General features: G+C 37.7%; 1 protein-coding gene, 2 non-coding genes and 1 pseudogene across 3 annotated transcripts; 2 read left to right on the top strand and 2 right to left on the bottom strand.

Moving 5' to 3' along the window:
• The first annotated feature begins 50,835 nt into the window (after positions 1 to 50,835).
• LOC129062081 (olfactory receptor 10Z1-like) lies at positions 50,836 to 51,845 on the top strand (annotated as a pseudogene).
• A 12,484-nt stretch (positions 51,846 to 64,329) lies between these two features.
• On the bottom strand, positions 64,330 to 225,637 carry SPTA1 (spectrin alpha, erythrocytic 1). Its single transcript, XM_054563351.1, has 52 exons — positions 225,507 to 225,637; positions 217,118 to 217,357; positions 215,866 to 215,991; positions 213,123 to 213,263; positions 212,164 to 212,310; positions 209,745 to 209,878; positions 209,095 to 209,239; positions 207,403 to 207,557; positions 206,347 to 206,482; positions 206,145 to 206,246; positions 204,316 to 204,453; positions 203,583 to 203,693; positions 188,674 to 188,751; positions 188,378 to 188,533; positions 179,824 to 180,028; positions 177,959 to 178,140; positions 175,528 to 175,771; positions 174,160 to 174,282; positions 170,189 to 170,406; positions 158,358 to 158,450; positions 156,324 to 156,461; positions 138,065 to 138,216; positions 137,298 to 137,484; positions 129,037 to 129,138; positions 127,926 to 128,017; positions 126,941 to 127,085; positions 125,823 to 126,004; positions 123,915 to 124,014; positions 123,630 to 123,827; positions 122,051 to 122,194; positions 121,389 to 121,492; positions 120,865 to 121,027; positions 120,541 to 120,675; positions 119,899 to 120,036; positions 119,612 to 119,716; positions 116,907 to 117,115; positions 103,671 to 103,791; positions 102,791 to 102,912; positions 101,792 to 101,924; positions 101,276 to 101,374; positions 100,350 to 100,512; positions 99,670 to 99,746; positions 95,929 to 96,138; positions 93,749 to 94,045; positions 92,456 to 92,568; positions 91,241 to 91,258; positions 90,726 to 90,777; positions 78,004 to 78,191; positions 76,704 to 76,757; positions 66,329 to 66,475; positions 65,440 to 65,584; positions 64,330 to 64,515 (listed from the first exon to the last, which is right to left on the bottom strand). Exons 2-52 carry the CDS (start codon positions 217,352 to 217,354, stop codon positions 64,390 to 64,392), a joined length of 7,230 nt encoding a protein of 2,409 aa, XP_054419326.1. The 5' UTR covers positions 217,355 to 217,357; positions 225,507 to 225,637; the 3' UTR covers positions 64,330 to 64,389.
• On the bottom strand, positions 172,901 to 173,002 carry LOC129062490 (U6 spliceosomal RNA). The gene has a single exon (XR_008528281.1). It is a non-coding gene; the product is annotated as a U6 spliceosomal RNA (small nuclear RNA).
• On the top strand, positions 213,650 to 213,751 carry LOC129062478 (U6 spliceosomal RNA). The gene has a single exon (XR_008528273.1). It is a non-coding gene; the product is annotated as a U6 spliceosomal RNA (small nuclear RNA).
• Positions 225,638 to 288,358: the final 62,721 nt, after the last annotated feature.

Below are 288,358 nucleotides of genomic sequence, written 5' to 3'. Positions count from 1 at the left end.
CTCCCAATATAGGAGCCCCCAAGTTTATAAGGAAATTGTTGGATGACTTCAAAAAAGATATAGATAGCAACACACTGATAGTAGGGGATTTCAACACCCCACTGTCCAAAATGGAGAGATCTTCCAAACAAAACATTAATAAACATATCGTGGCATTGAATGAAACACTGAATCAAAGAGACTTAACTGACGTATATAGAATCTTACATCCCAAAGAAGAAAAATACACATTCTTTTCAAATGCTCACGGCAGTTTTTCAAAGATAGACCACATGATAGGACACAAAGCAAGCCTCAGTAAATTCAGGAAAATTGAAATAATACCAAACTTTTTCTCAGACCACAAGGCCTTGAAACTCGAAATCAAACTCAAAGAGAAACTTCAAAAACTTGGAAACTCATGGAGACTGAACAGTACACTTTTAAACAATGAATGGGTCAATAATGAGATAAGAGAAGAAATAAAAAAATTTCTGGAAACAAATGAAAATGAACAGACAACTGTCCAAAACCTATGGGACACAGCAAAGGCGGTCCTGAGAGGGAAGTTCATAGCAATACAGGCTTACCTTAAAAAGATAGAAATATTTCAAATAAAAGACCTAACACTACAACTTGAAGAACTGGAGAAACAACAACAAATAAATCCCAGAGCAAGTAGAAGGAAGGAAATAGTCAAGATTAGAGCAGAACTGAATGACATAGAGACAAAAGAACAATTCAGAGGATCAACCAATCCAGAAGCTGGTTCTTTGAAAAGATTCATAAAGTGGAATAACCTTTGAGCAGACTCATCAAGAAAAAAAGGGAGAGGACCCAAATTAATAATATCAGAAATGAAAGAGGAAAAATAACAACTGATACCACAGAAATACAAATGATCATCAGAAACTATTATGAACAATTATATGCCAAGAAATTTGAAAATCTGGATGAAATGGACAAATTTTTAGAAAAGTATAATCTTCCAACACTGAAGGAGGAAGAAACAGAAAGCTTGAACAGACCGATAACAGCTGGGGAAATTGAAGCAGTCATCAAGAAACTCCCAGCACGCAAAAGTCCAGGGCCAGACGGTTTCCCAGGAGAATTTTACAAAACATTTAAGGAAGAGCTAACCCCTGTCCTTCTCAGACTATTCCAAAAAACCCAAGAGGAGGGAAGACTGCCAGACTCCTTCTATGAGGCCAGCATCACCCTGATCCCAAAACCAGATAAAGACCCTACAAAGAAAGAAAACTACAGGCCAAATTCGCTGATGAACATAGATGCTAAAATCCTCAACAAAATATTGGCAAACCGCATCCAGCAATACATTCAAAAGATTATCCATCACGATCAAGTGGGATTCATCCCAGGCATGCAGGGATGGTTCAATATACGCAAATCAGTAAACGTGATACACCACATAAATCAAAGAAAAGACAAAAACCACATGATCATCTCGATAGATGCAGAAAAAGCATTTGACAAGGTACAGCACCCATTTATGATCAAAACACTCAGCAAAATGGGAATCAATGGGGCATTCCTCAACGTAATAAAGGCCATATATGAAAAACCTACAGCCAATATCATACTCAATGGGCAAAAACTGAAAGCTTTCCCACTAAGATCGGGAACACGACAAGGATGTCCACTCTCACCGCTTCTTTTCAACATCGTATTGGAAGTCCTAGCCACAGCGGTCAGACAAGAGAAAGAGATAAAAAGCATCCAAATAGGAAAGGAGGAAGTAAAACTATCATTGTTTGCAGATGACATGATAGGTACATAGAGAACCCTGTAGACTCTACCAAAAAACTCCTCAACCTAATAAGTGAATTTGGCAAAACAGCAGGATATAAAGTCAACATTCAGAAATCAAAGGCGTTTTTGTACACCAGCAATGCAATAGAAGAAGAAGAAATCAGGAAAAATATACCATTCGATATAGCACGAAAAAAGATAAAGTACCTAGGGATAAATTTAACCAAAGACACAAAAGACCTGTATGCAGAAAACTATACAACATTGAAAAAAGAAATTAAGGAAGACACAAATAAATGGAAGCATATACCATGCACATGGATTGGAAGAATTAATATCCTTAAAATGTCCATACTACCAAAAGCAATTTATAGATTCAACGCAATCCCTATTAAGATACCAATGACGTATTTCACAGAAATAGAACAGACATTTTAAAAATTTATATGGAACCATAAACGACCTCGAATAGCTGCAGCAATTTTGAGAAAGAAACACAAAGTAGGAGGGATCACAATACCGGACATCAAACTCTACTACAAAGCCACTATACTCAAAACAATCTGGTACTGGCACAAGAACAGACCCATAGACCAGTGGAACAGAATAGAAAGCCCAGAAATAAGCCCAGGTCTCTATGGACATCTAATATTTGACAAAGGGGGCAGAAGCATAAAATGGAGCAATAACAGCCTCTTCAACAAATGGTGTTGGGAGAGCTGGACGGCTACATGCAAAAAAATGAAATTGGATCATCAGCTGACACCATACACAAAAATAAACTCAAGATGGATAAAAGACTTAAATATAAGTCGCAACACCATCAAAGTCCTAGAGGAGAACATTGGCAGGAAACTCTCAGATATCCCACGCAGCAATTTTTTCACTGATATGTCTCCTAAAGCAAGGGACATAAAGGAAAGAATAAACAAGTGGGACCTCATCAAAATAAGAAGCTTCTGCACGGCTAAAGAAAACATCAGCAAAATGAAAAGGGAGCCAACCATTTGGGAAAATATATTTGCTAATGATACATCAGATAGAGGTTTGATCTCCAAGATATACAAAGAACTCACTCGACTTGACTCCAAGAAGACAAACGATCCAATCAAAAAATGGGCAAAGGACCTGGGCAGATGCTTTTCTAAGGAGGAGATACAGAGGGTCCAGAGGCATTTGAAAGGATGCTCTGCATCACTAGCCATTAGAGAAATGCAGATCAAAACCACCATGAGGTACCACCTCACACCGGTCAGAATGGCCACCATAAACAGATCCACAAACAACAGGTGCTGGCGAGGCTGTGGAGAAAAGGGAACTCTAGTCCACTGTTGGTGGGAATGCAGACTGGTGCAGCCACTATGGAAAGCAGTGTGGAATTTCCTCAGAAAGCTGAAAATGGAACTGCCTTTTGATCCAGCGATTCCCCTGCTGGGACTATACCCTGAGAACACCAAAACGCCAATACAAAAGAACCTATGCACCCCCATGTTCATAGCAGCACAATTTACAATAGCCAAGTGTTGGAAGCAACCTAAATGCCCATCAGTAGATGATTGGATCAAAAAATTATGGTACATATACACAATGGAATATTATGCAGCAGAAAGAAAAAAGAAGTACTAAACTTCGCAACAGCATGGATGGAACTGGAGAGCATCATGCTAAGCGAAATAAGCCAGGGGGCGAAAGACAAATACCATATGATCTCACCTATAAGCGGAACCTAACCAACAATGCAAAGAAGCAAGGCAAATATGACCAGCAACACTGAAAGGAAAAGAAATCAACAGAGACAAGAGGGAAGGGGGGGGCAGGGAAAGGGAAGGGAAGGGGAAAGTCAAGGAACATATAGCAAGGACTCATGGACAAAACCAAAGGGGAAGAGCTGAGGGAGGGAAGGTGGGAGGGGGCAAGGGAAAGAGGCGGGGGAAGGCAGAGACAAATGTATTTAAAAAGTAAATAAATTAATTTAAAAAAAAAAAAGAAGAATTACAGGGTAGATAGAAAGACCCTACTGAAAAGCACACAAACATGAAAAAAACAAAAAACAAAAAACATTGAAACTATCGATAAAATCCAGGAGGATATGAAGAATACAATTTCTGAATTGAAGAATACAGTAACAAGAATTAAAAGGAAGCTAGATGAAGCAGAGGACTGAATTAAACAGGAGAAAAAAAAATTCCCAGAGAGCAGCAGGTTGAAATAAGACTCAAAAAAAAAAATGAAGAGGGTTTAAAAGGACTTTAAAACAAAATGAAAAACAATAATATCCATAATTAGGGACATCAGAAGGAGAAGAGGAGAAGTGAGGCATAGAAAACCTGCTTAAAAAAGTAATGACAGCAAACTCCCCTTATTTGATGAGAGTAAAAGTTACGTAAATCAAGGAAGCACAGAGGGTCCCAATCAATATGAACTCAAAGAAGCCTCCTCTAAGACACATTATAATTAAAATGTCAAAATTTAAAGACAAAGACAGAATATTAAAGGCAATATGGGAGAAGCAGCTAGTAACATAAAAGGGAGCACTGATAAGGCTAGCAGCTGACTTCTCAACAAAACATTATAAGCTAGAAGGGAATGGCAGCAAATGTTCCAAGTAATGAAAAACAAAGACCTGTGACCAAGACTATTCTACCCATCAAGATTCTCATTTAAAATTGAAGGTGAAATAAGGAGCTTCCTAGACAAAGAAAAGGGTAAAAGGACACATCACCAAATCAGCATTGCAAGGGATGCTAAAGCAACTGCTTTAAGAAGATGAAGAAAAAGGGAGAGAGAGGGAAACACAAGAAAAAAGAGAAAATGGAAAAATGAATAAATACCTATCAGTAATAACTTTGAATGTAGGTGGATAAAATGCTCTAATCAAAAGATATAGGGGTAGGTGAATGGATGAGAAAACATGATCTGCACATATGCTGTCTACAAGAGAGTCACCTCAGAACAAAAGATCTACACAGTCTGAAAGTGAAGGAATGGAAAAAATACTCCAAAAAAATGGACATAAAAAAACTGGGGTGGCAATACTTATATTAGACAAAATAGATTTCAAGGCAAAGGCTATAAAAAGGGACAAAAAAAGGGCATATATAATACTTGGGAGAAGAATCAATCAAGAAGATATAGCCCTTGTAAACATATATGTACCCAATGTAAGAACACCCAAATAAAAAAAATCATAGAAGACTTCTAGAAACATATAGATAACAACACATTCATAGTAGGGGATTTTAACACCCTGCTGTCAACAATGGATAGATCTCCAAACACAGAATCAACAAGGGTATGGAGGCATTGAACAACACTTTAGATCAAATGGAATTGATATATACAGAACTTTTCATCCCCAAAAAGCAAAAGATATATTCTTCTCAAATGCACACGGAATATTTTTTAAAGATAGAACATAAGTTAGTTACTTCACAAAACAAGCCACAAAAAACTCAGGAAAATTGAAATCATATCAAATACCTACTCAGATCACATTGACTTGAAATAAGAAACCAATATCAAGGAAAATACTCAAAAACATTTAAATACATGGAGACTGATTAGCATGCTATTAAATAATGAGTGCGTTAACAGTGAGATCAAGGGAGAAATCAAAATGCTTCTAGAAACAAAAGAAAATGAACATACAACAGCCCAAAACCTGTGGGACACAGCAAATGCAGTCTGAGTGGAAAGTTCATAACAATACAGGCCAACCTACAAACGATAGAAAAATTTCAAATAAATGACTTAACCCGACATCTACAAAAGCTAGACGAACAACAACAAACAAAGCTGAGAGTGAGTAGAAGGGAGGAAGCAATCAAGATAAGAGCAGAAATAGATAACATAGAGAATAAAAAAGCAACTCAAAGGATCAAGAAATCCATGAGGTGGTTACTTGGACAGATAAACAATATTGACAAGCCTTTAACCAGACTCCTAAAGATAAAAAGAGAAAGGACGTAAATAAATAAAATGAAAATTGAAGGAGGAGAAATTACAACTGTTACCAAAGAAATACAAAGGTTTGTAAGAAATTACTATGAACAACTATATGTCAAGAAATTTATACCTTGAAAAATGAGCAAAGGACCTGGGCAGACGCTTTTCCAGGGAGGAGAAACAGAGGGCCCAGAAGAATTTGAAAGGATGCTCAGTATCACTAGCCATCAGAGAAATGCAGATCAAAACCACCATGAAGTACCACCTCACACCGGTCAGAATGGCCATCATAAACAGATCCACAAACAACAGGTGCTGGCGAGGCTGTGGAGAAAAGGGAACACTAGTCCACTGTTGGTGGGAATGCAGACTGGTGCAGCCACTGTGGAAAGCAGTGTGGAATTTCCTCAAAAAGCTGCAAATGGAACTGCCTTTTGATCCAGTGATTCCCCTGAGGGGACTATACCCTGAGAACACCAAAAAGCCGATTCAAAAGAACCCATGCACCCCAATGTTCATAGCAGCACAATGTGCAATAGCCAAGTGTTGGAAGAAACCTAAATGCCCATCAGTAGATGATTGGATTAAAAAGTAATGGTACATTTACACAATGGAATACTACGCAGCAGAATGGAAAAAAGAACTACTATGCTTCGCGACAGCATGGATGGAACTAGAGAGCATTATGCTAAGCAAAATAAGCCAGGGGGCGAAAGACAAATACCATATGATCTCATCTATAAGCGGAACCTAACCAACAATACAAAGATGCAAGGAAAATATGACCAGCAACAGTGAAAGGAAAAGAAATCAACAGAGACAAGAGGGAAGGAGGGAGGGGCGGGCAGGGAAAGGGAAGGGAAGGGGAAAGTCAAGGAACATATAGCAAGGACTCATGGACAAAACCAAAGGGGAAGAGCTGAGGGAGGGAAGGAGCGGGGGGGCAAGGGAAAGTGGTGGGCAGTAGGCAGAGACAAATGTATTTGAAAACATAAATTAAAATAAAATTTAAAAAAAGAAAAATGGACAAATTTTTAGAAATGTGTAGTTTTCCAGAACTGAATTGACAAGAATCATAAAGCATAAATATATAAATAAAAATTAATAAAATTGTAATAGTAATCAAAAAACACCCAAAACAGAGAAACCCTGGACAAGATGGCTTCGCAAGTGAATTTTACAAAACATTTAGAGAAGTGTTACCTCCTATTCTTCTCAAACTATTCCAAAAAATTCAAGAAGAGAGATTGCCAAATTCTTTTTATGGGGCAGTATTACTCCAATTCCAAAACCAGGTAAAGACATACAAAAAAGAAAGAAATTACAGGCCAAAGTCACCGATGAGCATAAATGATGAAGTCCTCAGTAAAATAGTGACAAACTGGATCCAGTAACACATTCAAAAGATCATTGACCATGATCAAAGAGAATATATTCCAGGGATGCAAGAATGGTATAATATTTTCAAATCTGTAGATGAAATACACCACATAAACAAACAAACAAACAAAAGACCAAAAGACAAAAAACCACGGTCATATAAATAGAAAAGAGCATTTGATAAGTACACCAATTTTTGGTAAAATTGCTCAGCAAAGTTGAAGTAGAGGGAGCATACTTCGACATTATACAGGCTATACATGAGAAACCTACAGACAGCATCATTCTCAATGGGCAAAACTAAAAGCTTTCCTCCTAAGATAAGGAATCAGACAATGATGTATCCTTTCACCACTTTTTGTTTCCAAATACATTTGTCTCTGCCTTCCCCCAACACATTCCCCTGCCCTCTCACCCCTCCCTCCCTCAATCTTTCCCCTTTGGTTTTGTCCATGAGACCTTGCTACACGTTCCCCAACCCTCCCATTCCTTTCATTTTCTCCTGTTCCCCATTCCCTCCATCCCTCTTGTCTCTGTTGTTTTCTTTTCCTTTCAGTGTTGCTGGTCTTATTTTCCTTGCATCTTTGTATTGTTGGTTAGGTTCCCTGTATAGGTGAGATCATATGGTATTTGTCTTTCACCCCCTGGCTTATTTCACTTAGCATAATGTTCTCTAGATCCATGCTGTCGTGAAGTTTAATAGTTCTTTTCTTTCTGCTGTGTAGTATTCCATTGTGTATATGTACCATTACTTTTTGATCCACTCATCTACTGATGGGCATTTAGGTTGCTTCTAACACTTGGCTATTGCAAACTGTGCTGCTATGAACATTGAGGTGTATAGGTTCTTTTGAATAGGCGTTTTGGAATTCTTACGGTATAGACCCAGCAGAGGAATCACTGGATCAAAAGGCAGTTCCATTTGCAGCTTTTTGAGGAAATTCCACATGGCTTCCCACAATGGCTGCACCAGTCTGCATTCCCACCAACAGTGTACTAGGGTTTCCTTTTCTCCACAGCCTCGCCAGCACCTGTTGTTTGTGGATCTGTTTGTGATGGCCGTTCTGACTGGTGTGAGGTGGAACCTCATTGAGGTTTTAATTTGCACTTCTCTGATGGGTAGTGATGCTGAGCATCCTTTCAAATGCCTCTGGGCCCTCTGTATCTCTTCCTTCGAAAAGTGTCTACCCAGGTCCTTTTTCCATTTTTGATTGGATCATTTGTCTTCTTGGAGTGGAGTCGAGTGAGTTCTTTATATATCTTGGAGATCAAACCTCTATCTGATGTATCATTAGCGAATATATTTTCCCATACAGTTGGCTCCCTTTTCATTTTGCTGATGTTTTCTTTCGCCGTGCAGAAGCTTCTCATTTTGATGAGGTCTCACTTGTTTATTCTTTCCTTTATGTCCCTTGCTTTAGGAGACATATCAGTGAAAAAATTGCTGCGTGGGATATGTGAGAGTTTCCTGCCAATATTCTTCTCTAGGACTTTGATGGTGTTGCGACTTCTATTTAAGTCTTTTATTCATCTTGAATTTATTTTTGTGATTGGTGTCAGCAGATGATCCAATTTCAGTTTTTTGCATGTAGCCCTCAACCTCCCCCAAAACCATTTGTTGAAGAGGCTATTATTGCTCCATTTTATGCTTCTGCCCCCTTTGTCAAATATCAGTTACCCATAGAGACCTGGGCTTATTTCTGGGCTTTCTCTTCTGTTCCACTGGTCTATGGGTCTGTTCTTGTGCCAGTACCAGATAGTTTTGAGTATAGTGGCTTTATAATATAGTTTGATGTCTGAAATTGTGATCCCTCCTACTTTGTGTTTCTTTCTCAAAATTGCTGCGGCTATTTGGGGTCATTTGTGGTTCCATATAAATTTTTGAAATCTCTGTTCTATTTCTGTGAAATATGTCATTGGTATCTTAATAGGGATTGCGTTGAATCTATAAATTGCTTTGGGTAGTATTGACATTTTGATGATATTAATTCTTCCAATCCATGAACACAGTATATGTTTCCATTTTTTTGCGTCTTCCATAATTTCTTTTTCCATGTTGTATAGTTTTCTGTGTACAGGTATTTTACCTCTGTGGTTAAATTTATTCTTAGGTACTTTATTTTTCTTCTTGCTATATCAAACGGTATTTTTTTTTTCTGATTTCTTCTTCTTCTATTTCATTGCTGGTGTACAAAAATGCCTTTGATTTCTGAAATTGGCTTTGTATCCTGCTGTTTTGCCAAATTCACTTATTTGGTTCAGGAGCTTTTTGGTGGAGTCTACAGGGTTCTCTATGTACACTATCATTTCAGTTGCAAACAGTGATAGTTTTACTTCCTCCTTTCCTATTTGGATGCCTTTTATCTCTTTCTCTTGTCTGACCGCTGTGGCTAGGACTTCCAATACGATGTTGAAAAGAAGCGGTGAGAGCGGACATCCTTGTCGTGTTCCCGATCTTAGTGGGAAAGCTTTCAGTTTTTGCCCGTTGAGTATGATATTAGCTGTAGGTTTTGTCATATATGGCCTTTTCTACATTGAGGAATGCCCCATTCATTCCCATTTTGCTGAGTGTTTTGATAATAAACGGGTGCTGTACCTTATCAAATGCTTTTCCTGCATCTATCAAGATGATCATGTGGTTTTTGCCTTTTCTTTTATTTATGTGATTTATCACGTTTACTGATTTGCGTATATTGAACCATCCCTGCATCCCTGGGATGAATCCCACTTGATCGTGGTGGATAATCTTTTGAATGTATTGCTGGATGTGGTTTGCCAATATTTTGTTGAGGATTTTAGCATCTATGTTCATCAGCGAAATTGGCCTGTAGTTTTCTTTCTCTGTAGGGTCTTTATATGGTTTTGGGATCAGGGTGATGCTGTGTTCTGCCTCTTTGAATGTCAGTTTTATTTTGTTTGAATAGAATCCTTGTGTTGTAACAACCTGAAGGCTTCCATATAAGAAATCTTACCTTCTTTGACCTTTGACCAAATAATTCTAGTTAGCATGAAATGTAACCTAATGGACTCTCAGGTGATATCAAGACTGATCTACCTTTTTCAAAATAGAAACAAAAACAAAATCTAAAGCAAAGACAAAGTTTAAACAGAGAAGTACTCTTAAACTAAATTCTTTAAAAGGAAAAACTGATATAAATATGTCACGCAAGCCAGTACTACCACAACACTGACAAGATCCAAATGGCATAAAGTCAAAATGGTGGAGACAGAGGGTACCCAATGTGTAAAAATAGCAAAGATCAGAAGAGTTCCCAAAAGATAAGAAAACAAGCAAAAAATAACCATAACCAAAGTTTTATTTCAAACAGGTGAGAGCTCTCACACAGAAACTAGCTTCTTCCCATTGAGGAACAAAGAAACAAAACTAACAGCTAAAAAGCAGTATTGTAGTAAAAACAGAATGATAAGAACACTTCCACAATACAGCAGCAATTAAGGTAGTATTTAGTATCCAGAAATACATGTACCCAGACAAAAAAGAGTACTCTAACTAAAATTTTTTTCTGGAGGACATCATAAAGACTTGCCCTCACTGAGTGGTTTCTACCAAATGATTCCTACAGAATCCAAGAGTGATTCAAAGAATGCAGATGGCAGAGCAAAGGACTTCTGGTCATACACATTAGAGACTTACTCAGTCTTGAAGTTTGTTGACACCCCAGAGACCCATTTCCTTTCACAAGTTAAGAATTTCAGGTGGCTTATGCTTTGAGGTAGAGAACAGAGAGTCCCCAAGATTTAAAAAAAATACAAAAAACAAACAAACAAAAATCTCCTCTCAGTAGCTGCTGGAAAATTTCTGCAATACCAGCCATTGAGACAGCCTACCACAGCAGCCGGGCCTTCCAGCCGGGGTTCTTTTGGCTTTACCAAGGTCTACCTTGTCCTGACAGTGTTACCAAAACTGTAGTCTAATGCAGGTCTGGCTATTTGCCACAACAAAAGACAATCCTGTGAGACAGGTGTTGGTGAAAAGTGGTTTATTCAGATGACAGCAATATGAGAAGATGAGATACTCTTGTCTCAATACCCATCTTAATATCTTTGTGCAGGTTGGGATTTTCATTAAAAAGGAGAAGAAAAAACATAATAAAGAGATGAAAGGGAAAGCACTGAAAAGTTCTCTACATGCCATCCAACAGTCTGTGTCATCCTGGTTTTCTTAATCCTGGTTAAACATCATCTTGGTTTTACAGTTGTTGGTCATCAAAACTTCCAGAACTGTGTAGACTGGAGGTTGGAGTCTATATCTTTTGAAGTTAATTCATAGGATATTTATACATACATGCTGTTTATCTACAAGCTATCTATTAGTCAAAATTGGCAATTACAGAAACAATGTGAAAAGAATTGTGGGCTGGGTTACAATTCCCCACTGTTACACTTGGAGCAGCCTTATGTCTGTGCGTGTGTGTGTGTGTGTGTGTGTGTGTGTGTGTGTGTGTGTGTGTATGTGTGTAGGTTTCTCTTAATCCCATTTCAGTTTCCCATGACACTTTTTAAAGTGAACAAACTCCCTTACAGGAGTATTTTTCTGAATCCTACTAGAATAGCTAGGAATGCATGTTCTAACAGGTTAGTTTCCTTTGTGAACCTATCAGGGTCTTGGAGAAAATTGGGGAAATTTTTAGGTAGATTTTTAAAATTCTTGTGTAGTCCAATGAATATATATACATTTGCTTATTCTCCTCTGACAGAGATCAGTTTTTCTCCAAAGGGAACTGCTAGAATTGCTGTATTATTCTTGTCTGAATTTCTATGGTCAGTGGGAAGTGGTAGTGGAGAAGATATAGAGAAAATATAAGGGGAAGAAAGAAGGGAGGGGTAGGACAAGCTCAGACAAGAATCTCAGGAACCAAAGAATGAAGTGGAGGACCTGTAGAATGTAAGGGAATGGGGTGCTGACATTTATTAACTTCCAAAATCATCTTTAGTTTAGAGGTAATCTCTGAGATTTCTTAATCTTTTTTTTTTAAACCAAATTTATCTGTGTTTTTCTAAGAAAGTGAATTTCCATTCATTTAGGTTAATTTTAAAGCCAGCATGTTCTAATTTTGCAAGCAAAAAAATTAATTTAGATGTTCAGAGAAAACTGCATTTTGGCCATCTTAAATTGACAGTATTTCTAGTTAAATATTCCCATTTCTGTAAAGTACTTGTATGTAAAGTCTTCCCATTTACCATGTATCTGCAGGAGTATTAGTGCGGATTGGGGCTGGAAATTTTTGGCTCTGGAAACACAATTTTCCATATTAATTTTAGGTTTTTTTGTGTGATATCTCCAGATTCTGAACAGGTTTCTAGAGATATAGTGTGGTGGGTTAAAATGTGCTGTTTTGGGGTTGAGCTCCAAGGGGCTATTACCTCCTAAATCATCTCAACCCCTTTTGCATATCTTGGTTTCTCTTCCTGATTGTCTAATACAGCTGTGTGGACTTGGAACACTGGGTAACCAACCATTATGTTGGTTTCCTTGGATGAATCAGTTATTTAATTATAGTTCAGTTGGAATTTTCTAGGAGGTTCTTGCACATCATGGGGATTCCCCCTGACACCTCTACAGAGATTATTAATCACTTAAGAATACCCTAGATTATGGCTTGAAGGAGAAAGTGCCCCTTATCTTCTGAGTCAAATGAGTTCAGGCTTTCATTTATTCAGCAAAATGTCTATTTTTATTTTGTTTCTGAAAGGAATTTTAACTGAAAAGCTAAAGTTAAAAACAAGCCACTCATTTTTCCTCTGGTCTTGCTTTTAATCTGGATTCTCTCAACCCTTAACCTGTAGGTCTATTCAAGAATTTTAAAGAAACAGCTCAAATTATTTTTTGTTACTTTTTAAAAATTGTTGTTCAAGTATAGTTTTCTCCATTTTTCTGTCACCATTTTCCCCTGTGCTACCACCTCCCCACCTCCTACCCTCAATTGTACGCACCTTTGGCTTTGTCCATGGGTCCTTTATATATGTTCTTTGATGACCCTTCCTTTTCTTTCTCCTATTATCCACCTCCTCACTCCTCCCTGGTTAATGTCAGTTTGTTCTTTATCTCAATGTCTCCTATTATATTTTGCTTGGTTGTTTTGTTGATTAGAATCCACTTATAGGTGAGGTCATATGATATTTTTCTTTCACTGCCTGGCTTACTTCACTTAGCATAATGCATCAAAGTCTTTTACCTTAAAACAAGGAGGTTTGGAATTCCAAGTGAAACTCACCCACATTCACTTAATGCAAAATAAGGTGTTTGGGGGGTACAATGGTCCCCTGCTTGTACCTAGCAGAACTTTGGGTCTGCAAAGTGGTCCTGGGTGGGCTTCTTTTTAGATTGTTGCTGCACACCACCAAGTAAATGTCAATGTGAGAAACATCCAAACCTGTAAGAATTTGTGGAAGTTGATTTGAGCCAAACTAATGAAAATTACTGGCAAGGAAAATCTCAACAGATAGGCAAAATGCTCTGGAAAATGCTCATTTAATTTTACACATCAAAATCTGGTGATGGTTTAGGGAGTTTGGAGAAAGCAAAGTGGAGAAACTTCTGGAATTGGATAAAAAATAAAACAAATAGACCCACACTTCTTTACAATAGGTGGGAACAGGAGAGTTAACAGTCAACAATTAACATAACAGTGACCATTAAGGGATTTGTGGTCTCTGCTTTGGCTCAGTGGTTGTGTTCTGAGGGGTCCAGAATAAAGGAAATTATTTTGTTATTCCAAAGGCTTGTTACCATGTATGTTATCCTAGATGCTAGAAGGCAACAGACACTCATTTTAGGTAAAGGTCAAAGACTGATCTTTGTTAGGAAAAAGTACTGCCCCAAAACATGACTACTAGCCATGAACTGCTTTGAGTTAGAAAGTTTTGTTCTCAGACCACCCTATGTGGTTACTTTCTGTCTCTGAGTTTATAAGGCCTCCATGCAGGCCCATGCCTGAGCTTGTCACATTTAGTATGTGGCTTTTTTTGTCCACATTAGTACAATCTCAGATATTTTTCAAAGTAATAATTCTTGGGAAAATAAAACAAAAGGAAAAATAAATAGATGGACTACATCAAACTAAAATGTTTTTGCACAGAAAAGGAAGCCTTTAATAAAATGAAAATATGCATCACTGATAATACACTTCACCAATGATACATCTGATAAGGGGTTAATATCCAAAATTTATAAAGAAATTATACAATTAAACACCAAATTTCCCCCCAAAAATTCCAATTAAAATTTGGCAAAGGACCTGATTCAACATTTCTCAAAAGAGGATATACAGGTGGCCAGGAGATATATAAAATATTATTTCTATTACTAATCATCAGAGAAATGCAAGTTAAAACCACAATGAGATATCATTGTGCAGGTGTAAGAATAGATATCATCTATAAAATAACAAACAAGTGATGGTGAGGGTGTGGAGTAAAGGGAACCCTCGTGCACTGTTGGTGAAAATGCAGATTAGTGCAGCCACTGTGTTGAACAGTATGGCTTTCTCAAAAAAATTAAAAAAAAAGACCTGCCTTGTAATCCAGCAATTCCAATCCTGGGAATATATCCAAAGAAACCTGAAACACTAATTAAAAGCATAGATGTACCCCATGTTCACTGCAGCTTTATTTACAATAGGCAGGATTTAGAAGCAGCCCAACTGTCCATCAATAGATGAGGGGATATAAAAGCTGTGGTACATCTGTTCAGCTATTAAAAAGAAGGAAAACTTACCTTTTGCAAGAAAATGGATCAACATGAATGGTATTATGCTAAATGAAATACACTATTCAGAGAAAGGCAGATACCCTGTGATTTCACTTACATATGAAATCTGATGAACAAAATAAACAAAGAAACAAAATAGAAACAGACTCACAAAAACAGAAAGTAGACTGACAGCTGTGAGAGGTTGGGTGGAAAGGTTTCAAAATTAAGAAAAAAGCCTCTGACAACAGTGTGGTGAGTACAAGAGGGACTAAGGGTTGGGGTTAGGTAGAAGATGGTAGAGGGAATAAATGGTGATGGAAAGAGACTTGACTTTGAAAAGTAAATACACAATACAATATACTGTTGATATACTTTAGAATTGTGCACTTGAATTCTATATAATGTTATTAACGAATATCACCCCAATAAATTAGATGAAAATTAGAAAAAATCCCTAACTAATAAAGTTGGCTCACTCTATTTGATTTATTGGTACAAAGAATGTGAAATTTTGGTACATACTAGATAGATGATGCTAACATGAATTATGTCCAATAAAATCCTTGGGTATTGAATGACTAATGGGTTTTCCTGGGCATAAACTTATGAAAGATGTTGCTGTACTTTTATTGCTGGGAGAAAAATGCACTCTGTGTAAGCCTCGTGGGAGAAAGACAATATTAGAAACTATGCATGGAAATTTTTCCAGATACAACTTATGTCTTTTGCTTAGCTGTATGTATATTCCTATTAAACTACTGGAATCAATCCTAGCTGTAAGTACAAATGTATGCAGAATTTTGTGAGTCATTTTAGTAAGGCATCTAATGTAGGGGTGATTATGGTGACCTCCCAACAGACACATATTTTTAGCAAATAAGATGTTACATGCATCATTTATAATCTTTTTTATTTAGAATATATAGTAAGTGTATATTCATATCAATATAGATTTATAATAATATCATAAATTACTTCATAGTCTTAAAATTATTGGATTTTTGAGTACTATGACTTAAAAAATACCTTGTAGCTATTGGTCTTTGCTCATTATTATTTCTAGGGAAATTTTAGACATATTTCTAGGTCTACTAACATTATTAAAATTTTTGATATGTATCGTAAACTGACATTTAGTGAGCTTTAACAATGTCAACATTGAGAGAATGTGTAATAGAAAACTTCATTTTTCATTTTCAGAACATCAAAGTGATTAATTTCAAAAAAAATCTGAAAAAGAGTGAAAATTCTTTATTTTAAATTGCATTAATTTAATTGCATACACAAGTAGTCACTTATCTAAATTACATATACATTATATATATATATTCTGAATTGCTTGTTTATATTTTTTATTTTTTAAAATTGGGATGTCAGAAGAATGGCTGCATGAGAGATTCCCATGGTCTCTCCCCTTAAAATTACAAGTTGAAAATCTGTAATTTAACAAATGTTTTCCTGTTCAACATACTAACACAACTAAGAGAGTCACACATTGAAACACCTGTAGGTGGGCAAATTGAAGTGAACCGTGGTAGGGACAAGGGAGGAGACCAAAGATGGGTTCCACAGATGCAGCCCAAAGCTTACTGTGGGTCTCAGAAGAGGGGAGGAATCAGATTGCCACCTGCACTCACTGCAGCCTTGAGAAGATGAGAGATACAATGAGTGGTTTGGTATTGCTGCTGCTGTACTCAGTGACTGGAAGGAGAAGGAGCACAAAGGTGCAGTCACAGTTGTCTGGTGTTGGCCATTTGCAGGCATTAAAACAAAGCTATGTTTTATGGAGTGGAGGATGGGTGGAGGTGGTAAAAGGAGAGAAAATAGGAACATCTGTAATAGTGTCAAAAATAAAAATAAAGAATCCAGGAAGCCTGGCCTTCTTTCCTAATCCTCCCACGGCTTGCCTCTCCCCACCCTCCCAGAGCTAGAAGTGGGCCACAGAAAAAGATGTAGCAGTAAGTGCTGTGCTTTATCTGCACCCTTGAGAACTATAGAGTCAGAAGCATTTTTTTTTTTTTCCTCAGCAGTAAATGCATGCTGCAGCTAATCCCCAAGACAGGTGTGGAGATACAGAGGTGAGGCAGTTGAGGTCTGGCAGTTGCCATTACAGGGAAGAGAAAAAGCCACAAACTGAAAACTGAAAAGCCATCAGCTGGATTCTCACAGCTCACCACAACCACACTCATAACAGTTCAGACTAGCGGAAGCACCTGTGACAGTGAAGCACTGGTGGCAGAGGGTAGTTACATGAGACAGTGCTGAGACTTCATGGGCTCAAAACCACATTGCCCAACACATTTATTCCAAGGCAGGAATACGAGCATTTTCTACTGACTCAGTGAGATCCAAGAAGGCGGAGCAGTGCAAGAGAAACTAAAACCCTTGCACTTCAGCACCCCCTGCTGGAAAACAGAGGAAATACTTTTTTTTTTTTTAATCTACTAGAGAAGTGCTATTCTTTAAAAAAAAAAAAAAAGATTTAATTTATTTTATTTTTAGACAGAGGGGAAGGAAGGGAGAAAGAGAGGGAGAGAAACATCAATATGTGGTTTCCTCTCATGTGCCCCTTACTGGGGACCTGGCCCTCAACCCAGGCATGTGCCTGGAGAGAGAATAGAACTAGCAACCTTTTGCTTTGCAGGCCAGTGCTCACTCCACTGAGCCACACCAGCCAGGACGAGAGGTACCACTCTTAAGGGGGGGGGGGGGGGGAAAGCAGATTTCATTTTGTTAATGGTTTCCTTTTCTGTGGAAAAAAAATTAGTTTGATGTAGTCCCATTTGTGTAATTTTTCTTTTGTTTTCTTTGCCAGAGAGGATATATCAGAAAAATTATGCTACAAGATATGTCCTAAATTTCACTGTCTATGTTTTCTCCTAGGATTTTTATGGACTTAAGTTTTACATATAAGTCTTTAATCCATCTTGAGTTTATTCTTGTGCATCATGTAAAAAGATTGTCTAATTTTTTTTGCCTGTATCTAATTTCCCAACACCATTTACTGAATAAACTGTCCTTATCCTATTGTATGTTCTTGTCTCCTTAGTCAAATATTAATTGACTCTAAAGGAGGGCTTTAATTCCTGAGTCCTCTATTGTGTCCCTCTGACCTATATGTCCATTTTTATGCCAGAACCATATTGTCTTCATTACTATGGTCTTTGATATCAGGTAGTATCATATCCCCATCTTTGTACTTCTTTCTCACGGTTTCTGACACTATTCTTTTGTGGTTCCATATAAAGTCTTGAAATATTTGTTCTAGTTATGTGCAATACAGCATTGGGTAGTATAGACATTTTAATGATGTTAATTCTATTAATGAATACAGTATGCACTTCCACTTATTTTTATCATTCTCAACTTCCTTCTTCAGTGTCTTATAATTTCTGAGTACAGGTCTTTTAAGTCCTTGTTTTAAATTTATTCCAAGGTACCTTATTTTATTTGATGCAATTATAAACGGGATTTATTTTATTGGGTTGGCCAAAAAGTTGGTATTTTTTTTCATAAAATAAAAAAACACATTTTTCACTTTCACCAATAACTTTATTGATTTGAATATTTTGAGTATGTTAGCTATCTACCACATGATACAATGTTGATTGTTATCAATTAATATCTGGATTTTATTGTTATCAACTTCAACTGATCTGACTGTGGAGCATTGTCTAGCAAGATTCTTCAGTGTGAAACTTTGCAAAACACTTTTGACACAAAGGATTATATCACCTCCATACACTGTACAAATCTTTGTGTGTTTTTTCTTTGCATGTGTTGTACTCTTACCTTTCTTGAAATAATAAAGCATAATATGCCAAAAATATTGTGTATTTTCTTTAATCTTCAATATTGAAATGGCTACAAAAAATTCACCAATTTTGACTTTTTTAAAAATGCATGCAGATATGATGGCTGCCACATATAACAAAGTTGTTTTTAATGAAGTGAAAGACTACTAACTGCTACTACAGTCTTATGGAAAAAAATAAATAAATGAACTTTTTGCCCAATCCAATAGTTTCTCTTTTTGATAGTTCATTATTGTTGCATGAAATGCCACTGATTTTTTAATGTTAATTTTGCATCGTGTTACTTTATTGAATTATTTATCAGTTTTTGGAGATTTTTGGTGGAGTCTTAAGAGTTTTATTTTTAATATACATTATCAAATCATTTGTAAATAATGACAGTTTTAGTTTTTACTTCTTTATTTACAATCTAGATACATTTTATTTCTTCTTGTTTGATTGCTGTAGCTATAATTTCCAGTATTATGTTGAATAAGAATGGAAAAAGCTGGGAAGATGGAGGCAAAGTAGGTGGGAGCTGAGCCCACTTGCTTGTGTACCCAACAGGAACACTTTGCCTATCTTCTGAAAAACAAAGTTCACAGCCATCAGAATCTTAGCTGATAATGAAATTTGAAGGCCCAAGCATGCAGAGGATGTTTCAAAATGGATGGTAAGTAGGTTTTATAGTCAGACAGGGAAGGTACCCTGGAGTCTGGTGCCAGAAACTGCATCTGCCACAGGGACATTGGAAGAGAGCTGGGTCAGTGATAGCAGCCTAACAGCTCCCTCCCCTCCCAAGGCAAGGAAATCCCAGATCTGTGCCAGGAGAGACCTGGACATGTAAAGCCACTGAGGGAGAAAAAAAAGGCAGCAAGTACAACACAGCCAGCAGCATACCCAAGCTGGGGCGGTGGTCATCAGCCAGGACAGTGCTAGAGAATTTGGGTATCTTCATGGCACCTAGAGCTGGGAGAAGAGGTGGACCATGACTGGCCATGACCCAATAGACTCTGGACTGGCCAGAGAGTTGGAGTGTGTGGAGAATCAGGCAAGGGCTCAGAGCTGCAGTGATCCCCAAGAGACTTTTTTTCAAAAGGAGAACCCAGGCATGCAGTGCAGAGACCTGGCATGCAGCAGCCAGGCCAACAAAGAGGGAGGAGTGTGAGTGTAATTTGCTCCCACTCTGTGCATCTCATGGATTGATCAAATGGATGTGAAGTGAGGTAGCTTATTGAAGTGAGCCTGGCAGAACTGCATACAGTGAAGGTGCAGCTGCACAGTGCCCTGGGGGTGTGGGCTGGAAACTGGGCACCTGTGATTACTGTAGCCCCCATCCTTGCCAAACCATAGGAAAGGAAAAACAGAGCCCAGCCCTCCATCCCCCACTGCCTGCAAGAGCCAGGAAGATCTGCAAAACTGGCTGGGCAGGCTTAACAATCAGCAAGTAGCTTTGTTTTCTGTTTTATTATTGTTTCTGTTGTTTGTTTGTTTTTACAAGAATAAGACAGTAAGACTTGGAGCTGAGAGAAAATCAGAGACAGATCTAGAAATATGTCAGAAGGTGCACACCAACAGCTGAGAGAAATTTCACTTTGTTTTCCATCAGAACTTGGATGCTTTTTTTATTTCTCTTCTTTCCATTTATTTAGTTTTATTTGTTTGTTCGTTTGTTTTTATTATTTGTTTTGATTTTTTATTCTCCCATACTGTACTTTAATTTTTCTTCTTTCACTTTCTCATATTTCAAATAACTCACTACTCTTTGTCTTTTCCTTTTTATTCTTTTTATTCAGATTATATATTTCCTTTTTTAATTAATTTATTTATTTTTTCAAATACATTTGTCTCTGCCGACCCCCCATCACTTTCCCTTGTCCCCTCCCTCCCTCTCTCCCTCCCTCAACTCTTCCCCTTTGGTTTTGTCTGTGAGTCCTTGCTATATGTTCCTTGACTTTCCCTTTCCCTTCCTTTTCCCCCGCCCCCCCTCTCCTTCCCTCTTGTCTCTGTTGGTTTCTTCTCCTTTCAGTGTTGCTGGTCTTATTTTCCTTGAATCTTTGTATTGTTGGTTAGGTTCCACTTATTGTAACAGATCAACAAACAACAGGTGCTGGCGAGGCTGTGGAGAAAAGGGAACCCTAGTCCACTGTTGGTGGGAATGCAGACTGGTGCAGCCACTGTGGAAAGGAGTGTGGAATTCCCTCAAAAAGCTGAAAATGGAACTGCCTTTTGATCCAGTGATTGCCCTGCTGGGACTATACCCTAAGAATTCCAAAATGCCAATTCAAAAGGACCTATGCACCCCAATATTAATAGCAGAACAATTTACAATAACCAAATGTAGGAAGCAACCTCAATGCCCATCAGTAGATCACTGGATCAAAAAATTATGGTACATTTACACAATGGAATACTACACAGCAGAAAGAAAAAAAGAACTACTAAACTTCACGACAGCATGGATGGAACTCGAGAGCATTATGCTAAGCAAAATAAGCTAGGGGGCAAAAGACAAAACCGTATAATCTCACTGATTATATATTTCTAACCTTACTATTGTTATTCCAGTTCCCACACAGTACCTTTCCCTGGTATTAATCCATTTTGCTATCTTCCTGACCTTTATTACTGTTGGTGTAAACATTATTCTCTCACACTCTGCCAAGTTCCTATCCCTTACTCACTATTTCTCCTACATCTAATCTCACCTAAGTGCTCTTCTTTCTTAAGTCTGCTCACATTTTTTTCCTCTCTTACAAGAGTTTTATTTCTTTTCTACCTTTTATAAACAGTGGCTAGTTGGGCAAAATACCATAGTTATTGATGTACTCCTCTAAAGGAACTTTTATGTATACTCTATATTATAGACTTTTAATCCCATAGAATACTCTCACACTGTCTTACTGAATTTTGCCTTCCCCTTGACCCTGATCAGTTGAGTGAGGAATTTTGCCACATTATTTTCTCTCTTTCACTCTTTATGTTTTCCCCTCTCTCAATCTGAGCATTGCTCTTTACTCTTATTAGTTTGCTTCCCCCATCCTCTCATAATATTTTTTCTTTACTGTAGACATCTCATATTCACGTTTGCTTTCTTACAATATTCTTATTCCCATTCCAGCTTTATTAAACTTCATTCAGCTGTCATCACTATTGACCCTTCTTTGGTCAATAGTGACACTATTGACCAGCTATCATCACTATTGACCCTGCTGTGGTTTTTCTACAATTTCACTTCTGTTGGTCCAATACCTTTTTGATATTACTTCAAACCTCATAGAATTCACTTCCCTTTCCTTAAATCATCATTCCCATTGTCCTTTTGTGTTTTACTTACATTTTAAATTTTGTTATCTACTTTTCTTTGCCTAAGTTCTATCCCAACTCTTATTAATTCTCCTCCCTCATATCACAGAACATTTTCCCCTCTATTAGTCATTTCATATTACTTTTGCTGTATCTTATAATATCTGCAATCTCTCTTCACATTTATTAATCTTTGCTCAGTTGCAGTTGAGATTTCTGATGTGATATGGAAGTTATTTATACTGGTGTAAGTTAAGTTGCGTGGTAATACTGCTTTGTTAACCAACACATGTATAACAGCATACAACACAATGTGGGAGTTGTGAATACCAGTATGCCTGCTGTAGGGATCTCACAAACAAAGAAGCCATCAAAAAGTAAAGCCAAAGTACAACAAGAAAGCCCACACAAATGGAAGAAAGGACAACCCTAGAGCATCCACACAAGGAGATCAAAGAGATGGCACACAAGTCCCACAGAACCCCTACCGCATAAGTCCATTCCAAGAAGACAGCTGCCAAAGCAGAGCATCCAAAAATACAGAAACAAACAAAAAGGGTCACCTAAAATGGGGAGACAAAAAAAGAACACCCAATAGAAAGGAATGGAAAAATCCCCAGTAATCTTTTAATTTAATCTTTTAATTTAATTTAATTTTAGCTCTTGATAAATTAAACTGAAGTAACCAAACTATCAGACATTGAATTCAAAAGAATGTTTATGAGGGTGCTCAAGGAACTCAGTGACAACTAGAAGGAACTGAGTGGGAATTACAACAGCATGAAAAAGGAAATAGAAACTATGAACAAGAATCAGGAAGAAATGAAGAATACAATTTCTTAAATAAAAACACACACTAGAAGGAACTACAAGCAGGCTGGAAGAAGCAGAGGACTGAATTAGTGAGCTGGAAGAAAAGGTAGAAAGAAATACCAAGGTAGAGTAGGGACACACACACAAAAAAAAAAAGACTAAAAAAAAAAAATTAGGTAGCTTAAGGAAACTGCAAGACAACATGAAATGTAACAGCATTCGAATCAGACTACCAGAAAGAGAAGGAAAGGTGCAAATGATAGAAACCCTGTTTGAAAAAAATGACAGAAAATTTCCTGAACCTGAAGAGGGAAAAAACCATGCAAGTTTACGAAGCACAAGGGGTCCAGATTAAGATGTACTCAAACAGACCCAGACCAAGACACATCATAATAAAAAGCCAAATTTGAAAGACAAAAAGAGAATCTTAAAATCTGCAAGGAAGAAACAGGAAGTAACATAAAGGGAGCTCCATTGGGTTAGCAGTTGACTTTTTTTTTTTTATCGTTCCAATATATTTGTCTCCATTTGCCCAACACCACTGTCCTCTGCCCCATACACCCACACCTCTTCCACTCAATACTTTCCCACCGTGGCTTTGTCCATGTGTCCCTCATGCCAGTTCCTTGATCTGGACCTTCACCTTCTCCTCCTCACCACCTCTTGCCCTCCCTCACTCCCACCCTATCAGTTTCTACTTTCTTTCAATGTTACTAGTCATATTTTCCTTGCATGATTGCTTTGCTGATGAGGTTCCACTTATAAGTGAGATCACATGGTATTTGTCTTTCATCACCTGGTTTATTTCACTTAGCATACTGCTCTCCAGTTCCATTCATGCTGTCCAAAGGGTAGTAGTTCTTTCTTTCCGCTGCATACTATTCCATTGTGTAAATGTACCATAGGTTTTTGATCCACTCATTTACTAATGGACACTTCGGTTGCTTCCAGCACTTGGCCATTGTAAATTGTGCTGCTATGAACATTGGGGTGCATAGGTTCTTTTGTGTTAGTGTTTTGAGATTCTTAGGGTATAATCACAGTAGTGAAGTCACTGGGTCAAAAGGTAGTTCCGTTTTTAGCTTTTTGAGGATATCCCATGCAGTTTTCCACAGGGGCGGCACTAGTCTGCATTCCCATCAACAGTATACTAGGGTTCCATTTTCTCCACAGCCTCACCAGAACCAGTCGTTTGTTAATCTGTTCATGATGGCCATTCTGACCACTGTGAAGTGGTATCTCATTGTGATTTTAATTACATTTCTCTGATGGCTAGTGATGCCGAGCATCCTTTCATATATCTCTGGGCCCTGTGTATGTCCTCCTTGGAAAAGTGTCTGTTCAGCTCCTTTGCCCATTTTTTAATTGGATTGTTTGCCTTCCTGGAGTGGAGACACGTGAGTTCTTTATATATTTTGGAGATCAAACCCCTGTCTGAGGTATCATTGGCAAATATGTTTTCCCATATGTTTGGCTCCCTTTTTGTTTTGCAGATGTTTTATTTTGCCATGAAGAAGCTTCTTATTTTGATGAAGTCCTAATTGTTTATTCTTTCCTTTATGTCCCTTGCTCTAGGGGACATATCAGAGAAAATATTGCTGCATGGGATATCTGAGAGATTCCCACATATGTTCTCCTCGAGGACTTTTATGGTGTCATGACTTATATTAAAGTCTTTTATTGATCTTGAGTTTATTTTTGTATATGGTATCAGTTGGTGGTCAAATTTCAATTTTTTGCATGTAGCTGTCCAGCTCTCCCAACAGCACTTGTTGGAAAGGCTTTGTTTACTCCATTTTATGCTTCTGCACCCTTTGTCTAATATTAATTGACCATAGAGACATGTGCTTATTTCTGGGTTCTCTATTCTGTTCCATTGATCTATGTGTCTGTTCTTATGCCAGTACCAGACTGCTTTGATCACAGTGGTCTTGTAATATATTCTTATGTCTAGTATTTTGATCCTTCCAACTTCGTTTTTCTTTCTTAAAATTGCTGTGGTTATTTGGGGTAATTAATGGTTCCATGTATTTTTTGAAATATTTGTTCTATATCTCTGAAATATGCCATTTTTATTTTATAGGGATTGCATTCAATCTATGAATTTCTTCAGGTAGTATGAATAATTTGATTATATTAATTCTTCTAATTCATGAACATGATATGTGCTTCCAGTTTTGGGTCTTCCTTAATTTCTTTCTTTAGTGTTGTATAGTTTTCTGTGTACAGGTCTTTTACCTCCTTGGTTAAGTTTATTCCCAGGTACTTTATTCTTCTGTTGCTATAGCAAAGGGGATTTTTTTCCCCAATTTCTGCTTCTGATATTTCATCTTTAGTGTACAAAAATGCCTTTGATTTCTGAATATTGACTTTGTATCCTGCTCTTTTGCCAATTCGTTTATTAGGTCAAGTGGTCTCTTGGTGGAGCCTATGGGGTTTCTATGTACACTATCATGTCATCTGCAAACAAAGACAGTGTTCTTCCTCCTTTCCAATTGGATGTCTTTTATTTATTTTTCTTGTCTGACTGCTTGGGCTAAACTTCCAATATCATTTTGAAGAGAAGTGGTGAAAGGACATCCTTGTCTTGTTCCTGATCTTAGTGGGAAAGCTTTTAGTTTTTGCCTATTGAGTGCAATATTGGTTGTAGGTTTCTCATATATGGCCTTTATTATTTTGAGGTGTGCCCCGTTTATCCCATTTTGCTGAGAGATTTTATCATAAATGGGTGCTGTACCTTATAAAATGCTTTTTCCACATCTATTGATTGATCATGTGATTTTTGTGTTTCCTTTTGTTTATGTGATATATCACATTTATTGATTTGAGAATATTGAACCATCCTTGCATCTGTGGGATGAATCCTACTTGATCATGGTAGGTGATGCCTTTAATGTATTGCTAGATGTAGTTTGCCAATATTTTGTTGAGGATTTCAGAATCTGTGTTCATCAGTGATATTGGCCCGTAGTTTTCTTTCTTTGCTGTATCTTTATCTGGTATTGGGATTAGGATGATGCTGGCCTCATAAAACCAGTTTGAGAGTAAAAGAGGAATGTGGCAGAGGAGTCAGTGGAAGTCACACTGACCTCCTCCCAGGACCAAAGTGGAATTACAACTAAGTTGTAGAGAAATCACTTGGAAAACAATGGAATGAGAGCAAGAGAGTCGCTTTGGACAGACAGTGGAATCAGCTTTCGCACAACCTAATGTGTGAGAAGTGTGGTGGAGGTTTGAGACAGTGGGTTGGGGCACCCATAGGTGCCAGCACCAGAGGGATATTGAAACAACCACTTGGATCCCCCTAAGAAGAACAGGGTCTGAATCATAAGCACAGACCTCTAGCCTACACCATCAGAACCTGAAAAAGCACACAGACAAAAGACAGCTGTGAAAAACACAGTGGTGATGTCTGCCAAGGACAGGCAGCTAGAGATGCAGAGATATGTAAGGGGCCAATGCAAAAATTTGCAGTGGCAACCACTTTCCTTTGTCTTTGGGAAGAGGCGGGGGCTGAGTGGGCTGCTGCCTGAAGAAAGACTGGTGAGGAAGGCTTTGTGGAGAGAACTGAGACGGTAGCCAGTGGGGCCCCAGTGATGACCCACCTCCCACTCCACAGCTTCAACCTTTGTAAGCCATAAAGGACACAATAGCCTTTCCCTCAGTACACTCTGCCTTGGCCAGGAGTTTCATGCAGGCCTGGAGGCTGAGTGCAGAGTGGCTGATAGAGATAGTAGATCTCTTGCTAAAGGGGGCACAGAACTGCCTAGAGATGCTTGAGGATATACTGGAGACTGAGGTACTGGAGAGAGAACTGACGGAGTAGCTGGGGAATTCCTGGTGCTGACTCCTTCTCTATTTCACAGTCTCCATCTTGCTCAGCCAGGCCAAGCCCCAGAGAGGCAGCAGCAGGAAAGGAAATAGTAGCGCTGTCCTCCAGACATGCTGACCCTTGCCAGGAGTTGGGACCAGGCCTGGGTGCTGAGTGCAGAGCGGCTGGCATAGAAAGTGGATCTCTAGATAAAGAGGACACAGAGCTATTTAGAGATGCTTGAGGAGACACTGGAGATGGAAGCATTAGAGAGAGAACTGAGAGAATAGCCAGGAGGATATTAGTGATGACTTGTGCCCCCTCAAAAACTCCTCAGCTTCCATTTTGCTTAGGCAGACCACTCCCCTGATAGGCAGCAGCCTGTAAAGAGACAATAGCCCAGACCTCAGGTGACACCGCCCTGCACTGTGGAGCCTAACCCTGATGGCTGAGAGCAGAGTAACTAGGTTAACAAATGCAGGAGACAGGCACAGACAGTAGTTTCCTAGAAGTCTCAAACAGACTGCTGAAGGTCAGATGAGGTCAATATCTGACATCACCACAAGAAGACTGAGACAGAAAAGAAAAAAAATAAAAGACCTGTCTACTACCATAGAAGTTCATACCACAAAGTCAGCAAATCAAGGCAGATCAATTTAAGAAGCAGTAGAAAAAAGAAGAGTCTCAAAAATGATGCGAATGCAAAAAAAAAAACAACAACAACAACAACAAAACCCTCAAAATGAGGTGAAAGAATCCCCACAGACAGAACTGAATGAAATAGAGGCAAGCAAACTATCAGATATTGAATTCAAAACAATAGTTCTAAGGAAGTTAAATGAGCACAGCGAGCTCAAAGAGAATTATGAGAAACTTACAGAAAACTATATCAACATGAAAAAGGACATAGAAATTATCAATAAGAGACAAAAAAATGAAGAATAGAATTTCTGAATTGGAGAACACAGTAGAAGGAATCAAAAGCAGGGTAGATGAAGCAGAGGATCAAATCAGTGAGCTTGAGGACAAGGTAGAAAAAAGCTCCCAGAAGGAGAAAGAAATGGATAAGAAACTCAGAGAATGAAGAGGCATTCAGAAAAATGCAGGACAACCTGAAACATAATAATATCCATATAATAGGGATACTAGAAGATGAAGAAGAGGAGCAAAGGGTGGAGAACTTGTTTGAAAAAGTAATGATGGAAACTTTCCTCATTGAAGGAGAGAAAAATTCTCACAAGTCCAGCAAGCACAGAGGGCCCCATTCAAGAGGAACCCAATGAGGCTCAATCTGAGGCACATCATCATTAAAATGGAAAATATAAAATACAAATAATCTTAAAGGCAACAAGAGAGAAACAGATAGTAACATACTAGGGAGCCCGGTTGCATTTAATAGCTCACTTCTCAATAGAAACATTACAAGCCAGAAGGGAAAAGAAAGAAATATTCCAAATCTAGAAAAGCAAAGGCCTACAATCAAGACTGCTCTACCCTGCAAGGCTCTCAATTAAAATGAGAGGTGAAAAGAAGTATCCCAGACAAAAGAAGGGTAAAGGAATACATCTCTACCAAACCAGCACTACAAGATGCTAAAGGGACTGGTTTAAGAAGATGAAGAAAAAGAGTGAGAAAGAGAAAAAGATAGGTACAAAGGGAAAATATGAATTTGAGTACTTATCAATAATAACTAAATGTAAATGGACTAAATGTCCCAATCAAAAGACACAGGATAGCTGAATGAATAAGAAAATTTGACCCACAAATATGCTATCTACAAGAGACTCACCTCAGAATAAAAGACCTACACAGACAGAAAGTAAAGGGATGGAAAAAATATTCCAAGGAAAAGGACAGGAAAAAAAAAAAGCAGAGTAGCAATACTTATATAAGACAAAATAAAATTCAAAAGAAAGGCCATAAAAAAGACCCAGGAGGACACTTTATAATACTCAAAGGCACAATCCATCAAGAAGACAGAAATATTGTAAATATATATGCATCCAACATAGGAGCACCCAAATACATAAGGAAAATCTTGGAGGACTTTAGGAAAGATATAGACAGCAAGACACTGATAGAAGGGGATTTTAACACACCACTGTCAAAAATGATAGATCTTACCAACAGAACATCAACACAAATATTGAAGTGCTGAATGATGCACAAGAACAAGTGGACTTAACTCACATATATAGAATCTTTCATTTCAAAGGAGCAATACACATTCTTTTTAAATGCACATGGAAAATTTTCAAAGATTTTTTTGAAAAATCTTTCAAAAAAAAGCCTCAACAAATTCAGAAAAATCAAAATCATAACATTATCTTGTACCACAGGGATTGAGACTGGAAACCAACTTAAAGGAAAAAACTCAAAAATTTTCAAACTCATGAAGACTGAACAGCACACTATTAAACAATGAATGGGTCAATAATGAGATAAGAGAATAAATTAAAAATTTCTGGAAACAAATGAAAATGAACACGCAACAGTCCAAAACCTGTGGAACACAGAAAGGCAGTCCTGAGAGGGAAGTTCATAGCAACAAAAGGCCTACCTGGTCAAATAAATGACCAAACCCTACATTCAAGAACTGGAGAAACAACAATAAACAATTCCCAGAGCAAGTAGAAGGAAGGAAATAATCAAGATCAGAGCAGAACTGAGTAACATAGAGACTGAAAGAACAATTCAGAGGATCAACCAATCCAGGAGCTTGTTCTTTGAAAAGATAAAAAAAATCGACAGGCCCTTAAGCAGATTCATTAAGAAAAAAAAAGTAGAGGACCCAAACAATGTCAGAAATGGAAGAGGAGAAATAACAACTGATACCACAGAAATACAATAGAGTGTAAGAAATTACTATGAACAATAATATGCCAAGAAATTTGAAAACATCAATGAAATGGACAAATTTCTAGAAAAGTATAAACTTCCAACAGTGAATGAAGAAAAAGTAGAAGGCTGAACAGATGGATAACAGCAGGAGAAATTGACACAGTAATAAAAAAAACAAAAACAAAAACAAACTCGCAGCACACAAAGCCCTGGATGGGATGGTTTCACAGGAGAATTTTACAAAACATTTAAGGAAGAGCTAACCCCTGTCCTTCTCAGACTATTCCGAAAAATCCAAGAGGAGGGAAGACGCCCAAACTCTTAATGAGGCCAGCATCATCCTAATCCCAAAACCCAGTAAAGACACAACCAAGAAAGAACACTACAGACCAATATTGCTTATGAATGTAGACGCTAAAATCCTCAACGAAATATTGGCAAACTGCCTCCAGCAAAACATTAAAAGGGTCATTCATCATGATGAATTGGGGTTCATCCCAGGGATGCAAGGATGGTTCAATATTCACAAATCAATAAATGTAATACATCACATAAACAATGGAAAGACCAAAACTATATGATCATATCAATAGATGAATAAAAAGATGAATAATGTATAGCACTTATTTATGATAGAAACACTCAGCAAAGTGGGAATAAAGGGGGCATACCTCAACATAATAAAAGTCATATGTGAGAAACATACAGCCAACCTCATACTCAAACAGGAAAATCTAAAAGCTTTCCCACTAAGATTGGGAACAAGACAAGGATGTCTTCTTTCACCACTTCTATTCCACATAGTATTGGAGTCCTAGCCACAGTGGTCAGACAAGAAAAAGAAATGAAAGACATCCAATTGGAAAAGAGGAAGTAAAACTATCATTGTTTGCAGATGATATGATAGTATACATAGAAAACCCTATAGACTCCACCAAGAAACTACTCGACCTAATAAGTGAATTTGGCAAAACAGCAGGATACAAAGTCAATATTCAGAAATCGAAGGCATGTTTGTACACCAGCAATGAAATATCAGAAGCAGAAAACAAACAAAAAAAATTCCCATTTGCTATAGTAACAAGAAAAATGATGTATCTAGGAATAAAAATAACCAAAGAGGTAAAAGACCTATACACAGAAAACTATACAACACTGAAGAAAGAAATTAAGGAAGACACAAATAAATGGAAGCACGTTCCATATACCACGTTCATGGATTACAAGAATTAACATCAATAAAATGTCCATACTACCCAAAGCAATTTATAGATTCAACACAATCATTATTAAAATACCAATGGTGTATTTCACAGAGAACAGACATTTAAAAAATTTATATGGAACCGTAAATGATCCTGAATAGCCACAGAAATTCTGAGATAGAAAAGTGAAGCAGGAGGGATCACAATACTGGGCATAAAACTATATTAGAAGTACACTGTAACCAAAACAGTCTGGTACTGGCACAAGAACAGACACATAGATCAGTGGAACAGAATACAGAGGGGTGGGCAGAGGAAAAGGAAGGGAAGGGGCAAATCAAGGAACATATAGCAAGGACTCATCGACAAAGCCAAAGTGGGGGAAGATTGAGGGAGGGAGGGGGCAGAGGAAAGTGGTGAAGGGAAGGCAGAGACTAAAGTATTTGAAAAAATTAATTAATTAATTTAAAAGATAAAACTAATAGATTTCAAATCAAACCCCACCAAAAAAATTTGAATCTAATTTTTAATGCAAAACAAGTGAAATTGTTTTCTTTATTTTTGTACCGTTTTTCCTAATTGCCAAAAGATGAATAATGTCCCCTGCAAAATATTCATGTTCTAATTCCTGGAACTGTATATATGTTAAATTACCTGAGAAAATGAAATTAAAGTTCCAGATGCAATTAAGTTTGCTAATCTGCTTACCTTCAGGTAGAGAGCTTATTTTTCATTATTCAGATGTGTTCAATGTAATCACAGGTTTTTCTGGTTTTTTTTTTTTTTTTTTTTTAAGTGAAAGAGGGAATCAGAAAGTCAGAGAAAGAGATACAACTGTTGGCTTTAAAGATAGAGGAGGAAAACGATGAACAAAGAACTGTAGGTGGCTGCTAGGAAATGAAATGGCAAGTAAAAGAAGAGGGTCTTTCCTAGCACCTGTAAAAATGAACACAAGGCCTACATAACCCAGCTTCTTGTACACATGTACCTGAATATATTTTATTTCTCTTCTCTCCACAGGTCTGATGGAGTACTTCCCCATGGTTACTGAGTTTCTATTGATGGGTTTTTAAAATTTTATTTATTGCTATTGTTTATTCAAATACAGTTGTTTCTGCCTATTCTCCCTTTCCTCACCTCCCATCCCACCTTCTATCCTCCCTAAGTCAACCCCCATATTGTTTTCTGTGTCCATTTGTGTGTATGCGTGTGTATTTTGAGCCTTGGTGAAACTTGCCTTATCCTCTTTTCAGTTTTTCTTTTTCTGTGCCTAGCAATTGTTGGTGGCAATGTCATTATTTTCAGTGTCATCTGCCTGGATCAAAGCCTCTGCACATGAATATACATTTTCCCTGACATTTTCCGAACATCAGAGACTTTCTAGATATTTGTCATTCTACCAAGATGCTCATAAATCTCTGTGACCAGAACAGTCTTCTTCATCTGTTATGCCATTCAAATATTTTTCTTTTGTGGTTTTGCTATTACTAATTGTTTGCCTTTCAAAGTTATGGGTTATAATTGGTATATTGACATTTTTCACTTTCTGCATTACTCCATCCTTATGAATTGAAAGATGTGTGGAAAGTTGGCAGCTCCTGTGGAACTGGAAAATTTTTGTCTTCATAATAAATTGTCTCTGCTTTCAAGGTCAGCTATTACTTTTGTGACATCTCACCAGTCATTTGTCTGGCTTCTATCAATACAAATATTCATGAATTTGTCATATTTTTCTGGGGGTTCTTGTGTTTGTGGTCCCAGTTTTTGTTTATTTGTGTTTCTTATATCTGTATCCTCATGACTATCCTAAGGATATCTTTTTCGGGGGTGAAGGAAGTTTTCTCCACCTATGCCTTTCACCGCACAGTTATTATTCATTACAGCTGTGCTTTCTACATCTAGCTGAGACCAATGGCAACCTCTGTGTTCAACAAGAACAGGATGGTAATGGTGATATATACCATTGTCACTTCATTACTAAACCCTATGGTATATAATCTCAGAAACAAGAAGCTCCATGTTCCTATTTAAAAATGTTAGACAAGAAAGAATCTCTTAATTTGTATATTTAAATATTATATTTTAGATTCTGTGAAAATTAGTAACTTCTTTATCATAAACACATATCTGTAAATGAGTCATTGAAAGAAAACTCTGTAAGATGCATGCCAGAAAATCTTTTCCTCTTCACTATTCCTTTAATTCTGATCTGAAGACTAGCATTTTTTTAGCTTCTCAGATGAAATCTCAGGAAGTTCCTCAAATTTAAATGCCCAGTGTAGTTCAATAACCAAATATCTAAATTATATTTAAAGCTAAAAATGTTCTGTTCTTCTGGTGTTGGTTATGAAGCCTATATTGGGACCAACAGCTCTGAGAGCAATCACATTTTTCTCTAACTTCATTCCTGCCACTTCAAGTGTTGCATTGATGAGTAGAAAAAAATGAATGGAAGAACATTTGTATTTGACTGTTTTCATTCTGTGACATACTCTCAGGACTTTAGAGATGCTGTATAATTAAATTTTCTTATTTGTGGAGATTTATTGGGGATTGGAAATAATCCCCTATCATGAGTTTTTACTACATTAGTTACGACATGATTGCAACTGCCTCTAGGCAACAGCTTGTAAGTTTGCTTCTTTGAATTCTGAGACTCAACTGCTTTTTCTCGGCCGTATTTCTTCTGAAGGTCTTACTGGTGAAATCAGTTTTAAGTGATTCCAGAATGACTTTATGTCCTTTGGTCTGTATCTAATCTAAAATAAAATTCTGTGCAGCCTTGCCATGATGGTCAATTTAAGTGCAGACATTTTTTCTCTGTTGTGGTACTTCACACCAGTAACCACAAAGTCCTACATTTATATTGGGTTCTAAAATCAATCGACTCTATTCCTTTATTTCCAGATGACTTATATCTAAGTCTTGAAGCAATTCTCCCCCCCATAGAGGGGGTTATAAAATATTAAAAACATTAATAATTTCCTCCAAAGAATTTATTTTTATTTATTTCTAAATGAATGTTTTAATTTTTTGACAGTACTCGGCACATTTTCTTTCCTCAGCTTTTTTCTCTTACTTGAAAACAAAACAAAAACAGAATCACAGATACAGACAGCATTTTAACAGCTGCCATATGGGAGGGAGTTGACAGGATGGGTGACAAGGGGGAAAAGATTAAGAAGCACTCATTGACAGTTACAAAATAGTACTGGGATAAAAAATATAGCATTAGGGAATATAGTCAGTAATATTGAAATAACTGTATTTTTCAAGAGGGGTACAAAATTTATAGGGGTGATCACTTCCTAATTTAATAAATACCCAATTATTACATTGTACACCTAAAATGTGTATAATATTATGCATAAACTTTGATTAAAATATAGATATATTTAAATATATATAGAAAACATTTAAGTAGAGAACATATAGACATATTTAAAAATATAGTTAACTATATATAGAATATGTTTTTATTTATTTATTTATTTTCTTTACACAATGATTTATTTAATTCTCCTCTACTAGAGATTCTTAACCTGGCACATATATTTGAAATGCACATTTATTCAATAATTAGCCATGTGAACAAAGAATAAGCATGATCATGTATTATTATTTTGCTAGACTCAAATGTTAGTATTGCATAAAATAAGAACAAAAGCCATGAAATAAAAATATTACATTAGAAAATTGTTACAATGATTAAGAAAGGTATTTCTATGGTGGCTTGCACAGTGCTTGGCATATGTAGGTGCTTCATTGATCATCTGTTAAGGGAAGATGAAGTCCTCCCTTGCACTCTAACCTCTATTTCTGATGGTAGGGAGTACATTTTATTAGTCTTCATATCCAGTATTCTCCAAAACTTAGTTTTGAAACTTCCCTTCTTTTCTCTCTGTCCGAGCCACCAGTTCTTTGATTTTATGTCTTTCTCTTTCTTACTTCACTCTACCGGCTGAAGCACATACATAATATCTTCTTTTTGTCTTTTTGTAATTTTTAAAGGATTCCCATCATTTAATTAACACCTTTATCACTATACATATATTTGCATACATATATATATGTATGTGAGACCATTTAAGTTCTACTCTCAGCAAATTTCAATTACATGATACTATGTTGTCAACTATAGTGACCACACTTTATATTAGATCCTCAGATCTTATACGTCTGATAGCTGAAATTTTATACCCTTTTAATAACCTCTCCCCATTTTGCCCATCACCCAGCCCTGGCAACGACTATTTGACTTTTTCCCTTCCTCTCCTCTCCTCTCCTCCTCTCCTCTCCCCTCCCTTCTCCTCCCCTCCCTTCCCCTCCCTTCTCCTCCTTTCTTTCTCTTTCTCTCTTCCTTCTTTCCTTCCTTCCTCCCTCCCTCCCTCCCTTCCTTCCTCTCTCTCTGTTTCTTTGATTTTATATATAAATGATACCATGTAGCCTTTCTCTGTCTGACTTATTTCTTTTTTTAATTAATTTATTTTTTCAAATACATTTGTCTCTGCCTACCCCCCACCACTTTCCCTTGCCTCCTCCCTCCCTCCCTCAACTCTTCCCCTTTAGTTTTGTCCATGAGTCCTTGCTATATGTTCTTTGACTTTCCCCTTCCCTTCCTTTTCCCCCACCCCCCTCCCTCCTTCCCTCTTGTCTCTGTTGGTTTCTTTTCCTTTCAGTGTTGCTGGTCTTATATTTAAATATAGAAATATATAAATATAGAAAACTTTATATGTATATTTAAATATTTAATATACTGGAATATATTTAATATATTTAATACATAACATTTATATTTGTATAATTTTTACTTTTTTAAATTTTTTCATTGAAGCATTACTTATTTACTTTTCATTTTATTTTATTCTTTTATTGTTCAAATACATTTGTCTCCATTTACATGCCACCAGTTTCCCCTGTGTTGCCCACTCCCACCTCTCCCCCTCAATCCTTCTGTACCTTGGCTTCATCCATGTGTCCTTCACACCTCTTCCTTGATCTGACCCTTCCCCTTCCCCTCCCTGCTACCACCCTCCCTCCTTCCTTCCTGACCATGTCAATTTCTTCTTTTTTTCTATGTTGCTTGTCATATTTTCCTTCTCTGCTTGCTTTGTTGATTAGGTTCCACTTACAGGTGAGATCATATGGTATATATCTTTCCCTGTCTGACTTATTTTATTTAGCATAATGCTCTCTAGTTCCATCCATGCTGTCGTGAAGTGTAGTAGTTCTTTTTTTCTTTCTTCTCTTTAGTATTCCATTGTGTAAATGTACCACAGATTTTACACTAATTTACTGATGGTCACTTAGTTTGCTTTCAGCACTTGGTTATTGTACATTATACTGCTACGAACATTGGAGTGCATAAGTTCTTTTGAATTGGTGTTTTGGGATTCTTAGGGTATAATCCCAGCAGTGGAATCACTGGATCAAAAGGCAGTTCCATTTTTAGCTTTTAGAGGAAATTCCACACTATTTTCCACAGTGGCTGCACCAGTCTGTGTTCCCACTATCAGTGTACTAGGGTTCCCTTTCCTCCACAACGTCGCCAGCACCCATTGTTTGTTGATTTATTTATGATGGTCATTGTGACTGGTGTGAAGTGGTATCTCATTGTGGTTTTAATTTGCATTTCTCTGACAGCTAGTGATGATGAGCATCATTTCATGTGTCTCCAGGGCCTGTGTTTTTCCTTGGACTCATTTAGCTCATTTGCCCATCTTTTAATTAGATTGTTTGTCTTCCTGGAGTGGAGTCATGTGAGTATTTTATATATATTGGAGATAAAACACAATCTGAGGTATCATTGACAAATATATTTTTCAATACAATAGGCTTCTTTTTCATTTTGCTGATGTTTTATTTAGTCATGCAGAAGCTTCTTGTTTTGATGAAGTCTTATTTGTTTATTCTTTCCTTTATGTCCCTTACTCATTTTGGTGAAAACTTTGATGCGTGGGATATCTGAGAGTTTCTGGCCGATGTTCTCCTCTAAGACTTTTATGGTGTCGTGACTTATATTTAAATCTTTTATCCATTTTGAGTTTATTTTGTGTATGGTGTAAGTAGATGGTCGAATTTCAAATTTTTTTGCATATAGCTGTCCAGCTCTCCCAACATCATTTGCTGAAGAGGCTATTTTAAATCCATTTTATGCTTCTGCACACTTGGTTGAATATTAATTGACCATGGACACATGGATTTATTTCTGGGCTGTCTGTTCTGTTCCATCGTGTCTGTGTTTATGCCTGTACCAGACTGCTTTGATTACAGTGGCCTTGTAATAGTTTGAAGTCAGGTATTGTGATCCCTCCTACTTTGTTTTTCTTTCTCAAAATTGCTGCAGCTATTTGGGGTCAGTTATGGTTCCATATACATTTAAAAAATATATGTTCTATGTCTTTAGTAAGGATTACCTTGAATATATATATTACTTTGGGTAGTATAGACATTTTGATGATGTTAATTCTTGCAATCCATGCACAAGATATATGCTTCCATTTATTTGACTCTTCCCTAAATATTTTCTTCAGTGTTTGTGTATTTTCTGTGTACAGGTCTTCTACCTCCTTGGTTAAGTTTATTCCCAGGTACTTTATTTTTCTGTTGCTGTAGCAAAGGGAATTTCTGTCCTGATTTATTCTTCTGATATTTCATTGTTGCTGTACAAAAATGCCTTCAGTTTCTGAATGTTGACTTTATATCCTGCTGTTTTGCCAAATTCACTTATTAAGTTGGGTAGATTTTTGGTGGAATTTATGTAGTTTTTTATATATACTATCATGTAATCTGCAAACAATGATAGTTTTACTTTCTCTGTTCCAATTGGATGCCTTTTATTTGTTTTTCCTGTCTGACTGCTGTAGCTAGGACTTCCAATACTATGATGAATAGAAGTGGTGAAAGCAGATATCCTTGTCTTGTTCCTGATTTTAGTGGGAAAGTTTTTACTTTTTGCCCATTAAGTATGAGGTTGCCTGTAGATTTCCTATATATGGCCTTAATCATGTTGAGATACTCCCCTTTAATTCCCACCTTGTTGTTGCCTTTCTCAAAAATGGGTGCTACAACTTATCAAATGCTTTTTCCACATCAATTGACAAGATCATGTAGGTTTTGTCTTTACTTTTTTAATGATATATTACATGTATTGATTTGCAAACATCGGACCATCTCTGCATCCATGGGATGAATCCCACTTGATCATGGTGGATAATCTTTTTATTGTATTGCTGGATGTGATTTGCCAATATTTCATCAAGGATTTTAGCATCTATGTTCATCAGCAATATAGGACTGTAGTTTTCTTTCTTGGTTGTATCCTTATCTGGTTTTGGGATTAGGATGATTTTGGCCTCATAAAAAGAATTTGGGAGTCTTCCCTCTTCTTGGATTTTTTGGTATACTCTGAGAATGAAAGGGATTAGCTCTTCCTTCAATGTTTTGTACAATTCTCCTGTGAAGCCATCTGGTCCAGGTCTGTTGTGTGTTTTAAGTTCTTTGATTACTGTTTCCATTTCACCAGCTGTTATCTGTCTGTTCAGGCTTTCTGCTCTATCGTCATTCAGTGTTGGAAGGTTATATTTTTTGAGAAATTTGTCCATTTCATTGAGGTTTTCAAATTTCTTGATATGTAACATTCATAGTACTTTCTTACCATCTATTGTTTTTCTGTGGTATCAATGGTTATTTCTACTCTTTCATTTTTGATATTATTTATTTGGGTACTCTCTCTGTTTTTCTTGATGAGTCTGCTTAAAAGCTTTCATTTTTTAAAAATCTTTTCAAAGAAGCAGTTTCTGGATTTGTTTGACCTTTGAATTGTTCTTCTTGTCTCTATGTCATTCAGTTCTGCTCTGATTTGGATTATTTCCTTCCTTCTACTTGCTCTGGGATTTATTTGTTGTTGTTTCTCCAGTTCTTGAAGCTGCAGTGTTAGGACATTTATTTAAAATATTTCTGTTTTTTTGAGGTAGACTTGTACTGTTATGAACTTCCCTTTTAGGACTACCTTTGCTGTTTTCCATAGGATTTGGACTGTTGCGTGTTCATTTTCATTTGTTTCCAGAAATTTTTTATTTCTTCTCTTATCTCATTATGACCCATTCATTGTTTAATTGTGTGCTATTCAGTCTCATGAGCTTGAATGTTTTTGAGTTTTTTTCCTTGAGTTTCATTTCTAGTTTCAAGCCCTTCTGGTAAATAAAATGTCTGCCATGCTTTCGATTTTCCTGATTTTGGGGGGTTTGTTTTGTGTCATATCATGTGGTCTATCTTTGAAAATGTTCCGTGCACATTTGAAAAGAATGTGTATTTCCTTCTTTTGGATGAAATGTTCTGTATATGTTATTTAAGTCCATTTGATTAAATGCATCATTCAGTTCCACAACATTCTTGTTGATTTTTTTTCAAGGTCTATCCATTTTTGACAGTTGGTATTAAACTCCCCTACTATCAGCCTTTTACTCTCTATATCTTTCTTGAAGTCCTCCAAGGTTTTCCTTATGTATTTGGGTGTTCCTCTGTTGGGTGCATATATGTTTACAATGTCTATGTCTTTTTGACGCATTGTTCCTTTGAGTATTATAAAATGTCTTTCTGGGTCTCTTTTTATAGCCTTTGTTCTGAAATCTATTTTGTCTGATACAAATATTTCTACTCTTTACTTTTTGTCCTGTCCATTTGCTTAGAATATTATTTCCATGCTTGTAGTTTTAGTCTATGTAGGTCATTTGTTCTTAGGTGGGTATCTTGTAGGCAGCAAGTGTTCGGGTCATGTTTTCTTTCTTTTTTTCTTAATTAATTCATTTATTTTTTTCAAATACATTTGTCTCTGCCTATCCCCCACTACTTTCCCTTGTTTCCTCCCTCCTTCCCTCCCTCCCTCACCTCTTCCCCTTTGGTTTTGTCCATGAGTCCTTGCTATATGTTCCTTGACTTTCCCCTTCCCTTCCTTTTCCCCACCCCCCCTTCCTCCTTCCCTCTTGTCTCCGTTGGTTTCTTTTCCTTTCAGTGTTGCTGGTCTTATTTTCCTTGCATCTTTGTATTGGTTAGGTTCCACTTATAGGTGGGATCATATTGTATTTGTATTTCGCCCTGTGGCTTATTTCACTTAGGATAATGCTATCGAGTTCCATACATGCTGTTGCAAAGTTTAGTAGTTCTTTTTTCTTTCTGCTGCGTAGTATCCATTGTGTAAATGTACCATAACTTCTTGATCCAATCATCTACTGATGGGCATTTAAGTTCCTTCCAACATTTGGTTATTGTAAATTGTGCTGCTATGCACATTGGGGTGCACAGGTCCTTTTGAATTGGCATTTTGGGCTTTTAAGGGTATAGTCTCATCAGGGGTATCACTGGGTCAAAAGGCAGTTCCATTTACAGCTTTTTGAGGAAATTCCACACTGCTTTCCACAATGGCTGCAACAGACTGCATTCCCACCAACAGTGGACTAGGGTTCCCTTTTCTCCACAGCCTTGCCAGAACCTGTTGTTTGTTGATCTGTTTATCATGGCCATTATGACCAGTGTGAGGTGGTACCTCATGGTGGTTTTGATCTGCATTTCTCTGATGGCTAGCGATGCTGAGCATCCTTTCAAATGTCTCTGGACCCTCTGTATCTCCTCCTTGGAAAAGCGTCTTCCCAGGCCCTTTGCCCATTTTTTGATTGCATCGTTTGTCTTCTTGGAGTGGAGTCAAGTGAGTTCTTTATATATCTTGGAGATCAAACCTCTATCTGATGTATCATTAGCGAATATATTTTCCCATACAGTTGGCTCCCATTTCATTTTGCTGATGTTTTCTTTCACCGTGAAGGAGCCTCTCATTTTGAAGAGGTCCCACTTATTTATTCTTTCCTTGATGTCCCTTGCTTTACAAGACATATCAGTAAAAAAATGGCTGCATAGGATATCTGAGAGTTTCCTGCCAATGTTCTCCTCTAGGACTTTGATGGTGTTGCGACTTCTATTTAAGTCTTTTATCCATCTTGAGTTTATTTTTGTGTATGGTGTCAGCTGATGATCCAATTTCAATTTTTTGCATGTAGCTGTCCAGGTCTCCCAACACCAGTTGTTGAAGAGGCTATTATTGCTCCATTTTATGCTTCTGCCCCCTTTGTCAAATATTAGATGCTCATAGAGTCTGGGCTTATTTCTGCGTTTTCTATTCTGTCCCACTGGTCTACGAGTCTGTTCTTGTGCCAGTACCAGATTGTTTTGAGTATACTGGCTTTGTAGTAGAGTTTGATGTCCGGTATTGTGATCCCTCCTACTTTGTGTTTCTTTCTCAAAATTGCTGAAGCTATTCGGGCTTGTTTATGGTTCCATATAAATTTTTGAAATGTCTGTTCTATTTCTGTGAAATATGTCATTGGTATCATAATAGGGATTGTGTTGAATCTATTAATTACTTTGGGTAGTATGGACATTTTGATGATATTAATTCTTCCAATCCATGAGCACGTCATATGCTTCCATTTATTTGTGTCTTCCTTAATTTCTTTTATCAATGTTGTATAGGTTTCTGCGTACCGGTCTTTTACCTCTTTGGTTAAATTTATGCCTAGGTACTTTATTTTTCTTCTTGCTATATCGAATGTTATTTTTTTTTTTTTGATTTCTTCTTCTATTTCAATGGTGGTGTGAAAAATGCCTTTGATTTCTGAATATTGACTTTGTATCCTGCTGTTTTGCCAAATTCACTTATTAGGTTGAGGAGTTTTTTAGTAGAGTCTACAGGGTTCTCTATGTACACTATCATGTCATCTGCAAACAATGATAGCTTTACTTCCTCCTTTCCTATTTGGATGCCTTTTATTTCTTTTTCTTGTCTACTGCTGTGGCTAGGACTTCCAATATGATGTTGACAAGAAGCAGTGAGAGCGGACATCCTTGTCATGTTCCTGATCTTAGTGGGAAAGCTTTTAGTGTTTGCCCTTTGAGTATGATGTTGGCTGTAGGTTTTTCATATATGGCCTTCATTGCATTGAGGAATGCCCCATTTATTCCCATTTTGCTGAGTGTTTTGATGATAAATGGGTGCTGTACCTTATCGAATGCTTTTTCCACGTCTATCGAGATGATCATGTGGTTTTTTTCTTTTATTTATTGGATGTATTACGTTTATTGACTTGTGTATATTGAACCATCCATGCATCCCTGGGATGAATGCCACTTGATAGGGGTGGATAATTTTTTTTTAATGTATTGCTGGATGCTGTTTGCCAATATTTTGTTGAGGATTTCAGCATCTATGTTTATCAGCGTAATTGGACTGTAGTTTTCTTTCTTTGTAGGGTATTTTTTTTTCATTTTAATTTAACTTTTTATCTTTGGAAATATCAAACATATACAAAAGAGAGAGAAGAGATTAACTTTATGTAGTGTGATCCAATGTAGGGTCTTTATCTGGTTTTGGGATAAGGGTGATGCTGGCCTCATAAAAAGAGTCTGGAAGTCTTCCCTCCTCTTGGATTTTTTGGAATAGTCTGAGAAGGACAGGGGTTAGCTCTTTCTTAAATATTTTGTAAAATTCTCCTTTGAAATCATCCGGCCTTGGGCTTTTGTGTGCCAGGAGTTTCTTGATTACTGCTTCAATTTCTCCAACTGTTATTGGTCTTTTCAAGCTTTCTGTTTTTTCCTCCTTCAGTGTTTGAAGATTATACTTTTCTAAAAATTTGTCTATTTCATCAAGATTTTTAAATTTCATGGCATATAATTTCTCACAGTAGTCTCTGACAATCCTTCATATTTCTGTGGTATAAGTTGTTATCTCCCCTCTTTCATTTCTGATATTATTAATTTGGGTCCTCTCCCTTTTTTTCATGCTGAGTCTGCTTAAAGGCTTGTCAATTTTATTTATCTGTTCAAAGAACCAGCTTCTGGATTGGTTGATCCTCTGAATTGTTCTTTTCCTTTCTATGTCATTCAGTTCTGCTCTAATCTTGACTATTTCCTTCCTTCAACTTGCTCTGGGATTTATTTGTTGTTGTTTCTCCAGTTCTTGAAGTTTTTTTGTTAGGTCTTTCATTTAAAATGTTTCTATCTTTTTTTTTTCCCCTTATTTATTTATTTATTTATTTATTTATAAATACATTTGTCTCTGCCTCCCCCATACCACTTTCCCTTGCCCCCTCCCTTCTTCCCTCCCTCAGCTCTTCCCCTTTGGTTTTGTCCATGAGTCCTTGCTATATGTTCCTTGACTTTCCCATTCCTTTCCCGTTCCCTGCCCCCCTCCCTTCTTCCCTCTTGTCTCTGTTGATTTCTTTTCCTTTCTATGTTGCCGGTCATATTTTCCTTGTATCTTCTATCTTTTTTAGGTAGGTCTGTATTGCTATGAACTTCCCTCTCAGGACCGTCTTTGCTGTGTCCCATAGGTTTTGGACAGTTGTATGTTCATTTTCATTTATTTCCAGAAATTTTTTGATTTCTTCTCTTACATAATTATTGACCCATTCATTTTTCAATAGTCTACTGTCTGGTTCCATGTGTTTGCAAGGTTTTGAAATTTCTCTTTGAGTTTGATTTCCAGTTTCAAGCCCTTGTGGTCTGAGAAAAAGTTTGATATTTTTTCAATTTTTTGAATTAACTGAGGTTTGCTTTGTGTCCTATCATGTGGTCTATCTTTGAAAAACTGCCATCAGCCTTTGAAAAGAATGTGCATTTTTCTTCTTTTGGATGTAAGGTTCTATATATCTCAGTTTAGTCTATTTTATTCAGTGCATCATTCAGCTCCACAATATCCTTATTAATGTTTTGTTCGGAAGATCTGTCCAGTTTTGACAGTGGGGTGTTGAAATACCCTACTATCAGTGTGTTCCTGTCTATATCTGTTTTAAAGTCGTCCAACAATTTCCTTATTTCCTTGAGGGCTCCTATATTGGGAGCATATAAGTTTATAATGTTGATGTCTTCTTGACAGATTGTTCATTTAAGTGTTATAATGTGCCCCTCTGGGTCTCTCTTTATGGCCTTTGTTTTGAAATCTACTTTGTCTGATACAAGTATGGCAACCCCGGCCTTTTTCTCATGCTCATTTGCTTGGAATATTTTTTTCCATCCCTTTACTTCAATCTGTGTAGCTCTTTTGCTCTGAGGTGGGTCTCTTGTAGGCAGCATATGTGTGGGTTATGTTTTCTTATCCATTCAGCTACCCTGTGTCTTTTGATTGGGGCATTTAGTCCATTTACATTGAGAGTTATTACTGATAGAAACTTATTCATTTTTTGTCTTTGTACCTCTGTTTTTCTCTTTTTCTCTCTTTTCCTTCATCTTCTGAAACCAGTCCCTTTAGCGTATCTTGGAGTGCTGGTTTGGTAGAGATGTATTTTTTTTAGTCTTCTTTTGTCTGGGAAACTCCTTATTTCCCCTTCTATATTAATTGAGAGCCCTGCTGTTTAGAGCAGCCTTGGCTGTAGGCCCTTGCTTTTCATTGCTTGGAATATTTGTTGCCATTCCCTTCTGGCTCATATTAGTGTTTCTGTTGAGAAGTCAGCTCCTAGCCATGTTGGGGCCCTGCTGTGTGTTATTTTCTCCTATTCCCTTGCTGCCTTAAAGATTCTCTCTTTGTCTTTGATAGTTGTCATTTTAATGATGATGTGTCTTGGAGTGGACCTCTTTGAGTCCCTCTTGAGTGGGGTCCTCTGTGCCTCCTGGATCCATGAGAGCCTTTCTCTCCTCAAATTGGGGAAATTTTCCATCATTACTTTTTTGAGGAGGTTCTCTATCCCTTGCTCCTCTTCTTCTTCTTCTGGTATCCCTATTATGTGGATATTATTGCGTTTCAGGTTGTCCTGCATTTCCCTCAATGCCTCTTCATTCTTTTTGAGCCATTTTTCCATTTCTTGTTCTTTCTGGGAGCTTTTTTCTACCTTGTCCTCCATCTCACTGATTCGATCCTCAGCTTCATCCAGCCTGCTTTGGAATCATTCTACTGTGTTCTTCGATTCAGAAATGGTATTCTTCATATCCTCTTGTGTCTTCTTGATAGTTTCTATGTCCTTTTCCAGGCTGATATAGTTTGCTGTAAGATCCTGATAGTTTCTCTGCAGTTTCTCATAGTCATCTTTGAGCTGGCTGAGCTCATTGAGCTTCCTTAGAACCATTGTTTTGAATTCAGTATCTGATAGTTCCCTTGCCTCTATTTCATTTAGCTCTCTCTGTGGGGAGTCCCCTTTTCCACTCATTTGGGGGGAACTTCTTTTTCTTCCCATTTTTGTGGGAGTTTGTTAAGTAATTTATTTATTTATTTAATTTTGCTTCTGCTTCAATTGATCCGTCTAGATTTCCTGACTTTGTGTATTAAACTTCTATGGTAGTAGATTAGTCTTTGTATCTATCTATCTATCTATCTATCTATCTATCTATCTATCATCTATTTATTTATTATTTTTTTTCCTTTACTTTTCTTTCTGGGCCTGCCTCTGATGATGTCAGTTTTTGACTCTATATGGCCTTGGGTTGTTTGTTTGTGCCTTCCAGGAGTCTACTGTCTGTGTCTGACTCCTGCTTTCGGCAGCTGTGTGACCCTTTCTGCCAGGGGATCTACTAATTCTGTTGATAGCGCTGCACTCTCACACTGGCTCCTTGATTGCTCTCCCCAGCGTGGCTGGATTCCCCGCCTGCCTGGTCTCGTGCATGCTGGCCCCAGCCCAGGGGGCTTCTTTGTGACCTCGCGTACTTGTCTGGCCCCCCAGGCCAGTGGGCACCTGGGCACTGGTCCACTTAGGGTCTTCTATTGTGTGCTTTCCCTGCTTTTGGCTCTTTGGATGCATTGCCTGCCCTCGCCAAATGGAGACTATGGAAATGGGAGGAAGTCAGCTCCAGGACTCTCTGGTGAATCCTGTCTCCAGTCTCTCCTCCAGGGATTCTGGGCTGCTCTGTGACCCCTTTGGCCCGGGATCCACTAGTTCTGCAGACTGCTCTGCACTCATGGGCCCACGCATGTCAATTTACACCTGCCCTCCCTACTCTGCGCACTCCCTCACAGGCCCCATCGGTTCCAACCTGTGCGAGCCCTCACCAGCCTGCGCAGGTCCACACACACACTAGCCAACTCTCACTGGCCACCTGGCGTTAAGTGTGCACACCTGCACTGGGTGGCTTTAGGCTGTCTATTGTGTGTTTTTTGGCTTTTGGCTCTTTGGGGCTGTGGCCTCTTCCCACACAACAGAGACTAAGGCAAGGAGAAGGAGTCGGGACTCCCTGGTTCCTCCTCTGGTTCTTCCCCCGATGCCTCCTTTTCCAGTCTCTCCTCAGGGTTCTCTGGGCAGTTCTGCCACCCCTTCAGCCAAGGATCCACCACCTGTGCAGACTGCGTTTCAATCGCGGGCAGTCTGGTTCTGCATCTTTGGGGGCATGCTTTGCCTGCCCAGAATGGAGACTACAGAATGGGGAGGGAGTCAGGACTCCCCGGTTCCTCTTCCCATTCTTTCCCCAATGCCTCCATCTCCAGTCTCTCCTCAAGGCTCTCCCAGTCAGTGTGCACTTAGCCCCCCAGCTCACATGTGCACAAATGGGAGGTTAATTGATTCCCTTATGCCTGAGCAAGATGGTAGCTGCAGAGTGGGAGGTGCGTCATCACTGGGGTTCCACTGGCTGCCCTCTCAGTTCTCTTCAGAAAGTTTTCCTCACCAATCTTTTCCCAGGCACCAGCCCACCCTGCTGCCACCTCTACCCAGAGATCAAGGAGGGTGGCTGCCACTCCAATATTTGCGTTGGCCCCTTAAATGTCTGTTTGCATACCCAGCCACCTGTCTCTGGCAGAGAGCACCCCTAAGCTTTTTGGGGTTGCGTTTTGTCTGTATTTTCCTGGTTTTAGCTGCTGTAGTTTAGAGGTCCCTGTTTATGATTCAGACCCCGTTCTTTTTGGGGGGAGCTAACTGGCCATTTAAATATCCCTCTGGTGCTAGTGCCCATGGGCACCCAGCCCACCCTCTCGAGCCTGTACCACACTTCTCACCCATTGGGATGTGTGAGAGTCGAATCCACTGTCTGTCCGTGGCTCCAAGGCTCCTCTCCCACTATAGTTCCATTGTTTTCCAGGTGATTACTCCACTATTTAGTCACAATTCCAGTTTGGTCTTGGGAGGCAGAGGTCAGTGTGACTCCCATTCACTCCTCCACCATCTTTCTTCTTAGCATTTAAATATATAATAGCTAAAATGAAATATGTATGAAATAGGCTCAGTAATATTTTTTTGGAGATAACTGAAAATAGAATCAGTAAATTTGAAGATAAATAAATAAATAGTAATTATGTGCTTTGAATAGAAATAATAGAGATTAACTTGAAAATTTCTTTGAGATTTTGAGACAATATCAAGTAGCGCAACATATGTGTAATCAGAATGTGCAAAAGGAACTAAAAGATAAGAGGAAAAATATTTGAGGAAATAATAACTAAAACTTTCTAAACTTGGTGGAAGGCAATAACTTATAAAGGCACGATGTTCAACAAAACCATGGTAATAAAATTGTAATCAAATTGATTATAGCTGAAAGTAAAAAAGAAAATATTGAAACCACAGGAGAAATTTGACACAACATACAATAGAGTTGTAAAGCAATTAATGGTAGCATTCTCATTAGAAAATAAGTAGAACAGAGACATTAAAAATGACATATTGAAAAATAAAAATACTCTATCAGTAATTTTTTATCCAGAAAAAAATACATGTTACAAATAAAGACATTATCAGGTAAACAAAAATGGAGATAATCTGTTACCAGCGAAAGTTCATCATAAGAAATACTACAGGAAGCTTTTCAGGCTGATGGAAACTAAAATTCATGGTAACTTGGATATATTGGGGAGACAAAAGAGCACTGAAAATGGTAAATGTGTGTTTAAATATGAAATACTATGTATACACATATAATCTTTTTCTTAGTTTCTTAAGAAAGTTAATTCATATTGAAAAATTGTAACAATAATTTCTGGACTTCAGTGAATGGAACTATACCTTTTCAAATTTTCTATATTTTACTGGAAGTAATTCAATATTAAATTTAAGTTCACATTTTAAAATACATGATATACTTTTTAAACCAACAAATAATACTATGAGGACAAATAGGTATGAAGCCAATAGTTGTACTAGTTTTCACATGTTACTCATCTTTTGGATATGCCTAACTGATGCAGAATATGAGGAATAGCATGCCTCAGAAAGGAAGAAGGAACACCTACCCTTCATGACAGCATGGATGGAACTAGAGAGCATTATCCTAAGTGAAATAAGCCAGGCAGTGCAATACCATATGATCTCACCTATAAGTGGAAACCTAATCAACAAAACAAACAAGCAAGCAAAATATAACCAGAGATATTGAAATAAAGAACAAACTAACAGTAACCAGAGGGGATGTGGGGAGGTAAGGGGACAAAGAAGGGGAAGGGTTGTGAAAGAATATGTATAAAGGACCCATGGACAAAGATGGTGGGGGGAGGGAGGATTGAATGTGGGATGGGGCAGTGGGTAGGACAGGGAAGAGTGATGGCTGGAAAATGGGGACAACTGTAAATGAACAATAATAAAAAAATAAAATAAAAAGAAAATGGGTTATTGAGCCTATTTGCCATTGTGTCACCAAAGGCTATATTTTGAGTAAGTTATTTAATTTTTCTATGCCTCAATTTTCCCATTTAAAAAAATGAGGACAATGCTAATAACTATGTAAAAAACCAGACTCTTTAGATCAAATACAAGCAGAAAGATGAGTTTATTGCAAGGGTTTTGACCTTCAGGATGAGAAACTCAAGTGTGCAGGAACAAAAAATTCTGAATTGTTTACAGATTAAGGGGGACAAATACAAAAACGTTTAATTTTTATTTTTAACTTATTTGTTGTCTCGTGTCTTCATTCTTATTTGTATCAAGGCAGGTGATTCAGGGGAACAAAGAAATTTAGAGATGGTTAAATCATATTGGCTGGTGTCTTCTGCTAATTTCTGAATTTCTGAAGGGCTGTAAACTCCTGTAAGGTTAGGTTCATTTTTCTTTAACGTGCCTATGTTGAACTGTCTTCATTTTATTCTTGACATGAGTGATTCCATTTTAGTTCAGTTCTACAATTCTTAAATACTATAATGTTAAATTTATATAATAATGTTACCAAAGCATATGACATTGAACACAAGTTAATAATTATCATTGTTTTCATTGAATCAGTGAATGAGTAAAAATATATATTGGAGGTGAAAATATTCACACTATTTTTGTATTAGAGAAAAATACATGTTAAGAGTGTAGAGACAGAGTGATTAACCTTGATGGACCTTTTGGGCATTTTCAGGTTTCAGGATAATCTTAGTGATCAAAAGTAGATTGGAAATCTGGATGCAGACATTATATTATTATGGAAACAAAAAAGGATAAAAATAAGGTAAGGTTTCTTTTAAAAAGATGTGTTTGAGAAAAATGAAATAGATACATGAAGATACAGGGAGAAATTGAACCTGAGGGAAATCAGTATATTCTTCAATATGCAAATATGAATATATATATATGACTTCAGAACTGGAAACAAATCAGAATGGTCAAGCTCTTGAAACAACAGTATGGAATAAGTGAATTCTATGCATTTTATTGTGTGAATTTAGAAGCATAAATCTTATGTTCTGTGATTTTGGAAAGGTCAATTAAACTCTATAAATCTCAGCTTTCCCTTCTATAAAATGCAACTATTAACACTTTCTTACTAGGCAGTTGTAACTTTTGAAAGAAATTTAACAAGTGAAAATAATATATTTAGCATTATATATATGTAATCATCACTAAATATATATATGTATATGTGTGTGTGTGTGTGTGTGTGTGTGTGTATATATATATGTATATATATATATATAGCGGTTTGAAGCAAGATTCTAGCACTTTTTTGTTCATTTTATATTCTGCTTTCCCCAAAAGAATATTTCTAGCTAATTACAAGCATAAGTAGCTATGCTCCCTGAAACAGAACCTATTGGGACTGGAGAACCCTCAGAGAGAGGTGTTTTTTACAGAAACAGATATGACTTACCATCTGGGGTTAGGAATATAAAAGGGGATTTCATGATATCATTTGGGAACGTCACTTTTTGCTCAAAATAACAGTTTCTGAGATGGATTTCATGTTTTCTCTCCTGTGGGCAGGCCTGATGGGAGGCAGTGAGTGCATGTCAGCTGAAAACAGGATTTGCCTTCACTGTGAGCTTCTTTGGGTGAGTGGAAAATCCTTCTTTGCCTTATCTTTCTTGTACCTTGTTTCACAGCAGACTTTTCAAAGAAAGTAGACCCTGGTGACTAATCTTTGGACTGAGGGTACAGAACTTGCCCTGAGCTCTGATTCTTCCTTCAGTGATTAGCGTAGGCTCACATGTGAATGGGCTTGGGGTAAGGATGGTGTAGATATAGGGATTATCATTGAGGAAGATGTTTCTTATTTTGTATTTATGCTAGTGAGCATCCCACAATGTCTGAAGAGAGTCATTAAGTTTTGGGAAAATAAAGTTAGCTTAGGACTTAAGACACTTCTTTTTCTCTATTCTTGCTCTGTGTGAATTTGAGAAAGTCACTTTGCCCTCTTATCTTTGTTGCCTGATCTCTAAAATAATATTTATCAAACCATCACACTTGAAGTTCTAACAGGCTATATGTAAGTGTTCAGATGCGTATTCTTATTGACAGTGTATGCCTGATGTTGGTATAAATAAATGTGTGGTGCAAAATGGGGGAAGGATTGAGGGTGGGAAGTGGGGGTGGGTGGGGCAGGGGAAACTGGCAGTGGGAAAATGGAGACAAATGTATTTGAACAATAAAAGAAGTATTAACAAAAGAAAATTTGCGGTGCAAAATTCTTCATATGTATGTGCTATTTGAACATATATGCGTTTATAATGCATTTGTATAATACATATTTGTGGATATAGTCATTAATGGTGAATGTGTAGTATGTAATTTTGAATATGTAACATGTGCATAATTATGTGTGAACATTTTATGTAGCATGCATGCATGTGTGTACATGTATATGTGTAGCCATGTATGTGTTTGCATGAATGTGTGTTGTGTATCTTTGCATGTCTGTATAACCTATGTGCATGTAGATCTATACATCTGTGTATCTAATGTAACAAATACCTTTCTGAAGTTTGGTTGTTGTCTAAATTAGAACTTATCTTCAGGTTATAAAATGCACCCCAAAAAAGTGGCAATCCATGTCATCCACCGATAAGGTGAAAGGAATCAACACACCTATCAAGGATATCACTGAGAATGGGGAGGATCAATGTACCTTCCCTGGAGGAGCTTTTTCTTCCTGAACTTCTCCAGATTTGGGGAGCTGCAATTATTGCTCTTTGTGTTGATCCTCTCCCTTTTTCTTGTCCCTCTGTTTAACAATGTCTCCAGTATCATAGTCATCAGGCTGGATAGCCATCTTCATATACCCATGTACCTATTACTTTCTTTCCTATTTTTCTCTGAGACCTGCTCTACCTTGGGCATCATCCCAAAGATGCTCTCTGGCCTCGTAACAAGGGACCAAAACATCTCCTATGTGGACTGTGTTGCTCAGAAGTTCTTCTCTGCCTTGTGGGCTTGTTCCAATTGTTTTCTTCTGGCTGCTATAGGCTTTGACAGGTATGTGACCATCTGTGCTCCACTGTACGATGACAACTGTATATCCCCTCTTCTGTGCCCAGCTGGTTGACATTTCCTTTCTGGTTACCTCTTCAGACTGGGAATGACACTGGTCATTTTCCACCTCTCATTTTGCAGTTCCCATGAGATCCAGTAATTTTCTGTGACATGCCACCAGTGCCAAGCCTGGCCTGTGGGGATCCAGGCCTGAGTGAGCTGGAGATCTTCATCTTCAGCTTGCTGGTGTTCCTGGTATCCTTCTTGTTCATCACTATCTCCTATGCCTACATCCTGTCAACAATACTAAGGATCCCCTCTGTTAAGGGGAGGAAAAAAGCTTTGCCTCACACTTTGCATTTGTCATTGTTCACTATTGCTGTGCATCCTTCATGTACACAAGGCCCAAAACAAGTTACTCTCGAACAGGATCGGATTATTGCTATCACCTATATTATGGTGACTCCTCTCCTCAACCTTATTGTTTATAGTCTGAAGAATAGGGCTGTGAAGACAGCTCTAATAAATACTTTTCAAGGCAGATTTCTGAGTAAAGGATTAAGACTATCAATGGGACCTTTTCCTATGCATAAGCTAGACATATACTGGGATCCTCCCCTCTGCATACGCTGGACATATACTAGAAATCCAATGCTTTAAATTATTCTGCTAATTACATGCATTCCTCTTTTTTTTAAGAGTTGGAAGGGAATGCAACACTCTTTTGTGCTACTGTATGACCCCACTAGAATTAAAGCCATTTAATTATTCCATTTCTTAAGTGTGACAGTACTATAGGATGCACCCCATGTTATAATACCAGGGCCATCAACTCATTTGAAGCCCTAGAACTCTTTCAAGTTCCAGCTTTCTAAAGAATATTTCTGAGGGAGAAACTTAAAATCTTTGAATTGGTCACATATAGTATGCTACCTGAATTATGGTTCTAACTGCATTCCTAATAATACCCATGCTGCTTTGACAAAAGTAATAATGCAGATACTAACAATATTACAGAATATGTTGGTTAGAAATTAAGCAGCTCATTTAAGAGATATTAGCAAAAATTTTAGCACCTCCTGTGGGAAGGGAAGATCAGGGAAATAGCTTAAGGCCTCCTTAAAGATTGCCTTTTCCCCTTGCCATGTGCCTTCCTTAACTAACATAATTCCACCAATGCCACAGAATATAAAGCACCCTCAGACCTTATTTGGTTATGCAGAACTCCCCAGAACTGGTTAACAGATTACTCAGAACTTCAAGAAGCTATTGTTTATGCATATCTTAGCAACTCTAAACATGGGGGTGAATGTTTAGGGACCTTGGTACCTCAAGACCTTACTATTACAAACATAACCCAGGGTCCTGAAAGGTAGTCTCTCAACAGAATAAAGTGAGATTTTGGTCTAGCAGTAGCCAGAGTTATTGCCACTATAGCTACTGGGGCCCCCTGGGGAGACTTTGCCTACCATGAGGCCACTCTGTGGGAACTTACTAAGATTATAGAAAAAAAAAAAGAATAATATAGAAAATGGAGAAGCCAGAGAACTTATATATATAATCCATGGAGATGAACTAAGGGGGTCATTGCTGGAGGGAATGAGGGGTATATAGTGCAGGGGGCAAAAGGGGAAAATTGGGACAACTGTAATTGCATAATCAATAAAATATATTTGAACATGTTTTTTTAAAGACATAGATGTAAAACCACACATACAAAAAAGAATTTTATAACTGATATAAAGGAAAGTTTGGCATGCTCAAGTTCAAAACAGAGCTTGCTAGAGCGTTATCAGGGATTCTGTAGAGATTTCTAAAATCATTACATAATTAGACTACCCAGCCTGTAGCATGTTCTTCCAAGATCTGAAACTCAGTGAATATTAGTTTGACAGATCAATTTGAATTCTGTGCTAAATGAAAATGTAGGTTATTTTATTTTTATCTCACTGGATGCCTTTAGTCTTTGTACTTAGTGTCCTCTCTGTCTCTGGCTCAGTATTTTGTTTTCTTCCTTTTAATTGGCTCTTATTTGGATAGATTCTGTTTCAGAAAATATATTTATCTACTATTTCTCTTGATAATTACTGATGCTCTCTAATGGGTGTCTTTGACCTTGGGTGTCAAAGACATCCGTAGGTCACACCCTATCATGTATACTGTCCTTTAGAATCTGTGGTGAAATCCTATATTATGCCTAATAACCTTCCACCTGCAATATGGCATACATAGTGCCAGACAATTTTAGGGGTAAGTAAGGGTGTAATTAATTCACACTGCAGTCAGATAAGAGTTTTAATACAGATTCTACAACTTACTTTGTGACCCTTGATAAATTACTTAATCTTTCTTAGCTTCAGTCTCCTCATTTGTAAAATGGTTGCAACTTCATAGTTTTGTTTTGCTTACTAAATAGGATCATGTATGTAAATAATTTAGCACAATATCTAAATAAAAATATTTTTTTTCAATAAATGTCAGCTGCTACTATTGATAATGTGCTAGGCAAAGTGATTGGCTTTTAGTTTAGGGAAAGGTTATTCTCAGTGGAGGATCAGAGAAGACTTTATATCTAAGGTAGTACTTAAATGTGTTCCTAAAGGATCAGTGAGTTTTGAATGCAGTAACTGGGAAGAAAGTATATTCTAAGAAGGGAGAACAGAGTAACTAAAGTGTTTTGGTTACTTCTGGGCAAGGCAATGTAAGTCTGTTTTAAGGTGTCCAAAGGGACTAAAAATACCTCATAGATAATGCTAAGGAGTTAGTTTGGGTTAAGACTTCTCTGCAGACAGCAGTTTGAATACCTTGCTTTGTACTTGATCCTCTTGGCAGTGGGTGATAGGATACAGTAAAATGATGAACAAAGGACAGAATGGCACCTATAGAATAATTTACGAAAGTTAATTCAACAGCAGAGGTGATGAAAGATCTCAGTAGTGAGACAATGGAAGGAGATTAGTAAGAAATTCATTGCAATCATCGTAAAGAAAGGCAAAGAGACCCAAACATAAAGAGTGGTGTTGGAAACTGAAGAAAATTACAAACATGAGATTTTGACAATGTGGTATTCACATGATTCAGTAATGGGTTAGAAGTGGAATAATATTGAAAGATAGGGAAGAACTTATATTGGAGAGATGTTTTCAGATATAAATTCATAATTTTCCATGCCCTCTAGGAAGAGACACTCCCCCTTGTTAGAATTTGGTGGAAGTCAAAATTGGAAGAAAAGAAACTAGATCACAGAGAAGAGAACAGATTGCAGAGAAGCAGAAAAGTTAGATGGCAGAAAGGGCCTGGGTTCAGAAAGAAAGGCCATGTACTCTATAATCCTTTCCACAGTAAATTGGAAGTAACCTCCAATTGTCCTGAGGCTTTTTAGTGTTTATTTATAAAATCTATTTAGTTCATCTGGCATAACATTCACTAAATGCACACTAAGCAATGGTGGGTAAAGATATTCCAAGAATTTCTAATACTCAAAAGTCTATCTAACGTCTGAAAGCAGTGGTATTAAGTATCAAATGGTATAAAAATTATTTGGTGGTGGGGAGTATTTTTCAGAAAAGATATTTCTAGGAACCATCTCTATAGACAGTGATGCAACTGATCTTGCATGGGGACAGGCAGAAATAGTTTCCAAAATTTCAGCAGGTGATTAAAATTATCTTCCTTAATTAAGAATGCGACAATATGTCTAAAGAGAAAAAAAACCCTCTTTTCAGATATACACACATGCATACACAGAAAAAAAAATTACTTCAGTGTGAACATAAGCACATATTCCCAACTCATGGTTCTTTAAAGAGTCAAGTAAGACCAGAGTCTCTGGAGTCAGACCTCTGAGTTTAAATCCTAGTTTTGCTACCTTTTACATGTATAATGTGGAATAAGTTTCTTAACATTTCTGTGCCTCTATTTTCTCAGTTGCAAAATGGAATGATGACAATAGCCTATTTCGTAGGGATTTTTTGGTGAAGATTAATAATAAGGCTTTTATATGTGAGCTTGCCATATATAAGGCACTCAATATAACTATTATTATTTGGAATTTCTAGACAGTATTGCTGTATTTTTTGCCTTGTTGATGTTGGCAGAAGTCAGATCCAGAAGTGTCCAGTATTATTATCAACAAATATTATCAACAAACATATTATCAACAAATAGGACATCAAACTAAAAAGCTTCTGCATTGCTCAATAAACCATCATCAAAATGAAAAGGGAACTGACTGTACAGGAGAACATATTTGTCAATGGTACATTGAACAAAGGTTTGATCTTCAGAATATATAAAGAACTAATACAACTCAACACCAGGAAGACAAACAATCCAGTTAAAAAATGGACAAAGAACCTGAACAGATACTTCTCCAAGGAGGACATGCAGATGGCCCACTGACATATGAAAAGATATGTCATCATGATAACATATGTCATCAACATCACTAGTCATCAGAGAGATGCAAATTAAAATGACAATGAGATATCACCTCATACCTGTTCATATATTTTTGATTTCTTATTCTATATTATCCAAATGTTTCAGCAAAAGTCAGTGAAAACTTCTCCCAGAGAGGCATACATATAGCCAACAGATACATGAAAAGATGCTCAACTTCACTAGCTATTAGGGAAATGCAAGTGAAAACTGCAATTAAATATCACCTTATACCTGTTACAATGGATATTATCAACAAGACAAATAACGACTAGTGTCAGAGAGATTGTGGAGAAGAAAAAGACCCTCATTATCTGCTGGTGGGAATGTAGACTGGTACAACCACTAAGGAAAACAGTATGGAGGCTCTTCAAAAAATTAAGAATAGAATTACAATATGACCCAGCAACCCATCTTCTGGTTATCTACCCCAAAATTCTGAAAACACTTTTTCACAAAGATACATACACCACTATGTTCATTGCAGCATTATTCATAATGGTCAACATATGGAAACAACCAGTGTCCTTAACTAAATGATTGAATAAAGAAGATGTTATACATATATACAATGGATTACTACTCTGCCATAAAAATATGAACTACTGCTATTTGCAACAGTGTTGTTGAGTCATGAGAATATCATGCTAAGAGAACTAAGACAGAAAAGATAAGGAACAAGATGATTTCACTCACATTAGGATATAAAACTGAAAGCAACAAATGAACAAATAAGAAAAACAAAAACTTGTAGACATAGACAACAGTATGGTGGTTAACAGAGGTAAGGGCAGGTCGGGGTAGTAAAGGGCAAAGGGGTCAAATATATGGTGATGGAAGAAGATTGCACTTATGTGGTGGACACGCAATGCAATAGATGATGTATAATAGAATTGTACACTTGAAAGTCAAGGAACATATAGCAAGGACTCATGGACAAAACCAAAGGGGAAGAGCTGAGGGAGGGAAGGTGGGAGGGGTCAAGGGAAAGAGGTGGGGGGGAGGCAGAGACAAATGTATTTAAAAAGTAAATAAACTAAAAAAAGAATTGTACACTTGAAACTGTACAATTAATTTTTAAAAATGTTTTCTTTTTTTTTCATTGTCATTTTTACAAATGTTTAATATATTTTCTGATTTTAAAAATGTTACAAAACTGATTTATTGAACCATCACCATTTATGGTCTATACATATTTTTTTTCTTTTTTTTATTTACTTTTTAAATACATTTGTCTCTGCCTCCCCCCCCACCTCTTTCCCTTGCCCCCTCCCACCTTCCCTCCCTCAGCTCTTCCCCTTTGGTTTTGTCCATGAGTCCTTGCTATATGTTCCTTGACTTTCCCCTTCCCTTCCCTTTCCCTGCCCCCCTCTTCTCTCTTGTCTCTGTTGATTTCTTTTCCTTTCTTTAAAAATTAGTAATAACCTTTATACATTATTAGCAGCAATGATAGGTTTTTTCATTTTAGCCTAAATTTATTTTAATGGCTTCTATGACAAGATTTATCCTTAAGGAAGTAGTAATTTTAATATAGAGGATGAGATTGAGATCTAAAATGGTAATAAAGCAGCAAGGTACATGGCTGGAAAGGTGGAGACTCTGTCTGCAGAATACTAGAAGTTTCACACAAGGCAAATTAAATGACTTAAGAACTCTTACCAGCAAATGACACAACCAACTTTTATAAGTCCATACAGAATATTAGCATTTGAACCTGTTCTGACTAAAATTGGCTGAAAATTCTTGAAGATGTTACCATTTTCTCTCTTTTTTAATTCTTAATTTCATAAACAATTCTATTAACTCTTGCACTGATAAGAGATAGAAATTAATCAAAACACCTATAAATGGAACCTAATCAACAAATAGAACCAGAGTCAAGGAAAACAATTATTGTTTTTATCACATTCAAATTAAAGAGAAAATTTGAGGACATGGCAGACAAAGGGTATGAAAAGGGTATATTCTCTGTGCAGTTCCATTTGACAGACTACACTACTGGGGTTGCTCAGTCTATCACATGTCTTCATTGTAATAACTTAAATATATTCCAAAGCTCAAAAGAAATTGTAAATCATTTTGGATTTTATTTATTTATTCTACTATGGTCCTTATTTTCAGTGTAATTTGCTGTTTATATTTAGATAATAACACAATTCTCAGAAATACAGAAACCCAGGTGAGTAACATTTTACTTCATTGCACTATTAAAAACACCTTAAATTTTTAATATAAATATTTCCTTTCATAATCAGAACAAAACAAATAATAAATAAATATGTAGGTGGAGATATAACATGATCACAAGGTAGGTAGAAGTTATTATCACCTCCTCCCAGGACAAAACTGGAATTACAACTAAAATATAGAACAATCAGTCTAAATAACCTACTGAAGACTAGCTGAACAGAAGTCTTATAAATAAGGATTTATAGAAGAAGCCACATCAAGACTGGTGGGAATGATTGAGGAACAAAAGGGGCTGGACCCACTCAGCTATGGGCAGTGGCTGAGATTCTGGAGGGATATCTCAGTTGCAAAGTTTCCTACTGAGAATCATGGGGTCTCAACCCTATGCACGACTCCCTATCCTAGAGCAACAGAGCCAAGAAGAGGCACCCATATACTATATCTGGCTATGAAAATCAGCAGGGATGCTGTCTGCCCAGGAGAGACAAGAGTCTTTAAGAGATACAAAGGCCCTCTTAAAGGCCCAGCACACAAAATGTCACTTACGGCCACTCACTCTGGACTCCAGGGGAGGAAGGGTAGAGTGGATTGCAGTTGTGTGTGGAGAGACTGAGGGTTTCTGTCTCTGGGGGGAGAACTGAAGGGAAAAATCTCCAGAGTCCCTGTGCTGACTTTTTGCCCACAATGCAGATCTCATCTTTCTAGGATAGAATACCTCCCTTTTTATAGAATTAGCCTGGGGAAATACAGTAGCCCTGCCCTCTGGACTTCCTGTTGCCCTGTGCAGTGGAGATCAAATCCTGCAAAGTCAGCTGCCTGGGGCAGCTGGTCCAGGCAGGCTCAGGGTATGACAATGACTAAGCTGTGTGGCTCTGGGTTGGGGGCTATTCTTCACTACCTTCCATGAGCATGAACCATGGCTTCTCCTCACAGGAGGTCCACTAGGCCCACCCTTGTGACTCCCAGCAGTTCCACCCTCCCAACTCCTGACAGCCCAGCCCTGTCATGCTTGCACTCTCTAAAATGTCTGAGCAGAATCTGGTACAGATTGAATTGTGTGGCTCAGGGGTGGTGGCCATTTCCCCTGAGTCTGACTGAGGCATCCTCCTCATAGGAGATCCATTAACCTCACCCTCCCAACTCCTGATGCTCCACTCTGCTGAGCACATTGCCTCTAGGAGGTCCAAGCACAATCTGGGACAGATTGAGTTGTCTAGGACAGGGGCCATTTTTCCCTTACATGTTTGACTGGTGCAGAGCCCTCCCTTCATGTGACCAAATCTTGGACTATTTGGGCCTAATAAACTCCTTTGGCCTCAACTTAATGATGCCCTGAGGCCCCACCCAAACACAAAGGTCTGAAGGCACATGGTGGGTGGCAGCCAGAATTTATATACTTTAGGACTTTTGTTGAGTGGCCTCAGGCCCAGCACTGACACTGAGTTTGAACCTGTATCAATCATGTAAACACTACTCACCCCTACCTGGTGACTCATTGAGAACTTACCTTATGCAACTACAGTCAGAGCTCTTTCAGTGACGGACCGTATCAGGTAGCTGACATGTGGAGGCAAATCACTAGGTGTTTTGTGCCTTCTCCTGACATGCCCCCAGTCTTTGTGTTGGTGGAAGCCAGCTTTCGTATGCAACTTGGTTCTTCTCATGCACACCCAGTCCTAGCAGCAGCATCCAAAAACTGTGGACCACTTTGCAGCTCCAATCAGGTTGCCCAGCACCAGTAACATGCCCCTGACATTGACCTGAACTAGAATCCCTCACAAGAGGCCTAAGAACACAAATCCAGTTGCCTGCTTCAAACAACATCAGGGCAGGATACAATTAGTTTCACAAACAGAATATCCCAAAAAAGATTTCAGAAGGCACCAGACTCCACTGAGGCAAATTTCACTTCATGTGGTCATCAGCCACACAGCATCATATACACTATGATCAGGACTGACTTTCATAGTCAGCCAGACTGAGTGTCCTCTCCATAAATGAATGGGCCAGTAGCAATAAAAAAAAAAAAATCAAATATAACAAGAGATCTCACATAACTAACACAAGGGGCATTCCTGGAGCACCCAGCTCATGTGAACAAGAGAGATGTGCCACAGGATCCCATTTAACAGGAATTATATAAGAACATCCTACCAATACTGGGAGACATAGCAGATCTAGCTAATACATAGAAAAAATACAAATAGGCAGCCCAAACAGAAAGACACCACAGGAATAAACTCAAAATGGATGAAAGATGTAAATCTAAGGTTCATAACCATAAAAATTCTGGAAGAAAACATTCCGTAAACTCTCTGATATTTCTCATAGCAATATTCTTTCTGATACATCACCTTAGGCAAAATAAACAAAGGAAAAATAAACAAATAGATTACATCAAATTAAAATGTTTTTGCACAACAAAAAAGCCATCAACAAAATGAAATGACAACCCATTGAATGGGAAGACATATTCACCAATAGTACATCTGATAAACAGTCAATATTCCAAATTGCAAAGAGCTTATACAACTCAACATCAAAAAACCCCAAAAAATCCAATTAAAAATGGGCAAAGAACCTGAATAGACACTTCATCAAAGAAGATATATAGATGGCTAATAGACATATAAGAAGATGCTGAATGTTATTAATCATCAGACAAATTGAAACTAAAACCACACCCAAAGGAATTAATAGATTCAACACAATCCCTATTAAAACACCAATGATGCATTTCACAGATATAGAAGAAACATTTCAAAATTTATATGGAACCATGAAAGACCCTGAATAGCTACAGCAATTTTAAGAAAGAAAACAAAGTAGAAGGGATCACAGTATCTGACATCAAACTATATTACAAGGCCACAGTAATCAAAATAGCCTGGTACTGGCAAAAGAAGAGACACATAGATCAATGGAATGGAATACAGGGTCCATAAATAAACCCATAACTCTATGGTCAATTAATATTTGACAAAGGGGGCAGGAGCATAAAACAGAGTACAAACAGCCTCTTTTACAAATGGTGCTGGGAAACCACGAAAGCTACATGTAAAAAAATGAATTTCAACCACCAACTTACATCATACACAAAAATAAACTCAAAATGGATAAAAGACTTAAATACGGCATACCACCATAAAAGTCCTATAGGAGAGCATAGGGCTTATCAAATTAAAAAGCTTCTGCAAGGCTAAAGAAAATAGAAAAATGAAAGGGGAAACAACCATAAGGGAAAATATATTGGTTAATGATACCTCAGATGAGGGTTTGATCTCCAAAATATATAAAGAACTCACACAACTCCACTCCAGGAAGACAAACAATCCAATTAAAAAAAAATGGGCAAAGGACCTGAACAGACAGTTCTCCAAGGAGGACATACAGAAGGCCAGGAGGAATATGAAAGGATGCTCAACATCACTAGCCATCAGAGACATGCAAATTAAAACTACAATGAAATACCACTTCACACCAGTCATATGGCCATCATAAACAAATAAACAAACAAGTGCTGTTGAGGTTGTGGAGAAAAGGGAACCCTAACACACTGTTGGTGAGAATGCAGACTGGAACAGCCACTGTAGAGAACAACATGGAATTTCCTCTAAAAATTAAAAACAGAATTGCCTTTTGACCCAGCAATTCTACTGCTAGGATTATACCATAGGAATCTTGAAACACCAGTCCAAAAGAACCTGTGCACACCAATGTTCGTAGCAGCAGAATTTACAATAGCCAAGTGCTGGAAGCAACCCAAGTAAACGAGTGGATCAAAAAACTGTGGTTTATTTACAAAATGGATTACTACACAGTAGGAAGGAAAAAGGAGCTCCTACCCTTCACAACAGCATGGATAGAACTGGAAAGCATTATGCTAAGTGAAATAATCCAGGCAGTGAAAGACAAATACCATATGATCTCACCTACAAGAGGAACCTAATTAAGGAAACATACAAGCAGGCAAAATATAACCAGAGCCACTGAAATAAAAAACATACTGACATTAACCCGAGGGGAATAGGGAGGGGGATAACGGGGGAAAGAAGAGGGGGGGTCACCAAGGAATATGTATAAAGGACCCAGTGGACAAAGCCAATGTGTGGGGGGATAGGATTGAGTGTGAGAAGTGGGGGTGGGTGGGGGAGGGGAGAGTGGTTGGGGGGAAATGGGGACAACTGTAGTTGAACAACAACAAAAAATGAAACAATTTATTTAAAAATAGTAACTTCAACTCAAAAGGAACAGTAGAGCTAGGAATAATGGCAATTCTAATGTTATAACAAGCAATAGCAAGAAAGTGAAACAACTTAGTTAATTTAGGTCCAGACTTAATCTTATAGCTGAGGCTAAAACTATTTCTATCAGTCAATAAAACTTCTTGTGTCCAGAACCAACCCCAAAAAAATATCCCACAATGAGATATTTTCTCACACATGGCTATCATATACAAATCAACAAACAACAAGTGCTGGCCAGCATGTAGAGAAAAGGGAACTCTTACGCACTATTAGTGGGAATGCAGATTGGCACAGCCACTGTGGAAAACTGTATGGAGTTTCCTTTAAAAAGTAATAGTGGAACTGTATTATGATATTGCAATTCCACTTCTGGAAATACATTTGAATAATCCTGAAACACCAATTCAAAAGAACTTATGCAACCCTATGTTCATAGCAGCACTATATACAATAGCTAAGTGTCAGAAACAGCCCAAGTACCATTCAGTAGATGAGTAATGAACAAAATAGAACCACAAGTATGGAAACAGGGAACAGACTGATAATAGCTATTGGAAGAAAAGAGAGAGGGATGTATGGTGGAAGGAAGGGGAATGGACTAGTTAAAGAACATGTGTGAATGACTGATGGACATAAATAACAAAGAGGGGATTGACTGTGGGAGAGACGTTTAGGCTGAGTGGAGGGGGCCAAGAGGGAAAAATAGAAATTGGGCCAACTATAATAGAATAAACAATGAAAAATAAAATAAACAAATTTCCTAAAGCACTAAACAAACATAATACTAAAACACTAATTTAAAAGAATAATCAACAGAGAAAAGAGGGAAGGAGGGGGGGGGCGGGGAAAAGGAAAGGAAGGGGAAAGTCAAGGAACATATAGCAAGGACTCATGGACAAAACCAAAGGGGAAGAGCTGAGGGAGGGAAGGAAGGAGGGGGCAAGGGAAAGTGGTGGGGGGTAAGCAGAGACAAATATATTTGAAAAAATAAATTAAAATAAAATTAAAAAAAATAAATAAAGGAATAACTACCACTATCTTCATTGCAGTGTTATTTACAATAGCCAAAATTCAGAAGGCATCCAAGGGCCCCATCAGTAGATGAGTGGATGAAAAAGCTGTGGTACATTTACACAATAGAATACTGCTTAGGTAAAATAAAATCAAAAAGGAAATCTTACCTTTTGTGACAGCATTGATTGACCTGGAAAATATTATGTTACATGAAATAAGCCAGTCAGACACAGACAAATACTATATGATATCACTTACATGTAGACTATAATGAAAAACAAAATAGAAAAAGACATAGAAAGAACAGTCAGCTTTTAGAGGCAAGGAGCATTGAGGTGGTAGGTGAAAAAGCTGAGAGACACAAAAGGACACAAAAACCCATGGGCACAGATAACCGTATAGTGATTACTAGAAATAAATGTCGTAGGGGCAGGTAGAAAGGGGAAATGGAGATAAATGATGATGGAAGGAGACTTGAATTTGGGTGGTGAACACACAATACAATATATAGATGATGTGTTATAGGATTGTGCATTTGAAAGCTATATGATTTTATTAATCATTGTGCTCCCAATAAATTCAATAAAAATTTAAACAAAAGATCCACATAGAACACAACAATAAAAATGGGAAACTTGACTATTATTCTATTTTATTTATGCCCCACATCTTCTATAAGAAAAATAAAATGCTGCCATTTGTGGCAACATGACTAGATTTTAAGAATATCAATCTAAATGAAATAAATCAGACAGGAAATGTCAAGAACCATATAATTCATTTATATTGGGATATAATACTGAAATTAGGAAATGAAAAAACATGAGAAAAAACTCTGATACAAACAACAGTATGGTGGTTACAATATGAATGAGGGGTGGTGGGTTTGTAAAAAGTACAGAGGGTCAATATACGATGATGGAAAAATATTTTTCTTTGGGTAGAGGACATACAATGCAATATATGGATTATGTATCACAGAATTGCATACTTGAAATTTATATAATTTTATTAACCAACATTACCCCCAACAAATTTAATTAAAAGTAAAAAAATAAAGAATGTGACCCTCCTCAATAGATACTAGTTTCATGCCATGTAAGCCCCTGGCCTTCTCCTCTCCAGGTCTATTAATGTGTTATATCTCCCAAGCTTGCTTTCTTTTATTTTAAGGTCCTGTAATAAATGTAATACACACACACACACACACTCATGTACACTACTATATCCCCACCCTCTGCATTCACCTGTCTCTTTAATTCACCAATACTTCCCAACACCAAGATTTTATATGATCTAGTAATAGCTGCTTATCAGTTGCCAAAGTAGGAATTGGTGAATCCAACATAGTCATAGCCAGCAGGGTGGCTTCGGCCCCGTGGGTCCACGTATTGCTGCATATGGGAGGCACAGAATGACACTTGTTCTGGTGTTAGGGCCTGAAACATAAAAAAAAAAAAATACAGTAATAGGAATTCAAAATAGCTGGTTCCTTTGGGCTTCCAGTATTTCCTACACTCAGAGAATGCAAAAGCGTAAGAGTGGTAGGATTGAGGGTGGGAGGTGGGGATGGATGGGGCAGGAGGAGTGGTGGTGGGGAAATGGAGACAACTGTACTTGAACAATAATAAAAAATAAAAAATAAATAGTAAAATATTCTTTAATGATTTAAAAATAATGAAAAGAAAAAGCTAGTGCTGTTCATATCACATACCTTCTACAAAAATACATAATTTCTTTTTTTTAAATTTGGACCATCTTTATTTAGCTAATTAAGCTACTTAGCACAGTGAAATAATGTAGAGGTGATCTCAAAACCTTAAGTATATGACTGCATTAATAAGAATATGATGGGTATATTTTTCATCTCTGCATAAGGAACATTAATAAAAACATTTGAGAGACTAAACTGAGCATTATCTTTTCTCAGGATTTTTCAAAGTTTCTTTTTCTTAACTTTTTAAACATTTTTTTTATTGTTCAAATGCATTTGTTCCCATTTACCTGCCACTACTGTCCCCTGCCCCACCCACCCCCACATAAAACCAACAGCCTCTTCAACACAGCTCTTAAGAGTTCCATGCCACTTTGACTACACTATCCCATTCCCTAAATTTGGGTTGTTAAATAAATGGGATAAGAGATATTCTTGAAAACTGAACTTCAGTTTTGGAATTGACCCTGATAGTCATTAGAGATTGATGTTAGGTTTTATTCATGACATAAAATAGTGATCAAAGCAAATAATATATACAGAAAGATAATATCTGAAATAAAAGAGGGATAAGGTAGCTGCCTTTGAGATGAGTAAAATCTATATTATGGTAAGAGCATAATAAGAATGGATATAATTGGAATCTGACCTGCTTCATGTCTTCTTTGGTAATATAGGCCTTGCCCTCTGCCAAGGCTTGGAAAGCATTTTCTATTTCATTGCTGGACTTGATGTTCTCTGATTCCTTGTCAATCAGGAATGATGTATAGTCCTCCAGGGAGACATAGCCCTTCCTGTGGAATAAATGGATCAGGAACGGTGCCCTTTCACCATGGGGAAGAAGACAGGTCCCTTTCTCATTCTACTCAGTGTCTCAGAGAAAGAAGAAAGATTAATTTTTCTAGTGTCTCCTTCAACTCAGCTCTCTAAGATTATGATTTCTTTGATACTCTTCCTCATGCCCTTACAGCCAAATAAACGGTTTCCTAAATTTCAGACTCTGTTTCCACATGGGTCGTTTAACATGACACATTCTATAGAATTTGGAAATTTCCCATTGGCACCAGTATTTAGGTACCTCAAACTCTTCAAGTTGAGTTGAAGACCTCTGTATCCTTTCTTATTTGGTATTAGAAAGAATTAGTCCTCAACGATAATGTGATTCCTCTACGATTCTACTGAGCCCTCATAAGCATACAACAACCTCACCCCCACAAGTTAATCATCTTTTTCTTAAGATCTTATTCACATAAAAGGGCTCTTCTCTCAAGTTCAATTTTCAGAACCAACTGAAATTTATGTCAAACATAAACTGGGAATTGATCAAGTTAATAGAACTGGTGCTTGAGCTGGAGTTAGTGCCATGAGATTCTGGGTTAATCCTGAAAAGGCAAAATCTGCCTAATTCTTTTATTGTAGTTTGTATCTTCCTATTCTCAAAATAAGTTAATTTTACATCTTATAGATCATTTTATTCCCCGTGCTTGTCCCACCAAGCCCCATTCCCTGTACAGCCTGGCCCTCGGTCTTCCTCCTACCTCCCTGGATCAACGACATCCAGGAATTTCTCAAACTTTGGTTCAGGTTCACCCTCCTCCACCATGGGCAAGTAGTAATTGAGTCCTCTCAGGCAGGACCGGAAATCTTTGTGACTCAAGCGCCCTGTCAAATTCTCATCAAAGTGTCTAAAGAATAAAAACATTTTATCATGTTCAATAGAGAACCACATTACAACACAAAATAACAAATTTTGTTGCATAAGCTGGGGTTTTATAAGTGTTCAATAAATATCAGAGAATTGAGTGGAGAGCCTACTTGTGTTTCTACTTTATTTATTTACATTGTTTTTTTCTATTACTATTTATTCCCCTTATACCTCCTTCCTCCTCTACCCCCATGCCACTGCAATCACTACACTGTTGTCCATGTCTATTAGCCTTTTCTCTTTTTTGCTTGATCCCTTCCCTGCAACCCATTTCTCCAGAGCTGTCAGCCAGCTCTCTATCTATGATTTGGTCTCTCTCTTGCTTGTTAGTTCAGTTTGTTCATTACATTACACATATGAAAGAAATCATATGGTATTTGTCTTTTTCTGACTGGTGTACTATACTCAGCAAAATGTTCTCCAAGTCCACCCATGCTGTCACAGAGGGTAGGAAAAAGCATAAAATGTTGAATATAAAATAATGGAGAGGGCAAGATGGTGGATGAGTGAATGGAAGTCACACTGACCTGCTCTCAGGACCAGTCTGGAATTACAACAAAGCTGTAGAGAAATCACCTGGAACAAACAACTGTGCAATAGCAAGTGAGGGGCCTTATAACCTTGGACAGGCAGTAGAATAAGCTTCAGGACAACCTGACTGGTAAGGAGTGCAGTGGACACTTGAGAAGGCTGGCTGGGCACCCACAGACAGCAGTGCCAGAGGGATATTTAAGTGGCCAGTGGAATCCCTCTGAGAAGAGTGAGGTATAAACCATAAAGCTGGGATCCCCAGCCTACAGTACCAGAGCTCAAAATGTACACAGATAACAGCCAGTTGTGAAAGCAGCAAGGTTTCTCTCTGCCGGAGATGAGCAGCTAAAAATATAAAGAGCCATTTAAGGGGCCAATGCATAAATTTTCATTTGCAGCCACTTACCCTGGTCTCTGGCAAAGGTGGGGGGTAGAGTGGGCTAGAGATGCCTGAAGAAAGACTGGAGACAAATGCTTTGAGAAAAGAACTGAGAAAATAACCACTGGGATACTGGTGCTGGGTCATTCCCCATATGGAAGCAGCCATCTTGCTCAGGCAGACCACTCCCCTGAGTGTCAGCAGCTTGAGAGGAAATAATAACCCCACTCCCTGGAGGGACTCTACCCTGGCCCTGTAGTGCTAAAGCCTGAGTGCTGAGTATGGAGTGGCAGTTGCAGACAGTAGATCCCTGGCAAGGGTGTGGGAGACAGCAGAGTCTCTTCAGGAGAGACTGGGGACAGAGGATTTGGGGAGAGAACTAAGAGAATAGCCACTGGGATACCAGAGCTTTGTCATCTCCTATATGGCAGCAGCCATAAATGCTCAGGCGCACCACTCCCTTCTGAGCAGCCTGAAAGGAAACAATAGCCCTGACACCAGGAGAGATTCTACCCGACCTGTGGTGCTTAAACTTGATTACTGGGTGCAGAGTGACTAAATTAACAAATGAGGGAGACACCTGCACAAAAACACACACTAAATGGTGAGTAGAGTGACCCTCAGTCAGCCAGCTGGAGGGAATGACCCACCAAAGAATAACCAAACAATTAAAGCCCCATTACTTCCAGAGAGACAACATAAGTGGCATAAAAGGCACCCCAAAAGCATCAAGTTCAGGAGATCATGGAGACTACACCACTGAATTTCACAGGTTTCCTACCATGGAAGTTCACACCACAAAGTCAAGAAGTCAAGCCAGATCCATTAAAGAAGCAGAAGCAAAAAGAAGAGTCTCACAAATAATGAGTGGACAAAGACACCCCCCAGCAAAAGAGAAAGGAGAAATCCCCAGAAAGAGAAATAAATGAAATAGAAGCAAGTAAATTATCAAATATTGAGTTCCAAACAATGGTTCTAAGGAAGTTCAGTGAGCTCACAGAGAATTACGAAAAACTACAGGGAAACTATGAGGAACTTACTGCAAATTATATCAGCGTGGAAAAGGACATAGAAACTATCAACAAGAACTGAGAGAAAATTAAGAATACACTTTCTGAATTGAAGAACACAGTAGAAGGAATCAAAACAGGCTCAACAAAGCAGAGGATTGAATCAGCAACTGGAGGACAGGGTAGGAAAAAGCTCCCAGAAAGAGTAAGAAAATGAAAAAGTCTTGAAAAGAATGAAGAGGCACTTAAAGAAATGCAGGACAACCTGAAACATAATAATATCCATATAATAGGGATACCAGAAGAAGAAGAAGAGGAGAAAGGGATAGAAAACTTGTTTGGAAAAAGTAGTGATGGAAAGCTTCCCTCATTTGAGGAGAGAAAAAGTCATATAAGGAGAGAAAGCACAGAGGGTCCCATGCAAGAGGAACCCAATGAGGCTCACCCCAGGACACATCATCATTAAAATGGTAAATATAAAAGACAAACAGAGAATCCTAAAGGCAGCAAGGGAGAAACAGGTAGTAACATATACGGGAGCCCTGGTAAGGCTAGCAGCTAACTTCTCAACAGAAACACTGCAAGCCAGAAGGGAGTGGCAAGAATTATTCCAAGTCATGAAAAGCAAAGACCTGCAACTGAAACTACTCTACCCAGCAAGGCTTTCTATTACAATGGAAGGCGAAATAAGTAGTTTTTCAGACAAAAGAAGGTGAAAAGAACAGAGCTCAACCAAACCAGCATTGCAAGATATGCTAAAGGGACTGCTTTAAGACGAAGAAAAAGAATCTATGAATACCCAGTTCCTTTCACAGTTGTCAATACTTCATATTACCAATGTTTTTAATACATATTAATCTGATTTTGACAATGATGTGTTATTTTAATGGTTCCTTTATTATTTGTTGAAACTAAACTTGTTTTTGTGTATTTCTTGCCTATTTCTATTATTTTTAAAAAACCTTAAATGACTTTTTGGTATTCTTTATCCGTTTATCAATTAAAGGTTTGTAGAACATTTTCCCTAAAAAACAACAACAACAATGACAATTAACCCTTTTTTAGATGAGTCACAAATACTTTCCCATTCTATTACTTGTCCTTTAACTTTTTAAATATGCATATTACTGTATAGTCTTAAATGTTTAATATAGTCATATTGTCAATATTTTACTTTATAGTTTCTGGGTTTGAATATTTTACTTCGGGGCAAGAAAAATATAATTTTGTATTTTCTTCTAAAACTCCTTAGATTCTACATATTGATTTTTAACTCACCTGAATATTTCTTGTATAATGTATGAAACAGGGCTCTATATTTGTTTTATTTCAAGTAATAGTGGTCCATATACCTTATTTGTTGAATAAGCCTTATTTTACCCATTAATTTGAAATATCAATTTAATCACATCATACATTGTTAGATATATACATTTGTTTCTAGAATGCTCATTATTTTCATTGATCTACTTAATTATGTCTGTGTTGCTGTCATGTTGTTTTAATTGCTGAGAATTTAAATGGATTTAATTTTATAAATATTTTATAATTGACTTTGACATTTAAAAAATAAATAAAATCAATCTACATTAAAGAAAGAAAGAAAAGAACGGAAAGGAAGGAAGGAAGGAAGGAAGGAAGGAAAGAAGGAAGGAAGATGGAACTCCTACCTTTTATGACAACATAGATGGAACTGGAGAATATTATGCTAAGTGAAATAAGCCAGTTTGTGAAAGATGAATACCATATGATCTCACCTATAAGGGGAATCTATTCAAAAAAGTAAACTAATGAACAAAATAAACCACAGGCATGGAAACATGGAGCAGACTGAAAGTGACCAGAGGGGAGGGGGAAAGAGGACAATGGTGGATAAAAGGGGAAGGGACTAGACAAAGAACATGTATGAATGACCCGTGGACATGAACAACAGAGTGAAAACTGACTGTGGGACCTGGAGGTGGAGGTGGGATGGGTGGAGGAGGCAAAAGGGGAAAAGTTGAGACAACAATAATAAAATAAATGTGATTTAAAAATTAAAAAAGATAGAAAAAATAAAATGGCAAATATCAAAGACAAAGAGAGAATCCTAAAGGGAGCAAGGGAGAAACAGAAAGTAACATACAAGGGAGCCCCAATACAGCATGCAGCTGACTTGTCAACATAAACAATACCATCCAGAAAGGAACAGCAAGAAATATTCCAGGTAATGAAAAGCAAAGGCCTGCAACTGAGACTGTGTTACCCAGCAAGGCTCTCAATTAAAAAAAGAAAGTAAAATAAAGAGTTTCTCAGACAAAAGAAGGCTAAAGGAATACACCTCCACCAAACCAGCATTGCAAGATATACTACAGGGGCTGCTTTAAGAAGATGAAGATAAAGAATGAGAGAGAGGACCACAGGCACAGGGGAAAAAATGAATAAATGCCTATCAATAATAACTTTAAATGTAAATGGATTAAATGTTCCAATCAAAAGGTGTTGGGAGAGCTGAATGGCTACATGCAAAAAATTGAAATTGGATCGTCAGCTGACACCATACAAAAAAATAAACTCTAGATGTATAAAAGACCTCAATATAAGTCGCAACACAATCAAAGTCCTACAGGAGAACATTGGCAGGAAACTCTCAGATATCCCACGCAGCAATTTTTTCACTGATATGTCTCCTAAAGCAAGGGACATAAAGGAAAGAATAAACAAGTGGGACCTCATAAAAATAAGAAGCTTCTGCATGGCAAAAGAAAACATTAGCAAAATCAAAAGGAAGCCAACCCTATGGGAAAATATATTCGTTAATGATACATCAGATAGAGGTTTGATCTCCAAGATATATAAAGAACTCACTCGACTCCACTCCAAGAAGACAAATGATCCAATCAAAAAATGGGCAAAGGACCTGGGCAGATGCTTTTCCAATGAGGAGATACAGAGGGCCCAGAGGCATTTGAAAGGATGCTTGGCATCACTAGCCATCAGAGAAATGCAGATCAAAACCACCATGAGGTACCACCTCACACTGGTCAGAATGGCCATCATAAACAGATCAACAAACAACAGGGGCTGGCGAGGCTGTGGAGTAAAGGGAACCCTAGTCCACTGTTGGTGGGAATGCAGACTGGTGCAGTGACTGTGGAAGGCAGTGTGGAATTTCCTCAAAAAGCTGCAAATGGAACTGCCTTTTGATCCAGTGATTCCCCTGCTGGGACTATACCCTAAGAATCCCAAAACACCAATACAAAAGAACCTATGCACCCCAATGTTCATGGTAGCACAATTTACAATAGCCAAGTGTTGGATCCAACCTAAATGCCCATCAGTCGATGATTGGATCAAAAAGTAATGGTACATCTACACAATGGAATACTATGCAGCATAAAGGAAAAAAGAACTACTACACTTCGCAACAGCATGGATGGAACTCGAGAGCATTATGCTAAGCGAAATAAGCCAGGGGGCGAAAGACAAATACCATATGATCTCACCTATAAGTGGAACCTAACCAACAATACAAAGATGCAAGGAAAATATGACCAGCAACACTGAAAGGAAAAGAAATCAACAGAGACAAGAGGGAAGGAGGGAGGGGCAGGCAGGGAAAGGGAAGGGAAGGGGCAAGTCAAGGAACATATAGCAAGGACTAATGGACAAAACCAAAGGGGAAGAGCTGAGGGAGGGAAGGAGGGAGGGGGCAAAGGAAAATGGCCGGGGGGAGGCAGAGACAAATGTATTTAAAAAGAAAGAAAGAAAGAAAGAAATACTTGAAAAAAATATAAAATAGGAAGAGAAAAAACAAACAAACAAACAAACAAACAAAAAAAAAGACTGAGTCGCTAAATAGATCAGAAATCACGACCTGCTCATATACTGTCTACCAGAGACCCACCTCAAAACAAAATATCTGCACAAACTCAATAAAGTGTTGGAAAAGAATATTCCAAGCAAATGGACAGGTAAAAGCCAGGGTAGGAATACTTATTTCAGACAAAATTGGTTTCTAAACATAGGCCATAAAAAGAGACACAGAATGACACTTCATAATACTCTAAGGAAGAATCAAACAAGAAGACACAATATTTGTAAATCTATATGCACCCAAAACGGGAGCACCCAAATATATAAGGAAAATCTCGGAAGACTTCAAGGATGATATAGACAGCAACACACTGATAGTAGGGGATTTTAACACTCCACTGTCAGGAGTGGATAGATCTTCCAAACAAAATATCAACAAGGATATTGTGATAGTGAATGACACATTAGATCAAATGGTATTAACTAATATGTATAGAACATTTCATTGAAGAAGCAAAAAACACATTCTTTTCAAATGCACACAGAACATTTTAAAAGATAAATCACATGATAGGACAGAAAAGAAGCTTCAAAATATTCAAGAATATTGAACTTCTAACCTATTTTTTCTTGGGCTACAAAGGCTTCAAGCTAGAAACCAAACTGAAGGAGAAAACTAAAAAAGATGGAACATCATGCAGGCTGAATAGCATGCTATTAAACAGTGAATGAGTCAATAATGAGATCAAAGAAGAAATCAAAAAGTTTCTGGAAAAAATGGCAATGAACACATAGCAGTCTAAAACCAATGGGAAGCAATGAAGGCAGTCCTGAGAGGGAAGTTCAGAGCAATACAGGTCTACTTAAGAAAATAGAAACATTTCAAATAAGCAACCCAACACTACATCTTCAAGAATTGCAGGGACAACAACAAACAAAATCCAGAATGAGTAGATGGAAGGAAATAGTCAAGATCAGAGCACAATTGAATGACACAGAGACTAAAAGAACAATTCAAAGGATCAACTCAGGAGCTGGTTCTTTGAAAAGATAAAATTAACAAGCCTTTAAAAAGAGTCTCCCAGAAAAAATAGAGAGGAACCAAATAAATAAAATCAGAAATGAAAGAGAAGAAATTAAAACTGATACTACAGAAATACAAAAGATCGTAAGAAATTACTATGAACAATTATATGCCAAGAAATTTGATAACTTGGGTGAAATGGACAAGTTTCTAGAAAAATATAATCTTCCAAAATTGAATGAGGAAGAAGTAGAAACCTTGAATTGACCAATAACAACTGGTGAAATGGAAGCAGTAATGAAAAAATCTCCCAGTACACAAAAGCCCTGGACCGGACAGTTTCAGAGGACAATTTCACAAAACATTTAAGGAAGAGCTAACCCCGGTCCTTCTCAGACTATTCCAAAAAATCCAAGAGGAGGGTAAATTCTCAGGCTCTTTTTATGAGGCCAGCATCATCCAATACCCAAAATGAGATATAGACACAACCAAGAAAGAAAACTACAGGCCAGTATCACTTGTGAACAAAGACCCTAAAATCCTTAACAAAATATTGGCAAACCACATCCAGCAATACATTAAAAAGATCATAAACCATGATCAAATGGGATTCATCTGAGGGATACAAGGATGGTACAATATTCACAAATCAATAAATGTAATATATCACATAAACAAAAGGAAAGAGAAAAATCACAAGATTATATGAATAGATGCAGAAAAAGCAATTGATAAAGTACAGCACCCATTTATGATAAATACGCTCAGCAAAGCAGGAGTAAAGGGGGCATGCATCAACATACTATAAGCCATATATGAAAAACCTACAGCCAACATCATACTCAATGGGCAAATACTAAAATGTTTCCCACTAAAGATCAGGAACAAGACAAGGATGTCCGCTTGCACCACATCTATGCAAGATTGTATTGGAAGTCCTAGCCACAGTGATCAGACAGGAAGAGGAAATAAAAGGCATCCAAATTATTATTATTTTTTTTAATTTATTTACTTTTAAAATACATTTGTCTCTGCCTCCCCCGCACCTCTTTCCCTTGTCCCCTCCCACCTTCCCTCCCTCAGATCTTCCCCTTTGGTTTTGTCCATGAGTCCTTGCTATATGTCCCTTGACTTTCCCCTTCCCTTCCCTTCCCCTGCCCCCCCTTCCCTCTTGTCTCTGTTGATTTCTTTTCAAAAGGCATCCAAATTAGAAAGGAGGAAGTAAAACCATCACTTTTTGTGGATGGCATGATAAGGTACATAGAAAACCTTATAGATTCCATTAAAAAAACTACTTGAAGGTGGCAGAGGGGGGAAGAAGAAAGTGGTGGTGGGAAGATGGAGACAAATACATTTGAACAAAAAAATAAATTAAAAAAATAAAAACAACTACTTGACCTAATAAGTGAATTTGGCAAAACAGCAGGATACAAAGTCAATATTCAGAAATTGAAGGCATTTTTGTATACCAACAATGAAATATTAGAATCAGAAATCAGGAAAAAATCTTATTGCTATAACAAGGAGAAAAATAAAGTACCTAAGAAGAAACTTAACCAAGGAGGTAAGAGACGTGTATGCAGAAAGCTACACAACACTGAAGAAAGAAATTAAGGAAGACACAAATAAGTGGAAGCATGTGCCATATTCATGGACTGGAAAAATTAAAATAATCAAAATGTCCATACTACTCAAAGCAATTTACAGATTCACACAATTCCTACTAAAACACCAATGGCAAACTTCACATTACAGAATATTTCAAAAATTTGTATGGAACCATCTAAGACCCTGAATAACTACAGCAATTTTGAGAAAGAAGATCAAAGTAGGAGGGATTACAATACTTGACATCAAACTATATTAAAAACCATTGTAATCAAAAGTCTCACACTGACATAAGAATGGACACATAGATCAATAGAAGAGAATAGAGAGCTCAGAAATAAACCCTTGTTTCTATGGTCAATTAATATTCAACAAAGGGGGCAGAAGTATAAAATCGTGTAAAAATAACTTCTTCAACAGATGGTGTTGAGAGATCTGGACAGTTATATGCAAAAAAAATGAAACCTGATGACCAACTTACATCATACAAAAAAAAAATAAACTCAAGATGGATAAAAGGGTTAAATATAAGTCACAATACGATAAAAGTCCTCTAGGAGAACATAGGCTGGAAAATCTCAGATATTCCATGCAGCAATATTTTCACTAATATGTCCCTTAGAGTAAGGGACATGAAGGAAATAATAAACAAATGGGGCTTCTGAAAATAAGATGTTTCTGCATGGCTAAAGAAAACATCAACAGAATGAAAAGGGAACAAACCATATGGGAAAATATATTTGCCAGTGATACCTCAGACAAAGGTTTGATCTCCAAAATACATGAAGAACTCATATGACCCCACTCCAAGAAGACAAACAATCCAATTAAAAAATGGGCAAAGGACCTGAACAGACACTTTTCCACAGATGACATACAGAGGGCCCAGAGACATTTGAAAGAATGCTCAGCAGCACTAGCCATGAGAGAGATGCATATTAAAACCGCAATGAGACACCAATTTACACTGGTCAGAATGGCTATCATAAACAAATCAACAAAGAACAAGGGTTATTGAAGTTGTGGAGAAAAGGGAACCCTGTTATACTGTTGATGGGAATACAGACTGATGGAGCCACTGTGGAAACAGTTTAGAATTTTCTCTAAAAAGTAAAAATGGAAGTGCCTTTTGACCCATCAATTCCACTGCTGGGATTGTACTATAATAATCTCAAAACTCCAATTCAGGAGAATCTGTGCACCCAAATGTTCATAGGAGCACAATTTACAATAGCCATGTATTGGAATCAAACTAAGTGTCCAACAGTAAATGAGTGGATTAAAAAACAATGGTACATTTACACAATGGAATACTACTCAGCAGAAAGAAAGAAAGAGCTACTACACTTCACAACAGCATGGATGGAACTGGAGAGCATTATTCTAAGTGAAATAAGCCAGGGGGTGAAAGACAAATACCATATGATCTCACCTATAAATGGAATCTAATCAACCAAATAAACAAGCAAGAAAAATAATAACTAGCAACATTGAAATACTAAACCAAGTGCCAGCAACCAGAGGGGAGGAGGAAGGGACATTATGGGGGAAAAGAAAGGGAAGGGTCATTATGGAACATGTGTAAAGGACCCATGGACAAAGCCAAAGTTGGAGGGTAGGGGAAAGTAGTGGCAGGAAAATGGGGACAAATGTAATTGAACAACAATAAAAAAATAAAATAACATATTTTGTAACATTCAGGAATCCCATGGACACATTATAAGACACAAACTAAAGCTAAATAACACATCCAGATCTTCATTTAATATCCTACCAAGCCACACTGAAGGAAAATGTTATTTGGAAATTTATTCTGAATGTTCTGCAAAACAAGAACCATCAACAATGAAATTATACTCACTTATAGGTTGTGCTAAATTCCTTCAGTGTTTCCTCACTCACACCTATTGTGTCTCTGAAAAGGAAAATATTAATTAACTCATGGAATAAAACAAAGAAAAGCAGAAGTTATCCCATGTGAAATAGAAATTTTAGTGAACATTATACTATTTGAGTCATCTATTTCAGAGATTGTCAAACTACGGTCCATGGGCCAAATTCAGTCTGTCACAAGCTTTTGTGCAGCCAATGTGTTAAGAATGGTTGTTACATTTCTTTAATTGAATGTATTGGACTGACATTTGTTAATAACATTAGGTTTCAAGTGTACACTTCTATAATACATCATCTGTGTATTGCATTGTATGAAACTGTGTTCATTGCAGCATTATTCACAGGCTTTACATTTTTACATGGTTGAAAATGATAAAAAAACAGAAGAATGCCTTATTAAGCATAAATTATATAAGATTTAATATTAATGTCTGTAAATAAAATATTTGGAACAGGTGCATGCTCATTCATTTATGAATTATCAGCAGCTGGTTTCTCTCCACAACAACAGAATATAGTAGTTATAAGAGAGTGTATATGGCTCAAAAGTTTAAAATGTTTATAAAGGAAAAGAAATCAACAGAGACAAGAGGGAAGGAAGGAAGGGGGGCAGGGAAAAGGAAGGGAAGGGGAAAGTCAAGGAACATATAGCAAGGACTCATGGACAAAACCCAAGGCGAAGAGCTGAGGGAGGGAAGGAGGGAGGGAAGGGGCAAGAGAAAGTGGTGGGGGGGAGGCAGAGACAAATGTATTTGAAAAAATAAATTAAAATTAAATTAAAAAATAAATAAAATGTTTATAATCAAACTCTCTACAGAAAAAGTTTGCCAAATTCTGATTTAGATAATAAATCAGATTTTAGATAATAATACTGCCAAAAAGCTATGGAAAACTAAAGATTTTTTTTTAAAAAAAACTATTTAGAAAAAAATTGAACTCTCTTCTGCTCTATGCTTTGACTATTTTCTTCTAGAGAAAATTTTACAAAAAGGAATGCTTTCTGAAGAGATTACATAAAATGGTGAAGAAACTCTTAAATGATGAGTAGATTGAGGGCAATAAGAACATTGTCTCTGATTGCCTAATAGAATAAATAGTCCTTTCTGGGTCAGTAAAGAGAGAGGATATTGGTTCTAAACATGGTGAAGGTAATATCTCTGAAGTAGTACTTTTAACCAGTACTTCAAACTCTAGCTCCTTGGAGTTAAGTCCCTAAAACCTAATACCACCCACACCCTTCCCCAGCCCTGGACATAGGTTCTCAGTACTTGGCTTGGATCTGTTGCTCCAGGTTGTGTTGCATTCGCATCCCAAGTTGGTAGAGTTGGTCCCACTGCTGTGCCAACCCAATGGTACTGTATTTGATGTCCAGAATGAGAGCCTCTTCTAAGTTTTCTCCAAGATCCTGAATCTTGGTCAGCTGACGCTTCATTGCCTGGATCTCCTTTTGCTTCCTCTGGAAAGAGAAAAGAGAGACAGTTATCCAGGTCACCAGTTCCAATTTTAGGGATGGAAGCGGAAATAAGAAACACATGAGTTAGGGTTCTCTCTAATTGCTTCTTTTCAATTATATTCAGGAATATCTCTATCCTCCATGAGACATAAATTACTCAGAATAATGATATCACTTCTGTATTCCTCACTTATAAAAATAGTGGGAAGGATAAATGATATGGCCTCAGTCATTCCAGTAATCTCTAATGTGTAAATCAAAGACTTAGTAGTTATATATTACACATAGAAAATTTGCATCATGAACTATCAGCACTATTAATTGTGGTCGAACGATAAGGCCTACTTATGCTTAGCAGTGTTTACTCTTGGACTTCCTTCGTTAGCTTGAGTAGAGTTCAAAAAAAATGTCCCTGTCATTCAGGCACATTATATGCCATTTTTGATATCAGGATCATGCTTTTGCAGCTGGGAGATAATTTCTCCTAAAGAGACATGAATTGCTTATAATAGTGGAGGTTGGTAAGACAACATTAAATATTACAAACACTTGCAGCCCTAAAAAGATCAATTCTGACATCAGTATTTTTCACTATTATTTTTTATTAATTTTTCAATTATAGTTGACCTCCAATATTATTTTATATTCATTTCAGGAGCACAACATAGTGGTTAGACAGTTATATAATTTACAAAATGGTTCCCCAATATGTCTAGTACCCACCTGGTACCATACATAGTTATTACACTATTATTAACTATATTTTCTATGCTACACTTTACATCCCAATGACTATTTTGTGACTACCAGTTAGTACTTCTTAGCCCCTTCACTATTTTTTACCTGTTCCCACCCTCCCATCCGAGCTGGCAATGATCATTTTGTTCTCTGTATCTATAAATCTATTTCTGTTGTGATTGTTTGTTTCATTCTTTAGAATGAACTTATAAGTGAAGTCACATGGCATTTGTCTTTTTTCTTCACTTTTTAAAATTAATTAATTTAAGAACATTGGGGTGCATAGGTTCTTTTGTATTGATGTTTTGGTGTTCTTAGGGTATAGTCCCAGCAGGGGAATCACTGGATCAAAAGGCAGTTTCATTTTCAGCTTTTTCAGGAAATTACACACTGCTTTCCACAGTGGCTGCACCAGTCTGCATTCCCATCAACAGTGGACTAGGGTTCCCTTTTCTCCACAGCCTCGTCAGCACCTGCTGTTTGTTGATCTGTTTATGATGGCCATTCTGACCAGTGTGAGGTGGTACCTCATGGTGGTTTTGATCTGCATTTCTCTGATGGCTAGTGATGCCAAGCATCCTTTCAAATGCCTCTGGGCCCTCTGTATCTCCTCCTTGGGAAAACGTCTGCTCAGGTCCTTTGCCCATTTTTTGATTGGATCATTTGTCTTCTTGGAGTGGAGTTGAGTGAGTTCTTTATATATCTTGGAGATCAAACCTCTATCTGATGTATCATTAGTGAATATATTTTCCCATACGGTTGACTCCCTTTTGATTTTGATGATGTTTTCTTTTGCCGTGCAGAAGCTCCTTATTTTGAAGAGGTCTCACTTGTTTATTATTTCCTTTATGTCCCTTGTTTTAGGAGACATATCAGTGAAAAAATTGCTGCGTGGGATATCTGAGAGTGGCCTGCCAATGGTCTCCTCTAGGACTTTTATGGTGTTGCAACTTATATTTAAGTCTTTTATACATCTAGAGTTTATTTTTGTGTATGGTGTCAGCTGATGATCCAATTTCAATTTTTTGCATGTAGCCATCCAGCTCTCCCAACACCATTTGTTGAAAAGGCTATTATTGCTCCATTTTATGCTTCTGCCCCCTTTGTCAAATATTAGATGCCCATAGAGACCTGGGCTTATTTCTGGGCTTTCTATTCTGTTCCACTGGTCTATAGGTCTGTTCTTGTGCCAGTACCAGATTGTTTTGAGTATAGTGGCTTTGTAGTAGAGTTTGACGTCCGGTTTTGTGATCCTTCCTACTTTGTGTTTCTTTCTCAAAATTGCTGTGCAATGTTCATAGAAGCCGAATTTACAATAGCCAAGTGTTGGATCCAACCTAAATGCCCATCAGTAGATGATTGGATCAAAAATTATGGTACATATACACAAAGGAATACTACACAGCAGAAAGAAAAAAAGAACTACTAAACTTCGCAACAGCATGGATGGAACTCGAGAGCATTATGCTAAGCGAAATAAGCCAGGGGGCGAAAGACAAATACTATATGATCTCACCTATAAGCGGAACCTAACCAACAATACAAAGATGCAAGGAAAATAAGACCAGCAACACTGCTAGGAAAAGAAATCAACAGAGACAAGAGGGAAGGAGGGAGGCGGGGCAGGGGAAAGGAAGGGAAGGGGAAAGTCAAGGAACATATAGCAAGGACTCATGGACAAAACCAAAGGGGAAGAGCTGAGGGAGGGAAGGAGGAGGGGGGCAAGGGAAAGTGGTGGGGGGGGAGGCAGAGACCAATGTATTTGAAAAAATAAATAAATTAATTAAAAATCCTTAAAGAAAAAAAAGAAAAAGAAAATGTTCCATGCATATTTGAAAAGTATGTGCATTTTGCTTCTGTTGCATGTAAGGTTCTATATATGTCAGTTAAGTACATTTAATTTAATGTGTCATTCAATCCACAATATCCTTATTGATATTTTGTTTGGAAGATCTGTCCTAGTTTGACAGTGGGCTGTTAAAATCCCCTACTATCAGTGTGTTCCTGTCTATATCTTTTTTGAAGTCCTCTACGATTTTCCTTATATATTTTGGTGCTCCTATGTTGAGTGCATATAAGTTTTCAATGTTTATGTCTTCTCGATGGATCCTTCCTTTAAATATTATAAAATGTCTCTGTGGGTCTCTTTCTATGGCCTTTGTTTTGAAATCTATTTTGTCTGAATAAGTATTGCTACCCCTGTTTTCTTTTCTTGACCATTTGCTTGGAATATTTTTTTCCATCCCTTTACTTTCAGTCTGTGTAGATCTTTTGTTCTGAGGTGGGTCTCTTGTAGGCAGCATATGTGTGGATCATGTTTTCTTATCCATTTAGCTATCTTGTGTCTTTTGATTGGGGCATTTAGTCCATTTTCACTGAGAGTTATTCATTTTTTCCCTTTGTACTTGTGTTTTTATCTTTCTCACTCTTTTTCTTCATAGTCTTAAACCAGTCCCTTTAGCATATTTTGCAGTGCTGGTTTGGTGAAGGTGTATTCTTTTAGTCTTTAGTCTCGAAACCCCTTATTTCACCTTCCATTTTAATTGAGATCCTGGTTGGGTAGAGTAGTCTTGGCTGCAGGCCTTTGCTTTTCATTCCTTGGAATATGTCTTGCCATTCCCTTCTGGCTTGCTGTTTTTCTGTTGAAAAGTCAGCTGCTAGCTGTATTGTGGCTCCCTTTTATGTTACTACCTGTTTCTCCTTTGCTGCCTTTAAGTTTCTTACTTTGTCTTTGATATTTGCCATTTTCACGATGATGTGTCTTGGAGTAGGCCTCATTGGGTTCTTCTTGAATGGGGCCTTCTATTCTTCCTGGACCCATGAGATCTTTTTCTCCTCAAATTGGAAAAACTTTCCATCATTACTTTTTCAAAGATGTCATCTATCCCTGGCTCCTCTTCTTTCCTTCTGTTATCCCTATTATGCGGATATTATTGCGTTTCAGGTTGTCCTGCATTTCCCTAAATCCCTCTTCATTCTTTTTGAGTCTTTTTTCCATTTCTTGTTCTTTCTGGGAGCTTTTTCTTCCTTGTCCTCCAAGTCGCTGATTTGATCCTCTGGTTCACCTAGCCTGTTTTTGATTTCTTCTATTGTGTTCTTCAATTCAGAAATGGTATTCTTCATAACTTCTTATCTCTTCTTGATAGTTCTTATGTCCTTTTCCAGGCTGATATAGTTTGCTGTAAGATCCTGATAGTTTCTCTGCAGTTTCTCATAGTTGTCTTTGAGCTGGCTGAGCTCATTGAGCTTCCTTGGAGCCATTGTTTTGAATTCCATATCTGATACTTCCCTTGCCTCTATTTCATTTAGCTCTCACTGTCGGGAGTCCCCTTTTCAACTCATTTGGGGAAACTTCTTTTTCTTCTCATTTTTGTGAGAGCCCCCCCCCTTTTTTTTTTTACTTCCTCTTCAATCGATTCCTCTAGAGCCTGATTTTGTGGATTAAACTTCTATGGTAGTAGGCAGGTATTTTTATTTATTTGTTTTCTCTTTTCTTTTTGGGTCTGCCTCTAATGATGTCAGTTGTTGACCGTATCTGACCTTGGGCCATTTGTTTGAGCCTTCCAGGAATCTACTATCTGTGTCTGTTTCCTGTAATTGTCAATCTGGACACTGTGTTCTCATCTGTTAGGTTTAGGTACCAAAGGGTGGAGTAATGTCTCCTGATGGGGAGGCTAACGTGTTCTTTTCGGCTGGTGTCACTCAGGGAAGTAATCTGCCTGAGCAAGATGGAGAACATGGATTGAGGAAGGAGTCAGCACCGGGACTCCCTGTTATTCCACCAGTTCTTTCCCCAACATCTCTGTCTCCAATCTCTCTTCAAGGATCTCTGGACAGCTCTGTTACCCCTTCAGCCAAGGATCCACTATTTTTTCCAGCCATTCTGCACTCATCCACCTGCCCACATGTACACAGGCTGTGTGCAGAGTGTGCAGAGGGCAGGTTTATTGATTCACTTATACCTGAGCGAGATGGTAGCTGCAGAGTGAGAGGTGAGTTATGACTGGGGCTCTGCTGGGCACCGTCTCAGTTCTTTTCACAAGGTTTTCTCACCAATCTTTCCTCAGGCACCAGCCCACTCTGCTGCTGCTTCTACCCAGATATCAAGGAGGGCGGCTGCCACTGGAAATTTTTGCGTTGGCCCTTTAAATGTCTCTTTGCATCTCCAGCCACCTGTCGCTGGCAGAGAGTGCCGCTAAGCTTTTTGGGGTTGCATTTTGTATGTGTGTTTTCCTGGATTCAGCTGTTTAGTTTAGGGGTCCCTGTTTATGATTCAGACCCTGTTCTTCTCAGGGGAATCCAACTGACCTTTTGAATGTCCCTCTGTTGCTGGCACCTGTGGGTGCCTAACCCACCCTTTCGAGCCTCCACTGCACTTCTCACCTGTTTGGATGTGTGACAGTTGATTCCACTGTTTGTCTGCGGCTCCAAAGCTCCTTTCCATCTATAGTTCTGTTGTTTTTCAGGTGATTTGTCCACTATTTAGTCACAATTCCATTTTGGTCTTGGGAGGAGGTCAGAGTGACTCCCGTTCACTCCTCTGCCATTTTTTTTTGTTTTTTTCAAATCTGTATTGTTTTTTCATTACAGCTGTCCCAGTTTTTCCCCTGTTGCTCTCCCCTACCTTGCCCACCCCACTCCCTGCTCTTTCAGTCAGTCCCCACCCTGTTTTCCATTACCATGGGTGTTTTATACATGTTCCTCGACTAGACTCTTCCCCTCCCTTCCCCCATTTTCCCTCTCCTCACTCCCCTCTGCTCTCTGTCAGTTTGAAACATAATATATCACATAAACAAAATAAAAGACAAAAAGCACACAATCATATCACTACATACGGAAAAAGCATTTGACAAAGTACAGCACCAATTTATGATAAAAACACTCAGCAGAGTGGGAGTAGAGTAAGCATTCCCCAACATAATAAAGGCCATATATGAGAAACTAACAGCCAACATTATACTCAGTGGTCAAAAAATTAAGAGCTTTCTCACTAAGATCAGGAACAAGACAAAGGCATCTGATTTCACCACTTTTATTCAACATAGTATTGGAAGTTCTAGCCATAGCGATCAGACAAGGAAACGAAATAACAGGCATCCAAATTGGAAAAGAGGAAGTAAAACTGTCATTCTTTGCAGATGATATGATAGCATACACAAAATACCCCATAGACTCCACCAAAAAATTACTGAACCTTATAAATGAATTTGGCAAAAGAGCAGGATACAAAGTCAATATTCAGAAATTGAATGCATTTTTGTATTCCAACAATGAAATATCAGGAAGAGAAACTAGGGGGAAAATCCCATTGTTACAGCAACAAGAAAAATAAAAGTACCTAGGAATAAAGTTAACCAACAAGGTAAAAACCTGTACTCAGAAAAATATAGAACACTGAAGTAAAAAATTAAGGAAGGCACAAATAAATGGAAGCACATACATTTTCATGGATTAGAAGAATTAATATTATTAAAATGCCCATACTACCCAAAGCAATTGATAGATTCATTGCAATCCCTATCAAAATATCAATTTCATATTTTACAGATATAGAACAAATATTTCCAAAATTTTTATGTAACCATGAATGACCCCAAATAGTACTAGTAGTTTTTAGTGGAATCTTTAGGGTTCTTTATATATAGTGACATATCATCTCTAAATAATGAGAATTTTACTTTGTCCTTTCCAATTTAGATATTTTTTTCCTCACCTTTGATTTCTGTGACTAAGACTTCCAATACTGTGTGGAAAAAAAAAACTTGGTGCAAGTAGACATCCTTGCTTTCTTTTTTCCCCCCCTGATCTTAAGAAGTTCATCCCCCCTCCCATTGACTATGAAGTTACCTGCAGATTTCTCATATATGTCCTTTATTATATTCACATTTCCCTGTATTCTCAGTTTGCTGAGCATTCATATCATAAATGGGTGCTGGATTTTGTCAAATGTATTTTCTGCATCTATTGATATGACAACTGATTTTTATCTTTCATTTTTTACGTGCTGTATCACATTACATGATTTGTGAATATTGAACCAAACTAACATCACAAACTAAACCACACTTGGTCATGGTATATTATCTTTTTATGATATTTATGAATTTGGTTTGCTAATATTTTGTTGAGGATTTTTGCATCTATGTTTATCAGGGCTATTGATTGACAATTTTTTTTTTCAATATCTAAGTCAGATTTTGGGATCAAGGTCTTGGTAGCCTTGGAAAATAAGCTTAGGAGCTGTCTTTCCTTTTTAATTATTTAGAATGGAAAGCATAGGTATTAATTTTTCCTTGAATGTTTGGTAAAATTCACCTACTAAAACATCTTGTCCAGGACTTTTATTTGTTAAAATTTTTTTGATTACTGATTCAATTTTGTTAGTACTAATTGACCTGTTTCATTTTCCGTTTCTTCTAGTAGTGTTCTTGGAAGATTGCATTTTTCTAGAAATTTATGCATTTCTTCTAGATTATCCAAGTACTTGTCATATATGTGTCTGTAATATTTTCCTATACCCCTTTATATTTCTGTGGTGTCAGTTGTTACCTCTTTATCCATTTCTGATTTTATTTCTTTAGTTCATTCCTTATTTTTCTTGATGAGTCTAGTTAAAAGATTATTAATCTTGTTTATCTTGTCAAAGAAACAGCTCTTGGTTTTACAATCTTTTGTATTATTCCTTGAAAATTTATTTCATGTATTTCTGCTCTAATATTTCCTTCTCACTATGGGCTTTGCTTGTTGTTCTTTTTCTAGTTCCCTTAGGTATAAAGTTAGATTGTTTATTTTAGATTGTTTTTAGCTTCCTGAGGTATTCTTGTATTTCTTTGAATTTCCCTGTTATACTACTTTTGCTCTCTCCTATATATTTTGTGTTGTGTTTTCACTTTCATTTGTATCAAGGTATCTTTTGGTTTCTCCCTTAATCTCATTGTTAATCCATTTACTGTTTCATAGATGTTATTTAGCATCCATTTTTTTGTATGTTTTTCAGTTTTTTTCTTTTAGTTCACATTTAGTTTCATACAGTGTGTCTGGAGAAGGAGTTTGATATGATTTCAATTTTCTTAAATTTATTCAGATTTGCTTTGTGGCCTTACATGTGCCCTATCCTGGAAAATGTCCCATGTCAGTTTAAAAAAATGTATATTCTTCTGCTTTGTGGTGAAATGCTCTAAAAATATCAATTAAATCCATCTGGTCTATGCTGACTGTGTGTTTCAGTTGGTTGGATCATTATTCCATGCACCAAGGGGTTGCCCATTTCATTTCTGTGTTGCAAGTTTGACCTCTTGTTGAGGCATGTATGGATGAATCTCAATCTCTCTCTCTCTCTCTCTCTCTCTCTCTCTCAAATTAATTGAAATGTGTTCTCTGAGTGAGGATTATAAAAAAAAATCCATCTTGTCTAATCTGTTATTTAAGGCTACTCTCCTTGATGATTTTCTGTGTAAAAGATCTATCCATTGATGTCAATGGGATGTTAAAGTCCCTAGTGTGAATGTATCACTGTCTATCTCTCCTTTTATGTTTGTCATTATTTGCTCTCTATATCTTGGTGTTCCTTTGCAGGGTGCATAAATATTTACAAGGGTTATTCCTCTGTTGGATTGATCCCTTACCATTGTGAAATGTTTTTCTTTGTCTCTTATTATAGCCTTTGTTTTAAAGTTTATTTTCTGTACAGGTATTATTACTCCATTTTTTTCTTTTTGTTTTCATATATCTTTTCCCCATTTTACTACTTTCAGTCAGTCTGTTTTTCTTTTTTCTTGGTCATAAGTGGGTCTCTCTCAGACAGTATATGATGTCTGTATGGAAAAAGCCCAACCATTGTTATATAATGAGAATGGATTCATGGCATCGATGTAACTGGGCAGCCAAGGAGAGTGGACTGGAATGCACATGTGTGAACAATGACAATTTCATTTTTCTAGTCAGTGATGGCAGTAGGAGCTTTTGAGTCAGCATGTGTACTGTGTGGCTGTCACATTCAGAATGACCAAGTGAGTAGAACAATGAATCTGCATCAAATTTTTCATTAAGTTTGAACATTCTTCCACAGAAACTACTTGGATGATTCACAAGGCCACACTGGCACCTGGTGATTGGGAACTTCATCACAACAACACGTCCATCCATGCATCACATCTCATGTAGAGTTCTTTGGTGAAATATTAAATCACCAAGGTGACTCAGCCCTCATATGCCTAGATTTGGCACCTACCACTTCTGGTTTATCCCAAAACTAAAATCACCTTTGAAAAGGAAGGGATTTCAGACTATGAGATTCAGAAAAATATGATGGGCAGCTGATGGTGGTTGGGAGAACTGTGTAAGTACCCATAGTGCCTACTTTGAAGGAGATTGAGACATCATTGTACTGTGTACAATATTTCTTGTATCTTGTATCTGCTTTAATAAATGTCTCTGTTTTTCACATAGCATAGCTGGATACTTTATGGACAGACCTTTTATGTATGGGAATTGTTTTAATTTCATTTCATTTCACTTTTTAAAAATTTTTTAAATTGTTGTTCAAGTGCAGTTGTCTACATTTTCCTGCCACCACTTTCCCCTTCTCCAGTCACCCCCACCTCCCATGCTCAAACTTTGGCTTTGTCCATGTGTCATTTATACATGTTCTTTGATGACCCCTCTCTTTCTTTCCCCTCTGGTTACTGTCAGTCTGTTCTTTATTTCAATGTCTCTGGTTATATTTTGCTTGCTTGTTTGTTTTGTTGATTAGGTTCGATTTATAGTTGAGATCATGAGGCATCTTTCACTTCCTGGTTTATTTCACTTAGCATAATGTTTGTTTTCTTATCATTTAGCCACTGTATGTATTTTTTTGGAGCACTTAATCCATTTAAATTTAAATTGATTATTGATTGATGTGTGGTTATTGTCATTTTATCATTTGCATTTATCTTCTATTTTCTTCTTACAGAATTCCCTTTTTCAACATTTTTTTGTAACACTGACTTGGTAGTAATTAACCCCTATAATGTTTTTCTTGTCTTAGAAGCTATTTTTCTCTTTTTTGAATCTAAATGATAGCCTTGAAGGATAGAGTGTTCTTGGTGATAGGTTTTTTTCCTTTACATCACTTTGAGTATTAGGTGCTAATGCTGCTTTATCTGAAACATTTCTGTTGAGAAATAGCAGACAGTCTTATGTGAGTTTCCTTGTAGATAATTAATTATTTTTCTTTTGTTGCTTTTAGGATTTTTTCTTTGTTTTTAACTTTTGCCATTTTATTTATGCTGTGTCTTGGTGTGGATCTTTTTGGGTGCATCTTATTTGGGACACTGCACTTCCTGGACTCATATGTGTATTTTCTTTGCCAGGTTATGAAAGTTTTCAATTATTATTTATTCAAATAGGTTCTCAATCTATTGTTCTCTTTCTTTTTCTCCTCTTACTCTTAGGGTGCAAATGTTGTTATGCTAGGTGTTGTCCCTTAAAATGTAGCTACTTTTTTAAAATTCTTTTTTTCTCTTTGCTGTTCTGATTGGGTCTTTGCTCTGACTTTGACTGCAAATCATTGACTCAGTCCTCTGTTTCATATAATCTGCTATTGATTCCTTCTAGTGTATTCTTCATTTCAGCTATTGCATTCTTAGTTTCTGTTTTTTTTTTTTTATGATTTCAATATCCTTTTAATGCTTATCAATTTATTGAATTTCTTCCTAAGATCAACCTTCTTTATAGCCAGTGTTTTGAACTCTGTATCTGGCAGATTGCTTACCTACATTTTGTTCATTTCTTTTTCTGGAAATTTCACTATTGTTTTAATTGGCACATGTTTCCTTGTTCCTCCTAACTTTTGCTGCCTCTTGGTGTTTGTTTCTTTTTATTAGGTACATCTGTTATGTTTCCTAGTCTTGACAGGGTAGCCTTATATCGTGGGTGCCTTGTGGGGCTCAGTGGTGAAGTCTTCCTGATCATCTGAGCCAGGTGTCTGTAAGTGTCCCATGTTTGTATTGTGTGTATCTGCTCTTGTATTTGAACCTTGATTGCTGTTGGCATGTCAATGAGTGGGGTTAGCCCTCAGGTTGACTGTCTGTGAGCACTGACAGCAATCACAGTGTACAAGCTGCTGTGAAGGACCAGACCCTATAGAATGAGATTTGCTCTGCTGAGATCACCCTCTTTGAATGTGCCACTTGTTGGGCTAATCATGTGGTGCTCTGTTGTGGTTTGAATCCTGCCACAGGTTTCCTGGTTTGGGAGCCACTTGGGAAGGGTCTGGTGCAAGCCCAGGTTAGCTGCATCTATGAGTGACCCAATGTTACCTGGTAGTAAATACAACATGATTCATCTTTGGTAATTGCCTGTCATGGGCCTGGAGGTATATGGGAGAGATCATACTGCAAACTGAGGCAGGCTGCCACTGGTACCAGGCCAGAGGCCATTTAGAAAATTTCACAAGGCACTCTGAGGCTTGTTGCTGCCTGCTGGCTGCCTGTAAGTCTCAGCTACTATAAGAGTCCCAAGCAGTATGTGAATGAAAGTCAGGTTCTCAGGGAGTCACCATATGGGGGTGAGTAGTGTTAACCAAGTTAATGTAGAATCAGATTTGACTATGTGGTGGGAAGGCTCAACAAATGAAAGATGGCACCTGCCCACCAGCTGTATTGTAGGATGACTTAACACAGAAACAGTGGGGGCTGTCCCTCCAGTGCTTACTCTGAAGTCGCACAACTAAGCGTCTCTCTGTATGTTTCTGGCTCCCTCCAAGCCATTGCTCTCTCTCTCTGCCAGAGCTTTGGGAGAGTCCCTGTTAATGACTGAGTTAGTACATGGGCCCTTTAGGATAACTCCCCAGGTTTCCAACAGCTTTCTATCTAATTCAAATGGATAAATTACCAGCTGAATTTCAGAAGCTGATGTATTGAGGGTTCCTTTTACCACTACTGGTGATCTGGCTGGGGAGACTAGGATCCCTTTTGCTTCTCATGGGGCACTTCTGCAGCTGAAATATCACTTGAAGTTTTCAACTGCCACACTTGGGTATGGGTCCAGCCTGCTCTGAGTCTCTTCCGCTTCCTACCAATCTCGATGTCACTTCTTCTTTGTATACATAGTTATAGAACTTCTGCTCAGCTGATATTCAGATGGTTGTCTTGGTTGGTTATTCTATAATTTAGATGTAATTTTGATGTGGCCATAAGAGGAGACTAGCACAGCATTTACCTATTCCACTTTCTTAACTGGAACTCCTTATCTGACACTGTCTCATTCTTTAGTATTTAAATACTCTCATTAGGAAGAAATAAAATTAAATTAATAAAATTTTCTCCTGGAGCAGTCAATAATGAAAAGAAGTGGTAAGAAACAGAGCTGTAGCCCATTGCTTCACTCAACTGTTAAGAGATCATCTAGATTCAATTGCATTGTCAAATACTTGTCATTATCAAATAATAAACAATTTTTCAGTGTTTCAGGTTGTAGGCTAGGAGCTTTGCATTTGTTCCCTACTTAATCAATAATACTAACTCCATGATATAATTATTATTATCAATAGCAGTAAATGACATAACTGTTATTAAGTTTATTGTAAACATACAGAAATTACAGTTTAGAGATTTAAGCAAACTAATGCCCATTAAATAATGGCAAATGATTATAATGAAATTTTGGCAGAGTTGGCATCAGAGCATTAGGCTCTTGACTTTCACACCAAGGAATTTACATAAAAGTGTTTATTTAAAAGAATCCTTTAAGTGATCTTTATTTTTTCCCTCTTTTAATTGTGGAAATATCCTAAGCTAATGAATAAACATTACTTACTTTATTTGCTTCCAGCTGGGATTCCAGAGTTCCTGTTTCTTTGAGCAAAGATCTAGTTAAGAACCAAAGGATAAAGTTACTTATAATATCAGAGGTCAATATTTCATACAGACAGACAAACTCAAAGCTTCTACATTTCTCTACTGCTACTTATTCTAAGTTATTTGGCCTCTCTTAAATAAATTTTAATAACACCAAGTTTTCCTGAAACCAACCCTTCTGTCTGTTGGTAACCTTGCCAGACATATGGGAAGATAATTTAGGCATATTTCTAGTTCTTTTCTGCCTATGCAAAGGCTTCCAGTCCTCCCCGCTAGCTCTAATGTGTAAGCTAGACTCCACCTAATGAGGTATGGAGTCAGAATGATATTTATTGTGCTTCTCTTTCTCATCTTACATTTTTATTTAGGCATCATCAGATTAAGATGGGATAAAGATGCCCCAGTAATAAGCCCTCCTTAGTTAATTATTCCAGAATAGTATAACAAAGTGAACATGATAAAAAAAATACTGACCCATCCAGAAAATAAGCCCTGATCATGGAGTTCCGGAACAGGAATAAGAAAAGAGAAAGGGAAAACATATTAACATGGATTATTCTAATAATTTTTTTTCTTCTTCAGACTTATAAAACATTCTAAATCCTTTGTAACTAAAAACACATGGACATGTTCCACCCACTCTTCCCAAAGTCTCTTTCACACTGAGAAACTAACAGTCTTCCATATAGACACTTGCTGTTGTATGAAGAACACATGTGTGAGGTGATATAGTCAGTGATTGACAAATGATACCAGAAGATGAGGAACCCAAACCAAAAGAAGAGAAGGATGGGCTATATTTTCTTCATTTTTCTCAGATGTTCTTAGCCATGATACAGATTTTCTTTTTTTAATTCTGTGATTTATTTTTGTCCCTGGTGTATACATACAGTATATATCATGGATTGCCTAAACCACATCTTTAACTCTGAAAATTCCACAATTCTGACCCATTTACTGGATAGAGTCTACCAACTTAGGCCATTTATTCTAATGTATTACACCTTCTAAGTCTCATTTTTTCCAGCTTATTTGCCTCAGAAGATGTGACAAATGTTATTTTCAATATAGAACAATTTGCATTAAATAAAAGCTATTAGCACATATTATTTCACTTGATTCTCATCACAGCTTTGATAGTCAGGCAACTAAGAACTTCATATTAGTTGTTTACAATATGCTTTACTTCTTCTTGTGCTAATAAATACACATGTGACCTTGAGCTAGTCAATTTAGGTACTGAACTTCTTTCTACATTTGGACACAGATAATAAGATCTTCTTTGTATTCTTTTCAAGGGTGTTCTAAAACTTAAGTGATATAATGGATATAGAAGTACGTTATAAAGTGCCAAGTAATATGCAAACATAAGGAACTGTTATTATTTTTGGACTGTAATTATAGCCAACTGGAAAAAAGTGAAAGTATCAAGAAAAGAAGATTGAAAGGTACACAATGGGTATAAGGCTGAAATTCTCATTTCTCAATTTTGCAAAGATTGATACAGAAAGACCTCAATTATAAATATAAATCATATATAAGATTTGGTGATTTTAGGACAGCATAAATGCTACAGGAATCCCTTCTCACATGGGAGGGATTTATGTACTCTGCATGTATGTACTTCACCCTTATGGGAAATGGAGTGTGTGTCATAAAAATAGTAAGTTTTGAGGTATCACAGCATACCTGGTCTCCAAGATCCATTGAAGGAAGATGCTGGCATTCTGTTCAAACTCCTGGCACATCTCAAAGTTCTTGATCTGTCTTGTCTCTTCCTTTTGCAGCTCCTGCTCTCGTTCCTAGAAACCAAAATCACAGATAGTGTATTACACATTAAATATCATTCTTTGCAGTAAAATAGTTGGTTCTCAGGCTGAGCTGTACATCTTAACTCTCCCAAATCTAATTTATATTCCAGAAGCATGTGCCTCTGTGTTTATATTTCTTCCAGCCCACCTCTTCTCATCCTCAAATGGAACTGGAGAGTATTATGCTAAGTGAAATAAGCCAGGTGGTGAAAGACAAATACCATATGATCTCACCTACGAATGGAACCTAATCAATAAAACAAACAAGTGAGCAAAATAGAACCAGAGACATAGAAATAGAGAACAAACTGACAATGACCAGAGGAGTTGGGGGAAGGAGGTAACTGGGGGAAAGAAGGGGAAGGCTCAAGTAAAGAAACATGTATAAAGGACCCATGGACAAAGACAATAAAGGGGGAGGATTGAATGTTGGAGGTGGCTGGGTAAAGCACACAGAGTAATGGGAAAAAATGGGGACAACTGTAAATGAACAACAATAACAAAATTTATCATAAAAGGTGAGGAAATCTCATGTCACTTCCCATAAGTACTTGTAGGTGTCTCAAAAACCGAGCCCAGTAAAATCAAATTACTTTGGCAAAACTTTTGTCTTACTTTTTTCCAGGTGAAATTTCATTTAAATCAACATAGAACAGGCTTAAAGGGCAAGGTAAAAATTAGTTGCCATCTAAAATTGGTGATTTTATGGTAACATTTCCCTTAAACTTTTAAAATAGTTTCCATAGCTTCTATAATGAACATCACTATAACAGACAAAATGAAATAAAAACACATTTAAATGGCACTTTTGGAAGTGTGTATAAAACAGGAAATGTATTGGATAGAGTAATATATAGATGTTAAATAAATAAAAAGTATACAAACTTTGTAAACTCTTTATAATCTATATTCAGGGTTGCCTTCTAGAGCTTATGTTCATTTCCCTAAGTTACTATTCAACATCTAGAAGCATAAAACTGTTCAAACTATGTTGAAGAGGTTTGTAATTATTGTGAACACATTTCTAAATTTTTCTTAGACTGTCCAGTTTGTGACTGCTGTCCCAATTAATCATGTTCTTTTCTTTTTCAAAAGTCTCTCAACATGGGTAATAAACTAATTGGTCATGACCACTATAGCCAAAAAATGTCTCTGCTGTGTCTCAAATTACCTTGATAGTGTCATGTATTTGCTTCCACATCCTTTCTAGCACCTCCATTGTTAACCAGGTATAAGGGCTAGAGGGCACGTTTAATGTTTTAATCTGCTGATCTAGCTCTAGCAAATAGTTGAAGTCTTCTTGGGCCCTGATCAAGGAGGTTAGGAAGACCTTGTGGTCCTTCTGCAGCTGGTGAATCTCATTTAGGGAGACACAGTGCACAGGTTCTGACAAGTCCTCCTCAGCATTCTCACACCAGTGGTTGAAAGCTGAAGCCTTGTGCGCAAATTCCATGAATAGCTCCTCAGCCTAAAGAAAAAAAAAAAAAAAGACACCTTCATCTTTCTCAGTAGAAAGAGAAGAGAAGAAGACAAGAGAAGACTGAGAATAAAAAAGTAATAATTTTCTTCAAATATTTTCAGTGCCAACAGTCTAAGAGGGCAGAACTAAAACCAATAGGAACCATACAATAAGATGGATGGCACATGAGTTAGAGGCATAAGACCTGATCTTGGCATCTTGTTATGTGATCCTGGTCATATTTTCCATCATCTACAAATGAGGAAGTTGAATAATTTCTAGAGTTGTTTTAGCTCTAAGATTCCAAAAATGGCAAAGGTCATTTTCAGTGGTAAGATTACATGATTTCTTATTCTGAAGTCTGTGTTTCAGTTCTACTTGGCACATAGTAAACATGCAAGAGTAGATGTTAAATGAATGATTAAATGAATGTCATTTATGGGATAGGCAATCTATCTTATCCTGTCCATTTCTTCTCTTTCTCCTGATCTCCTGCAGACCATAACTCTCTTCTGTCTCTGTCTGTACTGAGTTCTTGTCTTACCAATCTTCTAAAATGTGTTCAGGGTTCTTCTCATGCCTGATGCTCCTACTCTCTAACCTGTATCATTATTCCTTCAATACTCTCTGGAGTTATCTGTATGTTCTGAATGACTGAATTTCTGAATGAAATAAATCAATGGATTGTTCCAAAGAGTATGTAATCAAGAATGTTTTAAATTTAAAAATATATCACAGATTTCAGGTCAGCAGACTGTAGTTCCAAGGAGATTTATGTTAGGCAAATTAATTTTCATCCTTAAACACAGGATTTAAAGAGGGAAAAAATGGCCCAAGTAGAAGGGAGATTACAAAGTTGCACATTGTTTATCTTCCTTGTGCTTGTTTCTAAAATCTATATGCCGAAATAGACCAATATAGAGAAAGCTAATATGAAGAATATAAAAACCTAAAAAGCACTTTATATTATTTTCATAATGCTATGTATCAACTGAATATTTTACAAATATTTTATAATCAGAAAGTAAAATAATAGAATCGGATTGTGAAATAGCTTTCTTCTTTCTCTTTCTTCTGTATATATAAATTTTCCATTAATTGATTAATTTTTCACCTTAAATTAGGTTTCATGTATTTTAATAGAGTAGAAATTAACTAAGGGTCCAGACCAAGTGATTTTTATTTGTTTGTTTGTTTTCTAATTACTTTAACTTGTTATGATGTAATACCTGTTATGGTCTAGGAGTGCTCAGTAATTTCACTGACCAGCCAACTTCTTTTTATTAGCAACTTTTAAAATTATTAACATCTAATACTTTAGCATCCACCATTAGAAAGAACATTTTAATCACTTATATCCATATAGAACTTAGTGGTTTATAATGAAATTTTCAGATCCATTATCTTTTTTTTTAAATAGTAAAAAAAGAGAACAGCAAAAGATGGCAATGACGTTATCCTTTTTCATAAATGCAGGAATCAAGATTCAGCAATGTTAAGTGACAAATGCAAAGTTTCCCTGCTAGGAAAGATGAGAACACAGGTGTTACTTGTCTAGTTCTCCTTTTATTTAAATTAAACAAAGGACAGGGTTTCTCCTGCCTGCTAGTTTTAGGTCTCCTATACAGTAAGATCTTTCACTCATTTGTCCCACCTACCTCTTCTATTACCTGTAGCCTCTCTCTCAAGGCAGCTGGATAACTTATAAATCAGTCTTAAAAATCTACCAATTAAAATAGTTTTGCTTAATAAGAATGTCTCCATGATCCTTTTCAAAGTACTAACACAAATGTCTATAGATTATCCAAACAGAGTTTCTACTATTTGTTTCTAGATTCCATGGCTAACATACAATCAAGGCCGTACCATGTTTCATCATTTCTAAAATTTACCTTCTGGATGGGTAGCTGTTTCTCCAGCAATTTCTGTCTGTGGGCTGCAGAGACTTCCAGCAACTGTTCCCAGAGCCTCAGCAGGGCAGCATGGCGCTCCTCAATGGCTTTGGTCTGGCTGTGTTGAGCAGCCACCAGTTGGTCCCTTAGATCAGTTATCTTAGACAGTCTATCTTGCTGAAAGCTCTGCATACTGGCATCCAGTGTGTCCTGAGAAAGATCCATAGAGAAGCACTGAACAGAGAAATAATGCAGATTCCCAAGGGTCATTTATACCTGAGCTCCAGCATATTTTTATCATGAAAAAGATAAGGATTAGGAAAGATTTAGAATGATGACCAAAGATAAATAAATATGATTTAGAGACTTATGTGAATATTTGGGATTGGGATTATGGTCAAGTTCCAGTGGATATATGTTTTATAATTAGATTTTAGTTTATGTGGACAATTAAGATTAAGGAAACACTAGAAAATTATATATTCCAAATTTTCTAAATCAAAACTAAATCCTTTCCATAGTTCACATCTTTTGCAAGAGTCTTGTATCACTTATTAGAGTTTGTTTTCTAATTACTAGCAGTTCACTACTACAGATCTTAGAATTATGCAAACTAACAAAAGACCTCCTACAGATGCTACATTACACAAATGATATTTTTATGATATTGTGTCAGAATCACAGAATAAGGATGTTCCACTTTTAAATCTAATAGGGTGGCTTGTATTTGGTCCGTTGTCTTTTTGAGAACAACTTTTATCACTGGGTGAAAATACAAGAAATCAGCTGTTTGAAAAGGATCAGAATGCAACTCAGATTGCTATAACTCGAAGGATTAAATTCTAGAGAAGAGGGAATGGCAGTTGAGTAAGAGTAATATTCTCCATTACTTTTGAAGTTTAAACTGTACAGGGTAAGAAGAGAAAGCAGCTGACTAGAGCTTTAGATGATCTCATGGAGCTAAAATGACAATAATTGGAGTTCTGGGGAACTGGCGCAGCCAGGTTTTGAAGAGCCATGAAAGAGAACTGCAGAAAAGTAGGTTCAGTATTCTTCCTGCATTTTCCTCTCAAGGAATTTATAGATCCTTTCCTTTTATTGTTGTTCATTTATAGTTGTTTTCATTTTCCCACATTACTCTCCCTAGCTCTCCCCACCCCTACCTCCTACATTCAATCTTCCCACCCCATTGTCTTTGTCCCTGGGTCCTTTATACGTTTTCCTTGACCATCTTCCCCCTCCCGTCCCCCCTCTCTTCTGGTTATTGTGCAGGACACAAGTCCTAGAAGCCAAGAAGAGCACAGTAGTTACAAATTTAAAATGCTAAGTAGAGTTTTCTGTAGTTATAAAGTACTGAGTTCAGGACACATTAAGTTTGAGCATCTGTAGTGAGAGATTTAAGTGAAACCCTGAAAGATCCCAGTTATAAAAGCAAACTGAAAAAAGGCTACCTTTCAAAAACAACAAACTAACGAATAAGCCCTAAAAGTATGCTTAGAAGCATTTTGACCCCTGGCTAAAAAAGTAGGAGTTGGATGAGGGATGGGAGGTAACTTATAGCCTTAAGTCAAAACTTATAAATGAACTAATTTAATGTAAATAGACTCACTGTTCCAATAAAATGATCAAATTAGATAAACAAAACAAAACTAACTATATGATATTTGTAAAAGACATCTAAATATATAGGCACTCTGCCTTTCTATATTCATTGCAGCATTATTCACAAAAGCTAAGATACAGAAACAACCTAAGTGTCTACCAACAGATATACGGATAAATAATACGCCATCTAGATAGACAGATGCATACATACATGCATGCATACAAACATACATACATATATATAATGGAATATTATTCTGTCATGAGAAAGAAGGGAATCCATTCGCAACAATTTGAATACAACTTGAGGGCATGGTGTTCAGCAAAATAAGTCATACAGAGAAAGACAAATACTGTATTATATCACTTATATGTGGAATCTAAAATAATGGTTACTCAGAACTGGGGACCAGGGAAGGGTAGAAACTTCCTTTAATCAAGTTCTGGGGTTTGATGCATAGCATGGTAATTATACCTAATAATACTGTACTATGTACTTGAAAGTTAAGAGAGTAAATCTTAACTTATTAAAAAATAAACTATAATTATAAGACAGAATGAAGGTGTTATGCAATTCTATAGTGGTAATAATATTACAATTTATAAATGTATCAAATTAACAACAAAAATAAAATAAAATGTACAGACACTGAAAATTTGGAAACAGCCTAAGTGCTCATCAGTATATGACTATACTAAAAAAGCTGTGGTGTATTTACACAATGAAATACTATGCAGCATTAAAAAATAATTGGAAGACAGAATTCTTACCTTCTGCAACAGCATGGATAGAGCTAGAGATTATTATGCTAAGTGAAATAAGCCAGTCAATGAAAGACAAATGCCATATGATCTCACTTATAAGTTGAATGTAATGAACAAAATAAACTAATGAACAAAATAGAATCAGAGGCATAGACACATGGAGCAGACTGACAGCTGTAAGAGGGTAGGCAGGAGATGGGGACTAGTTGAAAGAAGGTGAAGGAATTAGTCAAAAGGCATATACACAGGACCCATGGGCATGGACAATAGTGAAGGGATTGACTGTGGAAATGGGGAGGTGGGCTGGGTGGAGGGGACAAAGGAGGAAAATTGAGATGACTGTAATAACATAAAAAATAAAATATTTGAAAGGAAAAAAGAGAAATTAAAAAAGGAAAAAAGAAGATGAAGCAGATATACTGCAAACACAAAGAAAAAACTGGTGTAGTATTCTAGTGTGTGAGGAAAACTATATCAAGAAATGTTATTAGAAAGATGAACATTTCATAATTAAAAGCATTGACTCATCAAAATGTTTGCATAATGCAAAATATCAATACAACCTTTAACCTCGACATAACATATGTAAAAACAGTAAGTATTTAAACAATATAATTAACAAAATCTAATAGGTAATATAATTCACTGGAAAAAAATACACCTTCTTTCAATTGTGCAAAAACAGCTCACCAAGATGGGCCATTTTATCAAAATAAATCAAATTCCCTAATATTATACAGCATATTTTTAAAATAAACTGAAACAAATTTTAAAAATGTCAAAAAATAATTAAAAACTTCTCAAATGTTTGAAAATTAAATAATACACTATAGAATAATCAATGAGTCTAATAAGAAATTAAGTTGGACAGAACATATTTAACTGAATGATAACAAAAGTAACATATAACATTTGTGAAATGCAGCTAAACTTTACTTAAAAATTTATATCCTTAAGTCAATATATTAAAAGAATGGCTAAATATTTGAAATCCCAATATCCATCTAAAAAAATTAAATGTAGCAATCCTAACGAAAGTTAAAGAAGAGGATAAAGATATAAAGATATTTAAAAAGTTATTAATGGAATATAATACAAAGATATGACAGAGATAAATTAAAGAATCAAAAGTTGGTTCTCTAATAAAAATTATAAACACCTATTGCAAGATTAATTAGAGAGAGTGGGGAGGGAGACAGAGAGTGAACAAAAAACTAGCCAATATCAGTATCAGTAAGAAAAAAGGAACAATATTACAGTTCTTACAGACAACAAACTGCAAAAGTTAGTAATGTAATAATTTTGTTGGCTTCTGTGTGATATGGGTCTTGGCCCTCACTGGAATCAATTAACATGCAACACTGCTCTCACCTGCTTTGCCAGGAGAGTATGGAAGGCAGTGAGATCTGCACCTTTGCCATTGTTCTTCAGGCTTGTTTTCTTCTCAGCTAAAAAGCAAAGATAATTAATAAGACGGGAAAGATAGTTTGCATTGCATTAGACTTGGTCAGGAGGAAAGGGATATGTTCTACAAGTCACAAGAGGATCTCCAAACTCTCAAAGTTGGTGATTCATTGGATTATGAGAGCATTGGGAACCAATGGATTGTTTTTATACACTTGTCCAGGATAAAACTGAAATGGAGCTAGAGCCAAGATGGCTCCAGAATGTTTCAAAGAACAAAACAAATTACATATCAGATATAAATTATAATTAAATCAAACACACAGTTTATTTCCTAGAATGTTTTGCAATGGTCCTGTCTTTCTGAATATCCCATATGAAATCACTAATTCTCAAAAAGATGTTCTTTGGTATTTAGTCACACCCTCAGCATGTTTTTATGTGTCTGTGTATATGTGTGTGTGTGTGTGTGTGTGTGTGTATTTGCATACATGTGAGTGTAATGGTGTCTCGAAAAGATAGGAGAGGGTAATGAAGGGAAGGTATTTCTTTACAGGGTAAGTTAGAAAGCCCCAGAAAGCATTCTATATAAAAAAAAATTATCAGTGTTTTTCAAACCCCAGAACCAGGGCCTTCATGTACCATACCTATCCAGACCTCTACCATATCAGCCTCCCAGCTGAACTGCTGAAATGCATAATCATCTTCCAATTGCACCTTCCAAGAAGCTATGGCCTGGGCCAGAGAAGGTATCTTTTTATTCAGAGCCTCTATCTTGGCAGAAATCCTTTCCTTGTGCTCACTTTCCTCCTGCAGCACCAAGGTTGAAAGGAGAAAGAGAGGTCAAGGCCAAAAATGTGAATTCTTTAGTACTATTAAACAGTTCTCATCTCTCCCTTCCAAACTTCCTATAGCACTAGATCAGCAAGGTTTTGTAAAAACAAGCATTTAAACAAAGGAATGATACTCAGATTATAAGTAGGTTAGGATCATAAATGGTCCTTCTCCCTAGAGGCTTACATAGAAATATTTTTCACATTCTTAACAATATTCTATGACTAAAGTGAGTCACTTATATAATATTCATAAATGCCATTTTATGCATGAGTATGTCAACAATTTATCCATAAAGCTTACTTTCATATATTTATATATACATACGTAAATATTTATTTCATTGATATTTTATTGATTTGAGACTGAGGCATACATCGATTTGTTACTCCACCCAGTCAGCATTCACTAGTTTACCCTTGTATGTGTCCTCACTAGGGACTGGACCTGCTACCTTGGTGCACCAAGACAGTGCTATAATCAACTGAGCTACCTGGCCAAGGCTCGACAACTAATTTTTTAAAAATCTGAAGGTTGTTCTTATAAGAACTTGAAAAAAGAATCCCAGAAAACCATAATTAAATAAGTTTGCTGAGAGGCACAACAATAATAACAAAAGGGAAGCTTAAACAAGATAATTAAAATTCTACTTATAATTTTAGCACTGCTCATGAATCTATATTTGGGCCAATCCCTTTTGAAAATAAAAGTTTAACATTTAATCCCTGGAGTCTCTCACCTTATTCAGGATATCTCTTCCTTGAGCACACACATTTTGCACTCGGGCTTCATGGATGGTAAAGTCATTAACCAAAGCTTCCTGCTTCTTTAGCAAGCTCTAAATAAATGAATCATTGAGAATCAAAACATCTGGATAATCTATCCCACTCACATTCTACTCCCAAAATTCTTCACTTTCCAAAAAGGGCAAACTTACCAGAAAAAGAGTCAAATGTTTATAAATGATGTTGTTTCTAACTTATCATGTGATCTTATGGTTTTTTTTTTTGGATTTTGGAATAAGAGTGTTGATCAAAGTAACACAAAAGAATTTCTCCAGATTGAAATTTATACATTTCTATGAAGCACTGCATCTACCAGAGAAATATTAAGTATCGAGAATGTCTTATATTAAGAGCTTATCTTAAAGTCTTTTTGTCCCACTAGGAGATTTTAATGTTAAAAGTGAAAACACTGACTAAGAAGAGATTCATATTAAAGAGAAGAAAATGAATCCATTCAGCTTATTGCTCACCTGAGTAGCTGCCAATGTGTCTCCAAAATTCCCTTGGACAACCATTGCTTCCTTTTCATTGATCCAAGCTTCCTCTTCCTCAGCATTCTCCATAAATTGCAAGTATTCTAGGGACTTTTCCAACTGAAGCCCTCTATAACAGAGCAGTAAGCCCCAATAAAGACAAGATAAAATTAGTAAGCAGTGGAAGTGGAGCTAAAAGTCACAGCCTCTCAAGGCAGCTACAGTTGAACTGGGTGACAGAACAAAAGAGTATGTATGTGTCTGCTAGTCAGCTGTGATGATCTGCTCTGGAAAGGGGAAGATCTTTGACCCACAAGTTTAGTTTGTGGTCTCATTTACTCTCTAGGATTCTTTGTTGGGTAAAGGGAATCTTGTCCAAACAAAAGTGCCAAGACTTTGGATTTGGAGAATAATAGCAGTGAAGCAGAATCTCTTCCTACTCTAAAACTGCATTTCTTCTTGTACACCATAGGCACTACAAAATACAAAGTACTTTTATTCCCCAGAAAGAAATGTCTTCCTCTTGCCCACATGCATGTAATTATAGGCAGAAATTATTTGGCCATTTAACTATATGATTCTAAATGTATGGCTATAAGCGGGGGAAAAGCTTTCTTTTACTGTTAAGTATTGCATACAATGATAAAATTGGGGCAATATAAAAACAGACATGTGGCAAATAACCTAGGATGAAGGGTAACGTATGTAGGGCAACAACAATAAAAGACAGTTGCAAGTGTCAACAATGATAAAAGACAGTTGCAAGTAAGTGTATGAGTAAAGGTATATTTAGAACACACAGGCAGCAATCACTCTGCCTGGGGTAAGTGGGAGAAAACTTCATGGAAGATTTCATTTGAGGAAGTACTTAGAAGATAGATAGAGATGGGTAACTGGGCGGGCGGGGGGATGCTGAACAAGCACTTAAGTGTGCTCCCCAACAATAGCTCAATACCTGTAACACAGGAAGAGTTGTGCCTCCAATACCCAACTCACCGAGCCTTAGTCAACTCTTTGAGTTTCTCCCAGTGTTGAACAAACTGAGCCAGCCGCTCCTGGATCGCCTCTTGCTCTACAGCAGCCTTGTCTCCCAGCCCATCTGCCATATCCAGCACATTCTAAAGAACACACCTTTCCATGTTGCATTACCCCACAATCTCTCCCAATTTAGATATAATTTACTGGTAAAGTATCTAGCCAGATTATTTTTTTAATTTACTTAAAACATTGCTTAATTTTATTACTGTTTTATACTAAGATTTTTTTATTGTTGTTCAATTACAGTTGTCCCCATTTTTCCCAATTGCTCTCCCCTGCCCTGCCTACTACACCTCTCCTACATTCAGTCCTCTCTCCCACCCCCATTGTCTTTATCCATGGGTCCTTTATAGCCAAATTATTTGTTAACTGTATGGTACTTGGGGTGGTCTAAAAAATCCTGGGAGAATAAAGAAAGCTGTACTGAGATCTACCATACTAAACTTATTCTGCATGCTCTGTTTTATGGATTATTCATGATCACAGAGTGACCCTGCTGTCAAGCCAGAACCAGTTTCTTTTCTCCATATGGCTTGGTTTATGTACAGCTTTTCCTAATGTCCTCAACCTGTATCCTAATTGTCAACAACTGTAAACTGGGGTGTTAAAAGTGCTCCTTCTAAGGGAGAGCAGGGGATTCTAAGTAGAATTCTATTTATAGGATACAAAATGCAGAGGAGGAAAGAATGCTTGACTAATGCTCTATGACTAACTCTATGTGACTTTGATATGCCATCTTCACATTTTGTACAATCATCTATTTGTCCATAACATGAAGTCCTATTAGACCTCTCTGTCTTTCCAGTTATCATATTTCATCACATTTTACCATTCCTACCTGGATGGCAGGTTCATGTGCCGTTAGCTCCATTGCTAGACGTTTGTGCTTCTTCAGTAAGTTCTGAACCCCCTGTAGATCCTTCCCATAGTCCTGGGAGCTCACTCGTACCAACTTCTCTCTGCAAACAAGGAATAAAACAGAGTTTAGGCCTCTAAGGAATTCTAGAAAAATGGTTTTCTGAGAGTGTGTGTGGCTGGGGATGAGGAGGTAGTAACAGTTTGGTGTCACTAACCACAAAGGCAATTAGTACCAAAGGCTTTCAGCAAAATTTCTTCTGACTTATGCTAATGCAATTAAAATAATATGTTTATCTCTACCATATGCACAGACATAACAACCTTTCACTTAGTTCCTTTGCCTGTCTAGTTACATACATTCACTTCTTTTATTGTTCTATTACAGTTGTCCTAATTTTCCCCAATTAATTCCCTTGTTCCACAACCACCCACTCCCACAGTCAATCCCCACCCTGTTTTCCATGTCCCTGGGTCATTTATACCTATTCCTTGACTAGGCACTTCTGCTTCTTTCCCCATTATAATCATCCCTCCTCCCATTTGGTCACTTTAAGTCTGTTTCTTGTTTCCATGGCTCTGGTTCTATTTTGATCATTTGTTTATTTTGTTCATTACATTGTTCTTATAGGTGAGATCATATAGCATTTGTCATTGCCTCCTGGATTTTTTGACTTGGTGTAATACTCTCCAGTTCAGTCCATGCTGCTGTGAAAGGTAGGAGTTCCCTTTTTCTTTCTGTGGAATAGTATTCCATTGTATAGAATGTACTACAGTTTTTTGATCCACTCATTTACATGCCATTTGATGGGCATGTAGACTGTTCCCAGCACTTGTCTATTGTAAATAACATTTCTATGAACATAGGGGTGCATAGGTTGATATGAATTGACGTTTCAGGATTTTTAGGGTATAATTGCAGCAGTGGAGTTGCTGGGTTGAAAGGCAGTTCCATTTTTATCTTTTTGAGGAAATTCCATACTGTTTTCCACAGTGGCTGCAGCAGTCTGCATTCCCACCAACAATGCACTAGAATTCTCTTTTGTCTGCATCCACACCAGTACTTCTTGTTTGTTGATTTGTTCATGATGGTGAGTCTGACCAGTGTGAGGTGGTATCTCATTAGGTTTTAATTTGCATCTCTCTGATGGCTAGTGAAGTTGAGCATCCTTTCATATTTTTCTGGGCCGTCTCTATGTCCTCCTTGGAGAAGTGGCTCTTTAGGTCCTTTGTCCATTTTTTAATTGGATTGTTGGTCTTCCTGGTGTTGAGTAATGTGAGTTCTTTTTTTTTTTTTTTTTAAATTTATTTATTTATTTTTTCAAATACATTTGTCTCTGCCTACCCCCCACCACTTTCCCTTGCCCCCCCCCCCCCCCCCCAGCTCTTCCCCTTTATTTGTTTGTCGTGTCTTTTTTCTAGTTTTTGAATTAGAATGATGCTGGCTTCATAAATTTGGGAGTTTGGGAGTCTTCCATCTTCTTGAATTTTTTGGATTAGTTTGAGATGATAGGAGTTGGCTGTTTCCTAAGTGTTTTGTAATTCTGTATCTTCTTTAATTTCTTTCTTCAGTGTTCTATAGTTATCTGAGTACAGGTCTTTTACCTCCTTGGTTTAGTTCCTAGGTACTTTATTTTTCTTGTTGCTGTAGTAAATGGGATTTTCTCCCAACTTTCTGTTCCTGATATTTCATTGTTGATGTACAAAAATGCCTTTGATTTCTGGATATTGATTTTGAACCCCACTATTTTGACAAATTCACTTTGGTTTTGTCCATGAGTCCTTGCTATATGTTCCTTGACTTTCCCCTTCCCTTCCTTTTCCCCCACCCCCCTCCCTCCTTCCCTCTTGTCTCTGTTGGTTTCTTTTCCTTTCAGTGTTGCTGGTCTTATTTTCCTTGCATCTTTGTATTGTTGGTTAGGTTTCGCTTATAGGTGAGATCATATGGTATTTGTCTTTCGCTCCCTGGCTTATATATAATTTGGAGAGCAAACCTTTGTCCGAGGTATTGTTAGCAAATGTTTTCCCATATGGTTGGTTCCTTTTCATTTTTCTGATTTTTTCTTTAGCTATGCAGAAGCTTTTTAATTTAATATAGTGTCATTTGTTTATTCTTTCCTTTATTTCCCTTGTTCTCGAGTGTATATTGGTAAAAATGTTCCTGCATGGCATATCTGAAATTTTACTGCCACTGTTTTCTTCTGGGACTGTTATGGAGCCACAGCTTATGTTTATTTCTTTTATCCATCTTGAGTTTATTCAGGTGTACTGTGTAAATTGGGAGTCTAGTTTCATTTTTTTTTTCATGTACCCTTCCAGTTCTCCAAACACCATTTCTTGAAGAGGCTATTTTTACTCAGTTGAATGCCCTTGCTCCCTCTGCTGAATATTAACTTACCATAGAGGTATGTTTGTTTGTTTGTTTGTTTGTTTTTTTCCTGGGCTCTCTGTTCTGTTCCTTAGATCTATATGTCTGTTCTTATGCCAGTACCAAACTGTTTTGATCACAGTGCCCTTGTGATATAGTTTGACATCTGGTATTGTGATCCCTCCTACTTTGCTCTTCTTTCTCAGAATTGCTAAGGCTATTTGGGGTTGTTATGGTTCCATAAAAATTGTTGAAATATTTGTTCTATATCTGTGAAATATGTCATTGACATTTCAGTAAGGATTGCATTAAATCTATAAACTATTTTTGGTCTTATGGATGTTTTAATGATGTTAATTCTTGCAACCCATGAACACAATATATGTTTCCATTTATTTGTATCTTCTTTAATTTCTTTCTTCAGTGTTCTGTAGTTTTCTGAGTACAAGTCTTTTACCTCCTTGGTTTAGTTCCTAGGTACTTTATTTTTCTTGTTGCTGTAGTAAATGGGATTTTCTCCCAACTTTCTGATCCTGATATTTCATTGTTGATGTACAAAAATGCCTTTGATTTCTGGATATTGATTTTGAACCCCAGTGTTTTGAAAAATTCACTTAGTAGATCAAATAATTTTCTTGAGAAGCCTATAGAGTGTTCTATGCACACTATCATATCATCTGCAAACAATGACGGTTTTACTTCCTCCTTTCCAATATGGATGCTTTTTATTTCTTTTTCTTGTCTGCTCACTATGGCTAGAATTTCCAATGCTATGTTGAATAAAAGTTGTGAAAGCAGACACCATTGTCTTATTCCTGATCTTAAGGGGAAAGATTTTAGTTTTTGCCTGATGAGTATGATGTTGGCTGTCAGTTTCTCATATTATTATTATTATATTTTAATACATTATTTTATTTATATTAAGGTATGCTCCCTCTATTCCCACTTTCTTGAGTGTTTTTTTTAATCATAAATGGGTGCTGTACCTTATCAAATGCTTTTTGTGCATCTGTTGATATGATCATGTGGTTTTTGTCTTTACTTTTGTTTATGTGGTGTATTATGTTTGTTGATTTGTGAACATTATACCATCCTTGCATCCCTGAGATGAATCCCACTTGATCTTGGTGTACGACCTTTTCAATGTATTGTTGGATGCAGTTTGTCAATATTTTGCTGAGGATTTTAGCATCTACGTTCATCAGTAATATTAACCCGTAGTTTTTTCCTTTTGTTGTGTCTTTTTCTAGTTTTTGAATTAGAATGATTCTGGCCTTAAAAATTTGAGAGTTTGTGAGTCTTCTGTCTTCTTGAAATTTTTGGATTAGTTTGAGGTGATAGGAGTTGGCTATTTCCTAAGTGTTTTGTAATTCTGTGAAGCGATCAAGCCAGGGCTTTTCTTTGATTGGATGGATTTTGTTTGTATGTTTGTTTGTTTATAATTACCACTTCATTTTCACTATATCAGGCTATTCAGGCATTCTGCTTCTTCTTGATTCAGTTTTGGAAGAGTGGATGTTTCTAGAAAGTTTTCCGTTTTACCCAGGTTTTCAAAGTTCTTGGCATATAGTTGTTCAGAGCAATTTCTAACAATCCTTTGTATTTCTGTGGTAATAGTTGTAATTTCTCCTCTTTTGTTTTTAATTTTATTTATCTGGGTCCTCTTTTTTTTTTTTTTTTGATGAGTCTGGTGAAACTCTTGTCAATTTTGTTTATCTTTTCAAAGAGCCAACTCCTGGAATTATTGATCCTTTGAATTGTTCTTTTAGTCTCTATGTAATTTAATTCTGCTCTGATGTTGATTATATCTTCCTTCTACTTGATCTGGGCTTTGTTTGTTGTTGTTCATCTAGTCCTCACAGATGTGTGTTTATGTTGTTTATCTGAATTTTTTCTTTCTCTTTTAGGTAGGCCCTATTGTTGTGAACTTACCTCTCAGAACTGCCCTCACTCTGTCCCATAGGTTTCGGGCTATTGTGTATTCATTTTTTTCTTGTTTCCAGAAACCTTTTTTTTTTTTAATTAATTTATTTACTTTTTAAATACATTTGTCTTTGCCTTCCCCCCACCTCTTTCCCTTGCCCCCTCCCACCTTCCCTCCCTCAGATCTTCCCCTTTGGTTTTGTCCATGAGTCCTTGCTGTATGTTCCTTGACTTTCCCCTTCCCTTCCTTTTCCCCACCCCCCCTCCCTCCTTCCCTCTTGTCTCTGTTGATTTCTTTTCCTTTCAGTGTTGCTGGTCTTATTTTCCTTGCATCTTTGTATGGTTGGTTAGGTTCCACTTATAGGTCAGATCATATGGTATTTGTCTTTCGCCCCCCTGGCTTATTTCGCTTAGCATAATGTTCTCCAGTTCCATCCATGCTGTCGTGAAGTTTAGTAGTTCTTTTTTTCTTTCTGCTGCATAGTATTCCATTGTGTATATGTACCATAACTTTTTGATCCAGTCATCTACTGATGGGCATTTAGGTTACTTGCAACACTTGGCTATTGTAAATTGTGCTGCTATGAACATTGAGGTGCATAGGTTCTTTTGTATTGGTGTTTTGGTATTCTTAGGGTATAGTTCTATATCTCATTGTTAACCAATTCATTATTTATTAGCATATTATTTGTGCTCTGTGGATTTGAGTGATTGTGAGTTATTTTTTTCCTTGAGATCAGGTTCTATTTTCAAGCTACTGTGATCCCAGAGCATACTTGATATGATTTCAATTTTCTTGAACTGTTGAGGCTTTTTTTTGTGTCCTACCATGTGGCCTATCTTTGAAAATGTTCCATGTGCATTTGTAAAGACTGTACACTTTGATTCTTTAGGGAAAAAGTTCTGTATATATCAATTAAGTTCACTTGATCTAGAGTGTTGTTCAATGCCGCAATATCCTCAGTTTCTTTGCATGGAAAAGCTATTCATTGTTTACAATGGGGTGTTAAAATCTCCAAATATGAGTGTGTTGCTGTTGATGTCTTTCTTGAGGTCCTCAAAGCTTTTCCTTATATATTTGGGTGCTCTTTTATTGGATGCATGTATATTTACAAGGGTAATGTCTACTTGATGTATTATTCCCTTCAGAATTATGCAATTTTATTCGTTGTCTCTTTTTATGGCCTTTGTTTGAAATCTATTTTGTGCAGTATAAGTATTGCTACCTCAGCTTTTATTTCATGTCCATTTGCTTGGAATATGTTTATTCCTTCCCCTCAGTTACAGACCATGTAGATATTTTGTTGTGATGTGGGTGTCTTGTAGGTAGTAAATATGTGGGTAATTTTTTAAAATTTTCTTCTTATCATTTAGCTACCCAATGTATTTTTATTGGAGCATTTAATCCATTTACATGTAAGGTGATAATTGATAGGTACTTATTCATTGCTAGTTTTCCTTTTGTACCTTTCTATCTTTCTCTCTCTCTCTCTCTCTCTCTCTCTCTCTCTCTCTCTCTCCCCCTTTTCCCCTTCTAAAAGCAGTCCCTCTAGAATCTCTTGCGTGCTGGTTTCATGGAGATGTATCTTTTAGCCTTTTTTTTTTTTTTTTGGTGTGGGAAATTCCTTATTTTGCCTTCCATTTAACATGCAAGCCTTGTTAGGTAGAGTAGTTAGTTGCAGGTCTTTGCTGATCATTACCAGAAATATTTCTTGTCATTCCCTTCTGGCTTGTAGTGTTTCTGTTGAGTAATCAGCTGATAACCTTATTAGAGTGCCCTTGTATGTTACTAGCTGTTTATCCTTTGCTGCCTTTGATCTTCTTAGTCTTTAAATTTTTAAATTTATTTATTTCTTGTTTTAAATTTTTCAAATACATTGGTCTCCATTTACAAGTCATCACTTTCCCTTGCCCCAAACACCCCCGCCTCCCGCCACCTCAATCCTTCCCCACCTTGGCTTTGTCCATGTGTAAGTTGGTAGTCAAGTTTCATTTTTTTGCATGCCGTTGTCCAGCTCTCCCAACACCATTAGTTGAAAAGGCTATTTTTATTCCATTTTATGCTTCTGCACCCTTTGTCAAATATTAATTGACCATAGAGACATGGGTTTTTTTTTCCTGGGCTCTCTATTCTGTTCCATTGATCTATGTGTCTGTTCTTATGCCAGTACCAGACTGTTTTGATTACAGTGGCCTTGCAATATAGTTTGATGTCAGGTAATGTGATCTCTCCTGCTTTGTTTTTCTTTCTCAAAATTGCTGCAGCTATTTGGGATCATTTATGGTTCCATATAAATCTTTGAAATGTTTGTTCTATGTCTGCAGAATATGTCATTGGTATTTTAATAAGTATTGCATTGAATCTATAAATGGCTTTGGGTAGTATGGACATTTTGATGATGTTAATTCTTGCAATCCATGAGCATGGTATATGCTTTCATTTATTTGTGTCTTCCTTAATTTCTTTCTTCAGTGTTGTATAGATTTCTGCATACAGGTCTTTTACTTCCTTGATTAAGTTTATTCCTAGGTACTTTATTTTTCTAGTTGCTATAGCAAAGGGGATTTCCCCCCTAATTTCTTATTCTGATATTTCATTTTTGGTGTACAAAAATGCCTTCAATTTCTGAATATTCACTTTGTATCTTGTTGTTTGCCAAATTCATTTAGTAGGCCAAATGGTGACAGAACAAAACCAAACAGTCCAGAGAATGAACCCACACCTGAAAAAATATCCTCCACCTACAATCACACTATCAACTTCAAAAAGCCAATATTAATAAATTTGTAAAGAGATTAAGACTATTTGTAGAAAAGGAAAATAAATACAAGATGACTGAAAGTAAAACACCTTTGTGAGGGCAGAGGGAGGAGTAATCATACAAGCACAGTGAATATAGACAAGGTGAATAGAGAATGAAAGAAAAATACATCATAAATTTAAAAGATGAGGGAACAAGGGGAATGGAGTAAGAGAAGGGAAGCATATAGTATTAGGTTTAAATAGAAATATATATATTATATATATATATATATATTTCTCTCTTACCACCTATATATAGTGATATACATGTGTATATATGTGAAATATATACATATATATGTATATATAGTGATCCACATACACCCACACATATATTAGAGAAAAAAAATATGAACCAAACTGGAGAAAAAATGACCCACCACAACATCATCAACAACACATAAGCAAAAATTAATATAGATGGGATGGAACTAAGAAGGCAAGAAGACAGAAAGGCAAACTTAAGAGATGTCTAGAGGATACAGAAGTGATTTTTAGAGGATGAAGGGAGAAGGAATACTAAGATTGAAGAATGAAAATCAGGCTAATACAGGGAAAATTTAAAATAAAAAACAAAAATAAATAAATAAAATAAGAAAAAAGAGAAAGAGAATCAAGATGGCAGAGCAGTGAGTGGAAGTCACACTGACCTCCTCCCAGAACTGACCTGGAATTACAACTAAATTGTGGAGAAATCACCTGGAACAAACAACTGAACAATAGTGCGATAAGAGTCTTATAACCTTGGAGGGACAGAAGAATCAGCTTTAGTGCAATCTAACTGGTAAGGAGTGTGGTAAAAACTAAAGAAGGCAGGCGGGATGCCCACAGGCAGCAGCTCCAGAAGGACATTGAAAGGGCCAGTTGGATCCCTATAAGAAGAGTGGGGTCTAAACCAAAATCAGGGATCTCCAGCCTACAGTACCAGAGCTCAAGAAGTACACAGAAAACAGCCAGCTGCAAAAAGTGGCAGGGTGGCTTTCTGCCAAAGACAAGCGGCTGGAGACGCAAAGAGCCATTTAAAGGGCCAACACATAAACATTTATCTGCAGCCATTTACCCAGACCTCTGGCAAAGGCAGGGGCAGAGTGGGGCTAGAGATGCCTAAAGAGACTGGGGAGGGAGGCTTGGAGGAGAGAATTGAGAGAGTAGATGGTGGGATCTCAGTGCTGACTCACCAGCCACGGGGTAGCAGACATCTTCCTCAGGCAGAGACCACTCCTTCTGAACAGCAGCAGTGTCAGAGGATCCAATAGCCCATTCACAGGTGGGATTCCACCCTGCCTTGTGCTGTCTAAGCTGCCTGCTGAGTGCAGGGTGGCAGCCACAGATAGCAGATCCCTGGCTAAAGGGGGTGCAGATTGGTCTGGAGACACTTGAGGAGAGACTGGGGACAGAGGCTTTCAGGAGAGGACAAAGAGAGGAGCTGGCAAGATTCTAGTACTACTTCCTCCCCTATACAGTAGCAGCCATCTGGCTCAGGCAGAGACCACTCCCCTGAGAAACAGCAGTGTGAGAGAACCCAATAACTCTGCCCCCAGGAGGGACTCCTCCCCACCCTGAGCAGACTAAGCCAGCCTGCTGAGTTCAGAGTGACTAGATTAACAGCTGAAGGTAATAGCCACAGACAACAGATTCCTGGAAATCTCCAACACACTGCCTAAGGTCAGACAGGGTCAACATCTGACATCATCAGAGGCAGATCCAGAAAGAAAAAAAAACAGCAGTCTCCTACCATGGAGGTTCACACCACAAAGTCAGGAAATCAAGACAGATCAATTTAAGAAGTAGAAGCGAAAAGAAGAGTCTCACAAATAATGGGAAGAAAAAGAAACAGCCCCCAGACAAAGAGAAAATAGTAATCCCCAGAAATAGAAATAAGTAAAATAGAGGCAGGTAAACTATCAGATATTAATTTCCAAACAATGGTTCTAAGGAAGTTCAATGAGCTCTGTGAACTCAGAGAGAATTAAAAAAACCTAGTGAGAAACTATGGGGAACTTACTACAAAATATATCAGCATGAAAAAGGACATAGAAGCTATCAATACGAGACAAGAGGAAATGAAAAATACAGTTTCTGAATTGAAGAACACAGTAGAAGGAATCAAAAGCGGGCTAGATGGAGCCAAGGATCTAATCAGTGAGAACAAGGTAGAAAAAAGCTCCCAGAGAGAGCAAGAAAATTTAAAAAGATTCAAAAAGAATGAAGAGGCATTGAGGGGAATGCAGGACAAACTGAAACGTAATAATATCCATATAATAGGAACACCAGAAGAAGAAGAGGAGGAGCAAGGGACAGAGAACTTGTTTGATGAAGTAATGATGGAAAACTTCCCCAATAGGAGGAGAGAAAAAGTCACACAAGTCCAGGACGCAGAGAGGGTCCCATTCAAGAGAAATCCAATGAGGCCCACTCCAAGATACATCATCATTAAAATGGCAAATATCAAAGACAAACAGAGAATCCTAAAGGAAGCAAAGGATAAACAGGTAGTAACATATCAGGTTAGCAGATGACTTCTCAACAGAACACTGCAAGCCAGAAGAAAGTGGCATGAAATAGTTCAAAAAATGAAAAGTGAAAGCCTACAACCAAGACAGCTCTACCCAGCAAGTCTCTCTATTAAAATGGAAAGGGAAATAAGGAGTTTCCCAGACAAAAGAAGGCTAAAAGAATACACCTCCACCAAACCAGCACTGCAAAATATGCTAAAGGGACTGCTTCAAGATGATGAAAAAGAGTCTGTGAATATCCAGTTCTTTTCATAGTTGTCAATACTTGATAGTACCAATATTTTTAATACTCATTAATCTGATTGTGACAATGGTGTTATTTTAATTGTTCTTTTACTATTTGTTGAAACAAAACTTGTTTTAGTATATTTCTTGACTATTTCTATATTTTTTTAAAGGTTTAAATGACTTTTTGGTACTCTTTATCCATTTATTGATTTAAGGTTTGTAGAACTTTCCCCCTCCCATCCCCCCCAAAACCCCCTATTAACCATGTTTTAGATGTGTTGCAAATACTCTTCTAGTCTATTCCTTGTCCTTTAACTTTTTTTATATGTATATTACTATATAGTTAAATGTTTAATATAGTCATATTGTCAATATTTACTTATAAGTTCTGGGTTTGAATATTTTACTTCAGGTCATGAAAAATATTAATTCTATTTTCTTCTAAAACTCCTTAGATTCTACATGTTGCTATTTAACTCACCTGAATATTTCTTGTATAATGTGTAAAATAGGGCTCTATATTTGTTTTATTTCAAGTCATAGTGGTCCATGCACCTTATTTGTTGAATAAGCCTTATTTTCCCCATTGATTTGAAATATCAACTTAATCATATCATACATTGTTAGGCAGATATATACATTTGTTTCTAGAATGCTCATTATATTTCATTGATCTACTTGATTATTTCTGTGCTACTGTCATGTTTAAATTACTGAGACTTTATAATGGTTTTAGTTTTTTAATTTTGTATAATTTGACATTTAAAAAATAAATGTCTTAAAAAGAAAGAAAGAAAGAAAGAAAGAAAGAAAGAAAGAAAGAAAGAAAGAAAGAAAGAAAGAAAGAGAAAGAAAGAAAGATTGAAACTACTTTTTACGACAACATAGATGGAACTGGAGAATATTATACTAAGTGAAATAATCCAGTTTGTGAAAGACAAATACCATATGATCTCACCTATAAGTGAAATCTATTCAACAAAATAACGAACAAATAAACCACAGGCATGGAAACATGGAGCAGAATGAAAATGACCAGAGGGGATGGAGAAAGAGGACAATGGTGGAAAGAAAGGGAAGAGACTAGACAAAGAACATGTATGAATGACCCATGTACATGGACAGCAGAGTAAGAATTGACTGTGGAAGCAGGGGGTGGGGTGTTATGGGCCAAGGTGAAAAATTGAGACAGCTGTAATAGGATAAACATGACTTAAAAATTAAAATATAAATATATACTAAAAAAAAAGGTAGGGCAAGAGAAAGGCAAAATGGAGTAGGAGAAGGATAGAATAAAATGTGAGGAAATATAAAAATAATGAAGATGTAGAAATAAAATGGGAGGAATGCTGCCACCACCATATCCACAATGAACAAGCAAAGACTAATAAAGTTAGAGAGAGATGAAGGGGGTTTTAAGAATGGGAAAAAGAATATACATCAGAACCAGGAAAGCTGGTAGTATTAATTCAGTCTGGGTCTGAACCCTGAGATCTAAAGGAGCTGAGGGTTAGTCCAAGTACAAGGGGCAGAGAGCCAGCACTGTTGTACAAGGTTGCTCTATTTTCAACTTGAACATCGGAAGCCAGCCACATTTCATCTTGAGAGCAACAGCTTAGGAGTCATCCATTACACTTTGGGGAAAGAGTTTCTAAGTGTGGCCTCCAGGAGGCAGGCTTGTCTTGGGTGTCCACAAGCTGAGTAAATACCACAGCTGCCCCACTTTATATTCTCTTCATTGATTGTCTTTCAACAAAAGTGAAAATTATGTGTATACACATGTTCACAAACATATGCATATATAACCTTCATGGCCTTTATTATTTTTATCTACTAACAAATATAGGTAGAATGGGTTATAAAGAGGTGACATTATAGAAGTAATGGAATTTGGATTGGTTCTGAGTATAAAATGTTTAAATTTCACTATAATGCTCAGTATAAGACTACATATACAAGATTCTATTATCTTACTGTTTCTAAAAAGGTTTCTAAAATACCCCACTTGTTCCATGTACAATGCTTTTTTTCTAATTCATTTATTACTATTAAGCATAAGCAGGTTTGTTAAAAAGAAACAGGTTTCTTTTTATGATGAGGCAGGTTTAATAAGAAATAAAGCAAATAATTTGACTTGCTTATATATTCTTAATTGTATTTTCCAAATAATTATATTTTATTTTTGTTTTATTTTTTAAATCTAATTAAATTTATTTGGGTGACATTGGTTAATAAAATTACATGTTTCAAGTGTACAATTCTATGATATATAATCTGTATATTGCATTATGTGTTCACCACCCAAAGCCAATCTTCTTCCATCATCATGTATTTGGTTCCCTTTAGCATTCTACCTGCTAAACCCCTTCCCTCTGGTAACCACTATTGTATTGTCTGTAGCTAAGATTTCTTGATTGTTTGTTTATTTTTTGCTTTTAGTTTTATATACCACATAAGAGTGAAATCATATGGCTCTTGCCAATTGCATTTTTACAACATAGGTAGAATTAATTAGTAATAGAACCATGGCAGGTGATGCATAACATTCCCTTTTCAGTATCCAGTTCAGTGTCATATTAAATACACAGAATATAGAAAGAATAATGATGATCAACTCATCAGTTGAGTAAGCTGTAAATGTGCAGCTGTCTCATTCAGAAGGAGCATCACACATTCTATGAACTATCTAGAACAGATGTATATGGTTTATTTTTTTAAAAGTTAATCTTTATTGTCTTTTTTCCATCACCATTTAGTCTCCTTATACCCACCACCCCCAAGCAATCACCATACTGTTGTTTATGTACCTCAGTCCTTTTTCTTTTTCACTCAATCCATCCACCCCCTAACCTCTCTCTCCACTAGTTGTCATTCTGCTCTCTATCTATAAGCCTGTCCCCATTTTCCTTGTTAGTCTAGTTTGTTCATTAGATTCCACATATGAATGAAATCATATGGTATTTTTCTGTCTCTCAGTGGCTTATTTCACTTAGCATAATGTTCTCCAGGACTATTCATACTGTTGCAAAGGGTGAAATTTTCTTCTTTTTTTATAGCTGAGTAGTATTCCATTGTGTAAATGTCCCATAGTTGCTTTGCCCACTCATCTATTGATAGACTTTTGGCTTCTTAATTTTGTTACCAGACTGTATGTGAACTGCTCTCCACTTCCTTTATTCTTACCTCCTTCTGCTTTCATACAGTGAGGGAACATGGGGAAAATAAAATCAATGTTAACTTTAAGCTGAGGCAAACATGATTAAGGAGTAATACCAACTGCAAGAAGCATTATATATTTCATTTTAGTATCTAATAGAAATATATTTGGTCGATTACCTACTCTCTTGAATTATTAATGCAATGTGAGTTGGTAGTACTTACCCTATCCAGGATTCTTCATCGTCTAGGTCTTGGAAGAACTGGAACAAAGCATATGCCTCTTTTAGTTTTTCATGGTGTGAGGCTGCTAAATTCTGGACATCCAGAAAGCGCTTGTTGATATTATCACTTTTCTCCACGATCTGATCAGCATTGAACGTCCCACTGGAGAGCAGATCAATAGCCAACTCATTCAGGTCTCTGAGTGCATCCTAAAAAGCCCAAGTATGCTCAGTGAATAGTACAATACTGACATCAAGTAGGCTCCCAAATTTAATCACTGATGGTTCAAGTTAAAAGACAGTGTCAAAGAGATTTTTTGAAGATAGTAAATTTGATATTATGTATTTTTAGCTCAGGTTAGATAAGGGCAAGATCAAGGTGCAATATGGATAGCATGACTACATTACTCAAATTACACATTTGCCCTTATGTATCCTGTTTTTCCTTTCTGATGTTTTACCCTGCATTTGCTTCCTCTTCCCAAGTAGAAAGTAAAACCTTGGCGAGCAAGCACTCTGTCCACAAGTAAGACTATCTTCTATACAGTAATGAACTTGGTGTTGATTGATTTACTGAAATATTCAATAAGAACTGCTCTTAAATTGGCCACAGAACACTTAAAGCCTCTGCTGTGTCTTTATCAGTCAAAATCTGCCTCCCCTCCTGCCTGGTGATGCTGCAGGGAATATAATCAAGTCCTGAAATATCAAACTTAGAAAGCTTCTGGCTCCTTTTTTTGGTGCAATTATAAATGGGATTGTTTTCTCAGTTCCCCTTTATGATAGTTCATTAATGATCTGTAAAAATGCAACTGATTTTTGGTTACTTATTGTGTATTCTGTTACTTTATTAAATTCATTTATTACTTCTAGTAGTTTTTTGGTGGAATCTTTAGGGTTCCCTATATATAGTATCATGTCATCTGCAAATAATGACAGTTCTACTTCTTTCTTTCCAGTTTGGATGACTTTTCTTTCTTTTTCTTGTGTGATTTCTGTGGCTAAGGCTTCCAGTATTAGGTTAAGTAAGAGTGATGAAAGTGGACATTCCTGTCTTGTTCATGATTTTAAAGAAAACATTTTTAGTTTTTGCTCATTAAATATGATGAGCTGTAGATTTGTAATATGATATCTGATAAGGGGTTAATATCCAAAATTTATAAAGATATTATATAACTCAACACCAAAAAAAATCTCATTAAAGAATGGGCAAAGGATCTCTGAATAAACCTTTGTCCAGAGAGAACATACAGAGGGCCAATAGAGGTATAAAAAGATGTTCAACATCAATAATCACCAGAAAAGTGAGGTACTACCTCACACCTATCAGAAAGGCTATCATCAATAAATCAACAAACAACAAATGTTGGCAAGGATGTGGAGAAAATAAAACCCTTGGGCACTGTTGGTGAAAACGCAGCTTGGTACAGTCACTGTGGAAAACAGTATGGGGTTACCTCAAAAATTTTAAAATGAAGCTGGCTTGTGACTGAGCTATTCTGATTCTGAGAATATATCTGAAGAAATATGAAATACTAATTTAAAAGAATAGATGCACCCCTATATTCAATGCAGCAGTATTAACAACAGCCAAGAGTTGGAAACTGCCCAGTGCCCATCAGCAGATGAGTTGATTAAAAAAGCTGAAGTACATTTACACAATGAAAAACCACTCAAGTATAAAAAAAAGAAGGAAATCTTACTTTTAGTGACAGCATGAACAGACCTGGAGAGTACTACGCTAAGCAAAATAAGCCACTTACAGAAAAACAAGTACTATGTAAATTGATTTATATGTAGAATCTAATGAACAACATAAGCTAACAAAAGAAAAACAGATTCATAGATACAGAAAACAGATTAAGAGCTGTTAGAGGGAAAAGAGGTTGGGGACTGGGTGAAAAGATGAAGGAATTAAGCAAAAAAAGAAACAGACACAGATAGCAGTATAGTGATCACTAGAGAGAAAAGGAGGTAGGGGGTGTTAGAAGAGTATAAAGGGAGATAAATAAATGGTGATGGAAAGAGACATGACTCGGAGTGGTGAACATACAATACAATATACAGATGATTATAGAATTGGGTATCTGAAACCTATATGATTTTATTAACTGATGTCACTCCAATAAATTCAATAAGAAAGATTTTTACTTCTTGTATTTTCTCTTGCTATTTGTATTACCAAATAAAACCTATAATACAAAATTCCCTTGTATGAAATCAATATTTGCCAGCATGTTTATCACTGCTACAGGGGCAAAAAAACTAAAAAAAATAGTTCCTGGAATTATCCATTGAATTTCCAGAGTGTATCATTTAACTTTATTGCATATGTTCCCATCTGATTTTATTGTGTTTTCTCTAATTCTATGAAATAAACTTCTATTTTCTTTCAAAGACTAGATCAAATAAGCATCTTGGAATGTTAGTGAGTTTATATGCATGCATCTGTTAAAAAAATAAACAAGATAGCTTTTAGAATCCACTTCCTGGAGTCTTAGAGTCTACTGTTTAATGGTCATTGATTAAAAGTGACTATTGTAACCTCTCTGGAGCCCATGGATCTGACCTGGTTGTAATGACTGCTTTCTTAGAAAACTAAGGTCAGTGTTGCGAGATCGTGTTCTTAAATGATCTCCTATGACAGTAAACATTTTTGTTCTTGGAATGGACGTCCCAGAGGAGTGGGATTCCAACGCTACTTACCTCTCGGGCCAACATCTCTGTTTCTAATAGCTGATGCTTTTTGAGTAGGTTCCCTGCAGAAGCCAAGTCCCTGGCCTGATCTTTCATGGCCAACAATGTTTCTGCCTGGGAATGGAAGAATAATCAATAAAGTTAACAGATTAAAACTATCTTAAAGAATAACAAGATTAGCAACTGTGCCCCCAAACTTTTCCCAAGAAGGGTCAAGGAAATCATTCATGCATGACTGATTATTTGATAAGCATTTATTAAACTCCCATGCTCCCATCACTTTCAGGTGCAATTACCTCTGAGAGCCAGAATTCAAAGTCCCGGATGCCTGTGTTAAACCTCTGTTGGCGACTGGCCTCATTGAGCTTCTGCCCTTTGTCAATTGTTCTCTCAAGCAGGTAGTCCCAGTGTTTCTCCAGGTCTTCCAGTTGACTCTTACATGAATAAATTGAGAGGTTATTATAATCTTTAGACTCCTGTGTCCTATAACAACTTGAAAAGATACTATAGGAATGCTGTGAAGGTAGGAACTAACTAAAAATTTCCAGTACTTGAATATCATGTTTTAAATCAGTATGCTTAATCTGGGAAACCAATAGAAGGTATTGGAAGGTTGAAGAAGGGGTGCTGAGTTGCTTTCAAGGACTGATGCCTAAATGCCAAAGACTGTTGGCAGTAGGGATAGAAATTTAAGACAAGTATTATAATGCTTAGAAATTAAGTCTAAAGCTTTCCTGGAGTTCTAGGTACTAAGTGTGGTAGGAGCAATAAGTTCTGAGTATCACTGTATTCTTCTTTCCTTGCTCAATGATCAGTGAAAAGACCATTAACCAGAGAACATATTCCATATTTCTACACATAGAAGTAATAAAAAGAGTAAAAATATTATTTTCATGGGACTTTTATAGCCCAAAACCCATGCTGAGAAAAACTCCTACCTTCATGGTTTCTCCACTGTCATCAATTTCCCTCCTCTCAATTAGAGAGTTCCCCAAGTTGATGATTCCTTCCACTTGCTCAGCTCGACCATAGACCTCATTTTCAAAGGTCTGATGCTTCAGATATTTCCTCTGAATGAAAAGAAGAAACTTAATTACCTCTCATTTAGGGAAGCAAGAAAAGGTAACTTCTATTTAAAAGGAAGTTAGTATTTCTGTCATAACCAAAGTGATGATGGCTTCGGAAGTCTCCACATTAGTCTCAGAACTCATCTAACAATCTGGGCATGCTAAAATTTTCCAAAATTCCTATTTCAAGCTTGCCTGAATGTTGGTAGGATCTTTATAGGACTCGTCACAGGCTGTGGGTAGCATCTCACTGATCCATTCTTCCAGGTCCTCGAGGTCACGGTAGAATTGTTTTAGGTCAGCATAGTATCCCAGTTTTGCCTGCTCAGCAATCAGCTGTGCTTTGAGAGACTTCCATCTGAAAGAGAGGGTTAGATCACTCTCTGCCCTCTGTCCTTTTATTCTTCCCTCAAGCTCTAATAGCATATCCATAAATCCATAAATCTTCACATTTACCAAACTGTCCTTTCATCTATCATCTATCTATCTATCTATCTATCTATCTATCTATCTATCTATCTAATCTATCTATCTATCTATCTATCTATCTATATCTATCTATCATTGTCTATCATATATCTATATATCATCTATAATCATTTATCTATCTATTGTCTATCTACCTATCATCTACCTACCTACCTATCTATATTTGATGCTCAGAGAGGTCACTTTGTTACATCTTATTGTAGCTCAGAAAACAATTGTTCAGGCCTGACCTGTTTAGCACCCTTTGGAGCCGAGTCTCAATCTCTTCCTTGGCATAGTGCTCATCAGCTATGAGCCGTTCTGCAAAATGTTCTAACTCAGTGATCTTCTTTTCCTGGGGAAGGGAGAGAGAGGAGGGAGAGAGAGAGAAAAAAAAAATTAGTTGTCTGGAGGTTAGGCCCTAGTGCAATCCCAGACTCTCTCTTAGAAAAGAACAGAAATATTCTCTCTGACTTCATGAAGGGAAATAAAACCAGGACCAAAGGGTAAACACATTACAGAGAGGTGAATTTTAAATCAACAAGAGGAGAAACATTAATAACGACACTGAGAGGGGCTACTTGTGTAGTACTGAGTTGATTTCTTTGACACTTCCCATTGCCATTGTAGAGGTTAATTCCTGCATTGGGTGGGATATTGGAATAGACTGTATAAAAAATCCTTTCCAACTAAAATTCAGGTTTTCAAAAGTTGGATGTAAAGTAAAAAATTCCAGTACTACATGTGAATTGGGTTAGACTGAAAAAAAAAGTATCAAGCTATGCTGCCTACCTTAGTTTTCTGCAATAAGCAAATGAGGACACTTTTAAATCATAATGCCACATACATATATAGGATTTCTGTTGTTATTACTAATAGTTGATTTTAGAACTCTTATATTAGTTGTTATTACCTGGGCAGTGATTGCTTTGTCCAAATCATCACGTTTCTTCATCAAGGCCTCCAGACTGTCTAAGGAACCCTTATCATCTGACCTCAGGAAATTCTCACGTGCCACCATCCAGCTCTCAGCCTGATCACAATTCCCTTTAAAAAACTATGGGGAATCAAGTTAGAAGTATATGGCACATTAGTCCTCCCTTATCTGCAGTTTCATTTTCTGCAGTTTCAGTTACCTGAGGTAAACTGCAGTCAGAAACTATTACATGGAATTTCCAGAAAAAAAAATTTGTAAGTTTTAAATTATGAACCATTCTGAGTAGAGTAATGAAATCTGCTGCCATCTTGCTCTCTTACACTTGGAAAATAATCATCACTTTGCCCAGTGTGTCCATGATATTATACACTCCTCAACAGTTAATCACTTAGAGGTCTTGGCTATTAGACCAAATGTCACTGTATCAATGGTGCTTGTGTTCAAGTAGCCCTTATTTTACTTAGTAATGATCCCAAAGCCATTCATATAACTTTTATTACAGCATATTGTTATAACTGTTCTATATTATTATTAGTTATTGTTGTTAATTTCTTAGTATGTCTAATTTATCAGTTAGACTTTACCATAGCTATGTGTGTACATAAAAATATTGTATAAGTAGGATTGGGTACTATCTGTGGTTTTAGGCATCTACTGGAGATCTTGGGATGTATCTCCCACAAATGAATGATAGATTACTGTACTGGACCTTTTATACTATCCTGTAAGCACATTTTATGTTTTTATATAAGCTATACTACATTCTTGGGGTTCTATTTCCCATATGCTATTCTTGTGAATACTGGCTGGTAATTTAAGTTTAGTAAACCTTCTCCCTTCAGTGTACCCTGTAACACCATCACTCTTTTCCCTCAAAAGTGTTAATCACACCCTCTTCTTTAGTCTTAAAACATTCATACATTTTATTTCATTAATAATAGTTTTACTGTACTAGAATGGTCTGTCTACATGCCTAACTTTACTAATTAAGAAAGGGGACACTATCTTACTAATCTTTGTGTCGCCAGGTCTCTGCACACATATGGTTCTCAATAAAAATCAATCAATCAAAACTTGAATTAGCTCTGGCTGGTGTCGTTCAGTGGATTGAGTGCCAGCCTGCGAGCCAAAGGGTCACTGGTTCGGTTCCCAGTCAGGGCACATGCCTCGGTTGTGGGTCAGGTCCCCCAGTGCAGGGCATGTGAGAGGCAACCACACATTTATATTTCTCTCCCTCTCTTTCTTCCTCCTTTCCCCGCTCTCTAAAAATGAATAAATAAGATATTTTAAAAATAATTGAATTAATATATAAATTATAATCACCCCAATTCATGGCAATAAATGACCCCCATCTGGTTTGGCTCTTTTAACAAATATAAGGACAATGAATATGACTATGATCTGTCTAAAAAGCAGAATTACAATGTCAGATAATAAAGAGATAGCTTGCACTTATAGCTTGGGAAGAACAATGAAAAGAGAACCTGTACTAACCATGTAAAATTGCATAGAGAAAACAGGCTAACTCTGCTCAATCACTGTAGATTTGCTGTACCTGAAACTCTAGACACTGATCTAACATCTTCTTTCGTTGATTCCAAGCTTCCTCCAAATTATCTTTCTCAAGTCTGACAGCTTGAAGCTTTTCTTCAATTTTAGGGCTGTCACGGTGTCCACTACCTAGAAGTTCGACACTGAAATCTTCTAAGGCCTGGAAGGTAGGAGCCTTAGCCTCCATGTCAGCATGATGTTCCTGTGGGGAAAAAAGGAAGACACTGGTGAGGTCAATGACATCTCACCAAAGTTATGTGACCGGTGTCAATGGCTTTTGTAGCCATACCTGGTGTCGCTCCATCAAGATCTCAGTACCAGTTAAGTCCTCAGCCACCTCCTGTGATGATATCATGCCATCAATGCCACTGATCCAATTCTGTAGGTCTCTAAAGAAACAGACAAATTGAGATAGATAAGAAAACCTTGTGACTCACTACAGAGATATCTATCTTTGAGCTTTTCTTCTCTAGAAAATATTTCCAGATAAATTTCTTCTATCTGGCTTTATATGCTTCACTAATGTTAGGTTTGTAGTTTTCACTGCATGACTTAATAACAATCCCTTGCACTTGAAAATCTCTTCACATATATCATCTCTTTCAATTCCTGCAATAATCTTTTATAGAATTCTGGGATTCTTTTGTTTTCATTTGGAGATGAGGAAGTCAGTTTTGAGAATAATAAGTGATTTTCTCTTTGATATAACTAAAAGCAGACATCTGGCCTGGAATCCAGACACTGGAGTTCTAGATCAGTACATATGCCATTACTCCTTATGATTTTTGTTCCTTTAAAGTAGATTCTTAGGTTTAAAAATCTATGTTATTATGATATCTCAAAGAAGGCATGTTTAGGATGAAATAGTCCCCTCTTTTGTAAATTCATTCATTTACTTATTCAAATAATTAAATTTTGTTGAGTGCTTCTTAAGTATCTAATATTGTGAAAAAGACATACTTGTGCATTTAGGAGTTTACCTAAACAACTTGAAAAACAAAAATGTCCTAAAGAGGGAAAGTACGGTATCATATAGGCTTGCTCTGAGGCTTGGAATGTTACTTTCACAACATTGAGGAGTAAGATTTCATAAGATTTCGTAAAAGGAAAGGTAACATCTGACTTGGAATCTGAAATCCAGGTAGAATCTATCTATCTATCATCTATCTATCTATCTATCTATCTATCTATCTATCTATCTATCTATCTATATCTGCCTATCTAATCTATATATCTATCATCTATCTATCATCTATCAATCTATCATCTACCTAACCTATCATCTATGTATCTATTTACCTATCATCTATCTATCTATCTATCTATCTATCTATCTATCTATCTATCTATCACCTATTACCATCTATGAGCAAAAATTTATTTGGAGAAATGGGTATGGTAGCATTTATTTTTACTGTATGAAATCTATAGCTTTCCAGAGGTGCTGAATTGAGGTGGGTTTTGTCAAGAGCAACTACAATCATTTGCCCTAAGTTCTCTCCTTTTTTCTTCAAAAGTATTACATTATGAGCTACTACTTCATGAACCCTCATTTAAATATGTCTTCTGGCAGACTGATATGATGGGGAAGAATGAGGAGTTGTTCTCCAGACAAAGTATGTATTTGCTAAATTGTATTAATATGTAGACTCTTCAGCAAGGTAAAGACAATTATCTAGAATTTGATCTGAACATTTCTAAGTTTATTTTTTGCTACTTCTCTTTATCTCTCTGAGATACAAAATCTATGTTCTAGCTATCACTGCTTGTTTCATGAACATGCTGCCCCTTTCTTATCCTTGTGCCTTTGTTTGTGTGTAATTTCATCTATCTGTTAAGATGAGTGTTTGGAGCTGTGTTGTGCTGTTCCACTGTTATCAGTATTCTTCTCTCCCTTTCCAGTACAATGAAATTATCCACATCTTACAAATACTGACATAGCAACCTATATATATAGTATACACTCTATTGAAGTTGATCTAATTTGCCTAGATGGCCTCATATTTCTTCAAACTTCAATATTTTATGGCTTAAAGTACTGAACTTGAATTTTTTGCCTTACCAGAGGTAGTACCTGGACATTGAGGTATTCTCCAAATAATGCAGTGAAAAGCACCTATACCCAGACTGTTCCTAGAAGCTCTCCTCGGGTTCCAGGCATGAAATCTCCTACCTTGCTTAGCCTTTTGAGCTTTACCTGGCCTTGTTGAGGAACAGGTAGAATTTCTGGGCTTCATTTAGGTTCTCCCTACGATCCTCTGTACATCGCTGCAGGTTGTTCCAGGCCTCATTCAGCTCCACTTGCTGCCTCTGCAGGTCATCAGTGGCATCTGGGTGGGACCCACTGAGTCGCTCTGCTGTCTCTCCCAATATCGTCACCTGGGGAGGTACAAGAGGTCTGCTAATCATTCTAGAGTCACACCTAGATCCTAGCAAAAGAAAAATCTTGAGTCCTGAGATTTCTTATTCCTCATACATCAATGAGGTACAAGGACATCTAGCTACTTCCTTAACTAAAATGACAACTCTGTTGATAAACATGATAACTTTCCAAAGTAATCAACACTGACATGGCCATTCTTCTTTTTAAGATAAGAAGCTGTCCAGAACAGTGATTAAGTAAATACTGGTTAGTGGCAGCATTATTAAGGAACCCAAGGACCCTGATTTTCATTGTGAATATCTTTCCAGTATAGGCATTTCTGTGCTTCCTTTTGTTCTACATGGCAATGTCATGCTGTATGATGACTCTGATTTATCCCAGAGTGTATCTGGCAAGCTCTAGAGTTCACTTTTTGGTTGGAGTAGGATTAAGCTCATTCAATTACTTGTGAAGAAAATTCTGCACCATGCTCAGGCATAGGCCTGGCCACCTTGAGTATGACCATTTCCTACTAATCTTAGGCTGCCAGCCTGCAACTAACATCTGTAATTTCTATTCATTTGGAACCCATTAAGCAGGCATTTGGACAGGAGGTTCATTTCCAATATGTTTTTCTTTTATGCTAATTGGCCTGGGGCATGTTCTTTTGGTGGTGTTGCTTTAGGGACAAGATACAGGAAAAAGTATTGAACAAAGCCAAAGTCAGGGAGGATTGAGGGTGGGAGGCAGGGGTGGGTGGGGCAGGGGAAAGTGGTGTCATATAAATGGAGACAAATGTATTTGAACAATGAAAATAAATTTAAAAAAGTATTGAGTAATAAAAAGATAAATGTAAGTGTAAGGACTGGAAAACAAAGCCACAGAAGAGGGCGTTGATAGTTATAAACATGAAGAAAAAACATGTTAGAAAAATTTGGAAGCTCATGTCTTACCTTTTCTCCCAAGGGTATAAGGTCTCTCTCAAAACCCTCATGCTGTCTCTGAAGGGCCTGAACACTGAACAGATCTGAACCAGGATCAGCAGCACTGAGGGCCTGGCATTTCTTCTCAATCTGCTCCTTCATGTCATCTGCTTCTCTGGTAAATGATAGTAAAGAGTTTAGAAGTAAGAGTGTGTGTCAGACTAGCTGGACTCACAAGGAAGTCCCCGCTGCCACCACACATCATCATCGTTATCACCACCATCATCCTCTTTAATGTGCAAGAACATATGTTCATTTAATCTTCACAACTACTTGAGGCATAGTTATTATTATCATTCTTACTGAATTTATGAGAAAACTGAACTATAAAAATATTGTTTATTTTTTTCTGTGCTATACTACTGCTAAATGATAGAGCCTAAGTTTGAATCAGGTGGCCTAACCACAGAGCTGCATGCTTAGCTATTGTATTTCACAGTATTCCATCTTAAATCCTCCTAAACAACCATAACCATCTGCAACTCACTTTTCCCTTCTCTAGATATTCAAAATTACATTTATACACAGTGAAGGTGTTTGGTTTCCTAATTGTTTCTTCATTTATTTGCTTACTTAGTTATGTATGTGTTTCTTTGTGTAGAAACAGAATTAGAAATCATAAATAAATTGTTGAAGCAACAGTTAAGATCACTGTAATATCTGTTCTCTACTATCTATATCCAGTTCAGGAATATAGTTACTTAAACATTTTGTTTCTACTTTGTTTTATTCACCATCATGACAACATGTATGGACTGCTATTATGTATCAAGGACCAAGCCTAGGCACTAGAAAATTGAAGTGAAACATATACTACTGAAATATTTGTTTCCTATTATCTCTATCTAAGGAAGAAGGGTTATGCTAATAACTATGGTTCTGCTATAAAAATTAGACTTTGAGGGCTTTGAGTGGGTTTTGGAACAGCATGAATTTTTAGGGTTAAAATTCTTACCTGTGAAACATTTGTACAGCATGGGCACTGCCCAGCAGTTGACGCTGTTCCTCTGCAAGCCTCTGCAAGGATCCCCAGCGCGTGTTCAACTCCTGTAAGAGGCAAACATATCAGGCTTCAGCTAAGGATCTGACTCAGATAGCTTAGTGGTGTCTGAAGACTAGATGGGGTTTAAATCATGGTTTGTTTTTTTTGTTTGTTTTGTTTTCATATTACCCCATTCATGAGTTCCATAGGTACACGTCTTCCTTAGGTAGCTTGAGTTCAGGCTTCACTTACACCAGAACAATTATGAAAAGGGTTACTTTCCCTCCCAATCTGATGTTTCAGGAGAGAAATATCAACCCTGAAGTGGCAATTGATGTTTGCTGTCACAGAGGTTATATTACATCCTCTGAAAAATGAGTGGAAAGCATTGCATTAGTAGTTAGAAGCCGCTATTACATTTTTTTGTCTAGGAGAAATGTAGTGCCCTTCTGCATCCTGAGTTGATGAAATAAAGTAGCCTCTTATAGTCCTATTTTTTTTGTAGAGGTTAAGTAAATTGTTTTTATGAACAATCCTTTTCATTTTGACTCCATATCTACCACCACATAAAGCAACAGGGAAGTCATCCTCACTAGTTTATTTTAACCCAGGGAGCTGAACTAAACATTCCATTAATGTTCATTAGATCGTTTATTAAACCATAGGTCCAAATTTGAATAAGCTCTAGAATACCCTCTTCCTCATCTCTACTGACCTATATTCTTCTCCTTCTTTCATCAGATTTTATCAGTTTATCAGTCTTCAAGTTTTCTTGATTTACCCCTTCCACTATCATGACCCCCTCATCTACGTTTTCTTTGTATTCATGTATTTCAGCACTGAATTTCTGTCTGTGGTAACAGGGGAGAGGTGAGTATATATTATGATTTATGGACTTCAGTTCAAATGGCTGAACTATTCGGACTATTGTCTTTGACCTTTTCTGTGGCCAGCTTCATATTGCAATTACCTTCTGCATGTTCTAGCTGATCTGTAGAATATGAAGATGAATATATTTAAGTTAAATGATGACTCCCAAAGCTCAACCTAGTAGGGGTTGAGAAATGGAAGGACCCTTAGTTACCTGTTGTATTTGAGCTCCTTCTGGTGTTAGAAGCTCTTCAAATAGAAGATCATCAGCCACCTTATTGATGTCCTTCAGTCGAGGCTCATTGGTCTTCAAATCCTAGATGGGAAAATATATCCAAAGCAGTGTGGATCACTTTCTTATGAATCTTTCAGGCTTGCTTACTCATCTCTGCCTTGACATGAATAAATATTAAAACCTATAACTACTCTTACTTTTCAATACACAAAAATATGCCCTCCTCCACAGTGTCACTTAGAAGAGTACCTTTATCTTCCTGAAATTCAAGGACTATCAAAAACTGAGTAAGGAAGCTGTTATTTAAGTGAGGTATGGAGTACATCCATTTTCTAGGTCTTTTATTTTCCTATATAATCTTTCAGTTGCTTATTCTTACCTGTTGACAGTTTCTATTTCTCTTCTTCAACTTCTTTTTTTTAACTTTTTTAAATGATTTATTGGCATGAATTGGTTAATAAAATTATATATTTCAGGTGTACAATTCTACAGTACATCATCGGTATATTATACTCTGTATTTAGTTACCACCCCAAGTCAAGTCTCTCTCCATCACCATTTATCTCCCTTTTACCCTATTCTCTTTTCCCCCATCCCCTTTTCCTGTGGCAACTACCATTCAAATGACTATTGTATGTGTCCATGAGTCTTTTTTTTCTTTGCTTAATCCCTTCACTCTTCTAACCCAGCCCCCCAGCCCCTCTTCTCTGACAGCTATCAGTCTGTTCTCTGTATCCATGAGTTTGTCTCCACTTTGATTTCACTTATATGTGAAATGTGAGGAAAAAAATAAATTTCCCTCAATTTTTAAGGTACTTATATATTGGCATATCATCCCTTTATTTATAATATATCTTGCAAACATTTTCTCCCAGAGTGTTGGTTGTATTATGATTTTGTTTATGTATGTTTTGTTGTGTATGGTGATATTTACCATACAAAACCACATGTTTTCTTGTTTGTTTTAATGAAACATAAATCTTTTTATTTAGTATGTTCAGTGAACCTGAATTTTAAGTCATAGTTAGAAAGCCTTTCTCTATAAGACATTGAAAACATAATATAAAAATTCTGTAATTAGAACAGTGTAGTAACACATGAATAGACAGACTACCATAGTTTATCAAGTCTATCATAGAAAGATCAGGAATAATTTACAGAAATAATTTCAAGTACGTGTGGAACTTTGCTATATGATAAAGGTAGTAACTCAAATCATTAAGGCAATAATGGATTTTTTAGTAAATGATACTGCAAAAATTAATTAGCCTTTGGGGAAAAAGAAAAGATTGAGCTATACTACACAGCATATTCAATAATAAACTCAAAATGATCAGGATCTAAATATAAAATAAATTTATGTAAGTATTAGGAGAAAACTGGGTGAATTTCTTTTTCCTAGGTGTCTTAAAAGTCTCCTCCTGGATTGAGTAACAAAATTAGGGGAATCTATATCTGACCATATTTTCCGCCAACATAAACTTCTCCATCTTATATAGAGGTCCACTGACTGAGTTGCACTATGCTTATATTAAGATACATTGTAAGAAACAGCTCTAGGGAGCTCAAAAAACTGTCTACAGTGACAATACTGTTCATTACATTATACAACAGCTTTTCAATGTGTTTTCTTATGGGAGGGGCATTTTTTTTCCTTCTAATTATTTATTTATATTTTCAATTATATTTGTCTCCACCTACCCCCCACCACTTTCCCTTACCCCCTTCCTCCCGCCTCCTTCCCTCAACTCTTCCCCTTTGGTTTTGTCCATGAGTCATTGCTATATGTTCCTTGAATTTCCCTTTCCCTTCCTTTTCCCCCGACCCCCTTCCCTCTTGTCTCTGTTACTTTTTTTTCCTTTCAGTGTTGCTGGTCATATTTTCCTTGCATCTCTGTATTGTTGGTTAGTTTCCACTTATAGGTGAGATCATATGGTATTTGTCTTTCGCCGCCTGGCTTATTTCACTTAGCATAATGCTCTCGAGTTCCATCAATGCTGTCGCGAAGTTTAGTAGTTCTTTTTTTCTTTCTGCTGCATATTATTCCATTGTGTAAATGTACCATTACTTTTTGATCCACTCATCTACTGATGGGCATTTAGATTGCTTCCAACACTTGGGTATTGTGAATTGTGCTGCTATGAACATTGGGGTGCATAGGTTCTTTTGTATTGGTGTTTTGGGATTCTTAGGGTATAGTCCCAGCAGGGGAATCACTCTGTCAAAAGCCAGTTCCATTTTCAGCTTTTTGAGGAAATTCCACACTACTTCCCACAATGGCTGCACCAGTCTGCATTCCCACCAACATTGTACTAGTGTTGGCTTTTCTCCACAGACTCACCAGCACCTGTTGTTTATTGATCTGTTTATAATGGCCATTCTGACGGGTGTGAGGTGATACCTCATGGTGGTTTTGATCTGCATTTCTCTGATGGCTAGCGATGCTGAGCATCATTTCAAATGTCTCTGAGCTCTCTGTATCTCCTTGGAAAAGCATCTGCCCAGGCACTTTGCCCCTTTTTTGATTGGATCGTTTGTCTTCTTGGAGTGGAGTCAAGTGAGTTCTTTATATATCTTGAAGATCAAACCTCTATCTGATGTATCATTAGCGAATATATTTTCCCATAGGGTTGGCTCCCTTTTCATTTTGCTGATGCTTTCTTTAGCCATGCAGAAGCATCTTATTTTGATAAAGTCCCTCTAGTTTATTCTTTCCTTTTTTTTCCCCTTGCTTTAGGAGACATATCAGTGAAAAAATTGCTGCGTGGCATCTCTGAGAGTATCCTGCCAATGTTCTCCTATAGGATTTTGATGATATTGCGACTTATATTTAACTCTTTTATCCATCTTGAGATTATTTTCCTGTATGGTGTCAGCTGATGATCCAATTTCTATGTGTCCCATGTAGCCATCCAGCTCTCCCAACACCATTTGTTGAATAGGCCATTATTCCTTCATTTTATGCTTCTGCCCCCTTTGTCAAATATTAGATGCTCATAGAGACCTGGGCTTATTTTTGGGCTTTCTATTCTGTTCCACTGTTCTATGGGTCTGTTCTTGTGCGAGTACCAGATTATTTTGAGTATAGTGGCTTTATAGTACAGTTTGATGTCCGATATTGTGATCCCTCCTACTTTGATTTTCTTTCTCAAAATTGCTGTGGCAATTTAGGGTCGTTTATGGTTCCATATAAATTTTTGAAATGTCTGTTCTATTTCTGTGAAAAACATCATTGGTATCTTAATAAGGATTGCATTGAATCTATAAACTGCTTTGAGTAGTATCGACATTTTGATGATATTAACTCTTCCAATCCATGAGCACAGTATATGCTTCCATTTATTTGCGTCTTCCTTAATTACTTTTTTCAATGTTGTATAGTTTTCTGTGTACAGGTCTTTTACGCCCTTGGTTAAATTTATTCCTAGGTACTTTATTTTTCTTCTTGCTAAATCGAATGTTATTTTTTTTTTCTGATATCTTCTTCTATTCCATTGCTGGTGTACAAAAATGCCTTTGATTTCTAAATATTGACTTTGTATCCTGCTGTTTTGCCAAAATGACTTACTAGATTGAGGAGTTTTTTCGTGGAGTCTACAGGGTTTTCTATATACACTATCATGTCATCTGCAAACAATGATAGCTTTACTTCCTCCTTTCCTATTTGGATGGCTTTTATTTCTTTTTATTGTCTGACCACTGAGGCTAGAATTTCAATACGATGTGGAAAAGAAGTGGTAAGAGTCGACATCCTTGTCATGTTCCTGATCTTAGTGGCAAAGCTTTCAGTTTTTGCCCTTTGAGTATGATGTTGGCTGTAGGTTTTTCATATATAGCCGTTATTACATGGAGGAATGCCCCGTGTATTCCCATTTAGCTGAGCGTTTTGATCATAAATGGCTTCTGTACTTTATCGAATGCTTTTTATGCATCTATCGAGATGATCATGTGGTTTTTGTCTTTCCTTTTATTTATGTGATGTATTAGGTTTATTGATTTGCGTATATTGAACCATCCCTGCATCCCTGGGATGAATCCCACTGGATCGTGGTGGATAATCTTTTTAATGTATTGCTGGGTGTGGTTTGCCAATATTTTGTTGAGGATTTTAGCATCTATGTTCATCAGCGAAATTGGCCTGTAGTTTTCTTTCTTTGTAGTGTCTTTATCTGGTTTTGGGATCGGGGTGATGTTGGCCTCATAAAAAGATTCTGGGAGTCTTCCCTCTTCTTGGATTTTTTTTGAATAGTCTGAGAAGGACAGGGGTTAGCTCTTCCTTAAATGTTTTGTAAAATTCTCCTGTGAAACCATCAGGCCCAGTGCTTTTGTGTGTCAGGAGTTTCTTGATTACTGCTTCAATTTCCCCAGCTGTTATCGGTCTGTTCAAGGTTTCTGTTTCTTCCTCCTTCAGTGCTGGAAGATTATACTTTTCTAAATATTTGTCCACTTCATCAAGATTTTGAAATTTCATGGCATATAATTGTTCATAGTAGTCTGACAATCCTTTGTATTTCTGTGGTATAAGTAGTTATTTATCCTTTTTCATTTCTGATATTATTAATTTGGGTCCTCTCCCTTTTTTTCTTGATGAGTCTGCTGCTTAAAGGCTTGTCAATTTTATTTATCTTTTCAAAGACTCAGCTTCTGGATTGGTTGATCATTTGAATTGTTCTTTTCATCTCTATGTCAATCAGTTCTGCTATAATCCTATTTCCTTCCTTGGACTTGCTCTGGGATTTATTTGTTGTTTCTCCAGTTCTTGAAGTTGTAGTGTTAGGTCTTTTATTTGAAATGTTTCTATCTTTTTCAGGTAAGCCTGTATTGCTATGAACTTCCCTCTCAGGACTGCCTTTGCTGTGTCCCATAGGTTTTGGACTGTTCTCTGTTCATTTTAATTTGTTTCCAGAATTTTTTTGAATTCTTCTCTTATCTCAGTATTGATCCATTCATTGTATAATAGTCTACTGTTCAGTCTCCATGAGTTTGCAAGTTTTTGAAGTTTCTCTTTGAGGTTGACTTCCAGTTTCAAGCCCTTGTATCTGAAAAAAAGTTTGGTATTATTTTAATTTTCCTGAATTTGCTGAGGTTTGCTTTGTGTCCTATCATGTGGTCTATCTTTGAAAAACTTCCATGGGCATTTGAAAGAATGTGTATTTCTCTTCTTTGGGATGTAAGGTTCTATATATGTCAGTTAAGTCTCTTTGATTCAGTGTGTCATTCAGCACCACAATATGTTTATTAATGTTTTGTTTGGAATATCTGTCGATTTTTGACAGTAGGGTTTTGAAATCCCCTACTATCAGTGTGTTGCTGTCTATATCTTTTTTGAAGTCGTCCAACAATTTCCTTATAAACTTGGGGGTTCCTATATTGGGAGCATTTAATTTTACAATGTTGATGTCTTCTTGATAGATTCTTACTTTAAGTATTATAAAGAGCCCCTCTGGGTCTCTCTTTATGGCCTTTGTTTTGAAATCTACTTTGTCTCATACAAGTATGGCAACCCCGGCCTTTTTCTCATGCCCATTTCCTTGGAATACTTTTTTCTATCCCTTTCCTTTCAATCTGTGAAGGTCTTTTGTCTGAGGTGGATCTCTTGTAGGCAGAAAATGTGTGGGTCATGTTTTCTGATCCATTCAGCTACCCTGTGTCTTTTGATTGGGGCATTTAGTCCATTCACATTGAGAGATATTACTGATAGAAACTTACTCATCTTTTCTCTTTGTACCTGTGTTCCTCTCTCTCTCATTCTTTTCCTTCATCTGCTTAAACCAGTTCCCTTAGCATATCTTGGGGTGCTGGTTTGGTAGAGATGTATTCTTTTAGCCTTTTCTTGTCTGGGAAACTCTGTATTTCCCCTTCTATTTTAATGGAGAGCCTGGCTGGGTAGAGCAGCCTTGGCTGTAGGCCCTTGCTTTTCATGGCTTGGATTATTTGTTCCCATTCCCTTCTGGCTTGTAGTGTTTCTGTTGAGAAGTCAGCTCCTAGGCATATTGGGGCCCCCTTGTATGTTACTTTCTCCTTTTCCCTTGCTGCCTTGAGGATTGTCTCTTTGTCTGTGCCATTTGCCATTTTAATGATGATGTGTCTTGGAGTGGACCTCTTTGAGTCCCTCTTGAGTGGGGTCCTCTGTGCCTCCTGGATCCATGAGAGCCTTTCTCTCCTCAAATTAGGGAAATTTTCCATCATTACTTTTTCAAGGAGGTTCTGTATCCTTTGCTCCTCTTCTTCTCCTTCTGGTATCCCTATTATATGGATATTATTGCTTTTCAGGTTGCCCTGCATTTGCCTAAATGCCTCTTCATTCTTTTTGAGCCATTTTTCCATTTCTTGTTCTTTCTGGGAGCTTCTTTCTACCTTGTCCTCCATCTCACTGATTCGATCCTCGGCTACATCCAGCCTGCTTTGGATTCCTTCTACTCTTTCTTCGATTCAGAAATGATATTCTTCATATCCTCTTGTGTCTTCTTGATAGTTTCTATGTCCTTTTCCAGGCTGATATAGTTTTCTGTAAGATCCTGATAGTTTCTCTGCAGTTTCTCATAGTTCTCTTTGAGCTGGCTGAGCTCATTGAGCTTCCTTAGAACCATTGTTTTGAATTCAGTATCTGATAGTTCCCTTGCTTCTATTTCATTTAGCTCTCTCTGTGGAGAGTTCTGTTTTCCACTCATTTGGGGAGAACTTTTTCTTCCTATTTTTGTGAGAGTCTGTTAAGTAGTTTATTTATTTAATTATTTATTTTTGCTTTTGCTTCAATTGATCCGTCTAGATATCCTGACTTTGTGGATTAAACTTCTCTGGTAGTAGGCAGGGGTTTTATTTATTTATTTATTTATTTATTTATTTATTTATTTATCCTTTACTTTTCTTTCTGGACCTACCTCTGATGATGTCAGTTGTTGACCCTATATGACCTTGGGTCTTTTGTTTGAGCCTTCCAGGAGTCTACTGTGTGTGTCTGAATTCTGCTTTGGGCAGCTGTGTGACCTCCTTCAGCCAGGGATCGACTATTTCTGTGGATCGCTGTGCACTCTCACTCCGGCTGCTTGAGCATGAGGAGTCCCATTCTTGATGTTATTTTATAATATTACTCATTTTTCCTTTCACTTTTCACATATCCCTAAACAATATAATATAATATCTATACCTGTCTATCTATCTATCTGTCATCTATTTATCTGTCATCTATCTATCTATCTATCTATCTATCTATCTATCTATCTATATCTATCACTTTGAAATCCCCTGAAATTTGTCATTAAAGAGAACACGTTTATTCTCTCTACTAGTTAAAACGATAAAATGAGTCTGAAAGAATAAAGGGGAATGAAAAAGTTTTAACTAGGTGGAAAATTAGAAATTGCCTAGCTTTAGTCTTTTCATCTTTCTATCCAACTTCTACCCCATAATTAGACTTTACACAGAGTCCTACAACATCCATCTGAATCTGGACATTATGAACACAATAGAGTATAGGGCAAATTTTGAAGACCTCAGGGAGATCACTACTCCATCTAGTACTTGGGAATAGCAGCAACTGTGGGCTGCAAAGTTTGGGTGAGTACTTTCCTCTGTATTTTCCTTGTGTCTATAATAGCCAGAGAAAGATTTAAAATGTAGAACTCTCAGTACCTTTGGGAAGACATTTATTAAATGTGAAGTTAAGGATTTACTTAGGAGGAGATATGGAATCAAAAGAAACAATGATAATCTTCACAAAACTGTGTGTCCGTCAGTAGATGATTGGATCAAAAAATTATGGTACATATACACAATGGAATACTATGCAGCAGAAAGGAAAAAAAGAACTACTAAACTTCGCGACAGCATGGATGGAACTGGAGAGCATTATGCTAAGCGAAATAAGCCAGGGGGCGAAAGACAAATACCATATGATCTCACCTATAAGTGGAACCTAACCAACAATACAAAGATGCAAGGAAAATATGACCAGCAACACTGAAAGGAAAAGAAATCAACAGAGACAAGAGGGAAGGAGGGAGGGGCGGGCAGGGAAAGGGAAGAGAAGGGCAAAGTCAAGGAACATATAGCAAGAACTCATGGATAAAACCAAAGGGGAAGAGCTGAGGGAGGGACGGAGGGAGGGGGCAAGGGAAAGTGGTGGGGGGTAGGCAGAGACAAATGTATTGAAAAATAAAGAAAGAAAGTAAGAAAACAAAACAAAACAAAACAAAACAAAAAAAGAAAACTGTCTGGAGGAGAGAGTTCCTCTTTCTCACCGTTTGGAACGCATCAAACTTTTTCTGCAGCTCCCAAACATCATCTAGTTCTATGCCTATGTTTTCTGCCTTTTTTTCTCGGATCCAGTCCAGCATATCGCCTGCCTCATAAGCCAGCAAAAATTCATTGTAACGTTGTAATAGTCGACGTCTGCGTTCTTCTGCCCGATCAAGGAGAGAGTGGTACCTGGTTGTATAAATGAAGAGAATTGGAAAGGTGAAATAAAAGATGGAGAAAACACAGAAGACTAGGGGCAGTATGAGAGAGGGAGAGAATGAAAGGGATGAAAGAGAGATAGAATCAAAAGAAAAACAGTAAAGGAGAAAGGAAATACAAATAGAAGAAAATAGCATTGAAACCAGGGAAACAAACACACAGTGTTCCATTTAAAAATAATAAAAATGTCAATTTTCCAATTGTAACCAGTAAAATCTTATAGAAGTGACATATTGACATGCTTGCTGACAACTGGGTATGAAACAGCCTGCAGAGTAAGCACAATTAATATGGAAGCCAGAAGGTCTTTTTGAAACTTTAAAAGAATGCTGGACAAGGGATCTATTAAGTGTCTAACCTCAGACAATTGACTTAATGTTACTGGGGTTTCCTGTTTTTATGTAAAAAAATGAAGTATTTAAAGGGCCCTAAGTTTATTTTTAGTTCCTCTAACCTAACAGGTGCATTTGTTAAAAGTGTCTTTGACCAATAGCTAATGTTTGGCTAAACACCTGTCCAGTTGTCCATTTATCCAGCCACCAGAACTTACTGTTTCTCAATCTGTTCCTGCCACTGGGTGATATTGCTTGGTTCTTCTTGCCACCGCTGTGGGAGCATAGGAAGTTCATTATGGGCCAGTTTCCTGACATAGACAGCTGGCACAAAACCCTGGTGGTCATCAGCTTCTACCTTCCACCAGTCCTGAAGGCAGAACAGATCCAACTCATTTTTAGTTCTTGGAAAAGCAACAAATAAGAGATAGTTCAGCTAAGTCTCTAAGCCCAAGCTGATGGCCAAGAAAAGCAAAACATAACTTACAAGAGGAGCATTACAATTGCCACATATTAAAAATAATGAGAGGCAGGAAGTGCAGAAATAAACTTTTGAAGTAAAAACTCTGACATTTAATGTTAGATCTTTAACTTTGATGAGGTTTTCAAAAACCAAAGACAGTTCTTTTAATGATGGTGCAATTTTCTCACTAGAAATTATAAACAAACATGGAGCCTGAATCAAATTGATCTTGGTGGTGGAGCATCTGTATATGACAAAATTGTACAGGAACTTTTCTTATCCTACCCTTGTCCCAGACATCCTAAAAATTGTGTTGCTGTGAAATTCACTTATGTAAATGATTTATGCTTAAGTATCATTCTGATCCCCACAGAGTATTTTGGGTATTGTGCTAATAAGCACTCTGAAGTTAGTTTCCTTAGAGAATAATGTGGTGAAATGGAGAAACCTAAGCAAAAAAAAAAAAAAAAAAAAAAAGACTAGGGGAGCTGACACACAGCTTATTTGATAATAAAAAATGTTGTTTCTCTACAAAATTTACTTTCCCTCAGAGTAGCAATATCCCAAACTCTCTTCTACTCCTCCCAATCATTTTTGGAGACTAATCAAGTATTAGAATATAAAAAATTACTTGAGCTTCAAAAAGAGCCAAAGTTCCAATACTGAGCCCTCCCTCCTTGCAGCCACATCTTACTCTTTTTTAGCTTGACAGACTCTAGTAGTTCCACCCTGAACACTCTTGAAACCCTGATACAAAGAAAAGGTCTACAGGCCCCAGGCAGGTAGTGGCTGACCTTAGTGTACTCTGAGAGTTTTACTGAGTTTGAATCTTTATTAACCTAATTAACATAATTTGGCCATACCTGCTGACTTCCCTGAGAACCTTCATTATTACACACTTTGCATAGTGCTTGAGGTTCTTTCAGTGGTGGAGTCTAGTGGGAAGCCAAAAGGCAGTGGTGGGTTACAAGGTACCTTGTGCCTTTTGCTGACCTGCCCCAACTCTGGTACTGGTGGCACCTGGCCTCAGTACACCTTAGCCTCTCCCTTGTGCATGCAGGCCCAGCAGAGGCAGCTACCAAAAATGAATCACTTTGAAGCTTCTCACAGGTAACCCAAGGCCAGTCACAGGAAGTGTCTGATATTGACCTGCAACAGAGTCCATCCCAACAGGCTGGCTCCAGACCACAACAGAGAATGATCTAATTAGTTCAAAAAGCAGCACAACCAAAGGGAGATCTCAGCAGGCACCAGACCTGTTGAGGCAAACTCCACTTAGTAGGGCCAGCCCACACACAGCAGCTATACATTGTGATCATGGCCAATTCTCACACATACTTGGCTTGAGGGTTAACTACCCACAGACATACCAAAAACAAGCAAGGCTCAACTGCAACAAGAGGGCACAAAGATCATACACAGGGGATACTGCTGGAGCACCCAGCTAAGGTGAACTGGGAGACTATGCTACTGCAACCAACAGGTCACCAACTACATAACTCCAACTTATCAAGTCAAGGAGACATGGAAGATCTATCTAATATATAGAAACAATACACAGAGAGGCAGCAAAATCCATGGAATTAAAAAAAATTCCCCCAAAAGAAGAAATTAATGGCAGATTAGATAAAATCAGAGATTGAATCAGCAATTTAGAAGACAAGGTAGGAAAAAATAAAGACCCAAAAAACAAAAAACAAATTTCAATCAGAGGAGCAAAAAGAAAAAGAGAATTAAAAAGACAAAATTGTTTAAGGAAATCACTGGGACAACATCAAGTGTAACAACCATCCACAAAATATGGGTACCAAAGGAGAAAAAAGAGAGCAAGGGATTGAGAATTTACTTGAAGAAATAATGACTGTAAACATCCCTAATTTAATAACTAAAAATACACATCCAAAGAACACAGAGAGTACCAAAGAAGCTGAACCCAAAGAGGCCTGCACCAAGACATAAAATAATTAAAATGGCAAAGGTCAAAGACAAAGAGAGAATCTTAAAAGCAGCAAGAAAAAGATAGTTGCTTACAAGGGAGCTTACATAAAGCTGTCAGCTGATTTCTTAATAGAAATATTGCAGGCTAGAGAAATTGGCATAAAATATTAAAAATGATAAAAAACAAAGACTTATAACCAAGATTACCCTGAAGAGATATCATTTAATATTGAGGGAGAAATGAAAAGTTTCTCAGATGAGAACAAGTTATAGGAGCCTGTCACCACTGAAACAATATTATAAGAAATGTGAAGGGACTCCTTTAAGAATAAGGAGGAAAAGGAAACATAAATATGAATAATATAATGCAAGAACTAGATATCTGTCAATAATCACTTTAATTTTAAATGGATTAAGTACTCCAATCAAAAGACATAGGGTAGCTGAATGAATAAAAAGCAATCCCCATAGATAAGTTTCTACAAGATAACCACTTCAAATTGAAAGGCATATGAACAGTAAAAATAAAGGAATGGAAAAAGATATTTCATGCACCTAGAAACAATAATAAAAAAGCTGGGGTAGCAATATTAGACAAAATAATCTTTAAAACAAAGGGTATAATAAGAGACAAAAAGGGAGACTACATAATGATAGAGGGATCAATAAAAAAGAGAATATAACCCTTATAAATATTTATTCACCCACATAGGAGGACCTAAATATATAAAACAAATGTTGATGGACATAAAGAAAGAGAACCACAGTAATAAAGCCATATTAGTGGACTTTAACACCTTATTGACAACAATGGACAGAAAAGCAACAAGGAAACAACAACCACATTAGACCAGATGGATTTAATTTATAGGTTTAGAGCCCTTCACCTCAAAGCAGCAGAATATATATTCTTTTCAAGTACACATGGAATATTTTCCAGGATAGATAACGTGTTAAAGCATGGAAAAGCCTCAGCACATTTAAGAAGACTGAAATCATATCAAGAATCTTCTGTGACTGCAGGGGTATAAAACTAGAAACTAATTACAAAAAAAAAAAATTGGATAGAATAACAATGAGATAAAGGAAGAAATTAACAACAAAACAAAAAAATCATTAGACAAATGAAAGTGAAAATATAAGATATGAAGGTTGCAAGATGGTGGAGGAGTGAGTGGAACTCATATTGACCTCCTCCCAGGACCAATCTGGAGTTAAAAATAAATTGTGGAGATGTCACCTGGAAGACAACTGAACAATGGAGGGAGAGGCACCTTAAAACCACAGACAGATGAATCAGATTTGGCACAACCTAACTGGTAAGGAATGTGGTAGAAGCTCAAGAAGGTGGAATAGGCACCCAAGGGTGGCAATGCAAGAGGGATAGTGAAATGGCCAGTTGGATCCCCCTGAGAAGAGCAGTGTCTAAACGATAAGCAGGGATCTCCAGTCTACAGCATCCCAGCCCAAAAAGCACATTGATAGCAGTGAGCTGTGAAAAGAGGCAAAGTTACTCTCTGTCAGAGACAGGTGGCTGGAGACACAGTGAGCCATTCAAAGGGCCAATGCAAAAATCTGTAGTGGTAGCTACTTACCCTGGGCTCTGGAAGACACAGGGGCAGAGTGAGCTGGAACTGCTTGAGGAGAGACTGGAGAGGGAGGCTTTGGGGAAAGAACTGAGATAGTAGATGGCAGATTCCCAGTGCTATCTCACTCCACATTCTGCAACTGCCATCTTGCTCAGGCAGACCACTCTCCTGAGCAGCAGCACCATGAAAGGACACAATAGCCTCAATACCATTGGGCTCGGTCCCAGACCAGTGTTGTGCAGACCTGAGTGCTGAGTACAGAGCAGCAGTCACAGATAGTAGATCCCTATTGTGGAGTGGTCCAGAGACACTTGAGGAGAGTCAGTGTCAGAGGGAATGGGGAGAAAACTGAGGGAGAAGCTGGGGGGATCCTAGTGTTGACTTCTCCCCTACAGGGCAGCAGTCATCTTGGTTGGGCAGACCACTCCCTTGACTGACAGCAGCATGAAAGGACATGCCCACCATGACTGCAGAGGGCAGAGTGAATAGATTAACAAACGGAGAAGACTGACACAGACAGCAGAGTCCTGGAAGTTTCGTAAAGACTGCCTAAGTTCAAACAGGTGGAACAGCTGACATCATTAGAGGCATATACAGAAAGAAACAAAACAAAACAAAAAAAGCAGTCTCTTACATTAAAAGTTCACACCACAAAGTCAGGAAGTCAAGACAGATTAATTTAAGAAGTAGAAGCAAAAAAGAAGAGTCTCACAAAAAAATGGGAAGCATAAGAAACACAAACCAATTGAAGGAAAAGGAGGAATCCCCACAAAGAAAACGAAATGAAATAGAGGCAAGTAAACTAACAGATATTGAGTTCACAAAAATGGTTCTAAAGAAGGTCAGTGAGCTCACTGAGCTTCCTGAGAATTACCAAAAACTGCAAGAAAACTATGAGGACTTTATTGCAAACCATATCACCATGAAAAAAGACATGGAAACTATCAATAAAAAACAAGAAGAAATGAAGAATACGATTTCTGAGTTAAAGCAGGCTTGATGAAGCAAGAATCAAATCAGTGAGCTGGAAGACAAGGTGGAAAAAGGCTCCCACCAAAAGCAAGAAAATGAAAAAAGATTTAAAATAATGAAGAAGTGCTGAGAAAAATGTAAGACAACCTGAAATGTAATAATATCCATATAATAGGGATACCAGAAGGAGAAGAGGATGGGGAAGGGATAGAGAACCTGTTTGAAAAAGTAATGATGGAAAACTTCTCTAATTGGAGGAGAGGAAAAGTCAGACAAGTCCAGGAAGCACAGAGGTTCCCATTCAAGAGGAACACAATAAGGCCCACTCCAAGACACATCGTCATTAAAATGGCAAATATCAAAGACAAATAGAGAATCCTAAAGGCAGCAAGGGAGAAACAGGTAATAACAAACAGGGGAGCCCTGATACAGCTAGCAGCTGACTTCTCAACAAGAACACTACAAGCCAGAAGGGAATGGCAAGGAATGTTCCAGGAGTGAAAAGCAAAGGCCTACAACCAGGACTGCTCTGCCCAACAAGGCTCCCAGTTGAAATGGAAGGGGAAATAAGGAGTTTCCCAGACAAAAGAAGGTTAAAAGAATACACATCCACCAATAAAGCACTACACAATATGCTAAAGGGACTGGATGAAGAAGGTGAAGGAAAAAAGTGAGAAAGAGAACACAGGTACAAAGGGAAAAAATGAATAAGTACCTATCAGTAGTAACTTTAAAAGTAAATGGACTAAATACCCAAATCAAAAGACACAGGATAGCTGAAGGGATAAGAAAACATGACCCACCCCTATGCTACCTACAAAAGAACCACCTCGGAAAAAAGGACCGACGCAGACTGAAAGTAAAGGGATGGAGAAAAATATTCCAAGCAAATGGACAGGGAAGAAAAGCAGGGATACCAATACTTATGTCAGACAAAATATATTTAAAAACAAAATCCATAAAAAGAGACCCAAAAGGACACTTTATAATACTCAAAGGAAGAACCCATCAAGAAGACATAAACATTGTAAACATATATACACCTAACATAGGAGAACTACCATGTATAAGGAAAAACCTGGAGGACTTCAAGAAAGATGTATACAGCAACACACTGATAGTAGGGGATTTTAACACCCCACTGTCAAAAATGGATAGATTTTCCAAACAAAACATCAGCAAGAGTATTGTGGAACTGAAAGATGCATTAGATCAAATGGACTTAACTGACATATATAGAACATTTCATCCCAAAGAAGCAAAAAACACATGCTTTTCAAATGCACATGGAATATTTTCAAAGATAGACCACATGATAGGACATAATCCAAGCCTCAACAAATTCAGGAAAATAAAAATCATAACAAACATTTTCTCAGACCACAAGGGCTTGAAACTGGAAAGCAACATAAAGGAAAAGACTCAAAACCACTCAAACTCATGGAGACTAAATGATACACTATTAAAAAATGAATGGGTCAATAATAACAGAAGAAATCAAAAAGTTTCCCAGAAACAAATAAAAATGAACACACAACAGTCCAGAATGTATGGCACAGAGCAAAAGTAGTCCTGAGAGGAAAGTTCATAGCAATACAGGCCTACCTAAAAAAGATGGAAACGTTTCAAATAAATGACCTAACCCAACAACTTCAAGAACTGGAGAAACAACAACAGACAAATTCCAAAGAAAGTAGAAGGAAGGAAACAATCAAGATCAGAGCAGAAGTGAATGACACAGAGACTAAAAGAACAATTCAAAGGATCAACCAATCCAGGAGCTGGTTGGTTGAAAAAATAAACAAAATCAACAAGCCTTTAAGCAAACTCATCGAGAGAAAAAGGGAGATGACCTAAATAAATAATATCATAAATGAAAGGAGAAATAACAACTAATACCGCAGAAATACAAAGGATTGTGATAAATTAGTATGAGCAACTATATGCCAATAAATTTGAGAACCTCAATGACATGGACAAATTTCTAGAACAGTATAACCTTACAACACTGAATGAGAAGTAGAGAGCCTGGACAGACTGATAATAGCTGGTGAAATTGAAGCAGTAATCAAAAAACTCCCTGTATACAAAAGCCCTGTACTGGACAGTTTCATAGGAGAATTTTACGAAACATTTATGGGAGAGTTAACCCCTGCCCCTCTCAGACTATTTAAAAAAATTCAAGACAATGAAAGATTCCCAAAGACTTTGTATGTGGCCAGTATCATCCTAATCCCAAAACCAGATAAAGACACAACAAAGAAAGAAAATTACAGTCCAATATCGCTGATGAACATAGGCGTTAAATCCTCAACAGAATATTGGCAAATGCATCCTGCAATACATTAAAAAGATCATCCACCACGATCAAATGGGATTCATCCCAGGGATGGAAGGATGGTTCTGTATTCGCAAATAAATAAACATGATACATCACATAAACAAAAGGAAAGACAAAAACCACACCATTATCCCAATAGATGAGAAAAAAATACATTTCATAAGTTACAACACTCATTTATGATAAAAACACTCAGAAAATGAGAATAAAGGGACATACCTCAATGTAATAAAGGCCATATATGAAAAACCTGCAGCCAACATCGTACTCAATGGGCAAAAACTAAAAGCTTTACCACTAAGATCGGGAACAAGACAAGGATGTCTGCTTCCACAACTTCTATTTAACATAACATTGGAAGTCCTAGCCACAGTTGTCAGACAAGAAAAAGAAAAAAGTATCCAAATGGGAAAGGAGGAAGTAAAACTATCATTGTTTGCTGATGACATGATAATGTACATACAAATTCCTATAGACTCCACCAAAAAACTCCTCAACCTAGTAAGTGAATTTGGAAAAACAGCAGGATACAAAGTCAATATTTAGAAATTGAAGGCATTATTGTACACCAGAAATGAAATATTAGAATAAGAAATCAGGGGAAAAACCCCATTTGCTTTAGCAACTAGAAAAATAAAGTACCTAAGAATAAATTTAACCAAGGAGGTAAAAGACCTTATGCAGGAAACTATACAACACTAAAAAATGAAATTAAGGAAGACACAAATAAATGTGTTCATGGATTGCAAGAATTAACATCATCAAAGTGTCCATACTACCCAAAGCCATTTATAGATTCAACACGATTCCTATTAAAATACCAATGACGTACTACACAGAAATAGAATGGATATTTCAAAAATTTATGTGGAACCATAAATGATCCCAAATAGCTGCAGCAATTTTGAGAAAGAAAAACAAAGTAGGAGGGATCACAATACTGGACACGAAACTACATTACAAGCCTACTGTAATCAAAACGGTCTGGCACTGGCACAAGAACAGACACATCGATCAGTGGCACAGAATAGAAATTCCAGAAATAAACCCATGTCTCTATGGTTAATTAATATTTGACAAAGGGGGCAGAAGCATAAATTGGAGTAAAAATATCCAATTCAACAGATGGTGTTGGGAGAGCTGGACAGCTACCTGCAAAAAATTGAAATTTGATCACTAATTGATACCATACACAAAAATAAACTCAAGATGGATAAAAACCTTAAATATAAGCCATGATACCAGAAAATTCCTAGAGGAGATCATAGGCAGAAAATTCCTAGAGGAGATCATAGAGGAGATCAGATATCCCAAGCAGCAACATTTTCACTGATATGTCCCTTAAAGCAAGGGAGATAAAGGAAAGAGTAAACAAATGGGACTTCATCAAAATAAGGAGCTTCTGCATGGCTAAATAAAACATCAGCAGAATGGAAATGGAACCAACTGTATGGGAAAATACATTTCCCAATGATACATCAGATAGAGGTTTGATCTCCAAATTATATAAAGAACTCATATGACTCCATTCCAGAAAGACAAACAATCCAATTAAAAAATGGACAGAGGAACTGAACAAACACTTTAACAAGGAAGAGATACAGAGGGCCTAAAGACATAGGAAAGGATGCTCAGCATCACTAGCCATCAGAGAAATGCAAATCAAAACCACAATGATATACCATTTCACATAGGTCAGAATGGCCATCATAAACAGATAATAAACAAAGGGTGGTTGCCAGGCTGTGGAGAAAAGGGAACCCTAGTACACTGTTAGTGCAGCCACTGTGGAAAACAGTTGAGATTTACTCAAAAAGCTAAAAATGGAACTGCCGTTTGACCCAGTAATTCCACTTCTAGGATTATACGCTAATAATCCCAAAACACCAATCCAAAAGAATTTATGCACCCCAATGTTCATAGCAGTATAATGTACAATAACCAAATGCTGAAAGCAACCTAAGTGCCCATCAGGAAATTAGCGTATCCAAAACTATGGTACATTTACACAACAGAGTACTACGCAGCAGAAAGAAAGGAAGAGCTACTACCCTTCACAACTGCATGGATGGAACTGGAGAGCATTATGCTAAATGAAATAAGCCAGGGGTGAGAGACAATTACCATATGATCCCACCTATAAGTACAACCTAATCAACAAAACAAAGAAAGAAAAAAAATATAACCAGCAACATTGAAAGAAAAATGAAACCAACAGAATCATGAAGGAAGGAGGGAGGGGGTGGGGAAGGGGAAGGGAAGCGCCAAGTCAAGAAACACATATAAAAGACCAATGGACAAAGCCAAAGTAGGAAAAGATTCAGGGAGGGAGGGTGTGAGAGTACAGTGGAAAGTGGTCATGGGATAATGGAAACAAATGTATTTGAACAATAAAAAATAATAATAATAACAATAAATAAAATATTCTAAAACTATGTATGGTGCAAGATTGGTGCTTGAAATATGGGAATTATACTGTAATTTATATGATTGTCTAATCACTATTCTCTCCACCTTAACTTATATAAAGTAATATTAAATGTCAACTTTATTTGAATAATAAGTTTTAAAAAATAATTTAAAAGATGGTTATGGTGACTGCTTAAAAAAGAATTACTTAGGTTATTAATTTTCAGTATTTCTTGTATAAGTATTTAAGGCCTCAAACTTTCTTACTGAATTCAGCTGTAACACAAGTTCTCTTATTTCATTTTGTTATTGTTCAACCTCAAATACATTTGAGTTTCATTGTGAAATAATAAAGAAAATCAAGCTGACAAAGACCTTGCTCAAGTTTGTGCCAGTCACTGTTGTTCCATCACTAGGAACATTGGCATAGAAGTGGAACAAGCCAACAGATGGAAGAAAGGGTCAGTATAATCTTTTAAATACATTACAGGAGTATTACTCATTGCTTATATGTTTCAAGGTTAATTACTTAAGACCAACATCTAGGGGGGCAGGAAAGGGCAATACTATGACATGCCCAGGAGAAGAACTGAAAATATTGGTGGAAAGCATGAATGATTTCCACATTAGGTAAAAATTTCTTTCATTCTTGCTTTCCTAATATAATTCAAACAGGAAACATGTTTGTCTTTTAAAAAAAAAATTATTATTTGGAAGAGGAGAGAAGATGGCGGAGGAGTGAATGGGAGTCACGCTGACCTCCTCCCAAGACCAAACAGGAATTGCGACTAAATAGTGGAGTAATCACCTGGAAAACAATGGAACGATAGTGGGATAGAAGCCTTGAAGCCGCGAACAGGGGATTCGACTCTCACACATCCCAATGGGTGAGAAATGTGGTGGAGGCTCGAGAGGGTGGGCTGGCTGCCCATGGGCACTGGCACCAGAGGGACATTGAAATGGCCAGTTAGCTTACCCTGAGAAGAACAGGGTCTGAATCATAAACAGGGACCCCTAAACTACAGCAGCTAAAACCAAGAAAATACAGACAAAACGTAACCCGAAAAAGCTTACGGGTGCTCTCTGCCAGAGACAGGTGGCTGGGGATGCAAAGAGACATTTAAAGGGCCAATGCAAAAATTGCAGTGGCAGCCACCCTCCTTGATCTCTGGGTAGAGGTGGCAGCAGGGTGGCTGGTGCCTGGGAAAAGACTGGTGAGGAAAACTTTGTGAAGAGAACTGAAAGTGCGGCCAGTGGAGCCCGGGTGATAACGCACCTCCCACTCTGCAGCTACCATCTTGCTGAGGCATAAGGGAATCAATTAACCTGCCTTTTGTGAGCTCCACACACAGCTTGTGCATGTGAGCTGCAGGGCTGAGTGCAGACTGGCTGGGAGAGCCTTGAGGAAAGACTGGAGATGGAGGAATTGGGGAAAGAATGGGAGGAGGAACCAGGGAGTCCCGACTCCATCCCCATTCTGTAGTCTCCATTCTGGGCAGGAAAAGCATGCCCCCAAAGAGGCAGAGGAGGGGCATGCATGAAGCAGACTGCCCGCGATTGAAACCCAGTCCGCACAGGGGGTGGATCCTTAGCCGAAGGGGTCACAGAACTGCCCAGAGGCCCCTGGGGAGAGTCTGGAATGGAGGCGTTGGGGAAAGAATGGGAGGAGGAACCAGGGAGTCCTGACTCCTTGTCCTTACTGTAGTCTCCATTGCGCGGGTAGAGGTCACACCCCCAAAGAGCCAAAAGCCGAAAAGCACACATAGACACCCCAAATACACCCAGTGCAGGTGAACACACTTGTGTCGAGTGACCGGCGAGGGTTGGCGAGCATGTGTGTGACCCGCACGGGCTGGCAAATGCTTGCACCGGCTGGCAAGGCCTCCCACAGATTGGCACCAATACGGCCTGTGAGGGAGTGCACAGAGCAGCAAGGTCAGGAGTAAATTGACCCACCCAACCGCAATTGTGGAGCAGCCCACTAAATTAGTAGATCCCTGGCCGAAGTGGTCAGAGAGTTGCCCAGAGTCCCTGGAGGAGAGACCGGAGACAGGATTAACCGGAGAGTCCTGGAGCTGACTTCCTCCCATTTCCATAGTCTCCATTTGGGGAGGGCAAGCAATGCACCCAAAGAGCCAAAAGCAGGGAAAACACACAATAGAAGACCCTAAACTGACCAGTGCCAGGGAGCTCCCTGGCCAGGGGGGCCAGATGAGTACGTGAGGTTGCGAATAAGCCCCCTGGTCTGGGGCAAGCACATGCGAGCCCATCAGGGGGGGATCTTGCCACACAGGGAGGCAGCTCAAGGAGGCAGTGTGAGAGTGCAGAAATATCCCCAAAAATAGCCGAGCCCTGACCGAAGGGGTAACAGAGCTGCTCCAAGCAGGAGTCAGACACAGACAGTAGATTCCTGGAAGTCTCAAACACACAACTCAAGGTCTTATAGGGTCAACAACTGACATAATCAGAGGCAGGCCGAGAAAGAAAAGTAAAGAACAAAAATACTTAACAGACTCTCATAAAAATGGGAAGAAAAAGAAGTTCCCCCCCAAATGAGTGGAAAAGGGGACTCCCCACAGAGAGAGCTAAATGAAATAGAGGCAAGGGAACTATCAGATACTGAATTCAAAACAATGGTTCTAAGGAAGCTCAATGAGCTCAGCCAGCTCAAAGAGAACTATGAGAAACTGCAGAGAAACTATCAGGATCTTACAGCAAACTATATCAGCTTGGAAAAGGACATAGAAACTATCAAGAAGACACAAGAAGATATGAAGAATACCATTTCTGAATCGAAGAACACAGTAGAAGGATTCCAAAGCAGGCTGGATGAAGCTGAGGATCGAATCAGTGAGATGGAGGATAAGGTAGAAAGAAGCTCCCAGAAAGAACAAGAAATGGAAAAACGGCTCAAAAAGAATGAAGAGGCATTTAGGGAAATGCAGGAAAACCTGAAACCCAATAATATCCATATAATAGGGATACCAGAAGGAGAAGAAGAAGAGCAAAGGATACAGAACCTCCTCGAAAAAGTAATGATGGATAATTTCCCTAATTTGAGGAGAGAAAGGCTCTCATGGATCCAGGAGGCACAGAGGACCCCACTCAAGAGAGACTCATAGAGGTCCACTCCAAGACACATCATCATTAAAATGACAACTATCAAAGACAAAGAGAGAATCCTCAAGGCAGCAAGGGAAAAGGAGAAAGGAACATACAAGGAGTCCCCGATATACCTAGGAGCTGACTTCTCAACGGAAACACTACAAGCCAGAAGGGAATGGCAACAAATAATCCAAGCCATGAAACGCAAGGGCCTACAGCCAAGGTTGCTCTACCCATCTAGGCTCTCCATTAAAATAGAAGGGGAAATACGGAGTTTCCCAGACAAGAGAAGGCTAAAAGAATACATCTCTACCAAACCAGCACTCCAAGATATGCTAAGGGGACTGGTTTAAGCAGAAGAAGGAAAAGAATGAGATAGAGAGGAACACAGGTACAAAGAGAAAAGATGAGTTTCTATCAGTAATATCTCCCAAAGTGAATGGACTAAATGCCCCAATCAAAAGACACAGGGTAGCTGAATGGATAAGAAAACATTACCCACACATATGCTGCCTACAAGAGACCCACCTCAGAGCAAGAGACCTACACAGATTGAAAGTAAAGGGATGTAAAAAATATTCCAACACAATGGACAAGAGAAAAGGCCGGGGTTGCCATACTTGTATTAGACAAAGTAGATTTCAAAACAAAGGCCATAAAAAGACATCCAGAGGGGCACTTTATAATACTTAAAGGAAGAATCTATCAAGAAGACTTCAACATTGTTAACTTATATGCTCCCCATATAGGAGCCCCCAAAGATATAAGGAAATTGTTGGATGACTTCAAAAAAGATATAGACAGCAACACACTGATAGCAGGGGATTTCCACACCCCACTGTCAAAAATGGACAGATCTTCCAAATAAATCATTAATAAACATTGTGGCGCTGAATGACACACTGAATCAAAGAGACTTAACTGACATATATAGAACCTTACATCCCAAAGAAGTAAAATACACATTCTTTTCAAATGCTCATGGCAGTTTTTTCAAAGATAGACCACATAATAGGACACAAAGCAAACCTCAGCAAATTAAGGAAAATTGAAATAATACCAACCTTTTTTTGGACCACAAAGGTTTCAAAGTGGAAATCAATCTCAAAGAGAAACTTCAAACACTTGCAAACTCATGGAGACTGAAGTGTAGACTATTAAACAATGAATCGGTCAGTAATGAGATAAGAGAGGAAATAAAAAAAATTCTGGAAACAAATGAAAATGAACAGACAACAGTCCAAAACCTATGGGACACAACAAAGGTCGTCCTGAGAGGGAAGTTCATAGCAATACAGGCTTACCTAAAAAAGATAGAAACATTTCAAATAAAAGACCTAACACTACAACTTCAAGAACTGGAGAAACAACAACAAATAAATCCCAGAGCAAGTCCAAGGAAGGAAATAGTCAAGATTAGAGCAGAACTGAATGACATAGAGACGAAAAGAACAATTCAAAGGATCAACCAATCCAGAAGCTGGTTCTTTGAACAGATAAATAAAATTGACAAGCCTTTAAGCAGACTCATCAAGAAACAAAGGGAGAGGACCCAAATTAATAATATCAGAAATGAAAGAGGAGAAATCACAACTGATACCACAGAAATACAAAGGATTGTCAGAAACTACTATGAACAATTATATGCCAAGAAATTTGAAAATCTTGATGAAATGGACAAATTTTTAGAAAAGTATAATCTTCCAGTACTGAAGGAGGAAGAAACAGAAAGCTTGAACAGACCAATAACAGCTGGGGAAATTGGAGCAGTAATCAAGAATCTCCCGGCACACAAAAGCCCAGGGCCAGATGGTTTCCCAGGAGAATTTTACAAAACATTTAAGGAAGAGCTAACACCTGCCCTTCTCAGACTATTCCAAAAAATCCAAGAGCAGGGAATCCTCCCAGACTCTTTCTATGAGGCCAGCATCACCCTGACTCCAAAACCAGATAAAGACCTTACAAAGAAAGAAAACTACAGGCCAATTTCTCTGGTGAACATAGATGCTAAAATCCTCAACAAAATATTGGCAAACCACATCCAGCAATACATTGAAAAGATTATCCACCACGATCAAGTGGGATTCATCCCAGGGATGCAGGGATGGTTCAATATACACAAATCAGTAAACGTGATACATCACATAAATAAAAGGAAAGACAAAAACCACATTATCATCTCGATAGATGCAGAAAAAGCATTCGATAAGATACAGCACCCATTTATGATCAAAACACTCAGCAAAATGGGAATAAATGGGGCATTCATCAACGTATTAAAGGCCATATATGAAAAACCTACAGCCAACATCATACTCAAAGGGCAAAAACTGAAAGCTTTCCCACTAAGATCGGGAACACAACAAGGATGTCCGCTCTCACTGCTTCTTTTCAACATCATATTTTAAGTCCTAGCCACAGTGGTCAGACAAGAGAAAGAGGTAAAAGGCATCCAAATAGGAAAGCAGGAAGTAAAGCTATCATTGTTTGCAGATGACATGATAGTGTACATAGAGAACCCTATAGACTCTACCAAAAAACTCCTCAAGCTAATAAGTGAATTTGGCAAAGCAGCAGGATACAATGTCAACATTTAGAAATCAAAGGCATTTTTGTACACCAGCAATGAAATAGAAGAGGGAGAAATCAGAAAAAATACCAATTGATATAGCAAGAAGAAAAATAAAGTACCTACACATAAATTTAACCAAATACGTAAAAGACCTGTACACAGAAAACTATACAATATTGAAAAAAGAAATTAAGGAAGACACAAATAAATGGAAGCATATACCGTGCTCGTGGCTTGGAAGAATTAATATCATCAAAATGTCCATACTACCCAAAGCAATTTATAGATTCAATGCAATCCCTATTTATATACCAATGACATATTTAACAAAAATAGAACAGACATTTCAAAAATTTATATGGAACCATAAATTACCCCGAACAGCCTCAGCAATTTTGAGAAAGAAAACCAAAGTAGGAGGGATCACAATACTGGACATCAGACTCTACTACAAAGTCACTGTACTCAAAACAATCTGGTACTGGCACAAGAACAGATCCATAGACCAGTGGAACAAAATAGAAAGCCCAGAAATAAGCCCAGGTCTCTATGGACATCTAATATTTGACAAAGGGGGCAGGAGCATAAAATGGAGCAATAATAGCCTCTTCAACAAATGGTGTTGGGAGAGCTGGACGGCTACCTGCAAAAAATTGAAATTGGATCATCAGCTGACATCATACACAAAAATAAACTCAAGATGGATTAAAGACTTAAATATAAGTCGCAATATCATAATAGTCCTAGAGGAGAACATTGGCAGGAAACTCTCAGATATCCCACGCAGCAACTTTTTCACTCATGTCTCCTAAAGCAAGGGACATAAAGTAAAGAATAAACAAGTGGGACCTCATCAAAATAAGAAGCTTCTGTACAGCTAAAGAAAACATCAGCAAAATGAAAAGGGAGACAACCCTATGGGAAAATATATTCGCTAATGACACATCCGATAGAGGTTTGATCTCCAAGATATATAAAGAACTCACTCGACTCCACTCCAAGAAGACAAACGATCCAATCAAAAAATGGGCAAAAAACCTGGGCAGACACTTTTCCAAGGAGGAGATTCAGAGGGCCCAGAGTCATTTAAAAGGATGCTCAGCATCGCTAGCCATCAGAGAAATGCAGATCAAAACCACCATGAGGTACCACCTCACACCAGTCAGAATGGCCATCATAAACACATCAATACGCAACAGGTGCTGCAAGGCTGTGGAGAAAAGGGAACCCTAGTCCACTGTTGGTGGGAATGCAGCCTGGTCCAGCCACTGTGGAAAGCAGTGTGGAATTTCCTCAAAAAGCTGAAAATGGAACTGCCTTTTGACCCAGTGATTCCCCTGATGGGACTATATCCTACGAATCCCAAAGCACCAATACAAAAGAACCTATGCACCCCAATGTTCATAGCAGCACAATTTACAATTGCCAAGTGTTGAAAGCAACCTAAATCCCCATCAGTAGATGATTGGATCAAAAAGTAATGGTACATATACAGAATGGAATACTACGCAGGAGAATGAAAAGAGAACTACTAAACCGCGACAGCATGGATGGAACTGGAGAGCATTATGCTAAGCGAAACAAGCCAGGGGGTGAAAGACAAATACCATATGATGTCACCTATAAGTGGAACCTAACCAACAATACAAAGATGCAAGGAAAATATGACCAGCAACACTGAAAGGAAAAGAAATCAACAGAGAGAAGAGGGAAGGAAGCAGGGGGGCGGGGAAAAGGAAGGGAAGGGGAAAGTCAAGGTACATATTGCAAGGACTCATGGACAAAATCAAAGGGGAAGAGCTGAGGGAGGGACGGAGGAAGGGGGCAAGGGAAAGTGGTGGGGGGTAGGCAGAGACAAATATATTTGAAAAAATAAAAATAAAAGTTAAAAAAATTAAAAGAAATTATTATTTGGGGATATCATGTTATGAAAACATTTTGGACTGGTTTATCTAAATATCTTTATAAGGAATAGGCAGTATAAATGCCACATAAGCTGTTTCCAATTAATAGAAATTTAGATGATAAAAACCTCTATGATATCGTGAAATATTTGGTTCTTAAAAATACAAGTGAGACATTGCTGTATAATAGCCATACATTGCCAAGTTGCAGCATTATCTAAAATCGTTGCTTTTCTAAGATGTTTCAAATACATTTTTGTGTTTACACTTTCAGTATTCTTTGTAATAGAATATGTGTACCTTGATATACACCATGCTACTGAATTAAGTTAAACCTCAGAAAACCTGAGGTAATACAATACTACTGGGACAAGTTTAAACTACACTTTTTTCTCTTTTTCTCCAAGTGAGAACAACCCCTTCATTTTGAACCCAATCGTGGCAATAGAAGAAGTAAATCAGAATCCTATTTAAAATTAAATTTTAGTAATCTGGAGATGTAAGTTTATACATCAAGTGTTCTCCTTAAAGTTTCCGTAGGGCGCTGTCTTTCTGCCCTGCAAAACTATTAACTGCAAGTAATATGATAAAGGTATGATACACAATTATGAGAAATAGTTTGAAAGTTTTTACATTATCAAAACCTTGTACTTGCTAAAGTATATTTTTAGTTAGGTAGTTTATGAAAGAATAATGGAAAGACCATTTTATATACATCTTATTAATAAAATGAAGGCAAAATTATTTAAATCTGAACGAAATGTATTTTGGATTTGGAGTTCATTTTACATTTCTACTTATAAAAGGATATAAATTCAGTCTTATGTTTTGTATTTAATTTATATTGAGTTAATTTCAGTGTTTGGTAAAATCCAAATTAAGAAAATATCCTAAATGTTACCCAAATTCAATAAATATTTAAAAAAATAAAAAAAAATTTAAAAAGAAATAAAATATTTGAGTTTTCATTTTGTTACCTGTAATTGACATTATAATAGCAAATGATATGTACACCATTCCACACAGTATGTGGAAGAAAGATACTTTTAATGAATTAGTTATTTGAGAGACAACAACAGAAAAATGTTAACTGACCAAAATATGGATTCTACTGGGATTAGAAGAGATGACTGTGGAAGAACTGCCTTGTTGTGGATGGGAAGAAAATTAGAGGGCATATTCACCTTGTTGATGGAACTGAGCAGAGTTAAGACATCATCTTTCTTCATGGTGACTTCTCGGGAACTGCGGGCCTGGAAGTCATATAAAGCTACAACTTTCTCTTCTCGAGCTTCTCCCTCCACTGGAGCAGCCTGTTGTTGCTAAACAAAAGGAGAAAGAAGGCCACATAAGTTCCCTATTGGAACCATCTCTCTATAGAACTTAACAGCAGGGTGCTGTCTCTGGGCCTGAGAGGAGAAAAGAAGCTATGGCTAGAACTTCTTATATGGTTGGTGGTAGCAGAGAGAGATCACAACATGTCATTGTCAGAGATGTTGCTCCATCTTAACACTTCTCAGGGAACAAGAATCCTGGGCAATGAGAATACAGAGTGAGCAAATGAGTATTTACTTTATTGGAAATATATTTAATGCTCTAAGCCACCAGCTCTTATAGCAGGTAGTAAATGATTATACACATCGATATTTCAAAATATTGTTTGAGAAAGTTAAAGGCATATTATCTACCTCTCATCACCTTCTCCATTTCCTGGACCTCCACTAGCAATCCTTAACACCACTTGACCTTTAAATTATCATATCCAGGAACAGTAGAGTTTCTTTTTTAGACATGGATGATAAAGAGCATAGGAAATGCCACTGAATTTTAAAAATTGAAAACATGAACTGAGATAAAATATCTTGTATCTCCCTTTAGCAAGCAACCAGATCATCAAGGTAGCCTCTGAATTTTACTTTCTACAAATATCATATCTCTGAGGGAATGAACAAAATAAACATCCCATAAGTAATGACCCACACATTCAGTTTAGTGTTGCAGATGTATCTCTTCTTACAGAATCCTCTGATTGTATATCAGTCAGGTACTGTGTTTTCACATAACATTGCATAAATGTATCAATTCTTGTTGAGTTACCCACTGTGTACATCTTGGCAAAGGCATAGCATAGAAGCTCCATCAAGGTATATTGACTTGACATGGTAAGTCTATGTCTTTTGTCTACTCCTAATGTATAAGTTTCAAGATTCTCCGTGGAAAGAATCCTTTCCATTTAAGAAGTGTTTCTCTTTTCCTTCTACACACAGAAGTCACTGATAGCATTTGGTGATTCCAGATTCCTCACTCTTCAGGACATTACTTTTCATCTTTCACCCTAACCGTTCTCACATTCTCATCCATTTGCATTTCCAATATCCCAAATACACTTCATTACTTTGTGTTTTCTTTCATTTTCTTTCTTATTTTATTGACCAATAAAATCCTTCTTGTTGTCTGCACAGTAAACCACCTTTAAAAAAATAATTCAGCCCCAGCTGGTGGGGCTCAGTGGATTGAATGCTGGCCTGTGAACCAAAGGATTGTTGGTTTGATTCCTAGTGTAGGCCACATGCCTGGGCTGCAGGCCAGGTCCCCAGCAGAGGGCGTGCAAAATGCAACCACACATTGATGTTTCTCTTCCTCTCTTTCTCCCTCCCTTCCTCTCTCTAAAAATAAATAAATAAAATCTTTTTAAAAAAATTCAGATAAAGTGGCATTAAAATTTTCTAATATTTCAGTGCTCATTTCAGAAAAATGAAATACCATTTTCTTTGTCACTCTTTTCCCACTTCGTATGTCTATTATATGTACTTATTTGTTTAAATTTGTGACATTCTAACAGACTGTAATTTTCATGCAAATCAGGATAATTTTTTTATTCATGCTCGTATATGGTAGATACTTGACAGGTGTTAGTATATAAAAAACTAATAAAGGAAGAAAAGGAGTCAAAAAGGAATATATAAGGGGGAGATTCAAACTAAAGAAATAATGAAGAAAGAATAGTGAAAATATAAAAGAAAAGAAGAAAGCAAAAAATACCACTTATCTAGAAACTCTTCTGTATTAAATCATTTTAGATGCCTGAAGATGCTACAGTTTCTGCACATAAGGATCATAGAATTTACTATTTCTTTGCAATTGTATCCTGGGTTATAGAGAATTATTTTTCTTAGTTGTGAGGATTGTGATTCTTGTCATTTCTAAGTTTTTCTTACCTGGCAGGTTTCTGCCAGATCCCGTAAAGCTTGCATACTGTTTCCAAATGCATTAAGATCCACTAGGAAGGCTTCATGCTTCTTTAGAAGAACCTGGATTTGTTGATGGAAAGATCATCAGAAATAACCCAGAAAGATCAGTAAGTATCCTGGGGGATGTTTCAAGTATTACTTTGGATTATTCTAGTTGTCCTAATTCCTCATAAAATATATATTTTTTAATTTAATATAAATATTTTAACCTTAAATTTGTAAGCACCAAGGAAAAAAGTTATAAATAAATAACTCCTACATTTTGCAACAGGATGACTGGGCCTGGAGAATATTATGCTAAGTGAATTAAGCCAGTCAGTGAACGAAAATTTCACATGATCTTACTCATATGTGGAATCTAATGAATATAACAAACTAATGAACAAAATAGAAACAGAAGCTTAGATACATAAAACAGACTGACAGCTGCCAGAAAGGCAGTGAGGGATGGGATAAGAGATGTTAAAATGATTAACCAAAGAATAATTATGCATAACCCATAGACACAGACAACCATGTGGGGATCGAGTTGGTGAGGGGAGAGGGTGGGACTGGGAGGTGGTGGGGAAAGGGAGAAAAAGTGACAAGAACAGTAACAGCAGAAACAAAAAAGTGAGTGTCTGTGGAGAAAACAGAAAGCACTAAAGTTGTGAAATAAAGTATAATGAAAATACAAAAATGTGTAATAAAAAAGTTAACATGTATTAGTTGATTAGATAGCTTTGAAACTCTAAGGGCTTTGATTTAGAGGGGTTAGGAAATTACAAAGAGAGAAAAACCTGGGTGTTGCAGGAGAGTGTGGGTTACTTTTGATCCAATGTTTTATATTCATTATATAATAGTTAATTATATTTTCTGCATATGAGGACTAAAGATACTCTGAGTTTTTTTTTCTATTAATAAGAGGTTCAGATTAGCAAGCCAAGTATTGAATTCTAGTTCTTATTATATTCCACCCATTTTAATGACAAAGTTATGGAGATGGACAATTGCGATGATTTCCCAGAAGTATAAATTTACCTAATGCCACTGAACGGTACACTTAAAAATGGTTAAAATGGGAGAGATCCAAGATGGAGGAGGGGTGAATGGAAGCTATGCTAACCTCCTTCCAGGATCAATTTGGAATTATAACTAAATTGTGGAGAAATCATCCAGAATAAATAATTGAACAATAGCAGGAGAGAAGTCTTATACCCATGGACAGACAGAAGAAACACTTTCACCACAATGTGACAGGTGTGGAGTGCAGAGGAGAGAGCTGGCTGTGCTCCCATGGGCAGAAGCTGAAGTTCCAGAAGAATATTTCAATTACTAAGGGAGATGCCCCTGAGAAAGGTGGAGTCTAAACCCCAAACTGGCCTCTCCAGCCTATAGCACCAGAGCCCAAAAATACCATCCAGCTGCAAAAAGCATCAGGGTTTCTCTCTGCCAGGGACAGACAGCAGGAGGTACGGATAGCCTTTGGAAGGAACAATGCATACATTTTCATTTGCAGCCACTTACCCTGAGTTCCAGCAAAGGGAGGGCAGAGAGGACTAGAGACACTTGAGAAGATACTGGGGCTGATGGCTTTGGGAAGAGAACTGAGAGAGTAGCCTCTGAGATCCTGGTACTGAATTATCCTCCATACTGCAGGAGCCATCTTGCTCAGGCAGCCCACTCCTCTCCAACTGGCATCAGCTTGAGGGGAAGTAATAGCCCCACCCACAAGAATTACTCTGTCCTACCCTGTGGTGCTTACGCCTGACTGCTGATTGCAGAGTGACTAGATTAACAACTGAAGTAGTCAGCCACGGACCATGGATCTCTGGTAGTCTCTAACAGGCTGTCTAAGGTCAGACTGGGACACCACCTGACATCATCAGAGGCAGATCCAGAAGGAAAAAAAACAGTGGTAAATACTAGATGCTGCTGAGAGGAAATCCACCATGGTCTTCGATTTGAAGTATTTTCTCTCCTGCATAGTTTTTTACCATTCACTTCTTATCCTTCAAGCTTGTGCATATTAAGTCATTAGATTTTATATTATAATTTATTTTTATTTAAAATTTCACACTTTGCTCCTCCCTTATTTTACCCCATTTAAACTTCTTCTTTCCTCTTCTTATTTTTGCTTTAAATTCCACTTTGTTTCTTGCTTGTTTCCATCCTGTACCCCTACTATTTCTCCCCCTTCTAGCCTCTTAAAACCATTTTTCTTGTCATTGGCCATCTCACATTTTTTTTTCTGCTCTTAAAATACTTGCATTCTCTCTCCACCATTATCAATCTTTGTTTGTTTGTTGTGGATGGGGTGGTGATTGTTACATTTATTCAATTTTATCTTGAGATCTTCACTATTTTGGTGCTTCAAATCTCAAATTTTACCATTCCCCCTCTCACTCCATTCTGCTTTCCTCATTTCCTTTCCTATTTTCATCTCAAATTTTAATTTTTCCCTGTCTTAACCTGGTTTTTGTTCCTCACTCTTAATATTCCTTCTCCCTCTATTATCTCAAAATCACTTCCTTTCCTCTAGACATTTATTAAGTTCTCCTTTCTTTCTTGTTTCCTTCTTACTCCCATCACACCTATATTAATGTTAGCTCATTCGATGTTGATAGTGTTGTAGTGGATCTTTTTCTCTAATTTGGTCCCTATATATTTCTATTTATTTATTTACTTTTTTCCTTTTTATTTCTCTCTCTCATTTTATTATTTTTTAATTTCTGTTTAAACTTAACACTACATGCTTCTCTTCTCTTGCTCCCTTCCACCATTTCATTTACTTTTTTATTTATGATGTAATTTTTCCTTTCTTTCTTCACATTGTTCAAATTCCCTACCCTTATTTTTTCTCCTCCCTTTACCTTCCCAAAATCATTTTTCTTTGAGTTACTCATATCATATTCCTTTCTCCTTTATTATAATAGTCTTAATCTAGTTATACCTTTGTTAATACTGGCTCATAGTGTGATTGTGGGTGGGGATTATCTTGTGGGTATAGGATTGTTACCTGGGCTTTTGGTTTTCTTCTGATAGCACCTGCACAACAGCATACGTGATGTGACTCTCAATCAACCAACCAGAGAGAAAACAAACAAAGAATGACCCAAAAACAATCAAAACCCAATTACAACCAGAGAGACTACATAAATTTCATAAAGGCATCCCAAGAGCATCAAGTTCAGTAGATCAAGGAGACTGCACCACTGAATCTGTCAGGTGTTCTACTGTATATGTTCATGCCACAAAGGCATGGAATAGAAGCAGGTCAATCTAAGAAACAGAAACAAACAAGAAGAGTATCCCCCAAAATGGGAAGACAAAGAAAAAAAAAGCCTAATCAAAAAGAAAGGAGGGATCCCCCAAAAGAGTGCTAAATGAAATAGAGGCAAGTAAACTATCAGACATTGAATTCAAAATACTGGACATAAGAATGCTCATTAGCTCAGTGAGAACTACAGAGAACTACAGGGAAGTAGTTCTTTTGTGAAATAAGAAATAGTTCTTAATTCTGTAAAATAAGAAATAACTAGAACTACAAAGAACTGCAGGGAAGTAGTTCTTACTTCTGTGAAATAAGAAATAACAAGGAACTGACTGTGAAATACATCACCATGAAAAAAGACAAAGAAACTATCAGCAGGAACCAGGAAGAAATGAAAAATAAAATTTCTGAATTAAAGAACAGTAGAAGGAGTTAAAAATAGGCTAGATGAAGCAGAGGACAGATCAGCAAGTTGGAAGACAAGATTGGAAACAAAAAACTCCCAGAAAGATCAAGAAAAGGAAAAAAAATACTAAAAAAGAACAAAGAGGGGATAAGAGAACTGCAGAACAACATAAAATGTAATAATATCCATATAACAGAGATACCAGAAGGAGAGAAAGAAGAACAAGGCATAGAAAACCTGTTTAAAAACATAATGACAGAAAATTTCCTTAACTTGATGAAAGAAAAAACCACAGAAGTCCAGGGAACACAGGAGGTCCCAATCAGGATGAATTCAAAGAGGCTCACTCTAAGACACATTAAAATTAAAATGGCAACGTTTAAAGAAAAAGGGAGAATATTAAAGGTAGCAAGGGAGAAACAGGAAATAACATACAGGGGAGCTCCAATAAGACCAGCAGCTGATCTCCCAACAGAAACACTACAAGGCAGAGGCAATGGCAAGAAATATCCCAAGTAATGAAAATCAAAGGCCTGCAAACAACACTACTCTACCCAGCAAGACTCTCATTTAAAATTGAAGGCAAGATAAAGAGCTTCTCAGGCCAAAAAAACAAAAAAATGGGGATGGGGGAGGGGAGAGAACACTTCTCCACCAAACCAGCACTGCAAGAGATGCTAAAGGGGATGCTTTAAGAAGATTAAGTAAAAGTGAGAGAGAGAGAAAGACAGGTGCAAAAGGAAAAATGCAATGAATAAGTATTGAATGCTATCAATAATAACAATAAAATGTAAATAGATAAATGCATAGTGTAGCTGAATGGATAATAAAACATGACCAACATATATGCTGTCTACAAGAAACACAGCTCAGTACAAAGGATCTACACAAACTGACAGTGAAGGGAAAGAAAAAATATTCCAAGAAAATGCACTGAATAAAAAAAAGAAAAAAGCCCAGGATAGCAATACATTATTAGATAAAATAGATTTCAAAACAAAGGCCATAAAAAGAGACAGTGGAGGACATTATATAATACTTAAGAGAACAATCCATCAAGAAGATATAATCCTTATAAACATATATGCACCTAACATAGGAGCAGCAAAATATATAAGGGAAATCTTGGAGGACTTCAAGAAAGATATCGACAACAACACGCTCATAGTAGGGGATTTTGACACCCTATTATCACCAGCAGATAGATCTTCCAGGCAAATAATCAAAAAGGATATTGTGGTATTGAACAACACTCCAGATCAAATGGACTTAATTGATAGATACATAAACTTTCATCTCAAAGAAACAAAGTATACATTCTTTTCAAATGCACATAGAATATTTTCAAAGATAGACTTCATGGAAGGTCATGAAACAAGCCTCAACAAACTTAAGAAAATTGAAATTATATCAAACATATACTCAGATCACAATGGCTTGAAACTAGAAACCAACCTCCTAGAAAAAAAAAATTAAAATCCATGGGAATTAAATTACAGTCTATTAAATAATAAATGGGTTAAAAATGAGATGCAGGGAGATATTTTTAAGAAATTTATGGAAACAAATGAAAATGAAAAAAACAACAGCCCAAAACCTATGGGACACAATGAGGACAGTCCTGAGAGGGAAGTTCATAGCAATACAGGGCTGCCTAAAAATGATAGAAAAATGTCAAGTAAACAATCTAAAGCTACATCTACAAGAACTAAAGGAACAACAAAGAAAGTCCAGGGAAAATAGACAAAAGAAAATAATCAAGATGAGGGAGGAATTAAATGACATAGAGACTAAAAGAACAATTCAATGGATAAATAAATCTGGGAACTGGATCTTTGAAAATATGAAAAAAAATCTACAAGCCTTTAACAAGACTCATCAAGAAAAAAGGAGAGAGGACCCAAATAAATAAAATCAGAAATGAAAGAGGATAAATTAAAGCCAATATCACAGAAATACAAGGGATTGTAAGAAAATATTATGAACAACAAAATACCAAGAAATTTGACAACCTGGACAAATTGGATAAATTTCTGGAAGCACATATCTTCCAAAACTAAATAAAGAAAGAGGAGAAAGCCTGAAAAGACCAATAACAATTAGTGAAATTGAAGCAGTAATCAAAAAACACCTGGCAAACAAAAGCCTGTACCAGACAACTTCAGAGGTAAACTGTACCAAATGTTTAGGAAGAGCTAACACTTATCCTTATCAAACTATTCCAAAACATTCAAGAATATGGAAGAATCCCAAATACTTCTTATGAGGTCAGTATCATCCTAATTTCAAAACCAGAAAAAGACACAGCAAAGACAGAAAACTATAGGCCAATATTACTGATGAACATAGATGCTAAAATCTTCAACAGAATATTGGCAAGCTGGATCCAGCAATACAATGAAAAGATCATACACTAAGATCAAGTGGGACTCATCCTAGAGATGCAAAGATGGTATAATGTTCACAAATAAACAAATGTAATACACTACATAAACAAAATGAATGACAAAAATTACATAATCATATCAATAGATGCTGAAAAAGCATTTGATAAAGTACAGCACCATTTTATGATAAAAACACTCAGTGGAATGGGAATAGAAGGAGCACACTTTGACATAATAAAGGCCATAAAAAAGAAACCTACAGACAACACCATGCTTAACAGGCAAAAACTAAACTTTTGCCTCCTAAGATTAGGAACAAGACAAGGATTCTGCTTCTACCACTTCTATTCAACATAGTATTAGAAGTTCCAGCCACAGCAATCAAGCTTGAAAAAGAAATAAAAGACATCCAAATTGGAAAGGAGGGAGTAAAACTTTCATTGATTGCAGGTGAAACAATAGTGTACGCAGAAAACCATATAGACTCCACCAAAAATCTCCTTGACTTAATAAGTGAATTTTGCAAAATAAAGGATAATAAAATCAACCTACAGAAATTGAAGGCAATTATGTACACCAAAAGTGAAATGTCAGAAACTAGGAAAAAAATTCCATTTACTAGAGCAACAAGAAAAATAAAGTACCTAGGAATAAATTTAACCAAGGTGGCAAAAGACCTGTATTCAGAAAAGAAGAAAGAAATTAAGGAAGACCTAAGTAAATGGAAGCATATACTGTGTTCATGGATTGGAAGAATCAAATCATTAAAGTGTCCATACTACCCAAAACAATCTATAGATTCTCACATTTCCTATTAAAATACCAATGACAAGAGAATCAAGATGGCAGAGGAGTGAGTGGAAGTCACATTGACCTCCTCCCAGGACCAATCTGGAATTACAACTGAATTGTGGAGAAATCACCTGGGACAAACAACTGAACAAGAGCAACAGAGGAACCTTATAACCTTGGGCATATGGAAAAATCAGCATTAACACAACCTAACTGATAAGGAGAGCAGTAGAGACTTGAGAAGACAGGCAGCACCAGAAGGATATTGAAATGGCCAGTTGGAACCCCCTGAGAAGAGTGGGGTCTATACCATAAGTGGGGATCTCCAGCCTACAGTACCAGAACCCCAAAAGTACACAGCTAACAGCCAGCGGCAAAAAGCTGCAGGGTTGCACTCTGCCAGAGACAGGTGGCTGGAGAGGCAAGGAGCCTTTTAAAGGGACAGTGATTAAATTTGTATTTGCAGCCACTTACCTGGGTCTCAGCCAAAGGTAGGGGCGGAATGGGCTAGAGACGCATGATGAGACTGGGAAAGGAGGCTTTGGGGAAAACTGAGAGAGTGGCAAGCGGGATCCTCGTGCTGACTCATCTCCCATACAGCATTAGCCATCTTGCTCAAGCAGACTACTCTCCTGTGCATCAACAGCCTGAGAGGACATGATAGCCCTGCCCCCAGGAGGGACTCATCCTCACCCTGTGGTATCTCTAAGATGGCCTGCTGAGTGCAGAGTGACTAGATTAACAACTGAAGGAAACAGCCACAAACAGTAGATTCCTGGAAGTCACGAACAGACTGCCTACAGTCAGACAGGGTCAACATCTAACATCATCAGAGGCAGATCCAGAAAGTAGAAACAGCGGCCTCCAACCATAGATGTTCACACCACAAAGTTAAGAAATCAGGGCAGATCAATTTAAGAAGCAGAAGCAAAAAAGCAGAGTCTCATAAAAAATGGGAAGACAAAGAAATACCCCCCAACTGAAGGGGAAGGAGAAGTCCCCAGAAAGTGAACGAAATGAAATACGGGCAGGTAAACTATCAGATATTGAGTTCAAAACAATGGCTCTAAGGAAGCTCAATGAGCTCACTGAGCTCAGATAGAATTACAAAAAATTACAGGGAAACTACAGGGAACTTACTGCAAAGTATATCAGCATGAAAAAGGACATAGAAACTATCAATAAGAGACAAGGGGAAACGAAGAATACAATTTCTGAATTGACCAACACAGTAGAAGGAATCAAAAGCAGGCTAGATGAAGCAGAGGAACTAATCAGCAAGCTGGAGGACAAGGTAGAGAAAAGCTCCCAGAAAGAGCAAGAAAATGAAAAAAGAGTCAAAAAGAATGAAGAGGTGTTGAGGGGAATGAAGGGCAACCTGAAACATAATAATATCCATATAATAGTGATACCATAAGGAGAAGAAGAGGAGCAAGGGAGAGAGAACCTGTCTGATAAGGTAATAATGGAAAACTTCCCTCATTGGAGGAAAGAAAAAGTCACACATAGGGTCCTATTCAAGAGAAAACCAATGAGGCCCACTCCAAGACACATCATCATTAAAATGACATATATCATAGACAAACAGAAAATCCTAAAGGAAGCAAGGGAGAAAGAGATAGTAACATATAAGGGAGCCCTGTTAAGGCTAGCAGCTGACTTCTCAACAGAAACACTTCAAGCCAGAAGGGAATGGCAAGAAATATTCCAAGTTGTGAAAAGCAAAGGCATGCAACCAAGACTGCTCTACCCAGCAAGGCTCTCAATTAAAATGGAAGGGGAAGTAAGTAGTTTCCCAGACAAAAGAGGGCTAAAAGAATACACCTCCATCAAACCAGCACTGCAAGATATGCTAAAGGGACTACTTTAAGAAGATGAGGAAAAAGAGTTTATGAATATCCAGTTCCTTTCACAGTCACCAATACTTGATATTACCAATATTTTAATATGTATTAATCTGATTGTGACAATAATGTGTTATTTTAATTGTTCCTTTATTATTTGTTGAAACTAAACCTGTTTTGTGTACTTATTGCTTATTTCTATTATTTTTAAAGAGATTTAAATGACTTTTTGGTTTTCTTTATCCATTTTTTGATTAAAGATTTGTAGAAATTTTTCCCCCCAAAAAAGCCCAAAAAGCTATTAACTCTTTTTTAGATGCATTGCAAATACATTCCTATTCTATTTCTTGTCCATTAATGTTTTATATGTATATTACTATATAGTCTTAAATGTTTAAAGTAATCATATTGTCAATATTTTACTTCATAACTTCTGGGTCTGAATATTTTACTTCAGGGTAAGAAAAATATTAGTTTGTATTTTCTCTGAAAACTCCTTACATTCTACATATTGATTTTTAACTCACCTGAATATTTCTTGTATAATGTGTGAAATAGGGCTTTATATTTGTTTTATTTCAAGTAATAGTGGTCTATACTCCCTATGTGCTGAATGGGCCTTAGTTTCTCAATTGATTTGAAATATTAATTTAATCATATATTACATTGTTAGATATATACATTTGTTTCTAAAATGCTTATTTTATTTCATTGATTGACTTGATTATTTCTTTGATGGTGTCATGCTGTTTTAATTGCTGAGAAGTTATAATGGATTTAAATTTTTTAGTATTTTATAATTAACTTTGACATTTAAAAAATAAAATCAATCTGCATTTAAAAATAAATAAATACATAGAAATATCAATGACATAATTCACAGATTTAGAACAAATATTTCATAAATTAATATGGAACAATAAGAGACCCTGAATAGTCTCAGCAATTGTGATAAAGAAGAACAAAGTAGGAAGGATCACAATACCTGCTATCAAACTATACTACAAGGCTTCTGTAATCAACACAGTCTGGTACTGGTATAAGAGCAGACACCCAGATCAATAGAACAGAATAGATAGCCCAGACATTAACCCAAATCTCCAGTCAATTCATATTTGACAAAGGGAGCAGAGGCATACAATGGAGTAAAAATCGCTCTTCAAAAAATGGTTCTGGGAGACCTCGAATAGTACATACCAAAAAAATGAAACTAGACCACCAACTTACACCATACACCAGAATAAACTCAAAATGGATCAAAGACTTTAACACAAGCCACAACACCATAAAAGTCCTAGAGGAAAATATAGGCAGTAAAATTTCAGATATCTCATGCAGCAATATTTTCACTGATACATCCTTTAGGGAAGGAAAATAAAAGAAAGAATAAACAAATGAGACTGCATCAAATTAAAAGGCTTCTGCATGGCTAAAGAAAATATTATCAAAACAAAAAGGGAACCAATCATATAAGAAAACATATTTGCCAACAACACCTCAGACAAGGGTTTGATCTCCAAAATAAAGAAATCATATCACTCAATGCCAGCAAGATAAACAATTCAATTAAAAATGGGTGAAGGACCTGAATAGACAATTTTCCAAGGAGGACATACAGAGGGCACATAGACATATGAAAGGATATTCAACATCACTAACCATCAGAGAGATGCAAACTAAAACCACAATGAGATACCATCTCACATTCATCAGTATGGCCATCATTAACAAATCAACAAACAAGTGTTGTCAAGGTTGTGGAGAAAAGGGAACCCTAGTGTACTGTTGGGGGGAATGCAGATTGGTGCAGCCACTGTGGAAAACAGTATGGAATTTCTTCAGAAAAGTAAAAATGGAACTGCATTTTGATCCAGTGATTCCACTGCTGGGATTATACCCTTAGAATCCTGAAATACCAATTCAAAAGAACCTATGCACCCCTATGTTTATAACAGTGTTATTTACAATGTCCAAGTACAGGAAAAAGCCTAAATTCCCATAAGTAAACAAGTGAATCAAAAACCTTTGGTTCATTTATACAGTAGAATGCTATACTTCAGAATGAAATAAGGAACTATTATTCTTCATGGCAGCATGGATGGAACTGTAGAGTATTATGCTAAGTGAAATAAACCAGGTGGTGAAATGCAAATATCATGTGATCTCACTTATATCTGTAACCTAATGAACTAAACAAACAAACAGTCAAAATAGAACCAGAGGCAAAGGAACAAGGAACAGACTGACAGGAGCAAGATGGGAGGGGGGCAAGGGGTTAATGGAGGAAAGAAGTGGAAGTTAAAGAACAAGTATGGATGACCCATAGACATGGATAACAGGGTGGGGAATTGACTGTCAGAGGGCAAGGAAGAGCAATGGGGAAAAATTGAGACAAGTGTAATAGAACAACAATAAAAAATGGTTGAAATGGAAATGTTTATGTCATAAATATTTTACAATAAACTGTATTTCTGTGTAAAAATAATAATTTCTATATATGTGCTTCAATCTACACGAAGTCAAAAGTGCACAGGCATTTTATCAACACACATCCTAGCTAAAAGAAGATGCTATTAATCATGGTACTTTGTTAAATTAAACATTGGCATAGTTTTAGATGCTCATTTTAATTATTTCTGGCACTGAAAGTTTATGAAATACTGTATCATCTTCCCACAAGAAAATGAGCAAAATAAATAAATGGCTTATAGTATAATATGACCTTTGATATTCTGCTTGTTCCAACATGTCTGTCTGATTTTACTTTTAAAAAAAAGTATTTAAGGTCATTTTATCTTAAAACTATGGTGGTTTTGTAACATCTCAAGGTTATTCTGGGAAGTTTAATATGGGACCAAAACAAGCATGAATCTCTCATGCCTTTCTGACTTTAAATACCCTCTAGGGAATTAATGGATTTCTGTGGGATTAGGAAAATATAATGTATCTTTTGGGATCTCTGCCAACTGTGAGGGTATCCTAGCAAATGAAGTCCAAAGGCTATCATATCACCGTGGAAACCCCAAATAACCTAACAGAACTTGTAAATGTCCCACGAATTATTCTGGTACAATTTGATGAATACTAGACAATGTCCATCCTCATTTCTGCCTTACCCCAGCCGCTTCTTCATCAGCTCCATAGTTAGTGTTGTCTGCAATAGGTTCCTTCTCTCTAATCCATGCTTCTGCTTCATGCATATCAGCCAGGTACTGCTGGAACTGGACATTAGTCTCAAGATCATTTTGCCGCCTAGCAGCTCGAGTCTGTAGAGACTGCATATTCTCATTCAAACTCTTGACCCTAGAGGCCACATCTTCTGCAGCAAAGTGTCCTATTGAGTGGTTATAACAAAGGCAAATGTTACTCTGATTAACATTCACTACAATTCAATTATTTTAATAATCTTGGGGAGAGACATGGAGTTATGAAGATGATGCTTATACTCAGTGTGACATTTTACCTAAATTCCTGGAAATTAGAATGACGAGTGTTAATGAGGGATAGGCATGCATGGATGGTAGTGTGTGTCTGCGTGGTGGTTCATTGGATGGTATGTTCTGTTATACAGACCTGAAAACAAAATACCTATGCGTGGGTGTTTCTCAGAGTTTCAAAATCCCATATTCTCTAGACTAATCAGAACATTCAGCAGATTTCCATTCCTATCCATAAAGGACTTATTACTATATGAACTGTTCTCTACTTAAACAATTAGGAAACAGGACAGAAATCTGTAAAATGCAGTAATTTTCAGAAAATAGGCAGAGGATTATGAATCCTGAGAAAAGGGAAAGAAGTGAGGTGTATCCTATCATTGCCACAGTTTATGTCTGGGACAGTTTCTAGGCTTTAGTGCTAGAAGGGTTAATCAAAACAGAAGTAGCAGTCACATTGAGTTGAGAAGACAGAAATCAGAGTTGGGGGAAGACAAGAAAGGTAGGGCTTGTGGAATCGAGTACTAAAGAGGAAGGTACTACACAGAGATGGAGCTTCAAATACATGCAAAGATGTGCAAAGAATATTAAGCTGATCACTCTTAAAATTTTACTCCCAGGATTCCTTTATAATTTTTAAATATTACTGGGGACCACTTTAAGCTTTTCTTAAATGGTGACATCTATAGATAGTTAACATATCAGAAATAGAAAATATTTAAATGTATACACCATGGCCCATGGGCTGCATGCAGCCTGGAATGTCTATGAATGCAGCCCAACACAAAATCATAAGTTTACTTAAAACATTATGAGACTTTTTTTGTTTTCATTATTGTTTGTGTACTTAATGTGTGACCCAAGACAACTCTTCTTGCAGTGTGGTCCAGGGATGCCAAAAGTTTGAACACCCCTGCTTAGAGCAATGGCCTTATCACACATCATTTAGACCCTAGAAAACTTTACTGTACACTTATGAAAGAGAGAATGTAAAAAAGGCAAATGTCTTTGCATCATTATGAAAACCACAAAATAAAAATTAGAAAGTCACTACCTTAGAATAAATGCATATGCATGTGCACACACACACACACGCCACAGGACTGTAGCTAATAAACAAATATAGGACATGCAGATGACCAACAGACATATGAAAAGATCTTCATGTTACTAATTATCAGAGAAATGCACATTAAAATAACAATGAGATAGCATATCATACCAGTCAGAATAGCTATAATCAATAAATCAACAAACAAGTGTCAGCAAGGATATGGAGAAAGGGGAACTCTTGTGCACTGTTAGTGGAATAAATTTCCACTGTTGGCAGGTGCAGCCATTGTGGAAAGCAGTATTGAAATACCTCAAAAAATTAAAAACAGATCTGCTTTTTGACCCAGAGATGCTACTTCTGGGAATTTAACTGAGGGAACACAAAACACCGGTTCAAAAGAACATAAGTACCCCTATGTTTATTGTAGTGTTATTTACAATCACCAAGATATGGAAGCAGCCCAAGTGCCCGTCAACAGATGAGTGGATACAACAACTATGGGGCATTTACACAATGGAATACTACTTGGCTGTTAAAAAAGAAGAAAATTTTACCCTTTGTGACAGTGTGGATAGACTTGGAAAACATTATGCTAAGTAAAATAAGCCAGTTAGAGAAAGACAAATACCATATGATTTCACTCATGTGGAATCTAATGAACAAACTGGACTAACAGGAAAAATGGGGACAGACTCATAGATGGAAAGCAGGATGATAGCTAGTGGGCATAGAGTTTAGGGATTAGAGGGGCTGAGCAAAAAGGAACGAGGGCTCATGGACATGGACAACAGTGTGGTGATTGCTGGAAGGAGAGGTTCATAAGGGGACATTTTAGTAATGTAAATGTAAAATGTAAGTGTAAAAAAAGATTAATGATTAAATTTATTTTTGAAATATTTTATTTATTTATTTTTAGAGAGAGGAAAAGGAAGGGAGAAAGAGGGAGAGAAACATTGATGTGTGAGAGAAACATTGATTGATTGGTTGCCTCTGGCACAGCCCCAACTGGGAAACTGGCCCTCAATCCAGGCATGTGTCCTGACTGAGAATCCAACTGGCAACCTTTCGGTTCACAGGCCAGCATTCAATCCAGTGAGCCGCATCAGCCAGGGCTAAAGACTGAATTTTCAAAAAAGCAATAAAAATAAATAAAATTATAATAAATACACAGTTAATCCAAAAAGAGCAGAAACTGATGAACAACAACAAATACCCAAAATGTTAGGTTTAAATTTACCCACATTGATAGTCACTTTAAATGCATGTGGTCTAAATGCTACAATTAAAAGGGAAAGATTACCAGATTGCACAAAATAAAAGCAAAGTCACAGTTTATGCTGTCTATAATATACCTGCTTTATTTGTGTGTCATCCTTGTACAGGGATAATATTAATTTTGCTGTATTGTTCCAATTTTAGTGTATGAGCTGCTGAAGCAAGCATGATAAGAAATCTGCTTTAAATGTAAAGAAACATAGTGAAATCAGAAAGATGGAGAAATACATATCAAGCAAACATGAATCAAAGATAGAGTGGCTTTGTTAATGTCGTACTAACTAGACTTTAGGATATCACCAGAACTATATCATAATGTTGAAGATTTAAATTTATCAATAAGATGAGCCTAAGTATATAAGCAATAATAGGGATTTAAAATACATGAAACTAAAAGAACTGAAAAGAAGCATAGACAACAGTATGGTGATTGCAGGGGGAAGATGTAGGTGAAAGTGGAAGAGGGTATGGGGGGATAAATGGTAATGGAAAATACAATAAAAGTGAACTATTAAAAATATAAAATAAAAATAAAAAGACCTGAAAAGAGAAAAAGATAAATCTATAATTACAGCTGGAAATTTCAAAAAAAGAGATGATGAGTCACTATAATAAAATAGGGATATCAAATAAATATTTTTAGGCTTGAATCACTCAACTGAGATCTGAAATTTTGGTCAGCAATCTGAATTTTAAATTATACTTTTGATAGCTGGATACTGGCTGGCATCAATTTATTTTTGAATCAATAGAAGGGAAATCCCAATGTAATCTGCATTGGTTATACCATATCTGGTATATGATATGTGATTCTGAACAACATTTAACCAGTAGAGGTTTCTGAAGATGAGAGAACCATATGAGGAAAGATATTCATAGTACTAAAGCACAAAAAAGTACATAATCAGTGATATTTACCATAAAGATTATAAAATATTGGGAGCCTCAGACATGGCTTCACAGATTTGGAACTTCCCATATGGGAAAAGGGCTTGATTTGTTTTATGTGGTTTTGTAATTTAAATTCTGAATTTTATAACTTCTACAGAAAATCATATTGATTATTAGGGTAATATATTTTGTTTTAATTATTTTAGCTTTGCATAAAAATAGCAATGACTGGCTCATGAGGTAGGGAGTTTCTTGTTACTGGAATCTACAAACATTATATCTGTCAGAAATGCTCATGGAGGATTTCTACATTGGATGGTAAGGTAGATCAGATATCTTTAAGTTCTCCAAAAACCCTAAAATTAAGTAAACTTTTTCCCATAAGTGTGGAATAAGGGTGATTGTTAAACTCAATCTGAGTCATACAAACCTTCCTTTACCATTCTGTTTCCCCTCTCAGTTATCACTTGAATGCGTGGCTCATGGCTGGCAATGTCAGCCTGGATGACTTGGTGTCTATTCAGAAGGTTTTTTGAGGCAATCAAGTCCTTGCCTACAGATAAAAAAATAATTTTAATGCCTGGTATTCTACTTTGTAGAACAGGAAGAGGCTACTCTACTCCTTTTAACCCTCAGACCTACAAGTTCTTTTCTTTAAGATTCTAATCATTGAGTGGGCTTCCTGAAATGTATACCATTCATCTGAATTAACTCTGCTCAGTTTTGTTATTTTCCTTGCCTCTTTGTACTAAGAATATTTATTATCTTACAAAAGATATTAAATAAATTACCATTCTCTTTGGAAGACAGGTAGAAAGGCAAGTAACTTTCCAGCTCAAACTTTCAATATTATGCAACCAATTTTTTTCAGAATACTGTGATACAAAAATCAGGATAGTCCTTTTCTAATTTCTATGGGTGTCAAGGAGTTATTAAATCCCTAAATTTAGAGGATTTTTACCATAAAAGTAGCATAATATTTTGAATTTTTGTTTGTAAGGATTAGAAATAACTTATAAAAGTTGCCTCACTCATTGTTTAACATTAACAAGTATACAATAAATACTGTGTATTGTTAGTTTTCTTCATCTTCTTAGATCCTAGTACATCCTACATGTCCCCATCTATGCTTTACCTATCTTACCTCCAAAAATGTCTTCCCTATACTTCACACTAAATGCCTCTCCAGAAATTTTCTATACCCATCCATCATTCAAAGAGATTTTTTATCTTCTAGGAAGTTTTACCATACTAAGCCCTCCCTTGTCACCATTGTCTGAACCCTCATATATGTTCTCAATATATGCATATTAAGTTTGCATTATATTTATGTGCAATTTTTTTTCTCTATTTCAATACAAATGTCCTGGCACTGACAATGGTAAACTGATAGCTTCCAAAGAAAAGGAAAATATGTACTTTATTTATTACATCACCCCCTTTACATTTATAATATCTCATATAGTTATAAAAGAGATCCTCCAACAATATAAACAAAAACTTTTAGTACCTCAAACACTAACCATGTTCTCTCAGACAAGGACCTTGGTAATAACATAAGTTAGAGAAAGTAGCCAAGAGCAGAACACTCTAGCTTTTCCCAAAGGTCTGAAATTCATGGTACTGTTCATCTGATTTTAGGAGGTAAACTTTTAAATACATACTTTTTTGAAGAAAATTCTCATGGAAGATTGAAAAGAGGAAACTTTGCATCCCTGGTATTCTATCTCAGGTCTCTCAAACAATTTGGAGAACTTGGGGCTCTCCTTAGGGCTCAACTTGCTCAGTACGTACTAACCAAGGAAGGTGGAAGCTGCTGAAGGTTCAGTCTCCTGGATCCAGGCTTCCTCATCCTCTGTGTCTCTGCAAATCTGCTGCAGGTGAAGAAGATCAATGAGCTTCTTCTTTCGGGTAGCCAGTGGCTCCTTCAGAGCTTCAAATCTGGACACCAAGGACTCCTGCCTTGCCCGTATGTTCCCAGCATCAGGATGACCTGTTTCTTCAAAATATGTTGCCAGGTCTGTGATGGTGTCTACCTGTTCCTAAGGAAGAAGTTGAATGGGTGTCAGGGAATCATGTTATTTAGCAGGAAAGGATAAGAGTTTGCTGTAGGGAGAGCATGGAGAGAATCAGCTTCCATACATACTACGTTAAGACTTCTAACCAAATTAGTAAAATGAAGTGGAAGGGGTTGTTATATTGAGAACCATTTCATCAATCTAAGAGTTATTATGGGAAAGTAGCTTTCAAACCATGTTTCAGAAAGAACAAAATATTTGTAGAGTGTGCCAAAGAAATCAGAGATACCAGAACTACAGAATCTTAATTGTTGTGGCCCTTAGGAAAATGATGCAGGAGCTTTTTCAGTTTCAGTTCACATTTCATCTTCTTTCTCTCTCTTTAAAAGGAGCTATAATTGTAAATAACATAGACACTTCTGAGGCTTTAATGTGTTGCATAACAGGAACAATGCCTATGCTTATGAGATGAAATGTAATGTCACAAAACAAATGTCTAAGAAATTCAAAGGCACTGCCTTGGTCAATACCTAGTTATGTGAATTGGAATAAATCACAGTCCCCTTTAGGGCCATCATATAAGGAAGAGGAAACATGGTTTCAAAAGATATTGCTGGAAATAAAATGTTAATTGTATTTCTATATACTAAAATATAAAAGATGTATTCAATCTTATTAGTGAGGTCAAATATGAATGGCCTGGCAGAAACAAGTATGTAGGATTTTTGGTTTCTCTGCTTTTCTTTTTCTTTTTTCTTTTTTTGTCATTGTGTTGGGATAAGGGAAAACAATAAATAAGAAAAGTTCTTTCAACAGGTAATTGAACAACAGGCATTGGTTCACTTATTCTATTTTGATATCCAATTTTCAACCTATAAATGTTTTGATCTATCTCTCCCATTTTGGAACAAAACATTAATCATCTATAGCTTCTTAAAACATGTACTCACTTCTCCATTAAAAATTTAAAGGCTCTATAAATAATTAAAATGAATATCTCTCATTATGATGAAAATTGTGTTTCAAAATCACTCAATTATGCTATGTTTTTCAAAGTTAAAGTGCCCTAAGAGATGAGAAAATCATCAGTTGGCTAGTGAGAGAATTAAGATTAATTATCCAAAATATATTAAGAACTCACATAACTCCACTCCAGGGAGACAAACAACCCAATTAAAAAATGGGCAAAGGACCTGAACAGACACTTTTCCAAGGAGGACATACACAGTGTCAAGACTTATGAAAGGATGCTAATTATCTCTAGCCATCAGAGAAATGCAAATTAAAACCACAATGAGATACCACTTCACACCAGTCAGAATTTCCATCTTAAACAAATCAACAAACTAGTGCTGGCAAAGTTGTGGAGAAAAGGGAACCCTAGTGTACTGTTGGTGGGAAATGCAGACTGGTGCAACCACTGTAAAAAACTGTATGGAATTTCCTCAAAAAACTAAAAATGGAACTTCCATTTGACTCAGCAATTTCAGTGCTGGGATTATACCCTAAGAGTTCTGAAATACCAATTGAAAAGAACATATGCACCCCAATGTTTATACCAGAACACTTTATAATAGCTAAGTGCTGGAAGCAACCTAAGTGTCCCTCAGGAAATGAGTGGATCAAAAAGCTATGGTACATTTACATAATGGAGTACTATGCAACAGAAAGAAAGAAGGAACTCCTACCCTTTGTGACAGCATAGATAGAACTGGAGAGTATTATGCTAAGTGAAGTAAGCCAGATGGTGAAAGACAAATACCATAGGATCTCACCTATAAATGGACCCTAATCAGCAAAACAAACAAGCAAGCAAAAATATAACCAGAGATATTGAGATAAAGAACAAAGTGAAGTGACCAAAGGGGAGGGGGGAGAAGGATTATGGGAGAAAGAAAAGAGGGGTCTTCAAAGAACGTGTATAAAGGATCCATGGACAAAGCCAAAGGTGGGTAGGATTGAGGGTGGGAGGTGGAGGAGAATGGTGCAGGAGAGAGTGGTAAGGGGAAAGTAGAGACAACTGTATGTGAATGATTAAAAAACAAGATAAGTCAATAAAATATTATATCAGCCATGGGGTTCTGAAAAGAGACACCAGGTAACCTTTATTTTGTTGATCTCTTTCTCTTAATAATAATTACTTACTATGAGTTTGTGCAACACATATATAAGTGCTTTGGCCTACCTCTGGTCAAAGAGCTAGCAACAAACCTGACGAGAAGCCACACCAGACTCCAAGAGGCTGTGTTTCCTGAGTAGATTCTGTACATCAGCCAGGCCTTTCCCATAATCTTCAGAGGTAGCCTGCCACTCCACCTCCTCTAGCCAGCGCTTAAGGTCTTCTGCATTATTTTCAAATTGCAGCTGCTTGTTAGCTTCATACAACTGAGTTCCTGGGAGAAGACATTAAGTATAAGACAGGTACAATGACTGCTTCTAATTACAAGGTAATATACCTTCCATCAACTTGAGAAATTTAATATTTTGATAATCCAATGGGAAAATATATACCTATCATATAAAATCATACAAGAAGTCATCTTGAATTTGTAGAACTTGGTGGTATTGTTTTTGATAAAGTAGTGTTCTCAAACTAAGAAAAACAGTTAATTTCATTCCCAATGAGGTACAGCACTGTTTACTTAGATTTTAAACAGCCTGGGAAATATCATATGTTATTTATTGCTTTTTATTTAGACCTCCTTTTCAAAGGGATTCAAATTCAAACACTGAAATTTCCAAGAGAAGTATAAAACTTGGGGTTAGCTTAGTTTAATTATTTTCTTTTTTTTTAAATTTATTTTCTTTATTTTTTCAAATACATTTGTCTCTGCCTTCCCCCCACCACCTTCCCCTGACCCCTCTCTCACTCCCTCCCTCAATCTTTCCCCTTTGGTTTTGTCCATGAGATCTTGCTACATGTTCCCCGACCCTCCCATTCCCTTCCTTTTCCCCGCCCCCACCTCCCTCCATCCCTCTTGTCTCTGTTCGTTTCTTTTCCTTTCAGTGTTGTTGGTCTTATTTTCCTTGCATCTTTGCATTGTTTGTTAGGGTCTGCTTACAGGTGAGATCATATGATATTTGTCTTTCGCCCCCTGGCTTACTGAATTCTTTTTTTATAAATGTCCTCCTCAGAATTTTATTAGCTACTTCTTAATGCCTGTCCTTCAACACAAACCATGTCCCACAATTTTCTCTTCCAAAAATTTCTTGATTATGCATACTGTTCCCAAATTTGTTATTCTATGACCTCATAGCAATGATTTACATTATTTCTTTGTAACAATTACTGTATCTCCTGATGGTGGGGAGTAGTTGAGATTTCTTATTGTTATAGTCAAGTTAATTGTTTTCCTAAATCAAAAATCAGAATGACATAAACAAAATCAATATGCTATACCTATTCCAGAACCAGGGCAAAGTCATCTCCACAGAGAATGTTTACAACAGGGAAAATATTAACAATAGAACCTCATTATTTGTGTTAATTGTGATTCTTGGTCAATTGTCCACTGGAAGAGCTCAGTTTAAATGTTAGTAGAAACATTGTAGTACATATAAGGAAAAAATATTTAAGAGCTTACAGCACAGACTGGGCACTTCAAAAACAGGAAAAAAGTCAAGCCCAACTTATAAAATGAAATACTGTGGAAACATCACATGTGGCACTGACAATCTTTCAATGTTTAATTTACCTGGGTCATTATATCTTGTCTTATTTATGGAACCAAAATTTAAGGACATTAGTTTTAGGTGCATAGACAATAGAGAATTCATGGTTGCAGTATATTTATTCAAAAAATTTTTTAAATTAAAGGAAAATGAAAAAAACAAAACTAGTTTCAGTAAAAAAAAGCTACATGTATGAAGGAAACCTAAAATTTTGTAAATATATAGTGTTATAAATTTAAGTTGAATTTCAAAATCTTCTTGACCAATGGAAGAAGACATGTGGAAGCAAGTAAGGAACATCCTTTCTCACAGAGGTCACCAGGTAAATTCAAGGTGGTAAAGGTGAAAGTGGTTAGGTTTCAGAATTTAGAAATTAGCCTTTCAACAAAACCTCTGCTTCTAACCTTTCTGTGCTGTAGCCTCCAACAGTTCTCTCCAGAGGCTGGCAACTTCACTCACACGAAAAGCCACACTGTCAGAGGCATAGTGACCACCTTCAATCATCTCCTGGCCAGTTTTCTTTAGGTTATTGAGTAGGATCTCATTAGCTGCCAATTCTTCTTCAAAGACTTGCTGCTTTTGAACCCGGCTCTTCAAGTTTTGAGTATCCTGAGACAAAGTGGAAAAAAAAAAAAGAAAGAAGAGAAAATTATTACTTGAAGAATGAGGGGAAATCATTTTGAAGACAGGAGTTATTTCTTACGGTGTACTAAGGAGAAGATAGAAGGCATACCTGTCCTTGTTCAAGTACAGAGACAGAGAATGATTAGGAAACTCATGGGACCAATTCTTCCATCTACACATGTGATAGGCATGGCTAATCTAGCCCAGTGTTTATTTCTACTGAGCCAGGATATTGCCCGAAGTTCACTTTGAATATGACACCCCATACAAGAAGTAACAATCATAGCTGTCATGAATGATGAAAATTATATTCCATTTCTATTCTAGTATAACTATCATCCATCTTTTTGCCTGATACAGAGAAGATGTGCGTACTATAAATGCATTAGAACAATAACTCCTTTACAGACCACAAGCAAATGGTGCTGATTTTAAAGACTAAAAGGCAAAGATAAGGTAGTAGTTCTCATAGTTTTACAAAAATATTAACAAAAGGGTCTGAGGTATACATTTAAGACTAAATGATAATTCAGAAAGTTCCCAAAATAACACAAACTAAAAAAAAGAGGGAGAGACTTTCTGAGAGAAGATGGCGGAGGAGTGAATGGGAGTCGCGCTGACCTCCTCCCAAAACCAAACTGGAATTGCAACTAAATAATGGAGTAATCACCTGGAAAGCAGTGGAGTGATAGTGGGAGAGGAGCCTTGGAGCTGTGGACAGTGGATTCTACTCTCACACATCCCAACAGGTGAGAAGTGCAGTGGAGGCTCGAGAGGGTGCCCTGGCTGCCCATGGGCACCGGCACCAGAGGGACATTGAAACAGCCAGTTAGCTTCCCCCGAGAAGAACGGGGTCTGAATCATAAACAGGAACCCCTAAACTACAGCAGCTAAAGCCAAGAAAATACAGACAAAACGCAACCCCAAAAAGCTTAGGGGTGCTCTCTGCCAGAGACAGGTGGCTGGGGATGCAAAGAGACATTTAAAAGGCAAACGCAAAAGTTGCAGTGGCAGCCACCCTTCTTGATCTCTGGGTAGAGGTGGCAGCAGGGTGGGCTGGTGCCTGGGAAAAGACTGGTGAGGAAAACTTTGTGAAGAGAACTGACACAGCGGCCAGTGGAGCCCCATTGATGGCACACCTACCATCTTGCTCAGGCATAAGGGAATCAATTTTCATGCCTTTTGTCTACTACACACACAGCTTGTACGCGTGTGAGCTGCGGGGCTGAGTGCAGACTGGCTGGGAGAGCCTTGAGGGGAGACTGGAGACAGAGGTGTTGGGGAAAGAATGGGAGGAGGAACCGGGGAGTCCTGACTACCTCCCCATTCTGTAGTCTCCATTGTGGCCTGGAAAGGCACGACCACAAAGAGGCAGAAGTGGGACGCGCACGAACCAGACTGCCTGCGATTGAAACGCAGTCCGCACAGGGGGTGGATCCTTGGCTGAAGGGGTCACAGAACTGCCCAGACACCCCTGAGGAGAGACTAGAAACTGAGGCATTGGGGAAAGAATGGGAGGAGGAACCAGGGTGTCCCAACTCCTTCTCCTTGCCGTAGTCTCCATTGCGTGGGAAGAGACCATACCACCAAAGAGCCAAAAGCCGAAAAGCACACATAGACATGCCCAAAACACCCAATGCAGGTGCACACACTTGCGCTGAGTGACCGGGGAGGGTTGGCGAGCGTGGGTGTGACCTGCGCGGGCTGGCGAACGCTTGCAATGACCGGCAAGGCCTCACACAAACTGGCACTGATTCTGCCTGCAAGGGAGTGCACAGAGCGGCAAAGACAGGCGTAAATTGACCCGCCTGCCCACGATTGCGGAGCGGCCCACAGAATTAGTAGAGCTGCCCAGAGTCCCTGGAGGAGAGACCAGAGACAGGATTAACCAGAGAGTCCTGGAGCTGATTTCCTCCCATTTCCTTAGTCCCCATTTGGCAAGGTCAAGCAACGCACCCAAAGAGCCAAAAGAGGGGAAAATACACAATAGGAGACCCTAAACTGACCAGTGCCGCAGAGCTTGAAAGCCAGGGGGGCCAAATGAGTACCCAATGTCGCGAATAAGCCCCCTGGTCTGGGGCAAGCACATGCGAGCCCAGGCAGGCGGGGGATCCTGCCGCACAGGGAGGCAGCTCAAGGAGCCCACGTGAGAGTGCAGAGAAATCCCAAAAACAGCCCAGCCATGACCGAAGGGGTCACAGAGCTACTCCAAGCAGGAGTCAGACACAGACAGTAGATTCCTGGAAGTCTCAAACACACAACTCAAGGTCTTATAGGGTCAACAACTGACATAATCAGAGGCAGGCCGAGAAAGAAAAGTAAAGAACAAAAATACTTAACAGACTCTCATAAAAATGGGAAGAAAAAGAAGTTCCCCCCAAATGAGTGGAAAAGGGGACTCCCCACAGAGAGAGCTAAATGAAATAGAGGCAAGGGAACTATCAGATACTGAATTCAAAACAATGCTTCTAAGGAAGCTCAATGAGCTCAGCCAGCTCAAAGAGAACTATGAGAAACTGCAGAGAAACTATCAGGATCTTACAGAAAACTATATCAGCCTGGAAAAGGACATAGAAACTATCAAGAAGACACAAGAGGATATGAAGAATATCATTTCTGAATGGAAGAACACAGTAGAGGGATCCAAAGCAAGCTGGATGAAGCCGAGGAACGAATCAGTGAGATGGAGGACAAGGTAGAAAGAAGCGCCCAGAAAGAACAAGAAATGGAAAAAAGACTCAAAAAGAATGAAGCGGCATTGAGGGAAATGCAGGACAACCTGAAAAGCAATAATACCCATATAATAGGGATACCAGAAGGAGAAGAAGAGGAGCAAGGGATAGAGAACCTCCTCGAAAAAGTAATGATGGAAAATTTTCCTAATTTGAGGAGAGAAAGGCTCTCATGGATCCAGGAGGCACAGCGGACCCCACTCAAGAGGGACTCAAAGAGGTCCACTCCAAGACATATCGTCATTAAAATGACAAATGTCAAAGACAGAGAATCCTGAAGGCAGCAAGGGAGAAGGAGAAAGGAACATACAAGGGGGCCCTGATATGCCTAGGAGCTGACTTCTCAACAGAAACACTACAAGCCAGAAGGGAATGGCAACAAATATTCCAAGCTATGAAAAGCAAGGGCCTACAGCCAAGGCTGCTCTACCCAGCTAGGCTCTCCATTACAATAGAAGGGGAATTACTGAGTTTCCCAGACAAGAGAAGGCTAAAAGAATACATCTCTACCAAACCAGCACTCCAAGATATGCTAAGGGGACTGGTTTAAACCGATGAAGGAAAAGAATGAGAGAGAGAGGAACACAGGTACAAAGAGAAAAGATGAGTAAGTTTCTATCAGTAATATCTCTCAATGTGAGTGGACTAAATGCCCCAATCAAAAGATACAGGGTAGCAGAATGGATAAGAAAACATGACCCACACACTTGCTGCCTACAAGAAACCCACCTCAGAGCAAGAGACTTACACAGATTGAAAGTAAAGGGATGGAAAAAATTATTCCAAGCAAATGAGCATAAGAAAAAGGCCGGGGTTGCCATACTTGTGTGAGACAAAGTAGATTTCAAAACAAAGGTCATAAAGAGAGACCCAGAGGGGCAGTTTATAATACTTAAAGTAAGAGTCTATCAAGAAGACATCAACATTGTAAACTTATATGCTCCCAATATAGGAGCCCCCAAGTTCATAAGGAAATTGTTGGATGACTGCAAAAAAGGTATAGACAGAAACACACTGTTAGTAGGGGATTTCAACACCCCACTGTCAAAAATGGACAGATCCTCCAAACAAAACATTGATAAACATATTGAGGCGCAGAATGACACACTGAATCAAAGAGACTGAACTGACATATATAGAACCTTACATCCCAAAGAAGAAAAATACATATTCTTTTCAAATGCTCATGGCAGTTTTTCAAAGGTAGACCACATGATAGGACACAAAGCAAACCTCAGCAAATTCAGGAAAATTGAAATTATACCAAACTTTTTCTCAGACAACAAGGCCTTGAAATTCGAATTCAACCTCAAAGAAAAACTTCAAAAACTTGCAAACTCATGGAGACTGAACAGTACACTAATAAACAATGAATGGGTCAATAATGAGATAAGAGAAGAAATCAGAAAATTTCTGGAAACAAATGAAAATGAACGGACAATGGTCCAAATCCTATAGGACACAGCAAAGGCAGTCCTGAGAGGGAAGTTCATAGCAATACAGGCATACCTAAAAAATATAGAAACATTTCAAATAAAAGACCTAACACTACAACTTCAAGAACTGGAGAAACAACAGCAAATAAATCCCAGAGCAAGGAGACAGAAGGAAATATTCAAGATTAGAGCAGAACTGAATGACATAGAGACAAAAAGAACAATTCAAAGGATCAACCAATCCAGAAGCTCGTTCTTTGAAAAGATAAATAAAATTGACAAGCCTTTAAGCAGACTCATCAAGAAAAAAAGGGAGAGGACCCAAATTAATAATATCAGAAACAAAAGAGATGAAATAACAACTGATACCACAGAAATACAAATGATCATCAGAAACTATTACGAACAATTATATGCCAAGAAATTTGAAAATCTTGATGAAATGGACAAATTTTTAGAAAAGTATAATCTTCCAACACTGAACTAGGAAGAAACAGAAAGCTTGAACAGACCAATTACAGCTGGGGAAATTGAAGCACTAATCAAGAAACTCCTGACACACAAAAGCCCAGGGCCAGACGGTTTCACAGGAGAATTATACAAAACATTTAAGGAAGAGCTAACGCCTGTCCTTCTCAGACTATTCAAAAAAATCCAAGAGGAGGGAAGACTCCCAGACTCCTTCTGAGGCCAGCATCACCCTGATCCCAAAACCAGATAGAGACCCTACAAAGAAAGAAAACTACAGGCCAATTTCACTGATGAACATAGACGGTAAATCCTCAACAAAATATTGGCAAACTGCATCCAGCAATACATTAAAAAGATTATCCACCACGATCAAGTGGGATTCATCCCAGGGATGCAGGGATGGTTCAATATATGCAAATCAGTAAACGTGATACACCACATAAATCAAAGAAAAGACAAAAACCACATGATCCTCTCGATAGATGCAGAAAAAGCATTTGACAAGGTACAGCACCCATTTATGATCAAAACACTCAGCAAAATGGGAATACATGGGGCATTCCTCAATGTAATAAAGGCCATATATGAAAAACCTACAGCCAATATCATACTCAACAAGCAAAAACTGAAAGCTTTCCCACTAATTCAGGAACACGACAAGGATATCCGCTCTCACTGCTTCTTTTCAACATCGTATTGGAAGTCCAAGCCACAGCAGTCAGACAAGAGAAAGAGATAAAAGGCATCCAAATAGGAAAGCAGGAAGTAAAGCTATCATTGTTTGCAGATGACATGATAGTGTACATAGAGAACCCTGTAGACTCTACCAACAAACTCCTCAACCTAATAAGTGAATTTGGAAAAACAGCAGGATACAATGTCAACATTTAGAAATCAAAGACATTTTTGTACTCCAGCAATGCAATAGAATAAGAAGAAATCAGAGAAAAAATACCATTCGATATAGCAAGAAGAAAAATAAAGTACCTAGGCATAAATTTAACCAAACACAAAAGACCTGTATGCAGAAAACTATACAACATTGAAAAAAGAAATAAGGAAGACACAAATAAATGGAAGCATATACCGTGCTCATGGATTGGAAGAATTAATATCCTCAAAATGTCCATACTACCCAAAGCAATTTATAGATTCAACCCAATCCCTATTAAGATACCAATGACGTATTTCACAGAAAGAGAACAGACATTTCAAAAATTTATATGGAACCATAAATGACCCCGAATAGCTGCAGCAATTTTGAGAAAGAAACACAAAGTAGGAGGGATCACAATACTGGACATCAAACTCTACTACAAAGTCACTATACTGAAAACAATCTGGTACTGGCACAAGAACAGACCCATAGACCAGTGGAACAGAATAGGAAGCCCAGAAATAAGCCCAGGTCTATATGGGCACCTAATATTTGACAAAGGGGGCAGAAGCATAAAATGGAGCAATAATAGCCTCTTCAACAAATGGTGTTGGGAGAGCTGGATGGCTCCATGCAAAAAACAGAAATTGGATCATCAGCTGACATCATACACAAAAATAAACTCAAGATGGATAAAAGACTTAAATATGTCACAACACCATCAAAGCCCTAGAGGAGAACATTGGCAGGAAACTCTTAGATATCCCACACAGCAATTGTTTCACTGATATGTCTCCTAAAGCAAGGGACATAAAGGAAAGAATAAACAAGTGGGACTTCATCAAAATAAGAAGCTTCTGCAGGGCAACAGAAAACATCAACAAAATGAAAAGGGAGCCAACCGTATGAGAAAATATATTTGCTAATGATACATCAGATAGAGGTTTGATCTCCAAGATATATAAAGAACTCACTAGACTCCACTCCAAGGAGACAAACGATCCAATCAAAAAATGGGCAAAGGACCTGGGCAGATGCTTTTCCAAGGAGGAGATACAGAGGGCCCAGAGGCATTTGAAAGTATTCTCAGCATCAATAGCCTTCAGAGAAATGCAGATTAAAACCGTCATTAGGTACCACCTCACACGGGTCAGAATGGCCATCATAAACAGATCAACAAACAATAGGTGCTGGGAGGCTATGGAGGAAAGGGAACCCTAGTCCACTGTTGGTCGGAACGCAGACTGGTGCAGCCACTGTGGAAAGCAGTGTGAAATTTCCTCAAAAATCTGAAAATGGAACTGAACTGCCTTTTGATCCAGTGATTTTCCTGCTGGCACTATACCCTAAGAACACCAAAACACCAATACAAAAGAACCTATGCACCCCAATATTCATAGCAGCACAATTTACAATAGCCAAGTGTTGGAAGCAATCTAAATGCCCATCAGTAGATGATTGGATCAAAAAGTTATGGTACATGTACACAATGGAATACTATGCATCAGAAAGAAAAAAAAGAACTACTAAATTCCGCGACAGCATGGGTGGTACTGGAGAGCATCATGCTAAGCGAAATAAGCCAGGGGGTGAAAGACCAATACCATATGATCTCACCTATAAGCGGAACCTAACCAACAATACAAAGATGGAAGGAAAATAAGACCAGGAACACTGAAAGGAAAAGCAACCACAGAGACAAAAGGGAAAGGGGGGGCAGGTAAAGTGAAGGGAAGTAGAAAGTCAAGGAACATGTAGCAAGGACTCATGGACAAAACCAAAGGGGAAGAGCTGGGGGAGGGTAGGAAGGAAGGGACAAGGGAAAATGGTGGTGGGGAGACAGAGACAAATGTATTTAATAAATAAATAAATAGGTAAATGCTTGGGGAAAAAATAAAATAAAAAATACAGTTTCTCATTTTTAGGATTATACATAATAATTTATATAAAGTATTACAACTTAAAAATAAAGAGAACTGTATTACTTTAAAAAAGAAAGAGGGAGAAAATTCAAATCCAGTTTACCTTCTCAGTAATTCATGCCTCTAATTTCCTTATGTTAAACAGCCTTCTAAATAATTGGATTATTTTGGGAAACTTATTTCACAATTTTTATCCTTGGTTTTCTCACCTGTAAATTAGGAGTTTTTCCTTTCCAGCTACAGAGCTTTATAAATCTATATTATACCAAGCCCTTTGGTTACTTTTGAGTTCCAAGTAGCTTCCAGTAAATTTGAAGGTACGTTATAAACACACTGTCTTTTTACTATGAGGGTGTAGAGGGGAGGAGAAAAGGTGATAAAGGGACAATGAAAAGCTAAATAGGGAGTAGTGCCTCTATTACCCAATTCTACTTAAGGAGCATATGAAATTGTGTCAGGAAAAAAAAGGATGATGGGTAGCAATGTATAGGAAAACCAGAAAGTAGATTTTTTAAAGGTTTTATTTATTTATTTTTAGATAGAGGAGAAGGGAGGGAGGGAGAGAGAGAGAATCATCAATGTGTGGTGCTTCTTGAGCACTGGGAAACTGACCCACAACCCAGGCATGTGCCCTGACTGGGAATTGAACCAGCAACCTTTCGGTTAGCAGGCCAGCACTCACTCCACTCAGCCACACCAGCCAGGGCCAGAAACTAAGTTTTTGGCTCTTGACTAGATATAGCCTTAAAAAAATAATTTCCCTTCTCTGGGATTCCGTCTCCTCATCAATAAAATAAGGCTTACTAACTGAACACTATGGTCCTTTCAGCTTAAAGACTGTAATTCCATGAAACTTAGTTCTGATTAATATGACCAGGGAGAGAACGCCCACCTACCTTATAATCTTCATCATCTGTCAACTTTTTCTTCTTGTTGATCCAGTTCTTCAGGTCATCTGAGTCCTGATACAGTTGCTGTAGAAGCAATGAATCTTCCAGCAATCTGCGTCGAGTGGCAGCCCTTTCACGTAGAGCATCCCGCCGAGCCAACAGCTGCAAAATCATGAGCAAACTTATTGTCAGCTAAACAAAATGTGGGCACATGAAATTCACTATTAACATTGGTCACCATGCCCTCAACACACTCCCTGACACTAATACACAGCCAGGCACATATGAGCTCTTGAATATACCCCATCCCGGAGAGCAGCAATGTTCTCTGAATCATAGTGATCCTTGTCAATCAGTTTGGTTGCGGTCTTGTCTAATGTCTGAAAAACAAAACAAAACAAGACAAAACGGTTGTTTTACTTGAATGTCTGCTGAGTATGTGGCAAAAGTTTGGGAAAGTAGTTAAAGAAGGAATCATGGTATAGTGGAAGAGGCCCTGCCTCTAATTTCTGTTATAAATTGCATAATGTGATAGTGAATTCTGATGTCGCAAGGTGAATATCTGATCTGTTCTTAAATTTTTAAAAGCAAGTAGTATTGATATAACAATGTCCAATAGCCAGTCTATCAATCTGTTTACCTATCTATGACCTATCATGTATATATGCATTTATATCTAGCATACTGGTCCCATGAGTTTCCTAATGACCATAGATAATTATATATTCCTACCCACACAAATAGAGGAGTCAAAGTTGTAGAGGTAATTTTTTAAAATTTTCAATTATGATTGACATTTAATATGTTGTATTAGTTTCAAGTGTACATCATAGTGGTTAGACAATTATATAATTTACAAAGATAATTCTAGTATACTCCTTGATAATTATAGTAACCAACTGACACCATACAAACTTACAATATTGTTAACTATATACCCTATGCTGAACTTTACACGCCATGACTATTATGTAACAACCAATTTGTACTTATTAATTTCTTTAAATATTTCACTTAGTTTCCCATCTCCTCCCTGTCTGGCAACCATCAGTCTGTTCTCTGTATCTATGAGTCTGTATCAAATTTGTTTGTTTGTTTATTCTGTACTTTTGATTCCACATATAAGTGAAATCATATGGTATTTGTCTTTAACTTATTTCCCTTAGCATTATACACTCTAGGATCATCCATATTGTTGCAAATGATAATATTTCATTCTTTTTATGGCTGAGTAATATTCCATTGTATATATGAACCATGTGTTCTTTATTGCATCTATTCATGGGCACTTGGGTTGCTTCCATATCTTGGCTACTGTAAATAATGTTGCAATTAGTATATGGGAACATGTGTCTTTTTGAATTAGTGTTTTGAAAATATATATATATATATATATATATATATATATATATGGAATTTCTGGATCATACAATAGTTCTATTTTATTTTATTTTACTTTTTAAATTAAGTATATCTTATTGATTATGCTATTACAGTTCTATTTTTCCCCTTTGCCTGCCTCTACTCAATACCTTCAATCCTTTAGGAATAACCCCCCTTAGTTCATGTTCATGGGTTGTATATGTAAGTTTTTTTACTTCTCTATTCCCTATACTATTTTTAACATCCCTTGCCATTTTGTACCTACCAATTATGCTTCTTATTCCCTGTGCCATTTCTCCCACTCTCCCTTTTCCCCTCCCTGCTGATAATCCTCCATGTGATTTCCATTTCCACGATTCTATTCCTGTTCTAGTTGTTTGCTTAGTTTGTTTTTGTTTTTTTAGATTCAATTGTTGATAGTTGTGAGTTTGTTGTCATTTTACTGTTTATAGTTTTGATCTTTTTATTAGATAAGCCCCTTTACCATTTCATATAATAAGAGCTCAGTGATGATGAACTCCTTTAGCTTTGCCTGGTCTGGGAAGCACTTTATCTGCCCTTCCATTCTAAATAATAGCTTTGCTGGATAGAGTAATCTTGGATGTAGATCCTTGCTTTTCATCACTTTGAATACCTCTCTCCAGTCCCTCCTTGCCTGTAATGTTTCCTTTGTGAAATCATACAAACTTATTACAAACTTATCCTTTGTGAAATCACTGATAGTCTTATGGGGACTCCTTTGTAGGTGACTCTCCCCTTTTTTCTTGCTGCTTTTAAGATTCTCTCTTTATCTTCGACCTTTGGCATTTTAATTATGATGTGTTTTGGTGTGGCCCACTTTGGTTCCAACTTGTTTGGGACTCTCTGAGCTTCCTGGACTTTTATGTCTATTTCCTTTGCCAAATTGGGGAATTTTTCTTTCATCTTTTTTTTCAAATAAGTTTCAATTTCTTGCTCTTCCTCTTCTCCTCTGGCACCCTTGTTATTCAGACATTGGTGTGTTTAAAGTTGTCCCAGAGGTTTCTAAGCCTCTCCTCATTTTTTTTGAATTCTTGTTTCTTTTTTCTGTTCCAGGTAAATGATTATTTCTTCCTTTTCTTCCAATTTGTTGATTTCAATCATGGCTTCCTTCCTTTGTATGTTGGCTCCCTGTATATTTTTATTTATTTCACTTTGTATAGCCTTCACTTCTTCCTTTATTTTGGGGCCATATTCAGTCATTTTTCTGAGCATCTTTACCACCAGTGTTTTGAACTTTGCATCTGATAGGTTGGCTATCTCCATGTCACTTAGTTCTTTTTTCTGGAGTTTGACCTGTTCTTTCATTTGGGCCATATTTCTTTGTCTTCTTAATTTGGCAGCCTCCCATTTATGTGCATTTGGTAGAGCTGCTTTGACTCCATCTTGGCAAAACTGTTATATTGTAAGAGGCAGAGCCTTAGGTATTCGCCAGTGTGGGGCAACACACTTCACTGCTTTGTGGCCCTGTATGTGGGGGAGGGTTCAGAGAAGGAACAATGCCACTTGCTGAGCTCTTGCCCTACTTCCAGTCACTTCACCCACTTCCTGTAAGTAACTGGCATCCTTCTAGCTGCTGCCCTGGTTCTGGTTCCCCCAGTGAGGGATGGTTTGTGTATGTCTAGGACCCTGTGGGTCTTTTAATCAGACTCTCCTGAGAGACTGGCAGCTTCTTCTTCTGTGTCAGCCCCCACTGGTTTTTACAGCCTGAGGTTATGAAGCTTTATTTACCCAGCACTTGAACCTTGGGCTGTGTGGTCTAGCCTGGGCCTGGGATTGCTCACTCCTCAGTTGTCTTTCCTGGTTTTTATCTGCCACACATGAATGTGGGACCACCCATTCTGCCAGCCACCTCCACTGCTGTCTCACCATTGTCTTGCCATGCCACACTGAGTCCTCTCCACCCCAGCTCCCTGTCTCTGACCCTCCTCCCCATCTTGATGAATATGTCTTCTTTAATTCCTTAGTTGTTGGACTTCCATGTAGTTCAATTTTCTGGCATTTCTGGTTGTTTTTCATTTTTAGATTGGTTGTGCAAGGAGACTAGGCATGTCTACTTATGCCTCCATCTTGGCAGGCATTTACAAAGATAATTCTAGTACCACTCCTTGATAATTATAGTAACCAACTGACACCATACAAACTTATTACAATATTGTTGACTATATACCCTATGCTGAACTTAAAATAGTTTTATTTTATATTTTTTGAAAAACCTCCACGATGTTTTCCATAGTGGCTGCACCAATGTGCATTACCATGAACAGTGCAGCAGAATTTCTTTTTCTTCACATTTCTTCACCATTTGTTTATTGATTTACTGATGATAGCCATTCTGACAGATGTGAGATATCTTAGTATAGATTTAATATGCATTTCCCTGATGATTAGTGATGTTGAACATATTTTATATATTTATTGTCCATCTATATGTCTTCTTTGGAGAAGTGTCTATTCAGATCCTCTGCCATTTTTTAATTGGATTATTTGTTGTTTGTGTGTGTGTGTATTGAGTTGTATGTCTGGATTATAACTTTTGGTTTTTAATTCTGATAAAATGCATTATTACAGAATGATGTCTTATATTCAGTAGGCTGCCTATTTTGTTGTTGCTGTGAAAAAATTAGTTTGATGCAATCTTATTTGTTTATTTTTCTTTTTGTTTCCCTTGCACAATGAGATACATTATCCAAAAAAAAAAAAAAATCACAAAGAGAAATATCAGAGATTTTACTGCCTGTGTTTTATTCTAAAAGGTTTATGGCTTTTAATATTACATTTAAGTTTTTAATTCACTTTGGGTTTATTTTTGTATATAGTGTAAAAGGGCGGTATAGATTATTTTTTCATGCATCTATCCAGTACTTTCAAGACACACCATTATTTGAATAGACAGTCTTTAGCAAATTGTATTTTCTAGCCTCCATTGTCAAATAGTAAATGTCCATAATTGATCATTTCTGGGCTTTCTGTTTTGTTCTGTTGATTTATGTGTCTGTTTTTATGCCAGCACCATGTTGTTTTGATTACTATAGCTTTGTAGTACAGTTTAATATCAGAAAGTGTAATGCCTGCAATTTTGTCCCTTTTTTCAAGATTGTTGTGGTTATTCAGGGTCTTTTGTGGTTTCATATAAATTTTGAATTATTTGTTCTAGTTCTCTGAAAAACTCCATTTGTATTTTGATAAGAATTGCATTAAATCTATAGATTGCTTTGAGTAGTATAGACATTTTAATAATGTTAATTCTTCCTCTCTTTAAGCACAGTATGCACTGTGCTCTGGGGTTGAGTTGAATGAGTTCTTTTTATACTTTGTATATATACCCTCTGTCAGGGCTCTTCTTTGCAAACATCTTCTCCAATTTTCTTGGTTGCCTTTTTGTTTTGTTGATGGTTTCCTTTACTGTGCACAAGCTTTTTAGTTTGATAGAGTCCCATTCATTTATTTTTGCCTTTGACTTCCATGCTTTTGAAGTCAAATTCATAAAATCTACTCAAAGATCAAAGTCCATAAATTTAGTATTTATGCTTTCTTTTATGTAATTTATTGTTTCAGGTCTTGTATTTAGGTCTTAGATCCATTTTGAAATATTTTTTTGTATATGGGGACAAACAGTAGTCTAATTTCATTCTTTTGCAAGTGGCTTCCCAATGTTCCCAGAACCATTTATTGAAGAGGTCTTCTTTTTTGCATTGTATGTTTTTGGATCCTTTGTCAAAAATTATTTGCCTATATAATATTGGTTTAATTCTGATCTCTCATTTGTGTGTCTGTTTTCCTGTCCATTTCATGCTGTTTTGATTACTGTTGCTTTGTGGTATAATTTGAAGTCAGGGAGTATAATACCTCTGTCTTTGATATTTTTCCTTATGATTGCTTCAGCTATTTGAAGTCCTTCATGGTTCTACACAAATATGATGATTTATTGCTCTATTCTTTAAAAATGCTATTTAGATTTTAATGAGGATTGAATTAAATCTATATTTTGTTTTGGGTATTATGGCTATTTTAACTATTTTGGTTCTTCCAATTCCTGACCATGGAATATCTTTCAATTTCTTTTTGTTCTTTTCAATCTCTTTTAATAATGCCTTGTGGTTTTCAGTATCTAGTTCATTTACATGCTTTGTTAAGTTTATTTCTAGTATTTTATTATTTTCACAACAACTGCAAATGGATATTTTTCCATTTCTTTCTCTGGAATTTCATTTTAATATATAGGTATGCAATGACATTTTGTACATTAATGATTACTATTATTTTTCTGCAACTTTACTCATTTGTTTGTTGTTTCTAATAGATTATTTTGGGAATCTTTAGGGCTTTTTTAATATAAAGAATCATGCCATCTGTTAAAAGTGAAAGTTTTAATTCTTAATTCCCAATTTGGTTGCCTTTTTTTTCTTTCTTTTTAGATTTTATTTATTTTTTAATTTATTTTTTCAAATACATTTGTCTCTGCCTACCCCCCACCACTTTCCCTAGCCCCCTCCCTCCTTCCCTCCCTCAGCTCTTCCCCTTTGGTTTTGTCCATGAGTCCTTGATATATGTTCCTTGACTTTCCCCTTCCCTTCTTTTTCCTTGCCCCCACTCCCTCCTTCCCTCTTGTCTCTGTTGATTTATTTTCCTTTCAGTGTTGCTGGTCTTATTTTCCTTGCATCTTTGTTTTGTTGGTTAGGTTCCGCTTATAGGTGAGATCATGTGGTATTTGTCTTTCGCCCCCTGGCTTATTTCGCTTAGCATAATGCTCTCGAGTTCCATCCATGCTGTTGCGAAGTGTAGTAGTTCTTTTTTTCTTTCTGCTGCGCAGTATTCCATTGTGTATATGTACCATTACTTTTTGATCCAATCATCTACTGATGGGCATTTAGGTTGCTTCCAACACTTGCCTATTGTAAATTGTGCTTCTATGAACATTGGGGTGCATAGGTTCTTTAGTATTGGCGTTTTGGTGTCCTTAGGGTATAGTCTCAGCAGGGGAATCACTTGATTCTTTTATTTCTTTCTCTTGCCTGACTGATCATTAAGTATGATTTTAACTGAGGGCTTGCCATGTAAGGCCTTTATTTATTTTTTATATTTATTCATGTTATTACAGTTGTTACCACTTTTTCTCCCTTTCCCCACCTCCAACCAGCCCCACCTTTTTCCTTTCCTAAGTCAGTCTCCATATTGTTGTTCATGTCCATTGGTTGTGCATAAATATTCTTTTGTTAATCCCTTCACCATCTCTCATCCCACCTCTCCCTCCCTTCTGGCAGTTTCATGTATCTAAGCTTCTGTTCCTATTTTGTTCATTAGTTTATTGTGTTCATTAGATTCCACATATAAGTGGGATCATGTGGTATTTGTCTTCTACTGACTGGCTTAATCCACTTAGCATAATATTCTTCAGGCCCATCCATGCTGCAAAAACATAAGAGTTTCTTATTTTTTACTTCTGCATAATATTCCATTGTGTAAATGTACCAGATTATTTTTATCCATTCATTTAATGATGGGCTCTTAGGCTGTTTCCAAATCTTGACTATTGTAAATAGCACTGCCAAGAACACAGGGGCACATATATATTTTTTGTATTGGTGTTTTGGGATCCTTAGGATATATTCCCAGAAGTGGAATTTCTGGGTTGAAAGGGAGTTCCATTTTTAATTTTTTGTGAATCCTCCACATTGTTTTCCACAGTGGCTGTGCCTGACTGCACTCCCACAAACAGTGCACTAGGGTTCTCTTTTCTTCATACCCTCACCAACACTTGTTTGTTGTTTATTGATGGTATCTATTCTGGCAAGTGATATCTCATTGTGGTTTTAATTTGCATTTCTCTCATGATTAATGATGTTGAGCATTTTTTCATAAGTCTATGGGTCCTATGTATTTCTTCCTTGGAGAAGTGTTTATTCAGTTCTTTTGCCCATTTCTTTATTTCCCATTTTTTATTATTGTTCAATTACAGTTGTCCCCATTTTTCCCCATTACTCACCCTTGCATGCTCCCAGTTGTTTTTGTCCATGGGTTCTTTATACATGTTCCTTGATGACACTTCCCCTTCTTTGACCCATTATGCCCATCCTCCCTCCATTCTGGTTACTGTCAGTTTGTTCTTTATTTCCATGCCTCTGGTTATATTTTGCTCTCTTGTTTGTTTTATTGTTTAGGGTTGTTTGTCTTCCTGACACTGAGTTGTATTAGTTCTTCATATATATTGGAGATTAAATCCTTGTGAGATATATTATTGGTGAAAGTGGACATATGGCCTTTATTATGTTGTGATACATTCTTTCTTTACTCTTTACTGTGTGTTTTAATTGAAAAAGGATTTTTTTAATCCTCACCCAAGGACATTTTTTTGTAATTGCTTCTTAAAGAGAGGAGGAAGAGAGAAGCATCTATGTGAGAGAGAAGCATCAATTAGCTGTCTCTCATACATGCCTGGACCAAAGATTGGACCCACTAGACCTGGGATTGTACATGCCTGAGCAGGGTACTGAACCCTTTATCTTAGGCATGTGTCCTGAATGGGAATCAAACCAGCAACCTTTCACTTATAAGATGACTCTCCAACCAACTGAACCACACTCACCAGGATATAAAATATTTTATCTTGTCAAATGTTTTACCTGCATCTATTGATATAATCATGTCACTTTAGCACTTATTTTGTTAACGTGGTGTATTGCAGAGATTGATTTGTGCATGTTGAACAACCCTTGTGCCACTGAAATAAATCCCACTTGGTTGCAATGAATTATTTTTTAAATGCATTATTGTATTTGATTTGCTAAAATTTTCTTTAGGGGGTTTGCATCTGTATTCAGTTTGTGTGTGTGTGTGTGTGTGTGTGTGTGTGTGTGTGTGTGTTATACTTTCTAGGTTTTGATGTCAGGGTTATGTTAGTGTCATAAAATGTGTTAAAAAGTATTGCCTCTTGGTTTAATTTTTTTGGAAGAGTTTAATAAGAATAGATATCAAATCTTTGAATGTTTGGTAGAGTTTACTAGTAAAGCCATTTGGCCCTGGACTTCTAATTTTGGGGAGGTTTTTGGTGGTTGTTTCAATTTCCTCAGTGTTGATCAATCTATTTAGAATTCCTAGTTCTTTGTGATTCACCCAAGAAGGTTAAATATTTCTGAGAACTTATCCAATTCTAGGTTATTGCATTTTTGTGCCACATAGTCATCCGTAGTATTTTTTTTTATGATCCTTTGTATTTCTGTGGTGTTTATGGTAACTTCTCTTTCATTTCTGAATTTGATTATTTGAATTTATCTCTCTCTAGTCTTTTTAAAGGATCAGCTCTAGCCCTGGCTGGATGGTTAGGTTGGTTGGAGTGTGATCCTGTGGACTAAATGGTTGCAAGTTCAATCCCCGGACAAGTCACATACTTAGATTGTGGATTTTATCCCCACTGAGTGTGCATACAGGAGGCACCAATCACTGTTTCCCTTAACTTAAAAGTAAAGAACCAGTTATTTGTTTCATTACTTTTAAATTATTTTGTTGTTATTCTATTACAGTTGTCCCAATTATTCCCCTTTTCCCGCTTCCATCCAGCCCACCCCCAGCTTCCACAGTGAATTCCCACACTGTTGTCCATGTCCATGGGTTATTCATACATGTTTTTTCGCTAGTGCTTCCCCCTTCTTCCCATCATCATCCTCCTCTCCCTTCCTCTCTGGTCAATGTCATTTTGTTCTATGTTTCCATGCCTGTGCTTCTATTTTGTTCATTAGTTTATTTTGTTCATTAGATGACTCTTAATATGTAAGACCATATGGTGTTTGTCTTTTACTGCCTGGCTTATATCACTTTGCATAATTTTGTCCACTTCCATCCATGCTGTTGCAAAAGGTAGGAGGAGTTTCTTCTTTCTTTCTCTGCATAGTATTTCATTGTGTAAATGTACCACAGTTTTTTGATCCACTCATTTTAGCACTTGGTTATTGTAAGTAACACTGTTATGAACATAGGGGTGCTTACATTCTGAATTGGTGATTTGGAATTCTTAGGGTATATTCCCAACAGTGGAATCACTGGGTCAAAGGACAGTTCCATTTTTAGTTTATTGAGGAAATCCCATACTGTTTTTCACAGCTGCAGCACCAATCTTCATTCCCACCAAGACTGTACTAGGATTCTCTTTTCTCTGCGTCCTGGCCAGTGCTTATTTTTTATAGATTTATTAATCATGGCCATTCTGACCACTCTGAGGTGGTATCTCATTGTGCTCTTAATTTGCATGCATCTGATGGCTACTGATGTTGGACATGTTTTCATATATCTATGGGCCATCTGTATGTCTTCCTTGGAGAAGTGCCCATTCAAGTCCTTTGTCCATTTTTCAATCAGATTGTCTATTTAATTTAATTTGTCTCTAAATTTTATTATTTCTCTTTCTTCTGTCTTTGGTTGCTTTTTCTTTTCTTCCTAGTCCTTTAAGATGTAATGTTAGGCTTTTTTCACTTCGGATATTTCTTGTTTCTTGAAATAGGCCTGGAATAATACCATTTTCTTCTTATTACTACTTTTGCTTCAGTAAAAATAGTTGCTATGTTGTATTGCCATTCTCCTTTGTCTCTATATGCCCTTTAACCTCACCTTTTATTTGTTTTTTGACCCAGTTATTTTTTATCAGCCTGCTATTCAATCTCCACATATTTGTGGTTTTATCAGCTTTAATTGGTGCCCCAATACCACGTGTCTACACTTGAGAATGTTCCATGTACACTAGAGAAAAATGTATAGTATGGTGTTCTGGGATAAAATGTCTTATAAATGTTAATTATGTCCATTTGGTCTAATGTGTCATTTCAGGCCAATATTTCTTTATTGATTCTTTGTTTTGATGATATATCCGTAGCTTCCAATGTGGTATTTAGTTCTGCTTTTATGATTGTGTTTTTGTCAATTTTTCACTTTAGTTTTGTCAGTATTCACTTTATATATTTCAGTGCTCCCTGCTTGGGTATATATATATTGCAAAGTGTCATGTCTTCTTGAGGTAATATTTCCTTTATTGTTATAAAATGTCTGTCTTTGTTACAATTTTTATTTTGAAATCTATTATATCAGGTATAAATATGGCTACATGTGATTTTCTGTAGATTTCATTTTCTTGGAGACTCATATTCAATCCTTTTACTTTGAGTCTATATTTTCCTTTGCAGCTTAGATGTGTCTTCTAAAGGCATCATATGGTTGAGTTTTGTTTTCTAATCCAATCTGTGTGCCTTTTTATTGATGACTTTAGTCCATTTACACTTAGGGTGATTTTTAATGTATGAAGATTTCTTATATCCATTTTATCTATTTTTTGTAGCTCTGTGCTTCCATTGATTAATTTCCCTTGTTTTTCTGTATATTGTTTCAGTTTGGTGGTATTCTAGATTTTCATCTTTTGTTTCTTTTTTTTTTTTTAAAGTTAGGTGTCTCAGGTTTGTGTGTGTGCATGTGTATGTATGTGTGGCTACCACTAGGTTTATGCCAAAGAAAGTTTCCAATATACAGTAATCTTTTTTTTCTTCTAAATGCATCTTATCTTCACCCCCATTGCAAATTCATTTTGTGCCATCCCTTTTACATTTTTGTTGTTATAAATTATCTCTAGTTATGCTGAGTTCATTTCCAAATTTCAGCAGCAGATGTATTCTTCCTCTTTTTAAATTTTTTTTTAAATTTTAATGTTTTAATGTTTTATGTGATATTTAAGTACATAGCACCCTCTTCTAAAAAGGGATTGTAATATGTTGCTTCTCTCTGCCCGTCAGTGATCTTAATTACAGTTTGTGACCTTTTCTTGTTTGTTTCAGGTAGAAAAACACTCTTGAGTGTTTCCTGCAATAGAGGTCTTCTGGGGGTGAATACCTTCAGCTTCTGTGTGTCAGGAAAAGTCTTTATTTCCCTTCTATATCTAAAGGATAACATTGCTAAATGTTGAGGACCACTTTGTGTGTTATCAGGAATTGTAGCCCTGCACCAGCCAGGCCTTGAAAGAGGCCTGTAAGTCTCAACCAGAATGCCAGAAATGCTAGGAGACAGATATGACCTAATGCTAGGACCGAGCACACCTAAAGAATACATTGTATCCACTGAAGCTTTCTCTGCTTTACACAGCTCTGATAATGAAAAACAAGGTATCTAACCTCAAGGCAGGGGAGAAAATTCCTGAACCCCTGAGCCATGCTTTAATAACTGTCTGGTGGCAGCATGTCTGACAGACCCACTAAGACAGATCTCTGTGTTTCTTTGTTATCTACAGCTCGCTGATGTGGATTGAGAAGCTTTGCATACACATATGCTGTATACCCCTGTGCACATCGTTCTCAATGAAAGCCATTTTAGACAAAGGCTCAGGGCATTCTCCACTAGAGGGAATCACCACCCCTTTCTCTTGGCAGACTGAGTGGATCCAGAATGACTTATTCTCATCCATGATGTCTGGGAGGACTCTGGAGGATGGAGACTCCCTCAGCTAAATATATTATTCTTGACTGGTAATTTCTCTCTTCCAGTAGTTTGATATTTGATTCTACTCTATCCTAAATTCCACGGTTTGTGCTGAGAAATCTAATGATAATCTAACAGGATTTTCTTTAAAGATTAAGGTCTTCTTTTCCCTGGATATTTCTCTTTTTGTCATTAATTTTCTACAGATTTAATCCAACGTGCCTTGGAGAAGGCCTTCTTGGATTGAGATAATTAGGTGGTCTGTTTGTTTCTTTGATATGAAGATCAAGCTATTTCCATAAATTTGGGAAGTTTTCATCTACTATTTGCCTGAATAGGCTTTCTGCCCTCTTCTTCCTCAATACTTTTTCTGGTGGGTCTGTTATTCTTATATTACTCTTTCTTACGGAGTCAGTTAGCTCTCATAGAGTTCTTTTATTGTTTTTTTTTTATGCCCACTTTTTTTATTCTTCTATCTGCAGCATTTCTAGATATCTATCTTCAATATCAATAATTCTTTCCTCCATATGCTCAGCTTTATTTCTTGAGCCCCTTAGTTCATTTTTTATCTTTTATTGTTTTTTATCTCAAAAAAATTTTTAAGTTTTAATCTTTTTGTCAAAGTACTTGTTTTGTTCACTGATTTTATTAAACTATCTATTTTTTTTGCATCTTGTAAAAATTTTTTAGAACTGTGATCTTGAATTTGCTTTCATTTAAGTCATATATTTCCATGTTTTTAAGTTTGTTTCCTGGAGATTTTTAATTTTCTCTCTGAGCTCCTTCATTATTACTTTGTTCACTCATGGGAGTTGATGGATTTCTTCTCTATCTAGGTATCTCTGTATAAGTGGCACTTTACTACTAGATTTATAAGTCTTTCTATTGTTTTCTAGTAGGTGGTGTTGAAGCATAAGTATTTTTTTTTTTAGTTTCTCTTGCACTCCTCTGGCTTTTTGTATTTCTGTGGGGTGGAAGAAGATGTTCTCTGGAGGGTGCATGTCTTCTCTGTAATCAGGTCTCCTTTGTCTAAGGGCACCAATCCAGCAGGAAAATATGGTGGGTGATGGGGTTCCAAAATCGTAAAATCCCAGTGCTGTCCCCTGCTGCTATTCGCTGCTGGCAGTGCTGCTGTGATGAATGTAAATGTAATGTGCTTCAGGAGGTTGGCCAGTGCCTCTGTGGCATTGTTCTCCCAGGAATGGTGACTGGCAAACCTCAGCGACCCCTACTTTCTATCTCCATTTTTCTGTGGGATTGGTCACAGAGTGCAACTGTTACTTAGCAGAAAAAATATATTTCTGTAGTTCTAGTTCTCAAGTTAGAAGATAATGTGCAACCTGACACTCACTGCTACAGATTTTTCTGGGGTCCAAAGGGAGTTCTGGGAGGGTGAAGAGAGATGGCTTGGCTCTGTGGCTATGCTTTTACCTCCAGGAATGGCAATTTCCAGACAGCCATGGCCGCAGCTCTGTACTTTATTCCTGTCCAGATCCTTGGGTTTAGCTACAGTGCATACTGACCACTCCCCCAGAAATGCTAATTATATCGTTCTGCTCTTCCCTGCTAAAAGGATTGCCAGCAGCAACCTGATATGTCTCCTCACTGAGCTGAGACCTGCAGTGAACCCAGTGAACCCTGAGCCACATAATCTGGACTGTGTCCCTGGCACCATCTCAGCCTTCTCTCTTCCCACCTACCTGGTGTATTCCTACTTGCCCATTTTTTGAAGTTTCAATGTACAAATCTCTCAGAAATATTTGTGTGTTGAGCAGGGTATCCTTTGTTAAAATTGTTGAAATTTCAAGGGGGAAAACTAAGGGCACTTCTCATGCCTCTATTTCTCTGATGTCACTCTTTGAAGTGGTTTTTTTTCTAGAAGCATACTTATGGCTATTGTTTTCTTATTCATTCAGTTAACCTATGTGTTTTGATTAAAGCATTAAATCTATTAACATTTGGATTGATAATTGATATATATGTAGTTATTGTTATTTTATTATTCATATTTATATTCCTTTTCTCTTTCTCCTTCTCCTCCTAATCCCTCTTCTTCTATTTTCTTCTAGAAATTCCTTTAACATTTCTTGTAATACTGGTTTGATGGTGATAAACTCCTTTAGCTTTCTCTTGCCTGGGAAGCTCTTTCTTTCTTTCTTTTTTTAATTTTAAATAATAGTGCTGTTGGGTAAAGTGGTCTTGGCTGTAAGTTCTTGGTTTTCATCACTTTGTGTGTGTGTGTGTGTGTGTGTGTGTGTGTGTGTGTGTTTTGTTTGTTTGTTTGCTTGTTTGTTTACTCCTTCTGGCCTGAAACGTTTCTGTTGAGAAATCAGTTGACAGTCTTATTAGGGCTTCCTTTTAGGTAACTGTCTTTTTCTTGTTGCTTTTAAGATTCTGTATATGTTTTTAACCTTTGCCATTTTAATTATAGAATGTCTTGATGTGGGTCACTTTTGGTTCATCTTCTTTGAAATTCTCTATGCTTCATGAATTTGTATATTGTTTTCTTTCACCAGATTAAAAAATGTTTTCAATAATTATTTTTTCAAACATATTCTCAAACCCTTGTTTTCTCCCTTATTCTGGTATGGCTGTGACATGGATATTGTTATGCTTGATTTTTTTTAAAAATCCCTTAAACAATCCTCATTTCTTTACATCCTTTTATTTTTTTTTCTTTTTGCTCTTCTGATTTGGTGTTTTTTGTTACCTTGTCTCCCAAATCAATTCACTGCTCTGTTTCATCTAGTCTTTTGTGGATTCCTTCTAGTATATTCTCTATTTCAGTTACTGTATTCTTTACTTCTGACTGGTTCTTTCACATGATTATGGCTTCTATGTCTTTTTTTTATGCTTACTATCTCTTTGTTGAAATTAAATTCATCTATTTTTCCCTTCAGTTCCTTGAACATCCTTATAACCAGTGTTTTGAACTCCATATCTGGTAGTTTTATTGCTTCCATTTTATTTAGTTCCTTTTCTGGAGATATTTTCTTTTTTGGGGGAAAGGGGATATATATTTTGTTTCCCCATTTTAGCTCTTCTTTATGTTTATTTCTACGTATTAGGTAGATATGCTATATCTCTCAGCCTTTGCTGGGTGACTTTATGTATTTGGTGTTATTTGGGGCCTAGTGATGCAGTCACCGTGATCACCTGAGCCAGGTGCTCCAGGTATTCTTTGTGGAATAAAAATATATTGGTAAGGATGAGTATGTTACTTTTCTAAATGTTTTCTCTTAAGAATAATTCCTATGTTATGTCTAATAATTACAAGAGTGATTCTCCCTAAGTATAAGTGTTGGATGATACAATATATACAAAGGTGAAGCCAAGGCCCAAACCAGGGCCCATTTCTTACTGTGATCTTTTCCTCCTGGGCAGTGAAAGCTTCTTCAAAGTCATCATGTTTCTGAAGAAGGGTTTCTACACTACCCAGGGAGTTTCCCAGGTCCTCATTTTCCAAGAAGTCCTGTAGTAGACAGAAAAACAAATCTCAGCTGTGCCTCATTGGTTAAAAAAAAAATTTCCCTTTGGAATATCTCTGCAACAAAAACTAGCTAAAGAAGGAGGTGATGGGATTGGATAAAAAGTGATAATTAATACAAAAAGTATATTAGTTAAGGACTAACCTCAAACAGCAGGAACTTCAGACTGTCTTCCCAACCATGGCATCCAATATATCACCTTTGTGTCTAGGTCCATTCACATAGAAGTCTGCCAACCACTGTAGGTCCTATTCTGAGTTCTCCAAGAGGACCACTCACATGCTCCAGAAAATCTCTGGTTAATGTTGCCTGTCTCATCACAATTTTCTCTTCCTAACCCCTATGCAATTTGATATTAATTTTCCTTATGTTCAGTTGAGGTTAAAGCCTCTCTACTATGTATTTAGGTATTTTTTCATACATTTGTCCATCAGGTAATAGTAAGATCCTTATAGAAAGGGTTTATCTTTTCTTTGTATTTCACTCTTCAGTTCCTAGGACAAGCTTAAGATCACAGAAGTGGTTGTGAGAGTGTTGATACTAATAATGGTGGTAAATGAGGGGTTGAGAAATAGTTCTAGACATTTGCTGAACCCTTCTTGTTACCTCTTGTCTACTCATCCAATTGTCCACTTGCTCACTGTCACGGTAGAATAGGTGCAAGTCCAAGCACTGTTCATACTGATGCTGACGCTTGTCCCACAGTTCCATTAGGGCAGCCCAGTTCTTGGCAAGTATTGCCATCTTTGGAAAGGAAAAGATAGGTATTTAATAAGTTTATCTTATTCTACATTTCTGTTCATTTAATAAGTGCAAGAACTTTCGAAGGATACAAAAATGAATATGAATTGGGCTTTTCTTTTTAGGTTTCAATGTCTAAGAAAATAACTGTAGAATAAGAAACATGGGATAAATACAATAAAAGAGATACAATACATTTAATATGTATAAATAAACACAAATATTAATTCTCATTTGAAGAACAAAGAGAAGTATGGCAAGTATATATACCAAACAAGTATTTAAAAGGTGAAGAAGAGGGTCAAGATTGTAGAAGGACATAATGCCCCAGACAAGTAATTACTCCAAATAATTATTATATTATATAAAATGCTCCAAAAAAGTAAAGTGCCTTCAAAAAGTGTACATTTAGTGAATTTCAAATTCATAGAGCACTTAAGTTATCAAACTGAGAAATTTGTATTCTACCCTGAAAACTAATGAGATTCAGCAAGGAAAGACAAGAGTGTCATTATCAAACCCATAAAAAGCCTGGTTTTGCCCAAGCACCTACCCAAGAAGCTCTAGCTTATTACCACAGCTTCTGTGTAAACTCCACCAAAAAGGCAGAAAAAATTCTTAGAATCCCAGATAGGTCTTTAAGAACTCAGGGTCCTATTATTCCTTTAACAGAAAATTGTTAATAATAAAATACATATTATAATGTTTTCATAGAACACTGGGGAAATTCAAAATATGATTATCTTACCCTCATGCATCACACAACATTGGATGCTGTTTAGATCTAATGAAATGCAAAGAAGCTTTTGAACTGCATTTTAATTGTTAGCCCAAGAGTTCCTGTAACATTTTGACTGGAGCAAAATCCCTCTCAAGTGTCAGAGAGATAAGATGAGCTCCTGTGATGCAGGAAGTTAGGATGATGAAAAATTTGATTCTTTAATTAGTGGAATTCTGACTGTTCAAAGGTTCCCTGTTATTTAAGTTTTTAAAATGTGTACCTGAGGATATGTTTTTTTTAAATTAATTTTAGAGTAGGGGGGAGAGGGAGAGACATTGATGTGAGAGAGAAACATTGATCAGTTGCCTCCCATACACACCCCAAATGGGGATTGAACCTCCAACCTAGATATGTACCCTGGACAGGAATTGAACCCGCAAACTTTTGGTGTATGGAACAATACTTCAACCAACTGAGCCACTTAGCCTTGGCTTCTGTTATTTAATGTGATTTTGAAAAACACAGAAAGAGAAGAATCAGTTTGATTTGAGAGTGTATTGAGGAAAAAAGGAAAAGCTCTGTGCCAGTCACCTTAGGGAATCCAAGAATAAATAAATTTCAATCTTCATAGAATTTACAATCTAGAGATGAACATTGGAAAGTAATAAAACAGGTTATATGTGGCAAGGAAAGTGGTATGGAGGTTTCATATTCAGTAGAACATAGGTTGATGAAATTACATAGATTGATGAAAAAAATTCATAGGTAATGAAGAACACATCCTGTCCTGAGAATTTCAAATTACTCAATTTAGCTATAAAAATATTTTAAGGAAACAATTGAAAGTTGAGTTCACATTACTAATATCTTTATATGACATCTATGTTCTTCCAATTCAGATGTTATCATATTATAAGATTCAGTGAGGGCTAACTATGCATCGAAATTTCACAAATTCTGTTAAACTAATTACCTTTTCTGAAATTTCATCAGAAGCTTCATGTCTGACATCCAGCAGGGCTTTACTAGTCTCATCAGCAGATTGAAATCGGTCATCATAAGAGTCAATTTCGTGCTGTGGCCACAAGATAAAATGTCTTAAAATGCAGCAAGAAACCTTCTGGCAATTTTGGCACCTCTTTTTTCTTCCCAATGGGGAGAACTTTTTTTTTTACCTTATGCTGCTGATGCCTGTCCAGGAGGGCTTCCCCACCAGCCACATCTGTGGGCAGCTCATCAGCATTGATCAGAGCAGTCTTCTCCTTCATCCAGCCTGAGAGTTCATCATAGTCAGATAAGAAACGTTGGTACCTTTGGGAAAAGCAAGGTAAAGGCCAAGAAGCAGAAAACAAAAGTAAATTGACTCTGAAAGATGAAGAGTTAGGGTTAGGTTGACCTAAAGGTGCAATATATTCCTTGCCTTTATTCTACCCCATTTTCTCCCTTATGTACTTCTTGTTCCTTTTAATTGGGCAGGTTTTTAAGTCCTTTACTCTGGGTTGTGTATTTCTTGGGTAGATGTGTTATTCTGTGATGAGGCATGTAGGTATTTCATATCAAATATCACAATGTCATGCCTACCCCAGAGGCACTTAAAGTACTCTCAGTGAGGGCAATATATAAGCACATTATATATAAATGACAAAAAGTACCTTGTGAGAAGGGGGAATTAGAGTTAGGGTGAGGAGTTCTTATGTATTTTAGTTCATCCTTAACCTATTAATAAAAACAAAACCACCAAAACTATTTAAAAAGTTAAATCCTCATCATTTAAATTTGTCAGAGCAGTTTCTGGTGATTTAATGACTAACCATGAAAGTATCTACTGAAATGGTACCCAGTTTTTTCACAAGCCAACCCACATTCAGGAAATAACTCTAGATTTACTTTTATGCTGTTTGGATTGGAAATTTCTTTGAGTTCTTTAGTTAAAGGCTTTGACATTTCTTTAGCTGCTTTTCCAGCTCCATGAGCCACTTCATAGCATCTGACTACTGAACAAACAGAGGTAGACAAAAGGTGTGCAGGTGAGCAGAGGTGGCATCCTAAGTATTACATCAGCCTACAAAGGACTTCTCTCAGCAAATTAAAACTTTTTTTTTGTCTTTACTGAGCAGACGGGGGATCTGGATCCCTCACTGTTTTACTACTTTCACCCTTTTATTTATGTTTTTAGTATTATGCCTAGATCCTGTAGATAGATAGAATAATAGTGAGAAGGGATTCTGCACCAAAAAGAAGCCTGCAGCTTTGCATATCTGCTGGTAGCCAAGGCACGAATGTGCTTCCAGTTGGAGACCAGATCCTCTTTCATCTGCTGGATCTGAGGTGCATCTGAAGGATGGGAAAGCTTCAGCTTGTCTGCTTTGGCACATAACTCCTTCACCTTTAAGATGAAAAAGAAATCCAAGCACTCTGATTTCTCCTGGCAAAGTTTTATTGGAGTAATGCAAAAAAACCCCCAACAATCATATAAATAATAATTATTAATACATACTCATCGAAATATTTATATTAATATACTAATGTACTATATTAATAATAATTTATTGAGAACTTCTTGACTCTCACTGTGCTAAACATTTCACATGAATTTTCTTGGTTTTTAGTCTTTCTTTAATAATACCACAAATTAAAAACTATTCCTAGTAGCCTTTTATGTGAAAATATGAGATAAATATTTTTGCTCAAGATTGCTGAGCTAGTAAGTGTCAGAAACAAGATTTAGACTTAAGTTTGTCCTTCAGCAGTCTCTATGCTGTTTCCATAATTATTGTGGGGATAAGAAAGACATTTGTCCTTAAGAAGACAAGAAATGCTAACAATGCTAGTTCAGTTTGAGCACAATTCCTGAGGGGCAGGGTTATCAGGGAAAAGCTATGGATGTGAGTGAGTTTCTCCATGTTACCATTAGCTTTGTAATTAAACCTAATTGTTTAAGGCAGTATGCTGCAAGAATTTTTACAACATACCATACCTGAATATTTAGTCAGGGGCACTGACATCTTTTCTTTTAGATTGCCAAATAAAAAAATGACAACAGCTAACACAATAGCCATTCAGTGTGAATACCCTGTCTTAAACCATAATATATAGGTCATATAAATTAATTGCATTTTATTGGTCACATCACATAATAAAATTATGTCTGATTGGTTAATTCTTGGTAGCATAAATCTTTATATACAAGTATAGAAACCTGATTTTTTAAAAAGTCACTTTAGAGCAAAAAGTGTAATTTTAGTAATTCAGAGTAATTACTGTTATTATTTTTTGTAAATCAATTAAAATTTTACCTATTTTTTGTCATATCAGCAACAAATATAATTTTTGGTATTCCACAGAGTTTTAATAACTCTTTGTGTGTGCCATGAGATGAAAAAGGTTAAAAATCACTGGTTCATCTTTCACCAAACATAAAATATTGTTATTCATTATTGACAAAAATGAGCAAGAATAAGAAAAGTGGACTATGGAGCAGTTTTCAGAAACAGGACCCAGGTACGGACCTATTATTAAAACACAGCAAATGTAGATCTTCCTGCAAGCTGACTCTGCTGTAGACACTTGGAAGTAAGGGTTTAAGTAATGGTTAAAGTCACAACGAAAAGAAGTAAGTATGGGACTCACTGAAGAATACAGGTGGACAACACTCACTTACAGGATCTTCAGGAGTTAGAGCCAATTCAATGGCACATAACACATATATAACTCTTATATAAATTTAAATAAAATAATTTTAGAAAATAAAGTATATCCAATATTCAAACACAAGTTATGAACTAGAATGAAGAAGCATTTTCAAGGACCACAAAATTTCTACTTCATTGAAAGAGAAAATATTCTGTGTACTTTGGTGGTAAGGTGACCATAAATACCTCTTCTAGTTCAAGGGGCCAATCATTCCTCCAACAATGTCTTACCTTATCATCCATGACTGCAAGGCTTCGCTCAAGTCCCTTGTGACTGTGAAACAGTGCCTCAGAGCTAACAAGGTCTTTGCCATAGTCCTCACAGGTGAGTTGAGGCTCCTTCTCCTTGATCCATTGAATGGCTTCAGTCACATCCCTGCCAGACATCGACATGAGCTCCACAAAAGATAGCAGGCATTCAAGGGCAAAAGAGCACACAGAAAGTTCCAACCTAGTTTACCGAATTAGAAATCACCCGATATCCTGCAACCTAGCAAAAAGTAATGAAAAGGGTTCTTGCTTTTCATGGTTTCCACTGACAGGTAGAAACCTGGGCACCATGACAGTTGAGCCTCCAGATATACTTCCCATATCTGGGTCAGCACTTCATAAATGTCTATTCTTCCCAGGTCCACCTTCCACCCTCATCCAAGTCTTAATGTATTATTCTTGCCTCTCCAGAACTTCCATTACTACTGCTTTGGGTTCTACCCACTACAAACTTGGTTATAGAGTAGGTTACAATTTTTTAAACTACTCTCTTCCTCCTTGTCATAACAGCAAGCCCATGATTTTCTTTGAGATGTTGGCCACTAATTGCTAATAGTAGACAAAAAATGATGCTGTCGCAGTTTCCTATAACTCAGTGACCAGACTTGTACCTTTTGAATCGCTGGAGGTCTGCAGCATTGGACAGTGTTTTCTGTCGCTGGAGAGCCAGACCATGGAGACGCTCCCAGGCAGCATTTACCTCTTCTTGCTTTAACTTAATCACAGGCAGCTCAGGATGGTTTTCCTTTGAGAGGGAACAAATGCAGGAGTTATGTGAAGGTGAGACTCCTCCATTATTCCATTATTTAGATACCTCTCATTTCATATTGGTTCATACTTTGTCAGAAGTGAAGAATAACTATAAGGCAATATACTGAAATTTATGTTAGCCATGTTACCTAAATCTAATCTGATCTACATCACCAAAACCTAGAAATCCAATGTGCCAGATTTTGTCTAGAATACCAGTGCTGTGAATAAAACATCACAGACTTCCCAAATATGATTTTATTTTCAGAGCTCCACCTTGTTGATTCTTGCTAAATACCCTGAAAATTCTGGAAACAAAGAAAAAAGGAAAGAAATATTCCCCTTGTGAAGTATGACTTAATATTTGAAAACTGATTCTGTAGTTCTTAAAACTTCTGGGATCTTAATGCCTTTAAAGCTCAAATGACAGCAATTTTCCTCTATTGAGCATTATACACAACTGCATACATATTTAATTTTGCAGGAAATTGTATACATGTTTTCAAACTACCTGAAGCAATGAGATTTATTAACCCTATATTCCACTGCTGGGATTATACCTTAAGAACCCCAAAACACCAATTCAAAAGAACCTATGCACCCCAATGTTCACAGAAGCACAGTTTACAATAGCCAAGTGCTGGAAACAACCTAAGTATCCATCAGTAAATAAGTGGATTAAAAAACCATGGTATATTTACACAATGGAATATTATGCAGCAGAAAGAATGAGCTACTGTGCTTCATGACAGTATGGATGGAACTGGAGAGCATTATGCTAAGTGAAATAAGCCAGGGGATAAAAGACAAATACCATATGATCTCACCTATAAGTGAAACCTAATCAACAAAACAAACAAGCAAGGGAAATATAACCAGTAACATTGAAAGAAATAGGAAACAAACAGAAATGAGAGGGAAGGAAGAAGGGGGAAGCAGGGAAAGGGAGGGGAAGGGTCAAATCAAGGAAAATGTATGAAGGAGCCAAGATGGGGAGGGATTGAAGGAGGGAGGTGGGGGTGGAAAGGGTAGGGGAAAGTGATGGCAGGTAAATGGAGACAAACATATTTGAACAATTAAAAAATATTTTAAAAATGATGTTCTTTAAAATTTTGTGGCAGTTTGTGATAGCAATAGATAAAAATTTCTACAACAAGAGAAAGACAGTGAACAGAGAATCTTTAGGAACTGCTGGATATGTAGCCTGAAGAAAAAATTGGGAAACAGGTTATTTTCCCTACACCAGTACTTATTCATCTTGAAATCTTGGTTCTATTAACTCAAAAAAATAGTTCCCATGATAAAGCTCTAGTGATAATGGAATCATAAATGAAAAAACATAAGAGCTAATTGTTGGAGTGTGTAGTCTTTTATATACACATAAAATCAGACTGACTTCCCAGTTTTCTTGCATATATCTGTATTTTGCCATGTATAATGTGCATGTTTTTGTCCAAATTTTTGAGGGAAAAATAAGGATGTGCATTATGTATAATTGTCTGAATACCTTGTATTTGTTCTTGTGCTTTGTAATTATTTGTTACATAAAATTTCTTGTGCCATTATATGTTCAAAAATAAATGCTAAAATTCATTTATAATAAAAAAACAAGTATCTATTTATTTATATAAATAAATAAAAATTGAGTTAAAAAATTGAAATAAAAAACAAAAGATTGTTTTCCTGAAAGTTGGGGCCAAAAGTATGGGTGTGCATTAAACATGACAATGTATTATATGGTAATAGAACTATTTATTTATTTCTTGTATATAAAAGGGCTATTTTTTACTATTTATACTATTTGCCTGTTCAGATATTGAAAACTTAAACATATTTTTAAGTAACCTAATTAAAATCTGCTTCCTTTCTCTCCACCCCCACTTAAAAATCATCTTTAATGTTATTGTATATAATAGCCCACCATTACTTTATATTTTTTGTTACTTTATTATAATTTTTCTTTGTGAAGAAAGAATGCTGCATAAACAAGAGTAATTTGTGTACTGGGTGATGCAGGAGTTACCTCATTGTATATTTAATTTCTGTATACACTCACTCACTCACTCACTACTCACTCACTCACATTTCCATTCCCAGAGACTGGCAAAGGACGGATCCAGAAAGGAGAAGAAATTGATTTGGGCATATTACTCTAAGGACATTCATCCTTCTGTTTTCTCAGAATGTCCTATATACCTCATGTCCCAAATATTATTGGCCAGAAATTCTTCTTCAAGATCAGAACTCTATCCCTGGATAGACCCTTGCTCTCTACCTTACCTTAGCACTTTCATTAGCATATTGGTTCACTCCATCCACTCTCCCTTTTCGAGCTGCCAGGTCCACTTGGAACTCTTCAAATTTCTTATGTAGAACCTCTGTGCGTTCCCAGTCCTCACCCAGTTCTACTGATGTCACTATGGCCTCCTGTACACACAGAAAAGTCAATTGAATCAACAGAAAAGATTTATGAATTCCTTCAGGTAAAATGCTTCAAATACATGCTTGCCTTCCTAGAATAACTCAGAAGGAGATACAGGTGGAGCCTGGGAAAACCACTTCCAGAAAAAGCCAGAAGCAGAAATATATTTCCTAAAGTGGCACACTGACCCAAGGGGCAGTGCTCTTTGGGGTAATCCTTCAGAGCTATCAGGGGTATTGTTGACCATAGCTCCTAGAAACACCTTTTATGTCTTGGAACATAAAACATAAATATGGAGCACAAAGGTAAATTCATCCTGTTTATACTCAATTCAACATACTGAATATTTACAAAGTTATGCTAAACATTTGTTTGCATAAATATTTAGTTCTAACTATAGTATTAATCTTTAAGTATTTATAAAAAAATAAACCTTCATAATTATAGGCACTGATAGACAAGGCGGTAAGAAAAGAACTGGCAACGCTGTCAGGCTAGACCTACAGTAAGAAGGGAAATCTAGAAAATGAAGTGAAATATCATGGCAGGTAGAAGGGGGACAATTGTCTTCAAGTGCACAGTTTTTGCATAAGCCTTTTATTCTTCATATTCAGAGTCATAATTTAGATTTACCCTCCCCTTTACAATGTTAATATCCAGAATACCCTGAAAACTTTGCCAAAATTTCTCTTTCTTTCAAGGGACAAAGTCCAGGAACAGACACCCTGACTTTTTTTTAATAGTTTATATTAAATTGGTTTGGATGCTTGGGATAGGTAAGTGGGAAGTCCTAAATGCACACTGTTTAGTTTTATACCTTGTCTCCAATCCACTCTAAGATGTCAGCACATTCCTGTAAGTACTGCTGGAGCTTCAGGACCCGCAGAAGGAAGATCCCCTTCTCCTGGGTCAGCTCTATCAGCAGGTCCCATAGACGACGCAGTTCCTCCAGATGGACCTTTGGGGAGGACAGGAAAAACTACTAAGTTACAGAGGGTGTGGAGTAGGTGCAGACTCAGATGTGGGCAAAGGGAAGGACTTAGGTAAAAATGTCTCCTCCTATTCACTTGTGCATTACTTGCCCAACAAATATTTAAAAGAGAAAGAGGGATATGTATGGAAACAGCTTTGAAACTAAACAGATATCTCCCATTAGACAAGAAATTTTAGAAATGTTTTAGGGTTTCAGAGGATAAAGTGACTATAAACAATAAGAGAGGAAACAGTAGAAATTCATGGAAGAGTGCTCACTTGAACTGGATCAGGGGAAACAGAATTTTAATAGGTACGTAATAGAGAGTTTTCTAATCAGTGCCAAAGTCACATGAGAAACTTAGAATGAGAGTTCACTTTGGCAGCACATATACTAAAATTGGAACAATACAGAGATTAGCATGGCCCCTGCGCAAGGATGACATGCAAATTCGTGAAGCGTTCCATATTTTTTCTATATTCTTCTAAAAGTCCTTAGATTCTACATATTGATTTTTAACTCACCTGAATATTTCTTGTATAATGTGTGAAATAGGGCTCTATATTTGTTTTATTTCAAGTAATAGTGGTCTATGCACCTTATTTGTTGAATAAGCCTAATTTTCCTTATTGATTTGAAGTATCAACTTAATCATAGATTGTTAGACATATATACATTTGTTTCTAGAATGCTCATTATATTTCATTGATCTATTTGATTATTTCTGTGCTGGTGTCATGTTGGTTCAATTGCTGAGCCTTTATAATGGTTTTAAATTTTTTAATATTTTATAATTAACTTTGACATTTAAAAAAATAAAATCAATCTGCATTTAATAAATAAAGAAGGAAGGAAGGGAGGGAGGGAGGGAGGAAGGAAGGGAGGAAGGAAGGGAGGAAGAAAGGGAGGGAGAGATGAAACTCCTATCTTTTGCGACAACATGGATGGAACTGGAGAATATTAAGCTAAGTGAAATAAGCTAGTTGATGAAAGGCAAATACGATTTGATCTTACCTATAAGTGGACTCTATTCAACAAAATAAACTAACGAACAAAATAAACCGCAGGCACAGAAACTTGGAGCAGACTGAAAGTGACCGGAGGGGATGGGGAGAGAGGACAATGGTGGAAAGAAGGGGAAGGGACTAAACAAAGAACATGTATGAATGACCCATGGACATGGACAACAGAGTGGGAATGGTTGTGGGAGTAGGGGGTCGGGGTGGGATGGGTGAAGGGGGATAAAGGGGCAAAAACTGAGACCACTGTAATAAAATAAACATGATTTATAAATTTACAAAAATAAAAATAAAAATGTAAGGAAAAAAAAGAAACTTAGAATGAACTATTTACCAGAAAATATCTTGCTGGCTTACAAAAAATAAGATCAATAGCACCAAGGAAATAACAGAATCTGAGACCATTTAGTCGAGGTCTTTGAAGCAAGATAAGCTTGAAGAATCTGTAGCACATGTCTTGTAAAATTAAAGTTCTCATCTATGTCATGTCTTCAAGAATCTTGTATCTTACAACTACTCCATGGTTCAAGGCAGTATGCAGACCACGTTTCTCTCTAAATGCTGCATGATACAATCTGACAAAACCCTAATTATTCTGGTAGATATGAAGATATTTTAAATATTTCTCAAATATTTTAATTAATGTAGGAATTTGTAGCACACAAAACTGTAATACAAAAATTTCTATTTTGTATCAATAAATAATATCTAAGATTTTATTGTTACAGATTTCTCCTTCTAATAAGATTCTATTCTGGTTAAAATATTTGTTTTCTGACTATATTTTGTTGACAGTAACATGAGAAAGATTTTGCTAAATATAGGAAGACCAGTCCCAATTTTTAAATATGTGATATAAATATTTTGGCAACTTAAAAATACATAAACAGTAAAAAAAAACACATTTACATAAAAAGATCCTGAATTGACTATATCAACAAAAATATGTTGGAAGAGTTCATAGATTAAATCAGAAAAGATCTGATACATTAATAGTGAGTTCCAAAGTGGTGGTGATCTTCAGTTTTCAAGGAGGATTTTCTGAAGAAAAGGGAATTTAAGAGTTTCTCAAGGTGATTAGGAGGATTTGGAGATCTACAATAATAGTCATACATATGGACTATGAGGAGAAAGAGGGCTCAATAGACAAAAGGATAAATATTTCAGAGAAGATTTTAAATGGAGAGCATTATTTGTCCAAAAAGTTTACATGACCAGGACTCTGAAGTCTGAAGAAATAATTAGGACATTTGGGAAAGCCAATTCATCTGGAAAATGTAGAACCAGACTGAAGTGGGCTTGATCTTGAGTTAATTTATTCTGCAGTGGCATAAGGAGGAATGTGATGCCAACAATGTCAGCTTTTGTATCATAACTCTTCTTCACAATTCAAGGAACATAAGGACATCCCATAATTTTTCTTGCTCCATCCCCATTAGGAAATAAGAAGCAAGACCACTACTTCCAAGCCAGCTACATCAGAGTTTATATTTGGTATAATCATTTAAAGCCCTGATAAAGTATCAACAATTAGAAACTTATCTTTGAGAGCCTTACCACATATTTACCTTGGTGTCTTCATGGGCAAAATGTCCCTCAGCAAATCGGACTTTCCTGATTTCTTCCAGCTCAGGAATGACTCTTGATTTTGCTTGTACCTCGACTTCAAAGGCTTCATGTTTTTGATACTTCCCCTAAAGTTTAGAAATCAGAGTTTATAGCTAATGAATCCTAGTCTCCCTGGACCATAAAGAGATTTCTTTGTTCCTCTTCTTACTTTCAGTCAGAAATATTTGTTGCTCAACTCAGATTTAGTGATAGCCCTATGACCATAGTTAGAGGAGTCACATTCTAAAAGAAATGGTCACTTTAGGCAGAACCACTGCACACAGGTTTTTGAAGAATCTCAGGCTCAAAGTCAGAGATTATATAAAAAGGTTTTATTAATGTACTTACTGTCTTTGGAAAATTTCCATTAATACCTTATTATTTTAAAGTCTCAATTGTCTCCTGGAGAAATGAAAGAATGCAACACAGTTTTTCCTCTTCAGGAAAAAAAAAATTTTTAGAAAAGAAACACTAAGTGCAGTAGAGAACAATGAGGAAGATAACCATTACAATAACACCTTTTTCAGAAATGAAGTTTATACATATCAGATTATATTATTGTCATATATAAATTAATACATTTAATAAAACCCTATAACTAATTAATTAAATTAAATAACTAATTAAATAACATAATAATTGTTGTCCCTTTTAGGCATGTAACTCTTATGATCATGATTATGCTACATGCTATAATACATATTAGGGTAATAACTTCCCTAAACTTCTACCCCTGGAGCCTCTCATTTGGACCTAACAAATGTTTACCCATTTGCAGAAAACCCAGGAAAAACCCAGGTTAATTCATGTCTTTCTGAGGAGAGTGGAAATCAATTGTTTCAGAAGCACTGATGTTTCTTTACCTCAGTTCCATCCTTAATATCACTAAATATTAAAATCACATGAATAAATTCCTTAAATTCTTAGTCACAGATTTGTCCATATTTTAACATCAGGTGAATAATATATTCACAGAATGTTACTTAGAATGACTTTACTTTGTAAATAAGGCACAGAAGCTTAAGTAGCCCATACTTTTAACTTGGAGGTATGGGCTACTTAAAGGCAAAATTACTGCCCTTAACAGATAGTCTAATCTTTCTATTACATCCTCCTCCTTCAGCTAGCCAGATATACACTTACATTACAAGACTATTTCCCTTTCTAGAGATCTTTTGATCTGTTCTGGGGAAATGAGTGGAACTGAGTGACCTGTATGTTAGTTGCGTCTTCATAGTTCTTATCTTCTGCAATCTTGAGTTTCTCCAAAATCCATTTCTCCAGATCATCTGCATCCCGTCTGAAAACCTGGTAGTGATAGGATTCTTCGAGTTTCTGGCCCCTCTCAGCAACTAGCTTCTTGAACCTCTGGTACCTAGTCAACACCTCTTGACGTCTCTCCTGGATCTCTTCTGCTGTTTCTAGCACTTTTGGCCCAATGATGTCCATAGCCTGAAAGTTAAAAAAGCTTGTATCCATTGCTGGTTCTCAAATTTCTAGTATACTGTCCCTTTTATGTGCCCCAAGGCATTTACTCATGTTGGATTTATGTTCAGGTATCTTTAAGCCCATAAACACTTGTTAGAAGGGCTGTAGGACATTTATATACACAAATAAGCTAATAATTCTTGGTCATCCAGAACAGTTTCTGACTTTTCACGTATACTTGTGCCAGCATTGATTAAGCACTATAAATAGAACTAATTTGAACTAATAATTCATGTTTAAATTAGTAAAATTACTGTCTTAGATGGATAAAAAATGTAATTGTATTGCTTTCAAAGATTAATAAGGTTGACAAATGATAATTATTTTAAACTCAATTTGATGAGTAATTTAAAAATAATTTGCAATTAACTTCATTAATGATACATACAAAAGATTAAAAATGTTTTCTTACTTGAAAATGTAGCCATATATTCCTTACTCTTTTAATTTGCCTAGTTCACAAACACTACAAATCATAAGTTTAGCCCTTCTACCCAAATATCATAAATTTTAAATTACTAGTATCTTAGTAATTGCCTTTTGAAATATAAAACATTGGACTCTCAAACAACATAAAATATTTTCTTGCTGTAGTGGAATCTAACTCATTTGTGACAATATCCTGCAAAATCTCCATAGAATTCACCTTCATTCCTCTGGATAAAGGCAGTTTTCCTTCTTAGCCGAACACTCAATACAAAGTTCAAAATTTCTCTCTGAATATAATTACTATTCTGTGAGTGGCTTTTACTAGTTTGGCTACAGAATTAAACCATTTTATGGAAACTCAAATCAGTATTGTGTATTATTTTGTTCCAAGTTAGTTAGTCATTCTCTCTGGAAACCCGTGTAAAGAGGTCATTCTGGAATTTAATACTGCATAAACCACAAGCTCAAGATCATTGTTTACAGTGAGGCATTCACAAAAATGAGAATTAGAATTTAACTTCTCTACTTCTTAAGAGTAAAAACACTTCTTTGGAGATTTCGAAGACGGTGGAGGAGTGAATGGGAGTCACACTGACCTCTTCCCAAGACCAAACTGGAATTGCGACTAAAGAGTGGAGAAATCCCCTGGAAAACAATTGAAGGATAGAGGGAGAGGAGCCTTGGGGCCATGGACAGACAGTGGATTCAACTCTCATACATCTCAATGGGTGAGAAGTGCAGTGGAGGCTCGAGAGGGTGGGTTGGGCGCCCATGGGCACCAGTACCAGAGGGTCATTGAAACAGCCAGTTAGCTCTCCCCGAGAAGAATGGGGTCTGAATCATAAACAGGGACCCCTAAACTACAGCAGCTAAAACCAGGAAAATACAGACAAAACGCAACCCCGAAAAGCTTAGCGGCACTCTCTGCCAGAGACAGGTGGCTGGGGATGCAAAGACATATAAAGGGCCAAAAAAATTTGCAGTGGCAGCTGCCCTCCTTGATCTCTGCATAGAGGTGGCAGCAGAGTGGGCTGGTACCTGGGAAAAGATTGTTGAGGAAAACTTTGTGAAGAGAACTAAGACGGTGGCCAGCGGAGCCCCGGTGATAACGCACCTCCCACTCTGCAGCTACCATCTCACTCAGGCATAAGGAAATCAATTAACCTGCCTTTTGTGCACTTTGCACACAGCTTATGCACATGTGAGCTGGGGGACTAAGTGCAGACAAGCTGTGAGAAATAGAGGATCCCTGGCCAAAGGGTTCACACAGCTGCATAGAGAGCCTTGAGGAGAGACTGGAGACATAGGGGTTGGGGAAAGACTGGAAGGAGGAACCGGGGAGTCCTGAATCCCTCTCCATTCTGTAGTCTCCGTTTTGTGCAGGCAGGATGTGCCTCCTAAGAGGCAGAAGTGGGGCACACAAGAGCCAGACAGCTGGTGACAACAATGCAGTCCACAGAAATAGTGGATCCCTGGCTGAAAGGGTCACAGAACTGCCCAGAGACCCCTGAGGAGAGACTGGAAATGGAGCCATTGGGGAAAGAACGAGAGAAGGAACCGGGGAATCCCAACTCCTTCTCCTTTCCATAGTCTCTATTGTCCCCAGGCAGGCCACGCCCCCAAAGAGCCAAAAGTTGAAAAGCACACAATAGACAGCCTAAAACCACCCAGTGCAGGCAGGCATACACAAGCGCCAAATGGCTCGCGAGGGTTGGCGAGTGCATATACGGACCCGTGACCCCGTGGGCAGGCGAGGGCTCCCGAGATTGGCACCCACGGGGCCTGAGAGGGAGTGCGCAAATCAGCTAAGGCAGCAGTAAACAGGTGCCCACTTGGGCGGTGAGTGCAAAGCGGTCCACAGAAATAGTGGATCCCTGGCCAAAGGGGTCACAGAGCTGCCCAGAGACCCTGGAGGAGAGACTGGGGACAGGATTAACCTGAGAGTCCTGGAGCTGACTTTCTCCCATTTCCATAGTCTTCATTTTGCAAGGGCAGGCAATGCCCCCAAAGAGCCAAAAGCGGGAAAAGCACACAATAGAAGACCCTAAACTGACCAGTGCCAAGGTGCCCACTGGGCATGGGCGCCAGACGAGTGCGCAAGGTAAGGCAAGTAAACGCCCATGGGCTGGGGCAAGCACGTGCGTGTGCCCAGGCGGGCAGGGTAGCACACTCAAGGAGCTGGCCTGAAAGTACAAAGCGATCCACAGAAATAGTGGATCCCTGGCCGAAGGGGTCACAGAGCTGCCCAAAGCAGGAGTCAGACAGAGACAATAGATTCCTGGAAAGCTCAAACAACAACCCAATGTCATATAGAGGCAACAACTGACATCATCAGAGGCAGGTACAGAAAGAAAAGAAAAAAAAATTAAATAAATAAAGAAATAAATAAAAAGACCCGCCTACTACCATAGAAGTTTAATCCACAAATTCAGGAAATCTAGATGGATCAAATGATGTAGAAGCAAAAATAATTAAATAAATAAATTCATTAAATAATAGACTCACACAAAAAGGGGAAAAAAACAAGTTCCCCCCAAATTAGTGGAAAAGGGGACTCCCCACAGAGAGAGCTAAATGAAATAGAGGCAAGGGAACTATCAGATATTGAATTCAATACACTGGCTTTAAGGAAGCTCAAAGAGCTCAGCCAGCTCAAAGATAACTTTGAGAAACTGCAGAGAAACTATCAGGATCTTACACCAAACTATATCAACCTGGAAAAGGACATAGAAACTATCAAGAAGATACAAGAGGATATGAAGAATACCATTTCTGAATTGAAGAACACAGTAGAAAGAATCAAAAGCAGGCTGGATGAAACTGAGGATCAATCAGTGAGTTGGAGGATAAGGTAGACAAAAGTTCCCAGAAAGAAAAAGAAATGGAAAAAAGACTCAAAAAGAATGAAGAGGCATTTAGGGAAAGGCAGGACAACATGAAATACAATAATATCCACATAATAGGGATACCAGAAGGACAAGAAGAGGAGCAAGGGATAGAGAACCTCCTTGAAAAAGTAATGATGGAAAATTTCCCCAATTTGAGGAGAGAAAAGGTCTCATGGATTGAGGAGGCACACAGGGCCCCACTCATGAGGGACCCAAAAAGGTACACTCCAAGACACATCATCTTTAAAATGGCAACTATCAAAGACAAAGAGAGAATCCTCAAGGCAGCAAGGGAGAAGGAGAAAGTAACATACAAGGGGGCCCCAATATGGCTAGGAGCTATCTTCTCTAAAGAAACATTACAAGCCAGAAGGCGATGGCAACAAATATTCCAAGTCATGAAAAGCAAGGTCCTACTACCAAGGCTGCGCTAACCAGCAAGGCTCTCAATTAAAGTACAAGGGTGAATATGGAGTTTCCCAGACAAAAGAAGGCTAAAAGAATACATCTCTACCAAACCAGCACTCCAAGATATGCTAAAGGGACGGCTTTAAGAAGATTAAGGAAAAGAGTGAGAAAGAGAAAAACAAAGGTAGAAAGAGAAAAAATGAATAGGTTGCTATCAGTAATAACTCTCAATGTAAATGGACTAAATGCCCCAATCAAAAGACACAGGATAGCTGAATGGATAAGAAAACATGACCCACACATATGTTGCCCACAAGAGACCCACCTCAGAGCAAGAGACCTACACAGATTGAAAGTAAAGGGATGGAAAAAAAATATTCCAAGCAAATGGGCAAGAGAAGAAAGCAGGGGTTGCAATACTTATATCACACAAAATTCATTTCAAAACAAAGGCCATAAAAAGAGACCCAGAGGGGCACTTTATAATACTTAAAGGAAGAATTTATCAAGAAGACATAAACATTGCACACTTATATGCACCCAACATAGGGGCACCCAAGTTAATAGGGAAAATCTTAGATGACCTCAAAAAAGATATAGATAGAAACACACTAATAGTAGGGGATTTCAATACCCCACTGTCGAAAATGGACAGATCTTCCAAACAAAACATCAATAACGATATTTTGGAGGTGAATGACACACTGAATGAAATAGACTTAACTGACATATATAGAACCTTACATCCCAAAGAAGAAAAATTTACATTCTTTTCAAATGCTCATGGCAGTTTTTCAAAGATAGATCACATGATAGGACACATGCAAGTCTCAGCAAATTCAGGAAAATTGAAATAATACCAAACTTTTTCTCAGACCACAAGGCCTTGAAATTGGAAATCAACCTCAAAGAGAAACTTCAAAAACTTGCAAACTCATGGCGACTGAACAGTAGACTATTAAACAATGAATGGGTCAATAATGAGAGAAGAGAAGAAATCAAAAAGTCTCTGGAAACAAATGAAAATGAACAAACAACAGTCCAAGACCTATGGGACACAGCAAAGGCAGTCCTGAGAGGGAAGTTCATAGCAATACAGGCCTACCTAAAAAAGACAGAAACATTTCAAATAAAAGACCTAACACTACAACTTCAAGAACTGGAGAAACAACAACAAATAAATCCCAGAGCAAGTCCAAGGAAGGAAATAGTCAAGATTAGAGCCAAACCAAATGACATAGAGATGAAAAGAAAAATACAAAGGATAAACAAATCCAGAAGCTGGTTCTGTGAAAAGATAAATACAATTGACAAGCCTTTAAGCAGACACATCAAGAAAAAAAGGGAGAAGACCCAAATTATTAATATCAGAAACGAAAAAGGAGAAATAACAACTAATACCACAGAAATACAAAGGATGGTAAGAAACTACTATGAACAATTATATGCCAAGAAATTTGAAAATCTTGATGAAATGGACAAATTTCTAGAAAACTATAATCTTCCAACACTGAAGGAGGAAGAAGGAGAAAGCTTGAACAGACCACTAACAGCAGGGGAAATAGAAGCAGTAATCAAGAAACTACTGACACACAAAAGCCCAGGGCTGGACAGTTTCACAGGAGAATTATACAAAACATTTAAGGAAGAGCTAACACCTGCCATTCTCAGACTATTCCAAAAAATCCAAGAGGAGAGAAGACTCCCAGACTCTTTCTATGAGGCCAGCATCACCCTAATCCCAAAACCAGACAAAGACTCTGCAAAGAAAGAAAACTACAGGCCAATTTTGCTGATGAACATAGATGCTAAAATCCTCAATGAAATATTGGCAAACCTCATCCAGCAATACATTAAAAAGATTATCCACCACGATCAAGTGGGATTCATCCCAGGGATGAAGGGATGGTTCAATATACGCAAATCAGTAAACGTAATATATCACATAAATAAAAGGAAAGACAAAAACCACATGATCATCTCGATAGACGCAGGAAAAAGCATTCAATAAGGTACAGCACCCATTTATGATCAAAACACTCAGCAAAATGGGAATAAATGGGGGCATTCCTCCATGTAATAAAGGCCATATATGAAAAACCTACAGCCAATATCATACTCAACGGGCAAAAACTGAAAGCTATCCCACTAACATCGGGAACATGACACAGATGTCCGCTTTCAGTACTTCTTTCCAAAATTATATTGGATGTCCTAGCCACAGTGGTCAGACAATAAAAAGAAATAAAAGGCATCCAAATAGGAAAGGAGGAAAAAAAATTATCGTTGTTTGCAGATGACATGATAGTGTACATAGAGAACCCTGTAGACTCCACCAAAAACTCCTTAACCTCATAAGTCAATTTGGCAAAACAGCAAGATACAAAGTCAATTTTCAGAAATCAAAGGCATTTTTGTACACCAGCAATGGAATAGAAGAAGAAGAAATCAGAAAAAAAAATACCATTTGATTTAGCAAGAAGAAAAATAAAGTACCTAGGCATAAATTTAACCAAGGAGGTAAAAGACCTTTACACAGAAAACTATACAACATTGAACAAAGAAATTAAGGAAGATGCAAATAAATGGAAGCATATGCCGTGCTCATGGATTGGAAGAATTAATATCCTCAAAATGTCCATACTACCCAAAGCAATTTATAGATTCAACACAATCCCTATTAAGATACCAATGGCGTATTTCACAGAAATAGAACAGACATTTCAAAAATTTATATGGAACCATAAATGACCCCGAATAGCCTCAGCAATTTTGAGAAAGAAACACAAAGGAGGAGGCATCACAATACTGGACATGACACTATACTACAAAGCCACTATACTGAAAATAATCTGGTACTGGGACAAGAACAGACACTTAGACCAGTGGAACAGAATAGAAAGCTCAGAAATAAGCCCAGGTCTATATGGGTAACTAATATTTGACAAAGACGGCAGAAGCATAAAACGGAGCAATAATAGCCTCTTCAACAAATGGTGTTGGGAGAGCTGGATGGCTACATGCAAAAAACAGAAATTGGATCATCAGCTGACATCATACACAAAAATAAACTCAAGATGGATAAAAGACTTAAATATGTCGCAACACCATAAAAGTCCTAGAGGAGACCATTGGCAGGAAACTCTCAGATATCCCACACAGCAATTTTTTCACTGATATGTCTCCTAAAGCAAGGAACATAAAGGAAGGAATAAACAAGTGGGACCTCATCAAAAGAAGAAGCTTCTGTGCAGCTAAAGAAAAAGTCAGCAAAATAAAAAAGGAGCCAACTGTATGTGAAAATACATTTGCTAATGATACATCAGATAGTGGTTTGATCTCCTAGATATATAAAGAACTCACTCGACTCCACTGCAAGAAGACAAATGATCCCATCAAAAGAAGGGCAAAGGACCTGGGCAGACGCTTTTCCAAGGAAGAGATACAGAGGGCCCAGAGGCATTTGAAAGGATGCTCAGCATCACTAGCCATCAGAGAAAGGCAGATCAAAACCACCATGAGGTACCACCTCACACCGTTCAGAATGGCCATCATAAACAGATCAACAAACAGCAGGTGCTGGCAAGGCTGTGGAGAAAAGGGAACACTAGTACATTGTTGGTGGGAATGCAGACTGGTGCAGCCACTGTGGAAAGCAGTGTGGAATTTCCTCAGAAAGCTGAAAATGGAACTGCCTTTTGATCCAGTGATTCCCCTGCTGGGACTATACCCTAAGAGTCCTAAAACGCCAATTCAAAAAACCTATGCATCCCAATGTTCATAACAGCACAAGTTACAATAGCCAATGTTGGAAGCAACCTAAATGCCCATCAGTAGATAAGTGGATCAAAATACTATGGTACCTTTACACAATGGAATACTACGCAGCAGAAAGAAAAAAAGAACTACTAAACTTCACGACAGCATGGATGGAACTAGGGAGCTTTATGCTAAGTAAAATATGCCAGGGAGCGAAATACAAATACCATATGATCTCATAAGCGAAACCTAAGCAACAATACAAAGATGCAAGGAAAATAAGACCAGCAACACTGAAAGGAAAAGAAATCAACAGAGACAAGAGGGAAGGAGGAAGGGGGGGGTGGGGAAAAGGAAGGGAAGGGGAAAGTCAAGGAACATATAGCAAGGAATCATGGACAAAACCAAAGGGGAAGGTTTGAGGGAAGGTGGGGTGGAGCAGGCAAGGGAAAGTGATGTGGGGAAGGCAGAGACAAATGTATTTGAAAAAAAATATAAAAATAAATAAATAAAGTATATGGGTAGACATTAAAAAAATAAAAATGCTCCTTAATCATACTGTTAAACATAGTACAGAAATTTCAAAAGAGATAGCTTTTCTAATTATACTAGGGACAAGTTTTACTCACTGTTTTCTTTGGAAAGTGTTCCAAATCTCCTAAAAGTCTAGAACCTGGGAAGATAAAATGTATCCAAAAGAGAGAAAGGCAAAAAAGGAATAGAGACCTAGAGAATTTGCTTCCAAGTGTCTAGTCTAATTCAGACTAGAGAAATGTACATATGTGGCAGAAAAAAAAAAATATCTCTTGGACTCAGAATCCCACCAGCTACAACCTACATTATCTCCAGGAGACAGATTTGGCTGAGACAGCTGCAAACTTTCACAGATGGTGAGTGACTCAGCTATTTGGGGGAATTATGGCTCTGAAGGTTTCTCAGTAGGACTTTATTAAAAAAATGTTTTTTTTTTTAAATATAAACTATAAAGAAAAATGTTATAGATGTAAGGTAAAGAGTCTGTAGTATGATTGTTTTTTGTTTATTTGATTAGTTTAAGATTTTGTGTTTGAATGTCATAAATTAAAAAATAATATTGTGTTGCCCATTCTTCAGACTCTGCAGAATTACAATAACTCAGTGCATACATAGGTTCTTGTTTCAGTATATCCCCAGGACAAACAACTCAGCAACATCATACAAACCCCATGGCAGATTTTTAACAGCCTTGAAGTTAACAAGATATTCTAATTCTTGCTGTAGATCCTTTGCTTAAAGAGAAAAATATATATTACTGGCTGCACAGATTGGATTTTTAAAATCTCATTTAGTTCTACCCTTAATAATTTAAATGCAAGGAACAAAAGACATTAAGATATATATGTTTATTTATATTTCATGAAGCAAAAACCAGGATACCTCATTTGACAAACTAATGAAGTCACAAAGCATTTGAAAATGGAACTAATATCTAAAATGTGAGATAAAAGTCCTCCTGTTTTATTAATTATTTTTAATGGAGAGTAAAGGAAACAGAAATTCTTTTACAAGGCATAGAATTTTTAAGCAACTTTACAAAAATGAAACAAAAAAGAGAAAATAGTAGAATGTTTCAGATCTTCCTATAAAACTGTGGTACTATCCATTTTAGTGTAAATCCAATTTGAATAATCTAGCTTTCATGATCTACTATACTGAATCAAGGTTCTACATTTCTGGTTTTTCTTATTCCTATATCATCTTACCCAAAGAAACCAAAAGCTTTAAATTATTTTCTTGAAAGTCTAGTACTACTTTACCTTTCATATAGTTTTATTTTATTCAAATCAAATTTGAGTACTAAAGGCAGGAACAAAATCTTAAAGAATGTATTGTATCACACACACCAAGGAACCTCTGACTGGAGTTGGGGTGAGGAGGTAACATTTCTGATCTTTATTCAAGAGGTAAGAGAAACCATTTTTAATTAGAATCTATCATAAATAAATGTGCATATCAACATGGTTATTTTACATTAATTTCTAACCATTAAAAGATTTGCAAAACAAGTACCATAATCCTCATTTTTAAGATTTCATTTATTTACTTTTAGGGAGAGGAGGAGTGAGAAAGAGAAGGAAACATGGAAGATATAGTTGGCTCTCACATGCCCCCAACTGGGGACCTGGCCCACAACCCAGGCATGTCCCCTGACTGGGAATCTAACCAGCAACCTTTCCCTTCTCAGGCCAGTGCTCAAGCAACTAAGCCACACCAGCCAGGGCCATAAACCCCCCCTCTTTTTTTTTTTTTAATGAGAAAACAGAAGTAGTCTCTGAGAGGTAAGCTCATCCCAAGGTTATTTGCTTTGTATGTTTTTAAAGAGTCAAATCTAGGTGCATATGACCATCATGCCACTGTGTTCTTCATCTGCTTTAGTCACTTTCCTCTTAGTCTATCAACTTTTTTGGTTGTCTTTTTCTAGGATCTTCTCACCAGGAATGCCAACCATGTGATAACCTATGACTAAACAAAACAAATGATAGGGCACAATCAGCAGCATTGACCATCATGAAGTAAAATAAAAGTGGATAAGGATAATAGTCTTTAAAGCAGGTAACAATGTGAATATGCACAAGAGACAGTCAGGAAATAGTTTACTTACTGATGAAGAAATGTCCTTTGAATTTTCAGTCATTGTAAACAGAAAAGATTTAAGGTAAAATTTCTCTTACAATACTGTAGTTGTTATTTCAGCAGTTGTTGGCTTTAAATTTAGTCTCACCTGATCTCCTCAGTCCTTTTAGACTGGCAAACATTTTCCCAGTCTCTAAGCACCATTTACCATTATTAGTATGAGCATCAGGGTGCACCGTTGCGGCAGATGGAAGAGCATGATGAGAAAATCTTAAACTCTGGTGGCTTAACGCTTGGACCTCTGACCTCCTGCCACTTTCATAGTTTTACAAAAATGACTATTGCCTCTCATGACACAGGGACCCAGGTTAGAGATCAGGTATAGAATGCATGATAGATACTGTGGAATTTTAGATTCATGTACAATTATTAAAACCATGTTGTTTCACTACATGAATTCTGAGAAACTACAGAGGAGGTCTGAGTTCATAAAAGACAGCTTCACTAAAGAGAAGTCTTAATTTAATTTTACAAGAGTGGGAGCAATTTGGAGGGTGATTGTATTTGGTCATGGTTATCAGCTCTGGGCAGATATGTTCTTCACACACTAGTTTAATCTGTGTTGCCCAGCTTGCCTGTGCCTCTGCTTGGTTATCAGATCTTCCTTTCCTGGACTCAGAAACTCCAATAAGTGCTTTATATAAAAAAAAATATGAAATAAGACCAGCAACACTGAAAGGAAAAGAAATCAACAGAGACAAGAGGGAAGGAGGGAGGTGGGGTGGGGAAAAGGAAGGGAAGGGGAAAGTCAAGGAACAAATAGCAAGGACTCATGGACAAAACCAAAGGGGAAGAGCTGAGGGAGGGAAGGAGGGAGGAGGCAAGGGAAAGTGGTGGGGGGTAGGCAGACATAAATATATTTGAAAAAATAAGTTAAAATAAAATTTTAAAAAATTATGAAGTTTTCTCAGTTTTCATCATAAAATTCATATGTTTACTGTAGATTTACTGGAGACTAAGTTTCTCAACTCATATAAAAACAGGATCACTATGTTAATTTTAATGTAAAACTATTTTTTTAGAATAGAAGTCTTCATTAATTTATCACTTAGGAGTGGGAAAGATGGCGGAGGAGTGAATGGGAGTCACGCTGACCTCCTCCCAAAACGAAACTGGAATTGCAACTAAATAATGGAGTAATCACCTGGAAAGCAGTGGAGTAATAGTGAGAGAGGAGCCTTGGTGAAGCGGACAGTGGATTCTACTCTCACACATCCCAACGGGTGAGAATTGCGGTGGAGGCTCGAGAGGGTGGACTGGGTGCCCACGGGCACTGGTACCAGAGGGACATTGAAACAGCCAGTTAGCTTCCCCCGAGAAGAACGGGGTCTGAATCATAAACAGGAACCCCTAAACTACAGCAGCTAAAGCCAAGAAAATACAGACAAAACGCAACCCCAAAACTTAGGGGCGCTCTCTGCCAGAGACAGGTGGCTGGGGATGAAAAAAGACATTTAAAGGGCAAACGCAAAAGTTACAGCAGCAGCCACCCTCCTTGATCTCTGGGTAGAGGCGGCAGCAGGGTGGGCTGATGCCTGGGAAAAGACTGGTGAGGAAAACTTTGTGAAGAGAACTGACAGGGCGGCTGGTGAAGCCTGGGTGATAACGCACTTCCCACTCTGCAGCTACCATCTCGCTCAGGCATAAGGGAATCAATTAACCTGCCTTTTGTGCGCTCCACACACAGCTTGTGTGTGTGTGAGCTGCAGGGCTGAGTGCAGACTGGCTCGGAGAGCCTTGAGGAGAGACTGGAGATGGAGGCGTTGGGGAAAGAATGGGAGGAGGAACCGGGGAGTCCCGACTCCCTCCCCGTTGGGTAGTCTCCATTGTGGACTGGAAAGGCGTGACCCCAAAGAAGCAGAAGTGGGGCGCGCATGAACCAGACGGCCTGCGATTGAAACGCAGTCCGCATAGGGGTTGGATCCGTGGCAGGAGGGGTCACAGAACTGCCCAGAGGCCCCTGAGGGGAGACTAGAAAAGGAGGCATTGGGGAAAGAACTGGAGGAGGAACAGGGGAGTCCCGACTCCTTTTCATTGCCATAGTCTCCATTGCGCAGGAAGAGGCCACACCCCCAAAGAGCCAAAAGCTGAAAAGCATACATAGACACCCCCAAAACACCTAGAGCAGGTGCACACACTTGCGCCGAGTGACCGGGGAGGGTTGGCGAGCGTGTGTGTGACCCACGCGGGCTGGCGAATGCTTGCACCTGCCAGCAAGGCCTCACACAGACTGGCACCCATGGCCTGCGAGGGAGTGCACAGAGAAGAAAGGGCAGGCGTAAATTGACCCGCCCGCCATGACTGTGGAGCAGCCCACAAAATAAGTAGAGCTGCCCAGAGTCCCTGGAGGAGAGACCAGAAACAGGATTAACCGGAGAGTCCTAGAGCTCATTTCCTCCCAGGTCCCTAGTCCCCATTTCGCGAGGGCAAGCAACGCACCCAAAGAGCCAAAAGCGGGGGAAATGCACAATAGAAGACCCTAAATTGACCAGTGCTGTGAAACTCACATGCCAGGGGGGCCAGATGAGTACGCGAGGTCGCGAATAAGCCCCCTGGTCTGGGGCAAGCACATGCGAGCCCAGGCTGGTGGGGGACCCTGCCGCGCTGGGAACGCGCTCAAGAAGCCCACGTGAGAGCACAGAGAGATCCCAAAAAATAGCCCAGCCCTGACCGAAGGGTTTACAGAGCTGCTCCAAGCAGGAGTCAGACACAGGCATTAGACTCCTGAAAGGCTCAAACAAACAACCCAAAGAACTATAGGGTCAACACTGACATCATCAGAGGCAAGCCCAGAGAGAAAAGTAAAGGACAAAAATACTTAACAGACTCTCACAAAAATGGGAAGAAAAAGAAGTTCCCCTCAAATGAGTGGAAAAGGGGACTCCCCACAGAGAGAGCTAAATGAAATAGAGGAAAGGGAACTATCAGATATGGAATTCAAAACAATGGTTCTAAGGAAGCTCAATGAGCTCAGCCAGCTCAAAGAGAACTATGAGAAACTGCAGAGAAACTATCAGGATCTTACAGCAAACTATATCAGTCTGGAAAAGGACATAGAAACTATCAAGAAGACACAAGAGGATATGAAGAATACCATTACTGAATTGAAGAACACAGTAGAAGGAATCCAAAGCAGGCTGGATGAAGCTGAGGATCTAATCAGTGAGATGGAGGACAAGGTAGAAAGAAGCTCCCAGAAGGAACGAGAAATGGAAAAATGGCTCAAAAAGAGTGAAGAGGCATTTAGGGAAATGCAGGACAACCTGAAACGTAATAATATCCACATAATAGGGATACCAGAAGGAGAAGAAGAGGAGCAAGGAATAGAGAACCTCCTCGAAAAAGTAATGGAAAATTTGCCTAATTTGAGGAGAGAAAGGCTCTCATGGACCCAGGAGGCACAGAGGACCCCACACAAGAGGGACTCAAGCAGGTCCACTCCAAGACACATCATCATTAAAATGGCAAATGTCAAAGACAAAGAGAGAATCCTCAAGGCAGCAAGGGAGAAGGAGAAAGTAACATACAAGGGGGCCCCGATACACCCAGGAGCTGACTTCTCAACAGAAACACTACAAGCCAGAAGGGAATGGCAAGAAATATTCCAAGCCATGAAAAGCAAGGGCCTACAGCCAAGGCTGCTCTACCCAGCTAGGCTCTCCATTAAAATAGAAGGAGAAATACAGAGTTTCCCAGACAAAACAAGGCTGAAAGAATACATCTCTACCAAACCAGCACTCCAAGATATGCTAAGGGGACTGGTTTAAGAAGATGAAGGAAAAGAATGAGACAGAGAGGAACACAGGTACAAAGAGAAAAGATGAGTAAGTTTTTATCAGTAATATCTCTCAAAGTGAATGGACTAAATGCCCCAATCAAAAGACACAGGGTAGCTGAATGGATAAGAAAACATGACCCACACTATGCTGCCTACAAGAGACCCACCTCAGAGCAAGAGACCTACACAGATTGAAAGTAAAGGGATGGAAAATAACATTCCAAGCAAAGGGGCATGAGAAAAAGGCTAGCATTGCCATACTTGTATGAGACAAAGTAGATTTCAAAACAAAGGCCATAAAGAGACACCCAGAGGGGCACTTTATCATACTTAAAGGAAGAATCTATCAAGAAGACATTAACATTGTAAACTTATATGCTCCCAATATAGGAACCCCCAATTTTATAAGGAAATTGTTGGATGACTTCAAAAAAGATATAGACAGCAACACACTGATAGTAGGGGATTTCACCACCCCATGTCAAAAATGGACAGATCTTCCGAACAAAACATCAACAAGGATATTGTAGAGCTGAATGATGAGCTCAATCAAACAGACTTAACTGACATATATAGAACCTTACATCCAGAAGAAGCAAAATACACATTCTTTTCAAATGCTCATGGCAATTTTTCAAAGATAGACCACATGATAGGACACAAAGCAAACCTCAGCAAATTCAGGAAAATTGAAATAATACCAAACTTTTTCTCAGACCACAAGGCCTTGAAACTCGAAATCAACCTCAAAGAGAAACTTCAAAAACTTGCAAATTCATGGAGACTGAACAGTAGACTATTAAACAATGAATGGGTCAATAATGAGATAAGAGAAGAAATCAAAAAATTTCTGGGAACAAATGAAAATGAACAGACAAATGTCCAAAACCTATGGGGCTTAGCAAAGGCCACCCTGACAAGGAAGTGCACAGCAATACAGGCTTACCTAAAAAAGATAGAAACATTTTAAATAAAAGACCTAATACTACAACTTCAAGAACTGGAGAAACAACAGCAAATAAATCCCAGAGCAAGGAGAAGGAAGGAAATAGTCAAGATTAGAGCAGAACTGAATGACATAGACACAAAAAGAACAATTCAGAGGATCAACCAGTCCAGAAGCTGGTTCTTTGAAAAGATAAATACAGTTGACAAGCCTTTAAGCGGACTCATCCAGAAAAAAAGGGAGAGGACCCAAATTAATAATATCAGAAATGAAACAGGAGAAATAACAAATGATACCACAGAAATACAAATGATCATCAGAATCTATTATGAACAATTATATGCCAAGAAATTTGAAAATCTTGATGAAATGGACAAATTTTTAGAAAAGTATAATCTTCCAACACTGAAGGAGGAAGAAACAGAAAGCTTGAACAGACCAATAACAGCTGGGGAAATGGAAGCAGTAATCAAGAAACTCCCAGCACACAAAAGCCCAGGGCAAGATGGTTTCCCAGGAGAATTTTACAAAACATTTAAGGAAGAGCTAACCCCTGTCCTTCTCAGACTATTCCAAAATATCCAAGAGGAGGGAAGACTCCCAGACTCGTTCTATGAGGCCAGCATCACCCTGATCCCAAAACCAGATAAAGACCCTACAAAGAAAGAAAACTACAGGCCAATTTCGCTGATGAACATAGATGCTAAAATCCTCAACAAAATATTGGTCAACCGCATCCAGCAATACATTAAAAAGATTATCCACCACTATCAAGTGGGATTCATCCCAGGGATGCAGGGATGGTTCAATATATGCAAATCAGTAAACGTGATACATCACATAAATAAAAGAAAAGACAAAAACCACATGATCATCTTGATAGATGCAGAAAAAGCATTTGATAAGGTACAGCACCCATTTATGATCAAAACACTCAGCAAAATGGGAATACATTGGGCATTCCTCAACGTAATAAAGGCCATATATGAAAAACCTACAGCCAATATCATACTCGACGGGCAAAAACTGAAAGCTATCCCACTAACATCGGGAACACGACAAGGATGTCTGCTCTCACCTTCTTTTCAACATCGTATTGGAAGTCCTAGCCACAGCGGTCAGACAAAAGAAAGAGATAAAAGGCATCCAAATAGGAAAGGAGGAAGTAAAGTTATCATTTTTTGCAGATGACATGATAGTGTACATAGAGAACCCTGTAGACTCTACCAAAAAACTCCTCAACCTAATAAGTGAATTTGGCAAAACAGCAGGATACAAAGTCAACATTCAGAAATCAAAGGCGTTTTTCTACACCAGGAATGCAATAGAAGAAGATATCAGTTAAAAAAATACCATTCGGTATAGCAAGAAACAAGATAAAGTACCTAGGCATAAATTTAACCAAAGACACAAAAGACCTGTATGCAGAAAACTATACAACATTGAAAAAATAAATTAAGGAAGACACAAATAAATGGAAGCATATACCGTGCTCATGGATTGGAAGAATTAATATCCTCAAAATGTCCATACTACCCAAAGCAATTTATAGATTCAACGCAATCCCTATTAAGGTACCAATGACATATTTCACAGAAATAAAAAAGACATTTCAAAAATTTATATGGAACCATAAACGACCCCGAATAGCCTCAGCAATTTTGAGAAAGAAAGACAAAGTAGGAGGGATCACAATGCCGGACATCAAACTCTACTGCAAAGCCAGCATACTCAAAACAATCTGGTACTGGCACAAGAACAGACCCATAGACCAGTGGAACAGAATAGAAAGCTCAGAAATAAGCCCAGGTCTCTATGGACATCTAATATTTGACAAAGGGGGCAGAAGCATAAAATGGAGAAATAACAGCCTCTTCAACAAACGGTGTTGGGAGAGCTGGACGGCTACATGCAAACCATTGAAATTGGATCATCAGCTGACACCATACACAAAAATAAAATCAAGATGGATAAAAGACTTAAATAGAAGTCGCAACACCATCAAAGTCCTAGAGGAGAACATTGGCAGGAAACTCTCAGATATCCCACGCAGCCATTTTTTCACTGATATGTCTCCTAAAGCAAGGGACATAAAGGAAAGAATAAACAAGTGGGACCTCATCAAAATAAGAAGCTTCTGCACTTCGAAAGAAAACATCAGCAAATGAAAAGGGAGCCAACCGTATGGGAAAATATATTTGCTAATGATACATCAGATAGTGGTTTGATCTCCTAGATATATAAAGAACTCACTCGACTCCACTGCAAGAAGACAAACGATCCCATCAAAAGAAGGGCAAAGGACCTGGGCAGATGTTTTTCCAAGGAAGAGATACAGAAGGCCCAGAGGCATTTGAAAGGATGCTCAGCATCACTAGCCATCAGAGAAATGCAGATCAAAACCACCATAAGGTACCACCTCATACGGGTCAGAATGGCCATCCTAAACAGATCCACAAACAACAGGTGCTGGGAGGCTGTGGAGAAAAGGGAACTCTAAGTACACTGTTGGTGGGAATGCAGACTGGTGCAGCCACTATGGAAAGCAGTGTGGAATTTCCTCAGAAAGCTGAAAATGGAACTGTCTTTTGATCCAGGGATTCCCCTGCTGGGACTATACCCTAAGAACACCAAAATGCCAATACAAAAGAACGCATGCACCCCAATGTTCATAGCAGCACAATTTACAATAGCCAAGTGTTGCAAGCAACCTAAATGCCCATCAGTAGATGATTGGATCAAAAAGTAATGGTACATATACACAATGGAATAGTACGCAGCAGAAAGAAAAAAGAACTACTAAACTTTGCGACAGCATGGATGGACCTGGAGAGCATCATGCTAAGCGAAATAAGCCAGGGGGCGAAAGACAAATACCATATGATCTCACCTATAAGCGGAACCTAACCAACAATGCAAAGATGCAAGGCAAATATGACCAGCAAACTGAAAGGAAAAGAAATCAACAGAGACAAGAGGGAAGGGGGGAGGCAGGGAAAGGGAAGGGAAGGGGAAAGTCAAGGAACATATAGCAAGGACTCATGGACAAAACCAAAGGGGAAGAGCTGAGGGAGGGAAGGAGGGAGGGGGCAAGGGAAAGAGGTGGGGGGGAGGCAGAGACAAATGTATTTAAAAAGTAAATAAATTAAAAAATAAAAAAAAATAAATAAAATGTCAAAAAAATAAGAAAATAAAGGATCTAAACTATGTCAAAAAAATTATTACTTAAAAATTATTTTTGCTTCTCCATAATTAGTTCTTATTTTAAAATGTATCTAATTTTTGCCTCCTAAATGGATGAAAATATTAGAAGATATTTTTCATAAATGTGAAAAAATTTTGCCTTTCATTGTATGTATATAAACTATTATGAATTTAGGTTTTTTAAAGTTATTTACCCCTCATTACTATTTAACAAATCATTTATTACTAAATTTTACAATTCTATACTAAAAAACATAATTCTTTTTTCCATATTATTTTCTTCTCTCACTTTATATTTTTTATTGTATTAATTGTTTTTTAATTTTATCTATTTGGTATTACTACGTTGAATAAAAAGTCCAAAACCCATGATTTTATTTTTTTACAAAGAACTATGTAATTGAAATATAAAGAAATCTTGGGATAATGGAAAGTAAACTGTTTATTAAACAGAGCATGTAATTTGAAGTCTTAATTCTACCATTTAAGAATCAGGTGATCATTGGAAATTTTTTTTAAATTTTATTAAATATATGGAGGATAGTAACGACTAGGCTACCTATTCGATACAGTTGTTGCATGCCTCAATTTAGATGGTTGACTTAAAATCATTATAGATTTAACATAAGAAAAGAATTGTTAACTTATGTGAAGAATGACAACAGTATAATATATTTTAATTACTTCAAGTCATACATTTTATTGTGATTCATTAATTTTGAAAACCAGGATGTAAAAAGCAGACATCTGATATGGTATAATTTTTCATAGAGCTAAGTACTTATCTTATTTTTCACATTTTTTTAATTGTTCAAATATATTTGTCTCCATTTTCCCACAACCATCTTCCCCTGCTCTCCTGACCCCCTCCCTCCCTCAACCCTTTCCCACTTTGGCTTTGTCCATGGGTCCTTTTCATGTTCTTTGACTAGACACTTCCCTTTCCTTTCTCCACAACCCAACTCCCTCATTCCTCATTGATTCTGTTTTTTTTTTTTTCTCTTTCAATGTTGTTGGTTATACTTTCCTTGCTTGTTTGTTTTGTAGATTAGGTTCCACATATAGGTGAGATCATATGATATTTGTCTTTCGCCCTAGCTTATTTCATTTAGCGTAATGCTCTCCAGTTCTATCCATGCTGTCGTGAAAGTTAGTAGCTCTTTCTTTTTTTCAGGCATGTAGTATGCCACTGTGTAAATGTACCATGGTTATTTGATCAACTCATTTACTGATGGGTACTTGGGTTGCGTCCAGCACTTTGTATTGTAAACTGTGCTTCTTTGAACAATTAGGTGCATATATTCTTTTGAATTGGTATTTTGTGATTCTTAGGGTATAATCCCAGCAGTGAAATCAGTGGGTCAAAAGTCAGTTCCATTTTTAGCTTTTTGAGGAAATTCCAAACTGTTTTCCACAGTGGCTGCACTAGTTTGCATTCTCACCAACATTGTACTAGGGTTCCCTCTTCTCCACAACCACATCAGCATCGGTTGTCTGTTGATTTATTTATGATGGACATTCTGACCGTTGTGAAGTGGTATCTCATTGTGGTTTTAGTTTCTATTTCTCTGATGGCTAGTGATGCTGAGCATCCTTTCATATGTCTACGGGCCCTCTGCATCTCTTCCTTGGAGAAGTGTCTCTTCATGTTCTTTGCCTATTTTTTAAATGCATTGTTTATCTTTCTGGAGTGGAGTAATGTGAGGTCTTTATATATTTTGAAGATAAAACCCCTATCTGAGGTCACTGGCAAATATATTGTCCCATATGGTTGGTTCCCTTTTCATTTTGCTGATGTTTTCTTTAGCCATGTAGAAGATTCTTATTTGGTGAATTCTCACTTGTTTATTCTTTTCTTTATGTCCCTTGCTATAGGGGACATACTGGTGAAAATATTGTTGTGTGGGATATCTGAGAGTTTCCTTCCTATGTTCTCCTGTTGGACTGTTATGGTGTTGTGACTTGTATTTAAGTCTTTTACCAGCTTGAGTTTATTGTTGTGTATGGTGTCAGTTGGTAGTTGAATTTCAATTTTTTTTTTGCATGTAGCTGTCCAGCTCTCCCAACACCATTTGTAGAAGAGGCTATATATACTCCAATTTGTGCTTCTGCACCCTTTGTCAAATATCAATTGACCAGAGAGGCATGGGTTTATTTCTGAGCTTTCTATTCTGTTCCACTGATCTATGGGTCTGTTTTTTGTTTTGTTTTGTTTTGTTTTTTTTGCCAGTACAAGAATAATTTGAGTACATGGCCTTGTAATATAGTTTGATGTCAGGTATTGTGACCCCTCTTGCTTTGTTTTCCTTTCTTAACAGTGCTATGGCTATTCGTGATCATTTACAGTTCCATATACATTTTTGAAAAGTTTGTTCTGTGTCTGTGAAGTACATCATTGGTATTTTAATAGGGATTGTGTTAAATCTATAAATTGCTTTGGGTAGTACGGTCATTTTGATTATGTTAATTCTTCCAATCCATGAACTCGGTATATGCTTCTATTTGTTCGTCTCTTCCTTAATTTCTTTCTTCACTGTTGTATAGCTTTCTGCATACAGGTCTTTTACCTCCTTGGTTAAGTTTATTGCTAGGTACTTTATTTTTCTTGTTACTACAGCAAAATGTTTTTTTTTTCTTGATTTCTGCTTCTGATATTTCATTGCTGGTGTACAAAAGCGCCTTAGATTTCTGAATATTGACTTTGTATCCTGCTGTTTTGCCAAATTCACATATTAGGTTGAGTAGTTTTTTGGTGGAGTCTTCTATGGGGTTTTCTATGTACACTGTCATGTCATCTACAAACAATGATAGTTTTACTTCCTCCTTTCCTATTTGGATGCTTTTTATTTCTTTTTCTTGTCTGATCACTGTGGCTAGGACTTCCAATACTATGTTGAACAGAAGTGGTGAAACCGGACATCCCTGTCTTGTTCCTGATATTACTGGGAAAGCTTTTAGTTTTTCCCATTGAGTATGATGTTGGTTGTAGGTTTTTCATATATAGCCTTTATTTTGTTGAGATGTGCACCCTCTATTTCCATTTTGCTGTTTTTTTTATCATAAATGGATGCTGTAACTTATCAAATGCTTTTTCCACATCTATTGAGATGATCATGTGGTTTTGTCTTTCCTTTTGTTTATGTGATGTATTATGTTTATTGATTTGCAAATACTGAGCCATCCTTGCATCCCTGGGATGAATACCACTTGTCCATGGTGAGTGACATTTTTAATTATTCCTGAATGCTGTTTGCCAATATTTTGTTGAGGATTTGAGTGCCTATGTTCATCAGTGATATTGGCCTGTAGTTTTCTTTCTTTGTTGTGTCCTTATCTGCTTTTAGTATTAGGATAATGCTGGCCTCATAAAAAGAGTTTGGGAGTCATCCCTCTTCTTGGATTTCTTGCTATAATCTAAGAAGGACAAGGGTTAGCTCTTCCTTAAATGTTTTGTAAAATTCTTCTGTGAAACCATCCAGTCCAGGGCTTTTGTGTGCTGGGAGTTCTTGATTACTGCTTCAATTTCACCTGGTGTTATCAGCCTGCTCAGGCTTTCTGCTTCTTCTTCATTCAGTGTTGGAAGGTTATAGTTTTCTAGAAATTTGTCCATTTCATCAACGTTTTCAAGTTTTTTAGCATATAATTGCTGAAAGAAATTTTTTTACAATCCTTTGTACTCCTGTAGTATCAGTTGTTATTTCTCCTCTTTCATTAATGTTATTATTTATTTGGGTCTTCTCCCTTGTTTTCTTGATGAGTCTGCTTAAAGGCTTGCTGATTTTGTTTTACTCTTCAGAGAACCAGTTCCTCAACTGGATGATCCTTTAAATTCTTCTTTTAGTCTCTATGTCATTCAGTTCTGCTCTGATCTTGATTATTCCATTCCTTTTACTTGCTCTGGGATTTGTTTGTGGCTCCAGTTCTTGACACTGTATTGTTAAGTCATTTATTTAAAATGTTTCTTAGAGAACAAAATAAAACACAGGCACAGAAACGAGCGGATTGAAAGTGACCAGAAGGGAGGGGGAAAGAGGACAATGGTGGAAAAAGAGGGAAGGCACTAGACAACGAACATGTATGAATGAGCCGTGGACAACAGAGTGGGAATTGACTGTGGGAGCAAGGGGTGGGGGTCGGATGGGTGGATGGGGGTAAAGGGGTAAAAACTGAGAACTGTAATAGAATAAATATGATTTATAAATAAAAAAAAAGAAGCCCTGGGAGGGAAGAAACCAAAGGGTTGTTCCACAGTCATCACGGGGGATGCCTGCAACACTGAAGCCCAAAATTTCAGTAGCCTCAAGGTTTTGAATAAAGCAAGTGGGAACTTTGTTGGGTTTATTCTTTATGGTGGATTCTCAAAGGAAGCAAGTGCAGGTTTGCATGACTGCTGGTCCACAGTGACTGAGATGTACTGGACCAGCCTTCCAGAAAGTAGGACAATGGGAGGATTAGTGAAGGGCTGCAGCTGGGGATGTGCTCAGTAGGAACCAGAGCTGCAAATGAAGAGTCAGGAATGCTTTTAGTGCTAATATGAGCAGTCAACATGGTGGGACAAGCCTAAACTAGAGCAAGCCAGTGGTGGGTAGCAGTCAGGATGGTGGGGGTATTGGTGTTGGGAGGATGGCCTGAAGCTGGCATGGTGACACTGAAATTGTTTTCATGTACAGGGGTCTGCCTGTGAAGCAGGATGCAGGGGCTTTATGTCTGGTGCACAGATTTACATATAAAACCAAATATTATTAGCTTTCTGTGGAGAGGTCAGAATTCAGATTATTATAATTTGCATTACAATTTTCAGGACATCTCATGAAAGGTTTGGAATCAAAGTAGCTTGGTAGCATGCTGATCTTTTCTGAAAGTAGGTTGAACTTCTGAACTTATTTTGTGAGAACTGTGGTGTAGACTGCATCCACATCTCAGCACCTGTGTGCAAACTTAATTAATCCCAGGAGGACTCACCTGGCGCAATGTGACCAGGAAAATTTGATTTTTGGAGTGTCTGAGTGGCATTTTCTTTAGTACTTTCACTTGGAGGTGATAGCAATCACTCAATTTATTCTTCTTTTTCTGTTTTCAAATTAGTTTGCAGTGTGCTACCTCCTTTCAGTATTGCAATGAACAGCCAGGTGAGCTTGGTCAGGTAGGGATTGGAATGAGGGTTAAGGATTAGTTAAGTTAAAGAGAATTAAAACTAATCTTTGGAAAACAAGGGAAGGAATGGGATGCATTTGGAGAAATGATCATAATCATTCTGTTTTTTTTTTGTTTTGTTTTGTTTTGTTTTGTTTTGTTTTTCCTGTAATGGAGAGCTTTAAATCCATAGCTTAGGGAAAAGAAGTATATTCAGATGCAAAATGAGAAAATACAGTTCCAGAAATGGAAGGAGCCTCAGGATGGAGGATTTTATAGTCAAATACTATTTTGCAGATAAAGAAAACACTGGTCATTTGTGGTAGGTACTCCATACATATTTGTGGGGGGAATGACTAGGTGACAAAAAGAAGAAACTGAGTTTCAAATAGCAAAGTCATTTCCCTGATCTTAGATAAGTGGCTTTTGGTAGAAGGATGAGAATTCTTATTTTTATGATGCCCAGGAAAATGGTCATTCTATTATATTGGGAATTGGTTAAAGAGATAATTATGAAGAACAATAAAAATTATACATTGAACATGAGCCAGTGCAGTAAACCACAAAGAAATGCACAATTATTTTAGGATTTTATAACTCCGTCCAAATGAATTTGCCAGAAACCTGGATGGATCCCCAAGGGCAAGAAGTTTGGACCCTGAGTCTTCACCCCTGCCAATCGTGCTGGGTACACATATAATTGGGATAGAGCTTACCTCCCCTCCTTCCACCATCAGATGGTTTCCATTTGCCTTTTCCTGATGGCTAATGATTTGAGGATGTTTTAAAGAGCTTATATGCCACTTTATAGTTTCTTTGGTAAAGTTCCTAATTTAAATTGTTTACCCCTCTAAAAATAAAGTTATTTATTTTCTTAAAAAATAAAAATAAAATAAAATAAATTGTTTCTATCTTTTTAAGGTAGGCTTGTATTGCTATGTAGTTCCCTCTCAGAACTTCCTTTGTTGTGTCCAATAGGTTTTGGGCTGTTGTGTGTTCATTTTCCTTTGTTTCCAGGAACTTTTTTATTTCTTCTTTGATTTTTTAAAAATATGTGTACATTGTTATTGTTTTGTATACGCTGCTATTTTTAGTACTGCTAGTGTTTTTCTATTTCCATTTTTTTGAAGATTCCTTCCCCCAGTCTCTCCACACTATCTGTATTATCCATCCTCTCCTTAAGGGAATTCATGTTGACAAACTAGTGTGTATCTTTCATGTACATTCACCCATTGCCACAGATATAGACAGGTATAAATATCCATTCATTGTTGAATAGCATACTGTTCAGTTTCCATGAGTTTGAATATTTTTGAGGTTTTTCCTTCAGGTTGGTTTCCAGTTTCAAGCCCTTGTGATCCGAGAAAAATGGTTGTCAGAACTTCGATTTTTCTGAATCCATTGAGTTTTGTGTCGTTATCATGTGTTCTATCTTTGAAAATATTCCCTGTGCATTTGAAAAGAATGTGTATTTTGCTTCTTTGGGATGAAAGGTTCTTTATATGTTATTTAAGTACATTTGATCTAAAGCGTCTTTCAGTTCCTCAATATCCTTGTTCATATTTTGTTTGAAAGATGTATCCATTTCTGACAGTTGTGTGTTAAAATCCCCTACTATTAGTGTATTGCTGTCTATGTCTATTCTGGAGTCCTCCAAGATTTTCCTTATTTATGGATGCTCCTATGTTGGGTGCATATGGGTTTACAATGTTTATGTCTTCTTGATGGATTCCTCACTTGAGTGTTATAAAGTGTCCTTCTGGGTCTCTTTTTATGGCCTTTGTATTGAAATCTATTTTTTCTGACCTAAGTATTGCTACCCCTGCTTTTTTTCCCTATTCATTTGCTTGAAATATATTTTTTTCTATCTGTTTACTTTCAGTCTGTGTAGGTTATTTGTTCTGAGGTGGGTCTATTGTAGGCAGCATATGTATGGACATATTTTCTTATCCATTCAGCTATCCTATGTCTTTTGATAGAGGCATTTCGTCTATTTACATTTAAAGTTATAATTGATAGGTACTTATTTGTTTTTTCCTTGTACCTGTGTTTCTCTTTCTCGCTCTTTTTTTTCATCTTCTTAAACCAGTCTCTTTAGCATATCTTGTAGTGCTGGTGTGGTGGAGATAAATTCTTTTAGCCTTCTTTGGTCCGGGAAACTCTTTATTTCCCCTTCCATCTTAATTGAGAGCCTTGCTGGGTAGGGCAGTCTTGGTTGCAGGCCTTTGCTTTTCATGACTTGGAACATTTGTTGCCATTCCCTTCTGGCTTGCAGTGTTTCTGTTGAGAAGTCAGCTGCTAGCCATATTGCAGCTCCCTTGTATATTCCTACCTTTTTATCCCTTTCTGCCTTTAGAATTCTCTCTTTGTCTTTGATATTTGCCATTTTAATGATGATATGTTTTGGAGTGGGCCTCTTTACATTCCTCTTGAATGGGACCCTCTGTGCTTCCTGGAGTTGTGTGACTTTTTCTCTCCTCCAATTAGGGAAATTTTCCATCTTTGCTGTTTCAAACAGGTTCTCTATCCCTTGCTCCTCTTCTTCTCTTTCTGGTATACTTATTATATATATATATATATCTTATTATGTTTCAGGTTTCCTGAATTTTCCTAAATGCTTCTTCATTCTTTTGAGTCTTTTTTTCATTTCCGGGTTCTTTCTAGGAGCTTATTCCTACCTTGTCCTCCAGCTCACTGGTTAAATCCTCTGCTTCATCTAGTCTGCTTTTGATTCCTTCTACTGTGTTCTTCAATTCAGAAATTGTATTTTTCATTTCCTCTTATCTCTTATTGATAGTTTCTATGTCCATTTTCATGTTGATATAGTTTGCAGGAAGTTCCTCATAGTTGCCCTGTAGTTTTTCATAATTCTCTTTAATGCCACTGGGCTTCCTTAGAACAATTGTTTTGAATTCAATATCTGAAAGTTTACTTGCCTCTATTTAATTTAGTTCTCTTTGTGATGATTACTCCTTTGTTTGATTGGTGGGTGTTTCTTTTTATTCCCACTTTTTGTGAGTCTTATTTTTGTTTCTGTTCCTTAAATTGATCTGCCTTGGTTTCCTGACTTTTCGATGTGAACATCTATGGTAGTAGATGGCTCATTTTTATTCTTTCTGTTTTTGCCTCTGTTGCTATCAGAGGTTGACCCGGTCTGACCTTAGGCAGTCTGTTTGAGACTTTCAGGAATCTACTATCTGTGTCTGTCCCCTACAGATGTTAATCTAGTCACTCTGCTGTCAGCCATCAGGCTTGGGCATCACAGGGCAGCCCTCCTGAGGGCTGGGCTATTGTGTCCTTTCATGCTGCTCACACTCATTGGAGTGGTAGGCTTGAGCCTGATGGACACTTAGGAGTTGGGGAGGAATCACCGCCAGGATATCCCCAGCTACTCCCTCCGTTCTCCCCCCAATACCTCCATCTCCAGTCTCTTGTCAAGCATCTCTAGACCACTCTGCATCCCCATTAGCCAGGGATCTACTATCCATTACTGCTGCTCAGTACTCAGCACCTAGGCCTGTGCACAACACCTGGCCGGGGCAGAGTGTCCGGGGGCAGAGCTATTGTGTCCTTTCATGCTGCTGCAACTCTGGGGAGTTGTATTCCTGAACAAGATGGAAACTGCAGAATGTAGGAGGAGTCAGCACCAGGATCCCCCCAGCTACTCCCTCAGTTCTTTCACCAATGCCTCCATTTCCAGTCTCTTCTCAAGCATCTCTAGAGCACTCTGTCCCATTTAGCCAGGGATCGATTATCTGTGACAGCCACTCTGTATTCAGCACCCAGGCCTGCCTATAACAGGGGACTGGGGCAGAACATCCTGAGGGCCAGTTTATTGTGTCCTTTCATGCTGCTGCTGCTCAGGGGAGTTATATGCCTGAGCAAGATGGAAGCTGAGGAATGGGATGTGAGTCAGCACTGGGATTCTGCTGGCCTTTTTCTAACTTCTCTTCTCAAAGCTTTCCTCCCCAATATCTCCTCAGAAGGCTCCAGCCCATTCTGCCCCTGCCTTTGCTCAGAGACCAGGGTAAGTGGTTCCCACTACAAATTTTTGTGTTGGCCCTTTAAATGGCTCATGGCATCTCCTGTCACCTGTCTCTGGCAGAGGGCACCACAATGCTTTTCGCAGCTGTCTGTGGGCTTTTTGGGCTCTGATGCTATATACCTGAGATCCTCACTTATGGTTCAGACCCTGCTATTCTCAGGGGTATCCAACTGGCCATTTCAATATCGCTGGTGCTGCCACTTATGGGTGCCCAGCCCACCTTCTCAAGACTCTACCACACTTGTTACCAGTTAGGTTGTGCAAAAGCCGATTCCTCTGTCTGTCCCAGGTTTTAAGACTCCTCTCCCTCTATTGTTCCATTGTTTTCCAGGTGATTTCTCCACAATTTAGTTACAATTCCAGTTTGGTTCTGGGAGGAAGTCAGTGTGACTTCCACTCACTCCTCCGCAATATTGACGTCTCTTAAGTACTTATCTTTTAAAGAATGATTTTTAATGTATCATTAGCAAATGCATCAATGTACCATTAGAAAATAATACATTGAAAATATTACTTAAAAGTGTTTTATTTTCCCATCCACTAATAGTCTCTGAGCACAGCAACCCTGAAAACAACTTTGTACAGCATGTACAATGTCTACAGACTTGATTAAAACAAGTCTTTCAGTGTCCATACATGTCAGATTCACAATGGAATCAATGTGACAGGTGATACTCTGAATTTAACTTGGATCACAAAATGATGGTTTTATCCATGAAGTCTTAGGGAGTGGTGCAAGGGAGCCACAAAAGTAACAACATAGAGTCAGCTGAGTGTAGAACTGAGGTGTTATGATTGTAAGATACCTGAAGGAGATGTAGTTGGCCAGAGATCTGTCCATAGTCATGGTGGTGACCAGGGAATCCTCAGTAACATCAGGGAGTAAACAAAATATATCTGTACAAAGCAACCAGCCAGAGAAATGGTCTTCTGCTTACTGACGAGATTGGAGGATATCTTGGGGATGATGATTATAGTATACAGATTTCCAGGAAGGAGAGGCCACCAATGAAGAAATGCATGGGGATGTGGAGTTGGGAATTTGGTTTGGTGGAAAAGAAGACAATATGGTCCCCAATGAGAATGAACAGGTAGGTTAGGAGAAAGAGGATAAAAATAAGAGTCCATCTTCTTACAAATAAGAAAAAATAGTTAATATAAATTCAATCATTGCTAGTCAAATTCTTGTCATCCTCTCAGATGTAGGTAAAAAAAAAAAAAAATGAGGACCGGTGAGGGTTGGCGAGTGTCTGTGTGACCCGCGTGGGCTGCCAAATGCTTGCACCAGCTGGTAAGACCTCCCACAGATTGGCACCAATACGGCCTGCGAGGGAGTGCACAGAGCGGCAAGGGCAGGCGTAAATTGATCCTACCAGCCTGTGATTGTGGAGCTGCTCACAAAATTAGTAGATCCCGGGGCTGAAGGGGTCACAGAGCTACCCAGAATCCCTGGAGGAGAGTCCTGGAGCTGACTTCTTCCCATTTCTGTAGTCTCCATTTCATGAGGGCAAGCAACGCACCCAAAGAGCCAAAAGCAGGGAAAACACACAATTGAACACCCTGAACTGACCAGTGCTAGGGAGCTCGCTGGCCAGGGGTCCAGAGGAGTACCAGAGGTCGTGAATAAGCCCCCTGGTCTGGGGCAAGCATGCACGTGCCCAGGCAGGCGGGGGATCCTGCCGCGATAGGGAGCATGCTCAAGGAGCCGGCGTGAGAGTGCAGTGATCTCAAAAAATAGTCCAGCCCTGACCAAAGGGGTCACAGAGCTGCCCCAACCAAGAATCAGACACAGACAGTAGACTCCTGGAAGACTCAAACCAACAACCCAAGGTCATATAGGGTCAACAACTGACATCATCAGAGGTAGGCCCAGAAAAAAAAGTAAAGGGGAAAATAAATAAATAAATATATAAAAAGGCCCACCTACTATCATAGAACTCTAATCCACAAAGTCAGGAAATCTAGACAGCCCAATTGAAGCAGAAGCAAAAATAAGTAAATAAATAAATAAATTACTTAACAGACACTCACAAAAATGGGAAGAAAAAGAAGTTCCCCCAAATGAGTTGAGAAGGGGACTCCCCACACAGAGAGCTAAATGAAATAGGGGCAAGGGAAATATCAGATATTGAATTCAAAACAATGGTTCTGAAGAAGCGCAATGAGCTCCGCCAGCTCAGAGAGAACTATGAGAAACTGCAGAGAAACTATCAGGATCTTACATCAAACTATATCAACCTGGAAAAAGACATAGAAACTATCAAGAAGACACAAGAGGATATGAAGAATACCATTTCTGAATTGAAGAACAGAGTAGAGAGAATCCAAAGCAGGCTGGATGAAGCCGAGGATAGAATAAGTGAGATGGAGGATGCGGTAGAAAAAAGCTCCCAGAAAGAACAAGAAATAAAAAAAAGACTAAAAAAAAATGAAGAGGTATTTAGGGAAATGCAAGACAACCTGAAACGCAATAATATCCACATAATAGGGATACCAGAAGGAGAAGAAGAGGAGCAAGGGATACAGAACCTCCTCGAAAAAGTAATGATGGAAAATTTCCCTAATTTGAGGAGGGAAAGTCTCTCATGGATCCAGGAGGCAAGAGAACCCCACTCAAGATGGACTCAAAGAGGTCCACTCTAAGACACATTATCTTTAAAATGGCAAATGTCAAAGACAAAGAGATAATCCTCAAGGCAGCAAGGGAGAAGGAGAAAGTAACATACAAGGGGGCCCCGATATGCCTAGGAGCTGACATCTCAACAGAAACACTACAAGCCAGAAAGGAATGGCAACAAATATTCCAAGCCATGAAAAGCAAGGGCCTACAACCAAGGCTGCTGTAACCAGCAAGGCTCTCTATTGAAAAAGAAGGGGAAATACAGAGTTTGCCAGACAAGAGAAGGCTAAAAGAATACATCTCTACCATACCAGCACTCCAAGATATGCTAAGGGGACTGGTTTAAGCAGATGAAGGAAAAGAATGAGACAGAGAGGAACACAGGTACAAAGAGAAAAGATCAGTAAGTTTCTATCAGTAATATCTCTCAATGTAAATGGACTAAATACCCCAAACAAAAGACACAGGGTAGCTGAATGGATAAGAAACCATGACCCACACATATGCTGCCTACAAGAGACCCACCTCAGAGTAAGAGACCTACACAGATTGAAAGTAAAGAGATGGAAAAAAAAATATTCCGAGTAAATGGGCATGAGAAAAAGGCTGGGGTCGCCATACTTGTATCAGACAAAGTAGATTTCAAAACAAAGCATATAAATAGAGACACAGAGGGGCAGTTTATAATACTTAAAAGGAGACTCTACCAAGAAGACATAAACATTACATACTTATATGCTCCCAATATAGGAGCCCCAAAGTATATAAGAAAATTATTGGATGACTTCAAAAATTATATAGAGAGCAACACACTGATAGTAGGGGATTTCAACACCCCATTGTTGAAAATGGACAGATCTTCCAAACAAAACATGAATAAGGATATTTTGGAGGTGAATGACACACTGAATGAAATAGACTTAACTGACATATATAGAACCTTACATCCCAAAGAAGAAAAATTTACATTCTTTTCAAATGCTCATGGCAGTTTTTCAAAGATAGATCACATGATAGGACACAATGAAAGTCTCACCAAATTCAGGAAAATTGAAATAATACCAAACTTTTTCTCGGACCACAAGGCCTTCAAACTGGAAATCAACTTCAAGCTGAAACTTCAAAAACTTGCAAACTCATGGAGACTGAACAGTACACTATTAAACAATGAATGGGTCAATAATGAGAGAAGAGAAGAAATCAAAAAGTCTCTGGAAACCAATGAAAATGAACAGACAACAGTCCAAAACCTATGGGACACAGCAAAGGCGGTCCTGAGAGGGAAGTTCATAGCAATACAGGCTTACCTAAAAAATATAGAAACATTTCAAATAAAAGACCTAACACTAGAACTTCAAGAACTGGAGAAACAACAAATAAATCCCAGATCAAGTAGAAGGAAGGAAATAGTCAAAATTAGAGCTGAATGGAATGACATAGAGATGAAAAGAAGAATTCAAAGGATAAACCAATCCAAAAGCTGGTTCTTTGAAAAGATAGGTAAAATCGACAAGCCTTTAGCCAAACTCAGCCAGATAAAAAGGGAGTGGACCCAAATACATAACATCAGAAATGAAAGAGGAGAAATTACAACTGATACCACAGAAATACAAAGGATGGTAAGAAACTACTATGAACAATTATATTCCAAGAATTTGAAAACCTTGATGAAATGGACAAATTCTAGAAACGTATAATCTTGCAACCCTGAAGTAGGAAGAAAAGAATGTTTGAACAGACTGATAACACCTAAGGAAATAGAAGCAGTAATCAAGAAACTCCTGGCACACAAAAGTCCAGGGCCTGACGGTTTCACAGGAGAATTTTACAAAACATTTTAGGAAGAGCTAACCCCTGTCCTTCTCAGTCTATTCCAAAAAATTCAAGAGGAGGGAAGACTCCCAGACACTTTCTATGAGGTCAGCATCACCCTAATCCCAAAACCAGATAAAGACCCTACAAAGAAAGAAAACTACAGGCCAATTTCGCTGATGAACATAGATGCCAAAATCCTCAAAAAAATATTGGTCAACCGCATCCATCCAGAAATACATTAAAAAGATTATCCACCATGATCAAGTGGGGTTCATCCCAGGCATGCAGAAATGGTTCAATATACACAACTCAATAAATGTAATACATCACATATATAAAAGAAAAGACAAAAACCACATGATCATCTCGATAGACGCAGAAAAAGCATTCGATAATGTACAGCATACATTTATGATCAAAACACTCAGCAAAATGGGAATAAATGGGGGCATTCCTGAACATATTAAAGGCCATATATGAAAAACCTACAGCCAATATCACACTCAACGGGCAAAAACTGAATGCTTTCCCACTAAGATCGGGAACACGACAAGGATGTCCGCTCTCAACGCTTCTTTTCAACATCATATTGGAAGTCCAAGTCACAGAGGTCAGACAAGAGAAAGAGATAAAAAGCATCCAAATAGGAAAGGAGGAAGTAAAGCTATCATTTTTTGCAGATGACATGATAGTGTACATAGAGAACCCTGTAGACTCTACCAAAAACTCCTCAACCTAATAAGTGAATTTGGCCAAACAGCAGGATACAAAGTCAATATTCAGAAATTAAAGGCATTTTTGAACACCAGCAATGAAATAGAAGTAGAAGAAATCAGAAAAAAAAAATACCATCGATATAGCAGGAAGAAAAATAATGTACCTAGAAATAAATTTAACCAAAGACGTAAAAAGCCTGTATGGAGAAATCTATACAACATTGAAGAAAGAAATTAAGGAAGACACAAATAAATGGAAGCATATACCATGCTCATGGATTGGAAGAATTAATATCATCAAGTGTCCCTACTACCCAAAGCAATTTATAGATTCAACGCAATCCCCATTAAGATACCAATGACATATTTCACAGAAATAGGACAGACATTTTAAAAATTTATATGGAACCATAAATGACCCCGAATAGCTGCAGCAATTTTGAGAAAGAAAAACAAAGTAGGAGGGATCACAATACCAGACATCAAACTGTACTGCAAAGCCACTATACTCAAAACAATCTGGTACTGGCACAAGAACAGATCCATAGACCAGTGGAACAGAATAGAAAGCCCAGAAATAAGCCCAGGTCTATATGGGCATCTAATATTTGACAAAGTGGGCAGAAGCATAAAATGGAGCAATAATAGCCTCTTCAACAATTGGTGTTGAGATAGCTGGACGGCTACATGCAAAATAATTGAAATTGGATCAACAGATGACATCATACACAAAAATAAACCCAAGATGGATAAAAGACTTAAATAGAAGTCACAACACCATCAAAGTCCTAGAGGAGAACATTAGCAGGAAACTCTCAGATATCCCACGCAGCAATTTTTTCACTGATATGTCTCCTAAAGCAAGGGACATAAAGGAAAGAATAAACAAGTGGGACCTCATCAAAATAAGAAGCTTCTGCGTGGCTAAAGAAAACATCAGCAAAATGAAAAGGGAGCCAACCATATGGGAAAGTATATTTGCTAATGATACATCCGATAGAGGTTTGATCTCCAAGATATATAAAGAACTCACTCGACTCCACTGCAAGAAGACAAACGATCCAGTCAAAAAATGGGCAAAGGACCTGGGCAGATGCTTTTCTAAGGAGGAGATACAGAGGGCCCAGAGGCATTTGAAAGTATGGTCAGCATCACTAGCCATCTGAGAAATGCAGATCAAAACCACCATGAGTTACCACCTCACACCAGTCAGAATGGCCATCATAAACAGATCAACAAACAGCAGGTGCTGGCGAGGCTGTGGAGAAAAGGGAACCCTAGTCCACTGTTGGTGGGAATGCAGACTGGTGCATCCACTGTGGAAAGCAGTGTGAAATTTCCTCAGAAAGCTGAAAATGGAACTGCATTTTGATCCAGGGTTTCCCCTGCTAGGACTATACCCTAAGAATCCCGAAATGCCAATACAAAAGAACCTATGCACCTCGATGTTCATAGCAGCACAATTTACAATAGCCAAGTGTTGGAAGCAACCTAAATGCCCATCAGTAGATGATTGGATCAAAAAATCACGGTACATATGAACAATGGAATACTAAGCAGCAGAAAGAAAAAAAGAACTACTAAACTTTGCGACAGCATGGATGGAACTCAAGAGCATTATGCTAAGCAAAATAAGCCAGGGGGTGAAAGACAAATACCATATGATGTCACCTATAAGTGGAACCTAACCAACAATACAAAGATGCAAGGAAAATAAGACCAGCAACACTGAAAGAAAAGGAAATCAACAGAGACAAGAGGGAAGGAGGGAGGGGTGGGCGGGGAAAAGGAAGGGAAGGGGAAAGTCAAGGAACATATAGCAAGGACTCATGGACAAAACCAAAGGGGAAGAGCTGAGGAAGGGAAGGAGGGAGGGGGCAAGCGAAAATGGTGGGGTGTAGGCAGAGACAAATGTATTTGAAAAAAGAAATTAAAAAAAAAAGGGGGGCCTGGACAATTGGATTAGGGAATTAATTGGGTAATTAATTCATTAATTTATTACTATTATATTTGTTTATTCAAACTTTTTTATTTAAAAACTTAATTATAATTTACGTTTAATATTATTTTTGTATTGGTTTTAGTTGTACAGCACAATAGTTAGAAAACCATATTCTTTAGAAAGTTTCTCCCCTGCTATTTTTAGTACCAAACTGGCACCATACAGTTATTACAATATTACTTATTACATTTGTGAGTGTTTTCTATGTTCCATGTGCTCTCCTATATGTTTAAATTAGAGGGATCACTAAGAAAGAGATGATATTCCAAATACATAAATTGCTGTATTATTTTTAGCTAATCACACCATGATATTCAGCTTGTATAGTATTTTGCATGTTACCCAAGAACATACTTTTATAATTAGCAAAGAATTTCTGCACATATATATGGTTTGAGAATAATTTATATATATTGTTTAAATATATGTGTATATATATATAAATATATATATATATATTTGAATATAATTTATATCCTTCACTTATATCAGCCCCTCTCCAGCTCAGAAAAATAAAAGTAGGGTTCTGCTCAAGTACTACACCCTATGAATGATTTCAGTAGGATTAAATTACCCTTTCTGTGGTAGTCCCATGGTTATTAATTTTGCAGTTTCTATAACAGGGTTAATATTACAATATTATGTCTGCTTCTTCTGTTACTTTGTATACTCTATTTAACCTAATGTTTTGCACTAAAAGGTGCTCAGTAAATGTGGTTGGAAATGAATTTTATTGAAAGTGAAGAGATAAGTAGCATATTGCTAAACAGGCTGGATTCGTATATGACAACTTTGACCTTAATTCTGAAAATTGAGAAAAGGCTTGTCATCTCCCTTTTCCCTAGGGATGAATGTAATGAATTTAGTTCTTCTGGGTTGATACATCCTACATGAAGCAAGCAAATAATATGTAGAAAAAGAAAGATAAATTGGAGTTAGAGAAAATGCTTGACTTTTTGATTTCCAGTATTTTTTGAAACAAAGTAGAGAATAAATAAATAAATGCATTATCCCAGTTGAAGAAACAATTATACTCCAGTTCTTTAGGACAAAATTCTTGAATTCAATATTGCTTCCTCTTTTTAACATACCCACATACAACCAGTAAGCAAATCAGTCAGTGATGCTTTCCAGAATCCAACTACTTAAAACGTTCACACTGCTGCCCCAGTACAAGCCATCAACTCTTGCCTGGATTCTTGTAATAGCTTCCAAACTTGCCTGCTTCTGCCCTTGCTCTTTTTTAGTCTGTCCTCAGCACCAAAATTTGAGAAGTCTTATGAAAAGATAAATTAAATAATTCCTTTTCCAATGGGTTTTCACTTCATTCTTAGCGGTCTTTTAGTTCTCTTGTAATTTGGCCCCACAATGATTTTTCTGACTTCATTGTTTACTTCTTCATACCCACCCTAGTAACCATATCCACATTTCACCTGGAATGCCCTTACCTCAGAATCTTTGCACTTCCATTGCCTTTACCTAGAACATTCTTCCTTAAAACATCAAAATGCCCAGAACTCCTTTCTCTGCACTTATTTTGGTCATTATTTAAATATTACCTGCTGAATGAAGTCATTTCTAATAACCCTATATAAAATTTACTCGAACCCCTAAACTCCTTATTCCCTAGCCATATATTGTTGTTTTCTACTCTAGTCTCTCTTTTTACCATTGAATATATGGTCATATTTCATTCAGGTTATTTTCTAACATCTATAAGTATAAATAATTTTATATGTTTTGGTATAGTTTTATAAGCAATAGCTATTACAGCAATTGACACAGATTTGGCATGCAATGTTTTATTTAAAATTAACCTGAACTCTGCTCAGGTTGCTTTTGCATGTACGGGAAGTTTCTTCAAGTGCCTAAGAGAAAGATAGTTCAAAGCCCCTTTCACTGATGTGAAAGTTATAACTAGGTAAATACACTCTCATATTATGGAGGAATATTGATGAAAGTGTTAGTGATATCAGGTTATGAAGATGTACATATGAATAGCTCAGACTGGTGATGGGAGGAAAAATTCAGAGCCTAAGAGTAAACTATCTAAGAAGTTATTAATTTCTAAGCTGTATAATGACCAACATTTTAAAGCAATTTAAAAACTCAGCCTGCAATTAAGTTTTAGAATGTTTGTACATACTTGCTGTAAGATACATGAACTTAAATTTGTACCAACCAATTTCTTTTCTTAAAAATATAGACACTCTGTTTAAAGAGCCAAACCTCTAAAGTCTGTTTTTTTTTTTTTCCCCAAGTGCTAAAAAGCTTTAACAATAGCAAGAAAACGTCATAAATAAAGAGGGAACTCTTAGCATTTTTCCTTTTTGTATTTTTCATCGGTGTGATAATACAGAAAAATCATGTTATGAAGCAATTCAAGAGCCATTTATTGAGGCCATTTCATTGTAAATCCCAGAGCTAGGCACAGGGATCAATGCAAATATTAATCAATGACCATTGTACTTTAAGAAAATGTATTAATTATAATACGATGGTCATTACAATATTATTGACTGTATTCCCTAAGCTGTACTCTACATTCATATGACTGAATTTATATTTTGGGTTTCTTTGGATACATACCCAGAAGTGGAATTGCTGGGTCATAAAGCAGTTCTATTTTTAATTTTTAGAAGAACTACCACACTGTTTTCCAGAGTGGTTGCACCAATCTGCATTCCCACCAACAGTGCATGATGGCTCCCTTTTCTCCACATCCTTGCCAATACTTGTTGTTTGTTGATTTATTAATGATAGCCATTCTGACTGGTATAAGGTAGTATCTCATTGTCTTCTTTGGAAAATTGTCCATTCAGGTCCTCTGCTCATTTTTTAATTATTTTGAGATATTTTTGGTGTTGAGTTGTGTGAAATTTATAATAGACAATTTATGGAAACAACTCAAGTGCTCATCAATAGATGACATAAAAAATTGTGATACATATATACAATGAAATATTATTCCACCATAAAAATAAAATGTTACCATTTGCAACAGCATAGATAGACCTAGAACATATTATGCTCAGTAAAATGTCAGTGAGAGTAAGACAAATACAATTTTCATTTATCTGTAGAATATGAAGAACAAAGTTAACAAAATAGAAACATACTCGTAGATACACAGAACAGACTGATGGTTGCCCAGGGGGTGAGTTGTTGATAGAACTGGGTTCAAAAGGTGGAAATTAGAAAGTACAAGTTAATAGTTACAAAACAGTCCTAGGAATGTAGAGTATAGAATAGGGAATATAGTCAATAATATTGGAGTGATTATGTATGGTGCCGGGTGGCTACTGGAAATGTCTGGGGAAACACTACACAAAGTATGTGATTTTACAATCACTATGCTGTACACCTGAAACTAATACAAAATAATATTGATTGTAAACTATAAATGAAAAACTAAAACTTAAATTAAAAATTTAAAGTAGAAAGTGAGCAGTGTCATAAGAGAGGTACAGATAAAGTGCAATGAGATTTCACAAAAGTCACTTCCCATTGTCTCTAGTCAGAGTGATGGGGTTCAAGTCCTTGATTACTTCTTTGAGTAAGTTATTCATCTGTTTTTGTTTTAATGTTTTCCACTGCAAACTAAAAATGGGGATACTGCTTATCTCATTATTTTGTAAGTATTAAGTAATAGATATAAAAACACTATGTGCCTGGCACATAGATACAATTAACGTTAGTTATAAGCAAAATCATTATTTAGTCTCATTCCTTAGAGGAATTAATAATATGGGTTCATTATATGAGTTTAAGCTTAGCATAATCTATAATGATAAAATAGTGCTATTAAGTGTTGTGGTGAGTCAAACATGTAATATAAAGTCTGGACACATTTTGGTTACTTGTCCTATCATTAGCCAGTTCTATGACCTTTGATGTTTATTTACCTTAATTTTGTATCTGCACAATAGGTATGATAATACCAATTATGCTAGTTTGTTAGTAAGATTGAGGAAGCCCAAACTTTCAAGTCCATATGAACAGGTGTGGGTTTGTTTTTGTTTGTTTGGTTTTTGGTCATTTGTGCACTGTACAACTTCAAAGTGAAAGTTATATTTTCTTTTATCCTTGTTGCATACCTTGCTCACCCACTAAATGCACATACACATATTCTTTTCTTTCTCACTATGTTTGGCCAAAGCCATTTTTTTTTTTTTTTTTTTTACCTAGCCATTTTTTTTTTTTTTTACCTACTCAATGTGTTCCGGATCTTATCTCATAGCCGATGGGCTACAATTGGACAAAACTTTCATCTTCAGTGAATGGTACTGCTTTGAGCTCTTTGACATCAAGCTCCATACTCACATCTCCCTAGAACTCTCTTTTGTCTTCTGGCAAATGGACTAAAACACACACCACAACCATAGAATTCTTAGTGGTTATAAGTAACTTGAGTTTCTCTACTAAAGTTTTTTTTTTTTTCCAGAGTATGTAGAAATTTTGAATAAGAAAACAAAACAAAATAGCCCATTTTTTTTTAAGATTAGTTAAGAAAAACAATTTGAATTGTATTTAGAAATGTTATTCTAGAATCTAACTCCACTCCCCTCATTAAGTCCTTAGGTCATACCATAGTTCTAATTTTGAAAAACTAGGAAAGAATCTAAAGAGAAAGTAGTCAAAGAAAATTGAAAAAAGAAATAAGTTATTAGGTAAAAGTAGAAGAGCAATGAATGAAACAACCTTTTGCCTCAGCCTTCTAACCTTATAAATTCTTGATTCATCTTCCTTCATAAGATTCTGGAATATGTTATTCTGGATATTAATGGAACTTATACCAATATTACTATAATACTTATCATATTTCCTGTGTTCATAATAGATAATTTATCAAAGTTTCTTGAAGAAATAAGTGAACACAATAAGTTTCATTTCTGGATATTTATACAAAGAAAACAAAACAATAATTCAAAAAATATATGCATCCTTCTGTGTTCACTGCAACATTGTTTACAATAGCCAAAACATGGAAATAACCTGTGTCCATCACTGGAAGAATATATTTTAAAATGTGATAGATATATATGATGGGACAGTATTCAGCCATAAATAAGTAAAATCATTCCATTTGCAACAATATGGATGGACCTGGGCCTTATGCTGCATGAAATAAGTCAGGCAGAGAAAGGCAAATAACAGGCAAATACCATATGATCTCTCCTCTATGTGGAAACTAAAAACAAAACAAAGCAAAAAAATCTCATAGATAGAATAGATCAGTGGTTGCCAGCAGCAGCAGGGGCTTTGGAAAGAAATAGGTGAAGAGTGTCAAATGGTAAAAAAAATAAATAAATAAATGTAATTAAATAAATATGTCATCTGCATAGGAGGTCATATATACACATTTTCAGGAAATCTGATGAATCAATATTTAACTGTAACTGTCAGACATTAAATATATGTTCCTCTTCAGTTAATTCAAACTAATAAAACTTTTACACTATATATTCATTTTGATCCAGGAATCTTAGTTTTAGAAATTTCTTTCATAGACCTATTCAAAAATCTATGTAGAAGATCCATTTCTATTGTGTAAAGGCAACCTTGTTAGTACTATAAAATTCTGCACTTGATATTTACTATATACTCTACCTTTACTATTTATGGCAAGATGTTTTCCTTAGCACTCAGTTACATTATTTTTGTCCTTTTCTGTTCTGTTCATTATGCTTTAATTCTAAGAGCAGACCACATTAAACATTACAAAAATTTGTATAGGAAAACTACTTCCTTAAGTTGATGGTAAAATGTTAAAATATTATTTTTTCATATCAATTATAATTTTGTCACAATCCCCTTAACAAAGTTTGGTTAGATTTCAATCAAATTTATTAAATTATCTTCCAGAGCAGGTATGTTTCCCCCTGAGATGATATGGGGGTACCTTTATTACAATTGTTACTGAACAAAAGGACCCGTGCGGGGTGGTGCCCAGATGTTATTACCAAAACAACACCCCCCTTCCCTGGGGTCCCTCGGTTGTGGGTCCTTTGCCCGCCGCCCTTGGAATTATGGTTCTGAATGGCAGAGTTTGGTGAAAAGGAAAAGAACCATTTATTCAAGAATTATACAGGTTTGATTAATGGCTAAATGTCACCCTTAAACCTCAAAATCCCTTCAAAACAACCACCAGCACACACACTGTCCTGCCTTTCCCCCTTTGCCCAGTTAGACCAGTCAGGCCAGTCAGGGGTACCATCCTTCAGAAGAAAAAGAACAGAAGTCCGGGGCTCAGCTAGGCAGGACTCTCGTGGGTCTCAGCACCATCTATTGCATTGCCGGTATCTCCAGCTCTTAATCCATAACCATGTGACACCTTCTCCTGGCCCACTAGCAAGAGTCCTTTCTCCCTTCTTTCTTCCCATGTGGTCTTCACACCTTTCCCCAGAGTCGGTGTCCCTTTTGTATCTCCTACAGGCTCCAATCTCTCTTCTTTCTCTCCCAGCTACATTCTGTATTGTCTTTTAAACCTTCTCAATTAGCTTTGGTGATATACCAAATAATCCTCTTTGCAGATGAGGAACAAAGCTATCCTGTTGTTGATATGCAAACTGACTTCTCAATAGCCCTGCTCAAGGCTCCCATCCCCCATGGTGGCCCGCCCTGGGGTGGGGAGAATATATTTTTCTTGGACATCCCAATCTCTGGACCCGGTTAAAATACACTTTGGGAGGGGCCCTGCCTGTGCCCCGTTACACAATTAATATATATGGTGCTGAATTTCACATGCCAACAGTGTGATATTTTAAACAAACAAACAAACAAACAGAAAGGCTGAATATACCAACTTGCTGCTGCTTAGATCACTGCAGCTTCTAGTAAGAAAGTAGGCAGTTAGGCAGACATAAGCAGAGTAAGAAGGATAGGCCAGGTAGGTACAGGAGGTCAACAGGGCAGAAAGTCCTTGATGCCTAGTAATGCACAACAGTGGAAAAACAAGTATTGTTGGGTAGGATCTCAACCCCTGGGCAACTTTTCCTCCCCTGGTATGTTGTTAGTCATGCAATTTAGATCCACTAGTCATGTGGTTCAGACCCTCCCCCACATTTTCACTCTTGGCATGTTCTTAGTCATGTGATTGACCCCCTTAAAAGAGGAACAAGAAGACCAGAGAATAACCTCACGTGACTCCCAAACAAGTCTTTGCAAGACCACTCCCTTAACCATTAAGCCCTCAGGACAATGAAGTTTTGGATCACATCAAGTAACCTTAAGAACAAAGCCTGGGGTTTTCTGACCAGATGTATAGAGTTTTGGTCAAACTAGAGATAACAACTGGGCCTCAACTGTGTTTTAGCTTCAGGCTCAGAAAAGCAGCAAATCCAGATAAAGCCATGGCTGATATTAGGACCAGATGCAATAACTAATGATCCCATCACTTAGCACCAACCAATCAGAGAGATCATGGCCCTAAAAGGACACACCCTTGAAGCTGATTAATATTCTATCAAGATCCTCCCTGAGACCTCCCCTAAAATCCCCACCTTTGGAAAACAGATAAAACCCCTCAAGGCAAAAGACCCATCTTTCTCTCTCCCCGCACTTTGCATGCCCCCACCTTTCCTCAGGATATGTACCTTTGCTTTCTTTCTCCTGAAATCCAAGGGCCCTTCTTTTGCCTCTGTAGCCTGTTTCTTGAGTCCACACAACCCACCTGGTTCAGTTCTCCTACCTCTGTGACTTTTTAAATAAACTTTCTCTTATAATTAGAGTTCTTGGCTCTAACTTCTTCCTAAGCCAAAGTCAAAGACTGAGGTCTAACTTTGCCAGCAATACCTGGTGACATTTGCCATTAACACTGGGATGCATTATATTTTTTTCCCTGGATTTAAAACCAAACCAAACCAAAAATGTTGTGCCTGAAAAAAAATTGTGAAGTGCAGAATTGTTTGAATAGTGAAAAATAAAACAGAAATAAGCAAAGTATTTTAATAGTATTAATAAGAACCTCAAGGATTATCTATACTTTATAATTGCTAAACAAAAAAGTTTTCCCTATCTTTGTGTTTTCTCAAAAATATAGCTACAAAATTAAGAAATATAGCATGGTGGTTAAGAACAAGTTTTTGAAGTAAGGTAGATTGGGATTCATATTGTTATCCATCCAAAGTCCATGTACCTGATGCTTCAAAAGAGCCAAAATCCAAAATATCAGAATTTAAGAGTGAAAGAAAAGGTTTACTGATTGATATATCACCAGCTTGAGAAGATGGGGGCACTTTCACTTCCTCAAATCCATCTTCAACAAGCACAAAGTTCAGGTGTCTTTTATGTCACATGAATGAAAAATGGGTGGCACAAGAATTAATTGAAGAACACAGACATCAGGACACCAACAAAGATTGGAGGAAGAACATTAAACCTCTTTCTTCTGGGTCTGTTGGCCCCTGCTGACCTGACTCTGGCTCCTATAAATCTTTGATTTGTCATTCTTTTTTTTCTTTTTCTTTTTCTTTTCTTTCTTTCTTTTTTTTTTTTTTTTTTTTTTACATATTTCTTTATCTCCTCTAGAGAGGCAGAGAGGCACCTTCTGTCAAGGCGTTAGACTCTAAAAACTCAAGTACCAACAGAAGTCCTCTAATGATTAATTAGCATGTCTATGGCAGGAGCTATTAGTGTAAAGGCAATGGGAACAATGCAGGCTAAAGTTAAAATAGAGTCAGAAGGACCTAGCATTGCACTCAGTTACAAAATCATATTCAGACTGTCACTAAATGTATGTCCTTGAATAAATAACCACTGTAAGCCACAGTTTCCTTACTTATAAAACAATAATCGTAATACATATTGCATAGGGTTTATAAGATAATATGTATATGACATTTACACAATGCCTTAAAAATAGGGCGTCCCAGTAAGTGGAAAGTTTTATTATTATTGTCTATATATAATTGCAATCATAAATATATAAAAAGTTATTTTAGAATTATAAGCAAAAATATGATTAATAATTGCAGCACAGTTGTTGGCAAAAGATATACATCTAAAATTTACAAGAATGAATAAGCTACTTCTGTTCTCTCCAAGCCAGAATATTTTCTTAATCTTGTGTATCTACTAAGAACATATTTACAAGGTAACAAGAATGTCAACAGACTATGAACTTTTTAAAAAATTTCTTTCCTTTTGTTTTTCTTTCAGCTTGAATTTTTCTTTCTTCAACACACACACCCAAGTTAACTAGTAAAATCACTTTACATTTACAAGTAATCGGACCAAAATTTTAAGAAACAATTTAAATTGGGAGAGCTGCTTGTGAGACAGTATGGATGTAAGAAAATCTCAGAGATACTGATAACATGTAAGTGTAGATGAAAAGGAGCCATATACTAAACCTGACAAACTTAGAGGAGGCCAGCATGATACTCTTACAAACACAGAGACCTAGAATAACCATAGAGGATGGTCTAAAATTAAAACTTTTAAAATAAAAGCAGGTTATGGCAGGGAGTCTTTTCTTAGACTAAGATCTTCCCTGAAAAAAGTCAGTCTTCACCTTGATTGAAACTATCTATTGTCTTTTTGAATCTATGATAACATGCCTTTGGAATGTCAAATTTCCTTTTCTCCAGGCCCCTTAAAGGACAAGAATCATGCCAGAGCAGAGACTACAAATTTTTTCATTGCTATTTTTATCATGTTAATTTTGACTGCTAATTATCCTGTAGCTATCCATGTAAAAGAAGTATGTGTCTATCATTTAACTTCTTATTCAATCCCAGAGGTTTTCCCTCTTTACTTTTTCCTGACTCCCTAATCTATCACCAGTGGGTTTTATGTAAACCATTTGTGTCTTCTCTTTTCATTATAATGTATAAAATAAAGTGAATAACTGCCATTTTTCTGGAGCATTTTCTTACTCTGTTGAGGTTTTGCTTCTCAGCAATTGTCAGTTTCACTCAAATAAACTCATAAAAGTTCTTGCATGTTTGGAAGTTTCTTACGTTGACATTTACTTGGTATAGTATGGCAGAATTAAAAAAAAAATCATACCCAAGGCTACTTTGCACACCTGGACTCATGCTAGGCACCAGCCAGGACACATTGTGCCCCACCAGCTCCTCATTTTTCAAAAAGTGAGCCTTGGTGAGTTTCAATTAAAATTATGGACCTCCCTGTGTTAAGGTAAGAGGACCTGATTTTATTTGAGCTGTCTTTTAAAAATTCTTGACATGGAACTAACAATTAAGGGTTGAGAAAGAACCCAGGCTAAGGCAAGACTGGAGGAAAAATGTGTGGCTAGTTTTGGACTTTGGCTTTTGAATGAATTGCTTTCTTAGAGTCTGAACAACAGCAAAAAACCTTTTGCTGGATAAATGAGAGCCTAAACGTGTATGGCTCTGAAGACAAGTGGCACTGTTGGTAAACAGCAAGTGGGGTTCTACTAACCACTGCTCAATTAGAAAACTCTGGAGGCAGAGGTTTAGTGAAAAATAAAAGGAGTCTTTATTCAAAGTCTACATAATTTTGGAAGGATGGCAGGCTTTTGCCTCAGAGCCCTTTCCCTCTAAAACACCCAAACACAAGTAACCCCACTATCTTTTGCCATATTAGTTTAAAGATTCACCTATAATTTCTTCTCCCATTTAAAATAATGTCCTTTGAGAAACACAGGTGGCTGCATCATGACCATCCAGGTGGCTTTACCTGGTTCCTGGTTGCAGTCCAGCTTTAGGCATCTTTTGATTCTGTGCATGTGCTGGAGTCCTATTCACTGCATGCTTTCTTTTCCTCTGTTCCTGCCTGCTGGATGGTCCAGCATCTCTACCCCATCCCTCCAGCTGTCAGCTCACCACAGTGCCTGTACACTTGGCCAAGCAGGACCACACAGCACAGTGCCATGCCAGTCACCCATGTCACTGCCACCCCGTGCTAGGGGTGGGGGGTGGGGCCAAGGAATGCTGCCAGACCTCACAGGTCTCTAGGGTACATTAGCCCAAGAGTGCTCCAGCCCTTGATGAGGTAAGTGAGGGAAACCAGAAAGAAAAAGGACCAAGTCTCCACCCACCCTTCATTTAAAAATCTTGGCCCAAAATCCTATGTGTTTTGGAAACAATTAGGAGGGTCTTTTCCTACATCCAAACATTTCATTAGCCTGGTGCATGTTCCATTCAGGGGCCTCCTCCTGCTGCCATGTTAACTTACACAATACATGTGTGCTGTGACATTTTCTGTCTGTGCATACTTGCTGTAACCTTCCTCCTGCAGTGTCACAAGCTGCACTAGTTGGTTTATCCTTACCTCATGTATGGAAATCTACAATGTGCAGGTTCCAGCTTTAATCCCACCACCTCCGGCACTTCCCCACTACTCCCTTCTCTGGGGCCTGGGCAGGCTCTTGTGTTGCCTCAGGGGGTTCTTCCTTATTTGCCAGATCCCCTTTGTAACAGCACTTATTCTATCTAGCATGAGTCTCAGGTATTCTTAGGTTACTAAGAATCTGAGAGAACCTGAGAGTGAGATTTCAGGGGGCATCCCCTCATGACATACAGGAGCCCCAGAGGGATTCCAACTCAACGGTAATTAAACAATTGGTTCATCTGGGGATGACCATCCAGCAGGCAGATGCACAAGGTTGGTCACTTAGCTCTCTGAGTCCCCAAGGCTATATTAGACAGCTGGGGGAAAAACTGAGGCACATAAATGGGTTAGTATGACTCAGGGGGTGAGAACCTCATGGAGCTCAACCCATAAGCATCAAGCTTTGACCTGCTAGAAATCTGTGCAGATTCTACAGACTCCAAAATAAAACTAAATTTTTATGTATTTCTACATAAAACATGAAAAGTTGTGAATCCTAGCTGTACTAGGAAACTCCTAGACCTTAGGCTTCATCTAATGCTCCTAGAGATATAGGAAGGCTTTACTTGCAAGTTAGTTTACAGAAATGGGAAATTTTAACTAAAAATGGTATCAACTTAAGATAGCCAAAATGCAGTATTCTCTGGAAACCTAAATTAATTTTTTGCATGCAAAATTAGAACATGCTGGCTCTAAAAGTAAACTGAATTAATAGGAAACATATCTTGATTTGGAAACCAGAATCTTCTAGGAGGAGCACAAATAAATTATTTTTAAAAATTAATTAATAAAAGTGAGGGGTGGGGCAAGGGAGAACAACAAGGAAAAAGGCAGGACAACTGTAAGTGAACAACAATAAAGAAAGACAAAAAAACATTTCACAAGAAAAATCTCAAATTCAAGTTAAAAAAAATTAGAGACTATCTCTGAACTAAAGAAAGCTTTTGAAGCTAATAAATGCTAACACTCCATTTCTCTCCCTTCTTTGGTCTCTGATTTTCCTTCTCTGGATTTGACCTCCCCCTCTATTCTTCTTTCCCTTTCTTTCTTTTTTTTTAAATCTCCTCCACAACCACTCCCTACTGACCTAGGGGAGAATGAAAATAGGAATTCAAACAAGGATAATCTAGAAATTTTAGCAGGTGCCTTTGGAGAAAAGCTGGTTTCCAGCATAGGTAAACCAACAGTTGTATATATTCCTTGGATTAGAACAGAATTAAGAAATCTACCTAAAAATTTCTGCAATATTCTTTAGGACCCTACTGGTCTTACAAAGAAATATAACTTAACTGTTAGAACATGTAGTTCTGGTTATTATAACTTATTCCGGTTAATATACCTACTAGTTTCTGGGAACAAAAGCAACAGAATTATTAAATAGGTTTTAGAGAAAAACTCCTATAGTGGAGTCCATTCACCTTAAGAAGGATTATAGGAAACTGAAATAGGATTTAGAATGAGAGAAGAAACAGAAGCAAGCATAAACCTCTCTGAGGACTATGAGAAAATGTTTCCCTTTCTCTACTAGTAGTTTAGGATAAATTAAATTTACCATAAAAAAGGGAAAATTACCATGGCCCTTGTAAATACTGGGGTGATTTATTTGTTCTTAACCACCAAACTAAATTGCCTCCTCCCTCAGAATACAGCTTCTGAACAAATGGTGGGGATATCTAATCAACTAATGCCTGTTTTTAAATCAGGATCTGCTCGCTTCCAGTTAGCTGTAAGTGTTACGGAAAGCCAGACTCAAGACACGATTCAGGGAACGGAGTAAGCCTTTATTCACACGCGCGGGCTCAGAGGAGGCAGTCTCCAAATTCTGAGCCCCGAATCGGGGTTAGATAGGGGTTTATAAACCCTAGCATTCCGGGCGGGAAACGGATGGGCTTCCCAGGTGGGGGAAGGGATTAGCATTCAGGTGGGAGATTGATGAGATTGATGTGCTACCCAGGCGGGGGAAGGGATGTGAAAACGGGCTACAGGAACAGATAAGCAATGATTAACAGTTAACCTGGGAGGGGTCTCTGGCTAGGCTGCTCCTCCCAAGTCATCTTGCCTTTATCATTCCCCCCTTTGATGCTAGACGAGATTGGCCTGAGTCTTAGCATCATCACACAAGCCACGGTGGTCACTCTGTTGGGGTTGGGTCGGGAGTTTTTGGTATCGGTGATGCTGGAGGAGCAGCACTCGAGCAGCGGCTCGTCTGGTGACCGCGGTCTCTAGGTTATTAATGAGGGTGCGCAGCAGCCAGGGTCCTAGACTTATTCCTAAGAGGAGTAATATCAGGGGGCCTAGGAATGGAGCCAGCCAGCGGAGCCAGATTTGGGTATCTAAGCTCCATGTCCCTTGCCCTGACTCTAGGTAGCGCTTCGCACCATCTTTCAGCTCCTTAACCTTCTGGGTTAAGATTCCAGCCTAGGAATAGGCAAGTCCCCCCTTTTTCTGCTGTGAGGAGATCTAGGGCTCGCCTCTCCTGCAGGGATCATGCCTTGGTTGCCGACTAAGATGGTTGGTCACTACTCTGGGGTGGGATCAGGTCTCTGGTTCCTTGGGTAGACGGCCCACTGTCCTTCAGTTCTCTTCAGCCGGACTGTGGGGGCTCCCTTCGAGGTGGAGGTTCGGTGGCTCCGAAGTCCTGGCTCGTCTAGATCTGCTGCTGCCTTGGCCCGAGTGTAGTGGATCCAGGGGGTTATTCCTGTAACTTTAAGGGCAGTAGGGGTGGTTAATAGTACTAGATATGGGCCCGTCCAAATGGGTTGGAGTGGTTCCTTTTTCCAATCCTTTACCCATACATACTGGCCTGGACGGAAGGGGTGTGCTGGCCTCCCTCGGGGTTTGGGTTCCTGGCCCAATTGGGCCCCGTAGATCCTGTCTAGGGTCTTACCCAACTGTTGTAAGTACTGGGTCTGCTGTAACTCCCCCTTCTGTCGAAGGTCATTGGGACTTCCTATTCTAGTTATAGGTGGGGGTCTTCCAAAAACTAACTCATAGGGAGTATACCCCGAGGGGTTCGGGGCATTCCTAACCCGTAGCAGGGCTAGTGGTAACAGGTCTGTCCATGGCAGGCCGGTTTCTTGATGGAACTTAGCTAGGGTTTCCTTGAGAGTTCGGTTCATTCGTTCCACTTTACCAGAGCTTTGGGGCCGATAGGCCGTGTGTAGCTTCCAGTCGATGCGCAGGAGCCAGGGGACCTCCTGAACCACCTGGGCGATGAATGCCGGGCCATTGTCACTACTAATGGTGAGTGGGAGCCCATATCTGGGTATAATTTCCCTGAGTAGGATTCGGGTTACTTCCCGAGCTTTCTCAGTTTTGGTGGGGAAGGCTTCTACCCAACCCGAAAAGGTGCAGATCAGGACCAGGAGATACTTAAATCCTCGGCTGGTCTTGACTTCTGTAAAGTCAATCTGGAGGTCCTCGAAGGGCTGGGACCCCTTGTGTTGGACTCCCGGTGGGGCTCCTTGATGCGGGGCTGCATTGTTCCTTGCGCAGGTAACACATTGAGCCAAGGCTGTTGAGCACAGGGTTGACAGGTTGGGGAAGTAGAAATACCTTTTGAGCAAGTTTTCCAGGGAGGTCTTACCCAGGTGGGACAGATGGTGGCAGTTTCTGACTAAATTGCTGGCCTGGCTCTGGGGCACATATACGCGCCCATCAGGTAACCTCCAAGTTCCCTCGGGGGTTTCTTGTCCTCCGGCCTGTTGGGCCCATTTCATTTCTGCTGGCTCATAGTCCCGATGGTTAATGGGGTTCCCCAGCAGGGGTCTGAGAAGGGAGGGCTGTACTTCTGCCATCTCACCACATACTGCGGCAGCCTTTGCTGTCGAGTCCGCCTTCTGGTTCCCGCGGGCCGGTATGGTGTCTTGTTTGGAATGGCCTTTGCAGTGGATGACGGACACCGCAGTTGGGGCCCACACTGCTTCGAGGAGACGCAGGATTTCTGTCTTGTTTTTAATTTCCTTTCCTTCTGCTGTCAGCAGCCCGCGTTCTCGGTAGATGGCCCCATGGATGTACAGGGTGGCGTAGGCGTACTTGGAGTTAGTGTAGATATTGACTTTCCGGTCCCGGGCCAACTCCAGTGCTCTTATTAAGGCCCAGAGTTCCGCTCTCTGGGCCGACCATCCAGAGGGCAAGGCTTTGGCTTCTACCACCTGGTCAAGCGTGGTTACTGCGTACCCTGCCACTCGGACCCCTTCTCTCATATAACTGCTGCCATCTGTGAAATAGGTCACGTCAGCATTGGGCAGAGGCTGGTCCCGCAGGTCCGGTCGGCTGGCATAGACCTCCTCAGTAACCTCTAGGCAGCAGTGGTCTGGGTCCCCTAGTTCGGTCGGCAGGAAGGTTGCAGGGTTTAATCTTTTTACAGTCTTTACCTGGACCCGAGGATTCTCTTGGAGTATGCCCTGATATTGTGTCAGTCTGGGGTTGGACAGCCATCGGTGCCCCTGTCCTGCCAGGAGGCTATGGATGCTATGGGGAACGAATAGAGTGGTCTCCTGCCCCAAAGTTAATTTGTCCGCTTCTTGTAGCAGGGATACCGCGGCTGCAACTGCCCTCAAGCAAGGGGGCCACCCGGCCACGACGTTATCCAGTTGCTTAGACAGGTAAGCCACTGGGCGCTCCCAAGGTCCGGCTGATTGAGTTAAGACCCCCAGAGCAACCTTGTCCTTCTCATGCACATGTAGATAGAAGGGCCGGCTGGGGTCTGGTAGGCCCAGAGCTGGGGCTTTACTAAGGAGGTCCTTTATTTGAGCAAAGGCCTGTTCCTGTTCTTTTCCCCATGCCAGGGGTAAGGTGTCTGGCCCACGCAGGGCCTGGTAGAGTGGCCTTGCTCTGGCTGCGAACCCCGGGATCCAAATTCTGCAAAAGCCGGCTGCTCCCAGGAACTCACATAATTGTCTTTGTCCGCTCGGGGCCGGGAAGCGGGTAATGACCATTTTCCGGTCTGTATTTAGGGATCTTTTGCCTTGGGAAATTAGGAACCCTAAATATTTGACTTCTTGTTGGCAGATTTGTGCCTTTTTCCGTGAGACTCGGTACCCTTGTTGGGTTAGCAGTTTTAGGAGAGCTCTTGTCCCCTCTAGGCATCGGCTCTGGTCGGGGGCAGCTAAGAGGAGGTCATCAACATATTGGAGTAGAGTTAAATCCTTTCCCTCATCTGAGAAAGATTGCAGGTCCCGGGCTAGCGCTTCGCTGAATAACGTGGGGGAGTTCTTAAATCCCTGTGGCAACCGGGTCCATGTCAACTGTGTCTTTACCGCCGTATGCGGGTCTTCCCATTCAAAGGCAAAGATAGGTTGGCTGGCTGGAGCTACCGGGATGCAGAAGAAGGCGTCCTTTAAGTCTAGGCATGTGTACCAGGCGGCGGTTGGCGGGAGTCGGCTCAGTAGGGTGTATGGGTTCGGGACTACCGGGTGCAGTGTGACGACGGCTTCGTTTACCACCCGGAGGTCCTGCACTGGATGGTACCCCGTTCCGTCAGGTTTCTTGATTGGCAGGAGCGGGGTATTCCACGTTGATTGACAGGGGACCAATATACCCTCTTGGAGGTGCTTTCGGATGACCTCCGATATTCCTAGGCAGGCCTCCTTTGAGATAGGGTACTGTCGCTGGCGGCACGGTTTAGCCCCCGGTTTGAGTTCAATTATTACTGGGACCTGGTTTCTGGCTAGTCCAGGGGGATTGTCCTCGGCCCAGACCGTGGGGAATTCCTGCAGCAGGTTGTCTCTAGCCTCAGGCCTGGGGCCATGGTCACCAGATTCCCCAGAATACAACTGGTATTCTTCCTCTCGTGGCAAAATGAGGGCCATAAGCCTAGGGCCGTCCACTTGCAGCGAGGCCTCCCCTGACTGCTGGAAGGTGATTCGAGCTCCCAGCTTTGATAAGAGGTCTCGCCCTAACAGTGGGACAGGGCATTCAGGTAGGTATAAGAACTCATGTCTAATCCGGTGGCCTCCCAGATCAACAATTCGGGCCTGGCAGAAGCGTTTTGGGCTACTTGGCTGACCAGTGGCCCCTACGATGGTGACTTCTCGTCCAGATGGGGGGAGCTACAGGGGTGGTGACGACCGAGTGCTCTGCCCCGGTATCTACCAAGAAAGAGAGAGTCTGGCCCCCAACAATCGCTTCGACCATGGGCTCATGGGGGCCTAGATTCAGGGAGCCCGGTCTTCCTCATTCTGAGTCTAGGCCTGCCAGGCTAAGGATGGTGGGCGCCGGCTCAGAGGGCGCCGGACCAGCCTTCTTTTCCGGTGCGGGCATTCTCTTTTCCAATGTCCTCTTTCCTTACAATAGGCACATTGGTCTCTCTCTACCTTGGCGTGCCCTTTCTGGTCTTTCGGTCCCCCTTTGCCTTTTGCTGCCGGCTGACTGAGGGCGGCTGCTAGCAGTGCGGCCTTTTTCTCTAATCTTTTCTGGGCTGCCTTCTCAGCGGCCTCCTCCCGGTTATTGTAGACTTTATTTGCTACCTCAACCAGCTGACTGATGTTCATGCCTGCAAAGCCCTCTAGCTTCTGGAGCTTTTTGCGGATGTCAGGGGCCGATTGGGAGACAAAAGCAGTGTTTACCATTAGCCGTGTATCTGGGCTTTCTGGGTTGAAGGGGGTGTATATCCGGTAGGCCTCTAGGAGCCTTTCTAAGAAGTCCCCGGGACATTCATCTGGCCGTTGGACAACACTGGCCACCTTTGACATATTGGTCGGTTTTCTGGCCCCAGCTCTGACCCCCTGGAGGATGGCTTCCCTGTACCGGTCCAGGGCTGCTCTTCCCTGTTCGGTGTTGTGATCCCAGTCAGGTTGGGTCTCTGGGGCTGCCACCCGAGCGTACTGAGCTGGGTCTATTGTGCCCACTGGAGCGTTGGCTTCTAGATATCTCTGGGCCTCCTGGAAGACTCTGCGCCTCTCTTCCGTATTAAAAAGGGTTAGGAGCAATTGGCGGCAATCGTGCCACGTTGGCCGGTGAGTTTGCATAATGGACTCCATTAGGTCTATGAGTGCCTGGGGCTTCTCCGAATATGAGGGTGTGTGGTGTTTCCAGTTCAAGAGGTCAGTCGTGGTAAAGGGCTGATAGTAAAACACGACCGGTCCCGGGTATAAGGTCCCATCAGGCCCCGTTCGTGGCGGGCCCTGGGTCTCCCGCAGTGGCATCTGGAGGGACTGGTGGTGTCTTAAGCGGGAGGCGATAGGAGATTCTGGGGGCGCTGCTGCCTCGGGCTGCGGGGGCGAGACTGAAGGGGGCGGTGTTTCAGGCGCCTCTGCCTGACCTCCCAAGTTCCTAGCTGGTAAGGGGGAGGCTGCACCGGGGGGGTCTTCCTCTGGCGGGCCTTGATAGATAGGGGGTCTCGCCACTGATTTGGCAACTAGGATGCGGGTTACATCCCTTTCCTTTGATCGGGAGCAACAGTTCCGGGCTCCCCTGGCTTGCCATCCCGTAGCGCGCCTAGGTGACGAGGTTTGACCCCCGCACACTTCTGGAGCCAGTCGGGCATCTCTTGCGCTAGCTCCTGCCACTTTTCTATGTAGAGGAATTGGTTTGGGTGTCCTGGACTTCCTGTGACTATGAGATGGACAGCCCTAATTATGTCTAGGTCAAGGGTTCCTTCAGGAGGCCAGCCTACCCCAAACGTGGGCCACTCAGCGGAACAGAAAATTTCTAATTGCCCCGGATCCATATCAGGCTGCTGGCCCCGGAACCGGTCGAAATTCCTTAACATGCAATCTAAGACAGTAGACTCTCTGGTCCCCATGATCCCTCCCGAAACGGCGCAGACAAACGGGGGCAGCAGGGATACTTTCACTTTCGCCCTCCTGGCCTCTCCTCTCGCGAGGGACTTGGGTCTGTCTTAGCTAAGGCTGCCCGAGTAGAGTCCGGGTTGGCTTCCCAGCCGTTATGCCGTATGACAGACCGAGGACCCGCAGGTTAGGGCTCACTCAGACTCCGTAGGCTCGGGGGAACACCGCTGGCCTGTGGAGCCACACAGTCAGTCACTCACTCAATCACACAGAGGTTAACACTTTCCCTCCCGACAGGGAAACCATGCCAGAGGCCAGTCGGCCTGAGAGGTGATCAGCCTCCCCTTCCACCACTTATAGGTGGGTCTGATTCGGGTCTGGTCCCCGGGGCACTTACCAATCTGGCGCCTTCAGGTAGGCTTGGGTCCGCTCCCCGAGTGCCCGGGTTATGGAACGGCCCGAGGTCGGGGGCCAAGGGGAGCCCAGCCCCTTGGGACCCGAAATCACCAGGGCACGTGCTTCCCTCTGGAGTCCGGGCTCACCCGGCCGACCCCAGCCGTCTTCACCGGAGGCAAACGGCCTGCTCGTGTGAGTCGTTTCCCGGTCAGGGAACCAAATGTTACGGAAAGCCAGACTCAAGACACGATTCAGGGAATGGAGTAAGCCTTTATTCACACGCACGGGCTCAGAGGAGGCAGTCTCCAAATTCTGAGCCCCGAATCGGGGTTAGATAGGGGTTTATAAGCCCTAGCATTCCGGGCGGGAAACGGATGGACTTCCCAGGTGGGGGAAGGGATTAGCATTCAGGTGGGAGATTGATGAGATTGATGTGCTACCCATGCAGGGGAAGGGATGTGAAAACGGGCTACAGGAACAGATAAGCAATGATTAACAGTTAACCTGGGAGGGGTCTCTGGCTAGGCTGCTCCTCCCAAGTCATCTTGCCCTTATCATAAGGAGAAATATATTTTTGCCCCAATTTACCTGAAAGGGTGAATTGAAACTAATGATGGCCACATATTCTTTTTCCATATGGTGAAATGTATTTAGAAATAAGTAAATTGGATACTGAATAGGAAAATAATGATTTTAAAGGAACTGCCACAAGAAGAAAATAAGATTGAGACTAAATGTTTGTTGCAGGACATTCTAGTACAACTTCAGGTCTTTTCTAGTCACTGATATCCTTTAGGCACAAGCTGGAATTTAGCCAATTATATGAAATTACATGAAAATAGGACTTAAAATTCCATATACAAGCCCCTATTATTTTCCAATCCTTCCAGTAAAGAAACTCAATGGGAAAGGATAGAAGTTTGTACAAAATCTCATAACTATAAATAAAATAGTTATTTACAAACCTCTTGTGGTTCCAAACCCATGTAACCTATTATATTCCTGTGGACTGCCAATAATTTTCAGTAATAAATTTATGTAGTTTCTTTTTAAACATTGCTGTAAAAAAAAAGAAAAAGAAAAAAACGACAGAAATATGTTTTTGCTTTGACCTGGGAAGATTACAAGTTTACTTGGACAGTAATACTGAAGGGATATATAGAGAGTCACACCTATTGTCTTAGATACTAAAAGTTGAATTAAATGATATTAATTTTCCTATAGTTTCCACTCTAATCCAATATATGGATGATTTAGTTCATACACTAGGAAATTACTAGACACCCAAAAGGAAATATTTTACCTGTTACAACAGCTAGGTATAAAGAGACACACGATATTAAAGGGCAAGCTCTGATTCTGTGTACTCAGGCACAATAATTTGGTTATCTAATATCCAAATATGGACTATTAATTAACCTTGAAATACTCAGAGGAATCTTATCATTTCCTCTTTCAAAACAAAAATGCAGCTAGAAGGATTCCTGGGTTTGACTGAATATTGTCCCAATTGGATTCCAATTGTTAATTAATATTTCAGCCTCTGTACGTCTTATAAAAGCCAAATTGATTTACTCCAATTCAGTGAAACCCAGAATGGAAACAAACTATAAAATCTCTGAAGAACTATCTAAAGCTCATATGCTGGGATGCTTAATTATAAACTTTTTAAATTTTTATACATACAAATGAAGAAAATTCTTTTAGAAGTTTCTACTCAAAAACATTGAGATCATCATAGGCCTATAGGATATTATAGTCAGCAATTAGCCACAGTAACCAAAGGGGTCCATCTCTGCTGTAGACATTTTATGAAAACAAACAAAAACAAGGGTAGTTATAGGCTCTCCTTTGTTTATGTTTGTAACTCTGTTCAATCTCTACTCAATTTTCACCACATTCAACCCTTCTGTTAGTTGATTGGCTTTTGCTTTATGCACCTATTTTACTTGTACTTGATTTAACAGTCTTAACACAACAACTTTGGTACTTTCTTTGCAGGATGAAGACATCCACAAATGCATTTTGCTTACTGATAACATTCCTGCTCTTAGGAATGGTTTATAAAAGAGGTCCCCCAAAACATGTGCTGTGGACCAGTACCAGTCTGTGGCCTGCTAGGAAATGGATGGCACAGCAGGAGGTAAGCAGCAGGTGAGTGAGCCAAGTTTCTCTTACCTTAAGCCTGAGCTAAGCCTCCTGATCCCCCAACCCCTGTCTGTGGAAAAATTGTCTTCCATGAAACCAGTCCCTGGTGCTAAAAATGTTAGCCACTGCTGGTTTATAGGAAACTCCTTGATAACACTGAATTAATTTCACTTACAAATGGGTCTTTTAAAGATAAACAGGGATGTTACCAAGCTAGAGATGATGAACATAATTGAAAGTTTTTATTTACCTGAATTAGACCTGTCCAGTAAGTTTAATTTATCTCTCTAATTCAAACTTGTCAATTGGGCAAAGATCAAATAGCCAATATTTACACTGACAATAGCTGTGCTTTGTCAAGGCTAGAGATATGGTATAACTAAAGACTGTTATGCTAAGTGAAATAAGCCAGCCAGTGAAAGACAAATACATGACCTCACCTATAACTGTAATCTAGATAACAATATAAACTAACAAGAAAAATAGAACCAAAGATGTGGAAACATGAAACAAACTGATAACTGTAGGAGGGGAGATTGGAGAGGAGGGAATGGTGGAAGCAAGAAGGGACTAGTCAAAGAACATGTATGAATGGCTCATGGACATGGACAATGGAGAGGGGATTGACTGTGGGTGAGAGGGTTTGTCTGAGTAGAGGGGGGACAAAAAAGGAAAAATTGGGACAACTTTAATAGAAAAAAAGTAAGAAAAATAAAGTATACTAAGTAAGTAAATAGATAAAAGTAGAACCCTAAAATAATAAACCTTAGAATCACCAAAAAAATCCCCACAAGAAACAGTGGTACATTTCATAACGGAATACTACATAGGAGAAAGAAAGAAGGATTTCCAAATTTTGCAACAGCATGGTTGGAACTGGAGACTATTCTGCCAAGTGAAATAAGCCAGTCAGTGAAATACAAATACCATGGAAATGAGAAAAAGATGAACAGCTGCCTGAGTGGAGGGTGGAGGAGGGGATGGTGTAAAGAAGGGGAAGGGACTAGTCAAAGAACATGTAGGAAGGACACATGGACATGAACAATGGTGTTGGGGGTTGACTGTGGGAGTGGGAAGTGGTCTTGGTGGAGAAGGGAAAAAGGGGGGAAACTGGGACAACAGTAATAGAATAGACAGCAATAAAAAAGAAACAAGTAAAGAGAATGTTAGAGCAATGATAGTGTCCCAGAATAATATACAAGTAGCAGAGATACATGAGAGGAACAATGGAAGATGACAATGTGGGCACCACAGGTTGAAAGGCCTTTTTGAAGCCTTCAACTGAAGGGATGCCCAGGGTAACAATAATTGTGGTGTAGGAAAGAGCAATAATCACCTGTTATTAGAATAACAGGAGCATGAATCACACCTTACACAGGGGCACAGAGATATCCATACAGGCTAAATTCAATAAATAGATGAAATCACAGAATATCTGATATATTTGGTTGGGGCTACAGACAGGTAGAATCAAAATCCATACAATCTCAGGTACAAGGATGAGGAAACCAAAGATAAAGATTTTGCAGAAACTTGAGCACATAGTCTGGGCATTATAATGATCAGGTAGTTGAGTGGACAAACATGGTGACTTACCTGTCAGTGGTCATGATAGAAAGCCTCTTTCAATGTTTCCAAGTGAATGGAAAAAGCATATATTCAAGAGGCAACCAATGAAAGAAGTGGTCTTTTCCTTGCTGTTCAAATTGGACTATATCTTAGTTACAGTAACTGTAATATACCGCATCACAAGAAATGAGAAGATACTGACACAATTAATTATACATGAGATTGTGAAAATGGATGTCTAGCCTCAAAGCAAAGAAGGTCATTAGGTTCTCAATCACAATACAGGTGTAGATGAAAAAGTACAGGAAAAAAGTACAGGGGACCACCATCCTGGAGCTGGAGAAATCTAGTGAAAATAAATTCAGTCAGTACTGATAGATTTCCATTCCTCATAATTTCAGAAGAACTATCCAGAATGTGGTAAGGAAACATCTAACTTATGGAGAAGGAAATCATTTCAGTATAAATGTATTATTTTGGTTAGCTGGTATTTTTATGTTTTGACATTGCTCAGGTTCAAAATAACCAATAACTTGCCTGTCTTTAATCTTTTACTTGGAAAACAGTATTGCATAATGATTCCCAGAATGGGTTCAAGTAATACATAAATTGAATTTTCATTTTTCCACTCATGAATTGGGTGATAATGGGTGACTTTTATGTTTTATCTGGGCTTCATCATGTTAATTCAAAAATATTAGTGCAATCTGATTTGTGAATAATGAATTAATGTATCAAAGTGATTAGTATTAATATATAATATCTGTTAGTCATTATTCCTTCCCTAGAATAGTTTTCTAAAAAATAATGTTAATACCTCATTAACAAAATCTTGTTCACTCCTCAACTACTTTTTGTGTTTTGTTCTGTTCTATGTCTGTAACATGATAATTGCACAACAATAGAAAATTTTCACTCTTCATATTATAATTACACTTTTGCATAAGGGACTACAGATTTTTACCTTTGGTTCTCACAAAACCACAATCTCCAGGTTTTCCTTCTCCCTATATTGAAACTCTCTTTCATGTATTTTGTTGTGTTTTTTTTTTAAGATTTTATTTATTTATATTTGGAGAGGGGAAGAGAGGGAGAAAACACCAATGTGTGGTTGCATCTCACACACTCCCTGCTGGGGACCTGACCTACAACCCAGGCATGTGACCTACACTGAAAATCTAACTAGCAATCTTTTGGTTCACAGGCCAGCGCTCAATCCACTCAGTCACACCAGTTATTTTATGTGTTTAAGTTTCATAATATTTGCCCATTCTCTGAATGGGTATGTACTTCAAGTTCCCAGAGTTATGTCCTGCCATATTATCTGTTCATGAATACATACTCTTCATAGTTTTTAGTTCTTTCAAATCTCCAGAACAGATATGTTTCCTAAATATTAGATGCCAAGTGGGGGCCAAAATAAAACCTTGGAATTTATTTATAAAAAATTGTGTATTTATGCGTACAAATTTAAACTTAAGTCACTTTCAAAGTACTCTCCAGTTGATGCAATATACCCATTGACACTTTTTTCCACTGTTCAAATCAGTTTTTGAACTGGGTACCTTTGGTACCGAGAAAATTTTGGTACATTTTAGTGCTTCTGTCATCTTTTATTTCACCTCTTCAACACTGGAAAAACATTTCCTTTGGGGACATTTTTCATCCAGGGAAACAAATAATCAAACAAAAAAAGTAGCTCAGATTGGGTGACTAGACATGGTGGGGCACAGCGGTCATGCTTTTTTTGGTCAAAAACTGCCGGACACTCAGCGTGGTGTGGGCTGGTGCACTCATAAATCACCCATTATGAAATGGGAAAATGCATTGCAAGAGTCTTCAAAAAAATTCACTAAAGCCTAACACAGCCTCTACCACCACCACCAGCTGGTACACTGATACAGATGGCTTCCTAGAACACACTTACCTAGCAGGAGAAGCCTGTACTACATGCAGTCCTCACTCTAGAAAATAATTAGGTTTTTTGGGGCGCCCCTCTTGTATCTAATATTTCCCATATTGCCCCTCTCTTATGTGACACTATCATAATTTTCAGTGTTCACTGTGACTTCTCCTGGATCATTGCTCTTGTGAATGTTAACATTCATCTTGGAGGGCCTTCTTACTCACTCTTCTTCCCCTGAATAAAAGCTTTCTTCAAGTTTCTCAGCCACTGCCTCTTAGTGAAAACCTTAGAACTGCTGCTGTGGTTTCATTTCCTTCTTTATACACACACACACACACACACATATATGTGTTACCAAACAAATGGACCCATGGTAGGGGGATGCCCAGTGATAATACCAAAACAACACCCCCTTCCCTGGGGTCCCTCGGTTGTGGGTCCTTTGCCCGCCGCCCTTGGAATTATGGCTGTGAATGGCAGAGTTTGGTGAAAAGGAAAGGAACTATTTATTCAAAAATTATACAGGTTTGATTAATGGCTAAATGTCACCCTTAAACCTCAAAATCTCTTTAAAACAATCACCAGCACACACACAGTCCTGCCTTCCCTCCTTTGCCCAGTTAGGCCAGTCAGGCCAGTCAAGGGTACCATCCTTCAGAAGAAAAAGAAGTCCAGGGCTCGGCTAGGCAGGCCTATTGTCATTCTCAGCACCATCCACTGCATCTCAGCTCTTAATCCATAACCATGTGGCACCTTCTCCTGGCCCACTAACAAGAGTCCTTTCTCCCCTCTTTCTTCCCATGTGGTTTTCACACTGTTCTGCAGAATCTGTGTCTCTTTGTCTCTCCTTCAGGCCCCTGTCTCTTCTTTTTCTCTTTAATTACATTCTGCATTAAGTCTTTTAAACCTTCCTGATTAGTTTTGGTGATATACAAAACAACCTTTTTTGCATATGAGAAATGAAGCTATCCTGTTATTGACATGCAAAATGACTCTCAGTGGCCTTGCTCAAGGCTCCCATCCCCCATGGCAGCCGGCCCAGGGTTGGGGAGAATATATTTTTCTTGGACATCCCAATCTCTGGATCCCATTACAAATACCCTTTGTGGGGGCCCTGGCTGTGCCCCGTTACATATGCACACATATACACACCTGCACACATGCAAGCACATACACACACATTCGTGTTTATTTTTATCTATGTTTCTTCTTGAGGGCCTCTACCATAAATGCTACTATGTTTTGTTAGGTTGTGGCTCTTGTTATTTGTTTAATTTCACCATATTGTGAGTTTCTTTCTTTCTATTTATTTATTTTTTAAATATTATGGTTGTTCAAGCACAGTTTTCTTCATTTTACCCCACCACTCCCTCCTGCCCCACCAATCCCCATCTCCCACTCTCGATCCTACCCCTTTTCGGTTTTGTTCATGTGTCCATTATACATGTTCCTTGATGACCCTTCCCTTTTTTTCCTCGTTACCCACCCATCTCTTTCTTCTGGTTACTGTCATTTTGTCCCTTATTTCAATCTCTCTGGTTATTTTTGTATATCAACAATGAAATATGAGAAAGAGAAATCAGAAAAAATCCCATGCTACAGGAACAAGAAAAATAAATTACCTAGGAATAAACCCTACCAAAGAGGTAAAAGACCTGTAGTCAGAATACTACAAACACTGAAGAAAGAAAATAAGGAGGACACAGACAAATGGAAGCATATACCATGTTTGTGGATTGGAATAATTAACATCATCAAAATTTCCATACTACCCAAAGCAATTTATAGATTCAACACAATCCCTATTAAAACACCAATGATATATTGCACAGATATAGAACGAACCTTTCAAAAATTTATGTGGAACCATAAAGGACCCCAATATCCTTATCTATTATGAGAAAGAACAAAGTAGGAGGGATCGCAATACCTGACATCAAACTATATTACAAGGCCACAGTAATCAAAACAGTCTGGTACTGGCATAAGAACAGACAGAGAGATTAATGAAACAGAGTAGAGAGCCCAGAAATAAATCTGAGTCTCTATGGTCAAATAACATTTGACTAAGCAGGCAGAAGTATAAAATGGAGTAAAAATACCATCTTCAACAAATGGTGTTAGGAGCAATGGACAGCTACATGCAAAAAAATGAGTTCCTTTTAGAGCTAGATCAGCCTTTTGTGTTTTATACCCCTCTCTATGTACTTAGCACTTGAAAATAGTTTCTTTTTTAATAAATAGGTTTGGATTAGATAGCTGGCTAACTTAATTTTAAAAAGCAGCATCCCCTGCTCAATGGAAAAATAATTGTGCTATTCTTCAAAAAAAAAAAAATTATGTGTAATTTATGTACAAAAAGTCTACAAATTATAAATACATCTTAATGAGTATTTAAATGTATTTTATTGATCATACTATTACAGTTGCCCATATATCAATGAATTTTTACACTATGAATGTACCTAACTTCTACAAAAATAAAGTGTTTTATTTGATCACTTATGTCTAGTTTGTTAACCTGTTTTTTCAGAACTTTACTGTGATTGTGGACTTCTCTATTGATCATTTTAATTTTAACATTTTTTGTCTTATAAACTTTAAGCTTATGTTTCAAACATACAAATTTATAATTATTATGTAATAAAATATGTTTAAATCTATTATTTATAATAAAGTATATCTGGAATTTTTATAAATGTATAAATTTTATTAATAATATATGCACATACACAAGTATATATTTATCTACACTATTATTTTTGTTAATATAATAACCCCAAGTTAATATCTAATGATAACTTCAATATTGGATCTTTTATAAACCTAATTCTCTTCATTATTTCTGGTCATTTAGTCTGGTCTTTAGTTTTCTTAGTTAATTTTAAATAAAATGCCAGAACTATTTATAGACAATTATAGAAGTAGCTGAGGCTATGAATTCTATTATTTTCATTAATGAGAATTGACTGTTGTTTCTGACAAATAGGCATATTAACTATTTACCATGTATTTAGCTCATGGAGAGAGATAGGTTTCTCTCTCCATGAGAGATAAAAAATACTTCTTTTAATTTTACTGCAAGAAAGGAGGTTTTCCAGAATTCTTACAAAGTTTTTTTTTCCCTTTTTAATGGTTACTACTCCAATTTTTGCTCCTACTCCACGTTCTTTGTGTCCTGCTAAACTCTGTTTAAACTCTTATCCTCCTAAACCTTAATTTTAGTGGAGCCGCTCCATGATCATCATTCCTCTCATCTAAATTTTCACTTAATATTTAGAAAACCTGTGAAAGAAAATGTGTTTGCTGAAAATAAAATTGTACTATATATTTCTATGCTCTCAAGGATCTTGGCCCTTTAATGTCATAGTTTTGATATCTTTTCAAATCACCCATGCAGTTCTGGGGTTTTAAAAAAATTTTACCCAGTTTTCTTTCTATTTTTAGTGAAAGATTAGACCTGGGGGGTTTCAAGATAGCAGAGGAGTGAGTGGAAGTCACATGACCTCCTCCCAGGACCAAACTGGAATTGTAAATAAATTGCAGAGAAATCACCTGGAAAACAACTGAATACCGAGTGAGGAGCCTTACAACCTTGATCAGACAGAGGATTTGGCTTTAGCAAAACCTAACTGGTAAAGAGTACAGTGGAGGCTTCAGAAGGTGGGCAAGAGGCCACAGGTGGCAGTACCAGAGGGATACTGAAACAGCCAATTGGACCCCCATGAGAAGAGCAGCATCTAAACCACAAGCAGGGATCCCCAGCCTACAGCACCAGAGCCCAAAAAGCACAAACACAAGAGCCAGCTGCAAAAAGCATAGCAGTCCTCTCTTCCAGAGACAGGCAGCTGGAGATGCAAGGAGATGTTTAAAGAGCCAAAGCAAAAATTTGTAGTGGCAGCCACTTACTTGGTCACTGGCAGAGGCAGGGACAGAGTAGGGTGGAACCACCTGAGGAGGGACTGGGGAAAGAGGCTTTGGGGAGAGGACAGAGAAAATGGTTGGCAGGGTCCCGGTGCTGACTCATGCCCTCTTCTGCAGCTGCCATCTTGCTTACTCAGACCACTGTCTTGAATGGCAGCAGCGTGACAGAACACAATAGCCATAATACCAGGATGCTTGGCCCTGGCCTGGTGTGCACAGGCTTGGGTACTGAGTAGAGTGGCAATCACAGATAGTATATCCCTGGCTAAAGAGTGCACAGAGTGGTCTAGAGACACTTGAGGAAAGTCTGGAGACAGAGGCATTGGGGAAGGAAGTGATAGAGTAGCTAGGATATCACAGTGCTGAGAACCCCCAATGGCAGCAGTCATCTTGCTCAGGCAGACCACTCCCCAAGCAGCAGCAGAGTGAACAGATAGAATAGCCCTGCCCACAGGAGGGACTCCACCCAACCAAGACTGTTGAAGCCAAAGTGACTAGATAAACAATTGCAGGACACAGACACAGAGAGAAGATTCCTGGAAGCCTCTTAAAGACTGCCTGAGGTCAGTTGGGGTAAACAGCTGACATAATCAGAAGCAGATCCAGTAAGAAAGAAAAAAAAAAGTGTTCTCCTACCAGAGAAGTTCAAGACAGTTGAACTCAAGACAGATCAGTATAAGAAACAGGAGGTAAAATGAAGACCCTCACAAAAGTGGGAAGACAGAGAAACACTCCCCAAATGGAGGAAAGGGAGGAACCTCCAGAAAGAGAACTAAATGAAATAGAGGCAAGTAAACTATCAGATATTGAGTTCCAAACAACAGATCTAAGGAAGCTCAATGAGCTCAGTGAGCTCAGAGAGAACTCCAAAAAAATTACAGGGAAACTACGAGGAACTTACTGCAAACTATATCAGCATGAAAAAGGACATAGGAACTATCAATAAGAGGCAAGAGAAAATGAAGAATACGATTTCTGAACTGAAGAACACAGTAGAAAGGAATCAAAAGCAGGCTAGAGGAAGCAGAAGAAAGAATCAACAAGCTGGAGGATAAGGTAGAAAAAAGCTCCCAGAAAGAGCAAGAAAATGAAAAAAGACTAAAAAAAGTGAAGAGGCATTGAGGGAAATGCAGGACAACCTAAAACGTAATAATATCTGTATAATAGGGATACCAGAAGGAGAAGAAGATGAGCAAGAGATAGAGAACCTGTTCGAAAAACAATGATGAAAAACTTCCCTAATTGGAGGAGAGAAAAAGTCACACAAGTCCAGGAAGCACAGAGGGTCCCATTCAAGAGGAACCCAATGAGGCCTACTCCAAGACGCATCATCATGAAAATGGCAAATATCAAAGACAAACAGGAATCCTAAAGGCAGCAAAAGAGAAAGAGGTAGTAACATATAAGGGAGCCCAATATGGCCAGCAGCTGACTTCTCAACAGAAAATCTGCAAGCCAGAAGGGAATGGCAAGAAATATTCCAAGGAATGAAAAGCAAAGGCCTGTAACCAAGACTGCTCTACCCAGCAAGGCTCTCAGTTAAAATGGATGGAGAAATAAGGAGTTTCCCTGAGAAAAGAAGGCTAAAAGAATACACCTCCACCAAACCAGCACTGCAAAATATGCTAAAAGGAGTGCTTTAAGATGAAGAAAAAGTTTCTATGAATACCCAGTTCCTTTCACAGTCACCAATACTTAATATTACCCATATTTTTAATATTCATTAATCTGATTCTGACAATTATGTGTTATTTTAATTGTTCATTTATTATTTGTTGAAACTAAACCTGTTTTTGTATATTTCTTGACTATTTCTATTATTTTTAAAAAGCCTTAAATGAGTTTTTGGTATTCTTTATCCATTTTTTGACTAAGTGTTCATAGAATTTTTACCCTAAAAAAAATAAAACCTATTATCCATGTTTTTGATGCGTTGCAAATACTTTCTTATTCTATTACTTGTCCTTTAACTTTTTTCATAGCTATATTACTATATAGTCTTAAATATTAAATATAGCTATAGTGTCAATATTTTACTTTATAGCTTCTGGGTTTGAATATTTTACTTCAGGGTAAGAAAAATATTTTGAATTTTCTCTGAAAACTCCTTACATTTTACATACTGATTTTTAACTCACCTGAATATTTCTTGTATAATGTGTGAAATAGGGCTCTATATTTTTTTTATTTCAAGTAATAGTGGTCCATGCACTTTATTTATTGAATAAGCCTTATTTTCCCCATTGATTTGAAATATTAATTTAATCATATTATATTATTGGACAGATATATACATTTGTTTCTAGAATGCTCATTTTATTTCCTTGATCTACTTGATTATTTCTGTGCTGGTGTCATATTTTAATTGCTGAATCTTTATAATGTATTTAAATTTTAAATACTTTATAATGGATTTTGACATTTCAAAATAAGTAAATAAATAAAATCAATCTGCATTAAAAAAAAAAAAAAGGAACAGAAAGAAGGGACTCCTATCTGTTGTGACAATATAGATGGAACTGGAGAATATTATGCCTAGTGAAATAAGCCAGTCAGTGAAAGGAAAATACAATAGGATCTCACCTATAAGAGGAATCTATTCAAGAAAATAAACTAATGAACACAATAAATAACAGGCATGGAAACATGGAGCAGAATGAAAGTGACCAGAGGGGATGAGAACAGAGGACAATGGTGGAAAGAAGGGGAAGGAACTAGACAAAAAACATGCATGAATGACCCATGGACATGGATGACAGTGTGGGAATTGAATGTGGGAGTGGAGAGGGATGGGAGGGTGGAAGAGGGCTAAGGCAGAAAATTGAGACAGCTGTAATAGAATCAACATGATTTAAAAAAAGAAAAAAAGAAAAGAAATGTGTCTGTTTTTATGTCAATACCATGGTGTTTTTATTACTATGGCCTTATTGTATAGTTGGTATTAAGTAGTGTGATTCCTCCAACTTTGTTCTTTTGTCTCAGGATCTCTGTTGCTATGTGGAGCCTTTGCTAGTTCCATATAAATTTTTGAAACGTTAGCTCTAGTTCTGTGAATAACATCATTGGAATCTTGATAAGAATTACATTGAATTTGTAGATTATTTTGGGTAATATGAACATTTTAATGATGCTTATTCTTCCTATTCATGAACATGCTATGTGTTTCCACTTATTTGTACTTTCTTTAATTTCTTTCTTCAGTGTTTTATACTTTTCTGAGTACAGGTCTTTTACATACTTGGTTAGGTTTATTCCTCAATATTTTAATTTTTTTGAAGTAATTGTGAATGAGATTGTTTTCTTAATTTCACTTTCTGTTAGTTAATTATTGGCATAAAAATACAACTGATTTCTGGATATAAAACATCAACAAAATAAAAAGACAACCAACAGAATGGGAGAACATATTTGCCAATACATCTGATAAGGGGTTAATATCCAAAATTTATAAAGAGCTTACAGAACTCAACACCAAAAACAAAAGAAAACAAAACAAAAAACCAACTATCCTCCAATTAGAAAATTGTCAAAAGACCTGCATAGATTATTCTCCAAAGAGGGCATACAGAGGGCCCATAGGCATATGAAAAGATGCTCATCACTAATTATCAGAGAAATACATGTTAAAACCACAATGAGATATCATCTCACACCTGTCAGAATGGCTATAATGAATAAATCAGACAACAAGTGTTGCAAGGATGTGGAGAAAGAAGAATCCTTATGCACTGCTGGTGGGAATGCAGATTGGTGTAGCTACTGTGGAAAGAGGTATGGAGATACCACAAAATTAAAAATGAACATGTCTTATGACACAGTGAGCCCACTTCTGGGAATATATCTGGAACTCAAAACACTTATTCAAAAGAACTTAAGCACCTCTATGTTCACTGGTGCATTATTTACAATTGCCAAGATATAGAAGGACCCCAAGTGTCCATCAGTAGATGAGTGGATAATACAACTATGGGACATTTACACAATGGAATACTATATTACCATAAAAAAGATAGGTTTACCCTTTGCAACAGTATGGATGGACCTGGAGAATATTATGCTAAGTGAAATAAGCCAGTCAGAGAAAGCCAAATACCATATAATTTCACTCATATGTAGAATCTAATGAACAAAGTGAACTAACAAGCAAAATGGAGACAGACTTATAGATAGGGAGCAGGGTGACAGCTGGGGACATTATGAGGTGGAGGGATTGAGCACAAAGGAAAAATGACTCATGGACATGGACAACAGTGCGGTAATTGAAGGAGGGAGGGAAGTATAAGGTGACTAAATGGTAATGGAAACAAATACAATAAAAAAGAAAAAATAAAAACAAATTCTTCATCCCCAAGTTGTTAATTTATTTAACAAACATTTCCTGATTTTCTATTGTGTGTCAGTCCATGGTGCATTGGTCTTTAAGGGTAAGTGAACAAGTATCAAAATGAGAAGAAATTATGGAGAAAGGGGAGGTTTTAGAGTAAGGTGAAGGGATATGTTTGAAGAAATTGACTTTGGGATATTAGTGGGACCAAAAAATGATATCCAATAAGCAGACACATGGAAATACTTGAATCAGAAAGATGTGTGTATTTACAATGTGTATTTCAGAGTCAACAACATAAGTGTTATCACTATGGATAAAATTTTCCAGGGAGAGGGTAAAAATAGAATAAAAAAGTACACTAGAGACTTGAGGTCTGGGAATACACTAGCATCAAGAGGAAATGAGGAGAGGATCATAAAAGAAAATTGGGAAAGAAGTACCAGAAATGTAGAAACTTTTGGGAAAGATGCTCTAGGTCACAGTTCAAAACCCTGAAGATAATTCCAGTAATATAGAAGTAGAAATATAAAAATCTACCAGATCAAGCAATTCAAGAATGATTGATGATATTTTACAGAAAATTTTTAATGAAACAGGAGGAGGCAAACTGGAATGAGTTAATTAGTTTAAATATGAAAGTTTCATTGAGCATACAGCATAAATTAGCAAAATAAAGTGGTATTTAAGAACATGAAATTTGGAAATAGACTATGTGTGTCTGAGTCATAGCTGTAATCCTTAATTTATGATTTTTTGCAAAGATTACATAGCTGTAATCCTTAATTCTGTGATTTTGTGCAAAGTTGCATAACTCTATATTCTTCAACTCTCTCATCTGTAAAATGAACATAATAAAAACACTAAAATAGTAAGGTTGTGAGAATAATATCAGCTAATACAGGTAGAGTGCTTAGAAACAATTACAGGAACATTCAACCACAGCTTTATGGAGAGCATTTCTACATTGTTACTCCCATGTGTACAGTAATGTCTATGGGAAAATATATAATTAGGGTAGAGTGTAATAAGTGCTGAAAGAGTTAAATGCAAGGTACACCAACTCTAGTTATGGGAGAGGTTGTCTTGGGGTAATAATTTATTTCCTAAAACTTTTAGATGTATAGAACTGAGAGAAGAAATGAAGATTGTGCTTATATAAAGGTATGTTCCAAGCAAAAAGAAAATATATGAAGATTCAAAAACCAAAGAGAGACTGATGCACTGATGGACTCCAATAATTAAAATAGTCACCTCTGGGCACTTTGTCATACTTAAAGGAAGAATCTATCAAGAAGACATCAACATTGTAAACTTATATGCTCCCAACATAGGAGCCTCCAAGTTTATAAGAAAATTGTTGGATGACTTCAAAAAAGATATAGACAGCAACACCCTGATAGTAGGGGATTTCAACACCCCACTGTCAAAAATGGACAGATCTTCCAAACAAAACATTAATAAACATATTGTGGCGGTGAATGACGCACTGAATCAAAGAGACTTAACTGACATATATAGAACCTTACATCCCAAAGAAGAAAAATACACATTCTTTTCAAATGCTCATGGCAGTTTTTCAAAGATAGACCACATGATAGGACACAAAGCAAGCCTCAGCAAATTCAGGAAAATTGAAATAATACCAAACTTTTTCTCGGACCACAAGGCCTTCAAACTGTAAATCAACCTCAAAGAGAAACTTCAAAAATTTGCAAACTCATGGAGAATGAACAGTACACTATTAAACAATGAATGGGTCAATAATGAGATAAGAGAAGAAATCAAAAAGTCTCTGGAAACCAATGAAAATGAACAGACAACAGTCCAAAACCTATGGGACACAGCAAAGGCAGTCCTGAGAGGGAAGTTCATAGCAATACAGGCTTACCTAAAAAAGATAGAAACATTTCAAATAAAGACCTAACACTACAATATCAAGAGCTGGAGAAACAATAACAAATAAGTCCCAGAGCAAGTAGAAGGAAGGAAATAGTCAAGATTAGAGCAGAACTGAATGACATAGAGACAAAAAGAACAATTCAGAGGATCAACCAATCCAGAGCTGGTTCTTTGAAAAGATAAATAAAATTGACAAGCCTTTAAGCAGACTCATCAAGAAAAAAAAAGGGAGAGGAACCAAATTAATAATATCAGAAATGAAAGAAGAGAAATAACAACAACTGATACCACAGAAATACAAATGATCATCAGAATCTATTATGAACAATTATATGCCAAGAAATTTGAAAATCTTGATGAAATGGACAAATTTTTAGAAAAGTATAATCTTCCAACACTGAAGGAGGAAGAAACAGAAAGGTTGAACAGACGGATAACAGCTGGGGAAATTGAAGCAGTAATCAAGAAACTCCCGACGCACAAAGGCCAGGGCCAGACAGTTTCCCAGGAGAATTTTACAAAACATTTAAGGAAGAGCTAACCCCTGTCCTTCTCAGACTATTCCAAAAAATCCAAGAGGAGGGAAGACTCCCAGACTCATTCTATGAGGCCAGCATCACCCTGATCCCAAAACCAGATAAAGACACTACAAAGAAAGAAAACTACAGGCCAATTTCGCTGATGAACATAGATGCTAAAATCCTCAACAAAATATTGGTCAACCGCATCCAGCAATACCTTCAAAAGATTATCCACCACTATCAAGTGGGATTCATCCCAGGGATGCAGGGATGGTTCAATATACGCAAATCAGTAAACGTGATACATCACATAAATAAAAGAAAAGACAAAAACCACATGATCATCTCGATAGATGCAGAAAAAGCATTTGACAAGGTACAGCACCCATTTATGATCAAAACACTCAACAAAATGGGAATACATGGGGCATTCTGCAATGTAATAAAGGCCATATATGAAAAACCTACAGCCAACATCATACTCAAAGGGCAAAAACTGAAAGCTTTCCCACTAAGATTGGGAACACGACAAGGATGTCCGCTCTCAACGCTTCTTTTCAACATTGTATTGGAAGTCCTAGCCACAGCGGTCAGACAAGAGAAAGAGATAAAAAGCATCCAAATAGGAAAGGAGGAAGTAAAACTATCATTGTTTGCAGATGACATGATAGTGTACATAGAGAACCCTGTAGACTCTACCAAAAATCTCCTCAACCTAACAAGTGAATTTGGCAAAAAAGCAGGATACAAAGTCAACATTCAGAAATCAAAGGCGTTTTTGTACACCAGCAATGCAATAGAAGAAGG

The sequence above is a fragment of the Pteronotus mesoamericanus genome, unplaced genomic scaffold (genome assembly GCF_021234165.1).
Source record: "Pteronotus mesoamericanus isolate MK-2021 breed Mesoamerican mustached bat unplaced genomic scaffold, CSHL_Meso_final scaffold_705, whole genome shotgun sequence".
Taxonomy (NCBI): domain Eukaryota; kingdom Metazoa; phylum Chordata; class Mammalia; order Chiroptera; family Mormoopidae; genus Pteronotus; species Pteronotus mesoamericanus.
The sequence above is the reverse complement of the archived record's forward strand: the minus strand, read 5'-3'. Positions and strand labels throughout refer to the sequence as shown.

Excerpts from the sequence above, each read along its gene's own strand:
- SPTA1 (XM_054563351.1), bottom strand. The coding sequence starts at position 217,354 with ATGGACATCATTGGGCCAAAAGTGCTAGAAACAGCAGAAGAGATCCAG. Across the intron at positions 209,879-212,163 it reads ATGCTAATGAAAGTGCTAAG|GAAAACCATCCTGAGCTGCC; the intron begins GTAAGGTAGAGA and ends TCCCTCTCAAAG. Across the intron at positions 170,407-174,159 it reads AAACAGAATGGTAAAGGAAG|GACACTTTGCTGCAGAAGAT; the intron begins GTTTGTATGACT and ends ACCACTCAATAG.